The sequence below is a fragment of the Miniopterus schreibersii genome (genome assembly GCF_964146895.1).
Source record: "Miniopterus schreibersii genome assembly, chromosome: 12".
NCBI classification, from domain to species: Eukaryota; Metazoa; Chordata; class Mammalia; order Chiroptera; family Miniopteridae; genus Miniopterus; species Miniopterus schreibersii.
The window spans coordinates 62,859,477-63,147,834 of NC_138112.1; the positions used below are offsets into that span (position 1 = coordinate 62,859,477).

The following is a 288,358-nucleotide window of genomic DNA, read 5'->3' on the forward strand; positions in this document are numbered from 1 at the left end:
AACAGCAATGTAATTATTAGATGGAAGCTCACAGCAGAAAGAATGGTGGGGCTTTGTCCCCTCTGCCACACAGTCCTATGGATTCAACTCGGAGGCCTGCCCAGAGCAGCCTTCCAGCCTGCTGGGTGGAGAGAGCTGCCTTGGCAGGAGGTAGTGGTGGCAGGGCCCACCCATGCTGCCCTCATCTGCTAAGTGGGTCTCTGCTCCTTCCCTCCTGCTGCAATCGTGGGGAAGATCAAATTCTGTTTATCACAGGCATGAACTCCTTAGGAGAATGCCCATGGGGACAACCAGTAACTTAATGAGGAAGGGGAGCTGAAGGGCCACCGTGGTGAAGTGGACAGTTCTAAACAGGGAAGGTGCACCTGGCCGGGCGTGGTCCAGAGGTTGAGCATTGACCTAGGACCCAGGAGATCTCAGTTCAATTCCTGGTCAGGGCACATGCCTGGGTTGTGGGCTTGATCCCTGGCTGGGGGCCTGCGGGAGGCAGCCGATCAATGACTCCCTCACCGTTGATGTTTCTATTTCTCTCTCCTTCTTCACCTCTCTCTCTGAAGTCAATAAAGATATATTTTTAAAAAACGAAAAGTTAAAAAAAAATAAACAGGAAAGACACGACTCAGTTTCCATCATTTCTTGCCATTTGGAGTGTGGGCTTATATTGCTAGAACTTCTAATTTTGCAAGAGAAGCTGGAAATCTGCAACTTTATGTGCAATCTCCTGATTTTAAAACAATGGCTCAAATTTATAAAATACTGTGTGGGCTGTGTGACACCTACATGGACCACATTCAGCCTCGGGCCACCATTTCACATCTCTTTCTTAGCATACGACTTCTTTGTAGTCTTACCACATCTGTGAGAGGTTGGGTAGGACACAGAGGGGCCAAGGAGGCAGCATCCCTAAGAGCTAATGGGATTGCCCGGTGGCCTGTCCCAGTTAAAGCGCCTTTCTTTTCCCACCTCCCCAGAAGAGAAGCTTTGGGAAGGGGATCACTCTGGCTGTTTCCACCATTGTCCAGCAGCAATGATTATAATACAGTTACAGGCCCCGAGAGTGTGTGAAAGGCTTTACTACCCTCCTCTGCTGTGTCCTTGCCAATAGGCAGGAAACAGGACAGGACCTAGAAAGCTTCTGTTGTTGCTTTTGCTACTGAGAATTACAAGGCTAGTTAACAAGAACAGTAACAGTAACAATAACAGAGCCCGGGATAGGAAGTCCCTTGCCATGGAGGGCAACATGAACTTTGATGACTAAGCAAGGTCATTGTCCTTGACATTTTTTTAAAGTTAGTTTGTTAATTTAATATCTTTTGAAGAAATTAATTAACCAACCACAAATTGAACAATGCACATTTTTAAGAGTCAAAAAGTACAGAAAGGTATAATATCCATTTTTCTTCTACCCCATCCCTCCCTCTCAGTAATCAATCCCTGAAAATACAATTGCATCACCCTCCCAATGTTAACTCCTATTACTTTTTAATGTGTTTCTAAATCATTATTTCTTTATTTTTATAAATTTAAAGACATCTGTAACTCCCCCCCCAAATTAAAATATACATATAAGTGAGATGGGATCATACTCCACATATTATTTCATAGCTGACTTTTTTTACAATTTAAATTTAAAATAGTTTTATTCTATTTATTTTTATTGTGATATGATTGAAATATAAGCCCTTGGCATTTTGTAAAGTCTCTGTTGATGGAGTGGGAAAACCACAGGCTTGGGACCCAGACAGACCTGCATTTGAATCCCTGCTGCCCACTTCCTAGTTGGGTCACTTGGAGGGCGCTTGGCCTCTCTGGGCCTCAGTTTCCCGATCTGCAAATGGAGATAACTACTAAAGGATGACAATAACAGTCCCTACTTCATAGGGTTATGTCAAGGGTTAAGTGAACAGTACCTAGCATATAGCAAAGCTCAACTAATGTTCGATGTTATTAATATTCCTCTGTGAACTTATGATCTTAGTTTGCACAAAACTATTATTGTACTCATGAAGCATATAGCAAGATAAAAATGTTAATATGCTTGTTTCCTTCACTATATTGTGAGTTTCTCAAAGGACAAGATCATGTCTAACTCAACCCCGTACACCCACGAGCCTCCTTAGAGCCTGGCGGGCAGGCACTTGGTCAAGTTTGCCCAACGAATGATCAAAACCCTCGGAAGCAAGTGCAATGTTTCCAAATCATCATTAATGTCTGCTCAACACACCCACCTCCATCTCCAAGCTCCCTCTCACTCGTGGGGGTGTGCCCTGGCTCCATGTCTGAATCACAAGGTCCTGCCCCCTGCCTACTGCTGACTCAACCAATGTCCTAAACCAACCACCATTCCCAAATCAGGATTTGAAAGATACTGGTCAGTCCTCTCCCAGAAGTAGCCAGAAGTCATGGAGTAGCCATGTTTGGCCTTATGCACAGACCAGGCAGAGAAAACTGGTCTGCAGAAAGCTCTGGTTGGTGTGGCTCAGTTGGTTGAGTGTCATTCTGTTCCATACACTAAAAGGTCGCTGGTTCAATTTCCAGTCAGGGCACATTGCCAGGTTATGGGTTTGATCCCCACAGCAATTTGCAGTTCCTTCTACCACCCTGTACCCTACCCACTCTAGAAAGTATATCTCACACACACACACACACATAAGGAAGCATTCACTGGATGGAACTCCCTTCATGGAAGAGGGACAACCTCAAAGACCTTGAGCAGGAAAGTTCCATTTTCTAGCACTTCATTCCTTAAAATAAAATATTTATTTACCAGGCTGGAAGAGAAAGTAAAAAAGGCACTAATATTTCAGAGGAGACTAGGATTCTACATTTGTGGCCAAAAGCCCACTCTTGGAGGTAGCAATGGGGTCTCCACTCCTCCAACGTAGGCTTGTAATTGAGGGCAGGCCAAAGCAAGCCCTTTGGCAGTCTGTCACCTCTAATACATCACCTGTCCCAGGGCCCTGGGAGAGAAAGGCTCAGCAATGAGGTGGCTGAGAAACATATATTGTATGTTCTCTTTGCCCCTCTCACCAGCTCGCTCCTGCCACACAAAGACCTGCAAACACACACACCGCACTACCCTCCCTTGAGCTTAAAGAGTAGCTGCTGTTTTCTTGAGTAAGAGCCTCTGAAATTAAACACAGTTACATGCCTTCCCCTGGTCTTGCTTCCGTGGGTTTGCTCTCTATTACTATACAGTCTAGGTTAGGACCTTGCCTCCCAGGGAGAAATGAGTGCAGCTTTCCTGAGTGATGGAAGTAACTGAGATCTCCATCCCTGGGGGTCTGGGCAGAGCCTCCGACTCCCTCCCACCAGCGACCGGGCCCACAGTTCTATGGCCACACCCGGTCTGAAAAGGAACATCCTGTTCACTCTTAGTCTGCAGTGGAAAAGATTAGAAAAACACTCACTTGCCCATTTCTCAGGGTTATTAGAGTCCCTTGGAGGTTAGGCCCAACCCCACTCAAAGTTGCCTCCTCCCTGGATGTTTGACAAATGCAATGGCCACTTGCGTATCCTTTGTGGGGGAGGGGATGGCAAGTGTTCAAGTCTCTGGCCTTGAACAAGCTTCGTATTGGGTTGCCTGCCTTACCATTCGCTTGTAAAATTCTTTAAATATTCTGGATTTGAGCTCTTTAAGAATCATGTGCTGCAACCATCTTCTTTCACCCCATGGTTTGCCTTTTCACTCTCTAAACAATGTTTTTTGATAAGCAGAAGTTCATAATTTTAATGTAGTTCAATTACCAATCTTTTCCTTCATGGTTAGTTAGTCCTTTCCATGTCTTATTTAAGGTTTGTGGGCTTTTTTGTCTACCCCAAGGTCACAGGACATTTTTGTATAATCGTCTCAAAGATTTGCTGTTTTACCTTTCACATTAAGCATATAATTTACCAGGAATTGATTTGTATGTTCTGAGATAAAGGTCAAGCTAATTTTTTTTACATCAGGATATGTGATTGACCCATTTCCATTAGAGGAAAAGCCACTGGTACCCCACTTCTTTACACGGACATTTTTGTCATAAATAGAATACCACATGTGTGAGGCTGTTTCTGGATTCTCAATTCCGAGCCTTTTGTCTTTTATCTTGCTGCAATCCCATTCTCATCATCTTCATTCCCATTCTACAAATGAGGAAACTGAGGCTCAGAGAGGCTGTAACTAATCTGCCAGTTAATAGCAGAGCTGGAAACGGAACCCAAGGAGTTTGGTTTTGAGGTCCACGTCCTCAAGTTTCTCGCCAGAAGCCTAGAAAACAGCAACGCCGCTCCGCCCTCTGCTGAGCGCACCCTTAACTCAAGGGGGAAGGGTGGGCCCCGGTGCTCCCGGCTCAGCCTGGACCCGAGCGGCCGCTCCTTTCCCAGGCCCACCACTAGAGGGCGCGGGTGGCTTAGGTTCACTAGGGACGTCCCTCCCTCCCGCCCCTGGTTACCTTTCAACCAATCATCAAATATTTACCCAAAACTCAGTGCACAGGGCATATAAAAAGCTGCCTAATCCAGTCTCCACGCAGGATTGTAACAAAAAGACAAACAGAACTGCTCTCCATGTCTCTTTTAAACATCTTTAGCAAGGAAAGAAGCTTCCCACTACCTGGCTAATTTGTCTCATTCCTAAACCACTTTACACTAAGTCCCTCCTTAAATCTCTTACTCTTCCCAACATAAACGAGCTTTTTGTTCTTTCCTTAGTGGAAACAAGGAGCAACTGTTTGGCATCCTCATGCAACCACTCTACAGAGATGCTTGTATAGAGCGAGGTGTAAAGCTATGAAGTCAAACCTCAGTTCTCATTTCTCTCAAGGATATAATAGCACACGATTACATTTCACCTCCTTAGCAAGTTACATGTTCCTTTGGTCTCTCTCCGGTTTCTCTGTTTCTTTTAAAATGTAAAGTCCAAAAATGGATGGTGCACTCCGCTATCCTATCCAGTGCCAGATTTACTTTCTGCTTCTTGCATGTTACCCTGGTAATATACCCAGACAATAGACAATCATTCAATAAAATAATTCATTTTTATCAACTTGATGATGAATTATATAGTTATTAAAATAAACACAAAGACGACGACATAGCAATATCGAACATGCTCTGTTTTGTTTAGAAATGCATGCGATACTGCACCTCTGCCTTGAATAAAGCTAGAAAAAGATATTTGTGGACAAAGTCTCGGGGAGGCAACATAAAGATAAATAATTGATTTGTTTGGTTTGGGGGAATGATGGTGATTACTTCTCTTTATTTTTCATTATTGGTATAATTGTGAGGGCTTCTAAAAAATGAGCAAAATCTTTCATTCACTCAGCAGTTATGGAGCACTCATTATGTGTAAGCCTAAGGGTGAGCTGTTGTGAGGAAGATAAAAGCAGACACAGATTCTGCTGTTCAGAATAATAATAGCTGATGCCTATTAAATGCTTACTATATCCTAGCTACTATTATCATCCCTATTGTATAGGTTAAGAAAGAGGGGAACAGAGAGGTTAACTAGCTTACCAAAGTCATGCAGAGTCAAAGTAGAACCAAAATTTGAACGCAGCCATTGGGCTTAACCACGGTACAACACTGCTCTCATGATAGCCTAAAAAGGTAGGGATAAGTGATAGTCAGCAAATATTTATTGAGCACCTACTACATGTCAGGTACCAAACTAGTTGCTAGGAACACACCAATGAGCAATATAAGCGCAGTCCCTGCCCTCGTAGAGCTCAGTCTATAGAGAAAGCATAATGGGAGTGGGGAAGAGAAAGAGATAAGAGTACTCATCTTTGAGGCTATAGGGAATAATCATCTTCTTAAACTCTCTGTTCCATTCCTAGAAGACCATCAACCTAGTGGAGAGAAAAAGGGATAGGAGAGGGGGGACAGAAAACCTCAAAAAAAAAAGTGACAAGAGGTGGCATCTATTTGTTCAGCAAGCATTTGGAGAGAGGATTCACAAATAAGAACAGGGTCAAGACTATGATTCTTAGGGTTCCTGCCAACCCTGTTCAACCCTAGTCCCTGTTCAATTTTTACTCCATTAAGTGCCAAGCACTGAGCTAGATACTAGAAATAAAACTGTAAGCCATGGCCCCTGTCCTTCAGGAGTTTATAGTCTAATGGGCAGACAGACAAGTAGGAAATTCTAGTACCATGTACTAAGGCCAGTGATAAGAAGCAGCACAGAATGAGACCAGGCACTATGCAGACTGGGACCAGACAGCAAGAAGGTGACATTATACTAAGCAGTGACACAGGGCAAACTGGAATTAGAAAGGAGGTGAGGGGGGGGAGTGTGATCCAGGCTTGAGGGAACAGCTTGTACAAAACCCTGGAAATGAAAGGAAGCCTGGGATTAAAATGACACTCTGGTTTGTAGAGTGGTGCCAATCAATGGCACTGAATTGCTAAATTCCTTCATTACTCATTCCCAGGATTAGGAGAGGTTCCAAGCATGAGCACAATGGTGCCAAACTGAAACAGACTGTTCTCCACTTGATAACCCCAGACATGATCAGAACATTTAGCCTACTGTCAACACTTCATTGTAGGTGTTCATATGCACATCAGGACGCTCCTTCCCCTCCTCAGACTATGCCACTTGCAAATGGCAAGTTGCTCAGCACAGATGTTAGTATAGCGTTCTGGATAAAAGCAGAAGATTAGGAATCACAGTAATCTGGCTGAGGTCCTTTTATGATATTGAGCAAGTCACTCAACCTAGGGCAGCCTCAAAATGTACTTGTCTGTAAAATGAGAATAATAACCCTTTCACTGGGGGTTGTTGAATGAATGCAATTGGCCTGAGTTGAGAGTACATGGTACAGTATATACAAGGAAATTATCACGTTGTTAGGCATATAAAATGCACTCAGCAAATGGCGGCTGTAACAGAATGCTGTATGTGATATAACAGATTGCGGTAGATAATGACGACATTGATTACATGGTGATGTGGGACGATGAGTTGTCAGTTCTGTAGGTCACTGCCTGGAGACACAGCGACCCTCCCCTCTCCCCGGCCCACGCCCAGGCAGCTTCTTCCAGCGGGAGGCCTTGAACAGGATGCATGTAAGGGATCCTCTGTCCCTTGAGACTCGGTCTGTGGCGAGATCACCGCCGGGATCGCCCTACCTGCCCGCCAGCCGCCAGCTTGCCGGCAGACACATGGTGGAAACGTGAGGGGGCGGGGCCGGACTCTGAGCCGGTGGACCAATCGCCCGGCGGGAGGTTCCCAGCCAATGGCAGAGATGCTTCAGAGCCAGGGGGCGGGGACATAGAGAGGAGCGGCGGTGTCATAGGTCACTGGGCGGGTAGGGGGCGGGGCCCATGGCTATGACACCGGCAGAGCGGCAGTGGCCAGAGCAGTCAGGGCGGTGATGGCGGCGACTGCGGTGACGGCGGCAGCCGCGGCCCCGGCCCCGGCGCCCAGCACGGATGGCGCCTCCTCAGTGCATTGGTTCCGCAAGGGGCTTCGGCTCCACGACAACCCGGCGCTGCTGGCGGCAGTGCGCGGGGCGCGCTGTGTGCGCTGCGTTTACATCCTCGACCCTTGGTTCGCGGCCTCCTCCTCGGTCGGAATCAATAGATGGAGGTAAGGTGGCCCGGGGCGGGGTCGCGGGTTCCTAGGGACGAAACCTGGCCTCAGGGGCTCCGAGCGAAGAGCCCGCCCCCTACCCAAAAGGGGGAGGTTCTGCCCCCCTAGTCCCCACCCCCGGAAGACCTCTGCCTGAGGGAGGTGGGGCTGGGAGACGGAGCCGCGTCCACAGAGGAGAGTCCGGGACCCGGGAAGCAGTAAGGCATCGAACCAACGGCCTGGGCGGCCCAGGGCTCGACCGCTGACAAAGTGCTTCCGTACTGTGTTATCCCCACGGGCCTCAGACATTTCTGTGGGACAGAGATCATGATCCCCATTGTACAGATGAGACCTTTAAGCCCTAGAGACACAAAGTTGACCTGCCCAAGGTCCTGTAGCCAGTGAGTGGCAGAACAGGGACTCCTGATCTAGGGCTCGTAGTGCTCAAGGAGGGGAGGAAAGGAGATGTTATGGTGTGAGGGTAGGGTCCGGGTTCTGAATCTGTGGCACTGAGATGATTGCATTCTTCAAGGAAAGAGCCCATTGCTGGGCTCCTGAAGGTCATTTCTAAGCTTTGGTTTGTTTGAATTTGTCCTTTCACCCATCCTGGCTTCCCTCCCCTAAGACTGCCCTGCCTCTGAAAGTGTCTGTAGACTGTGGCTTAGCATTAAATAAGGCCAGTGCAAGTCTCCCCTTCATTATAGATAAATAACTTAAAGACACGTCCAATTAGAGGCACTGTGTCCTGAGCTAGAGAGAAGTACTGAACCCATTTTGGAGAATTGCCTCTGCAGCTATGAGGTTGCTAGAAGACAAGAAATTTTAAAAGGAACCAAAGTGTCTCTTCCTCCTGCCTCTCCTAATTGAGTTGATTTTAAAGGACAGTAAAGCCACTATAGATTAGGTTTTTATCAACTGATATGCTAAGATTAGAGAGCATATGATATCAAGCTTTGATATCAAGGGCCCCTCTTTGATGACTCCCAGGAGATGGAGTCCACGGAATCATGGGAAAGGAGTAACAGAGGTAGCTGATGTATTTTCTCTGTAGCCAGGGTTGAAAACCAAGGAGTTTTGAGACATCGTGTACTCATCTCTTTTTAAAATGCCCCTCAGCAGTCATTTGGTTGTTTGCATTGTTTGGGGGGATGTTTGCTTGTGGCCTTGTTGCACTGATGGACAGGGTTATTCCCTGGATATGGTGGCTCTCAGCACACCATTCTTTCCTCTCCAGGGTGTGTGCCCTTCCAGGTAAGGGAGCACTCCTCGCAGTGGGCCTATGAAATGCCCCCTCCTGCGCCATTTATATAGAGGGAATGACTAAAGATAGTCCTGTGGAGAGCCTGCCCACACTGTTTTCAGGCTGCTCTATTGCTCTGCCTCTGCTCCAGTTTCCATAGATAGGAGCTTGGGTTTGACAAACATCCTCAAATGACCATCCCTACCATGGACATTAAACCAAGCCTCAGACTGCCTCTCTTCTTGTGGCAGTGTGCCAACCAGAGCAAAGTCAATAGAATAGGGCTACCTGCTTGTTACATTGTCACGAAAGAATTTCTTCTTTTATTGGGTTGTGGGGGACATTGCATAGGACCCCCTACTCCTTTGTGGTAGTGGAGATAAAAAATCAACAACAAAACTGTTGTTTATTAAACTCAGATTTGCTAGGAACAGGTGTTTATGGATTTTTGTGGGTCACCCTTTTGTGGGTATGCTTTTCATCCAGTGAAAAGAGAAAAGGAATGTGGCAGCTGATGCCTGAGTCAAACCCTGAAGTCATAGAGTCCCTGTAGCAATGCAGATATTAATTGAGCAATTATTTAATGAGTGCCAGGCACTGCTCTAGATGCACAGCAGTGAACAAGCAATTGTAGTGTCCAGAGCTCCGGAGCCTACATTTTAAGGGAGGAAGATAAGTAAACAACCATAATTTAGTAGAACTAAGTGTCAGGGAATAAATAAAAATAAGGGAACTAACTAGAGCAGTGGTTTTCAATCTTGCTGCACATGAGAATCCCTGAAGGATCTTTAAAAGATGCCCGGGCTCCCTCCTCCCCCAATTCTGATTTAATTGTTCTGGGTTATCGTCTGGGCATTAGGGTTTTAAAGGCTTTCATGTGCAGCAAAGCCTGAGAAGCGCTGGACTAGAGAACCACAGACCTGAGCCCAACAATTTGGGAAATGTGTCGCAGTGCACTGGCAGGAACTCTGGTTTTGGCGTTCAGAAGAAACAAGTGAAATAATACAAAACAAGTCGAATATGATAACTGCTCCTGGGCCTGGAAACACTCCTACCACCCCCACCTAACCATACTCTCTATTCCCATGATCAGATCCAGGGCAGAGCTGCAGGCTGTTTTTATGCACACAGTTGGGGGTTGGGGGTTGGGGGAGCGAAGGAGCCAGCAGTATCTCTGCATAACTGCAATATGTGTAATCTTCCGGTGGCTGTTTCTGGATCTGGGAGTGGTCTGGGAGAATTGTGCTGCAGCATAACATCCTAGCTCTGCAAACACTTCAGTTGCTGCTTCTGAGAAGCCTCCCTCGAAAGGGTGGGCCCTGGGCCATCTGCAAGAAGGGGGGGGAGCACAATCTGTGATCTCTTATCCTCCTGCGCCTCCTACACTGCCTCCCACACAGCATTTTTGTGCAGATGAATCAAATTAAAATAACCATGAATGGCACTTTCTAAGAGTAGAAGAAGACAGAGAAAGGCAACCAAGAAATATGTGTATTTATTAGTATAGGAGAAAGTTTAGTAGAAACAAATGAGAAACAAAGAAAGGCAACCTATAAATAGAGCTAGAAGTAAAGTTCCGTTTCCTAGAACAGTGCTTCTGAAACTTTCGTGTGCAAAGGATTCACCAGGGATCTTGCTAAAGTGCAGATTCTGATCCTGGAAGGCTGGGATAGAGCTTGAGATTCGCATTTCACCAAGCTTCTGGGTAAGCCATGGTAACTGATCCTCAGAGGAGCGAGGGTCTGGGAGCAAAGGTCTTGGGCAGCATAACATCAGTGCTCAGGCAGTGAATCCTGGTCAAGAGGCTGCGGAGCCTGGTGGTTAAGAATGTAGATGCTGACTGGGATTGAATTCTGGCCACTATTTAGCTGTAATATTGGTCAAATCACTTAATTTCTTGGTGCCTCAGTTTCCTCATCTGTAAAATGGAAATAATAACAGTATGTCATAGAGCTATTTTAGAATCAAATGAGGTAATATATGTAAAACAAGTAGTGCCTCATTTATTGCAAATGTTCATTAAATGTTCATTGTTGCTCTTATTATTTGGTTGCTGGGCTCAGAATTGGGCCTTCTGCTCCCTGCCTCAGCTATAGACCTCTCTTGTCAAAGATGAAAAGGGCTTTCATGGGGTTACCTATACTTAAGACATGTTGCAAGGAATCTCTTATTTTAGTACATGAGGTCTAGAAATAGAAGGCATCTGGAAGCTAGCTTTCAGATGTCCACGTCAGCCTCATTTACAGCTTCAAATGAAAGACCTCGGCAGCCTGGTGGACTGTGAAGGAAGAGGCTCACAAAGTGCATGGCAAGGACATTCCTGGGATCTGCAGATGGAGGACCGTCTGTCTTGGGGTTGTGTAATTTGTCACCAGGTAGCTCTAGCTATTCTGCATGGCAGAGCCCAGGTTTTAGGTGGCATGAGGCTATGTACATAGTTTTCTTATTTTCCTCCCAAGAGGAGTGGTGTTGGGAGGAGGCCAATACAAGTGCGTCACTCGCCTCTCAGCTTTCTTTTCTAAGGGTGTCAGCTTTTCAAAAACAGAAATTCACAGAGGCAGAGCTTCTGGTTTGCATAACCCATTCGGCTGGTCAGTCTCCCGTCGCAACCCCTTGGAGAGTCTCTGCACACTCTTTAGCCAGCATGATGCTCTGGGCTGAGCCACGACTCAGCTCGTGCTGGAATGTGGGTCTGTGGCATCGCCCAGTGGGAGTGTCGTGTTGCAGACGTCAGAGGCAGCAGCGGGGGCTGGTTCTAGTTGGCAGCCCGGGAGCAGTTGCTGTTTCTCTACGCCTCCAGGAGGCAGGGAATGTGATGTGCTGCCCAGGAGGCACAGGGTTTCACTGTGCTCAAAATAAAATCTGGTGATTCCCGTTGTTGTCAGAGATGGGCAGGAGATGCTAAGGGGTAAATAGCAGGAGTCTGACCTGTCAGGGCATAGTCCCTGAGGAAGATCAGAATGTCAGTGGATTGCCTGTAGTCAGGCTTGTGTTTGTCAGAGAGGGACTCCAGACATATGAGGGCCTGCAGAATCTCAGCCCCTAGAGCAGTGTTTGTACCACTAAGAGGCCTTAGAAATGGGGAAAAGAGAAGAAAACAGTCTGACCAGTAGGTTCCTATCCTAGCTTCATCACTTAATTAATAACTGATCTTAGGCAAATTAACTAGCCTCTCTCTGTTTCATTTTCCTCATCTATAAAGTAAGGACAATTTTTCCCCTTCAAAATGTGTTGAGAGAATTAAAAATAAAACACACTTAAAATGCAAAGCAGACATATAATAATATTGGTAACATTGGTCACCTCTGGAGGATTAACATTGGTCTCCCCTGGGGAATCACAGGGGGAGGAGACTTTTTACTTTGTACTCTTTTGTAACTTGAACTTTGAACTATATAGTTATCTATTTAAAATGTTAATTTAATTTCATTTAAAAATGAAACACATATCATAAAATATGTTGATGGAATTTCTCAGAAAGGTGCTTGTGCCTAGCTGAACAGCTAGTAAATTTTTATGGTCACATAAAAAATAATTAAAAACCACCAAAGGCATTCAAAAAATGTTAATTTCCTTTCCCTTTTCCTTGGCGATCCAAATCTCAAGCTAGGTCACTTGAGTAACTGGAGTCCCCCTTACCCCAACCCAACCCCATCCCCGAAAGCATGTGAGGATATCCTATCGAGAAGTACTGTCTAAGGTCTTCTCCCTCTTGGGATGAGAACCTGGGGGCCGGAGCCCCGGACAGGCCTGGAGAATGAGCCACCTGCCAAACAAAACCCTGGGAAGTGGGGACCCCATCCAGGCTGTGGGGCTGTGGCCATAGACGTGCACACAGCCCAAAGCATGACTGCAGAAAGGCAGGGCATCTGTTGGACTGGGGTAGGTAGGATTTTTCAGAGCTACTGCAGGCTTGTTTCTTTGCTAATAGGACCTCAGCTTCATACCACACTATTGTACTTGTTTCAGATGGCTTTCTCATCCCTTTTGATTCTCATAGCAACCTTGTGATGGGTGGATATTTATACACAGGGCCTGAGGCTGAGAGGGAAGAAGTGACTTGCTTCTGATCACAGAGAAACAACAAGAGTAAGAGCAGCTCACATCGAGCCCACATTTTTTTAATGCCAGGCGCTGTATAAAATGTTTTTCATGCATTATTTGATTTTCATTTCTTAGCAATTCTTTTTTTTTTTTTTTTTAATATATCTTTATTGATTTCAGAGAGAGGAAAGGAGAGGGAGAGAGAGAGATAGAAACATCAATGATGAGAGAGTCATTGATCGAGCCCACAACCCGGGCATGTGCCCTGACCAGGAATCAAACCCCAATCGCCTGGATCCTAGGTTGAAGCTCAACTGCTGAGCCACGCCCGGCCGGGCCATTTCTTAGCAATTCTATAGTTGTTAGATAGGTACTAACATCAACTCCACATTGCAGATTAGGAAAAAAGCTATCTGCCTAAAGTCATGCAAGTGGCAAAATCAGGATTTCAACTGATCCCCTACCATATCACACCTGGACTAGACCCTACCTAGGCCTCTCTGGTCCTGGTACTAATGATGCTACTTATTTGGCATAAACAGCGGGCCAGTTTCTCGCTGCTTACTTAGGAAAGAGAATGACTCTTTATGATGTTACCACTAACAAGGCCTCTGTGGGCTCTGCAGGTTCCTTCTTCAGTCTCTGGAAGATTTGGACACGAGTTTAAGGAAACTGAACTCTCGCCTGTTTGTAGTACGGGGACAGCCAGCTGACGTGTTCCCAAGACTATTCAAGGTAAGTGTGCAGAGTCGGGGAGAAGACAGTGAGAGTCCCCTCCCCAGGGTTGCCCCACAGGTGGAATGAGATGATATTCTGACTGAGGAAATGGAAATAGTCAGGGCTGGTCTGACCGCTGCTGCTGGAGAAGTTGGGAGCAAATGCAGCTGGTCAGCTTGCCGACAGAATGAAACTGTTAAGGAAAAAATTCTGTGTAACCACCATCTTCTTGGACAGTTCCCAGCACAGTCCAGACATGGGATGTAGCAAGTTATTCCACCCTGGATGCTTCCTTGGATGTTTCCTTGACTCAAGCCAGCAAGGTTTATTAGGGCTCTTTCCACGCCAGGACTTTAAGGCGAGGTTTCCTCTTCAGCAAGAGGCATTTCCTGTCTTTCTTTGCTCTGCTAATTGGGAAAAGAGTCAGCCTTTCTGAGGGAGCTTCCCTGCTCCCTCTTGGGTAAATGGCAGATGAAATCTTCATGTGGGCACCACACAGGCCTGTTTTCTATATCAGGTAGCCAGCCCACTTTGCCCCCCAGCCCCTTTATAAAGCTTGTTTTAAAGTCCAAACAGAGGCAGAAGTACTCATGGATAGAGGGCTCTAGGACAGTCTCCCCTCATCCTCAGCACTCATGTTGTTTTTAGGCCCCTCTCCACTCAACTTCCTTCCCTACTCTTTTTAGGGGGAAGGATAGGAGGAAAGGTTTCATGTCAAGACAAGCAGCTCAGTAAACACTTCATCATTCACTTCACCTCCCCTCAACCCCCCGGCCCTTCCAAATGCACACGTACAAAGCACACAGTGTCAATAATAACCACCTTTCATTCAGGGCTGACTATGAGTCAGACACTGTTCTACGTAAGTGCTTTGCATACATTAATTCACTTACTTTTCACAGCAGCCCTAAGAGGTAGGTACCACTGTCCCTACTGTACAGATGAGGAAACAATAACCTGCCCGTAGTCACGGAGCTAGGAAGTGGTGGTCTAGGATTCAAGCCCAGGCTCTCTGACTCCAAGCTGTGTTCTTAACATCTATACTATTAACCATATTTGCCTCTCTTTTCCCTCTGCATTGCCCTACTCTCTCCCAGCACCGCCAAGGCCAACCCCCAGTACAGCCCAGAGACACAGGTAGATCAGTCATTCGGTGTATACTGATTGAGCCTCTGCTATGTACTAGGCCCCATGCTAGGTACTAGGGTGATGAGGAGTGAAACAGCATGGTTTCCGCTCTGAGAGTTCACACTCTAATGGGGTAAACAGGTAAGTAATGGGCAACTTCACTGCCATATAATAAATGCTGTGATGGGAAAAGAGCAGGATGCAGGAGACTTACTGAAGGAGAAGGTCAAGGAAGGCTTCTTGGAGAAGGTGTCATGTAATAGCATTCTGATTGTTATCACAGGGCAATGAGTATTTAACAGTGTAATCTATATGAACTGCTAAGCCTGGTACGTGGCTCACGGTAAGGGCTCCGTAAACATTTAGTGCTGTTATCTTTGCACAAGGATAACCAGCCCTGCTCAGGACCCAGACCCCAGGCAGGGCTGAGCCAGAACCAAACCAGCCTGTGCATGGCCAGGACATTTGCCCCAAGGAGTTCACAGTTTTAAGGGACCATAACCAGAGACTGTGGTTGGAATATGCTTTTCTTTCTGCTAGCTGCATGCTCTAGAGCTTTCTGTGGGTTATCTGTACAACCTTTCACAGGGCCAGCTTTCTTTCAACATTGCTAGGAAATCTAGAAATTTCTATCAGAAATAACTAAATACTTAGAAAAGAATTCCCTTCTTTTTTAACATGTAGCCCAGCCTGTCTGGTTTAATTTCTGTGACCTCTGGACTAAGGATTGCTCCTCCTTCTGCAGCTCTCTGAGAGCTGGAGCCTGTTAGCTCTGTTTGCTGCTGGCCTCAGCAGTGTTGCTGTGGAAACCATTAAGACACTTCACATAGTACAAGTCTGCCAAGAAAACTAGGCCAGAAGTTTGCAGGGCTGTGAGGAGCTCTGGGAAAGGCTTGCCGAGCAGGAGGGAGGTGGCAATCCTGTCCCAGACTGTCTCCACCAGTGAGTCAGTGCCTCTTGCTGGGACAGAGGGGGGGGGGGGGCTCCCCTGAGAGCATTGTATTTCTAGCCTCCCGCTGCATTCCCCTACCTCAAGGACACAGCAAGTGCACAGGGCTACCCACCTCTCCTGATGCCACAGAGACCACTAGCCTCAGGCTCCAATGATGCCATGCTGTTGGCCTCACCTCAAAGGCCTGCCCTCCTCAAACCTTGTGAACCTGAGATTGTTTACTTTCCAGTTCAAATCATTGTCCCTGGTTTGTTCTGCAGCCCATTCTGACAGGTCTCTAGACTTTCTCTGTTCCCTCCCAGGATGGAACTGAGTGTCCAGCTTCCCCCTCCTCCCCAAACAGTGTAGCATAACAGATTCTCTCTCCACAGGAATGGGGGGTGACCCGCTTGACGTTTGAATATGACTCCGAACCCTTTGGGAAAGAACGGGATGCTGCCATCATGAAGATGGCCAAGGAAGCTGGTGTGGAGGTAGTGACCGAGAACTCTCATACTCTCTATGACCTGGACAGGTAAGAGATGGGTCCCAGGGGTCAGGTTACCAGTTGTGAGAGTTGGTGATTTGGGCCCCTGCTGAGCAGAACTCAGGGAGGTTTAGCAATATGGCCACCTGGCGCATGAGGTGTGGCATTTTATAGAAGCGGGAGGAGAACGGACCAGAGTTGGGCTTGTAGAACGGGTCTCAAAGAGCTTTTTCTGATTTGGGTGCAAAGAGGCTCTTTAAACCCAAGGTATGGAGCAGCAAGGATCCCCACTGAAGGTCTTCATAGACTTGCTCCTAATATGCTCCAGTCCCATCCACTCCTCATGTTCCCACTGCTGTCCTCCTCAAAGGCTGCCCTCTGACTTCTGTGGACCCTAAATGTTACCCCTCCCATAGGATCTCTGTTCTCATAGGCCCAGTTTCTGTACCCAATATGAGTTCTCTGGGCTTCCCTAGCTATCTAGTTTTCCAGGTCATGCATTTAGATGTTGCTCAGGAGGCTCTAGAGATCCCTGCAGGGAGCTGATAACTAGAGTGGCCTCCTTCCCTGGGGACAGCCTCTATGTTTTCAGAGATTCTAGGAGGAAACCCTTTCTTCCCCTTCCCTGGCAGAGCTGTCACCCTCCTGCTGCTGCTGTTGCTGGCAAGGCGGCAGCCACCACTTCTTCCTACCTCCCTCTCAGTGGTGGCTGCCAGGAGGCGGGTCACACAGCTCTGCACGTGAGCTGAGCTCTCGGGAGGAGGTGCTGGGTGTGGAACTCCTCCTCCTGCCACGTGCAGGAGGAGGGGAGAGGTTCTGCGGGGGCAGCAGCCAACCTCAGATCTCTGAAAGAGGAGGAGAGAGAGCCAGAGAGCTGAACTGAGAAATGAACTCACCCAGCCAGCCGCTTTGCGTAAGCTGCTTCTTGGCCAACAAGAGCCTTGGGAATCTGGCTCTAACCCATCCCAATTCATCTTTATATAAACAGCCTCAATTCTCCACTCTCCTACATCTTTTCTTATTACCTGAGTACAGCTATGTTTCTCTTGCTCATGAAAAAATACTTTGTAAACTGCAAAATACCCTTTATGTTTTAGTTGTTGCTATTAATAACCACAGCCCCAGTCTCTGGCTTAGGGAGGAGAGGCTGTTCTGCACCTCTTTGTTCTAGAAAATAGGGGCCAAGAAGGGAATGATTGTCCCACAAAAGAACACATTTGCAACCCTTATAAAGAACTTCTCAAGGCTTATGCCAGGATAGAGAGGAAGATCCACAGGAATTCCCATGGCATGGACAGCCAGGCTGAGTACCAAGAAAACTAGTGGGGATTTTTCTGTGATTAGAGAGATCTGGTCAGTCTGTCTAGGAGGAAACCCGTCTAGGCATTTCCTCCTGTCTGTAGGCGGCTCCACGTTGTCACCAGGGAACCTGGAATTGAGTCCCAGCTTTGACCCTGCCTTGCTCCATTACCTAAGGCACCTGCTCCAGCTCTCTGGGCTTCATTTACCCTCATTAAAATGGAGATATAGCGTCCTTTGCCTCTTCTTTCCACTTAGGGGTGGGACCTGTAAGCAGATAAGGAAAGGAACCCTCTAAGCCTTCAAAGTCTGGGCTCTTATCTAGGTGGGCAGGGACCCAGAATGAAGGGCCCTATGAGTGACCTTAGATGTGCTTTGGGATTCTCAGGATCATTGAGCTAAATGGACAGAAGCCACCCCTTACCTACAAGCGCTTTCAGGCCATCATCAGCCGCATGGAGCTGCCCAAGAAGCCCGTGGGCTCCGTGACCAGCCAGCAGATGGAGAGCTGCCCAGCTGAGATCCAGGCAAACCACGATGAGACCTATGGCGTGCCCTCCCTGGAGGAACTGGGTGCGTGCTTCTGGCCCCAAGACTCTTAGGCCAGCACCTCCCTTTTTGTAAAATACCTGTTGCTTTCTTTCCTCTTTGCCAAAATAATGCATGTTATTTTAGACAATTTAGAAAAATACAGAGAGCCTGGCCAGGTGTAGCTCCGCAGTTGAGCATTAACCTAGGATCCAGAGATTGTGGTTCATTTCCCAGTCAGGGCACATGCTCAGATTGTGGGCTTGATCCCCAATCAGGGGCATACTGGAGGCAGCTGATCAATGACTCTCATCATTGATGTTTCTGACTCTCTATCTCCCTCTCCCTTCCTCTCTCTCAAATCAATAAAAATATATTTTTTTAAAAAAGAAAAGAAAATATAGAGAAATGAAAATGGAAATAATGGTCACTCTTTCCACCACTCAGAGATAACCACTGTGATTTTGGAATATGTCCTTCCGGTCTTTTTCCTGTTTGTACTCATAAGTTATCATATATTTCTAGTTCATGTCTCTGTTTTTGTACTTTTCCCTCTCAAATGATGTAGGCACAGTCACTGGTCCTGGCATCAGTGGGCTTTTCAATACCAAGATAACTAATACTGCTTTGTTGAAGGGGAGGGTCTCTTGGTCTCTCAGGGTACTGACTGACTACACCCTTTCTCTCTTTCTCCTTCCTCTCCTTAACCCCCATTTTTTGATCTGAACAAAGTTACCTTTCTCACCTGAAAACCACAGTTGTCAGCTAACCTGAAAGGGTGAACAGTCAAGGATTGCTCTCATCTGCCGGAAGGAGGGATGGCTGGGATGGGAAGGCAGGGAAGGGAGAGGGAAAAGCCACAGTGAGAAGAAAACCAGAATGACCTAGAAAAGACTGGAATGTTAGGGATTATCTCAGACCCAGTAGCAGCAAGAACACCGTGATTCAGTTCTTGCAGAGCTCAAAGAGCAGACTGATGTACCAGGACTTGCTGAGCCAGCACTGGAAAGGCCTGCCCTTCAATCCTGTGACCTGCTCCTCCTGTAGGGTTCCCCACTGAAGGACTTGGCCCTGCTGTTTGGCAGGGAGGAGAGACAGAAGCTCTGGCACGCCTGGATAAGCACTTGGAACGGAAGGTATGGCCCCATTTCTGAGAAATAGAACTTCAGCTGTTGGCCACCCATGCAGTGGGGAGTATGGGGTCAGGCTCATATCCCTTAGTGCCTCTTAGCTCAAAGTGGTTGAAAAATAAAAGATCTTCCTGATGGCCATAACAATAGCAATAATAGCAGCTACTATTGAGTACTTACCACCTGCTGGCCTCTGGGCTGAGCATTTCTGGGTTAAGTACCTGCTTTCATTATTTCCTTTCATCTTTCAACAGCCCTATAAGGTAGGTATTCAGCTTTCTATTTTGTAGATTAGGAAATTAAGGCTTAGAGAGGTTATGAAACTTGCCTAAGGTCACATAGTAAGTAGTAGAGTAAGATCTTGTTCTATGTGATTCTAAAACTTGAGGGAGTTAATGAGTACAGCATTCAAGTCCTGGCCCCTGGCTTTTTGTTCGGTGATTGCAGGCAAACTTCTTAACCACCCAGTACTTCTGTTCTTTCCTCTGTAACGTCCAGGCCTTTCCTTTCATGCCTTCTCTTTTGCTGCAGGCCTGGGTTGCCAACTATGAGAGACCCCGAATGAACGCCAACTCCCTGCTGGCCAGCCCCACTGGCCTCAGCCCCTACCTGCGCTTCGGCTGCCTGTCCTGCCGCCTCTTCTACTACCGCCTGTGGGACCTGTATAAAAAGGTTGGCACACAGTGAGGGCGGCATGCCCTGCCCCCACTTGCAGCAGAGTGGACCAGGACCTTCCAGGCCACTCAGTCACCCTGAAAATGGGCCTTGCCCCTGGCCTTGGGAGTGGGGACCAGGTTGTGGATCCTGGAGGTTCTTCAGTGAGTGTATAGTCAGAGAAGGTGGGGAAGAGTCCACAATCCAACCGCCGGTGGAGCCTTGCACAACCCAAACTGCTGATGTACATAAAACCCAGGTTACCAGGTAGAACAGAATAGGCAGAAAGCTGACCTCAGTGTGTCCCTAGAGGTGGCAGATCTGCTGGCAGCAGGTAGACAGGGCAAGTACTCAGGGTGGGAGGCAGGAGGGCAAGGCCAGAGCCAGTCCTCAGCTGAAGAGCACAGTGGCCCTTTTGGGGTTATGTCCAGAGCATCAAAGAGGGAGTCCAAGAGTGGCTGCTGCCCGTCCGTGGTGAAGAGATGCCCTGGAGGGCTGCATGCAGGGACCTGCCGTACAGACCGTAAGCAGATCCTGTGGTAATGCCCCCGTCTCCATTCGGAGAGCAGGCAGCACACCAACTATTCAGATTCATCCTGCGTCTGTGTTGCTTCACGTTGCCCTGTCTTTCCCAATATCAGGATTCTGGGGTGGCATGGAGTGACTTAATGGGTGTAGTGGGTAATCTGTGATTTTAGGAAAATCATTATTCGCCTGGAGGTCTGATTTTTTAACTTCCTCATGGCCCCACATCCAGGCTATGGTATATAACTTATGTGACCAAAATCTAGACTGCGTATTTTATTATGTGTGGTGATGGGAAAAGTCCCTCTGATGGTCTAGAAAGTGGAACCAAACGGAGCCCTGAGCATGAGGATTATGAGCCAGTCAGGGAGTTTGGCTCCCAGTGCAGGGTTCCAGAGATACCCTTTTCCACTGCCACCTTTCTGCAGCCGTTCTCATGGCTCAGAGCAGGGCACAGCCAGGCCTGGAGTCACAGCCAGTGGGCACACTGTGCGCTTCTTCTAGGGAACAGTCCCTGCATGTGTCTAGGGAGTTCAGAGCAACCAGGGTCATGGCAGCTCCTAATTGCTTTGTGGGAGAGGTCTGGGGACTCAGTGATGAGAGCTAGGCAAGCGTTTACATCTACATGCTCCTCCCAACCCTCAGGTGAAGCGGAACAGCACACCCCCCCTCTCCCTGTTTGGGCAACTCCTGTGGCGAGAGTTTTTCTACACGGCAGCCACCAATAACCCCAGGTTTGACCGCATGGAAGGGAACCCCATCTGCATCCAGATCCCCTGGGACCGCAACCCTGAGGCCCTGGCCAAGTGGGCCGAGGGCAAGACAGGCTTCCCTTGGATTGATGCCATCATGACCCAACTGAGGCAGGAAGGCTGGATCCACCATCTGGCCCGGCACGCGGTGGCCTGCTTCCTCACTCGCGGGGACCTCTGGGTCAGCTGGGAGAGTGGGGTCCGGGTGAGTGCTCTCTCAGCGGGTAGCTGGCCTGTGCCCCTTCATCAGGCCCAGCCAAGGGCAGCCCCTTCTGGGTTAGGGGCCGGGGTGGGGTCCCTGGGTCCAGAAGATCCCCTCCAAATCCTCTTTGTGGGCTCAGAGGGCATAGATGGGGCTTTCGAGCAGAAGGGCTTTGGCTCTTCTCCATGGGGCATGTGGTGACTCAGGGAGAACCAGGCATTAGGTGCCCAGGTAGGCTGATGTTCCACCTGCCCCCATCTAGGTGTTTGATGAGCTGCTCCTGGATGCAGACTTTAGCGTGAACGCGGGCAGCTGGATGTGGCTGTCCTGCAGTGCTTTCTTCCAGCAATTCTTCCACTGCTACTGCCCTGTGGGTTTCGGTCGCCGCACAGACCCCAGTGGTGACTACATCAGGTGAGGATGGAGATCAGCTCTCTGGCTCCTGGCCACTGTGGCCTCCTCCTAGGACGAGATACCCTTGACCCTTTGAAGGAGGGTCCCGGTGTGCTGATGGGTTGTCTGGTGTGTATTTCAGGCGATACCTGCCCAAATTGAAAGGGTTCCCCTCTCGCTATATCTATGAGCCCTGGAATGCCCCAGAGTCAATCCAGAAGGCAGCCAAGTGCATCATCGGTGTGGACTACCCACGGCCCATCGTCAACCATGCCGAAACCAGCCGGCTCAACATTGAGCGAATGAAGCAGATTTATCAGCAGCTCTCTCGCTACCGGGGACTGTGTAAGGAGCCACTACTCCCCACCAACCCCAGCTCACTGAAAGGAAGGGCAGCACCTGCAGGTTCAGGGGGCTTAGAGGGGGTTTTCCAGATGCCTCTACGGAGACTGCTGTCCTCCAGGCTGTCACGTTGACTTGACTTCCCACGGCACAGGACACTGCATGCTGGGCTGGGTCCGGCCTCTGACAAGTCGTGGGACTAAGTGGAACCTTAGTGTCAGCCCCAGGACCCCTCACCTTGTTTTCACCTCCCCTGAAGCCATCTGCAGTCCTGTGAGAGTGTATTCTGATTGCTCCCCTGCTTCTCCCAGGTCTGTTGGCATCTGTCCCATCCTGTGTGGAAGACCTCAGCAATCCAGTGGCAGAACCCAGCTCAAGCCAAACTGGAAGCATGAGCAGTGCACGTGAGTGGCAGCTGGCCTGCTGTGGCCTATGCCCATCTTGAGGGCACTTCGGAACCACCACCACTTCTGTCCCTGAGGGCTGATGACAAAGGCCAGAACAAATTTGTGCCCCGATGGAGTTTATATCCCACCTGGGGCAGACAGATAGTAAAGGAACCGTGCAGCTCATCTCAGATAACAGTGCTTCTGGGAAAATAAAATTGAGTGACCCGATGAGAGAGGCTGGAGAAGGGGGGTTACTTCGGGTTATTGTAGATTGGAGTAGTCGGGGAACACCTCTGAACAGGGACCAAGTAGTGAGCAAAGCCAACCTTTCTAAGAACTGCATTCCCAGCAAAGGGAAAAGCAAGAAAAGCCTCAGAGACAAGAACAAGCTTACCCCATTCAGGGAACAAAAGTAGGGAGGCCATGCGGCTGGAATTTCCCAAATGAGGAGCTAGAATGAGAGAGAAGGACAAATGTGGCGGGAGTCGCATCGCTTAGGCTCAGTGGCCACGCAGGGTATTCAGGTTCTGCCATCAGTACACTGAGGAGGCGCCGACATGGTCAGCAGTGTGGGGCGTGATCGGGTTTATGTTTTACAAAGCTCACTCTGCCTGCTGTGTGGCGGGGACAGTGTGGGCAGGAGTGAGTGCAGGGAGGCCAGAAGGGAGGTGACTGCAGTTGTCCAGGCAGGTGATGGCAGCATGGCCCAGTGGTGGCAGGATAGAGAAAAGTAGATAGCCTTGCCGCATTCTTAACCTCCTCCCTTGGGCTCTGGGATGAAGGTCAGTAAGGTGAGACTGGCATGAACTCTAGGGACTTTTCTAGTTTGCTCAGCAAGGCTGGTGCCGCAGCTCATTCCTGCTTTAGGAGGCATGTCCAGGGTCGCAGAGGGAATTCCTCACCTTCAGAGCAAGGACAGCAGACAGGGAAAATCAGGCCTGGAGCCCAGGAGATTTGGGGCCCAAGAGCCAGCTCTGCTGCCAACACGCCTGGCCGTGCTCTCCTTGGAAATTTCCAGACAGGGTCCTTCCTGAAAGGAAGGCCAAGGGTCAGGTCTGAGGAGCAGCATACTGGCATTGCACTGATGAGCAGGCTCCCTTTCCCTTAAAGAGCTGCCACTGCATAGTTTCAGGTCATCTTGGCTCTACACACAGTCTGTGTGACACTTTGACCTACTTCCCTACAGGCCCCAAACCACTACCTAGTGGCCCAGCGTCCCCCAAACGCAAGCTGGAAGCAGCCGAGGAGCCACCTGGTGAAGAACTCAGCAAACGGGCCCGGGTGGCGGAGCTGTCTGCCCCAGAGCTGCCAAGCAGCGACGTCTGAGAGTGAGTGACAGCAGATTCAGTTTCAGGAGGGAAGGTGGGAGAGAGGGCGAGGCAGGTGTGGAAAACTACTTCCCTTCTAGCTGAAGGCCAAAACCCAACAAACTAGATTAAAAGTTAGTGGGAACTGCATGATTTTTTAGGACTTCAGTTAAAGAATTCTACCATTCTGACTTACTAAAATTTCAAAGTAAAGCCCTTTCATTCTTTGCCAACTAAGGGGGGAAAATTGGAGATCAGGGAGAGCTCTTTCTACTTTTCAAAGTGAGGAAAATCTAACAAAAAGAAAGCAGAGACCCGGATGTGGAGCTGTGAGAGAAATGGCCTTGTGGCCAGGTCTGAGGATGCTCAGTGCCCCTCAGCTATCACCCCATAGGCTGTGTTCTGTAGGTAGGCCAGGGGAGGGCAGCACTTACCTTCAGAAGAGAGGCAGGCCCTCAGCCCAGCCCCTCCTAAGGACCAGTGGCCTCGGGCTCCCCATCATCTGTGTCTCTCACAGCCACTCCTCCTCCTCACCTTTCTCATGGCTTTGACTCTGTGCTTTCCTGTTAGCACTCATCTTTCTTGGAAACCTCCTAAAAGTTTAAGAAAAACAAACAAAAAATACCTTTCTCCTTCCCTAGAGCAGAAAGGGCCTTTTGTGCCTTTCTTGGAGAAATATAAATTATTGTCCTCTTGGAGTCATCTCAGGCAGTTCCGTATGTGCCATGAGATTGGAGGGTGACTTTCTTTATGGAGCCAATTGATTCTGTTTTCCAAACCCTTCCATTTCAGGGCGGGGCGGGGCCATTTGGCTTGAGCATCCAGGCTTGAGTGTGGTGAGACAGCAAGTGTTTGATGCTTGTGCCCTTTACCCCACTGGGCTCATTGCTGATGGACAGATTTGTGCTATCTTGTTCTAGGAGCACCGGCAGCCTTAGGTACTGTTCTCTTAGTTATCTCTTAGCTCTGTGATACTAAGCAAAGTTCATTCTGTTTCACAAATCTGGAACTTGCCAGGCTGATATTCCTACTTTCAGGTGAGAAGACCAAAGCACAGAGAGGTTAAATGTCCAGGTCAAGGATGCTCAGTAAGCTAATGGCATTCAGTTCAACATGAAATTGTTGCCAACAGGTGTGTGAGAAAGGGGAGCATAAGACATATAAAATGTGATAAGATGTGTATCCACAAGGATTTAACAACCTGCTTAGAAAAAATAGACGTAGCTATGATTCCTAGATAAATGATACAGATTCTGCACACTTACACACGACAGCTATTGGTGGGCTGGAGTGGTCAGGGAATACAATATAGAAGTGTACAGTAGGGGGCCTGAGAGATGCCTTGGATTTAGAGGGCATCTCAGACAAGAAAACAGCTTAATGATTAGATGAGCTTGTACAAATTACTTAACCACTCTGAAATTCAGTTTGCTCATCTACAAGTTAGATTGTTGTTGCAAAGATTAAATGACTAAATGTGTGTCACTTAGGAATGTATGGGGCTATGGGAATAAAACCTGATTACTGTATTTAAAACAAATAGGAGCTTACTTTCTTACCTAACAAGAGGCCCCTGGCCCAGTGTTGCTGGGTTTGGTTTGGTGGCTTAACAGTGCCAGAGCCAGTTTTTCTGAGATTCTCTTGCTTCATGGACTCAAGGTGGCTACTACAGCTTCAGTCATCAACTCCTCATCCAAAGCAGGAAAGAGAAGGAATAGCAGAGACAGCTGTACTCATTCATTCAGTAAACATATGTTCATTGATCACAATTTGTCAGACACTGGGATTGTAAGCATTGGGATATGGTTGTGAGCAAGACTTACAAAGTCCCTTTCCTCTTGGCTCTTAGTGGGAGGAGACAGAAAAAAACAAATAGGTATGTAATATTTCAACAGGCCCTAAGTGGTATGAAGAAAAAATAAAGTTGGGTAATAAGCTAGAAAGTAAAGGCGGGCACAGTGGAGGTTGCAGTTTTATACTATAAAGGTTATCAGGGGATGCCTCTCTTCATTTTATAAAAAAAAAAAAAGCTTTCCCAGAATACCCACCCCAGCTTTTCATATTGGTCTCATGAGCCAGAACTGAGTCAAAAAGCCAACAAGGTGGGAAGTTGGGATCTTTTTTGTCCAGATTAGTATAGACCATTGGTTTTTCGACTAGAGTGAGCAATAGAATCCCCTAGAGAATTTGTTAAGCCACAGATTGCTGGGCCCCACCCACAGAGTTTCTGATTCAGTAGGTCTGGGGTGGAGCCTTAGAATTTGCATTTCTGACAAGTTCCCAGTGGTTGATGATGCTGTTCTGGGACTGAACTTTGAGAATCACTGACTTAGGTCAATCATGATCCATTGTCTGGGCCAGGCCATGACCCACTGAACAAAATCTAGGTTTTGTTAGCTAGGAAGTGTGGACAGCCACAAGTGTCTGCGTAACACTGAAGACACTTAGCCCAGTGCCTGGCTAAAGACTCAGGAATGGTAGCTATGAGGATGGTGATGATGATGATGGAGGATATTGTATCATTATTATTTTAAAATAACATAAGGTTATAGTTACGTCTGATCATGGAGGGTCTTAAATGTCAGGCAGGTGAGTCCTTGGTCTACTCTCTGGGAGCTAAGGGCTTCTGGAACAGGAGAGTGAAATGATCAAACTGGCACTTTTGGAAGATTCACCAGGCATTGAGCCGGGATCTGCAGAGGAAATGGGAGCAGGAGAGAACCAGCTAGGAGGCTGTAGCAGTCATTCCAAGCAACATTACAGAGATGACACTTGTTTAGTTGTAGATCCCTCCTTACATGAAATAATGTATGTGAGAGGCACTGGGCAGTCTGTAAAATGGAACACACAAGTGGAGGCGATGTATTCGGAAGAGCCCCAGCTTCACACTCACCTTGAGAAGTGTCTGCACCCCGTCCTGCTATTCAGTGCCTGGGAGCCTTCACACAAATTGCCTCACCTCTAGTGCTCAGTTCCTGACCTGGAAATGAGAAGCTGGGACTCTATCCCTGAGCTTTCCCTGGCACTTACTCAGTAGCTGTTGGCTGATTGAGGCTCCTCCCTTTTGCTGTGTAATTTGTATGGTGCAAGAAGGGCCCATGAGCATGGTTGATATGAGGAATGAGCTCAGCGTTGTGCCCCATCCAGGCCCAGCTGCACCTCTGTACTTCCCTGCTCCTAACTTGGGAGCTGGTAGCAAACTCTGCCGCTCTCAAGTTCTTGGCACTGTGCCTCGCCCAGTATGGTGGAAAGAGGGTGACACCTGAGACTTGGCTACAGGCTGAAAAGTTTCCTGCAGCCTTTGAGCCAGTGTGGTATCCTCTGCTGACATAAGCTCATGCATACTCTCCCTCCTGGGCTTGGATGGGGGAAGGGTGGGCTTACAGATTTGGGTTTCTTATTACCATCCAATGGACTGGAAGGGGTGTGAGGCCACAGGTACCCAGGGAGCCATCCTAACTAACAGTGGGCACACTGAGGGAGGCAGTCAGTAGTTTGTTTTGTGTTCCAGCTGTTTCTGTGTTTCTTGTATTAATGACGGTGAGAGAGTCTGACAATCGAGAGATTGATTTTTTGGAGCGTTTTATGAGTTGATTTTTCCCCTGGTGCCTCTCCCCTGGCTGTTCTTCCCTTTCCTTTTGTGCTGCTGTCATCATTTTCCTGCAAGGCCTCATTTGATTTCCTCGACCCCCCTGTTCTGCAGACCTAGGCCCTAGCTTGAGAACAGGAGCACAGGGACCATCTAGTGGTCTGCTGATCAGGCACCTTGAGTAACTAGTTGAACAGGTCTTGGACTGGCTGTGTAGTCAAGGACAAGCTGGTTCTTCCAAATCTCAATTTACCGTGCTTGTGTTTTTGAACCCATCATAGAGTGGCTTTGATCACTGGGGCTTATCTGAGGCCAGGACACTGCCACCTCCCTTCATGAGCCTGTCCTGTAGCTAAATCATGTCTGAGTCTACATAGGTCTGAACTGTTGTCATTATAGCCACCTGAGTGCACCTCACCCCCTTATCTGCTAAGCCCAAGGCACTGGGCTTAAGTTCTTCAGCCCTTTTTGGGTTACCCATGCTTTGAGAGACTGATGAAGGATGGTGGCTCTCCCCAGAAAATTGCACCTGTTCACGTACACACACACAAATGCACAAACTTCAGGGCCTTCGTGGACTGCCCTTAAGCCTCTCTTTGGACCCCTACAGGAGTCCCCAAAGGAGATCCCTTGACCTAGGACTCCAAGAGCACTCTTTATGTCCCCCATGCCTGAAGATGAAGAAAACACAAGAAGCAGAGGTGTCGGGAAGGGCCTGTTGGGCTGTACCCTCCAATCCTGGAGCTTTTCATTTCTGAATAGCCAGCTCTCTGGCTTAACAGCAGGGGTCAGAGAAACTGTGTCTGAAACACATACACAGTCAGCATGTTTCTATAAACATACATACACTTTAGAAGCATTTGTTTGTAGTGAAAATATATGGCTGGGTTTTTACAGTACAAGCTTAAAGGGGGAAATTGTTGGAAGGGATATGCATCTGAAAGAATGAGGCGCTCAGTACTGACCTGTACAGGCGCCCACTCCTACATTGCTCTCTAGTTTACCCCAAGGCAGAGAAATTCTCTGATAATATAATCTAGATAACATCATCTTCAGATTTAACATTTGTCTTAAAAGGGTTACATGTGTCAGAAGACTGATTTCAAATCTGAGTCCAGGGTCTTTGACTTTTGACAGCAGGTTTCCTTTTCTGTTAACATCTGAGCTTCCATTTATGTTGCTCGGATATTAATCTAATGCCGCCGTGCTGAATTTCTTCTTTTTCTATCCTCTAAATGTCTTAATGGGCAATGCTATAGCATAGAGATTACTTAGTGTCAACATACGGGTTTGGAATCAGACAGGCCTGGGTTTCCTGTCTTGGCTCTGCCACTTCTGAACGCTGCCATCTTGGGCAGTTTACTTGTCTCTCTGCCTTCAGTTCTCTCATCTGTAGAAATGGAGGCCATATCCTCAGGGTGCGTGGGTGGTTTGCTAGGGCAGCAATAATAAAACACCACAGACTATGTGACTTAAACAACAGAAATTTATTCTCTCTCAGTTCAAGAGACTAAAAGTCTTAACTGCAGGTGACCAGCAGAGTGGGTTCCTTCCGAGAGCCGAGCCTCTCTTCTTGGCTTGTAGGTAGCCGTCATCTCCCTGTATCTCCACATGGCCTCCCCTCTGTGTATATCTGTGTCCTAATCTCCTCTTCTTATAAGAACACCAGTCACATGGGGTGAGGACCCACCCTAATCACCTCATTTTAATTAAATTACCTCTTTAAAGACCCCATCTCCAAAAACAGTCACATTCTGAGCTTAATATGAATTTGGGGAGACACGATTCAGCCATAACACAAGTGTGTCCTGGCTGACCCATAGGCTCAGTGGGCATCCTTAGTACCTGCCTCACCACTGTACAGCCTTTGAACAGGACGCTGAGAGTCTGCTCACTCTCAGACACGCAGACCTACTTAAACAGGCAACCCTGCACGTGACGGGCTTACCCTGGCCCCTCATCAGGCGTGAGACCATTTCTTCCCTCTGCCCCAGATTCAGGATGTTATAAATCTTTAAGATGAATCACCTTGGTGTCTCCTCTCTCCTCCACTCAGTCCTCTAGCACAGTACCAGGCTTCTTTATCTATATGAGGAAATGTCTAAACCCAGTCATTGCCTTCATCTTCAAAATTACTGGTCCTGGCTGACTTCTCTTCCAGCCATTTTATTCTGACTCTCCGTTTCTGGCAGCAGCTGCTCTGCCTTGATTCAAAAACTGCCCTTGTCATATCTGAGCAGTGTCCCCCAAGGCCTCGGATGAACGTCACATGGGCTCCTCCTCCTCTGCCCTCAGCCCTGGAGCAGCGGAGGCCCAGTGGGTCTGCCAGGGAGAGCTTGTGCTACCCAGTGCCTCGGAGAGGCAGTGTTCAGGCACCCAGTGGCATCCCAGCAACAACCTGTCCCTGGGCACTGTGGCACATGTGCTCTTCCCAGTTCTCAGTCTGAGCGTCCCCAGAGCAGCAGACAAAAGAGCTTGTCTCTGGGCAGCTGAGCAGCTTCCTGAATGTTCCTTTCAGCACTTGTTTTTCTTTTTCAGCTGCAGCGCTGTGGCTCCGTGAGCAAAGCCTGGGTGCCTGAGCAGCCACCACGGCAGCAGAGAGCAACCTGCAGAAAAGCTGACACCGCCAGAGATTGAGCGAACATGTGTGTGTGTGTGTGCGCGTGCAGAGGAAGGAGTGGTGTGCCTATTTGCGTGTGCATGCATCTGTTTACACTCGTGTGATTCTGAATACTGCCTGGGCTGGAGAAGTACCTGTAGCAGCTTCACCTCAGCCTCAGACACCAGGTTAGAGGTCATGGCTGTGACTTTCAGCCACCACCTGTCCCTGCCAGCCAGCTGCCTTGTCTAAACAGACAATTGGTAGGACCCTAGCTGGGATTCCAACATCTGCCCCTCCCTAGTCCCCCCCCCCCCACACACAGCTCACATTAGACTGAGGAGCAGGAGGGCAACATTTCTGGCTCATATCCAGAGCATGGGATTCTAGAAGCAGGCAGAGCCTTACTGAGTTCCTCCGGATCCTGGATGCCGAGCAGGCTGGAGAGGACAGGTGCTGTCCACATGTAGTCCCCTGGCCTGGCTACTTACTTATTTTAAAATTCCCTGCCACTGGGCCCTCCAGATCCTTCCTCAGGCATCTAGGACAGAGCACAAGGCTGTGGACAGATCTGAAAACTTTTCGACATCACACGCCAGTACCTATATGCACGGTACTGTAGACAGAACCTAGAAAGTACATTCACCTTATGGAAGCTGAAAGCCTAAGGTTACAAATAGTATCCCAGCACTTACTGTTCCTTCCCTAGAAGCTGAGAGCCAGCCTCAGAGCTGACTGGAGAGCCAGTGCCTCTACCAGGAGGAGGCTGGGTTCCTGGCTCCTCTGGCCACACTCCAGGGCACCACAGTGCTGCCACTGAGGTCAAGCCTTTCTAGCCTGTGCTCTACAGGCTCCAGTGCCTGCCTGGGACTGGTCAGCATCCAAGCTGCCATGTCAGCTCTGTCGGTAGCTAGACGCCAAGGACCCAGGCAGGTGGACTCGGGTGGGGGCTGCCAGGGACAGTTGGTTAAGGTCCAAGTAGAAAGCCCACCCAGCACACCAACCCTTCCAGGAGCAGTGGGTGGGAGGCTTGACCCAGAGAAGCCAAGGCCTTACATTCCAGGAGCGGCCTATGCCTCCCACCTCAACCCCCCTGTTGAAGGCCTGTGCTGAGAAAGGCATAATGAAAAGAAGGACTGTGGTCAGCTGCAGCAAGTCTTCCTTCCACCCTGTGGCCTGCACTTGAGCCACAAAGTGCGCGCGCGCGTGTGCACGTGTCTGAGTGTGCATGCATGTGCACACAAGTGTGCATGTGTGTGTGCACACATAGCTGAGAGACTGATTCCTTAGATTTTTGCCCTCACATGTTACGTTAAGCTGGCCTCCGGGCCCTCTCCTCTCTACCTCCCTGTGACCTTTCCTAGCCTCCTAGCTGTTAACTTCCTGGGCTCCAGCCCTGTCCCTCACTGTCCTCTGTCCTTGGACCAGAATCCTGGGCTCACGCCCGCCTCCATCAGCTGTCCAGCACACTGACAGGCTTCCTCCTGAGATGTCCTCAGGTTTGCTCAGCCAGACAGCTGCCTTTAGAGTCCAACTGTTGTGTTTATGTCACCCTCACTAGAAATGTCCCATAATCATCTGGGGGAAGCAGGGCACAGGTGACGGTGTGTATTCGAAGATTTGGGTTGGGGATGTCTCTCTCTGCTTAGCCCCAGCCAGGAGGAGAGAGAGTTGGGGGCTATTGCCATAAAGGGAGTACAGCAAGCCTGGGAGGGCTGGTCTGAGAAACTGAGAAGGCCAGAGGGCTTAGGGCCAGATCAGTATTTATTTAGCAGCACCTTCAAATATCAGTATGAGCCCCTTGTCCTGCCTATTTGATGATGGCTCTCTTCCCTAAGGTACAAGTTGGCCAGACCACGTACCCCTTCTTCAACATCCCTGGCATGCTGGCCCATTACCAGTGGAGTGGAGTGGTCCACTCCCAGAGCTGGGTGGAGTGGGGTTAGGAAAGGGTGCATCTGGTGGCCTGGAACTCCATTGTGGCTTTGTGCCTCCCCTTTCCTGGCCCAGGTGTCCCTGGGGCTGCCACAGAGCATTGCCCCAAATCCTGATCCAAGGGCCAGCACTGAGAAGATATAGTCGCAGGCAAAATGCACTTTATACAGAGATTTCCTATTGCTGGGAAGGTGTGTTTCTCCCACAGTTTGTTTGTGAACATTCATTACTTGTTTCATAAATGTCTGATCCTGTCTGAGCAAAGCTGTGCTGTTGTCAATCTTGTGGGATGTCTGGGGACTGGGAGTTGTAAGGCTGAGCTGGAACCAGGAGCCTCTTACCCCTCCTTGGACATGCAGGGAGGTGGGGTTGGGGAGAGATGGAGGAAGGGGGAGGCTCCTAGGTGAGCAGCTGGAGCTCCAGCTCTTTGTCATAGTCGAGGGTCAATCAGCCAGGATGGTACTGAGCACTCCAGGCCCAGGATGAGGTTCCTGAGTGCATTGACCCAGCCTTTGGTCCACTTAAACCCCCAGGCTGGGGATCAGTCAGGCCCTTGATCCAATCCTTTACCTCAACTCAGACACTTAAGCCAAAGCTGTGTGGTGCAGAAGGGATGCAAGCCCTCTGGCTTTGGTTAGGTGGCGGAGATCTGCCCACAGCCAAGCCCAGGGCCTGGATGCTGACTTTGTCCCATGCCATCTGGCCAGAGAGTGGCCCTCTCTGCAGTGTGCATGGGCTTTCCTGTGGGGGGTTCTACCTGTGGACCACTGGAAGTGAGAGCGTTAGCCCACACTCCAACATCCTGTGGGAAGGGGCTCAGGCAAGGCCAAGGGATATCACGAGCTGCCCTGCGCAGAGTGAGAAAGGAGAAAAGGGAGGAACTTGACCCTGGCGCTTGTCTCATTCTTGGCTCTGCTTTGAAGCTCCTGATGGGCCCCTTTCTTCTCTCCCTTCTCCTGGCTTCTATTTCATGTGGCCTAGGCTTGGCCTGGGGAGCTAAGAACAAAGGGATACCTTTGTTCCTGAGCAAAAGGTTCTGGAAGATGGAGTTTTCCTTACACACACACACACACTCACATGTGCGCACCTAGCCTGAGGATGCTCCCTGTTGAGACAAGCACACACTCTAAGGAGCAGTTATTAGCCTCTGTGGTAAGACTGCTTTCATGCGAGGAAAAGCCAGGCATCACAGCAGTAGATGGCTACTGTTTGGGCACAGTGAAAGGAGCCTTGGCCAAGATAGGAGAGGTAAGCTGGCCATTCCTTTGGGCCCAGGGCAGGGAAACCAAGGCCTTTGGCTCCAGGTATTGGGATGTTTGTTCTTGGGCCTGGAGCTGGGGTGGTTTGCTGTAGGGCTGGTACCTGCAGCTCCTTTCTGGGTGCTACATTGAAGGAAAGAGGGTGGTTAACCAGTTGGCAGTCCAGCTTTGCAAATAGGGTTCCACAGGCTATGAAACAGTTTGCTCTGCCCCTTCTTCAGAGAGAGGTGAAGGACAGGACCTGTGGGGGTCTCTCGGGTGGCCAGAGAAGCCAGTGAGGTTTGGCTAGTGGTTCTATGACGCACCAAAGCTGATGCCCTGGGCTTGGCCAGCAGCCTGCATGTCCAGCAATCCATGCTCTGTGAAAACTTGCAGACCTAGCCCTCTTAGGGGAGAGAAGACCAGGGAGAAACCACAGCCTTAACCTAACATAGATAGGTACTGGAGGGAACAGAAAAACCACCAAAAGAATCCCAAGGAGGTAACTGTGGGCATAGAAGGAAAGGCCCCGAGTCTTAGAATGTGAGAAGCCAGCTATGGGGTGTCTGTGGGTGCAAAAGAGGGATGCTCTGCAGGGATTGCAGTTGAGATGTTAAGTGAGAAAAAGGAAAAATCTGGGAAAGTCTGGACATGAAAAAGAAGCTGGGAGACAGAAGTCAAGAGGAAGGGTTCAGCTCACCATTAGCTGTTTGGGGCTGAAATGGGGCTTGGGTCAATCTTTAGAAGACGCTCAAGGCAGAGTCCTTAGGAGAGTCCCCTTAAGGTAAGGGGACAGGATAGAGTGAGACCCGAACCTCAGGAGGAGATGGGCTCTTCTTGGCCTCCATAACAAATTTGTATTACGTTTCATCCCTACAACAACCATGAGATGGACAATTATTGTCCCCATTTCACAGATGAGAAAAGCAAACCTTAGGACTGTTAAGTTACTAATGCAAGGCCACATCACCTATTCACTTGGGTAGCCAGGCGGTGACAGGTTTGAGTCACACACCCGACTCCAAACCTGGCTGTTCTAGGAGCTCACCCCGGACACCTTCAGCACCTCGGAGAGCGCCGGAGGGCGGGGCTAGCTGGCCCGGGGGCGGGGCGGGGGCGGGGCGCACGAGACCCCAGCGGGGCCCGGGGGCGCGCGCCGAGGCGCTCCCGCCAGTCCCGAGAGCGGTGTGCGGCCCCGCGCGGTGCTCCGCCTGCGCAGGTGCTCCCGCCGCGCGGGTCGAGCCGGAGCCCCGCGGCGGCGGGGGGGGCGGCGGCGGCCTCTCGCCGCGCCCCCTCCTCCTTCCCCTCCGCCGCCTCCGCCGCCTCCGCCGCCGCCTCCGCGCCGCGCTCCGCCCGGATGGCCAGGGCTGTGCCGGAGAATGGAGGAGCGAGAGAGCGGCGGCCTGAGCGGGGGGGCCGCGTCCCCGCCTGCCGCCTCCCCGTTCCTGGGGCTCCACATCGCGTCGCCGCCCAATTTCAGGTGAGAACCCCGGCCTCTGCGCCCCGCCCTTCCGCCTGCTCTGATCTGCCTCGGCTCGCCCCTCACCCCACCCCGCCCCGCCCCGCTCGGTCCCCAGCACACACACCTGGACCTCCGGGAACGAGAGGGCAGCCTCGAGACTGGGTCTCTTCCCTGGACAGAGCCCCCAGAACCCCCCTCAGCCTCAAGTCCAGACCGATAGCCTCCGCATATCCATGGTGCAGCCAGCTCCCTCCGCCATTCCGTGTCCTAGGCGAGGAGATTCTGAGCTGAAATTGGAGGAGGGGGCGTGAAGGCTGCCTTCTCCCCCACTTCGTGGCCTGGGATCTGGGCTGAGATCTCAGAGGAGGCAGGCAGGCTTGCCTGTGCCCAGTCTGAAGCCTCCCATAAAGATGGGAGCAGGCTGGGGTGCCCTGCGGGTCCGAGTTTCTTGGGTCCGCGGACAACCTTGGTGCTGGAAGGAGGGAGTCGTGGGCCCCTCCCCCAGCCCTGCCTGGCCAGAGGTGCTTCACTCCAGGCCTGGCATGGCCTGGACCTTCTGGATTTGGACAAGCACTGACTTTGTCAGGTGTGTGCAGGTGCAGAAGGCTCAGTCTTCTAGGCCGGGCTGTGGGAGGGGGAGTCTGGATTGGATGACCCAGGAATAGCCAGGAATATTGCATGTGTGTGGGGAGGGGGTCCCTGCTGGAGTAAGTACCCAAGACCCTGGTCAGTGCTCCTCTTTGCCCCTCTTCTTGCCCCCTATCTGGTGTTCGGCAATTGAGAGGTGGATTTCAGAGAAATAGACAGTGGGTGTGGTGGGGGAAGGGTTGATGTGCCTTCCCCATAATCCTGGCCCTAGTTGGAGAGGAGGAAGAGGAGGTGTCACTGCTCCAGAGCCTAGGAGAAGCAGGCCTAGACATACCCCATTGTTTTTCCATCTAATGAGCTGGCGCCTTCCCCTCTCCTGGGGTCCCCACCCCAGCTAGGCCCCAGCTGGGCTCTGGCGCCAGCCCCTCTTCTGACCAGGGAGTTGCTGGGCTCCCTGACCCTCAGGTGGGCAGGGACCCCTGTGGATTTCTAATGGCATCATCAGGACTAGAAACCTCCCCTGAGGCCCTGAGCTGAGCTGGGAAGACCAGCAGGAGGGGACCAGATGGAGGAGGGCCAAGCCTGAAGGCTCAGGGCTTTTGTGAGTAGTGCCTCAGAGTAACAAGGCTGAGGTCTGAAACTAACTCCACCTGGCATGTCACACACTGCCTCTGGGCAAACACCGACCCCCTACCAAGAGGCCCCTCTGCAGTGGAAGAACAATAGGCTTAGAGGGACCTGGGTTCAAATCATAGCTCCACCACTTTCTAGCTGCATTACCTGCGCAGGTTTTTGCCCTCTCTGAGTCCCATCTGTTAGGTGAGCTAATTAATATTGATTCCTTAATGTGCATCAAGTCGGTGCTTAACAAGTGTCAGCCCTCCCTCCTCACCAGCGGGCATCTATGTAGCTCCTTTCTGTTCAGAGCATTTTCCCAGTGCTGGCTCATTAGCCCTCATAACCACCCTGGGCGTGGGGATCAGTCTGCCCATTCTATACATGAGGAGGCTGAGCTTCAGAAAGGCAGGGAGGCTTGCCCAGGGACCATGAGGAAGTGAGAGCCGAGGCAGAACTGGAACTCAGGTCTGTGTGCTCAGTCCACTCTACCCCCAGGCCGTCTCGGCCCAGAGGACCGCTTTGCCTCCCCACACTTGCCTCCTGATCCCCAGGCGACAGTGCTCTCCACCCCTCCCTGCTCCCTGCAGGCAAGTTTTCATGGACGCTTTAGGGAGAGGAGCTGGCGAGGTGGATGCCAGCCAGTGAGTGTGTCCAGTCCTGGGCCAGGTGGGCAGGGGTGGCCATACGCCAAGCCTGAGGCCTGGGCTGGCCCTTCAGGACACTGTGGCCTGGCTGTGGAGACAAGGCTGGCTCGTGGGAATTAATCAGAGCAGTGTCCCTGGCCCCACATGGCCTGCCCTGTTGACTCCAGCAGCCCCCGCTGCCCTTTCCCTTGTCTAGCCTCTTGGATCCCTTAGCCTTGCTCGGGATCTGAGACGGTTTCTGCTCCCTGGTGGATCTTTGGAGGGGTCATGGATCCAACTGGCCTGGCTTCGGGTCCTGGCTTAGCCCTCTTAGCTCTGTGCCTTCTGGGCACTTAAGCCCCCAAGCCTCTGTTTATTCTTCTCCACGATGCAGGCTTTGGTTTCTGCACCGAGGAGTCCTAAGGACTGTGGAGAGCTGTATTCATGCAGACCTGTTGTCGTTGTTGTTGCTATTATTATTATTTGTGTGTGCGTGTGAGCCACAGCAGCACTCTCAGCTTCCAGAAGGCATAAGAAGTCAGTACCTAAACTTTGGTTTACCCAGTGCCCAGCATAGAGCCTTATTGGCTTATTATTTAATTAAGGGTAAAATTGGGTGCTGCCCTACTGGAGTACAGAAAATAGGGGTGCGCAGTGTCAGAGGAAAACAGTGGAAGCGCCGCCACCCGCGAGGCTTCGCTTTGCCCGGCCACCATCCGAGCACTCTCTGCACAAGAGCACTCCCACCAGAACCACATAAACACAGTAGCATTATCCCCACTTTGCAGTTGAAGAAACTGAGACATAAAGAGGTAGGGTAAGTGGCAGAGCTGGGGTTTGAACCCAGACAGTCTGATTTCAGAGTCTGGAATGTTGACAGAAAGTTGGTGGAGGGGTCAGCATGCCGTGGACCTGGAAGGGTGAGGAGCATTTGTTTGTTGCTAGTTGGTTTAAGTAAATATGTAGATGGGTTTTTTCCTGAGTATAAATATTCTCCATCCAGTTCTAGTAGTTGTCTCTAGATGTGGTGTAGGGGGAGGGATTTGCACTTACTGCGCTACTGCTGTATTACTTGACTTCTTATTTTTACAATAAATATAGGTCACTTTTGTAAGTTACACGATAAATTTAAAATTTAATATGATAGTGATACATGTTCATTACAGGCATATCTCATATTATTGCACTTCGCAGGTATTGCTTTCTTTACAAATTGAGGGTAAGACCCTCCAGCAGCAAAAAGATTATGACCTGCTGAGGGCTGAAATGACAGTTGGCATTTTTTAGCAATTTTTTAAATTAAATTACGTACATTAGATTTTTTTAAACATAATGCTATTGCACATTTAATAGACTACAGTATAGTATAAGCATAACTTTTATATACACTGGGAAACCAAAAATTTGTGACATGCTTTGTTGCGATAATCACTTTATTGCAGTGGTCTGGAACAGAACCCGCAATATCTTGGAGGTCTGCCTGTTTAACAATTTAGAAACTGGCGCAATTGAGCCAAGTGGGAGGAAGGGGAGGGACAGCAGGACATTCCATGTGGAAGGGACAGAGGATGCTCGGAAAGTAAAGCGAGCAGCCTGCCCTGGGTTCATGGGTTAAAGACTTTAGAAATCAGCTCATCCAAACCAACCCCCTCCCTCTTACTTCAGAGGAAACAAGCTGAGTGGTTTCCCCAAGAACACACAGCAATGTAGTAGCAGAGCTGGGACAGAACCCCAGCCTCATGACTCCTCGGATGGTTGTGTTCTTACCCCACCACAGTGCCTCGGGTGAGAGAGAGGCCACCGAGAGGCGCAGGGACCTCTTTACTTATCTCTTCACAAGGAGACACACTTGGCTGGTCCTTCATTCAACCAACAAATATTTTCACTTTGCCAGGCTCGCCAGAGAGCCACTCCGGAGGCAGACAGTGGCCTGGTCATCATGTAGGCGGTGGTGTCAGACAGACAGACAAGGCCTTACTAGACAGGCTGGTAGGTGTGGGGGCTCAGGGCAGGGGCATGGGGGTCAGTGGGCCAGGGAAGGGTCCTCTCAGCTCAGGCCTGGTGGGTGAGTGAGCATCCCCCGGGAGGAGGAGGGGTGGGGAGGGAAGGGGAGGGAGGGGCAGCATGGGCGAAGGGCCCAGCCGAGAGAGCGGGCAGGGGGTCTGCCGCCCAGTCTGGCACAGTGCGGAGAGCAGGGAAGTCAGAACTCAAAGGCTGTGTAGGGACCCTGGCCTGTTCACCCACAACCGGCGGGAACACAGGGGTGCAGGCAGGGAAGGGCCGCATGGGATGGTGCTGGGAACATCGCCCGGCGGCCAGGAGGAGAGTGGGCGAGGAAGTAGAGGGCCACCGGCCATCGTGCAGGTGAGGGAGGACCGGAGAGGACGCAGGGAAGCTGCGGAGCGTGGACTGATTGCGAGGGGCCTGGTGTGCGGAGTGGAGGCGGCGCAGGAGCCTAGGCTGCTTCTGGGCCCCCTGGGATGTGGTGCCCAACGGGAGAGGTTTGGCGAGCAGGGAGATGAAATCGTTATTAGACCTGCTGAATTTCAGGTCAGTGGTCATCGGTGGACCCATTTGGAGGGTTCAAGTAGGCAGTTGGTTTGGGGTCTGGGGCTGGAGAAGATTGGGCTGAGCCGAAAGACCCTGGAGTTTCATCTTAGAGAGATGGCCACTGAAGCCTCAGAGAGAACATTGCTGCCCAGGGAGACAGCAGAGTGAAGGGAAATGGCCTGGGACCAGGCCGAGGAATGCTGGCTGTGACCTGTTCAGCTGGCCATGTTTTGTGGGTGGAGGGGAGGAAAAGTTGGTGCTGCTGGAGGAGCCGCCCCACCCCTGGTCCAGGTCCTGATGAACCTCTGGTGCGGGGACAGTGCCTCACACAGCAGACACGGACAAGGCAGCATTTCCACCCTGGTTCTTTGATGTGAGAGCCTTAAAGTCGGTCTCTGGATTGTTGGGACCTGGCCAATTGTGGCTCAAGGCCCCAATGGATTCCACAAACTGGGTCACTGGCACCATCCCCACTAGGAGTTCTTGCCCATCTAGAGCACCATCTCTGTCCCGTGCTCCTACTCTTGTATTCATTCAAAAGTCTCCAGGAGCATCGATGTGGGTCTTGCCTCATTCTGGTCCTCAAGATGCACGTGGTGCTGTTACGGAGCTCCCAGGGCCACAGTCAACCAGCACTTCCTCTAAGAAGCATTTATTTAGTGTCTGCGGTATACAGGATCTTGGGCTTGTGCACGGATTAGAGCAAGGGTGGGGAGTCGGTGCCAGGGCGAACATGATGCCCTCAGGAAACACAGCTCCGTGAGGGTGGGCAGCGCAAAACGAGGGCTGGGAGCCTGGCTTGAGGCTGGTGTGACCTGGTGCAGAAAGTCTGTCATGGAGAGCAGAGGAAAGATGATCTCCCAGGTCCCACCACCTCACGACCACGATTGCGTTCGTGTTTCTTCCTGCGTGGGATTCATCACTTGAAACCATAGGTCACATTCTGGGTTTTGCTCACTATATTGGTTGCCATTTTCCACATTAATACATAGACTTCATAACATTCATCCAAAAGTCTGCATAACGTCCCATCCACTGGTGGCCAGGGTTTAACCAGCCCCTGGTGCTGGGCTATTTGGTTGTTTTCTTTTCTTTCTTTCTTTCTTTTTTTTTTTTTTAAATATATCTTTATTGATTTCAGAGAGAGGAAAGGAGGGGAGAGAGAGAGATAGAAACATCAATGATGAATCATTGATCAAGCCCGCAACTGGGCATGTGCCCTGACCCGGAATCGCCTGGATCCTAGGTCGATGCTCAACCGCTGAGCCACGCCCGGCCGGGCTATTTGGTTGTTTTCAGTCGCTCACTGGTATGAGGAGTCCTGTGTACAAGGATTTCCACATGTGGGATTGTTTCCTCAGGGTAATTTCCCCAAAGTCAGATCACTGGATCCCAGAGTTCTTGTTGCACATGGGCACCGAGGACTTCAAACAGATCAGACACGTTGTAACCCTAAGTAGGGGTTGTCCCTTGGATTTTGTTTCTTGGGTCGGATTCAGTTTTCCACCAGAGATCACCCCAGTGTGGACATGGTTGGGAAGGGGATTCCCAATCAGAGGAACAAACCCAGCCCGACCTGTGTCCACCCAGAGCTGAGGATGGGGGGGGAGAAGGTTCTAAGGATGGGGCTGGGCCTGGCTCAGCCCTACCCCACCTTTTCAGCCAGCCCTGCCCTTCCGGAGGCCTACACAGCCTACCCCAGACCCTGATGTAGGTGGGCACACGGAAAGTTGAGTTGAAAGGAGAGCTGACTTAGAGATTTCCAAGGGGAAAGTCTAGAAAGACCTGGGGACCCCAGTGGTTCATTCATTCAATAGCATTTATTAAGTACTTGTTAGGCACCAAGCATGGTTCATCAAGAGAGACATGATCCCACCCTATGGACCAACTGCCTCTAAGGAGAGCCCACCAGTGTCTGTAGAACCCAAAGGTAAAATTATAGTGACCTGGAATTACCAGCAGGAGGGACTAAGAGGACCGGTACCAGGGTTGTTTGGCCTGGTCAGGGAGGTCAGAGAAGACTTTGTTGAGGGAGCCAGTGGGCAGGAGTGTGGAGAGTTGGGTGTTGGAGACCTGAGGTGTGTGTGGGGGGGGATGATGATATAGGCTACAGGGAAGAGGAAGCCCTGCTGAGCCTTCAGGCCACAGGTGAGAATTTTGGACCCTTTTCCTAAGGGCCAGGGGAAGCTGTTAAAGGATTCGGAGCTGGGGAGGGGTGGCAAGACCAGATTTGCCTTTTAAATGTTGGTTTTGGTTGCCCAGTGGAGAATGGCCTGGAGGGGAGCCAGAGGAAGTGGGGAACCTGCTCAGAGAGGAGCAGCCGATCCACAGGTGTCCCGAGAACCCCTAGGAGCCAGCTCTCTGCTCAGCACTCAGAAGGCAGAGAGAGGCTGGAGCCTTGGACCGCCGATGCTCTCTGTCAAGAGAAGGGCCCATGGGCACCCTGGCCAGGACCCAGGGTCGCTCAGCTAGCACCCCTACCTCACTCCAGGGGAGCCAGGAGCAGGAACACAAGAATGCCTCTGAAATGCTGGCTCAGCTTTGGCCCTGCTCAGCTAACGCCTCCACACTTGACCACATAACCCTTGTTTTCCATACAGATCTGACTCGGCCTCCTACTGAGCTGGACCGCCGCTGAGAAAGGGCTGGGGCTGCTGGGGGCCAGCGAGGATAGCAGGGTGGCGTGACTGCTCCCGGCAAGGGACAGGCCATGAAATAAACACCCGACACAAAGGGCCTGTGTGTCCGTGTAGGAGAGCCCCGCTCAGGGAGGGTGGGTGTGCGGAGAACGGCATGTGCAGAATGCGCTGGGCAGAGGAAGGACGGGCCCCGACTAGCGGGCCACGAGGTTAACGCAGAAGAGGGGCCTCGAATATAAAGATAGACTCCAAAGGTCAGGGCAGTCTCGGGAGTCCAGACTCACGACACAGAGTCACCGAAGGTTAATGTGGATGAGACCTCGGGGACATCTCACCCGAATGGGCGAGCAGGCCTGATGGATGGCAGCGGCTGCTCCGAGGGGAAGCGGCTGAGGCCTCCAGCTCCGGAGGCCAGGGACGGAGACCTGCCCAGGGCTGTGACGCAGCTTGAGGCGGCGTCCTGCTGCTCAGGCTCAGGTTTCCATGGGGAGGTGGATGGTGGGACCAGGAGCCGGCCTCCCTCCTTTGCCCTCCCTCCACTCCCTCCTCCCCTCCATCTTCTCTCTCCCCCTGCCCACAGTTGTCTTACTTGAGCCTGGAGGAACCAAGGGTCTGTTTAGCTTTCCCCCCATGTAGGGTTCCCTGGGTGACCGGGGCCTTGGAGGAGCAGGAGAAGGGCCAGGGTGGGGCCTGGGGGGGGGACGGTGGCTTGCAAAGGGGGCTCCTTGGCCAGTCCGTCCCTTCATCCTTGGTCACGGCCTCCTCACTGCAGCGCAATTCACAAACTCCTTCCTGTGAACCCTCACCAGCCCCTGAGGGGGTGGGCGGTGTGGGTGGCCTCATTTTATATATGGGGAAACCGTACCTACACCTAGATCTGAGCCTAGAGTCCCCATTTGGAAAACGGGCAAAATAAACCCTCTCTGAAGGTTGTAGTGAGGACTGAGGGAGATGCAGGGCTTCGGGAAGGCTAGTGGCCAGGGCACGACGGCTGCCCAGGAGATGGAGCCGCTGCTCCTCACAAGTGGAGCTGGGATTTGATCTCAAGCCTCTGGCCTCTAAGCCTGACATGGTGACCATTCTACCATCCTGCTCGCTTATGAGAAAAAAGATAAGGAGCTCCCTTAACCCGCACGCTGGAGCTGGGGCTCAAGTGCAGGCTGCTGGGCCCCAGGACGGTGCTCTTTCCACTGCTGCCCAGGTGACCGCGGCTTCCTCATGAAACAACGGTCCCTGCCCACCCCAGACCTGCCCTCCCAGGAGGTGGGAACAGCAGCAGACCAAGGGTGTGGAGATGAGTTGGGAAGCACGCTAAGGATAGCATCTGACAAACATCGAGCACGCCTGTGCTGAGTGCCCAGTGTGTACAAGAGGACCTGACTGCTCCACCTTCCAGGAGCATGCAGTCCAGACCCAGCTGGGAGGGAGGGGACCTGTATTCACCACCTGTTGGGTGCATGGGGGGGGTGTGCTCCATCCACCTTTGGAGCAAACTGGGGTGTTTGATGGGGGTTTCCTGTCTGCTCCACCATACCATCTTGCGCCCACACAGATGGTGACACCTACCACAAGCAAGAGGATAACAGGACTAGTGATTGTGGCATGAGGATGGAGGGGCAAAGGGACGCTTTCTGAGGAGGGGGCTAAGCTGAGCCTTTTTCCAGCGAGCACAGGTGACCAACCTGCTATGTGCTCCATCCAAGCTCTAGGTTAGACCCTGGGAGGCAGGTGCAGGAGACACGGGAGCTGGAGACCTAGGACGCTGGGCCAAGGTGTTGGCTCCCAGCAGGGACCCCCGAGTGGGGGGCAGAGGGGTGGTGTTTCAGGCAGCTTTGCCAGATAGTGGCAGGTGGGGTGGAGTGGTGCAGGCATGGGGAGACTGAGGCAGGTCAGCCAGTGAGGAGGTCCACAGGGGCAGGAGCAGGACCAGGGCTGGGCAGTGAGGAAGGGGAGACACTGATGTTCACAGGGGGCACGGGCAGAGCGGGGAGAATCCGAGGGCATCTCTGAGACGCCCAGTGGTCCCGCAGCTCCCTAATGCTGGCTGAGTCCCAGGGGTGCCCTCTCTGTGACTGTCCAGGCAGCCAGTGTATATTAATCGTTTACTTAGTGCCAGCCCCCTTGTCCTGGTCCGAATTCCTCTCTGCCATTCCCTCCAGGGGCCTTCCAGTTTCTGCTTATGTCACTCCTAAGTGACAGGAGGTTCATATCTCCCAGGCCACCCTTTCAGCCCCGCGACAAGGGTTCCACGCATGGTCTGCCCTTTCCCTGGCTGTGGAGCCTATGTGCCCACTCCTGAGTGCTGAAGCACAGAGGCCGAGGCAGGGGCAGGGTTCTCTTCTGCACTCAGTGGGCAATAGAGACAGGCAGACTCGCCCCAGTCAGCCCTGTCTGTATATTGCTTGAGCCCACAGAAGCCTCCCTGAGGAGCTGTGAGGCTGAGCGTGTAGCTGTGGGCCATCCATTCGTGGAGGATTTCAGGTACCCCCCCACCCCACTCCCATCTGGTCATCAGGCGCCCTGAGTGTGGCGCTGGCCCTTTAAAGCAGATCAGGGGCTGGCTTTTGGGGGAAACAGCCCAGATTTCTGCTATCTGCTTACATGCCTGGGCCAGGGAGGGGGGCCACCCCAGCCCCCAAAAGGGGCATTGGAAGGGCAGGTGGAGCTGGTAGCATTGATTGCGGTAACCTGATCCCGCGGGGGAGGCGGCAGCGACGGAGGCAGCAGCGCATCGGCAGGGGAGGAAGCTGCCTGCAGCTGAGGGCTGGGCAGGAAGAGCTGGGGCTGGGGCCTGGGTCCGCAGCCGCCGCCTCCTCTCCCGGCCCATGTATTTTTAATGAGCTCCCCAGGCTTCTGCAGCGGGCAGGACGCAGAAAGGCATGCCCAGGCCCAGGCCTGTGGCCCCAGCCCTGCCCAGAGCCCTGGCCCCCCTACCCTTCTGGGCATGAGAGGGTGGCCCTGGGGCCCTGAAGCCCCCTGGCCGGGCAGGGCTCTCCATGCAGCTCTTCCTGAAGATGGATTCAAGCCCAGACAATGACAGCTGGTTGGAGGATCAGTGGGAGCACTGGTAGGGGTGTGGGGGTTGGTGGGGAGGGGGGAAGCTTGGGGGGGGCAGCTCCATTGAGCTCTGAGTCTCTGTTTGGTCTGACTGAGGTGAGAGATAGAGGGCTTGGGCCTCCTAGGCTGCCCTGGGCGCTGGGCCACTACCTCTCCTGGGTGACCTTGGACTGTGAGTCTCTTGCTCTAAGCCTCAGTGTCTTGGTCTTATTTGGGAAAAGGCTCAGAATCGTTCCCAACTCCCCCCACAAAATTCTCCAAAATGTCCCACTCACACCAAAGCAGGTGGAGCTTAGGGCTGGGGCAGGCGGGCACCGCAGTGCGGTGGGGCACAGGGCTGGCCTGGGGCAGAGGGTTCCAGTACAGCCAGTTAGTGTCCTGGTGCTGAAGTGCTCTGGGCTGCCTCCTGAGCTCATCGCACCTCCAGCCCCCAACCCGGGGCCTTCCTCGACCCCATCTGTGCAGCCTCCTGTTCGGGGTCCATATCTGGGCAAGGCAATTTTGTGGTTGAAGAGATGAGACCAAGAACACAGAATAGAGGCCTAGTCTGTCCTGGAATAGGCTGAAACTACCCACACTGACACCAAATTTCCCTTTATTGCTCCATGGTTAAAGCAGCGTGGGTCTTCCCGGGCTGCGGGAATGGTGCCTGGGAGCGGCCTCTGCCAGCGCCTCAGGTTTTGTTGCTGCAGGGCTTGGACGGGGAGCCCCTCAACTCCAGGCATCCTGTGGAGTCTCTTCTCAACTCTTCACAATCTCCATAGGTGAACTGGCTTTGGCACCTGCCTTGACCCTGGGAGGCATTTCTCTGGCAGAGCTAAGGCTCTGACCAGCTGGGCCTTCCAGGCACTGCCTCTTGTTTGGCAGCAGGATGGACAGCTCCCAGCCGGGAGGAGCAGGAGTAGCCTGGAGCCTCCCCTTCTACTGCCACCCCAGGAAGACTGCCTTTGGGCATGAGCCCAAAATTCTTTCCCTGCCTGTTAGTTACCCCTTGCACTGGCACAGGTAGACTCCAGGTCCCATCCTCTGGGGCTGTGATCTGCCTTCGAGGGGCTGCCCCTTGGAAGACATATTAGGGAGACATCAGTGGGCTGAGCAGTCCCTGTGTTGTATGTAACTTTGGCTTCCTGTCCCCACCAGGCTCACCCATGACATCAGCCTGGAGGAGTTTGAGGATGAAGACCTCTCAGAGATCACGGATGAGTGCGGCATCAGTCTGCAGTGCAAAGACACCCTGTCCTTACGGGTAAGGTGGGCTCCCAGGAGCCCAAGTGGGGTGGCAGAATGGGTAGGGATAAGATTGAGGGCATCCCCAAATCTACAAAGGGGCTTTCAGGGTCTGTACGGCACCCTCATTAAGTGAAATAACATACAGGCAACATTCAGTACAATGCTTGGCACATCTTGGGCCTCCATTCGATTTTATCTTCTTTTTTTGCCAGGATTTAAGGCAGGAGACAGCTCCTTCAACTGCCCACAAGAAGGGAGAGGGCAAGAAGTCTTGAGGTCTAGGACAATAGCAGTTAGGGCCTTAGTTAGGGGAAAGCTCAGGAATACCCCACATGCTTTCGGGAGTGGCCTTGGCAGAGGGCCTGAGGCAGAGCAGGGTGGAGTCTGGTGTACTCTGCAGTGCTTTGGGGCAGGAAAAAGGAGCCAAGCACTCCCTCTGCTGCCCTTGCACCAAACCACACCACATGGCCTCTCAGGCCCTCTCTGGCCTGCAGTCTTAAAGGCCCCTTTGAAGGGTTAACCCAGCATTGCTGCTGCTTTTGACCCCATGGCTTTGCCTTAGGACAGATGGCTTTACCCTGTCCCTAAAGTTCTGAATCCTGCCAGGAGGTCCTCAGCATCTGGAGCCTTTGGGTTAGATGGAGATCTCCTGTGTCTTTTCAGAACAGAAAGGAGGAGCCACTAGTCAAATGGCTAGTGGAAATGGAAGGCAGAGCATGGGGCTAGGTTGCAGAGCCCAGAGCTTCTCTCAGCCCCCAGGAGGGTGGCTGACCAAAGTAGGCATGGTGTTAAGGGAGTGGTTAGCAAAGGAGTGAGTTGGGATGGGGTGCCTGTCTCTGTGTTGTCCTCCTATTGTCCCCAGAGATTCTGTAAGTGCTGCCAGACAAGAAGAAACCAAGGGGGCAGGCAGAGAATAACCCTCCAGTATCTGTACCCCAACCCTCCACCCTCTGGCCAGGCTAGGAAGGGATGGAGGCAGAGGCCATTTATTCTGGACTTGGGGAATGGCCCCAGGGCCCTGGCAGCTTCTCTAAGGTCATACACCTGTTTCTCTTCCCCCACCACCCACTCCCCCAACATGCACAGGCAGAGCCTTGCAGAGGGTGGTCCTGCAACCAGCTGGGGCCCTGAGGCCCTGGGCCGTACCTGTGGGCCTGAGACAAGCTCCAGGGGGCTTTCACACACTTTCGCCAGTGAGTCCTCACCTCTCTGGGAAGCTGGGAGGCAGTTTAACTGGTGAAGGAACTGGAGGGTCAGGAGATCTGTCCAAGGTGCCAGGGAGTTAGTGGCAGAGCTGGAGCTAGAACAGGGCAGAACTCTCAAGGTTAGGCTGTCCTGAGGGAAAATCTCAGGTTGGAGGGGACAAGGCCCAGGGACGAGAGGGTGGGGGGTGCCACTGCCTGTGCAGGTGCCCCTACTTGCCCCTCCACTTCCCCATCCGTCTTCCAGACGCGCTCGGGTCCTCCTGTCCGCACTGCGGCCCTTCGGCCATCCCTCGCCTGGCTGAGACTGTTTCCCTAGTTTTCCTCACTGCCTCCTTCAAATACTAATCCCCACCCCATCCCTTGCGGGGCGCGAACTCCTTGGCGACCCTTCGTCCCCATAGCAACAGCGGTGACCTCACTCTAGGCTCGGCTTACAAGCCGGGTGAGGCCTCGGGCCGTTGCCAAGGGAACGGGAGGGTGCAAAGAGTCAGGAAGAGGGGCCCGTGAGGGGAGAGGTGTGGACTGCGAAAGGCGCCGACTGGAGTGGGGAGGAAGCGGCCTCGCGCGTCCTCGCGCGTCCTCGCGGGCGGGGGGGGGGGGCGGCCTCCTCTCCCCGGGCGCCCGCCGCGCTCCCCCTCTCCCCCCTCTGTGCGCCGCAGAATGGACTCGCCTGGGGGGGCGGGGCGCGGCGCCTCGGCCCCGCCCCGGCCCCGACTTGGCCCCGCCCCTGACGCCCCCTCTGCGCCGCGCAGCCCCCGCGTGCCGGGCTGCTGTCTGGGGGCGGCGGCTGCGCGGGGAGCCGGATGCAGGCCGAGATGCTGCAGATGGACCTGATCGACGCGGCGGGCGACACTCCGGGCGCCGAGGATGAGGAGGAGGAGGACGAGGAGGAGCGCGCCGCGCGGCGCCCGGGAGCGGGGCCGCCGGAGGCCGAGCCTCGCCAGGAGCCGGCGCCCCGCGGCCAGGGCCAGGGCGGCGGGGACACTTACCGGCCCAAGCGGCCCACCACACTCAACCTCTTCCCGCAGGTGCCGCGGTCTCAGGTGAGGTGCCCGCGGGGCGGGGCGGGGCGGGGCGGGGACGCAGGGCCGGCTCCCTGTGTCGGGGCCCGGGACGTGGGATGGGGGCGTGAGGAGGTGCTGCGGGGGACTCGCCCGTCTGGCGCGGGGAGAAGCCTCCCGCCTGGTGAGACCTCCCAGGGCTTCCCAAGGGAGAGGTCCCTGGGCAGGTGGCCCCGAGGCAGGTGAGATCTGTCGTAGGGAGAGGGCCCTTGAGGAGGAGGGGACAGTGGAAAGCTCTGAGCCAGGAGAGAAGAGGGGCATTAAGAGAGCAGGGCTTCAGGGGTTGCAAAGATTTGGAGCTTGGGACCTTAGGCTGTGGCAGGGTTTCCTGTTTAGGATTTGGGGCTCCTGTAAGGTGGGCAAGAAGCAGGGCCTGGAGAAAAGGGAATATGAAGTGGCAGGTGTGGTGGGAGGTCATGGGAAATTGTGAAGAGTTGGGGATGGGGACCCCAGAGGCAGCAGCCAGTTTGAAATGTGGGCAGCTGGGAATTCCCATAAGGCAAGAAGGAGAAATGGGAGGTGGAGCTGCTTGGCGGAGTTGGGGGCCTAGGGCCCCTGGGCTGGGTGGCTGGATGCCAAGGAGGGCTGAATAGGGTGGGGGAGAGTGGTTGTGGCCCTTTGTCTTCCAGGCCCAGTCAGGAGAGGGACAGAGGAGTTCAGGGGGGTGGGGCTGCTGGTGGAGAGTGCAGGGGCTGCAGGGAAAGGATCAGTTCCTATCCCAGGATCCTCAAGGGTGGATTTTGGCAGCCAAGTTCATGAATGTGAGGGCCTGTGAGGGTGCTCCCAGGGAAGGAGGCCTGTGTGTGTGTAGGGAGCCTTGTATGCAGGCCTTGTGGAGAGGGTTCCGGGGGCTGAGAATGTGGCATGGGAAGTCCAGGAGATCCAGCAAGAAGGGATCCGACAAGTATATCTGTCATTCCTCAGTCATGTGCTCCTGGGGGGTGACGGAACCATGTTGTGGATTCATCATTTGGATGATTCATCCCCAGTCCCTAGGCCAGCTGCTGGGGAGACCCTTCCTCGCCCTTTTTTCAGGCTATGCAGGCTGCCTCTGCCCCTTCCGTAGGTCATAGCTAGGCCGTAGCTTCCTGAGCTTCAGGGGACTTGGGCTGGAAGCGAGAGTCTTCATGTCTGGGACTGGGGGTCTGGCTCTGTACCCAGATGGCTTCTGCTTCTCCCCCAGCCTCCTTCCCCACTCACCACCACACACATTGGCCATCGCCACCGTTGTGGAGGCTGATAAGAGCATCTCCCTAAGGCTTGGCCAGCTTCCCTGAGCCAGGAAGAAGGGCTGGCTTGAGTCAGTAGGCCGGGCTGGGAGGGCTGGGGCTTGCCACCTTTCCTGCCTGCTCCAGAGAGGGTTCGGGGTGAGGTCCTGGACAAGTAGTGGGGGTAGGGGTGCAGCAAATGGCCTAGGGATGGCCTGATGGGGCAGGGCCAGGGCCAGGGCCTCCCTGTGCCGGGCACTGTTGACCGCTCCTGTCACAAGGGCCTTTTGTTCCCTGCATAGGACACGCTGAATAATAATTCTCTGGGCAAGAAGCACAGTTGGCAGGATCGGGTGTCTCGATCATCCTCACCCCTGAAGACAGGTAAACCAGTGCCCTTTCCCTCACCTGGACTCCCACCTGTCCTGACCCCAGTCCCCACTGCAGAGAGCAAACCCAATAGTCTCCAGCTTGCGAGTGGAGGTAAATGCCTGTCCCTCAGCCTTGAGTAGGCCCATCTGAGGTCAGCTGTGGCACGAGTGAGAGGGCTGGCCCTAGATCCAGCCATGGGCCTGTTGCTGGGTGGACATGCTGAGTGAATATGCTGAGTGTAGAGAGCAGGTAGCCTGGGAGTCATGGGTGAGGGCACCTGCCCTCAGCATTGACCTGCCTGCTCTCCAGGGGAGCAGACGCCGCCACACGAACACATCTGCCTGAGCGATGAGCTGCCCCCCCAGAGCAGCCCCGCCCCCACCACAGACCGAGGCACCTCCACCGACAGCCCTTGCCGCCGCAGTGCTGCCACCCAGATGGCGCCTCCCAGTGGCCCTCAGGCTGCCCCACCTGGTGGCCGGGGCCACTCGCATCGGGACCGCATCCACTACCAGGCGGATGTGCGGCTAGAGGCCACCGAGGAGATCTACCTGACACCAGTACAGAGGCCCCCAGACCCTGCAGAGCCCACCTCCGCCTTCTTGCCGCCAGCTGAGAGCCGGATGTCAGTCAGCTCTGATCCAGATCCTGCCACCTACCCCTCAGTGGCAGGGCGGCCACATCCCTCCATCAGTGAGGAGGATGAGGGCTTCGACTGCTTGTCCTCCCCAGAGCGGGCTGAGCCACTAGGAGGGTGGCGGGGGAGCCTGGGGGAGCCTCCGCCGCCTCCACGGGCCTCGCTGAGCTCGGACACCAGCGCGCTGTCCTACGACTCAGTCAAGTACACGCTGGTGGTGGATGAGCATGCTCAGCTGGAGCTGGTGAGCCTGCGGCCGTGCTTCGGAGACTACAGTGACGAGAGTGACTCGGCCACTGTCTATGACAACTGCGCCTCTGTCTCCTCACCCTACGAGTCAGCCATCGGGGAAGAATATGAGGAGGCGCCCCGGCCACGGCCCTCTGCCTGCCTCTCCGAGGACTCCACACCCGACGAACCCGACGTCCACTTCTCCAAGAAGTTCCTGAACGTCTTCATGAGTGGCCGCTCTCGCTCCTCCAGTGAGTCTGCAGCAGGAGCGGTGGGGGATCTGGGTGGGAAGAGCTGAAACGAGGGTGTTCCTGGGTGGTGGCCTCAGGCCCATCCCGTTCAAGGCAGAAGGACTGAGCTTTCTACCTCCTCCTCAAACCTCACCTGAGCTGGGACCTTCCTCCTCCAGCTAGTCCCCTTCACCCATAGGTGCAGAGTCCTTTGGGCTCTTCTCCTGTGTCATCAACGGGGAGGAGCAGGAGCAGACCCACCGGGCCATATTCAGGTAAGAGCACCAGAGCTGGGTTGGCCAGACAGCAGCTGGCGCCACCCCCTCCCTGCCTCTGCCATCACCACATGGCCTAAATCTAACCCCACCACTAGCATTCAACCATCCACTCAGCCCCAGGAGACCGTGTCCACCCTCTCGGAACTCAGAGTAGGGTGACAGAGTGGATGGTTTCCGTGCAGTGTGGTCTTTGCTGCTCTGTTAGAGTGCAGGAGTGAGCACCTGATCTGCCCAGGACCAGAGCCCAGGAGGGCGCCCAGCAGAGCAAATACCTGACCCCACACCAAACCCACTCCCCTCACTCCCCTCCATATGGAAGTGCTTGCTTCCCATCACCTGTCACAGTAGCAGCTCTGGTCACTTCCTTCCTTGGCCCGTGAGTTCCTCCATAGCAGATGCACATCTGATTGACTTTGGTCCCCACCCCCGGGAGTCAGCATTGACAGGCTTACAGATGCTTTGCAAATGTTTATTGAACTAATGATGCAGGTGCAGCTCCCAGACCCCAGAGCAGGGTGGGGTGTAGATGGAGGGCCTGGCTGGAGAGGCCCTCTGGAGAAGTCCTCACATGCTTTCTCTGGGGACAGGTTTGTGCCTCGACATGAAGACGAACTTGAGCTGGAAGTGGATGACCCTCTGCTGGTGGAGCTGCAGGCTGAGGACTACTGGTATGAGGCCTACAATATGCGCACAGGGGCCCGGGGCATCTTTCCTGCCTACTATGCCATCGAGGTCACCAAGGAGCCTGAACATATGGCAGGTAGAGTTCCTTTCCCCCTGCCTGGTGCCACCAGACTCCACACCTTCCCTGTCCCAACTTGCTGCCCGGTGAGCCTCTGCTCCAGATCTCAGCACCCAGGGAGGGGCCGAGCAGAGGTGACTTTGGGTCAGTTTCACAATTGATTAAAGTGAGGCCCAGCCAAATTAGGACATCTGTGGATTGTGGCACCCTCTGCTGGCTCTGCCACTCCTCACTTCACGCTTGCTTTCCAGCCTTGACCAAAAACAGCGACTGGGTGGACCAGTTTCGGGTGAAGTTCCTGGGCTCAGTCCAGGTTCCCTACCACAAAGGCAATGACGTCCTCTGTGCCGCTATGCAAAAGGTACCTGCTTCCCACCCCCCTGGGGTGGATGCCCACACCCAGCCTAGTCCCTGCCCCCCGCCCTCTCTTGGGAGAGAGACACCCCACACCTGGCGCCTGATGTTCCCATCCTTCACCCACAGATCGCCACCACCCGCCGGCTCACCGTGCACTTTAACCCACCCTCCAGCTGCGTCCTAGAGATCAGTGTGAGGGGTGTGAAGATAGGCGTCAAGGCTGATGACTCCCAGGAGGCCAAGGTGACCACCCTGGCCCCTGCCCCCGCTCTCCCACCAAATCTCCCTCCTCTGCCCCCTGCAGGCTGATGACCACCCTCTTCTCCTCTTCCTCCTGTAGGGGAATAAATGTAGCCACTTTTTCCAGTTAAAAAATATATCTTTCTGTGGATACCATCCAAAGAACAACAAGTAAGTGGGGAAGAACAGAGGTCAAGGCATGGGCCGGGGGCTGAAGCCATTATGGCAGGACATGGGGGCCACAAATGTGGCTGCAAGGGTCTGAGCCCCCACCCCACCCACAGACAGACTGCTGTCCTCCCACAGGTACTTTGGGTTTATCACTAAGCACCCTGCTGACCACCGGTTTGCCTGCCATGTCTTTGTGTCTGAAGAATCCACCAAAGCCTTGGCAGAATCTGTGGGGTACGTATGTGTGTCCCACCAAGCGCCAGGCCCACCAGCCAGCCCCAGTCCCAGGCCCCCAAGCACAGTCCTCGTGCTCAGTGTCACCCTCAGCCCTCCCCAGCTCTGCACACTGCCTCTGGGTCACAAAGCAAGGACCTTGAGAGGCCTGAGTGGTCTTGAGGAGTAGCTTCTAAATGTTTTTGCTGTTGGCCCCTTTCTTCAGTTGCAGCCTCACTCAGGAAACAATCTGTAGAGATTAGAGTTGAGCAGGGGGAACTGGAGCCCATGAGGGACCCCGAGGCTCCAGTTTGAAAATGTGGGTTAAGTTCCTGTTCTCTCCATCAGCATGTGTGTCTGTGCTTCCTAGGAGAGCCTTTCAGCAGTTCTACAAGCAGTTTGTGGAGTACACCTGCCCCACAGAAGACATCTACCTGGAGTAGCAGCGCTGCCCTGCCCTCTGCATCCCCCGGCCCTCGGGCCAGTGCCAGGACAGCTGGCTGCTGATGGGACATGGCACTTCTTGAGGAGGGGCACCTGCCATCGCCAGAGGGTGGGGAAGTGGAAGCTGTTGGCTGAGGGTGGGAGGGTGGGGATATGGGGAGAGGCAAATGCAGTTTATTGTAATATAAGGGGTTAGATTCATCTATGGAAAGAGCAGGCTGCCCGGGGATTGGGTGGGGATGAGGCTGGTTGGGCCTCTGGCCAGGCAGGATGCCTATTAAGGAGCAGAGGGTTCTGTCCCATCCTGGGCTGCACTCCCCCTGCCAGGGCCTCTGGCTCTCTGGCCATTGGCTTCTGCCTTGATGAAGCCGACGTCACCTGCAAGTGCCCACTCTGTCCCCAACTCCCAACCCCAACCAGGCTGAGCTCAGGCTGTGCTCAGCCACCTACTGAGGACTTTCCAGGAAGGAAACGGCAGCAGGTAGAGGTGCAGTCCCTGTCCCCAGCTCTGTCACTTGTGTGGCCTCTGGATGGCTCCACCTCCAACCTCGCCGGCTTGCTGGGCCCGGCAGTTGTGCGGCCCCTCCAGGAAGGAGAGAGCCGCAGCAGGGCCCCCTGGCAGGAAAAAGCGGCTTTCCAACTGGCCTGGGCCAGCCCGGCCTCTTGGCTGCTTCGGCTATAGCCGCATCTTGGTCCTGTCACCCTGGCCACAACTATTAAAGTGCCATTTCCTGCCTGGACCACAGTGGGTGTATCTACTTGGACCCTTCCCCAGCTCAGCTCATTTCCATCCCAGGAAAACCCAAGGCTTTGCTGCACAGAATAGCTTTATAAGGGGTTCCCATCACAGGGGCATGTTGAAGTAATACTCAGCCATGTCTGGTCCGTCCCGCTTGCGCTGCTGGGCCTGGGAGAGGAGGGGTTGAGGCCCTCTTGGCCATGGGTGCTTGGGTCGGATCCCATAGTCTAGAGAGAGAAGAGGGTACGGGTGGGGGGAGAATCTGGTTTTGAATCTGGTGAAGTCTCCCTGAATATATGCTGTTTGGGGTAAGACGAGCCTGAGGCTGGACCTGGGTGCCCTCCGTAGGGCAGCGACGGGGAGGGATGCGCGATCGTACCATCCAGCAGGCCAGACAGTGGCTGTGAGAGTTCCAGGGGGGCCGAAAATTCCTCAGGAACAGATTGCTGAGGCCTGTGGGAGATGGTGGGGTGCTCAGCACTGGCCCCAAAGACCACTGTCACCTCCCTGTGAAGCAGGGAGTGGTCCAGGATAACGGCACCAGCCTATTTAGCCCTGACCCTGTGCTCCTGGGAGTTACCTCAGCGGCAGGGGGTGGAGGAGTGCAACTGCCAGTAGGAGGTAGAGGAGGAAGAGGCTTAGCCCAGCCCTTGGGTACAGAGCCATCTCCTACTCAGGTCCCTATCCTGCCTTCTGTTGGCCCCTCCCCCAGCAGGATGGAACCCGCTGCCAACTCCCAGGGCCACCTCACAAAAGACATTAGTTCCAGGGCTGAGAGTCAGCACCAGCTCCTGACTAGGCCAGAAACCTTCATGCTGAGATTGGGTTTTTAATTTGTTTGATCTGACGCTGTAGGTCAGCAGGTGCCAAAACACATCTTGTTCTAGTGCCACTGCCCAAGGTTTAAGGGCACAGACCTTTAGTGTCAGTTCAAATCCTGACCTTGCCTCTTGTTAGGTGCACACATCACTTAATGTCTATGGGCCTGTTTCCTCTTTTGTGAGGTAAGGTACATACAAAATGTTTCCAAGGTCTGGCACACAGTAGGCCCTCAGCAGAGGTCAGGCACTGAATCTTTATCATCCAGAGCCCCACTCATTCCCGCTTAGCTTCCTTCCTGCCTCCTGCTACCACCACCACCATCTCCCTCCAACAGCTGCTGGCTGAAAAGCCCAGAGTGGTCACTCAGCTTGGCCAGCTCAGATTCCACTGGGGGATGCACTCTGAGGAACTTCACACTTAGCTCCCCACAGCTTCCAACAGCCTGGCTCGGCCTCCACAGGCCCTACCGCGGCCCCAGAGGCTGGACAGAGGGCAAGTTAGAGGTGGCAAAGCCTGGAACCTGCTCTTCTGGAGTGTAAGCTTCCAGAGGGCAGGATGCCCAGCACTGGACACCTAGTGGGTGCTCAATAAATATCGTTGAATGAATAAATGCAATGTGACAAGTGTACTGAGTCTCTTCACAGGCCTGAGGCTAAGTGTGGGGCCCTTTGTCTGGCTCCTGCTTGGCCCACTAATGTGGGGTTGACCTGCTTCACTCCAGAAGCCTTGAATCCAAGGCTTGAAAAACCAACCCTGGGCCCTACCCAGACCTGTGGGATCAGAACCTGAGGGCTGAGCTGGGGGTCCACACTTAGGAAACTCAGTTGCTTCTAAGACAGATCTACTAGCAGGTTTGATCCCTGCCTTCAACTGCAGAGGTGCCTCAGTCCCAGATATGGATGTCCCCCGTTTCCAAACCTGGCTCCTGGGCCAGAGTAGCCCCCTGAGGTAGACAACCCTGGAGTGTCCTCCAGTACATCTGTTCCCTGTGCTCAGAGCCCATGCATTGACTTCTCATTGACCACCTACTTCCCTTTCTGTGTCCTGAACACCAGTCGCCTGCTTCTGTATCTGGTCCCCACCAAAGTTCACCCCTGCTGGGAACTGTAAGTTCCCCGACGCTCTAACTCTACATCCCTCGTCCCTCACCTGTCTTGCCTCCAAGATGCCACCTCGTCCTCTCTCTCCACCAGTCCCAAGGCCTGCCTGGGTTACTCCTAAACCTCTCTATTGGCCCCATCCACCATTCAAAGTCTCCACCAGCAATGCTACTGCCCCCACCCTCCATCTGTGCCCGTCAGTCCACCCCACACCTAGTAGCTGCAGTGAGGTTTGAAACAGGCCCCTTCCACACTGCCTCCCAGAGGCAGGTCCCAGTTTCTCACCCGGTATGTGATGGCCTGTTGGACTTGGCCCTGACCTTCCCCTCCAGCCTCATCCCCTCTGTTCCCGCCCTCTGCTCCCCTCTGCCCCAGCATGTCAAGTCACTGTGACACTACACATGCCGTTTTCTGCACATAGGGCCTCTTGCCCCAGCCTGCCCATCAAAAAATGGATGGAGCTTTTCCAATTTAAAAGCTTGCTGGAACAGAGGCTTCCCTGACCAGTGAGCCTTCCCCAGTCGTCAGCCTGAGCCGGAACACACCCCAAGCCTAGACTACCTTTCAAACACACTTGTACCCACTGCAGCAACCTGGCACGCTGCATGCATTCACACACCTGTCTCCTCCACCAATCGGTGAGAGCTGGCAGCGAGAACTATGCTGTCCTCATTTCTGAACACAGCAGAAGGCACAAAGCCCGCTACAGCAAGTGCCCAGCAGAAGATTGTGGGCCTCGAGCTGTGACCACCCACACTCAGTGCCTTCACTCCCAGCCCAGGGCCTGGGGTTCATGGCTTCTCAGAGGCACTGGGGACAGCAGGCCCCTCTGAGGGCCCTCCACCTGGGGGTCTGAGAGGTGAGGCACAACAGATACCAATGCAGACCGAGTTCTCGCGGAACCTAAAGAACCACCCATCTGGCTAGAAACCAGTAGCACAGTGTGGTCTGTTCACAGGCCAAAGGGAGTGGGGCAGAGGTTAGGAAAGGGAGGACCAGGCAGAACCTGCACCCAACTCCCTCCCAGCACTGCTCAGGCGGCTGTTCCTTCCAGCCCAGCGTCAACCCCAGGGCTGGCTGGTGCCTGGCATTCCTTTCCCTGCAGGGGCAAGGGGCACATAGAGGCTCTGGCTAGAAGACACGCAGGCAGCTGTCATCACTGCCTAGGTTCAGCCTTGTTTGTCACCAGGGACCAGTGAGAGAGTTGTTTACTCCCGCAGCTGCCACGCTGAAGCAGCTCCCCATGCTTGAGGTTCAATGCCAGCTTTCTGTAGCTGAGGAACCCGGGTCCCAGTCCTAGCAGAGGCTTCTTGCTCCAGCGACGAGGTACAGCTGCAGTGGCTCCATCACCAGAGGGTGCAGTCAAAGTTGAGAGGGTGTTAAAGGGGTTCTGGTGGCGCCCAGGGCTGTGTGCAGAGCCTGGCCAGGGTGGGGGTGCCAGGCGCCCCGGGCTGTGGGCACGGAGAGGCCACAGGCTTGGATACTGTCAGAGTCAGTTTTATTAGGGCAGAGGGCCCCAGGGGACTGAAGGGCTGAGGCACCCCCTGCCCCTCCCCATGCCCCACTCCTAGGATGTCTGTTAGCCCCAATTGTAGAAATAAATTTTCTGCCAGGCGGGCAAGTAATCCATGAGTGGCCCTGCAATTCGATAGAGAAAAAAAAAAGTTCAGGACCGAGGACCAGCCTCCTGGCTCTGCTCTGCCTGGGGCCCTTGTCAGCTACTGTCACTCAAATACAGCGGCTCACATCTACACAGCCAGGAGCCCTACCCTCTCACTTCTTCACCCCTAGGGAGGCAGTATCAGCAGCGATCTTTGACTCCATTTATAGATAAGGGTTCTCAGGCTCAGAGAAGCCGCGTGTCCAACTGTATAGATGCTGACAGCCCAGCCCTGTGGCCCTCTGCTGAGGCAGAATCTCTAAACAGCCCAGTGGGTTGCAATCCCACCACACAGTCAGTGTCCACCCAGAGAGTCTCATGTCACTCCAGGACACCAAGGCAGTGAAAAGGCCGATGGCTTGATAAGGTCTAACATTCCTCTCACCACTGGACACCCTCCTTCCAGCCACCTGAGACTCTACGGGCCAGCCTGGCCCATGTCCAGGAGCTCTCCCCCACCCAACCTCCAGCTCCCTCTCTGGTTGTGGCAAGAATCAAATTACAAGAAGACAGAAAACAGTCAGAGGGACAGGGCCATGCATGAGATCCGCAACACACTGCAATAATCACACCCCGCCCCATGCTTACTTGTCACCAGGCCAATGCCCGGGACATGGTCTGCCAGCAGCTGGAGCAGGAAGAGGATCCTGGCCCTGCAAGGAGGAGATAAACAGGGAGCAGGCTGAGTGGGGCATCTAGGTTCCTGCAAATGAGAGTGCTAAAAAGCCTTTACTGACCACGCGCGTGACTACAGGCAGAGCATCACAAGACATAAAGTGACTACAGAGCAAGGACAAACCCTAGTACAAAGGACGAGACACCTGGGCATGGCTCTGGTCCTGCCATCCCCTAGCCATGGGCCTGGGATGCTCACGACTAGAAGGCAGCCTGGCTCCAGAGACTATACTGTCTCTGTGACAATGGGAAAGGGGGAAGGAAAACTGTGCCTTCCCAGACTGCACCCTGCTCCTGCCATATGGAAACAAGGAATTTCTCTGACTGGCTTCTAGAACTTTCTCAGTCTGAGCCACTGCTCTGAGGAAGGTGGTCAGGGCAGTGGAGAGCCAGCCAAACGAGGCTTGCAGCCTGGAAAACCGCCTCTGCAATTACTGTGTTGCAATTCCTGTCAATAAGCTACTGGGGCTGGGATGTTCCCTCTGTAAAGTGCCCGCAATCGTGGAGGGAGGTCATGAGATGCGTGTAGGCCTCTAGAGTATGGAAGGTTTGGCTTTAGTGCCTTATGAGCTTTCAAATGTATTTGAAAGCAGGACCTGCCAGTTATTTTCACTGAGGTGGTATTAAACACGACATAAACTTGCTTTCTAGTCTCAGGAAAAAACAGAAGCTGCATGGCCATAATGTGAAGTACAATTCCAATTAATAGTCTAGTCTTTAAGCAGTGTACTTTTAAAAATCTACATAGAGAGGTCCCGGGAGCCTCCAGTCTGTTTCACAGCCCCAGTTGCTATACAAGGATCCCATCTCAGATCTCGGTCTGACCTCAGGAGGCCACCCTGGCAGGCCCTTGGGAGACTTGGCCTTGGGCCACTCCCAACTCCTCTCTACCCCCTCTGCTGACACATACACGCAGGCAGCTCTGTGTCCGGCTGAGGCTAGGAGCTCTGGACCCACATAGGCGACAGAGTGCAGGCTGGGCAAGGCAAGGGTCAGGCCAAGAGAGAATGTGGGTGTGGGGATTCGGCTCTGCCACTGGCTAGCTGGGTGGCTTTGTTTAAGCTACCCAACCTCTCTGAATCTCAAGTGCCTCCCGAAAGAAGTGGGGATAATTTGAACTATTTGACAGGAAGGTGCAAATGACCTGGAGGGTGTGGAAAGCCCAGCCCACCACCATCCCTGTGCCATGGCTCTCTGTGTGTCCTGCCAACTGCTTAAGCTCCTACACACATGGGCTCATGGCCCCAAGAGCTTGGAGGATCCAATCAACGAGGGAGTCACCATACCCCAGGACAGCACATAGTAGGTGTTCAGTGGACTTGGGATGGGGGAAGGAGGGAGGAAGAAAGGCAGGAACAGGGGTTGGGACACCATATCCCACCCCCTGCCTCTTTCCCCTGTTGAGGGTGGGCCCGACCCATTCACTGTAGGGCCCTTACTCGGAGTAGCGGTCATAGAAGGGGGAGCGCAGCAGGTAGTAGAGCAGCAGGATGGTCCGACGCCGCAGCTCCAGCCGCTCCCTCCGGGTCAGGCCCTTCCTGTCACTCAGGAGGCTCAGACTGGGGAGAGGAGGGGGCACAGTTAGGGCCAGCAACAAGAAGAGCAGGGGCACCTGCCTGCCCAGGTGAGGCCAGGCCTACAGCACATAGCCTGGTGGAGAGAGTGGAGCCCCCAGACAAGCCCAGTCTCACCTGGTCACATCCACGACACCAGAAAGGAGCCAGGGTTTCCATGACCGCTGACCCCAAAGGCCCAGGCTGAGCACTGACGGCCAAGGTGTCAAGGATGTCTCCAGCACAGGGCCTGCCCTGCCCACTCCTGTTAATCCCTAACCCCAAGTGCCAGCAGCCCCACACTAAGGATACAATGCAGCAGGGGCCGGGCAATATACAAAGACTCTGCGATGGTCTCCTGCAGCCCCAGTGGAGTGGGGGTGATGCTCAGCTCCTCCTGGTGCTGCTGCTGCCGTCTCTCCTGCTGCTGGGGGGCTCCCCAGTGCCTTGAGTGCAGGGACGGAGCTAGAACACAAAGGCAGATGAGCAGCCACGGGCCAGGGCATGGGGAGGGAGGGTGGGAAGTGATGAAAGCCAGGCCCTCAGGCCCACGATGACCTCAGCAGAGATGCCCAGTCCAGCTATGCCCTACACTTACTGTTCTGGAGCGTTCGCACCACTCGGTTTGACCGCTTCCCCACATATGACTGTTCCTGGCTGCCACCGCTGGGCTCACCATCTAGCAGGGATAGACAGAGGGCCATACTGTCAGAGGGACATGTTTCCAGAAGAGCCTGCAAAGCGTATGTGTGCAGTGAATGAATGCTCATGGGCTAAGGGGAGAACAGATGAGCATGTGCTAAGGCAACAGCTGAGGCAAGGACACTGCAGCGGGACTGAGGCTCAACCTGGAACCTGTCCACTGTGGGCAGCATTCTGCCGCCCTGGCCTGAAAAGAGGTCAGAATCACCCGTGGCACATGACCTGCCAAGAACCCAGGCTTCCAAGGGACTGGAACAAGGCAGGGAGGGCCCAACCACATCTATAGAAACCACAGCACCAGAGGGGCTGTATCTTCTCAGTCCTTGGCTTTCAAAATGATCAAGAGGAGAAGCAAAGGACTGCTTCCACTCAAGGCCAGGAGAGTGAGGCTCAGGGACCAACAGGTAATGGGCCCAAAGCTCTGAAGGGACAGATCTGCTGGGTGTCATGCCTCATGAGCCCCTCATGGGGTTCTTCATATAGAGCCCAGAAACGAGGTTGGCAGGATTCCCATCTGCTGTTGCTCTGTCCCCTCTTTGTGCAGCCCACAAAAAAGGATGAGGACTCTGATGTCAGAAGTCCTGAGTTCAAGTTCCAATTCAGCCCCAACCTAATCTTTTTTTTTCTTCTCTGTAAAATCCAGGGTGATGAGAACAAATGAGTTGATGGGAACAAATATGCTCCATAAATGGACAAGATTCATTTGGTCAGCTATAAATCCACAAATTGGTCCCAAGCTCAGTTCCACTCCAGAGTGGGGAAGCAGCTTACCCGGGGGCTGTGCCTGGGTCTCCCTGTCCAGTGGAACAATGGGGGGTGAGGTCTGGAGGCCAGCCTTGAACCAGATGAGCAGGAACATTCGCAGTACCGCCCTGGATTGGGAGTATGGCAGGGCTGGGGGGGAGGTGACTAGCCGGCAGGGGTGTAGAGGTATTCTGTTGAACCCCATCTGTACAGCTGGCAGTGGTTACCCCCACCCAGAGCCTTCCCTCCACAGTCCCGACATACTTGGCCAGCTGGATGAGGGCAATGACGAGCCAACGGCCCACTTCACCCCACACCTTGGCGGCCCCCATCTCCATGAACACCTCTACACACTCCAGCACGCTCAGCCATGTTAACAGCTTCTGCTGGGACAGCGACTGCAAGAACCCCAGGCCAAGAGGTCAAGGGGTACCCCCTCATCTCAGGCCCTCCCCCAGTGTACTCCTCTGACAGGAAGTGGATTTTCCCCTTTCCAAATGTGTAGGCCTGAGTTCCCCACCTGGAACAGCCTACTCCATGATTCTAAAACTCATTTTCTTCATGAGATGGGGACACTGACACCTTGACGCTTCACCTATGAGATGACTTGAGGCTCAAACGGACATAGGCATATCTTATATTCTATGAGATCATAACATGTGCTACACACATGCTGGTTGTTACTATTTCTTTCCCGAGTCCCTATGCTTCCCACCCCTCCTGGCAGAATTCTCACCACAGGCAGCTTTTTCCGAAGCTCCTTCCGTAGGATCCCATCATTGAGCAGTACGAGCAGGTTAGAGGCAGAGTACACTGAGGGGCAGAGTGTGGTCTTGAGAGGCTGGCTCTGTAGCCTCCATCTCCTCACCTTGTCCCCAGAACTACATGGATCACCTTTCACCTGCTGTGCTCAGCCACCCACAGATTATGTGGAAACCAACCTGCCTCCCTGCCCACTTCTTCAGAGTTCCACACTCCCCAATATGATATCATGTGGGCAGGTAGAACAAGAAAGGATGGTTCGATCTCAGTGACAAACCAGCCCAGGACTGCCTACTGTGCTCCAAATAGCCACAGATGTGTGGTTTCACCTCCTGGCCTCTGCTTTCTCTGCCCCTGAAAGCCTATTCCATCTCCACCTTTTAAAACCCAGCTGGTCCTTTCAGACTGTCACCTCCAGTACTCACTGGGCAAACACTACAAAGGCAGTTACAGTCTGGGGATCCTGGAATCTGGGAGATATGGGCTTGAATCCTGGTTCTGGAATCATCAGTGGCTGTTCCCTAAATTCACTGAACAGAATTCTGTTCCCTTAACTGGACACTGAGGAGAACAGTACTGACCTTATATGACTGTAGGGAGGATTAACTGGGCAAAGGCAGGGAAAGCGCTTGGCCCAGCCTCCTGACCAGTCAAGATCCCCAGATTTGTCTTTCAACTACGGGGACATGAGGGCCCAGGAGTGTGGACGCTGGATCTTTGTCCAATTCAGTCACAGCATAGGATGATCTAAAGGGAAGCCTGAGACCTGGGGTGGTCACCCCTCTGGGAAGCACTCCTGGGCCCTCCCGCTCCCACCCACCCTGAGGCCGGCTCACCCAGCTCTGACAGCTCGTGCGACTCCGCGAAGCGACCTGAGAAGGCACAGAAGGAGACGTCGGTGAGCGTTGTCTCGCACTGCGTGTTTGGGTCCCTGGGTGTTCCCTCCCTACGCCCTACGGGAACCTGAAAGGAATTTCTCAAGCACGGCGACCACTACCCTAACTCCTCAGGGAAGGGGACCTGTGGGGTCAGAGGTCAGAGCCCCGAAGGAATGGGTCAAAGGTCGGGGTGGCACCTGCCAGCAGGTAACTGAGGCCCCGCACTGCCGTCTCCAGCTGGGCGGTGGCGGCCGGGTGACGAGTCACGTACTCCTGGTAGCGGAGGCCGAGGAGCCGCAGCTTCTCCATCCTGCCCTGGAGACCGACAGACCCACTGACCAAGAGACAGTGCAAGCGGCTTCCTGCGCCCTTCCTGCTTCCGGCTTTAGGCCCGCCTCTCGGCTGCTTAACTTCCGCGGCCCAGAAGGACGGTGATGGGAAGGGCCATTGAACCCCCGATCACCCCATTTTTTACATTGCCTCCCCCCCGGGTAGCGCCTAGCAACTGAGGGATTAATTCCGCCCGCCCTACTCCTTCAGGTCATTGGTTAACATACTCTCCGCCCCCGCCCGACACTGTCGGGACCCGGCTTTTCCGCCTTTCCGGTTGGCTGCCCTTGCGCCTGCGCAGTTACAGCTCCAGGAGCGCTCCGGGCAGCCCGAGCCCACTTTCTAGAGAAGGGTCCCGGAGCCTAGAGTCTTTCCAATAGAACGCCGAGAAGCTCGAACGGGAGGAACGGGATTTTTCAAGGGCTGGGAGGTAGCGCGCGGAAAGGAGCCTCCATCAAAGTTGAGGAGGCTCCGACAGAGTCTAAGGACAGTCGGAGTGTGTCTCGGCAGGCGCGCGGGTGGTCAGTTTCGCCTCCCGCCCCCCACCATAGGTAGCGCTGGGGAAACTGGGGCAGCGATGGGTCCAGCATCCCACGCAAGCTCGATCCCCCGGCCCGCACCATTAGTGCCCTGCTTCGGCCCCAGCTCTAGCAAGGACTTTGCCCACCAAGAGCGCACACCTGCACTCCCACCTCCGTGGAGAAGCCCTGGCTCGGGCTTCCGCTCGCCGCTCGGGAGCTTCCCTTCTCTAGGCCCCCGGTTTCCCAATCTGTAAAGTGGTTTGAGGGTAGACTTGGTCCTTGAACTCGGGGTCAATCTCAAAGCGCTTTTCGGTCCTCGATGCACCTCCCGGCCCTCAACTGCTCTCTAAGGAATGGGGGCGAGTCCTGGGGATCTCTTCCCAGACGGGGTAGACTCCTTGGAAAGGGCAGCACCAAGAGACCAGTGGCCAGAGGTGGGGGTAACAAATGCTCCGGAGAGGCAGCCACTGATCGGCTGTGGAGAAAGAGGCGGGCCCCGCGGATCCGGGTAGTGCTGGCAGGTCTGTGGTACCCTTAGAATAATAATACATTATTTTACCTAATCCGCTCCACCAGATACTAACACCACAAGAGGAAAGGATCTCCTTAAGAACCCTGTCAAGCCCGGCCAGCGTGGCTCAGCGGGTAAGCACTGACCTATGATCAGGAGATTGTGGTTTGATTCCCTGTCAGGGCACATGCCCAGGTTGCAGCTCCATTCCCAGTAGGGGCCCTGCAGGAGGCAGCGAATGAATGACTCTCATTGATGTTTCTATCTCTCCCTCTCCCTTCCTCTCTCTGAAATCAATAAAGATATATTTAAAAAACAAAACAAAACAAAAAAAACAGTCAAGATTTGAATCCTGGTCTACTCTGACCACAGAATCTAGGCGTTTTAAGCAACACACCCCACCAGGAAGCAACAGTCCCTCCTTGATCTCCCTCCCCTGAGCCTTCTCCCCAGCATACTTTTCTTCTATATCCAGTGGGGAATCACAGCTGCCCTCCCTACTCAGGCCAAGGAATGAAACCCAAGGAGATGTGTCCAGAGCCCTCCAAAGAGGCAAAGGCCTCAGAGAACACAGGAGGTGGGTCTAGACATCGCTAGCACCATTTCTCACCACCTCCTGGATGCCAGGCTCACTCATACTCAACTCTTCTTAGCAACCTTGCCATGATGCCAGGAGCACCTTTCCACAGATGGGGAAAAAGAGGCCCAAGGAGGGGAAAGGACTTGTCCCAGATCACACAGCTTGGCATTGGCCAAAAGGACAACAATGCAGGTCTCTTGTGGAACCGCTCTCTCCTACTGCCCACAACCCAGCAAGAGCCATTGGTTATGAGTCAGGTTAGCAACTGGGATTAAATTAAGACCAGGGCTCAGGGCATTTGGTGTAGGGCTCTTCGTCCCTTCCTCCCTGCACTTCACCATCTTAAGGAACTTGTTCTCCAAACCTCACTAGCGGTACACCTCCACTCCTGCCCTCTGTGGCTGTGGAAGAGTCAGGAGAGAGAGTGTGAGGTTTCTTTGGCACTCCCCAGGCTGGTGATCCTGTGCTTCTGGAAACAAGAGAGGCATGGAGAATAGAGGAGTAGCCTCCTCCGAACAGAATATGAGGGGTTCTTGGGCTTGAGCCTGCTTCTCTTGCCTACCTCCAGGACTGGGAGGGGATCATGGGCCCAGCAAGGTTGACCGCAGGAAGGCTGCCTGAATTTTCTCTCCAGATTCTGGGCCTGATTAGGTCCCAGAGACAAAGAGTGGCCATGTGCAGAAGGCACCCAGGGCAGCTCCTCCCTGCTGGGCCCCTGCCTGGATCTGGTCACCTTGCTGGATTGGAAGGACCTCTGGGCAGGTTGGGCTGGATCTCCTCTCCTTAACTCTGCCCTGAGCCACAGGGGAAGAGAGCTAGACTAGTCCAACAGGTACAGATGAAGACACTGAGGCCCAGAGACTGGGCCTGACTGGTTCAAGGTCACAGTAAAATCCTGAGCAGTGCTGGGCCAACCCGGGTGTCAAGCCTAGAAGACTAGCACCCTTTATCTGCTCATACCAGTCTCCCTTTCCCCTCTACACCCCAGAAGAACCTCTTGGAGGCCCAGCAGGCATCTCAGCACCTCAGTTTTCCCTGAATGGTAAGGCTGAACAAGGGGTGGGGCCAGCACTGTGAGTAACCACAGTCTCTCTGCAGACCCAGGTGCTGACCAGCTACCCCCACAAATTTCCTTGCAAGCCCTGACTGTGTGCCCTACCTGCTCCCTCCCATTTAACCCCCACTGACAGCCTCTGTTGACTGTCTTGCAGAGGGATTCACTCACCTCTCACCCCAGCTCCAGGCTAGAGATGAGGGTCAAGGGGGCTGGAGGCTCAAAGCTCCACATGCTTGGGTGGCCCCTGCATCCCCTCATCTGCTCTTAATTCCCAGATCTACAAGGAGCTGCCCTCAGTCTCCATGACAACCATTGCCCCTGGCCTCCAAAGGCCCAAAGCTCAACCTTCCTTGCAGATCTCCATCTCCCAGAGAAAGGCATCCTGGCCTCTCAGAGGAAGAGACTTGAGGGTCTCAGGCTGGGGTGCTTTTGGGGGGCTTGGAGAACTCTCAGGCCCTCACTTTTTATAGCTGGACATTGGGCTAAAAGACCCTTTCCAGGCCAGGGTGAGGGCCAGTGGGTCCTATCCACTTTCAGCACAAACTTATTGAGCGCTTGGTATGTACCAGGTCCTGCATGGGTGCTGGGGACCCAGTTCCATGAACAGCCAACTGCTATGGGGGAGACAGGTTATCTACAAGTCAACAAGGTAGAATTTGGAGAGTGCTAGGAAGAAAATAAATCTAGGGATGTGGGAGGAGGAGCAGACCTTGTGAGCATCTGGCAGAATTCAGGCAGAAGGATCGTCAAGAGCAAGTCATGGGGCAGGAAATCCTTAGGGAGGAGCAGCAGGAAACTGCCTGCAGGGTAAAGCCTGGGGAAGAAGCCCCAGGGTGTTCTAACAGGTCTCTTCAACTCTGGGGCGGGGAATGGGGGTGAGGGGGTAGGTAGGATAATGCTTGAGTCATGGCACTGACTGCGATGAAGCTTGTGGAGCCACAGGAGAGGGCCTGGCAGAGAGTATACACACTCAGTCAGTCGTGGCTGTCGTTCACCGTCCATAGCGCCTACCACCCCCCTCCAGGGCAGAGACCAGGCTGGCGCTGAAGCGGGGTGCGGGGGTGGGGCAGCGGAGGAAGAGAACCAGGCGGGCCTGGGCACAGTCTCCACCGTCTAGGCAAGGGTCGGGGATCCCAGGCGGTCCAGGCCCCACGACAGTGAGGTCTCTCGCCAGTTCCAGGGCACGAGGCAACCTTCCCGAGGCAGTTTTGTCCCAGCCCCGCCGGGCCAGGCTAGGCCACCCGACTGAGCGGGGGAGGCGGGGGAGCGAGTGGGGGTGGAGTGGAGAGGCTCGGGGAGGAGAGCCGCTCAGGTGCCCGCCCCACCTCCCGCCCCGAGCAGGTGTCCCGGACCCCGGGGCAGGCATTCCAGCCCCCTTACCTCCACAGACCCTTTCATTCGGGCCCGGGGTCACGGCCCCTCCCCCGAGGAGGTTAAGGGGAGAAGTGCCCAGAGCGGCCGAGGGGGATGGGCTCAGAGCAGGTGTCGGTACCGGGCCTTCTCTGGTGGTGGAGGTCCCCCACTTCCTCTAGTCGTCCGGGGGGTTCCTGGGTTCCTTCCCAGCCGGGTGGGGGGGTCGGATGCCGGGGCGGGGCCCCAGAGGGTCTCCCCTCCCCTTCGGGTTCAGCGAGCGGAGGTGAAACCTGAACCCAGGTTGGGGGCGGGGCTGGCTCCTGCTTGGACGGGGCTGGCTCGCGCCTTCACCCCCCTACTCCCCGCACCCCGCTGGCTTCTGGAAGAGAAAGGACCGGGTCCCCAAGCCGCTGGAGTAGGTGAGGTGGCGACTCAGCGCGGGAGGGGACCGGGCGGCCGTCGGGGCCCCGCTGCCCAGGCTGACCCTCCTCTTTCCCTCCGGGTCCGTAGGGCCGGCTATGGAGCCCGCAGCCCCGGGTCGCGCCCCGCCCTGAGCGCCCCCGCGGGCCGCCATGCTGCCCCGAGGGCGCCCCCGGGCGCTGGGGGCCGCGGCGCTGCTGCTGGCGCTGCTGCTGATCGGGTTCTTCCTGTTCGGCGGGGACCTGGCGTGCGAGCGCCGCGAGCGGGGCGGCCCGGGATCCTTCCCCTGTGCGCTCTCGCCACGTCTGCCCCCGGACGGGCGGCCGCGGGGGGCCCTCGGCCGAGACCCGCAGACGGACCCCGGGGGCCGCAACCGCTCGGACCGCGTCCTGCCGCGGCCGCTGCCTCCCAAGTGCCAGGTAGGTGTGCGCGGCCCCTGGTGGCGGGAAACCCGGGGGCGCCGCGCCCCCCGCCCCGCCACCTGGGCACCTGTGGGAATCGCAACACCTGGCGTTGTGACCAGCCAGCTGCGGGCGCCGCGGGCTCACTCCTCCGCTTCCTGGTCTCAGTTTCCCCACTTGTGAAGCGACGGGGTGGACTCTTGCCCCCGGCCCACTCTTCCCTAGCTCAGATGCCTGGTGGGGCGACGCTGCCCCGGGCCAGGCCCGCCCAACCATGGGTCCTCACCATCTGGTGCAGAGGGGGCTCTGCCAACCTCAGCCTCTCCCCCGCAGCTCTTGCACGTGGCAGTCGTGTGTGCGGGATATAACACCAGCCGAGATGTCATCACTCTGGTGAAGTCCATGCTCTTCTACAGGTAGGCCAGGTGTTGGGGGGGGGGAGCGTCGTCAGGAATGGGGAACGGAACAAAGCCTTGAGCAGGATCACAAAGTTGGATTTTCCACTTCTGAGCCCCTTGGGGCTTGTCCCATGTTGTTCCTTCTTGCCACTCCCAGCTTACCTCCCCGTTCCTCCCAAAGGAAAAACCCACTGCACCTCCACTTGGTGACTGATGCTGTGGCCAGGAACATTCTGGAGACGCTCTTTCACACATGGATGGTGCCCGCTCTCCGTGTCAGCTTCTATGATGCTGATGAGCTCAAGGCAGGAGCCCTGGCCCTTCCGCATTCCTCCCCAGCCTGACCAGCCCTCTCCTTACTCCCAAGGCATGGGGGGTAGGGGAGGAGAGGTTAGAGTTGCCTGGAACCCCCAGTTCCATCACACCTACTGAAGCTCAAATCCCTCACCCCTCCTGGGGCTTACCCCTTCTTCCTGTGTCACCCTGAGTATGTTCTGGTGCTCATAGGTTCTTCTCTGCCAGGCTCATGCCCTGCCCTTCCCACCCACAGCCCCAGGTCTCTTGGATCCCCAACAAGCACTACTCTGGCCTCTATGGGCTAATGAAGCTAGTGCTGCCTGGTGCCCTGCCTCCTGACCTGGCCCGTGTTATTGTCCTAGACACAGATGTCACCTTCGCTTCTGACATCGCAGAGCTCTGGGCACTCTTTGCTCACTTTTCTGGTGAGAGGCCTAGGACCTTGCCCCAGCCAATTCTCCTCCCTAGTCCATCCAAGCTTCCCCGTGGCCTAACCCTGAGCCAAGGTCCTGTGGCAGCCTCAGGCAGCTCCCTCATGCCCTCCCCTCCCAGATGAGCAGGTGATTGGTCTCGTGGAGAATCAGAGCGACTGGTACCTGGGCAACCTCTGGAGGAACCACAAGCCCTGGCCTGCCTTGGGCCGGGGATTTAACACAGGTGGGAACAGTGGTGTGGGATGGTGGCCACTGGTTCTTGCACCCCAGGGACTGGGCAGGGCATAGAATGCTAGGAAGCCCCCAGGAAGAATAGTGCTGTGGAAAGAACACTGGGAGAAGAGCCAGAAAACAGTTTCAACCTTGGCTGTACATGCTGAATGACTGTGGCCAAGTCACTTGGTCTCTCTGTGCCTCAGTTTTCTTACCCATTAAATGGGGATTTTACCAGCCTGGGATCACTGAGTGTGAGAAGATGGCTGTGGACATGCTCTGTAAGGTGTGCAATGACTCTCCTTTACCTCCAAGAGGACTGAGTATTTACAGAGGTTGTCCGTGCTCATATCTGTCAGAAAACACAATAAGTCAAAAAAGAAACATTCAAAAGACTCCTTCATGCCCCTGGCCCCAGGAGCAGGGTTGTCCCAGGTGGGGATGACGACTTCTCCCCGTGGGCAGGTGTGATCCTCCTTCGGCTGGACCGGCTTCGGCAGGCTGGCTGGGAGCGGATGTGGAAGCTGACAGCTACACAGGAGCTCCTCGCCCTGTCCGCCACCTCGCTGGCCGACCAGGTCTGGGGGAGCCTTTCGGGGGGAGTGGGGCAGGCTCAGGGCCAAGGTGAGACGGCTGTCTCTGCCCAGGACATCTTCAATGCTGTAATCAAGGGGCACCCGGTGCTGGTGCACGCCCTGCCCTGCGTCTGGAACGTGCAGCTGTCTGACCACACACTGGCCGAGCGCTGTTACTTGGATGCCGCTGACATCAAGGTGAGTGTGGTGGGGGGCTGAATGGTGGTAGTGGGCCAAGGAGAGACTCCAGCTCCCATCCCCCCACTGACTCTCCCCTGGGTCCCAGGTGATCCACTGGAACTCTCCAAAGAAGCTGCGCGTGAAGAACAAGCACGTGGAGTTCTTCCGCAACCTCCACCTGACCTTCCTGGAGTACGACGGGAACCTGCTGCGGAGAGAGCTCTTCGGGTGCCCCAGCCCTCGCCCGCCTGAGGCTGAGCAGGTGAGACAGCCACCTTCCCTGGCCTTGGGGAGACTGTCCCTCTCTGCTCTGGTGGACCCAGCCTGGTCTGGGGACTTGTCCTCCTGCCCCAGCCCTGGCCCTTCTGCCCTTGACCCCTCAGTTGCAGCAGGCCCTGGCACAGCTCAACGAGGAAGACACTTGCTTTGAGTTCCGGCAGCAGCAGCTCACTGTGCACCGTGTGCATATCACTTTCCTGCCCCATGAGCCACCGCCCCGCCGGCCCCACGATGTCACCCTTGTGGCCCAGCTCTCCATGGACCGGTGAGGATGCTGAAGGCAGCCTCACAGAGTGTGGCAAGGGCCGAGACTGGCAGTTTGGGAGGCAGGTGTCATTTGGTAGAAAGAAGAGTTCTCAGTGCCTGATGTTTGAGGAGTCCCAGAAGTTGGAGACACTGGATATGGTGGAAAGAGCATGGGCTTTGGGAATCATTCAGATGCCTGGAAATGCTTTTCCGTAGTTGTGGGGCCATGGGCAGGTCTTAATATCTGACCCTCAGTTTTCTCATCTAATGAGAATGACCCACCTGGTGGGATAGTTGTGAAGGTTAAATAGAACCAGCTCAAAAAGTGCATGGAAGGTGCTCAGTCAGTCATTTAAAGGGGTGTCCACAGCTCACCTGGGAGGTCTTCGAGCCCTCCCTGCTGACCACCCCCCTCACCCCAGGCTGCAGATGCTGGAAGCCCTGTGCAGGCACTGGCCGGGCCCCATGAGCCTGGCCTTGTATCTGACAGACGCAGAGGCCCAGCAGTTCCTGCGTTTCGTCGAGTCCTCGGCGGTGCTCTCCGCCCGGCACGATGTGGCCTACCACGTGGTGTACCGTGAGGGGTCCCTCTACCCCATCAACCAGGTGCGCAACGTGGCCTTGGCCCAGGCCCTCACGCCTTACGTCTTCCTCAGCGACATTGACTTCCTGCCTGCCTACTCCCTCTACGACTACCTCAGGTGGGCCTGAGTGAGAGCAATGGTACGTGGGTGGGTGTGGTCAGGGTTGGGGCACCTGCAGGACCTAGGCGAGTGTGTCCCTGCTCCTTTCTTGGCTTCAGTGTTGTCTGTAAAGTGGGGTTTGCGTTAGGGTGGGGGCACGCTGTTTCTCTGGGCTGCCATAGGAGGCTGGGGGGGGCAGGGCCTGCTTCCCACAACAGCTCCACTCGTGTCTGTCTTCCAGTGGGCGTCAGGTGAGCTAGCCTTTGAAAGTAGGGTCCTATGGCTGATAAAAGCAAGAGAATCACTGGTCCAGTGCTGGTCCATCACCTTCCCTCCTGTTCACGGTGCTCCCTCCTCAGGGCCTCCATTGAGCAGCTCGAGCTGGGCAGCGGGCGGAAAGTGGCCCTGGTGGTGCCAGCATTTGAGACCCTGCACTACCATTTCAGCTTTCCCACGTCCAAGGCTGAACTGCTGGCTTTGCTGGACGCAGGCTCTCTCTACACGTTCAGGTAGGAGAGGCCACTGCTTTGTCCCTGTTCCCCACACCAGCCCTCACCATCCACGAGCCCCTAGCCTCAGCCTGGCTCCCTGCCCTGTCCCTTTCCACAGGTACCATGAGTGGCCCCAGGGTCAAGCACCCACAGACTATGCCCGCTGGCGGGACGCTCAGACCCCATACCGCGTGCAATGGGCTGCCGAATACGAGCCCTATGTAGTGGTGCCACGTGACTGTCCCCGCTATGACCCCCGCTTTGTGGGCTTTGGATGGAACAAGGTGGCCCACATCGTGGAGCTGGATGCACAGGTGAGGGGGATCCTTGATGCCTCCAGCTTTTATTTGAATACCTCCAGGCCCAGAGAGCTCACTATGTTCTAGCGTGGTGCACTGCACCATTAGGCAGCACTATTAGAAGTCCCGCCCTTCTGCAGAACTAAAATCATCTGCCTTTTGGTCTGGTTTTGGCTCTTAGAGGCTATCGGATAAGCCCACGCCCCATCCCCCAGCCAAGGCACTGACCATTTGCCTGCCCTACCCCCGCAGGAATATGAGCTCCTGGTGCTGCCAGAGGCCTTCACCATCCACCTGCCTCACACCCCAAGCCTTGACATTTCCCGTTTCCGCTCCAGCACTGCCTATCGCGACTGCCTGCGGGCCCTCACGGACGAGTTCCACCAGGACTTGTCCCGCCACTATGGGGCTGCTGCCCTCAAATACCTCACTGCCCTACAGCGGCCCTGAGGCCCGCCGACCTCCCAAGGCTGGGCCTGTGTGGCCACTGCAGCCCCTTGCCTTGGCTCACACACACTCCCGTTATTTAAATTATTTAAGGTCTCTATGGGAAGGGCTGCTGTGGAGCAGCTGGGGTGGGGCCTGGAGGCCTTCCTTTGCTGCTGCTCTATGGCTGGGGTCTTGTCTCCCTCTGCCCCAGCTGGTTTGGGGCTGGTTCCAGTTCCCCCATCCTCAACTATACATCCCTTTTTCACAATTAAAATTTTAAAAGCTCCGTTTCATGTTCTTGGTTTGGGGCACGAGGGTATCGGTGAGCCCAGGGAAGTGCCTGGGAGGTCCTGAGTCTTGCTGGAGTCACAAGAGGGCCCGGGTCCTCCCCTGGAGGCTGGGACTAGAGTTTGTCTTGCCCACCCTCCCAGACCCCAAACCCAACACCATGAGGCTGAGAGACTTTATTTGGCTTTATTTAGTAAAATGTTAAAATAAATAAATACAAATTGATCAGCTGCTCTGTATCCCCCCCACCCCCTCAAAACAAAAATCAAACAGAAACAAAAACTTTGAAGCACAAAACTCCAAATACAAGTTCTACCAAGACTGAAATCACAAAGGGTGTGGACAAAAGACAGGTTGGGGGCTGGCTGGCTCTTTTCTGCTCAGAGCTTGCTGACCTCTGGCTGCCTGTCCTGTCCTGCCTGGCTGCAGCTTACCCTGGGCTGTGGACCCAGTGACACTGGAAGAAGGGGCAGGGGCCAAAGGCTGCGGTAGGGACAGTGGAGTCCTCAGGGTTCAAGAAGGGCCTTGTGGAAAGAGAGAGCCAATGGGATTTGTGAGCCTTGGTCTCCCTGGAAAAGGGCTATTTTTAAAGAGCTCCCACCCTGGTTCTCTGCAGGGGGCAACTCCCAGCTTCTTCCCCTTCACATTTTTGGGAGGGCCAGTATCTTCAGGGGCCACCCCCTCCCTTCTTGGGAGGCGCTGACACTGAGGATGGCTGTAAGTTGGGGTGATGATGGGCCTCCTGTTTCCTGCCAATGGTGCCCAGCTGAGGGGTGGGTGTGAGGCCCACCGTCCTTTACACAGAGCACGGTGCCTCCATCCCAACAGAGGCCATGGAATCTGGAGAACCCAGGGCCTGGAAAATGCACCTGGGCCACCATCCATCTTAGCACCCGAAGAGCCTTTTGCCCCTGGGGTGAAAGTCTCCTATTAAGCCCTTTGGATAAATAAGACCACACCCTAACAGCGAGCGAAGGGAGGAAACCATTTAGGGTGTGTTGTGTGAACTGGGAGAGCCCAGAGAGGCTCTGCTGGCCCAAGAGAGAAAGTATGGAGATGGTGGAGGCAACTATACACAGACAGGTGAGAGGAAAGGGTCACCCTCGAGAGAGGTGTGGGGGAAGCAACTGCACCCATTCACGCCACCTACTGAGCCAAGAAACAGCAGGGACAGAGAGGCAGTTCCTAGAGGGAAACTGGGCACTCAGATGGTGCCAGCTGGAGGCCGCCATGGCCATGTTGCAGGCCCCACACAGGTCTCCCTGCCAGCCCCCACCAGTAGGCTTACCTCAAAGGGCCTGATAAGGAAGGAAGCAAGCAGAACTCCGGATGAGCTCAGCAGAGGTGAGACAAGACCCAGCAGGCTCCATGAAAGAAAAAGGACCTGCAGGCCACATTGGCAAGAAAGTGAGCTGAGTGGTAAGATGACAGCAACGTGACCTCACTGCCTCCAGGGCACAGCGCCCGAGCCACAGGACTGACATGGGCCCCATGATCAAGGGCCAGGTGGGCAGCTTCCTGGTCTCAGACCAGATGATCCCTGGCCTCTGAAGTGACTACAAAGCCAGCTGGTCTCAGATATATCTGTCAGTGGCGAAACTCAGGTGTGGGGAAAGGAGACGGGAAGTTCGGGTGGGGCAGTCATGAGTGTGTCTCAGGTGGTCACAGGCACCCACAGATCTGGAGGACAGAGAGGAAAAGGAGACTGGGTGACTAGGGCCTTTTCTTTGCAGTACGAGGTGTCTTGAAATTTAAGTCCAGAATGTGGGTGTGGGGCAGGGTTGCATTTTTATACTCTATACTAGCTGACTCCCCAAGTGGCTCCTATCTGAACTTCAGGAAGGATCTATACCCCAGCCCTAGGCACAGAGTGGGACTGCTTACAGCAGCAGGCAAACACTGGTCAAGTCCCAGCGCTGCCCCACCCCTGAGAATCCTCAGGCAGCTCCTTTCTGAGCGAAGGCCGCTAGTGATGATGGTTTCCCAACTTCTTTCAAGAAGGAAGGTATTGTGTGGCAACCCCAGCCTCTGGGCCCAGACAAGTCGAATGGGAGCACTCTGAGACAGGGCCTACAGCCTGGCGCTAGGCTCTGAACCTCTGCCAACTATTCCTCCGACTAGTCCAGGCATTTCCAAAGCTCCCTGACTAGACATAGCACCTTGGTTTCTGCATGAGGAAAGGAAGCTCCTCTCTTTCCCCCCAGGCAACCTCTCAGTCAGGGCCTCTGAGGCCTGCACAGCCACTCAGAATCCCCCTGTAATCTCCCAGGAAAATGAATGAAAACCGCTGGTAGAGGTGACACATTTCACCTAAGAACTGTCTCTCTGTTGCATTTGCTTTCAGGATCCATCTTTGTCTCTCTGGGTTTTTCTGGGTGAGGGACAAATAATGGGACCTTTTCCGCCCCTCCTAGACTCTGGCCATTAGGAGGCATGGGGTGGGCTTGGGAAGAGATGCTCTGGGAGGGCTTGGGGTGCACAGCCTCTGCCCCCCTCCCGTTGGCCTGGTGCACAGTGGACAAAGGACTCCAGCAGGAGCATGCACCTGACAAAATTTATTTCCCACAAGGCAAGAAGATAGAAGTGGTCCGTGCCTTTCAGAACCCTGGTTTTTAAAGAAGGAGACAAGCCAAGCCAAGCACAGAGATTCTAGCCAAAGGTCACCCAGGAAGCTTGTGGGTGGGCAAAGTGGAGTGAACTCCATCTCCGTGCCTGGAGCCAGCAGGCAGAGAAAGGGGCTGGAAATTCAGACCTCTCTTCGAAGGCAAGGCAGACACCCTGGGGCTCTCTGTCTGTCTCAGAAACACCACATAATCTTAAGAAATCACACTCCTTATTCTTTCTAAGCACCACGGGCTGATGCAGCCAGCCTACCCCCTGCACCCTCCCAGAAGGCCGGGGCGCACAGGCACCAATGAGCTTCACTGGCCATTTCCTTCCAAGCTGTCCCCCAGGCACTCAAAATGCTGGTGGCTGAAAGACCAAGAGCAGCACCAATGGAAGGGATCTTATTTAGGCACCAGCCTTTTGCTCTAGCAAAATCCGTGGGGATAGTGGGTAGGGCCCCGATACCATCCATACTCCGTTTGGGCATCAAAAACAGGAGCCCCTCTCACTGCACCAGGAAGAGAGGGCAGTCTTTTCTGAGGAGGGGAATGGTAGGAGAGCTCCGCCCCTGCCCGGCAGGCCTGCAGCCATCCCAGGTCAGAAATCATGGAGGCTAGCCCACCAGTCTTGAGACACAAACACAGCAAAATGTCATCATGATCAGCAGGTTCTGTGCTAAAAAATTATAACTACACAGCATTTTCTCCAGTTCTGACACCTTTTTAATAGAAATCACTGTTTTTAGGAAACAAATAGCACTTTTGTAATTTTTTTACAATGTTTCTTACCTTGATCTTAATTTAAGTAACACTAGGAAGACCTCAATATCTTTTATTTTTCTTTTTTAATTTAAAAAAAAGTTGTTGTTTTTTTCCCCAGATACAAAGATTTTGCCCTTGCATAAAAAAACAGTGCCCCGAACGATGACACAAGGACTCACACAGACTCACTGACCTCACTGACACTATGGTTCCTATTCTACCATGCAAGGTCTCGACTACCCTTAATTGGACTGTCAGCCTGAAAAACAGCTTTTCTATTCCTTATTTTAGTTTTTGTTACCAAAAAAGTAAAATAAACAACAAAATAAAACTTTTTTTTAAAGAAAAAAGAACAAAAACAAAAATTAAAAAAAAAGAAAAAAAGAAACGTCTCCATTCAATTCACACACACCTGGGTCGCGTGCTGCTTTGCTCAGAATCTTCTCTTATAAATATAGAAAGGGGATGGAGCTTGTTTTCAAGTAAAATCACTGATCCACCTTTTTTCCTTCCTGGACACACACACCCTTCTTCCCTGTTCTGGGAGAGGGAAGGCCCCGCCACCCACGGGATGCACGCCAATTTGCCAGAGCGGGGAAGGAGCCTGGGGAGTGGGGGGCGCCTGCGGCGGGGAGCGAGTGCGCGGAGAAGAACCCGGGGGCTGTCCTTGGTGTCCATCTCCCTGCACACTGTGGCCCACCACAGACAATAAGAAATACTGCTTATTTGATATACTTCTCCCACCCCGGCTCCCTCCCATCCCCTCCCCACCCCTCCTCTGGGCACTGGGGTTGGTTAAATCTCGATTTCCTTTTTTTGGTTTTATAGTAGTGAAAGTTTAGAAACAGGAAAAGCCCACACACTCTTTGGACTTGTCTTCTCTACCTAATCAAACGGCTCGGCAAATAAGGATCTGAAACCTGCTCTCCTCCCTCCGCCCGTCCCTGCTCCCCACCCAACAAAACAAAACCAAACCCATCGTGGCTGTGGAGGCTGCTGCAGGCACACACTGGTGTATAATAGAGAGAGTAAATATATTATTTCACTTGGCATGGTGCTGGCAAAGAACCTCCAGCTGGCACTATTTCATGTAACATGGTCCAATCTTTGCATGTACACACAGGATGCGAAGGATCAATTGGCAAACTCTGGTGCCGCCTGGCACAAGCATCTTCTCTCTCTCTGGAACCAAAGAACCAAAAGAATTCTGTACTTTCCAGAAGAAATCCGGCTTTGCTTTTCTAGTCTTCAGTGTTTTGCTCTCCTTGCCGCCAGGATCCCGTGGCTTCTCCTAGCAGGGCTCTGTTATTTAGTCTCTTCCCCCTGGTTACAGTTCGCTGTGCAGCTCTGAGAGGAGGGGGAGGGGGCCGGCGTGGAGGTGGCGGCGTTGGCAGGGGGGGTGCAGTCCGGGCCATTGGAGATGGCCCCCACAGTGGCCTCAGAGTCTACGGATTTGGAGAGGTCGATGCCGTGGATGAGGCGGATCAGCTGTTTTACCTTCTCCAGGGAGCTGTGCATCTCCTTCTGCCGGGCCAGGATGGTGTTCTTCATTTCCATGCATTTCTGCAGCAAACGAGAAGGGCGGTGGCACTGAGCCTGCGGCTCTGCTCACAGGCCTGCCAGCCTCTCCAGGTAAAGGATCCTTCCTGGCTAGTGTGCAGCCCCTGGACCTGTTCTGCTCCACACTGGAGTGGATGCCACCACCCAAGAAAGGAGAAGGCCCCAGAGGCAAGAGAAACAGGGCAAGTGAGTGGTTTAAAAGCCAACTTTACTTGATACTGGGACTTAAAACCAAAGGTGAATTGCCACTCTAATACCATGAAACAAAAGTCGTTTTAAAAACAAAATTCCCACAGCTGGGCAGGTATGTTTCCACCACGCTGATGGGTTCTAACATACTTAGGACCGGACTGAGCTTTTCAGGGTAGAGAACAAGCCAGGGGTATCTGGGTTCAACTGGAGGGCCTACCGAGGGTCACCTGGCCAGCAAGAACTTAGAGGGAACGGCAACAGAACCCCTTCTGCTCCATCACGTGAAGCCTGTAGCCCTCAGCCTCTCACTTGTTGGCTTCTGTCTAGGCAGGGAAGAGATGCGAACCCTGCCTGTCACAGGTAGTGTGGTGGGAGGGAAAGCAGGTTAGTGGGACAACTCAACTGAGTCCGGGACACCACCGAGTGTCTGTGAGGGCCGGGGCCACCTCACTCCAACAAAGGCACCTACTCAACGGAAAAGAACTTGCTCCTCCCGACAGGAGCCTCTGAATCCCTGTTTCAAATACAACTCTCTTTCCCGCCTGAACACAGCAGGCTGGGCAGTATTTACTTCCATACTTGTCTCTAGAAACCCCTCTTCCTCAGGCTGGTCAGGAAAACCTGGAAGTGCAAACAGCATGGTGTGGAAGAAAGGGTGGAAGGGAAAGGCCACATGGATGGATCTACTAGCTTGGGGGACTAGAAAGACTCATGTGGGGGCCTGGTCTGTATCTGCCCAGTGTCAGGTGAGGCTCCACACTCCTCCCAAACTTGCTCAGGAATGCACGGTGTGGTGGCTACATTGTTGTAGCTATTAATCTATCTCTTTGGCCTGGAGACTGAAAATCCTCACTCTTAGACCCAACCCAAGAGGACATTCCAGAGCTTGGCTAAAGCACCATATACCAACTGGCCATCTGTACCTGAGGGCCAGTTCTAACTGGAGGCAAACTTTACATCTGCCCAAGTTAGTTGTGTTAATAAGCTAAAGGATCTGAATTGGCCCTTGGGAGCCCCATGAACTGTTACGTACATGGAAAGTCCTGTACCTCTGCATTCATCACTGAAGGTGTGAGGTTTACTTACACTTATAGAATTGCTGAGCTGTTTCACCTTCTGTTCTAGTTGTTCTCGTTCCTGTTTTAAATCTGAACTCCATTTAAGTAACTTCTGTTTTTCTTCTTCTTTTGCTGAAAACAAGGAACTGTTTTTAACAATAAATTCTTTGAAAGGGCCACTGTGTTCAGAATGCTTGCCAAAGAAGAACACTTTCCCCAAAGCTCCCGAGCCCCAGGGCCAGTGCACAAAACCTGCCCACCTGCCCCTGCCCCTTTCTGTGTACAGACACGTGAAAGAAACGTCAGCGGCTCCGGCCCAGCTTTGCATGAACGAGATCGACCTCTCACTCTTCCTCCCCAAGAAAGTGTTACAACTTCCCCCATCATTCACTAAAAGCTCTTCGTTTTTAACTTTAAATTTCCTTTTGGAAACAAAGCAAATACTTTCTTCCAGTAGTTTTTCTTAAACAAGGGAAGATCACAAAAGGGTGCACGAGTGATTACCTACCTGCTTTGTAGGCGATATAGGAATGAACAATTGCTAACGTTCCAGGCCATGGGATTGCTTCTTCCTTCTTTAGCATCTGAAAAGATTTTTAGAATTTTACCTTGAGAAGGAGGTATAAATACAGCCCCCCTGGGTAATGACAAGCAAGAGTGTCTGGAGCTACCGGCAGACAGAAATCCAGGAAGGATGATGGCAGTGCTGCGAAACACTGGTCTATAGTTTCTGGACTATGAAGTTCCAGATATCAGCCTGAGAGAATGAGGCACAAAGCCAAGCTACCCGAGCCCCGACAGAAGGAGCCTGGGCATTCCTCCCTTTGCATACATGCTGCATGCCCCCGACAACTCCCCACAGCCAGAACTATAAGCTGCAAGCGCGCAATATGGTGCAGCCACTGGCGGTTTCCTCCCTGACCTGACCTGGGCCGCCTGTCTCAGCTTTAGCTTTATGTCCCTCACAGACAGCCTGACCCGGGAAATGAAGTCTCAGCTCTGATACTACAGTGTAACCTAGAGCCCGTGCGGAAAATGGTCAGCGGGTCGCAGAGCAGCACCTGGAAGAGGACGCGGAGCGAACTGCCTCTACTAACTGCATCGGGGAGACACGGGAGGAGCGAGGTTAACGGGGACACCAGAATTCTCTCAAATCAGGATTCCAAAGAACTGAGCAGGATCCGGATCCTGCTGAGCTACTGACCTTATTTATTTATTATTTATACTTTGCCTACTTCCGAAAAAGACTTGAGACCGCTTATAATAAAAACATTAAGATACATGGATAGCTGAGAAAAAGAAATCAGAGACTAAGCAGAGAAGGAGGGAAGGAGCTGGGACAGTTAATCATAGTGTCATGTGCCATACAACGCTTCGGCTAATGACAGACCACATATACTACAGTGTCCCGTAAGATTATAATGAAGCCAAAAAATTCCTATCGCCTGGTGACATCGTAGAACGCACACTGCTCACGTGTTCATGGTGGTGTTGGTTTAACAAACCTACTGCACTGCCAGCCATACAAAAGTGCAGCACATGTACTTACACACAGTCCACAATACTTGACTATGATAACAGATGACTATGTTACTGGTTTATGTATTTGCTATACTATACTTTTTACTTTATTATTTTTTAATCCTTACCCAAGGATATTTTTTCCATTGCTTTTTCAGAGAGAGTGGAAGGAAGGGAGAGAGACAGACAGATTGATGTGAGAGAGACACATCGATCGGTTGCCTCCCGCACACACCCTGACCGGGGCCTCGGGCTGAGCCTGCAACCGAGGTGCGTGCCCTTGGCTGGAATCAAACCTGGAACCCTCCACTCCACAAGCTGACGCTCTAACCACTGAGAAAACTGGCCAGGGCTATACTTTTTATTTTAGAGTATAGAGTTCTGTTTATTAAAATCAAGAAGTTTGCCGTGAAGCAGTACTGTGCATCTCTTGATTGCATCGTTTCCTCTGGTGCTTGATTTAATATCGTGCTGTTTTCTACAGTAACATGCTGTAGGGGCCGGCGACCTAGGAGCAGTAGGCTACACGGTCACACGGCCTAGGTGTGTAGTAGGCTCTACCGCCTGGGTTTGTGTAAGTGCACCCTAGGATGTTCTCATGACAAAAATCACCTAATGACACACTTCTCAGAATGTATCCCTGTCGTTAAGCAGTGAATGATTCTGTGTTTGCCTTTCAAGTCCATGAAATATTAAGATACCACTTTACAGTTAGTTCTCTGATCCTGATGACAACATAGGTTAAAAGTGAAACTGTTGTTCTTTGAATGAAACAATTAATTGAGCACTTTCATTTAAGAATTTTATTTTCAAAAAAGAGTTTCAAAATCATATACTGGGTTTGGAACCATTCTTAGAGAATGAGGCAGAAAGTCTTATGGGCTTTTAAAGGGCATGCTAATAAGTCATTTCAAATAAAGGGAAGCAGCTAGGGGGTCTCTACCTGCACAGAGAGTCACTGCCTCATGAATGTGACAGAAAACCTCAGAGGGGAAGGATGCTGTGTGGGTGAGTGCTGTGCCATGAACAGGGCAGGTGTGGCCTGGAGAACTACCGGGGAAGGAAAGGGACTCTGCCATTTCCCCAGATTAGAGGGGAAAGGAAGTCCTCCTGGCCATGTGTCTTGTTCCTCCTTGGCCCCATCCCCTGTCTGACTCCCCACTGTACCTGGTCCTGACATCTGGGACAGATCCACATGCCCTTGGGAATCGTTTTCAGAGGAGGGTCTAAGCAGTCCAGATGATACACACGGGAACACGTGTCACACATCAGCAACTGACCACTTTTTCTGCACACACTGCAAAAATCCTCATGGATATCACCCTATGAAATTGAGAAGAAAGGTAAGAGAAAGGACAAAAGGTAAAATGTGAATGTTAAATATGCACATTCTGGATATGTATAAATGTTTTAGGACAGTCAGCTGTGCTTCCTCTGACATGTTACCATAGTATTCAAGAAGAGTACTGGTGGCACAGCCCCCTCCTGCCCTGTACAGCTGAGGTCCCCTGGCCAGGGGAAGTACTTTTAGTTTTAAAGCAGACTTCACAGGAAAGCTCTATAGTCATCCAGGTCAAAATTAACTTCACAGGTGACAGCTCAGCATTTATTGTTTTGGTAGAGGCTAACGCATTATCAGAAAGTTTAAAGACACTGAAATCCGTTCATCAAAGTTCTAAAAACAATGATACAAACAATTCTCATTACCTATCATTTCTGGAGATAATTTAGAAGGACAGGGAAGGACAACAGACGAGAAGTGGAATTTTACTAAAACTCCTGCTTGTTCAGGGAGAAAAAATATAGCGAAAGTTCAAATGGGAAAAGATTAAGTCAGGAGCCAATTACACTCATTAAACTGAGCTTTCTGATATGAAGACCTTAAAAGCCAGAACAACAGCTGACAATGTTCTCTCTTAAAACCAGTATTTGGCATTTGCTGTTCAATGGACCATTCTATTCCTGGAGGCTATACTCCTCCCTGGGAAATACTTCGCCAGGTGAGGGAAGGGCACCTCTGTGTGCTCTGCCTGGCTCCCCGCCCCCATCAGTGAGTTTTAGTGCCCAGGTAGGTCTGCTGGAGCCCCCTGAACAGAAAGCACCATCAGAAAAAAAAAAGAAAAAAAAAAGTGGATCTACTTAAAATTTGGAGAGGAAAACACTGGGGGGGGGGGTTGTTAAAGAGGTATTTCCAGCAAGTCAGTCCCTGACCTGTTCTCTGAACAGGATCAATGCTGCTGACAGACACCAGGGAAGGGAAGGCTGAAGGGATGTGTCGGAGGTAAGCCAGCAAAGGCAGTGTCACAGCTTGGACCAGGCCTCTTTCGCTTCCAATTTGTTGTTTTAGATTTCTAGGCTATTCTGCCCAAAGGCCTAATTCAGGAACTAGGTACAGGACGCAGTGATACAGAGGGCAATGCTCAATGCCGCCTTTCCATGATATAACCCCTCAACCACCTGAAGGAACCTGCCTGCCCACACCTGCGATTTCTCTCTCTAGGAAAGGAGACTTTCTCTGTCATTCACCAGGGTTTCCAGCAGCTGGAAAAGTTATAAGATAATCAGAGTGTGGAGGGATTTTAACCTTTCTGAGTAAGAAAATGTTACCTGGGCAGTAAAAAAGATACTCAGTACATGTGCAAAACTACTGCATGAGAATGCAGCCCAACAAACACTTCAACTTCCAGGCCCTGAAAGAGGTAGTTTAGTTCCATCCCTCGACGGACGGTGACTATCTTCTTTCATTCTTGAAATCGGGCTGAGGGGTGCTCTTCTCTAGAGAGCTAGTCTTTCCTGGACCTTGCCTCACGTTGTAAGTCTGCGTCTTTATGAAGTGCATAAAATTTTAGGGGTTCAGAGAGATTTACACGAACCACAGACAGAATTAGGCGTGAAGGACGGGAGACAAGCTGGACGCTTCACTGCGAGGAATGTGCTGGGTGGGGCTCCGCTCACTTTCCTTCGCTCCTGAGTAAGGGGCGCATGAAGTGGAAGGTGGAGAGCACGTAAAATTAGTTATTTGTTTCTTTCAAGCTGCCACGGGAAAAATCTCCTCTCTACACAGCCCGTAGCAGCAGCTCCTGATCTCTTTTGGTGTCAGGACCCCATTAGACTCTCAGAATTACTAAGGGCCTCAAAGAGCTTCTGTTTATGGGAGTTAATATAATGATGGTTACTGTATTAGTTTTAAAATTTTTTAGTTTTGAAATAATTATAGAATCACAGGAAGTTATAAAAATAGTATATTGAAAAAATTTAAAACCCCAGAACACACAGGTGCACTACCCATTAGCCATTAGAGTGATGACATCATCACGTCATGTAATATCTAGAAAACTCCACTGTTCACTCTTGAGGGAATGAGAATGAAACTGGAAAAGAATGTTTTAATAAAAATAGTTTTGATTTTATGGACCCCACGAAAGAGTCTCAGGGACTCCCAAAGGCCATACTTGAGAACTACTGGCCACAGAAATAAATATGAAATCATAAGACATGTATCTCATCCACAGAGAATTGGTTCTTTGCTTAAAACAGAACAGAGGAAGCCCCACGAGGTGCTGCCCCAAGTCAAAAAGCTTAGGCCCTGGCGACTGACCAAATTATTACCATAAACCAAACATAAGCTGAAAGACGGCTGACCCATGATTCTTTGCTAGGAGCTGAGGACAGACGATTTTTAGAAACACCCTGGTTGTATCAACTGCGACTTCATCATTTGCTAAAAAAATTGTATAACTATGTCAACTCATCTTTCCTTCTCATAAAAATGATGATAGTGGTAACAAGGTACATCCTGAGATTAGTGCCTGGCGGTGTCTTGTATCACTAAGTTCCTTCTAGATGGTACTGATCTCCAGGAAATACCTGCCTCTCAACTGTTATTGTTTAATTAATGTTGTTGGGGCTCATGACACCCAGGAGCTAATATACAGCCCTGTGTGTCGATTTTAATAACTGCCACTGAGATACTGTAAAAGTAGAAGTCAATTATCTTAAAAAACAACCACAACCCACTGCACTAGGTTTAACCTAGGAAGTTATCAACACATTTAGTGGTTTTAGAAAAGCTTCCTTTTACCTTTCAATTTCTAAAAAGAACAGTGTTTGTATTTTAAAACAAAACCTGGCAGAAGCTTTTAGTCTGTGATTAGATCTGTATGGATCCTTTCAAGAAAACCATTTTATAAAGCCCCTCAGCCCAAAATCACAAAAATAAAAACAACACTGTTTAAGAGAGACTCACATGCAGAACCACAAAATCACCTTTTCCCAGCACTGTGCACCACCCTGGGGGACAGCCCTACCAAGAAGCTCCGAGCTGTCTATCCCGTGGCAATGCTTTAACTGAGAAAACATTGGGACAATCTTTGGTACCACCAAACTAGGTTCTAACAGGGACTCCTGGTACTAGTTAACAGGAGAAAACTTGAATCAATGACTTATGCCAAAAGTCAGGAAAGCTGGACCACCAACTATGCTGAAGAAAGGAAACCTGTCAGAAAACAGCTCTTCTATGACCCTGGTCTCCAAAGACGACACTTCCTTTGTTATTTCTGAAACTTTTAATTCAGAATGTGCAGATGGTATTGTTTTGCTCTTTGGAGAGGGACAGACCTTAGAATACTAAGAGCCTGCAAATTCAAGGGATATTTTACCTGAAGCTGATCCTAAAGACAAGCTCTGTAATTCACAAGAGAAATGGGACATGCCAAACCTCTCCCCTGGTCATCTACAGTAAATGGCAGCTTCAGCCTTCTAGCTGTTTAGGCCAAAAACTTTGGATTCACCTTTGACTGTTCTTTTTCTCATATCCCATTATCTAATCCTGCTGGCTTTTCAAAATAGATGTGGATCGATCACTTTTCTCCACCTCTCCTTCTGTCCTATTAGGCCAAGCTAGCATTGGCTCTTGCTGGGATGATGCAACAGCCTCCTTGCTGGTCTCCCTGCTCCCATCCTATCTTCCCAGTCTCTTCTCCATACTTCACACATAGCAATCCTTTTAAAATCCAACTTGATTTTGCAAACACCTTAAAATAATAAATGCAGGCAAGAACCAGCAAAAGATGCTAAATCCACCGGGCAACAGTTTGCTGGAGAACTGGATATTTACACAGACTCAAAGCTGTCTCCACCAGAGGAAATAGGCGCCTTTACAAGTGGAGACATCTGATGTGATCTATTTTAGAAGATGAAAGTCAGCATCACCAACAACAGGACAGACTGACAACACCTGCCTCCTGCTGTGATGCACTAAGGGCTCACCACTTTTTTAGTGTCCCTACAAAAATGCATACTCGCATCTGTTCTTGAGGAAACAATCCGATCATCCAAATGGAGGGGCACTCTACATAGCAGCTGGCTTTTTTAAGAATATCAATGTCATACAAGACAAAGGCTGAGAAGCTGCTCCAGAGTAAGGAGACTAAGAGACAATAAATGTCAAGAGTGATCTTGAATTGGATCCTGGAGCAGAAAAAAAAAGTGCTGCTAAGGCAATATTGAGACAAATGGAGAAAGCTGAATATGAACTGTGTATTGCATAATAACATTTTATCAATATTCAATTTCCTCAATTTGATACCTGTATTGTGACTATATCAGAGAATATCTTTATTCTTAGGAGATATAAACTGAAGAATTTGGGGTGAAGATTCATGATGTCTGCAATTTCTTCTTAACTAGTTCAGCAAAAAAAACTGTGGCCCTAGTTGGGTGGCTCAGTTGGTTGGAGTGTCATCGCACACACCAAAAGGTTGTGGGTTCAATTCCCAGTCAGGGTGTGTATGGGAGGCAACCAATTGATGTTTTTCTCTCACATATTTCTCTCTCTCTCTCTCTCTCTCTCTCTCTCTCCCCCTCTCTAAAAAAACATATCCTTGGGTGAGAATTAAAAAAAAAAGTGTGTATATATATGTATATGTGTATGTATATGTGTGTATGTTTGTATATGTGTGTGTGTATATATGTATATGTGTGTATGTGTGTATGTGTTTGTATATGTGTGTATATATATGTATGTGTGTGTATGTGTTTGTATATGTGTGTATATGTATATATATATGTATATGTGTGTATGTTTGTATGTGTGTATGTGTGTGTGTATATATATGTATATGTGTGTGTTTGTATATGTGTGTATATGTGTGTGTGTATATATATGTATATGTGTGTATGTGTTTGTATATGTGTGTGTATATATATATGTATATGTGTGTATGTGTTTGTATATGTGTGTGTATATATATGTATATGTGTGTATGTGTGTGTATATATGTGTGTGTATGTGTTTGTATATGTGTGTGTGTATATATATGTATATGTGTGTGTGTGTGTATATGTGTGTGTATATGTGTATGCGAGCGCACGTGTAGGAGGGAGAAGCATATGTGGCAAAATGAAAATAACTGGTCAATCTAGGTGAAGGGCAGACATTTGTTCCTTGTATTGTTACTGCAACTTTTCTATAGGTTTAAAAATTTTCAAAATAAAGTTAAAAAATTATATCACACTTCTACTCAAAACCCTCTATGTGTCCTATTTCATTCAGAGTAAAAGCCACCAGGCTCTCCACAGCCGACGCTGCCACCTCTGGGGCCTCGTCTCCCACCACTCACCTGCTCCAGCCCCACTTGACCTTTTTCTTCCACGAGTGTATGCTTCTACCTCAGGGCTTTTGCGTTGCTGCTCCCTCTTCACAGGGTGCTCTTCCCCCCATGAACTCCCCTTCCCATCAGAGAGGCTTTCTCTCAGCAATCTTCATAAAAGAGCACCCTCCTGCCACAACTCTTTACGCCCCTTACCCGTCTCACTTTGTTCACAGCACTTCTCACTCCCTGACCCGTTATGTGTTCACCTGCTTGTCACCTGCCCCTCACCATGCAACATGAGCTCCTTCAGGGCAAGGAGCTGGTTTAGTTCCCTGTTCTGTCCTCAGCCTCAAGGACAGTGCTTGCTCCACAGGGTAGTGCTCAATATGTATTTGTTGTGTGAATTCACTGCTTTTTAAATGCTCATTTAAAAACTCAGGGCACTAGGTGACACTCCTGTAGTTTCTGGGTGAAGGACTATTGAGTATTTGGCACTTTTTCTAGAACCTGTTTCTAACCGACTGCTGAATACGGCTGCTTGAGAGAAAAGTTTTCCACTTCCTGAATTCTACTTGAAGCAGCTAACAACTGCTAGGGGAACATACACCTTGTCCATTTTCCCCACCTCCAAAACACTGATGACAGAAACCTGCATGCTTTTCAGTGACACGAGCTGACTTCCCACCCCGTCCCCCTTCCTGAGAACTCATTCACAGCACATCAAATCCAGATTAGGAAACAAGGGGCCCCAGCAGAAAGCTGCCTTTCCAGCATAGTGTCCTGCAGGGATCACTGTGTTCCAGGGCTAGTCGGGGAGATGCAGCTGGTAAGAGACAACACAGGACAATGTTTCCCCGACTGAAGGTCTCAGAGAGACAGTGAGCTTTTCCCATGTTACTTACGTCTGTGGAGGTGGGGCTGGGCAGGGACACAGGCTGAACAGGTGCAGGGAAAGTGAATGTGGTCTCTGTCTTTTCATTTTCAGGGGAGTCAGGATGACTGGATGGGGGGGATGTTGGGGTAAGGGCTCCAAACCCCAGCACTGCATTGTATTTTGGAGGACGACCTATATACCAAGAGAGGGAACAAAAGGGGAAAAGGGGGGAGGGAAAGAAAGGGGGAAAATGATCTTACATACCTTTGGCCAGTGTTCCTCATTGGCTAGCATGGAAAAGGAAGCGAGGTAGCAGACAGGAGGTTAATACAACAGTCCCAGAGACAGGGAGAGAAGCAAAGACTTAAATGTCATTAGAAACAACTGCCTGAGTCTCACAAGAAGGGAGGAGAAGAGAGAACTTGGAGAAGACAGGAGGCGCTGGGTCGTGTTAAAGGGCCTTGCTTGGCAGTAACAGTGCCATTCCTGGTCTATGACAATCAGGTTTCCCAGGCGAGAACCAAAGCTCGCTGGCAGCCATGGCCAGGAATAAGAATTTGCTTTATTTCCCCATATCTTTTGCATGTTCTCTAATGTTTCTCTGCAACCATTACTCTTACAATAATATTAATGATTCTCAGTTCCCACAAGTGGATTTATTTGGGATTTCTGCTTTTCCTGTTGTCTCCTGCCTATATTTTGGTCATTTCACTGCCTATAGGGTGGGGAAAGGTGAAGTAAGGAGACTAAATTCAAGTCAACCATTCTTACCTCTTGCTGGTAGAGCTACTGAGAGATATGTTCCAGGAGTAGCTGGAACCTAAGAGCTAAAACGATGTCCTGAGCTTAAATGTGAATTTAAGGAGGTCTGGGCTCAGGGGTCCTCCCCAGTTGATGGAGGATTGTCTCCCTGCTTTCTATCACATCCTGGTGAACCATGTGTCTGAGAAATGGGGCTGGTCCAAAGTCTCAGGAAGGCAGTGATCAGCAACACAGCTAACTGAGGGATCTGATGTGAGCAAGGGTATTCTGAACCAAACCTCATGGCTACAGAGGATCTATAAATGAACCCGAATGGGTGTGGAAAGTCCAGGCTAACCACTCCTGCCTGATATGTCTACGTCAGGGTCCTTGTCTTCTTAGGCCAGGGTCATAGCTTCTAAGCTGTGAGTGAACAGTGTATGCCTAGAACACCACAGGAAAATAAAGAGCCAGAGAGGCACACAACTGCCTACGAACACTGGCAATGGTACGCAGAATCATGACCTTGCCAAGAGTTATAATTTATATCAAAATTATGCGCAGGAGTCCTGATACTGTCAGACATAACACAAACATTACCTGTCTGTGTTAAACTGGGAATGTCTGCAGTACAAAGACAGATCGTACTGGTGTGTCTTTCTGGGGAATTTAGTGCTGCAAGGAGGAGAAGTGGAAGATGAATGCTCTTTGTTTACCCACGGAAGGCATATCCTAGGCATTGTGAGTGCAGGCTTTCATCCTCTGACCTTGGCAAGAGGTGCCAAGGTCTTTCTGGCTCATTTAACCCCTGTCCTTTTAGCAGATACAGCCCACCAGCAGGCCAATTAACTGTAGCTTTTGGCTGGGGGTTCCTTTCTGAGAACTGTGTCAGAGGTTACTAAAAATTGCCGAAAACAAAACAACAAAAAATAACCCATGACACTGATTATTGTGGCCCAGGAACTGATATGAAGCAATGGCTTCGGATTTCTCATCTAAATATTTCTGACCACTTGAAGGACGGGGCTGAGGCAGCATGAAATTGGGTCACTCAGGGTGGGTACGCTACCTCTTTGGGGGCAGAGGTGGTAGTGGTGCAGTTGCAGCCCTCCCTACGGCAGACAGAGGGTCAGGGTGACCTCCTACGCTTCCTCTAGCTCTGAGATTGTGTGTGCATACGCAAAAATTAGTATGCTACTCCACTCACTCGGCAACCTTTCTAGCCTGGAACTGTAATTCAGGGACACATTATCATGTGGAGAAAGGGACCTTGGGATGTATTACTGACATCAAAGAACGATTTCAGAACCTTGTTTATGAGCTCAAACTCTGAGCTATTAAGACCTATTTAGACCTGCACAGTGAGAGCTGCTGCTGCCGTGTCTCTGCCCTACGAGGGAGGGGGAATGCCTTCCCTGGGGAGGTCTAAAATATGGGGATGAAGCTCTTTAGGAATTTCTGCTTTCGGAGGCCTGTTTTGACAGTGACCTTTCTTCTCATGGATTCTAAGTTTTCGGTGTGGCTACTCTCTCCTTCCTGGCAAGTCTGCGGCTCATGGAGACTTACAAGTGCTGCTCTAGTCTCGCTGGCAGCAGGATGACTTAGGCACCACTAAGAGCACCTTGGCAACAGCGACACTCTGTTCCGCTCAGTGATGCTAACAGGCCTCCTTTTACACACTGTTCTGTTCACTGTGCTGTACTCAGGGACGGCCTGGTGGGCTGGGGGCAGAAATGCTGCATGAAGTCATTCCCGAGTCAGCTTTGCTGGAATCCCAGGAAAGGCAGCTTTCCACTCAGTATACAGAACTCTAATAGGAAATCGCACTCTCTTTTCCCCCATTCTCAGAGAACAACAACAAAACTATTTTCAAGGGGAGAGGGAAGAAACACAACACAGAAAGTGAAGGCAACAGCAAGGAGGGAGAGAAAGGTGCTCACCTCTCTTCCGGGTCCCAGGGTGCATGGTGCTGTTCAGGTACGTGACCGCGCTCTTCTTACGCTGGGAGGAGCGGAGGAGGAAATGTCACTGGTTGGATACATGGTTACCCCTAATACTGGCAAAGCTAAAGACCAAGCACAGCACGCCTGTCAGCATGCCAACCAGCTAGTGCCGGTCACCCCCAGGTCTCAGTGCTAACATGTTTTATTATATATATTCCAGGGAGATCTGCCTCTGCTTCAGATGACAGTTGTGCTGAAGCCTGGATGAGTTAAATTTTTAAGGAAGGTTTGTATCTGTTCAAACTTAGAAAAAAACTAAGGGGAAAGCAATGAATAATAAAAATGAAATAATGGGATCAGCCAGAGAAAAATCCATCATTTCACAAAGCAGGGCAAGTACAATCTGGGTACTGCTCTTAAGCAGGTTTTCAAGAGGGAGGCGCTGAACAGGCCGTCGCGAAAGGAGCGGTGAGGGAAGGGCCGGGCGCGGCCAGCAATACCTCTGGCTCAAAGACCGCTCCGCTGTACACCGGGTTTGCTGTGGTTCTTCTTTTTCGCTCTTGCCTCTTGCTTTGGATTTCTTGAAAGCAAAAGGTTTCAATTAGAAGAGAGGTATAGGGAACCTCAAAAACTTAACTTCATCATTTTAACTTGGTTTTCCCATGACGAATCAGAAGTGGGGGCCAGTCTCTTTGTTTCACTGCAGCCTCGGCAGAGGCAAGCACACTGCTGGGAGCAAATACACAGGACCATCTACTCTCACCTCTCAGAAAGCAAGACCAAGCTGTCCCAGTGTGGCTCTCTGTGACTGAGTGCTTAATGGCAGGCAACACTTGTGAACAAGCTGTCCTGATTTCTTTTTAGATCACTGCAATATAGTGTGAATGAACTTTATCCACAGACCTAGACTGAGTAATCACAGTTCACCATTCTCCAATTATATAACCAAGACAGGTATAGCTTTGTAACTGTTCTTAAGAGTCTGATAACTGCCGGCTGGTGTGGCTCAGTGGTTGAGCATTGATTCATTAACCAGGTCACTGGTTCGATTCCCGGTGAGGGCACATTCTCGGGTTGCAGGCTCAATCCCCAGTAGGGGGCGTGCAGGAGGCAGCCGGTTGATGTTTCTATCTCTCTATTCTTCTCCCTCCCTCTCTCTCTAAAATCAATAAAAAACATATTTTTTTAAAGAAAGCTTCTGATAACCAAGAGTGATTGAAACATACAAAGTCAGAGGGACATTTGCTACTCCATGCTGTCAGGGGAAAAAAGTTCCCCTCCAGGCAACTGGGTGGTCTGCCCAGGACAGCAGTGTGACTACATTGGTACATGACAGGGAGGGGAGGGGCTGAACATTAGTAATTTTTACTCTAAAGGAAACAAGGTCCACACTGAATGATACTCTACTTGAGTTTCATTCTTCTATTCTAGTAATACACCCAAACACCATTTTGAAGAACTGAGCTCTGGGCCAGAAACAAGGCAACATCATGAATATCTTCGCTTACCTTCTAGATGGTCATGTGTTACCAACCCTAGAGACACCATGAAGGCAAGTTTCTGTGCCAGAGAAACAAAAGATAAATATGCTTCAGTCTGGGTTCTCACAAAGTCAATCACATGCTCCTAGTTAGACTCCTAGAGAAAGCCAGCCCAGCAGGCCGGTGGCCTGAAGGAGACCAGGTTCAGGTGAAAAAGAGCAGGGCGTCCTCCACTCAACAGCCACCGACCCACACCACTGCTTTCTTGTCTCTCAGGGACCAAAAGAGAAGGGCAAGGGCTAAATCTTTTACTTCCTCAGTGACAGAAGTCAGCATCTTGAGTGACCCAAGTTTTTTGGTTTTTTTTTTAATCCCTAGAGCCCTGGCCAGTGTAGCTCAGTTGGCTGGGCATCACCCATGCACTGAGAGGCTCGATTCCCAGTCAGGCACACGGCCAGGTTTCAGGCTCAGTCCCCAGTAGGGGGTGTGCAGAAAGCAGCTGACGATGTTTCATGCTCACATAGATGTTTCTCTTTCTCGCCCCGTTACTCTCTAAAAAAATCAATAAAAAAATTTTTTTTTTAATTTTCTGAGAGAGAAGAGGATTTCATATTCGAAAAACATGCAGAGTCTCCCATACAACAAGTTCAAAATTCTAAGTAGTTCACTTGTCATGGCTAGATCTTCACTTATCATGACAAGTCAGGGTTTCTGACATTTTTACTACCACTGACTGGACAATGCTAACTCAAAGCTAAATGATTTTTAGGAATGATAGCAGGTGTTTTGCTTAATACTATGATTTTTCATTCAAACATGAGCCTAAAAACTGGAGCGACTTTTCTCTGACTACACTGATTAGGGTACTGCACCCCACAGCTGAAAGAGTAGGTGCTTCAAGTTGGAGAGAGCAACAGATTGATGCCTGTTTTGCTCCTTGGCTGCATGTGGTCTGGAAAGTATGTCTTCATTTTCCGCTATATGGGCCACATAATGCAGCATCAATTTCTTCTGTCGATGGATAAAGAACAGCATCAATTGCTAGGAGACATACTCCCGTAGAATTATTTATACCACAGTTCGGGCTTAAAAAATCCTGACATTTCATCCTCAAAATTAAATACCATGATATTTTGGCCTGATGTGACAGGATCGCGCTACTCAAGATAGCGTTTTATGAAGATACAGCCCTTGAGAGTAAGCCACTGGAGAACACAGAAATGTCCTTTACTGATATCTCAGAATCCTGGAGAAATGTTTTCATTTTATTTCTTATTCCAAACTTAGGTAGGCACCTCTCCCCCTGACACCCAGAGCTCTTTGGCAAGGAAAAGCAGCCTTGGACTTGCTGCCCATTTTCCGCACTGCACACTGAAATAGCATGCATTTTATGGTTGCCAAATAACTACATTCCTAATTTTCACTATTCCTTCAAAACGTAATGAAGGTTAGGAGGCTGTCTAGCAACTGCTCTCTGTTAAAGCAGTGTGAAGACTGACATTCAGATGCACTTTCTTTTAATCAGGTGACAGCACCCTTCTTAGCCACTTACATCTAACGCATCTCTGCCAGTCTAGACCAAGAGCTCACAAAAGAATTATTAAATGAAAAAAGTCCTCTCCTGTGCAACAGATTTTCAGTGATAAAACAAAAAGTTGTCAAAAACTTTTGTCTCATCTCTGTATCACACATGTGCCAAGAACCAATTTATTCTCTTTATGGCAGTGACTCTGTCCAACTAGAAGGTAAGGTATCTGCTGCTACACATGCTTGGTGCCTGCTTGCCTGCACTGTGCCACTGGCATAAGGTACCCTTCAATTTCTCTTCATAAGGAAATTCTGCTAATAGCTGGCTCTATTTTTTCCCCTCCAAGCATTATACTTAACATTAATTTTATGGATGATTTTACAAGTTTCTCAGCAATTTGGTTCAAGTTTTGGTCGCTCCTTTAAGATACATTAAAAATTAACTCATTCTGGATCAGGAAGAATTATAATTTGTACTTGTTTTAGGAAAACCTTCACTGGCTTAATACATCACTGTTTGTTTTTTAATGACATGTAGCTTTGATAGCTTCATGCCACTATTTGACAGGGTTTCATCACAAAGAATGCACTGAGGACAGAAGGGAATGTATTACCGGTCTAATAAAATCCAACTATCAGATATTCATCATTGCATTACCTGCCCGATTTTTCTGTTATAGCTGCTTGTGTAAAATCATCCAACTTAAAAATTCTCTTGTCTAAGGACATATGAATTCATGCCACATTTGTACCAGAGTCTTGTTTGCTATTTAAGTTTAGAATTCTATCCTAAATTGTGGTAAAGGTGTTAACAATTTCATCCCTGCTTTTATTCAATGAACTACTTTTCAGCTACTGGTTCACCTGGGATTTGGGAATCGGTGCAATACAATAGCAATAGCAAAAAGCACATGTAGCAACTGTAATAAATAACACTGACCTTCGCTGAGTGAACTGAACATCTTATAAATGTTGGCTGAGACAGACAAAGCATAATGATCATTAGGAGTGCAACGGGCTATCTGGGAAGATGATCACTAATCTTACATTTCAAATTTGGGACATGTATAAAATGCCCTATGCCAGCTCATGGGACACTCAAGGCCACACTTTATATGCCCTTGGCCAACCTGACTGGGCAATAATATTATGGAACAGTGAGAAAGCAAAAGAAAAGCCAAATAGAGTGATTCAGGAGCAAGTGTCCCTCCTGGTGTGTGAGAAAATGCCACACCTCCTAGACAGAGCTACATCCTTGGAGCACTGGACCTACCTGAGGGTTCTCCTCCCGTTTTGGTTTGGGTGCAGCAGGGGGAGTGATGGTGCGGCTCTCTGTTTGTTTCTCATCTGCTTCTGTGTGAGATTTAATTGTCTACAAGAGGAAAATTAAATAAAAATTCAGAATTCACTTTTCATTAAAAGAATGAAAACAAACATAGTTTGGCTATAGTCTACAAGAAAAAGAAAACATAATCAAACTGGAGACATAGTAATAAAGGAGGCAATATGGACTTCATTTTGGAAGAAAAGAAATGTAAAATGTTAGGCCCCAGATGAAATGGTTAAATTGTATAGCTAGAGAAAATATGAGTCTATAAATACAATAGTTTAAATTATACAAAAAGAAAAATCCATGGTTTAATTCCTATGTATAAAGATAAAGCATACGCTGCTCTGATTTTAATGTATTTTAGAAAGTAGGGGCAGTTATCCAAAAGCAAGCCCACTCTTGTTACATATGGGTCAAGCTCCAGTCCACAGCGTGCTTAAGATCTGAACAATATAAAAACAATATCTTACATACACACTCTTCTATTTCAGAACATTTCTAATCATAATCGAAGAGAAGTTGCAGAACTACCCTCACTTGGGATATTTAAAACCTGCCTGCATCATCCTTTAGAGAGATGCAATTGCCAAGGAAAGGTCATCTTGCAAGAGGCTGACATCCTGATTACCTGCAACCTCGTCTTCCAGATGCATCCATTCAAACAAAAGAAGCACCAGCAGCATAATCATCTTCAAACACAAATGGCAGCTAGCAAATTGGTAGAGGGGCTTGCCTTACCATGACCCAATAGATGGTTCATTTTACAAAGCCCTCTATAGATACTGAAATGATGCTGGAACGGTGGATATAAAACTAAACACAAACCTAAATTACTTTTTCAAAATTAAAAAAGCAGATGCCAATGATCTTTTTGTATGGCAACAAGTAATTAAACAAGTGATAATGAAACTGATTACTGATGAAAAGGAGGCAAGCGAAAGAATTTGGTCCTACAGGCAGGACATCAAAAGTCATAATGCTGTAAAATATTTTACTAGATCTGGAATAACTAACACAATCACCAAGATCTTTCACATTCTTTCCTAGCTGCTTCCATATCTTCCTTCTCATATTACTTTAAGCATCTGTTCTGTGGTACAGATGCTGCCCCCCTTTTTAATCAGCGTCTTGTCATATTTCCTCCTCTGCACTATGAGCTTTGTGAGAGCAGGGACTGTTCTACACACTTTGCAGCCCTTTGTGCCCGGTTCGGCGCCTCACAGAGCAGGTATATTTTAAAGAGAAGCTGATCTTCTGAGTGGGGAATATGTCCACCAGGAGAGTCACTCGTGTCCCCTCTCTCTCACATCACACACATTTCTGAACCAAAAAGCACACACTTACTCCATAAAACAAACCACCAAACACACCTACAGGGGACCACATGGGAAAGTGGTTTATAATGAAGGTCTTGGGTGTCCAGAAAGCTTATTTCCATCACGCTCTTAATGCCGAGGGACAGGAGTCAGAAGGCCAACTGGAAGGGTTTGCAGCTCCACTCCAAGACTGTGAATTCCAAGTCACTTATCCCCTCTCTACAGCTGCGTAAAGCATGGAGCGAGTGGCAATGCCTCCAGGGAAGGACATACCAATTCCCCTCCACTAAGGATTTATCCAGGGTCCAAATTTTCTCTCTCATGCAGAAGAGTACAACTATCTCAGCGTTGGATAAAACACACCAAAAGCATACAAAAAATAAAACAAACACTGGGGAGGTATTTTCCTCTCACGGACTCTCATTCTGGGGGAGGCCAGCTGCTGTGCTGTGAACAGCACTATGAGGAAGACCTGACCCTCCTGCCAGCTGCCATGTGACTGAGTTTGGAAGTAGATTCTCCAGCCCCAGTTGAGCCTGTGAGATGACTGCAGCCCTGACCAATTAGTTTGAATGCAAACTTCTGAGGGACCTTGGGCCAGAACCACCCAGCTTATATGCAACCTGATTCCTGACCCCCAGGAAATGTGTGACAGAAAGAATATATGTTGTTTTAAGCTGTTTAGGGTGGGGGAGCCACGCCACAGAAACGGCAGAACAGGGAGCTCTAAGAATCAGTCCTACTGAAGCAACCATTAAGCTGGCAAAAACAGAACCAACTTTCTAGAACCCTGGAATCTAATAAAAAACTTACTGCAACTAGTGGGACACTTAAGAAAGAGGCTGCTAAATTTCACTAAGAAAGCATTTGTCCTTACCTACCTATAAAACCCCATTCCCTAGCTGGGCAACCTGGGGATGGCAACCTGTGTCCCTGGTATGACCTGCTGGTGCCAGGGGAGCAACATGGACCTTGTTCTCAAAAACCCGCGGTTACGTATTTTGACCTGTTGGGTGATTCCCCCAGGACTGGTTCAGAGCTGACCCTTGCCCACTGTAGGCTGGACTGACTTTCCAGATGACATCTGATGAAAACATCTAAAAATGTACACAGTAAGTCCTCACTTAATGTCACGAATAGGTTTTTGAAAACTGGGACTTGAACCAACTTTACTGTAGACTAATTGATATAAACAAGTTCCTGTGATTATTATATCAACTAGCCTATGGTAAAGTTGGTTTCATTACATGTCATTTTGCTTAAAATTGTTTACTTCAACATTGTTAATTTTATGTGATGTGCATTTCACCTCAATTTAAAAAATTAAGTTGGGAAACAAAATTTAAAAATGGATGGAGCTAAAAGTTTGGTCTCTACCTGAGATTATAAACCCTTATCCAGAGGTGAAGCTTCCATGCAGATATTTTTTACCTACATGGTGTTTAAACAGTTACTAGTATTTTAAGAACTGGGTGATTTCTCAAAACATCTGGCTTTTCTTTAAAAAGTTTCCATATGATAAAAATTGGCTATTGTCAGGAAGTAGCTGCTTCCTGGAGGTGGGGGATATTTCTTCGCAGTTTACCAGTCTCTTCCACCTGCTACTGTCTTCTTGACACCAAGGCCAATTGTCGGTTTTATCACTCTTGTCTTACTATTTCAGAGGGGAGTCAAGAATAAAAGTGGGATATCTCTTGTACTGAGGTTCCCATTGAAAGTGGAAAAAGAAGAAGCCCAGCCTGCTTTACTCATTCGTATCTCCTGCTTCGCACCCATGGCTGCTCAATTGGTAAACCCTGTTCTTTTCGGTATCATAAAGACAGAAATCAAAACCTCTGCACAGGGCTAGAACTGAGTTAGCCATTTATACTCGTAACTCCAAATTTATCTTCTGAGACTTGGCTTTGTGAATAATCAAAGTCAGGAACTAGCAAATAAATAAATGTCCAAATAGTTTCATCAACTAAGGCTAAGTACATCTGGCTTGAAGGGAAAGCAAAATCCATTATTTGGTCACTTGTATCTATTTCCCTATGATAGTATTAAAACAGAAGCATTAAAGAGTCACCAGCTCAAGTTTACTAAGAGGGAAGACTGGGATTTGAGGATAACACATCAGATAATATTCTCATCTTGAAAGTACTCCCTTCTTTAGAGGATATTGTGTAGGTTCCTATGTACGACATATATGGAAATAGGGGAATGTGCAGCAATCTGGTAGTTTTTCCCACAAAGCCTGGGATTTTTTTCAGTAGCTGAGCCTTGGGGCGTACATAGAGGTCTTTCTTGCTAGGGATGGGGTGGGGTAGATAAGAAATGACCATAATTGTTGAGAACTAACTGTGTCAGACATAGTCTAGTGGACTTGAAACGTTTTATCTCATTCCATCAACAGGTGTGCAGCCCCATTTTCTAAGAGTGCTGCACAGGACAAGGGCATAGAAGGCAGTGAAGTGGAGGCTGCGATATAAGTTTGGATTCGTCTACTTTTCTGCCTTAAAGTATGTTTGTAATCCGTCTCAAAGCTCTTTAAACGCTACCACTCATTTTTTCAGAGCCACAATAACGTGGCTTCTAATAAGGCCTAAGACAAGGGACCCCTCCTCTGGATGATGCCTGATGGGGAAGACGCGAGACCACTGCTGTCATGGGCACCGTCTTCTCCCTTTCCTACGCCAAGGTGGGAGGCTCTACACAACTTGCCAGTCTTCCTCCCCTGAACGCAGAGCCTCGATGCCTGTTCCAAATGCACTGGAGATTAAGCGCTGGGAGGCTACAGGCTTTCATTTATCTATATTTAAACACCCTGTGTGGCATAGTAGCTGGCACATGGTCATATTTTTATTAAATGAATATTATCACCCAAAAGGAACAGTAGAAAGCAGAAAGGAACCCACCTAGCCTAGTCACACAGAGACCGTTGGGAACAGGCTTTGACAACTCTATGAGCAGGCTATAGGTGGTACTTCATGGCTACATACAGGGTGGGGAGGCAAAAGTCGGTTTACAGCTGTTCATATGTAAAACACTACAATAATTAATACATAATAATACAAGAATAAACTGTTCTGCATACTCACAACTGTAAACCGCATTTGCCCCACCCTGTATTTACATTGCTTCACTCTTAGCCCATCTGCGAGATCTCTTAGTGGCTGTACATGTGATACTGGAAATGAAACATGAAAAAGAAAAGGGTAACAGGAAAGTCAGAAGAGGATTCTGAGAACGGAGTCTGGTCTAAAGAGAATCTTTGCCGGTGACCCTTGCCGAGCTTGGTACCCTGTGAGAGACTTATGCCAGGCAGCCTACTAAGCTAAAGCAGCAATGACTGGATTCTTCTATTAGGGCAAGAAGAGGGACCACAGAATTTACCACTAGAAAAGAATTTTTTTATTTTTAAGAATTCATGGGTACCTTTCTATGATATTATAATTAAAAGCTCTATCACGTATAAGGCCAGAACATGAAGAGATATTCAAACTCTAATAAGAAAAAGAGTAAGTTACAAAATAATATACATATTGCTTTAAAAATGTTAGTGTGTGCATAGAAAATATGTGAAGGAATATAACCTGTATTTTTAAACAATGAATATGTATCATCTTTGTAATAAGAAAAAAACAACAAATGTAAAAATCGGATAAAACTGAAAATTCTTGTCTCCTAAAAAGATCTTTATCAAAAAAGAGGTCAAAGAGAAATAACATTTAGCAATCTAAAACAGTGCTTCGAAAGCACATTCTTTAGAACTCTAAGGGTCCTCAGAGGTACTGTGAGAGCCATTCCAGGACACAAGGGCAGATGGTCGTCAAACATGCCTCCACCCAGGCCCCTAAGCTTGAGCATTCCACATTCAATATTTTAATACTGAAGTTCTGCTGATAAGTTTGAAAACTTCTGACCTAAAATATGTGCAATTTATTTCTGAATGTTCCTCAAAGCATTTCCTGGGGTGTGAGTAGGCTCCCCAGAAACAGAAATGCGCTCTCCCGTGTGCCGTGTGAGCACAAGCCCCTTGGCACCTGGCCTCTCGGGAAAGGCGGCTGCGGGGCCGAGCTGCCTGGGTGCGAAGCGGGCGGCCTACGTGCGGGGTCTCTGCCCAAGGCGGCCGCAGCAGCGAGTGCCTTCTCATCCTGCATCTGGCGGCCTCTGGAATCACAGTCGGCCGTCCAGAAGCAGAAGAGTCAGGGTCACCAGACACTATTGTCAGATGAATGGGAACTCGAGCCCGAGCAATCAGAAGTAGGTCAGTTACTTTTTTAAGCAACTTTTTGAAAGAGGATGCTTTTCTTTGTAAAAGTCTTCTTTTTCGTCACTGGTTTTTCTTTAAATAGAATTTACAGTGACTGCCTATAAACCCTTTTTCTTGTTTTTAGAAGTCTTTCTGTCATAGAGCCCTTAAGCATTTTTGGAGGTTACCTGTATTTCTCTAGCCTCATGTTTTTAAGAGAACAGCTAAGGCTTCAATATTTGGGATAAAATACCTGTATCCTCTAGAGTTAGAATGTTTTTTAGAAATTTTAATTTTTTCATTTGGCTCTTCATTATCTGTAATAACCAGGAAAAATCTTTGAGATAAAATCCCTTTCCTTCTGTTGTTTATTCTTCCTGACTTTCACAGTCCTGTCCTCATCTGGGTTCCTGCTGGGCTGACGCTAAGACGGCAATTTCTGATTCTGCCTCATCTGTGCTTCCTGACCGGGGAGCAGACCCATCTGTGAACTTCTGCTTCAGAACCAGCAGGGGGAGCTCACTCACACAGGACGGGAAATCCATCTAGAAGGGGTAATGGAAAAAGCAACCTAACTTTCTTCAGTAAGAACGGCCCTTTTGCATTTTGAATAAATTATCACATGATACGCAACAGGTTATTGACAACGGTGCTGAGATAAAGAGCCCTTGAGAAGATGTATTTAGAGCCTCAATGGCAAGGCTACTGCCCAAAGCAGGTGCATCCTCTTGCCTGTACCTGTTTTTCAAGGCTTGGCTTGCTAAGCTGTACAGTTTGAGGTCCAGTGAGTCTGGTCCCTGGAGTAGCTATCACAATGCTGGTGAGCTGGGCCATGGGGAACGTTTTGGCTATGGTTGCAGTCTGCCCATTGACGACACGGACGGGGTGGATGGAATTCTGGGAGGTAGGGAGGGTCGTGGGGGTAAACTTGGTCAGCATAACAGGCCTCTGGATAAGCTGAGGAGCTGCAAGCATGGGAGGAGGTGCTGGGGCAATAGGAATGTTATTCTGGGCCACAGGCTTGGGTCGAACCTATGGGGAAAGAGAGAACAATTATCGTATTACTTAAAGAAACTCCTGTAAGTCTAAGTAATGATTAGATCTCCCACACTATTATATGTGAAACGTCATCTAATAGAAATATTAACTAATATTCACTTAGGTTTTATTATTTCTATAGATCTCAAGGTATATAATCTTATAAAAGACTCATCAGCTCTTTAGAGGGTCCAAATGCTACCCTAGAACACAGCTGTTCTGATTCCACACCCCATGCTGCCTCTTCAGGCTGAGGTCAAATGCCCTATTCAGAGACTGGTCCCACCCAGAACTTGTGCCCAGAGTGTGGTAATAATGCTGTCAATGGCCTTAATTCACATTCTAAATTTCTTCCTATCCACAGCTTCTGTTCACCCCCATCCCTGGCCTTTTAACTCCCCATCGTGGCCACCCCTTCTCTCAGTCTCCTTTGTGGGCTTCTCTTCCTCTGGCCAATACTAAACGTAAGTATATCTCAGGATTTCATCCTGGAACCCCTTTTCTTCCCAGTGTCCTCACTCCTCCTAGGAGCTCTCATCCATCCTACGGCTTCAATTACCATTTATGTACTGAAGATTTCCACACTTGTATCTTAGGACCAGACGCTTCCTAAATTTCAGGATCATACTCAATGCCTGTTAGACATCTCTGCTTGGAAATCTCGCAGGAAGTTCCAGGTCAACACGTCTGAAACTCACTAACTTCTTCGTCCAACCTTCCCTTCCTCCTCTAATCATCCCGCAGTAAATGGCCTTCCCTTTCCTAAATAACCTTCAGAACAATTCCTGATGCTTCCTGCCGCACCTCTACTTCCTAAATCCTTCTCAAATATGCCCTCCTTTCTGTCCTCACTGCCACTACTTTACCCGGTGTTTGGCTTCCTGAAACAGTGGCAGAAAGTTGTGATTAAAAACATGGGGTCAGCCTTGCCTGGGTTCAAATTCTGGTTCTACCACTTACTAGCTGTATAACCTTAGGCAACATAACTAATCTCTCCAAGCCAGTCTTTTCCAAACTTTCTAAACTGGGACCCAATGGGCAAAATCCTTTCCCCTTATGCATTCGAGTCTGACCTTCAGTTAACTCTCTAGCTCTGTTCCCCTGGAAACCCTAATAAAGGTAAGAATGTCAACTATGTTACCAGGCAACATTGCTTATGGTAAAAATGACTCCTTATTGCTAAATCAAATCTGAATGGGGAGATTTATAAATACTTGATGTGACAAAATACTTTGGGCTTCCTGAAGTGGGGTGACTCTTATAACTGGGCATGTCCATTGAGGGGACCTTGAAAGCCGTGCCTATGGAATTGTTACAAGATACACTGGTTCTGTGAAGCACAAAGCTTCCATGCAGAGTGGCTCTCCCACTGTCCTGACTGCCCTACCCCTGAGCTATCCCTGGACAGCTACAGAGACTGCTATATGGGCTACTACAGGGATACGCACTCAAGGAAAATGTCTGACGCTGAGCAACAGCTGGCAAGTTCTGGTTTCTGTTCTATATCGTTCTAAGTAGGTTGGTGCCAAGTGTGGCCCTTGACAATCTTGTGAGTCTGAATGTTTAGCTCAACTTAAGGTGACCCTATGGTGAGTGCTATAGTCACATAGTAGGAAATACATTTCACACTGTAGCCAGTACACACACACAGGCATATGCGTATCTCTATCTCTATAAAATAAAAACTTCACGAAACAATGCTTATGTGCTATGTACTCTAGTATTTCCTATTATGTTTTGTTCATTTTATTTAAAAGCTCTGCTTACAATCCACTAAACTGATTTCACAGCCGACTAATGAGTCATGATCCACCATTTAAAAAACATGGACTAAGACCTAGAGTCCTTACCTAAAAAAGAGCAACACCTACTCTCATAGGGTTGCTGTGAGCATTAAAATAGATAACTGGTGTGAGGTGCCTACACAGTAAGTGGCACATAGCAATATTCTCTAAATAGCAGCTATCAGTATTGTAGACAATATCCTAACTGTACTTCCTCCCCACAGTCTTGACCACCTCTCATCTATTCTCTACACAGTGGCAAGAAGGAATTTTCTAAAACAAAAATCTGACCATGCCAAGTACCTGTCTGAAAATGCTTTAATGGCTCCCACTGTTCCTGGGACAAGTCCCAAACTCCTATACAGCATATAATGCTCCACAGGCTCTGGCCACTGGGCTTCTCCAGCCTCACCACTTACTCTAGCCCACATCAGCCATGTGGCCCACTGTACACAGCCACATCGAATCCTGTGTGGCTTCTTACGCTTACGTGCATTTCTCCATCCCCCACTTAACGTGTCTGTCTCGCCTTCTGCCTGGAGCATTTTTATTCTTCCCCCAAAACCTAAGACTAACGTTACTAGGATTTCAGGGCTCAGAATGTCAACTATTCAAGGAAATGTTCTGTAATATCCTTAAGAATGAGTTGGGTATCCATCCCTCCCCAGGTGGTCTCAGGCTACTCTGTACTTCCCATAACAGACGGTGTAATTGCCTATACATGTGTCTGAAACTCTCTGAGGGCAGGGAAAAGTCTGTCTTGAAAACTGGCGTATCCATAGTGTTTAGTCCCAGTTTTGAAACACAAATAAATTCTTTATTAAGAATTTATCTGATAAATGATTAAAATCATACAGGCAGTTCGGAAATCACTTATGGTCACTGACCACAAAATTCCTTTCCTTCTCTCTTTGCCTGAAACCTGGGGCCTCAGAAAGGAATTCCCAGCCTTTCCATCAGGCAAATCAACTCCCCTCAAGTTGCAGACCGGGGCAATCCCGACATTCTGCCACAGGAACGGTGAGTTCAGTCCAACTGCTGAAGAACATTCTAAGAGAAGGCGGGCAAGCTGAGCTGCTTGGGCCTCCACAGAAAGCTCCCTGTGGAGACCCTGGTCTAAATCGGCATCAGCACGGCTTTGTGTTTAAGTGTGATGCTCAACGCCATTGCTTTCCAGAGTACAACTGAATGGTTTCGACTGGTTAGTTTAGCTGTTGTTTCCTTCTGCTCTCATTAGCACATCGGGGAAACACATAAAAAGTGGTATTTATACTCCTTCCCCACTGGCAGGCAGGTTTTGGCTAACTTTTTCCAGGAAGTAAACATTATAAAGTTTAAAATTATGTTATCTTAATTATTTTAAGTTTAGGAAATTTTCCTTTCCTTACATTCCCCTGCTAGTGCCACTGGTCACTGTTAAGAAACCCTGATGATACAATAAGCTTCCTCACGATGTAGGAATCAGCAGCTGGAATCTCTAGCTAAGTGGGATCTGCATGCAGCTGAGCCAACAAGGCTGCATAGAAAGGGCCCGTGAGGACCTCTGTCCACTAACCCTCACTGGCTCATGGTTTACTCACCTGTGGAAGAAAGTTTGGACGTGGAGTGAGTCTAGGAGGAGGGATAAACTGTGGTACTTTGATGGGCTGAGGAGGTGTTGCCTGAACCTGCTAACAAATGAGAAAGGTAAGTAAACCAGAGAGGACAATAAATGTTCAATATCCAAGTTAGACATTCTGAAAGTATTTTCAGCACCACTGTTCTCTGGATCAGACAATATTTTTAAAAGCTTTCACTACAGAATTAACCACCTGAATTAACACTCTCCCCCCTGCATGCCTTACCCCACAGAGTGAACCAATCACATCTGTTTCCTCACATACCTAATGGAGAACATGCAGGCCCAGCAATCTTAGTTTCTTCGACACTCAAGAACTCTTACATATTATAAAATTCAAGACTGGATCCAAAATCAAATCAAACTTGCTGCCTGGTCAAATGGGCCCTTTCCTAATACAGAGCTTTTTCTAACAGCAAATGGCTTGGTTCCTAATAGAGAATCTTCTCACTCTCAGCATCTGACTGAGTTATCTGGTTGCTTCTCTAAAGATTCCTGGGTTTAAGTGTTTAAGTGGTGAAGCTTCACGTCACTGCTCTCTAGTTTCACTTGTCACTGGTCATCATTCAAAAGCCACCAAGAACTCTAAGTTGCCATTTTAGGAGCAAACTTTTAAACCACAATTTGGATATCCTTCTCCAAGATTCTGAGAACATCAGCTGCTAAATGGTTTACCCGAGAAATCTCATGAACAGTTTGGTCCAGTACTTCTGGGTGCAGTCAGTTTCAAAGGATAGTGAACTCTAAGAATTCACTAGGGAGTTTCACCAAATCAGTAACATGGCACCAGAGAGTCTAAGCACTCAATTCACAGGCAGGGCCGTGGATAGCAGGGAGAGGTACATGAAACAGTGTGTATGCCTCTGTGAAGGACATTTACCCCCCTCTAGTCAAGTCGCACTTTGACCTCAGGTAATGCACTGAATGGGTTTGGTCTTTGGTGTCAGGACACCTCTATAGTTACTGGAGTAGACAGTAGGAAAGCTATATTCCCTAGTGGGCCCCAAAGGGGAATTTGGTGTGGTAGAGTGATGGAGACTGGACAATCCAGCAGGAGCATAAAATGGATATACTCTACAAATGCATATCCTGAACCCTCTCATGTGGGCACACATGAGTAGCAGCTGCTGGCTTACCAGAGTGACTGTGTTTTTTGCCACAATTTGGACAGCCTCTGCCCCAGGCCCAGTGACCTTACTAGACGTCTGCAGGTTGACTGGTGTGTTCTGCACATCAGTGCTGAGCACAGCCTTCTGACTGTTGATGGCGGTCACCATAGCAATGGTAGGTCTCTGGCCCACAACAGAGGCAGGCATGGTCGCAGTTGCTGCTTTCAAGACGAGAGGTAGTGTCTTTGTGGTAATCATAGAAGCTGTAGTTACAGTCTTCTAGGAGACATGGAGAACAGGTATTAGGACACTGAAGTGTGATCCTACTAAACAATATACTGCTAACCCCCGACAGAAGACAAAGCCATTAATTCTCATAATCAAGGTTCTCAGTATAACAATATTTCTTCTGGGAACATAGAACACATGTCTTACTATAGAGGAGGCAATTTCTAGTTTGCAGGATTCTCAAACTTAGCTTTAAGCTCACAGAAATAACTGTGGCTAATATGGGCACAAAGTTTTCAACAATGAATGGAGTGGGTTTATAGATACAGAACATGAGTATACCTATTTCTTCTGTTTTTTCTGATTCTCAGCTTGCTCCCAATTAATTTAAATTTTGTAGAAGTTGAAAATCAATGAGGCACACACTATCTCTATCCTTAATTGCTACAATCTCATCAATAGGAAGAAGGCCATCATATAATTCTGATTATCTGCCTTCTGTGTCACAAAGGGATAAAAGGACAGTATCTTTTCATTCTTTTGAGTGTCACCCTGGAGAGGTGGAAGGAACCTCATATGAGCATTAGTGTAATTGTTGCCTCAAAGGCAGTAAATGCCAAACACCAGATAATAAAGCCAACTAGTATAGTAAATACCAGCTCTTGATACCAAAGGGATATGAGGCACTACCTGTATCTTTTCTCTGGAGAACTGCTGCAGAGCAATCAAAGATCCAGTGAAACGTGACAAGGTGGAAACAAACACCTGAGTTTCAAAAAGCCTTATAGATCAGAGGACGAACCGAGGTGAGAGGGCCTGACTGATGCTCCATAAGAGCTCCTGCTGCTTTGAAGCTCTGTTTTTCTAGACTTTCTACTAGAGTAATTAAAGGAGCCAGTTACATGGCATACACATCTATCTAGTGCTACTAGTCACTCAAGATACAGACATTTGAGGAACATAAAATTTATCTGGTCCAACTTGCTGGTTCTGAATTTGCTACCACCCCACCTTTTTCTTACTTTAACTTGCACTGTCCAATTTGGTAGCTACTAGCCACGTATGGCTGTTTAAATTAAATTCATTAAAACATCAGTTCATCAGTCACCTAGTCACATTTCAAGTGTTGAGCAGCCACACATGGCTCATGACTACCAAACTGGATGGTGGAGATTTCCAACAGTACAGAAAGTGCTACTGCACAACACTGCTCTAGACCAGTGAAAAGGACCCCACTCTCCCTGAATCAGATCTGGACACATTCGCTTGTGAATTTCTATTTCAGTGTCTATGTAAGTACTTGTGTTTTAAGTTGTTTGGTTATAGGTAACTCTTTATTTCCATTTTCTGCCTTAAACACATACACACGTGCATGTATTACCTAATATTTTAATTTTTTTCTTTTTCTTTTAACAAACACTTGAATGACCTGGCCTCCTCTAGTCCATCACAGCCTAGTCAGCAATGCTAATTAATGCTTGTCACCAAAATCACCGAAGTCTTTGTTTCCTCTTCTCTGAGTGACCAACACAGGAGTGGCTTACTCTCCTCACACTGTTTCCTCAAATGTGAAATGAGACTGAAAGGGGAATACTGATATTTATTTTAGAGGTTAGTAGGACATCTACTCTCTCAGTGATGAAAACCAAGTAAAAGCTAATACCTATCATTAGAAATGTTACTGTAGTGTAGCAGCAAGGACCGGCTTTACATTACCAGCTATTTACAATAAGCGTTTTTAACCCAGTGTAGTAGTAGCTCTATCTCTCAATTTAAACATCTAAATACAGAGAACTTTTGAAGTGGTGAGCAAGTCACATCCTGGTACTACATGGGCTATGGAAGTAAAGCTCTAATCAGCAGAACTTACTGTTGTGATTTTAAAGACAGTGTGCATGTTGTTATGGCTTTAAAAGAGGTTAATATACTTTTGTCTGAAACATCCTTGTTTCAGGTAAATCATTAACAATATTTTGAATACCCTAAAGGGATTAAGTAAAACCTCAAACTCACCTGAATTATATACTTACCATTAACTGCAACGCTTAAAAAACAGAAACCTAACAAGCTTCGTCACATCTTAGGTTAGCATTTTTATTCTACTTTATAATATTTAGTTGTGGCTAATTTTACTACAGTCCATGTAGTTCAGCAGCTATATAACTCTTTGTATACACAGGCACAAGGAAAGCTTTTTGGAGAATATATTTACTAACTATTTATTCACACCAGGTATTATTTGGATCTTTACTCCTGGCCTGGTGCTTATTCTAGTCTAAGTATTAGGAACATAAACCAATCTTGGAGTGTTAGAGTTTAGATGACAAAGAGAACCTACAGTTTTGAAATTCAAACCTAATAAGAATCTCTGAACTGTTCTGACAGGAGGAAAAAAGACACAGAGAGGAAAGATATCCAACAACAAAGAAAATTATTTCTATGGAAGCTGGCCTTGGCTGCCGATGCTGTCCAAGTATGACTGCCTTCAAGAGAAGATGGCAGTTTCCCCACAATCTCATGAAGGGGTTCTTCAATTCTGACAAAGCCCAAACTGCACGAACTGGAAGTTAACACAGAAATACATGGCAAGAAGCACTAACTGCCAAATCTTTTTCATTTATTTTTTTATTACTTGTTATTACTGTTGTACACCTACAAAGCATGAGGTATTGACTAAAAATATACAGACTTCAATGCACAAGTCAGAACTTAGAGGGATTATTACTATGGGCTCTAATTAACTGCCACATCCATTTTAGACAATTTTCTTTGTCTACTTTTGAATAGAAGGTCACTGTTGTACACTCAAACAACTACAAACAGAGTCCTTCCTTTTTGTCTGTAAGGGTTTATTTTCTGTGGGGGTTTATTAACTGCATGCTTCTTTATGCCTGTATTACATCATTAAAAGTGACAGGGTTGTGAATATAAGTTGAAGGGTACACCTGCAATCACTTTTTCCCCTGTAGACTGAAAAAATTTCAAAAATATACATACAAGCATGAGTTGGAGTTAAGTAAGTAAAAGGAGCTGGTCCCCCTACTCCCCCGTACCTTGGTACATGCTAACCTGACTTAGAATAAAAGTTTCTCCTCCCTGCCCATGCTGTGATTGCCACTTAATAGTTACTGCTTTCTGAACTTAGATATTTGATATATGCCACATACAACTTCTCATTTGTCCTTGACCTCATGAACCTTTAATGACCCCCTACGACTGCCCAAATTCCCCAAGGTTTTTCACCCACAGGGGGCTTGCAAAGCCAGCCCGTTCCTCCCTTTGCGGTCCATCTCCCTGCCCATCGTATCCTGAAGCGCGCATCCAGCCCCGCCGGCCTGCGGTCTGCTCCCCGGGCACGCTTTTAGGTTTTTCACTCCATACTGTTGCTCACACTGTTCCCTACACCCGAGATGCTCTTCCTCCCTCTGCTCACCGCTGAAATCTCACTCATCCGTCAAGGCCTTGCTCAAACGCCACCTCCTTCATGAAGTACTTTCTGATCCCTCCCCTCACAATTCCTCTGCCTCTGGAATCTTCACAGCTCTTTACAGGTACTTTCATTTTATTCTTCTTTGTTAAACTTCTCTAAAGTTTTTAAATTCTTGAAGGCAGAAGTTCTTATTTGTGAAGCTATCCTCTACATCGCCTAGCACACTGCTTGCATACAGTAAAGACTCGATAAATGTTTACAGCATGAATGAAGATAATTATAGTATATGAGGTTCCAGGCAGGGGCCATTATTACCTCGTTGTATACCAGAATCTAGCACAAAGAGAGTACCCAATAAATCCTGAGTGGTTATTTATTGTAAAACAAAACTCCAAAACCTAGAGGATCTTTTGACTTTTAACATTAAATATCTGCATTTCATAAAACAAAATAATATAAAACAAGCTTAACCAAATCAATCAAATGTATCATGTGGGCTTCAGACAGAGACATGCCACACAACACTGTTTTGGGGATAGCCCTCGGCCTCCCACTGTCGCCACCTCAAAGCAGCACATAACTCAGGTCACACCAGGAAGGGAACAGCTATTATAAGTATTACTGAAGTGTGTTCTCTGATTTGTGTGGCGTGGAGTGGTACTTGAACAGAAAGTTTCCATGGGTCAAGAGAGAAAGTTCTTACGTACCAGGAAATAATGAAGTCTACCACACTCCTTCCACGTAAACACTTTCTGATCAAACTGTACTTTGGAAAGATAACAACCTAATCCGACTCTGTTTAAAAGTCCAACAAAGTAATGTGGTAAGCAATTTTTCAGAAGAAATTCAAGTCCTGGCCAGGGGGGTTCAGAAGTGAGTTTGAATCCCTAATTTTCAAATAGCCTTGGGGTGGAGATCAGGGTAAACATTATGTAGGTTGCTCTAACTATCTGATTCACAACAGGGGTTCTTCTTTGCCCTTCTTTGGCATTTTATATAATGTTGGCGTTTCTTTTTTTGGTATTGTATGGCAGTATAGAAGAGGGGTGAATGCATAGACTTTTCAGCCAGAACATCTGGGTTCAAATCTTGGCTCCACCACATACAACCTATATGATTTTAGGTAATTACTTAATCTCTCTGGGCCTTAGTTTTCTTTAAAAAAAAAAAAAAAGAGAGAAATAATAACAACACCACCACCTTACTTATAGGGTTGGAGTGAGGACTGTGTACGTTACATACGTAAAGCACTTAGGAGAGTGCCAATATATAGTAACCTCTATTAAATGTTAACTGTCTTCAGTAATCTTTAGTATTTTTATAAGGAATGCATTCTTTACTTAAAAAACATTATTTATTAACCAGCCCAATATCTGTAAACAGTAAAGAACCAAGTAAACTATAACCTTTTCCTTTACATATAAAGATACAGTGAAGACTGGATGTTGGTGGGTCAGAGATAGCCACACTTAGGATTCAAAAGATCTAAGTCCTTGAAATCATGTGCAAAAATGAGTGTATTAAGTGTAAATGTGTATTTTTATGGGGAGGAGAGCCACAGCTTTCAATAGTCTTAAATGGGTCTGTGACCTCCAAGGATCAAGAACCACTGCTCAATTGTCCCATTTTAAAAGCCGTGCCCACAGTATATCTAAGTGTGTGGAAATCAAGCTTGAATAATTTTCTTAATCGAATGTCATTCCCAAATATGTCCTTTTTGTGTGTCTTGAATGCCAACCTATCCTTACATTATATGCTAGTTTAAATGCCCTTTGCAGTAAAATCATTTGCACAGCTACACCAAGTTAGAATGTTATTAAGCTTCTACTCCTTAGTGCTAGTTTTGACCTGCAGCTTCCATTTCAGATTTCCTTCTGTGTATTAGAATGGATTCACAGTCTCATGAATATGAACTTAGAAATGAATATTTTGTTTCTATGAATAATGGAAATATATCACCCTTCTAAATGCCTCTTTCTACCTGGTCCCGAGGGCACTGCTCCTGTAATATCTCTACACCTAATTGCTAAGAATTCCAGAAAAACAACAGAGGAGATAAAGTCACACAGACTTTTAGAACAAGCTCAAATAAATATTTCCAGAAATTCAAAATAAGACTTTACTTCTGTTCTTATACAGAGAAGCAGTTTTTCTTGGTCACCGACTACCTTTCCCCTCCTTCTTTGGACAGGTGGGAAATGATTTAACTTTTACTCCTTAGCAATGCTATTTCCTTCTGCAAATGAATTTCAAGTGAGTCTTATCCCAGTTATAATAAGTAACCAAAATAACTTTTATTTAGAGCTAGTTGAGCTTCACATAGTCTGAAACAGGACCCAGCTCTACATGACCAATAACACAGAAGTGTACAACCCAAAGCCTGCAGTGCTCCGCCCACACTTTACCTGGGACGCGGTCAGACTGGGAGAGGGGGCCGCCGACTGGGCGTGGTGGTGGTGGTACTGCTGTTGTTGCTGTAGCTGCTGTAGTGGTTGCTGCTGTGCTGTTTGTAGTTTGTTTTCTGATTGTGGCAATGGCTGTATTTGGAACTTGTCTGGTTGTTCTTGCTTTACTATCAGGTTCTTCCGTAGCTGTTCAACTACTCTTTTCTACCAAATGAGAAGAAAAAGAAATAAAACCTATCAGAATATTGTCCTACCAGCTGTATAGAAATATGTAGCAATTATACGCCTTCTCATATCTTTAACCTAAAACTTGTTACATCTAAAATTTACAGATTTGACAAATGAGGAGAAACCTATGGAGTAAGAAATGTTTTCTATATAAAGGGAAACTGAGGCACGCAGATGAGAAGAACAGCTAATGGAGGTCACACAGCAGAGCTCAGATTTCTAGACCGTCACTAGCTTAGCGCCAGGCTGGAAGCGCAGCGCAGCACAGCGTGGCACTGGAGACACGCCTGAGACACGCCGCCTCAATTCAAATTTCGGTTTTGCTACTTACCAGTTGCATGATGTTGATCATGTTACTGAACCTACCTATGGCTCAATTTCCTGTTCTGTAAAATGCAGCAACTAACAATATCCTTAGACTTCTGACAAGTCCAAACCAGCTGCTAGATATAAAGTACTCAGAACTGTGACTGGCACATTGGTGGTCATTTTTCTTTTTGTGTCTGACAACAGTTACCAGCCATACTAATTTTTCTTAATCAAACAAATATCATGTATTTATCTCATATTCAAACACTAAATGGACTTTTAAAACAAAGAAAACTTGATCTCAGAAATATGTAATATAAACAAGAGACATTCTAAGTTACTGACATGCGTAACTCGTGAGCTGGACTTCTTTGGGGGGCTAGGATCTATAGAAACATACAGTTGTTTAGGCAGAGTAGGGATTTAGTTACACAGGATAATAATTTTAAATTAAGGTTTGCTGAATTTTCTAGACCTGTTCAAATCCAAGAAAATGCATATGTGGGTACCTTCATTACTATATAATACAGTTCAACAGAAGCTAAGTTCCACGAGGGAAAGGACTTTTGCTCACAACCATGCTCTGTGGCTGAGTCAATGTGCGCATTCTCTGCACATGATATGTAAAGTGATGGGACCAAAGACCAGCAAAAGGCTCACAGAACGTATAACAGCCATTTGGGGCCAGACCTGGGTTCTGACTCTCCTGCCCTCATAGCTGAAAGTATAGGAAGCACCTCTCATACACTTCCAAGTGAGTTCACCAACTGAGGTTTGTTATTTCTCATAAAAATAAATTGCTATTTTCTAATAGAGAAAAAAAAAGTGCATAAAAATCTTTAAATAAGAGTTAAGTGAAATCAGAGAGCCAGGTTGATTTTCAAATTCCTGCTTATGATTCTAACCAACCTCACTGCCTGTATTCTCTAAAGAATCCAAACCTGCAGGCTACTGGCTTAACATACTTGAATATTAAAACATTTACAAAATGGATTTTTAAAAACTTTAAGTCAATACAAAATACATTCTTGAGAGAATTTTTAATATTTTTATTATTGATTTTTTTTTTTTTAGGCAATGAAAATATCATATAAAGGCCAATTTGGGGGGGGAAGTCTGCTATACTTTATACTCTGCGAGCACTTCCTCTTTCAGCAGTTAAATATTAAAAAGAAAAAAAAGGGTGCAGAGTCCAATGTCTCTGTAGAAACCATCTGCAGACTAATAAAAATGCAAATTAATAAAAACATCAAATGCTTACAAAAATTAACTTTCAAGTCTCAAGTATAAATGGCAGAGTAAATGAACTGATATAGTTTAGGGGAAGGGAAGGTAATAGTATGGGTGCTATGGATAATTCTGAGAATCAGAGGTAGAGTGTATTGCTTGGTGACTGCCAGACATTTAACAAATAATTATTTAGAGTTGCTTTCAGCCCCACCCCCCACCGCCAAACATATTAATCAGCATTAACTGAACATAATAACAAACTAACAAAAGTGTAATATAGTAGTGAGAGAAAGGGACCCCAAAAACCTTTTTAAAAAACACTAAAAAACCCAAATCAGGAGAAGGAGAGAAACCAGGAGGAAAACACACACCACGAATGTGACACCTGCCGAAAGATAAACTTTGAACAAGAACAGCACAGGACACTAAATAATTACTATACCAGGCGCAAAAGGAAAGGGTGTTTTCCTCCTCTCCAGCCGTCCTGAGGACATACAGTGTGCTCTCCCACGGCCTGCCCAATTGGGCAAACCCAAGCCAGAGACAAAGCCCGAGCCCACCCCAGGGCCGCACACAACAGACAACAGTAGGGGAAGGAGGAGACGGGGCGCCGGCTAGAGTCCTCTGCAGCCATATGGCTGGAGCAAGGTGACGGCCAATCAGAACCCGAAGGGGAAGGTGGGAGCCAGTGAGTCACACAGCACTCGCAACTGTTCCTCCCCAGGGCAGAAACAAAGCCTGCAGACCGGCGATCAGGATACTTGCACACTTGCCTCAGCCCCTGAGGGGAGGGGAGGAGAGGGGAGAGGGAAGGGAGAGGGAAGGGAGAGGGGAGGGACAGGGACAGGGACAGGGACAGAGACAGGGACAGGGACAGGGAAAGAGCACTGTGCAGACCGGACATAGGCCGGGTCAGCCGAGCTGGGTCAAGTTTTCTTTGAAAGAGGGTCTGGCATGTTTCAGTGCTGCTCAGAAGTGCACGACCACTGCACTCCTTGCTCTGTGTACTGGAAGATTAGAAGAATGCCAAGCGTGTAACTGTACAGGTCTGAAATTTTTAAAAGTCGAGATTTGGGGGAAGAGCAGATGCCTTCTGTAACTTAAACAGCTCTCACTGCATTGTGAAAACCAACCCCCTAAAGCCAGGTGAGCTCCCCCTGTGGAGGTGCTCCTTAGGTGTGCAGAGGCCCTGCACACTCCTATAAGGACTGGCTAATACAGGAGAGTTGCTGAGCGAATTTGTCGGCTTTTCTAAGTTCCACAATCCAGTCTTGTTCTAGTTCATTCCTGCAAACCCAAAAGTCACATTAGCTCCAGCAGGACCCTGGTCTGGGTCAATCCCAGTTCTAGACTGCAGCAAGAGAATAAAGCTATAATATTTCATAAATCTTAGCTGTGTGGTATTAAGCAAAGTTGTTAAGAAACCTTTCGTCTCCATAGAAAGTGAGCCTATACTTTTATTATTATGTGTTTTAAACAAAGAAATCAAATTCTGCTGGTCATTAATGAAGTCAATGCTGGCATAGGCAATTTGATATTTTCAATGTTACTCATATATAAAGCAGAACTTCAAAGTAGCTAATTATCTTGGAACACTATCCTGAAGCTTTGCCATTCATCATTCACTAATAAGTTAATGAAAGTAAAAGGGGGGAAATGATGAAAATGAAAGGGGAGAAGGTGGAAAGAATGAAGGCAGAGGGAGGAAGAAAAGCTGGTAAGTTATCTTCTCTCCTTAATGTATTTTCTGTGAACAATGGGCCGATGCGCCAGGTGTCCAGAATGGCCAGCCCCCCCCCCCCCTCCATCTGTCAAGAGCTGCTCCACGAACCCAGCATGCAATTCCCAGCCTTGGAGTCCCTTGACATTCGCATCGCTAGGTTTCATCAGGGCTTGTTCAGGCAGAAGAGTTCACAGAGCCTCTGACACTTTGAGTCACAGTTTCTGAGACAGGTAGTCACGGTGATCAATATTGTGACATTCAGTGATACTATCAACGTGTTCACATGACAGCAAGACAGATCCCACAGAAAAATACAGAAGTTTATAGGTCCAATTCAACAGAAAATCGGGTTCTTTTCCTTCTAAGTCAGTCACTCCAAGTTCCATGGCCTAAGTCAGCATAGAAGATGGAGAGAGGGAAGGACAGTGCCCACCCCTCCAGTAAAGGCACCATTTATTTCTATCAAACACAAATTTTATTTTATTTTTATTTTTGTTAATCCTCACCAGGGGATATTTTTTCCATTGCTTTTCAGAAAGGGGGGGGGGGGAGAGAAAGAAACATTAATATAAGAGAGACACAACGACTGACTGCCTCCCACACACACTTGACCTGGGGCAGGAGCAAACCCGCAACCCAGGTAAGGCCCTTGACTGGGAGTTAAACCCAAGACCCTTCAGCCAGGACAAACTCTCACAAATTTTAGAAAGCGTCTCTTGAAAGGAACTCCAGGCACAAGGCCCTGCCCTCCTGGGTGCCGGTGCTTTAAGTCTCTGTTTTCCTACACAGTCCTCACTCCACTTGTTTGTGTTCTAGTTGACACTATCTGTTTTATATCGGTGATAAAAGGTCCAGTCCACACTCACTGGAACATCTTCTTACATAGTACTGCCTTAAAAAGTCATCCTTTCTCCCCAATATGAGTCAACCATACAACCTGAAAATATAACCTTCACCTTCAGACCAGAGGTTGACAGAGACATAACTTTTCACAAGTCCAGAAAGTCAAGGACAAATCTTACCCATCTTCATACCTAAAATGCAGTGAAAAAATTTCCCAGGTCTTCAGACTCAACAACTGCTCAAAGGTAACTAGGAAAACGAAAATGTTGGCGTGCAAAACACTAACGTGGAGAAATTTACACTTGCTGCTGAAGTCAGAATTTACTCAAAGAAACAAAAACTTTCTATTGTCCGAGTGGAACCCAATCACTGCATTTCTAAGTAACACCAATATTCCTCAACGCTGAAGGTGCAGGCTGGGCACGGTGACAGCCTTCCAAATGCTGCCACACAATGGTCACCCTCTAAAGAACAGGGTATGTGTTACTTGCAAAACAATGACAAAATTACAACCTGAAATAAAAGGTACGTGCTACTAAATTAAGTGAAGATCCCACCATTTTATGAAGTAAAACATAGGGAAAAGCAAAAAACTCAAAATAAGCTCCTTCTTAATGCAATTAAGGGAGATTCAATGTCAGACTATGCACTGAAGTCACTAGGAGGAATGTCCCAAGGGAGACACACAGGCCGGATTCTGACAGAACAGGAGGACGACTATTGGCGACAGCAGCTACAAAAACACACTTAGTTAAAAATAATTGTGCTTTATTCATTTTATAAGGCACTAGAAGTTTTCCTCCAAGATTTCCAATATTCTGTTTGGGGGTTAGGATTAGCAAATAGCTTCTAACCTTCTAAAACCTTTTAAAAGAGATCCGCCCTTTAAAAATGCCACCTGTTTGACAGAAGCGATATCTACAACCTCATCTATACAGTGAACTGCGTAGGTAGTCTACTGGAGAGGATTTGTTTAGTCTTGGAGAGTTGGGGACATAAATAATTATTTTATAGTTCTGCAAGGTGTCGTGGAATTTGTACAGTACAATATAAATGAATTAAGGAACAGCAGCAGTTGGAATTATCAGAGTTTATTTTCGATCAAGTTCAAAATTCTCTACATGGATGCTTAACAGATGGTGGAGAATGCATATGTCATGGTACTGATTAGACTGTGGCTTACTTTTTTAATTAAAAAATATTCTTTGGGGTTTACTCTTCCTTCAAAATACACACACATAGGTACGTACATCAATAGGTTTTACATCCCATCTCCACAGGAGAATAGACCTTTTATTCACAGCAATGGGATTTATATTCCATCTCCCTAGGGGATTAGACCCTTTATTTGATGGCCTGATTGAAATGCAGTTTACATTCTTATTTAGTTCATTCACGCTCTGATAGGTAAACTCAACCCCACCTTCCCAACTCCTATGCATGACTATACAAAACTGCTAGGACTGCTACAAACTCCGGCCTAAATGTAGGGACCCTTCTAAGGACCTGGGCATTGCCTTTACTTGCACCAAACAAGAAAGAGTACAGCTGTTGTACACAAGAGAGATGTGGCCCCTGGAGAGCTACAGTTCTCTAATATGTAACATACGCAGATGCTAGTGCAAAGTAGTAAAGACACAGAGAGACCAAAAAAGAGCACTGCATGCTGGGAAGGGGAGTTGTAATCTATTTCTCTATAATAAAAGACCAAGGAAGCCAAAAGCAGAACCCAGTTGCTTACATTTAAGTTCTTTACATCTCCTGGAAGCACTAACCTATAAAGTCCTGCTTGCTTGAGAACAATTTTGAGGGTCAAATGAATTAATGGTGGGGAATGCTTAGGAAACCGTTGAGGGCAATGAGGAAATACAGGCTGATAACCAGTGAATAATACAATTTATCTAGTATGAGTTTTTAACTGAGAGGAACAGCTAGTTAAATGTGACTTTTATTTCTAATGTCAATTATATTTCAATCACTTTTTAACTAGTCAAAAATTTTTATGTTAGTTCAAACTACTTTTTTAAAATGAGAATTGCCCAAAATACAGGATTAAGAAATCCTGTTGCTTTTCTATCCCAGAAATCAAACATATTGCGGAATATTTCTCTGTGTAGAAATCTAGGTACAGCTCAGATTTCTTATACCACTACAGTGATTCAGGGCTGTATTTTGAATGCATAAAATAGATGTGCAATTTAAATGTAACCTGACCCAGCAAAGACCCTAGATACGGTAATGAGGACAGCAGAAAAAATATAAGAACCATTTACAATCTGCATAATTTAGCTGCTTGCTAATATAAAAAAGTGCCTGCATCATTGTGTTTGTAGCGCACGAGATATGACATGGAGGCTATTAATTTGTAAATTCGGCTGCAGTTCAGCAAAACGCATGCCCCTCTGTAACTATCTGTTACAGACGCGCACACACCACCAGCCTGTCATTCATCACGCCACGGCTCTATCCCACAACTTAAAAGGCAGCACTGCCTTGTTAATGTCAGCTGTCCCATACACTACAGAAATCCTCTCGCTGCTCTGCCCTGAAGCCGCTGTGGTTTTCCTCACAAAAGAATTGTGATTGGAAATGGCTGTACAGTAGCTGTCCCTGACAAGTTGGATATGAAAATACAATTCAAGAACAGTAATGATCCTAAAATGGGAAGAGAGGAACAAAACTAAAAACCCCTATCATTTTATGGAACACTGCTCAGATAAAACAGATTGTTTTGCCTAGTCCAAGCCCTGGGTACAATGTGAGATAATGCAGGAAGCCTTCTTTTCATGGAAACACAAGACAGAATCAGATGCTGAAAGAGGCAAATATAATAGATTATTTAACCAAATTCTACACAGAATACATGTACGAAGACATGAATCAATCATTTCCAAAGGTGAAAATACAGTTTAACAATCCTCAATTCTGCAGTTTTTCTTAAAAGATAGAAAAAAGACACACAATGGTATTAGAACAATATACTAAGTCAGGCAGGATACATCAGGGAGAAAATATCCTATGGTAAAATGTAGTCTTTTCCTTACATTTAAACAAAAGTCTTATAAATCACTACACACTGACCTTTTGAATTGGGAAGTATTTTAACAAAAGTACATCCTGAACAATTCACTGCTGATACTTAAAAACATAATGTCTATCACCTACCATAAAAGCATAAATACATAGATTAAAAAAAGATTCCAAAGCTGCTGAAAGAGTACCTCTTAATTTCACAAAGTATTTACTATTTCAGTAGTTTAATTTATCACGGAAGTATTTGTTACAATCACGGAAAGAGAGAAATGAAGTGTTACAAATTTACTTTCTGACAAGACCCCACATAAAACAAAACAGAGGAAGAGCAATTCTGTCACCTACATAGGCTGCCAAGATGAGGGATGGGTAACTTCAGGGACTGGATCTTCCAAGACACGTGACGAAGGATGATTTGCACTGCTCTGTATTTAGTTGGGTTTTCTGCACCAGAGACAGAAGCCTAAACTCATCTTTCAGAATTTCAGAGTAGATTTGCTTTTTTGTGTTAAATCATCAGTATTAGAAATTTTATTCAAGAGAGAGAGAATCAGCAAAATAGAAGAAAGCATGAATAATCTCTTACTTAATGAATAAAAAACATTTGCTTAAAAATTTAAGTATTTTATTAAATCTCAAGTGTAAAGAAAGTAATTTTTCACAGGCTATGAAAATCACTAAATCCAATCGACAAATCTCGATATGAATATTAAAGCCTTTACACACACGTGTGCATGCACACACATACCGCAAGCTTTAGGAAAAATGAATGGCTGTGGTAAAAATGATCTGTGATTTTTATCTTCTTTTTAGCTTCTCAGTAGTGAAGGTGCAGCTCACTCTCTTACTATACTATTCTCCAGTGTCCACATCCAACAAAATGACTGAGGTGCAGGTCTTAAGAAAAGAGGACACTGAACTGAATATAAGATCAGTTCCTTGATTTAAAAAAACTACAAAAAACACTTTATTTTTTAGAATAGTTTTAAGTTCACAGTAAATCTGAGTGGAAAGTACAAAGAATTCCCATACACCCTCTGCCCCCCCCCCCCGTCCCCCCAGCCTCCCTAACTATCGACATCCCCACCAGAGCGGTACATTTGCTAAAACTGATGAATCTACACTGACACATCTTATCGCCCAAATTCATAGTTTACACTGGGGTTCACCCTTAATGTTATGTAGTCTATGGGTTCTGACAAGTGTACAATGACATATACCCATCAGTGTGTGTTACATGGAATAGTTTCACTGCCCCAGAAATGCTCTGTGTCCCACCCATTCATCCGTCTCTCCCCCCAGCCCCTGGCAACCACTGTCGCTTTACTGTCTCCCTAATTTGCCTTTTCCACAGGGTCATGTAGTTTGGTCATACAGTAAGTAGCCTTTGTCTGATTCTTTCCCTTAGCAATACCCATTTAAACTTCTTCCATGTCTTTTCAGGCTTTGATAGCTCTTGTTTCTTTTTTAGCGTTGAGTAATATTCTATTGTCTAAATGTACCACAACAGTTCTCTTGATTTTTAGATACAGTCTGATGTGGCAGCTGGTGAATTCCACAATGGTTACAATAAAAACAGCAGCAATAATATCAGATAGATATTACCTGCCAACTAGGACACGGAGGCTCGGAGCATCTACAGTGCTTGACCTTAGGTCTCAAGTCAGGGGCAGAGTCAGACTTCACAGTTCTAGTTTCTGATATCTAATCCCATATCCCCCACCTATATACTATACAATATAGCATAACATAAAAAATACAAAAAAGACCTAGGGAAAAAACCTACACACACACACACACACACCCCTATTCTGTTTTAGGAAATATAAGTAGAGAGGCAGTATTATGAACTAGAAATAATACAAAGGGTCAAGAGATATGGGTCTGGTCTCAGGTCTGTTATTAAACTAGGTTTGTGACCTTAAGTAAATTATTTACTTGATATTGGTCTGAGCTGCTTTACTCGGTCTCCAACATTCTCTTCTGCTTAAAATTCTATGAGTTTCTGAATGTCAAGAATACAATCTCTTGATCTACACTTTCTACCTCTATAAATAAGCACTGTACACAGAAAACTAATGCTCATAATGGTGATCCTGACACACTACAAAGAAGCTAAATCATTAAATAATGGTTTCATTCAGGGATAGAAAATTCACACGAACTGGGGTCAGGCAGGTAATGCATGTGGATGAAGCTGGCCAGCTGTAAGGAGTGATGGGGAATAAGGCCGACTGGAGAGAGAGTGCTCCGTCTAAAGGCACTAATGTAAGAATTGCTTTTAACATTTTGAGTCAAATCAAATATATATGCTGGTTAGATTAAGCCCACAGGCTACCAGTTTTCAACCCCTAGACAGTAATTTCATTCACTGAACTGTAGTTACTAGGAGAGGAATCAACCATTACTTAGAAAAATTTTCAACAATAAGAGGTGAGTCAAAAAGGATTTCAGATAACCAGAAAGTTAAAAGAGCTTTCTGGTTGATCAAAATTTACCATCGTAAAAAGACTGGGGTGTGACAGACATAAAAAGCAAGTATTCAGCAGGCACTGAGGAGAATACGGTAAGATAGAACATCTGAAGACACAAGGGAGACAGGGAACTATATATAATATAAAGGTAAGAGTGAAACTTCAGTAACAGCATGTTCCACAATTGTGCCGACTTTGTCAAAACCGTTTAAAGGACTCTACAGGTCATTTAAACCCCTCCCCAACATGGGACACTGATGTGAGAATGAACTGGAATCAGTTTCTCTATCACTGAACCGCAGCTGCCTCCAGGGCTGCGAAAGCAGCTGTTTAAACAGCCGCACTGTAGAGGTCAGAAAAATGAAAACTACCTTGTTGAAGCTGCCCAGGGAATTCTAGTAAGCAAAACGTAATCATCAGATCTGGAATCCAACCAGAACCCTACAAACATCTCCTGCACTTAACTGGCTCTTGTTTCTGAGTACTCAGATTTTTCAAAATCATTTACTTTACATGGTTAAGAAGAAATATGTTCATGTTATAAACACATGGATTATTTAATAATTTTTTCAAGAATCCTATTTTCTGAATGAACCCTAAATGAAACATTATGATACCATTTTCCACAAATGTTTTCCTAGTGAGATATATATATATATATATATATATATATATATATATATATATATATATATATATATTTAGCTCAAGTAATCACACGATTATAGTTCTTTACCATCATAGATTTTCACATCCTCTTATCAAATAAGATTCTAACAACTGTGTAGGGTGGATTAAGGCAACTGTCATGTCATTGATTCCGACAGGGAAACAGGCATGTGGTGACTGCTGACCAATCAAAAGTTACACAGTTACCTAACAGCAAACCGGGCCTTAGAGTATGGAATCCCTATACTCTGGAGAGCTGGTCTGAATGAAGCTCTGTTCACGGAACAAAGGGCTGGAGCTCGTTTTTCTGAGCCAGCTCTTCTGGGGCTGACAGGAGGTTGGGTGATATCCAAATGGACTGACTGAATGTAGAGCGTACGGGTGTGGGGAGCTGAGCCAAAGGGGAGAGATGTCCTTTGCTGGACATCAGTCTCTAAATACAGTAAAGAGCTAAGAATCAAAGACAGGCTGTCGAGAGCCAAGGAGGAAGAGTAACTTGTGCAACCAAATGAAAGGGCCAAGCAGGAGAGAAGCCAGGGGGGTGCAGGCAAGACAGGAAATAGGCGGGCCAGAGATGAGGCATGGATGGCCCAAGAGAAGGGTCTGGAGCAAATTACAGCCATCGCGCCCATTCAGAGAGGAAGTTCCTATAACCCGCTCTGAGCACTTGGAGGGGCTGGGAATGTTTCTAAAGGGGTTGTGCAGTGCTGGGTAACTTGCTCCGAAATGCCAGGGAGGCTGTATTTCTGCCATGGAAGATACCTTCTCTGGCAGCTAAGCCGGGGTCCACTCCGGAGCAACCCAACACAGTGCCACGCTTCCTCGTCTATGGAGTATGATGGATGCTTTTAAGGTTCTCTTTCTAACCTGCCAGCCTCAAGCCCAAAACTTTAATTCTGGAACGACGACTCCAATTTAATAAATGGAATCAATGCAGCAACATTTAAAATGTGGGTTCCAGTGGGTTTTTAAAGGGGGGAACCAGAGCAAACTTTACTTACTGGCCACTCATATAAAGCTGGATTTAAAAGTTTTTTCACTAACAGATTTATCCTACTGCCATAAAAACTATACAGCTATTTGCTTGTAAAATAGAGCACAGATGATCAACACCCATATGTGAAGGGCTGAGGAAATAACATTATAAACCACAAAGGGAGGTTTTAAAATCAGCCTCCCTGCTTTCAGAGCTGCTACCAGAAATGCCGGCTCCCCTCCCCCACCAAGACCAGGGCTCAGTCAATGAGCCCGCTGTGCAAGTGACAAGCCATCACTTCTGCTTAGTCTCCACAGGCCTAATGTATGTGATGCTGAATTTACTGAGCTCAGTAGGCAGCACAGCCTCGCCAAGAGTGGTTATGGCTTAGACTTGGTAAGAACAAGATGTCAGGGGTTTTGCTGTTGGTGCATCACTCTGCAACACCTTATTTCAATTCTGTGCTGAGCTGGCAAAAGCACTAAATCAACCCAGCTCTGCAATCCAGCTCTGCTTACCCTTCGCATGTTCCAGTGGCAGGACGACTTTGCTACGTTCACTGGCAACGTGGCTCACCAGGAACACAAATCTGTCTAGTCATCATCCCCTCTAAATGTCTCCTCGGCCCTTCTCTGTCCTTGTTCCTCCTAGCTGCATTTTTCTTACTAAATATTTCCTGTGACACTTTCAAGCGAAGGACATAAGAGTCTAACTCCATCTTGAGACCATTAGAAATGTGTGCAATCTCTATGCGATACGTAGATCCTGAGAAAAAGGCCTGTTAACGACGGTACCTGAGCTTCCTATAACCTACTCTGCTTAGATGCTGATAATGAAAAGAGATGATTATTTCCATCCCTTTTAAGAGAACTCAGCTGATTTAGGGAGAGCTGTGAGGGCAAGTGTGAGGGGCCTGCTTGGAGAAAGCAAGGATATTTGTCATCTGATGGAGACAGTGGAAGGGACCTACTCACATGCAGGCTGTCAGCCTTGCCACTAACCAGAGGGGAGAAAGCCTCTTTAGGAAAAGAAAATGGAACAAATTGAGTGGAAAAGAGGAAGTGACATGAGAGTACAGTGTTTAGCAAGGAGATTTTCTTGGTGGTTGAAGGTGCTCCTTTCCTAGCAGGAGATTCCCTATAACGGGAAGGAATCATTCCTACACGGGTGCATACCTATACTTCACAGGGTGTTTGTTTGTGTGACAGTTATACTGTCATAATTTTAGATGGTTAAACCTCTGCTCCAGGGTTTATAAAAGATCAGAACACTTGTCACTCTTGGTGCAGGTAGAGTGAAATAGAGTGGCTGAGCAGTTCATTTTTCTTTATAATTACACTCCATTAACCTTCCACATGAGAGCTCCCCTGTGCTTTCAAACCAGCAGCACCAACTGGCTGCATTTGATAAGGCTCTACAGAGTCTGCAAGACCAGCACATGCAACAGAAAGAACACTTTAATACTGCAGACTTAAGCAGAAGCTGAACGCGGCTCCGCCACTCCTCTCCTCTCCTCAATTATACATGTGAAGACAAAAACAAACCAAACATGTAAAGCTGGAAACCAGCAAACAGACCGTGGGAGCTTATTTAAACCAAAAGTGATTCGAGAATCCTCTGATAATCTTCACAATATTAAAACCAAATTTATTATTATTTTTCTAACCCCTGATAACGTAGCATCCCATAAAAAAATGTACTCAATTTACTAAGGCTCACCGGGTGCTAGTGGCAGGGTGATCCACATTACAATTCGGTCATGTTGGGGCCTACAAGCTGCATGCTGTGAAGGCGATTTACTCCCTACAGCATTTCTCCTTGTGGATCGCTCAGTAACTCATTTTTTGGAAAACTGGTTAAGAACTAGCACTAAGTCTATCTCTATCCTTCTTGACAGTAGCCACATAAGTAATTTCTCTTTTTGAGAGAGAAGAGAGAGACCTATTCCATTAATAATGCATTCTCCTCAGTTTTTAATGCAGTGCCCGGAATGCTAGTTTCCATATGCACAAAGGTAGATTAGGGCTTTCTCCACCCTGAGCAAAGGCTAGGTGTTACATGCTTGAGCAGATAAAATGAAAGCCAATTTGGGAAGTAGGTACTGGCACAATTAATCTTAAATAAGATCCCAATTATTTGGGCAACAAAAGGTAGCTATATTTATACCTCTGCCTTAACCAATGGCATTCACAGCCCTCACCACATCTTGGCATAAGGTTTTCATGGTAGTCTGTGTTTCGGGGCACATCCCCAACCACAGTGACCTCAGGAAGGTCAACAGGTATCCTGACAATGCTACTCACTACTAACTCACTTTCTCTGGCAAATGTATGCACTGAGGATGTTGGGCTATGGTAAGGTAATCTGACAACCAGAGAATTAAAGTACAGGAACTCAAGTGGTACAGCATTTCCTTCCTCAAATGTTGTATTTGAAATACTTTTCTAGAGATATAAAACTACAGCAAATCTTGTTTTTGAAAGTTAATGAGATGCTCAGTACTTCTGAAAGTGTCTGGCAGAGAAATGATTGTTTACATTTACATTTTGAAGATGGATGATTAGATCTGGGAATTCTACTACACACTTCCTTTTTTCTAGGTTTTATGTATGAAACTGAAGAATTTTTCCATTACTATTTTTCTTTTGCTTAACACATTACAAACTTAGGTTACTGTATGTCTTTATAACACCACCATTGTATCCTTTTAAAAAATGTTTTTCTTAATGCAAATATCAGATTTGTGCTTGCAAATAAATAATTCATAATTCTTTAAAACCCAATACCAAAGATATAACTTAGTATTTCTTGCTGCCTGTTACATGCTGAAGCATTCAGCATAATGATGTTGAAGGATCACACGCCAATAGATAAAGCCAGCCATGCCTAAAGGAAGCAGCTCCTGAAAATGTTGGTTTTTCAATGTCCAGGCCCAGTGACAGTCAGATTTCTCTTCTGCCTAATAATGCATATTTTTCATTTCCCAATGAATAGAATTTCTTTCACTAAGCACTTGTTTTTCAGTTTGAAAAGTGGCAGGCATTAAAATTCCACTCTCTATAACCATGTAAAAAATCAGGCAAAGCCAATCTACCTGCTCGGGGTCTGTCCCTCTGACTCATTGTTGGGCCATCTGTTTACGTGTGCTGCTTGTCTCACTGTGCAAATCAACCTGCTGCTGGGCAGACCTACTTCACACTGCAAACTCATTCTGCAATTTCAACCTCCCTCAGCAGCAATAGGTCCTCTTACTGGAATCTAAAACTACCGCTTCAATCAACTAGAGTCAGCCCTTATTCTACTGCTCTTGTACAAAAAATGATGCACCACAGGTCCATGCACACACAGGTCATCCCTGAACACTGGGCTCATGAGGAAGGCGGCAGCACAGTTTTGCTCCTATCAAAACATTTTAGTACCATCAGCAGCAATCAGCCTGCTACCCAGGCATATACATGTACGACTGTGGAGAGAGGCTAAAAAGATTACTGAATCCCAGAGGACAAGAGCATAAACTGCAAATACAAACCATTCTGGTCTTCTTTGTTTTGAAGGTTGGTAACTTATTCATACATGGGTTTCCATCTATGTGATTAGCACACAAATTTAAAGCAGTATTAGATAGAAAAGGTTCTCAGAACATCCTCTGAATCACCCACAACTACCAATTTGCTTACTGTTTTGCATGCATTTTGCTAATCACTCATCTTAGATCTGAAAGGATATTAGGACCATGAATAGGGTGGTGGGTAGTATAAGGTTTGAAGACAATATTTACTGAATATCCCTAGAAGCATATAGTATTTTATACATGTTGTGGTATATATAATATTAAAAAGTTAAATTCTTTAAGAAGTTAAATTCTTTAAGGAGACAGAAGTTACATATGCAAAAGAACTATAACATGTCTTACAGAGTATTAAAAAGCAAAATTACTGGAAGATTAAAAAATATGTAAAGAGAGCAGTAAATAGAAAAAGTGGAATCACAAAGAGAAGACAAGCTCACATCTGGTAGAGTATACATTCTGAGCAATGCTAAATCCAAGAAAAAAATCTGAGACAAAAACAATTAAATATGAGTTATTAGTAATAATTAAAAATTACAATTTTGGAGAAATGGAATAGGGCAAGTTTAGATGCTAGTGGTTAATTACAGGTCCCTTAATAGATAAACACATATGTACCCAATGGAAAGGCGCCTATATACTTCCATTGTGCTCTAGTATTTACATTTAAGAAGACTGTTCTTTGAGAATATAGAATGTAGAATTATCTTGTTATTAACAAATGTACTTAAAAATGCACGTCTATTTTTAGAAAATAAATTTTAAAATGTATCTATAGAGGACCAAAAATTGTGTAATTTAGAAGGAGCTGAATAGTTACTAGACTGGTGATTAGAAGAACTATGTTGATATAGTGCAGGAATATACCTAAAAACAGATTGAAAAAGACTCAAACATTATGTTGCTTTTTAGCAACAAATAACCAGTGATGACAAAGCACAGGATGAGAGAGATTGATGCCTACGTGAGAATTTCTGTATCTTAGTGAGTGAGAAATTCATCACATTTCATTTTGTTCAGGGCCCTACTGTTCCCAATGCACACAAACTTCTTACTTTTCTCCTGAGGATGAGTCACTGCAGTGGTGAATAGAAATGCTTGTCCTGCTCCTCTGTGTGAAGGCGAAGTCACAACCTTCTGCAAGGCTGGCAGTGATATGACATTTACCAAACAACCAGCAACATCTCTAGTCTTTTTTTTAACAGACACTGAGAAATGGAAATAATGATCTAGGGAAGATTCTAATTTTTAAATTGACTGAAGGACTGAGAGTAGGATGTTAACCCTCTCACTGCCTGATACTTGCAAAAAAGAAAAACAACAAATAGCACCAATCAAATCATAAGAGGAGGCAGCACACTTTAATAAAGAAAGCAACCTGCTTAGCATGAAGAAACTGCTCCATCATTTCCCACACTATGCTATGAAGACAAATCGTTCACTTCCAAACTATATGCCAAGGAATACAGTATTATTTAGAAACTATATTCTCTTACCTTTAGATATAACAGCAGCTAAACCCTACCTCTGGCACTCTCCTAGGAGTAGAAGAGTCTTTCATCACAATATGATAATACTCATAACACTTCTGAATCCACTGCTGAAAATGACCGTTAGTTGAGAGGTGGGACTAAAGATAAGAAAGTACATAATTACCAGCAACTAGCTAACAGTCAAATTGTACATGCTTTTTAAGACTTTAATAGTTTTCCTTTTGAGAAATAGTAGATTTAAAATGGACCAAGAATTAATTGAGTACCATTGTCTAATGATTTTAATCCAACCTTCTGAAACATTTGTACTATTATATAAACTTATGTGTCAGTTTTTCATTATTTGTTTCAGTCAGAGATCATTATTAGTGTAATTTTCTAAAAGCTATATTTATTTATTAAAAACATATCTTTATTGATTCCAGAGAGAGGAAAGGAGGGAGAGAGAGCTAGAAACATCAATGATGAGAGTCACTGATCGGCTGCAGCCCGCAACCCGGGCATGTGCCCTGACCGGGAATCGAACCCCAATCGCCTGGATCCTAGGTCGATGCTCAACCACTGAGCCACACCCAGCTGGGCTAAAACCTATATTTAAATAAGAATTTGACACCCTAAACTTTGAGTAATGCCACATCAACAGTTCAACAAATCTTAACCGTCAAACCTAGACATTTTGCTAACCCAAGAGAAAGAACACACCTGAGCTTAACAGCTAGTTCAGAAGCAGAAGCCTCCAGAAGGCATGTGCTGTTCTGGCAGAGAAGCTGAGGGCATGTGGAAGGGGGGAAACACCTCAGTAAAGCCGAGGATCCTGTGACTCAGGGGGGTGGAAATGGGGCCCTAAGACGTTTTAGAACCAAGCCCAACAGCGGGCCATGAGAACTGCCAAAGCAACAAATTTCTATGCTAATCAACTACTGCAACGTACTCAGTCAATGGGCCTATAGGTTCTGATGAGATAAAACCACATTCACGTGAGCTGAGAAATCAATGACGAGACTAATCACGAAAGCCACAGTTGTAGTGACTCTGGTGTTTCTGCCATGCGTCCCACAGTTTCAACAGAATGGCTAATAACGGGGGAGAAAACAAAAACACTGCTAGCTAACGCTGTGTTTTTATATAAGAAAAGAGCAGACAGAGGGTTAAATGCATTTTTTTCTCTCCCTGATGTGTACATTTGAAAAATTCCATTAGTACCTTGCCAGATTTTCAAGAGAAAAGCTGCGTGCCTCAGAGTTAACGGGTACGACAGGCCACGGAGAATAGAACCAGGAAGAAATCTTCCTGTTCCGCGCTTCACGGGGCTGTCACTCGCACTAGAGAGCGTCCCTTTGAAGCCCTGTTTGCATTCCATTTTTAACTAGCGGGGCGAGGATGGAGGTCTTTGGTTCCTATGACAACCCAGATGGGCCATAATACAAGATACTTACAAATGTTCAATTGCAGGGATGCCAAATCAAATTAAGGCAGAGTTAGCACTACTTCATAAAAACTAGATGGCGGAGAAAGCAAAATACTTATGGCAAAATGATGCCATTTCTAGAAGTGATTCTGAAAGGCTTCATGAGGAAATACAAGGAAAAGAGTGACTATTTTTAGTAAAAACAAATAAAACAGTAAAACTAATATATAAAAATAAAGCTCCAATTTACATGAGTAAATGTTTTCATTAAATTTGACTACTGGAAAATTACTACTTCACTTAATGTTAAAAAAAAGTCCCTCTCAAATAACATGAATTTCATTAGTGATTTAGATCATTACAATCTGGCACACTGGCTGGGTTTTAACGGTGAGCTGAGCTCCTTCAAGCGACTTTTTCCTTTGCTCCATCCTCAAGATTTGTTTCCATATTTGGCTTTTATAACTAGAGGACTTAGTCCTCAAAATAATTGTGGAATGGCTGATGTTTCAGAAAGGAACTCATTTGTAACTTGTATTTACGGCAACTTGTGAAATTTATTAACTTTTCAACAGAATGTAAGCGCAATCTTTGGATCTCTTTCCATTTATAAGTTATGATTTCCTTGAGAACAATCCTCGCAAACACTTCTAGTCCTCAAATGCGCTACTCTGCCCCTGGCCGGGTGGCCCGCTGGTGGGAGCGCTGTCCCGCGCACCGTGCACCAGAAGGTCTCCGACTCGATTCCTGGTCAGGGCACATACCGAGGTTGTGAGTTTGATCCCGTTGGGGTGCGAACAAGAGGCAAGCGATTGATGTTTCTCTCACATGGAGGTTTTTCTCTCTCTCTCCCCTTCCTCTCTCTCTAAAAATCAATAAGAGACATATCCTTGGGTGAGAATTTTTTTTAAAAGCACTATTCTGAAAAAGGTATTTTCACTTGAGGGGAAAATAAAATGCTTGATACTCAAACCTAACAAAGGAATTGATTTAGATCATGGATCCTGCCACTGGGGTGAGGGGGTGTCACATACCCCTTTAGGACATAATGAAGAACTATGGACTCTGCTCCCCAAAATGCCATATGAGCATGAACTCATACACACATATTATGCACACATTTCCGGATGAGGCACCACCACCCCTGCCCCCCCCCCCCCAGCAGAAACCCTCCAGCGAGCATCTAGTTCACATGCTATGCAGGGCCTTTCTCCCCCAAAGCCGAAGTTCCACACTAGTTATAAGGAAGTCGCCGAAACAAAACAAACATTTTCAATACTAAGCAGACCGATGCACCTTTCTTACTACTTAATGTGCAGCTCAAATTAAATAAATTCAAATAAAATAAATTAGTTTCATAAATGTGTATCTGCTGCAGAAATTCTACTAAAGCTTGAACGCTATGAGTTCCAGCGCTTTTGGACTCCCGTCATCAGGTTAAATTTGTTTCTGTAACTTTTTCTTCTCCCCCAACTGGCATAAACCCATTTAATATTATTATTATTATTTTAAATATATCTTTATTAATTTCAGATAGAGGAAAGGAGAGGGAGAGATAGAAAAATCAGCGATGAGAGAGTCATTGATCGGCTGCCTCCTGCACGCCCCTGACTGGGGATTGAGCCCGCACCTGGGCATGTGCCCTGACTGGGAATCGAACCCCAATCGCCTGGATCCTAGATCGATGCTCAACCACTGAGCCACGCCCGGCTGGGCTTTAAATTATTTTGAGATATCGTGAGATAGGAGAAAGTTGTAAAAACAGGACCAGAATGATTTCCTTAGTAGAACCTTTTAAAAACTCAGATGCCTCTTGTTTTGAAATGAAAATCTCTATATGCGGACAGCCATTTAAACCAAAATAGCCACAAAAATGTTGTGCCTGGACTGTGCAGGGGAAGAGCTTGGGCCAAAGGCTAAAAAACTTCACAAACCAAGACGCTGGCTTTCCTTTTAGCCCATCCACACGATTCTCGTAGAACCAGCTTCTCTTCAGTATTAGTTTCCTCTCTTACAAAACAAGGATAATACCTACATATTCCTCACCCCTGCGCAAAGGGAAAAAACCACCTTTTTATAAAATTAAAATTATAAGAGAGTCAGTATTTCCAGCACTAATGAAGACCCTAAATAATACAGGGACAGTCTAAAAATGCTGATGAACTTGATTTTTAAGACTCTGTAAAGCTGCCCTGCTGCCCATTATTATGATGACATTTCCACAAAGGGCAGAGGGAGGAAAGGCTACAATTCTCACCAGGATGATTAAAGTGAGAATGATATATACGCAAGACGGAAGCGAAGGCGGAGCATAAGCGTGGCCCAGCACCGGGCAGTCCAGGTAACCGAGAGGAGCGCGGCCTCCCGCAGGCCCACGCCAGCGCCTTGAGGGGCGTCGCTCCGCGGGTATCTGCCCTCCACCAATTGCTTCCGGTGCCAGAATTCCCTTTTTTGAGTGTTGCAACCTAATAATTCTTCACCCAGGCAACCACAAGCCTGTTTTGGAAAGGTTCCCTGTGTCAGAAGCCTCAGTGCTATTTCCATTTGGAAATGCATCTTTATGAAAATATGTATCATCCCTCAAACTAAAATTCTTAGCTATATTAAGTTTCAGCTGTAAGTGGTATTTTTAGAAAAGTGGTAATTTCAGAATTCTGCTACAAAATTACAGAGTTGGTTTTTTAAAATTGAGTCACAAAGTAGAACATTAAAAAGATATACCAATGATTAAAGTCCTTTCTTTCCTTTTTCTTATCCCATTTTACTTAAGTGAAAAAAACATTACTTAAATTTTAAAAATCACCAAATTATGCACACTGGTAAGAAATTTCATCAAATACTCATCTTCATAAAAATCAAATAACCCAATGCAAAAAGAGCTCGTATCAACAGCCAATGTTCTCAGACGTGCTCTGACATCACGGATGGTGCTGCTTTACAATGAGAACCCATCTGAGAGGCCTTGGACACAACAAAGAATGTGTACTTTTGACCAAAGGAAAAGGATTTCACTTTTAATTAGATAAGAAATTAATATAATGTCAATTATACCTCAATAAAAAATACAAACATCAACTCATTATGTTGCACACTTGGAATTTATACGATGTTATATGTCAATTAAACCTCAATAAAAAAGAAGAGACATTGGAGGGTGAGGGCAGAGAAGAAAAGGAAGTCCTTGTTTGAAGATTATATTAAAAGCTCTTAAACATATAAGTGATGATGTTTCATGAACTAAAACATTTGATCAGTGGCTATAATGAAACATCTTATATTCTTTTCTTCAAATTTTAAAGAACTGTGTTCATTTGACCTCTTGCCCAACAGAATCTCATTTTCCTTCACATTGGTTTGCACAGCACAGAAGTATTCATTTCGTTACAGTACTTAAGTTTTACTGTGGGTGAATGCTACATCCTGCCAGGCCTGGACAGCATTCCATTAAAGTGTCTCCTCAAGACTAAGGAACCCATCACCCACAGATATGTTTGTAAAATAGAGTTAATGCCTCCTGGAAAGATGCTCTCTCCTGCTCTCATACACCTACATGCACTCAGAATTCTCCCTCTTCTCTTAGGTCTGCTCCCAAAAAGAAACAGGCAAGCAGATAAGCTCAAGTGCTATGCAACACTTTTCTCCTTTAGATAGTGTTTCTCTGTCATCAGAAATTTCTTTGAATATGGAAAACTAGATTATGCAGTTAAATTTTAATACATGCTTATATGACAACCATAAGTACAAATATGTGTAAAAGGTGTGATTAGAACGAAATGAACTCATTTTCATAAGTCACAAAAAAATCAGTCAAAATATAGTTATGCCTTGTATATACTAAATTATCTTAGGAAGTTGCTGTTTTATTGCTTAAGGCTTCCTAAGATCATAAGAAAAAGCAAAACCCTTCTCCTTCCTCCTCATCTGAGATACTAATTTGATTAATGGGTACCAAGTATTCAGACCGTCCTGTTCTGACTTTTGAAACAGGTTGTTTTGACTCTATTGGCAAAAGCCCTTGACTTTTCTCAGCTTTTTATTACAACTAGTGAATGAAACTATCAGCAATCTTTTTACTATGAAATCTGAACTGTCTTACACTGGAATAGTTAAATAAACATTAAAGGAGCCATCAGCACCAACCGCTTACTCCCCATGAGCAACAAATAAAAGAATAATGTTTGTAGCGGAGTTAAGTCACGATGGCTTAAGATGGATCATCCCATCCATTTTGACACCATTTTTCTAGCTGTAAGAATCTGACCATAAAGAAAAAACCCCAATTCTAATGAAATGTGGAATGACTTTTTTGCATGTGAAATGTATTCATCATTTCTTTTAAAAATTTCATGTCAGAACTCTTAAGAACAGAGAACAGAAAGAAAATAAAACATAAGTAAAATAGCTTAATTATTTAGAGACTACAAATGACTGAAAAAGCACAATTTTTAAACTCTGAAAATGGGCTAATCTGTAATATAAAATGGTCTTTGTAGATAATAAATAATTCAAGTTCAGACAAGAGAGAATGAAAGAATTGGAATGTTCATTCTACTTTACATTTGTAACTGAAGAACCAGAATAACCTACAAATGGATCACTGTTGATCTAGTTCCTACAAATAAGAACCAAATACTTTAAAAAGTAAACCTGTTACAAACTATGTGCTTTAAGCAGTATTTGCTTCCCATTTTCAAATGTTCCAGAAGCCCAAACAAAAATTATGATAATAGGGCAATAAACTATGAGAAAAGAGGAAGTTCAGAATCTTTCAACTGGATGCACAATCAGGGCAAAGGCTAAGTCAAAGCCAGAATTAACAGGCACTTAACCAAACACTGTAGCTTATTACAGTTTTTTAGTTTCATAAATCTGCCTCAGCATTCGATCTTCCTGATATTTCCAAATAACCTCCACAAATCACTCTATACAAATAGCAAGGAGTCTAAGAATGTACTGCTACACTCATCCTCTAAAGATACTCAAAAAACTCCACAGGAGGCCGCCTGCCTAGACTAGGATAAAGTTATCACTTAATGAATTAACGCCATCTAGTGGGATCAGTGAGATTTCAGCCATAGTTTACTACAAGTCACTACAATACATTCACTTGGTTTTATTTTATTTTAAGAAATACAGTTGTATTAATAAGTGAACTATCTCAAATGCCTATTATAAGAATTGGTCAACTTGCCTACAATAAAAATGGCATAACAATATTTTAAAATAGGCAATCCTCACTTAGAAGGAGTAACATTTCTATTCTTTCCTTCAAAGGAACAAAATATAAATCAATATGTACTAACAATATGTATTTTCAAAGATGTCAGAAAAAGTAAAGTCACAATATTCTGTCAATAAAATTTATTTTTTTTTTAAAGAATAGTTTATTGATTTTTAGAGAGAGGAAGAGAGAAACATCGATGTGAGAACGGAACACTGATCGGCGGCCTCCTGCACTCCCCCTACTGGGGATGGAGCCCCAAACCCGGGCATGTGCCTTGACCGGGAATCCAACCAGCAACCTTTCAGTGCACAGGATGACACTCAACAAACTGAGCCACACCAGCCAGGACAATAAAAACTTTTCAATAACAACAATAATAAATATTATTTATTTATTAAGTACCTAGAATATACTGGGCACTTCACAAAGTTTTAATCTTTAAAGCTATCCTGCATTGTAGTTCTACAGATAATGCCATTACAAAAGCACTTAAATCCAGAGTGACTAATCAAAAAAGTGATCTTTCTTCCCTCCGTCTATTATGTGAATGTCCCATCTATCAACATTGCATATCTACCAAGTGCCCAGAAATGCACCACGTGATGATGAGGTTCCAGGAGAGGGAGAAGGGCCCTGGCTTTTCAAGAAGCCCAGGAATAGCTCTGAAGCCAGGAATCAGTGGCTCTTTACAGACAATATTTACAACGTTCTTTTATCATAGTTTTACTGTTAATTTTCTTCTCATTAAAAATAAACTGCTAGTATGAATCTTAAATCACATCATGATTTTGATTTAGTTACATAATTTAAATAAAAAATTGATGAGAAAAAGTGAGAGGTGTGCCCTTCACATAATCTAACAATGGAAAATACTCTTTCTTTAACTTCCATGAACATGATTTATTTTTTATCATTTGCAAGTCTTAGGATAATAGGCTTCTCCACTTTGCTTCGCAGTGGACTGTCCCCCAATTCTCACATAAGGTACAGGATCTATCAGTGTTACTGTGTTATTTCCATTCCTAATAGCATCCTGCATCTATTTCTTTTTGTACTTTATCAGATTACCATGCTCCAGGTAAGATTAGAAAGGAACTTCAAGTAAAATACGTTCCTTGTTTCTCTGCTCACTGGTAGGTGGTAATGAACACAGTGAAGTTCAGAAAAGTAACCCGCAAGCTATTCCATTTTCTACGTGCAAATGTTAACTTGAACATTTCAGGATTTTCCTTTACACTGTGTATTTTTTACATACACAGAGCCATTCACTCCATCATGTCAAATGTTAGGCTAATAATGTATAAGAATGTTCAGATGATAATTCAATTAAATTTAGCAACATTTGTGGGATCTTCAAGGGTATGAAAATGTCCCTTTGTGTGTGTGTGTGTCCTTATTAAAGAAAATAGAGCAGAGATCCACACTGTAAAGCACATCCAGGCCACTATGAACCATATATGACCTGGGTTCTGGTAAGATTAGCTAAATTTAATCAAAACGTCTCTCTTTCTTCCCTAAAGGAGTAAGAAAATAGTGGGCATACATCTCATCTCAACCCAGATTTGCTTCTCTGGAGAAGTGCAAATGGCCTGAAAGCTACTCCATGACCAAACGGGAAGAGAACCTATAGTGACTGGCTAGGTTGATTCCAAATCTACATGTGTATCTAGCAAAAAAAGAGAAATAGCATAATAAGGTCGAATGGAGCTGGTTTTGAAGTATGAAAACCAGACGCTGCTGGACAAGTCACACCTCTCTGCATTCTAGGATATTTATTTGTAAAATGAAAATAATAACAATAATCATAAATATGTATTTGTCTTACATAAATAAATATAATAGAGTTAGATTTAAGTGAATAAATGTGAATGCAAACTGCAAAATGCCATTTTCAGCCTAAAAATCTTATCTACCCTACCCACTCTCATTCCCCCACTGACCTGATCAATATTCACCCTGCACCTTAATCATATCCTTCAATAAAATTGGTCTCTTCCCCGCTCAGTGAACTTAATAAACTGGCTCCCATTTTTAAGCTTTCGTTGGTGGTCCCTTTCTTTCTCTCCTCCATTTGTTTGTCCACCCATTGAGGGTTTTGATAAGTCCCACATCCTCTATAAAACTTTCCTTGACTCTCTCTGCTTAGAATGCTCTGTGAAACCCTATTACACCAAATGTCCAATTCATAAAATTTAACATCTAAACATACAACAATAGCAGCTGAAAACACTTCTACAGTACATACTATATGGCAGGCACAGTTTTAAGCACATTAACTACATATTATGTAACTTAGTCTTAAAGGCAGTCTTATGAGAGGTACTGTTAGTATCCCATTTTACAGATGGAGAACTGAGGCCGAGTAAGTACTTCCCAAGATTCCAAAGGCAGTAAGTAGCAGTGCCATAGCAGGACTCTACTCGGGCTGTTTGGCTCCAGAGCCCATGCCATCATCCACCATACAGTATAGGTTCTGCTTGCTGAATGTTTTATGTGCACCCTTTTGTTTTCTGATGCAGAATGCATGATCCCTGAGGATAAGGGCACTTCATCTAGCGTAACTCTTCCATCACCTTGCATTTTTCTGGGCTATACACTATACAAAGATACTCAGTGTTTCCCTGAAAGTAGAGATAGGCCATCAATCAGTTTATAATTTGGGGAAAGAAGTTCAACTTTGCAATGAATCATTCCAGACTTTGGTATTTTCATCAAGTAAATATCCTAATTTGTCCAGCTTCTAATAAAAGATTATTCCTACTTCTAGCCCAGAACAAAAAAACTCAGGGATGTCTAAGGAACATTCATTTAGTTACTTAACAATAAATTACTTTAAAAAATGGGGGACAGTATGCCAACTTTTAGAGTCAGTTGCAGGAATATGAATAATCTTTTAAAGATAAAAATGAAAGCTCTCTCCTGATTTATACCCATGAAGCAGTCTCTTCAGCATTTGTAAGGAAAATTAATGATGGAGATTTAATAAGTCAATGATCAAGTCACCTGGGACCAGGTATAGCACCAGTCCAACATTATAGTAAGTTTTCACTTAACATCATTGACAGGTTCTTGGAAACTGTGTTTAAGTAAAACGACACGTAACAAAACCAATTTTACCGCAGGCTCATTGATACAAACAAGAGTTAAGTCCCTGCGGACTACGGCTGGTCACAGAAACATCACAGCTATGTGAGCTGTACGGACCTTTAACATTAATTATAAAAACCAAGTAAGATCATGATTCCCCAGCCCTGTCCCCCCGCAGCTCAGCGTGAGGGACCCACCCTGGACAGACGCCTCCCATCCCCCCCCACCCCGGGACAGGGGAGGGGACCCGAGCACCCAGAGGACAGCCACTCGGGCGTGGGGAGACGTGCAAACTCCACAGACGGCGGCCCGGCCGGGAACTGCTTTCCTTCTCATTAATGTTAAAATGAAACAATGCTGAATGAAGTGGCGTTATTCGAGGACCTGCTGTATTTTCAAAATGTCAGCATTCTGTAAATATAACCGACAATACAGTGTACAAAGCCTTTGCTTTCAAATACATGATGTTAGTTGTAACTTACAACAATCCTGTGAAGACACTTATTTTAAAGAAGAATAAAGCGAAGCTCAAGGAGATGCATGATCTGTCCACAAGCGGCTACGTGGCAGAACAAGACCCAAGTCTGTGTTTTCTGATTCCTTTCTGCTTTACAACACTGTTGGGAACAGTGGCGTGGATAACTCAGAATTAAATTATATTTGGCTTTGGAGTATGTTTTTGGGGTCTCATCTTTTCGTAATTCATAATACTGCAAGTCAGCAACAGCCATGAAACAAAAATAAAACCAGTCTTGGCTCTGGAAAGCAGGTTTCCTAAGCCAGTGTGCACAGCCTTGGCTAATACAGAAGTTAGAGAAACAAGTCAAAATAAGTATGTCTGTCCTCTCTTCTCCCTTTATTTTAGAAGCTTACTGTCCCCCTCCTCTAAGCAGCCCACACCTCCAACCCAGCAACTTGGGATAAGAATGATCAGCTGATTTGTAAGGTTGAGTTGCTGGGTGTAAGGCAGCAATAAAAGTAACCAGACAGTGAACAGTATTTCCCTCTTATTAGCTCCTTCCCTTCCAACTATAAATAAGCATGTTAAAGTCTCCTCTGTTTAAAAAACTCTCTCTCTCTCTCTCCCCCTCTGGCCGCTGCTCTTTCTCCCTCCCTTTCCTGAGGGATGAAAATGAATTGTGATAAGCAGAGTGCCCAAAAGAAAACGGGCACCCACTACATCCTAATTCCCTTCCCCCTTTATCACTAAACTTTGTTGTTGTTGTTTAAAATATTAATTTCATTAGGAAAGCATTTTATAGATAGTTGTATTAGATTATATAATCAGTCACTTAATTTTAAAACTATGTGGCCTGAGAAGATCAATTAAAGTATGGATATTTTCATCCGTTCAGCAAATATCCGAGCACTTTCACTAACTTCTTAATGGAGTTATTGGACTCTGACCTCCCCACTAGACTGTGAGCTCCTTGAAGGCAAAAATAAACTGTTTTAATTGGTAACTTCACCTTTTAGCCTGGCTAGTGGTGGGGTGTTTAGGAAGTGTTCAATGAATCAATTGTTGAAATAAGAAGATTGGCGATTTCTAAGATACATTCTGGCTCTTGAAGTCTAGGATTTCATGACATCTTTCACTTGCTACTAACCATGGCTTTTCATTTCTAAATTCATGAAAGAGTTCTGGCTGAGATCCTTTTTTATTCTCTGACTTCTGCAGAATAGAGATGTTATTTTAGGCAATGTCTTTAGCTAACAAAATCCCCAAAGCAAAAAATGTGGGATGCCCATGAGTTTGGCATAGGGGAGTTTTAGAGCAGTTTTTCTCTATTGATTGAATGAAACAAAAAGGAATTAATATTAATTTTTGCCTTCTTTTAATTTTAGAACCATATACGTAACACACCAAAACAAAAAGGGAAGACCAACAGTTTCTTTAGTATAACATTAATTTAAAAACTTGATGCACAAAAATTAGAAGCAAACTACACGAAGTTGTTTGCTGTCTAGACTTCCAGACAATCAGCTGGTCGTGGCTTCAGGGCTTCCGATCTGTCCCGGCCCCACAGTGAACTGCTCCCACTGTGCTCTCCCTCCCACTACACCCCCTCTTCGCTTCAACCTCGACAGTCCCTATTCCTGGGCTGCTTGTAACTACTGGAAGGGATCCTTTCACCAGGCCACAGGTTTTGCTGAAGTTCGCGTCACCTTTACCCTCACCCTTCTTCCATTCACCCATATGTGATCACTCATCTACCGATTTCCCTCAAGAGCTATTCAGATCTTTGTCACTCTTGACCTCCTTGCACCCGCACTGTTGACCATGCTCTTCCCTCGGACACCCTCACCTGTCATTTTCTCCTGATTCTCTTTCCCAGGGCCCTGGAAGCTCCTGTAAGTTTAGAGCCTCCTATATTCAGATGCTTTTCAGGTTTCTAGCCCAGGCCCTCCTTCCTTCCCTCTCTGTATTCATTCCCTGGGGAACTACACTCAATCTCAATGCTGCAATGATCTCCTTCAGGAAACAATGGAAGACCACGTACCTGGGACACAATTTTGGCCCTAGTGACTAGCTGTTTGACCTCAGGCAATTAACTTCAGCCACAGTTTGCTTCTTTTAAATGGGAATGATAGTATCTACCTCATAGGGCTGCTATGAAGATTGAATGAGGTAACACATATAAAGCACCCAACACAGTGCTTGGAACATAGTAGAGCTGACTGTGTTCCAGCCCTGGTCTCTCTGGAGCCCACACTTCCAGCCGTATGATAGACAAACCAATCGTCTCCCCCCTCTTGCAGTTTCCTATCTTAATAACACCCTAATAGCTCAAGCTGGGAATCCCAGGCACGTTCACTCCATCATCCCCCTCACTCTTTACATCTAATTAGTCCTTGCACTGTCTTGTACTTCTATCCCACTGCTGTAATTCAGGCCTCTTACTAGGACGATTTATAACATCTTCCTGACTGTTATCTCTCCCACCTAGAGCAGACAGGTCCCTCTGCTGATAAAATAGTCTTTCTCAAAAAGGGATCTCACCATGTCATTTCTCTACTTAAAATTTCCTGTGTCTTCTCCCTAGTAACCATGGAATAAAGCCTAAACTCCTAGGTGAGGCATTAAAGGCCCTTAACAATTGTACTTCATCTCCCACTATATCTATTCCTTCAACTTCTCTGAATTACCTGCTATTTCCGGAATTCAAAATGCTTTTTCTAGCCTCTGTACCTTGGTTTAAATTATTCCCTCCTTCCCTCCCACCTAACACACTCCTCCTACCTGTCTAAACCTCACTCATTCTTGAAGACCCAGAACAAACACCATTTTTAACACAAATCCTTCCCTAATCCCCTACTCAGAATTAATATCTTCCTTCTCTGTGTCTGCAGAACATCCTGCTTGTAGTCTGCAGTGGCATCTCCCGCAACCTACTTTATACTTCAATCTGTAGTTTAGACGCTTGTCTCCTCTAGAGCCTTGAGAACAAGGGAGACTGTCTTTACCGGTTTTTGTAGTCCACTGCCTGGAACTTGGTAACCCTCATAGATGACTGTTAACCTGAACAGAGTAAGTATGATTCTATCATCTAGAATGCAGACCTACAGCACTTAAAAAACTAACTAAGCAGACACTTCCTCAAACAATGATCACATTTAACATCACAAAAAATGGGGCAGATGGACACGATGTGCCCTGCTGTGATGAAGGCACAATGTACTCTAAGTAGTATTCTTACCAAAAACGTTTAATGTGGATTTAATCACGAGGAAACAACCAGATAAAACTGCAGGGCACTTAGCACTGCAACAGGCCTGGATTCTTCAAAAATGTCAACAAGTGAAACACACCCCACCTTTGGCCCAAAAAAGGGCCATGAAACTGTCGCAGATTAAAGATCAAAGAGAAACAGCAACTAAATGCAATGTGTGATCCTTGATTGGATGCTGGATTAAAAATAAAAAGCCTTCTAAAGAACATAGCGGTCACCTACTAGGAAAATGCGAATATCAGATTAATGCTCCCCAAAAGTATAGTCCGTGAACCCATTCGATCTGTAAACTGTTACTGGCATGTGGTGAGATAAATACAAAACTGAGAGTAAACATTTAGAAACTTTCATAGAAATGTGACAAAGTAATTTTATGTCTGTTAAATCTAATAACATACTTTGCATATATGCTGTTTACTTCATTTTTTCTTGTAATTCATTTTATAGTACTTTGTCAGTGTCAGCAATGGACTGGAAATTTAAAAACAGGTCATTTACCACAGAGAGTCTGAGAAGTACTCTATTATTGAACAATAATGTATCAATCTTAAATTTCCTGAGCGTGATACTTAGACTGTGGTTATGCTGGAGATAAATGCTGAAGTATTTAGGGTGAAGTATCATGATGCCCACAAAAATCAGAAAAAATAAAATTAAATAAACATACATGTAGAGAAAAAGATTAACTAGACTTTTAAATTCATAAAATGTGTACCTGTTAAATGATATACCTGCTACTTTCTCATAGCTCTATAACAGTGAAAAAAATGAGATTTTTATTAGCACACAGAATGCATAAGGATGCAGAGATGTCAGAGTAACTAATTAGGCTGCAGATCACCCCATGTTCACAGGACCTGGGTGTACTCTCTTCTTGTCTGTGGGTGTGGACTGAGTATATTCTGTCTGTGTGCCCAAGAACCTATTTGGTAAGCTGAAAATCCTGACAATGAAGAGCTCCACATTTACAACTAACACTTCAGGTTTGGCTCATTAAAAAAACAAAGAACAAAACACTGGGAAAGAGATTATTATCCTTATACACTATAATGTTTTCTTCCCAATTTCTACAAAATCAACAAAGATTACACAAATCAAAATGCAAATGGTTTTGTCCCTGAAAACTGTTCATTATAAATATGCAGACTGATAGAAGAAACTAATCTTTTCCTTAAAAATAAAACAGGGTTTAACAAAAAAGGCGATCAAATAGCAAAGTACAATGCAATCAGCTGCCCAAATTGCATGTTGCTGTACTTTTCCTTTCCAACTCTGTAATCCCAATTGGTGCAAAAACATTTTTTTTGGTTAGTTTAATTATTCTAACTGGCTGTAGGGTTAAAAAATGTGTCCTATGCTTTAAAAGCTTCCTTAAAAAGCATCAAAATGTACCTCACCAGGATGCCCTAAGTGACCTGTCAGTTGAGTATCCTTAAGGTCTGGGCTCAAGCTCATCACTGTCTTCAGAAAAATGCACACTACTACCATTTAACCTTTGCCAGTTGGACAATCTGCAGGGGAGAAATAAAAGAGTCTTCCTAAAATTGAAAGAAAACTGAGGACTTCACTCTTATTAATTCAGAGTAAACAGCTATCCTGAAATAGCTGTCTGTGCATAATTTAATTTATGTGCCCATTCAAGAGCCTTTAAAAATCCCACTAACCTATTTGACTCAATTTCTTATGGAAGGGATTCTGCACAATTACAAGCATATATCACATGACTTGGCAAAAGACAATTTGGTAAATAGAAACAAAATACTGAAATGGACTCCAAATTAAAAAAAGAAAACTAAGATAGCAATTGATGTTTGTAGAAAAAATGATGATGCTGTACTGAGAACGACTGCAGGTAGGAGCAGATGGCAATAACTGGCTTAATGGCACCGCTTACTGCATACCATGACACACTCTCACAGATGCACATCACCAATTTCTAAAATAACATCTCAGAGTAATGCAACCCAGTGCAAGACTTTTTATGACAAAATCAATGTATCATCACCGTAAGCAGCAGAACACACAAATCATTTAAGAAGGTAAAATTGTGTTTAAAGACAAACTCATTTGGCCAAAAATAAAGCCAGGAAAAAAAAGAGAATAAAATAAGCCTTTCTCATTCTAGATTAGTCTACTTTAAAAAAATAAATAAAAATAAATAAATAAATAAAAATTTGGAGACTTTTAAACTCACTCCATTTTTTAACTTTTGTGGATGCTAATTTCTCAGTTATTGGTTTTTGCTTTATCTTCTCTGAAGAGGATAAGAAACTGTTTTTTAATGCTTTCCAGGAGATAGGAGAAAAGACTGTCTCTTTTTTAACTTGACAGTAAAGGTACCTTTTGATGATTATGGGATCTGAGTTTCAAACAGTCATATCAAAATTAAGCATCACAGCAAATCAATCTTAATTTTTTTCCACTTGAGACCTAGATCAACCTGGAAGCTAACTTTTATTGGTAAGTATGCATGCCACACCAAAAAATAAGAGGGCCTTTTATAAAATAAGCAGGAATAAACCAGGCCCACATAGCACCTGGATATGGCTAATCCAAGCACAGTCTGCCAAGCAGGAATCAGAGGAATGCAGTTGAAGACACTGCACCGCTCCTGAGTAAGCTCTGGAGTGGGTATTAGGGAGTATCATGTTGGCACTGATGCTATAAACAATACTCTTACCAACTGGAAACAAATTTTTTCAAAACCTAAATGCTTTAGCCCTCCCTGCCCAGTGTTGCACAGTGGTTAGAGCATTGGTCCGCAGACCGATGGGTCTCGGGTTCAATTCCCGGTCAAGGGCACGTACCTGGGCTGCAGGTTCAATCCCTGGCTGCTCAGGGTGAGTGGAGAAGGCAACCAGTCCATGTGTCTCTCTCACATGGAGGTTTCTCTTTCTGTCTCTCCCCCTCCCTTCCACTCTCTCTAAAAATCAATGGGAAAAATATCCTCAGGTGAGGAATAACAACAACAAACCTAAACACTTTCTTTGGTATTAACTTAGGCAATGAAATTGTGTCCTATCAGTCTGTTTAGATTTGCCTGGCTCCTTTGTTTTTGTATTTCTGCTAGAGAGTTAAACAGCAACTCTGTTCTAGAAATGATAGCACAACACTGAAATACAAAGGCAAATGAAATCTACTTACCTAAATATAGGTAGAAAAGGACCACATAATCATTAAAAGCAGGAAAACAGCAGGTCTGACTCTCGGGGTGCCTAACAATCTCAACCACCATGTCACGGCATCTCAAAGCCTTTTCGTTCAAGGGCATTTTCACTGCTCTCTACATTTTAACTCCCTTTTTTGACCGTCATTTTGAAGGGACTGCTTGACCTGAATAATAGGAACTTAGGCCAGCTGTGAGAAGCAAAGATACTCTCTAGTGAAAGCAGGTTTTTCTGCTACTCTTGCTTTATCCTGGTTATTTACTAGCAGTAAATGGGCACCTCTGCTATTTAAAAATATTGACTGGGAATATGATTACTTTTTCTTAGATTTGGTCCCTATTTTTAAAAAACATGTTTTTATTGATTTCAGTGAGAGAGGAAGGAAGAGGGAGAGAGAGAAACATTGATGAGAAAGAAACATTGATCGGCTGCCTTCTGCATGCCCCCCACTGGGGATTGAGCCCCCAACCCTGGCATGTGCCCTTACTGGGAATGGGACCAGTGACCTCCTCGTGCATGAGAGGATGCTCAACCAACCGGGCCACACTGGCCGGGCTGGTCCCTATTTTTTGGCATCAGTGGTGTCATTCCCCAATGTCTTCTTTTGTTCCCTGTTGACATTCTAAGACACGGCATTTCATTCACACATATTGTATCTGCAGAGTAAGATCCTGTGACATGTTTGGGGACAACACTAGAATTCCCTGAAGTGGCTGCTGCTATCCCGCAGCAAACCAATTTTGCATTAGAAACTCCACCAAGAAACAGCGGCTCTGTCATTGCTGGGCCGTCTTCGCGCAGCAGGAGGGAGCGCCTCGTAGGTACGCAGCGGGAGCGGCCTCGCTGGGCACGTGTATTACTGCTGTGTCTTTTAACGCAGGCTCTCAACACAACTGGCTTCCACTCTCACTTTTTCTGCTCCCTTTGTTTCTAACGTCATCTGATGATCTAGAATATAAAATATTATCCTCTTTGGTCCTATTTACCTCCAGAAGTTATGAAATTTCTCAAATAAGAACATGACTCCTGGCTGCCAATATTTTAAGTTATCTCTTGGGACCTCCACCAAGTATACTGACTCCAAATTTAAAAGTAACTTATTTTGAATGCTGATGTGCTAAACCCATGATAGTTGTAATTGAAAAGCATTATTCCTAAACTAAGCATTTCAAATACACAAAAGGGACCATTAGATAGATTTTTAAAAATACCTTCACCACATGTTGAACTATTAACCTGTATACACCACCACTCCATGAGTATAGTGAATCTGAACAGTATCACGCTGGGCTGAACATCACAGAAGGTGCCACAGACAACAATGAAAAGACAGAGACCTTTATTTTCTTTGAGTTCACATTTCAAGAATTGCTGCCGAGGAGCAGAATAATTAACTTTGTAAGGAAAAAAACACGCTACAAGAATAGAAGATGGAGGTATCAAACTAAGTGGGAATGGAAAAGATCTCTGTGTGTGTAGCGTGTTCTAGTGAAACACAGACAACTATAAGTCAATGATATCTTCTTTTCTTATTTAAACTTTTTATTGTTGACACTATTGCAGGTGTCCCCCATCTTCTTTAAAGAGACGCAATGCTATAATGAGAGAGAAAAATGAGAGAATGACATGAAAAAACTAAAAGTTCATCATATGCATATATGATTCTGTAATTTTCCTATTACGTAACAAAACCATGTTCTGCTAGTTTCTATTATAGCATACCCAGGCTGAGGTCTCACATCTTAAGTGACATGTGGATAATCAGAAGAAATAACAAAAATAATAAGAAAAAAATTAGACAATAAACAGGAAAAATTAAAGGAATTTGTACTATTTAGTCTAAAAAAAAAAGAACAAGTGATTTAGGAAAGAACAGAGCGTAAGTCCAAGCATTGGTTTCCCAGCCTTCTGCAAGGCAAGACAGAGGCTGGCAGAGGGGGGCTGATGGATAATTATTTGGGTCCCTTCCACTTTGAACAGTGTGTGTGTCTGTCTTACACAAGGCTATTTTGCAGAGTATGAAGACCTAAGCAGAAGGGATTTAGGCAACATGTTGAAACTAGACTGACATTTGGGAAGTGCCAAAATCCATTTCCAAAAACAGGTGATGGAATTAAGAAGGAAGACTGCTCTCTTTCTAGAAAGGGTTAGGTAAACATTAACAAAATTGTACAGTGAGAAATAGTGGTGTCCCTTGAAAAGGTATGCTCCTGGAAAACAGGTTAACAAGTTTGCCAAATACCAAGTTAAATACAGTTTAAACACTTTCTTTACTATATAGAATTTCATTCTTTAATTGCTAATGTGTTAAGTATCTATGAGAGGCAGAGAGTATGTAGCATTTCTTTAAATTTTCTAATTACAGAATGCTTTTTTCGAGGTACAACCTGTTGACATGTTGAAACACTAATGTTCCAAGGAACACAGTTTGGGAAATGCTGGTTTAGGTGCAACTGAGTGTGAAAGCAAGGAAAGGATCAGGTGGTGTCTGGGGATGTTTCCCGACTTTATGATTTTCTGTATTGGGCCAATTCGGATGCTGACCTGCTTTCCTTCTCCTTATTTATTATGCCTTATCTGGGCAAACATCTATCTCCCACTAAATTATTATTTTCTCTGATTTTTCTAATTCTCGCATTTACTTGTCCAGGCTATCGAAACCATCTCTCCTTCCTCCCCTTTTTCCCTCTTTTCTTCTTTCGGTTGTTAGCAGTCCTCCATCTTCCATAAAAGTGCTTTCCTTTGCTTTCACTCGTTAATAAGCAGAATTACTTTTCTTCCATGAATAATGCTTGTCATTGCTTTTCACTTAACATTAAGTTTCTCTCTGATGTAGACGCTCTTCTGCTTCTTCCTCTACGCACTCATTTACTTGGTAAGACTCAGGGCCTTCTTCCAGACTGAACCCGCTGTTGGGACGAGTCTTTAGTTCCCCCCTTTTCCAGTGAAATGACTCCCTGTCTCCTGACTAGTCTATGAAGCCATCATCCCTTATTACTGAGCATCGCTTCCAATAAGTAATTCCTCTGGGAAGCTCTCCAAGGTGGGCATCAAGCGGCGCCGTCCCGCTCTCGCTTCTTCATCTCCCCCAAAGCTGCGGCGGGGCCTAGGCACTGGAAAGTAAGTGCACGCTGCCTACCGGCAAGGGGTGTTCTCCGAAAGAGTGGATGCGGACATGGGGGCGTTGACGGGGAAGAATCTGCTCTAAGTCGCATGTATAAAGTTTTACTTTTAAAAAATTTCTCCATCTCTGAACAGAGTGCAGTATTATACCATGGATAAAAAGGGAGGATATTCTCATGTCTTACCACCACTGAGTTTCTTCTTTGCCCAAATTTACTGTCTCTCCTTCACTCAGGCATGGCCAATAGGCAGGTGAGCAATTCAGTTGGTTTTTAGGTAAAAGTCAAATTCTTGCTGATGAAGTAGCCCTTTCATCCTGTTTTAGCATTAAGTCTAGACCTTTCATGATAACAGATTAAGTTAGTAGAGATGTCATCCTTCTGATAAGACAATAAAAAAACCCTAATCATCTGCAGTTCTGGGCTACAAAAAAACCCCCTTCTATCTGAGGATGGATTCTCTGATATCCCGAGAACATTTTAATTTGATTAATTACATTTTTCTTATAATGGCAATTTATTTTTTCTTTAAATTTTCATTTTGGCATAATTTCCAACTTACAGAAAGTTGTAAAAATGGCACAGAGTTCCCATATACCTTTTGCCCAGACTCCCCAAATGTTAACTCTGCCACGTTTTATTCTCTCGTCTTTCTTCCTAAGAGCGCATGCAAGCACACATATTTTTTTCCCCTGAACCATTCAAAAGTAAGTTGCAGGAACAATATGCCTTTATTACTATTTTGTAAATCAATCAATCATCAATCAATCAATCAATCAATCAGGTGGCTTCAGGGATAGATATGTTGATAAAACAAGCAGACGTGATGGGCATATGACTGACTGGGTATTATTTAAAAATTCTTTCCATCTTTATAATATGTTTAAATTTTTTTCATAATCAAATGTTAGGGGAAATACCAGAAAATCAACATTGATACTATTATTTATAGACCTTACTCAAATAATTTTGCCAATGTACCAATAATGTCCTTTAAAAGAAAATTCAAGCCCATGCCTTGTAAGTGACTTCAATGTACTCTGTTTTCTCTAGTTCTCTGATGGGGCACTGGAGGAAGTCTGCTTTCTGACTATTCACGATTCTGTGAGAGGCCTGGCTAAGGATAAACCAAAATACCAGAATATCCAAAACTCTGCTAAGTTTGGCTTTAAAAAAAAAATTTATTGACTGATTTTAGAGAAAGAGGAACGAAAAGAGCGAGCGAGACATGAACTTGCTGTCCCACCCGTTCATGCCTCACTGGTGAGTCTTCGTATGTGCTCGGACTGGGGGACCCAACCTGCAACCTCAGCCTATTAGGACAAGGCTCTAACCAAGTGAGCTACTCAGCCAGGGCAAGTTTGGGTTTTAAACTGTCAGTCCTTTGGGGGTTAGATATATCTATATAATTATGTCTTGAGTTTTAAAATTAAAATTCCAATGGAATATTCTGAAAACATTCAAGCTTGGTGGCACAGAAAGTGGATTTTTGGGTAAAGTACCCCTTGGAGAAAACTGCCCTGGGTGGAAAATTCAGATGGCATGCACAAGGTACGTGCAAGCGACAATACAGGGACTTAAGAATGCCATCCCAGTGCTTTACGATCCTCTGCAAAAACAGGTGTCAAGGTTATTTTTATTAATATACCTCTTTTTGGCCCTTTAAAATAAGCCTAAGAAAAAGTATTGAGGAGGAGGGTTTTTTCCCCCTTCTCAATATAAAAATGTGGAAAAGCTTTATATACCCTGCTTGCCCCTCAAACAAGTTTATGTGGTAAGCTGTCGCCATACTGAATGGCTGACTGCCTTTTATAATCTGAATTAGAAAATGCAAAAAAAAAAAAAAATCCTTTAAAGTCAAACAGTGGAATTAACATATGAGTAGAGCTCCTGTGGGCATTTAAATCCGTAATTAAAAAACCTGAGACACGTTGGCTTGGCAATCGTTATTGTCTAACGTGCACAGATAGCCAAAAGGTACTGAAATGCGACATTCTGTCCCACATGACTCACTCACTCAGCAGAGGCAGGCTCACGGAGAATGCGGAGGAGGCCTCACGTCTTTAAACGCCAGGCCCACCAAAGGTCTTTTCCCCAGCACCGAAAAATGCCCAGAGGTCCTGGGGAGAGACTGTTGAGTGCCTGGAACTGGGAAAATCTGCTTTTGCTAGCATGCTCCGTTTCTACGCAGGAAAAGGAATCCTTTTCTGAAAAATTAAAAGTCTAAGAGTAGGAACATACACACATCGGCACGCAAATCATCCTTCCTATCTGATGTGTGAGAGCGCAGCACACAGCACAGCAATCTAGCTACGAGCCTCCCGGATTATAAATAGGCTGCCAATCCAGGCAGCAGCTGCCTCGCATCGCTCTCCTTTTTCTCCCTGATTTTATTACATTTCAAAGGTGATGCACAGATTTCTACAAGTTCTCTGTGCTAACAGGTACAATGTGCACAGGCCAAGGAAATTTGTTTTTAAGATTATTCACATCAAACAATATTCCATGCTAATCTGCCATTGTTTACCTTATTTATACATGTATAAGGGGTTTAACAGGTTTGCACTCCTGCATTTTCTGTTATAAATTAGGCCCTCAGTATTATAATTCTGCACTCAATCGCAGTCAACCAAGAAATTGCCTTTATAAAGGCAACTGAGCACCCTGCCCTTTCTGGGCTTGGAAAACAGTACTACCTACACCTGAATGCAGACGCCTGCACAAGCAACACACAGAACACAATGCAATTTGATGAAGTCTTTAATGCATACAACTCTCGCAAGAATAAAGCAAACCTATCAACTAAATGCACTGCTTACGATCTTTAAAATACCCAAGTGCTAAAGACATCACCAATTCACCTCGCGCCGCACGAGGACTTACAGCCAAGGCTACAAGGAGACACCTTTTGTTCCCACGTGGAAAACTACTTCCTCAGAAATCAGTATTCAGGGGACACCTTTTAAAGAATGAGTCTTACTTCTCTTTATCCTATCTTTAGCATGTAATTCGCACTGGGAAGAGACTTAATAAGGGAAGTGGCCAATATTTTATTCTTGTTTATAATAAGTACATTAAGAATTCTTATTTGGCTATAAGAAATTCATTTTGCTTCAGCCTAATAATACAAACAGGATAACATTTATTTACTACAGTTGGAATTATTTAATAGACTGGTACTTAATTTTCTAAATGCTTGAGTTGGACATCTGTGGGGAAATTTTTTTTGAAGGGTGAACTTTGGTGGGATACAACCAAAAAGGATTTGAAAAATTTGTCTTGTCCAAAAACTACACTTAGGTTCTTAGTTATCCTGCAAACGTCAACTTTACAGCATTTGTTTGGTGTCAGAATGCAAGATTATTTCAATTTTCAAGTACATGCACACACAGTTGTCCCTGAACTTTTAACTTTTAAAGTCTTGGTTCTTTTGGCACAATCTTACATTAACTTCTATAAAAAGAATAATACTATCCATCAAAATATTAACAGTTGAATGCTGAGCTTACTAGCAATTTTAGCCTTGCTGAATTAGGTTTTACAATAAAACATATTAGTTTTGTACTTAGAATAATTGTTATCCTATCTACTTTATTTTTGGGATAACATATTTCTCCCTCTTTATACTTTAAGGCATCCTGATTCAATTGTAATGCTCACATTAAAATCTATAGGTTAAAATACTTCTTTATACTTTAAGAGCTTGCCTTTTAAAGGTGTTTTTAAGTTTTCACTTGGTTTAAGTATGTATAGTTATACACCCCTAAAGGATACACGAATACAGGATGGCGAAAGACTGTTAGACACACTTTCAATCCCTTTGCATCTCCAAATTAAGCCAAAAATCCAATGCTGATGCAATCATGATATATTAATCAGAGCTCTATCTTTTCAAAACAAAATGTAGCTCCTAAAAGAATGATATCTGCCATCACAGACTAAACTTGGGGAGATTAAGAAGTTAACTCAGGAAGTCAATGCTAATTTCTTGTCCCATAATCTTTGGCAATTTTTTTGCACTTAATGTTCTGAGGTGTGTTCTTTCACTGATGAATTCTACTTGACACTTACTGAGTTTCACAAAATCTAACAATTACTTGGAGCTGAATTTTTTCACATATAATAGGTTCCCAAAACAATATTCTATTCTATTCTGTTCTAGAGGCCGAACTAAGTAACTGTTCTGAAAACAGACTGTTTTTACCATACAGTTCTCTAAGTTTCAAAAAATTCCTCACCGTCTTCATTGTTAAGCTGTATTTCCTTAAATATAACCTAAAAACACTGCAATACATTCCATGTCATTTCCAATAGTGCACGTGAAATAAAAACAACAAACTGCCACTAGAATGCTTTTAGTTAAAAGTATTTCAACTTTACTCCACCATATCTATCCTGCAGTTACATAGCAAAAAGAACAACAAAGGCATAAAAGAAAATAAGAATGTGAATCTCTAAATTGGGAGAAGGAGGCAGATAAAATATTCTTTATTTATGAAAGTGTTTTCAAGACTTATTCTTTGGATGTGTTTTGTAACTTGATTTGATAATTACCCTTCTCACTGAAATTTATTCTTAAAACTGAAATGTAATGCACTACCATCCGCAAGAAGGAAGTCCTGACACACAACTAATACAGTAGGTTGTAATTCATTACAGACACTGGACAGAGAGTCAACACTAAACAATGGAGCAAACTGCTGACTCTATCTGGAGCGCATCTTGCTAATGCACTAAAAGCTACTGCAGGTTCAGAATCCCAGCCTCTGAAAAGAAGTATCCAGAGAATATGACCAAACTACATTTTTGGCTTCTGTTCTCTTGATTTAAGTGCGTGTCAAACAACCAAAAAAAAAATTTCCCATAAGCTCTCCTTCTCCAATCAAGAATGCTTCTTTCACTGTAAGAGGACACTGCACAATCTTTATTCTTATCATATGATTCACCCAGGACTTTAACACTTGTCTAACATTATGACCATGAGATTCTTCTTTAAACCAGTGGGGACTATAATCTGATTTCAATAGCATTTTTAAAACAATCTGAAAAGACAATGGGAAAAGTATTCTTTTTTTGGTTTCAAAATGTATAAGTAAGCTACTTTTCATTAGTCTACTCTTCTCTGCATGTTACTAAAATTTCACTTTAAAACAACCTTGAACACAAACCTCAAAAAGATCTTTTAACCCTAAAATACATACTTTTAGATCTTTTAAAGAAACAACTTGCATCACAACCATAATAAAACCAATTTTCACTCAATCTCAAATTTGTGCTCAAGTAATATTTTATGCTTTCATTCAACTATTTTTGCTTACTTCTTTTTTAATTTGCAATTTTCAGAAACTGAACATCATTTCTTCTAAAGCACTGTGTGTGTGTGTGTGTGTGTGTGTGTGTTTCCTCCAGCAATTTCTACTATTTTGGGGAGGGCTGAGAGGCCTGAACAGAAAAAATGCTGATTTCAGAACAGTAACATCTATCCATATTTGCTCACAAGTAAACAAGCGTTTCAAATAGCGAATAATGCAGAACCACAAGGAGCGAGAGGCGATACCAGTGAGTGAAGTTCTATCAGCAATTCATGTATAAGGGAGCACTCGGTAAAGAAGTGCTCCGGTGCCATACACTTGCAGCCTTCCAAGCTCAAAGTCGCAAAATCTCCTCTCCTCCTTTCTCCTTCTGCCTGTGGCCCAGCTTCCATCAGTTCCTACTCCTGATTATTCTAGTTCTGCATCCACAGTACTTTTCAGCCCAACCTCTCCTCCTCATACCTCTTGCCCCTATATTTCTGTGTCAGAAATAATTTCCTTACTCCTCATAATAATATGTTTTTAATAATCATAATAATCATAATCATATGATTTTAACTATACTCTGCACCCCAGGTCTTCTTTCCACACAGCATTGCCAGATTAATCTCAAGAAAGCATCACTCTGATTATGTCATTTCCTTGGCCAAAAAAAAGCAAAAAATCATAGGCTATGATAGTTGGACGGGACTCTGGTGGTCCCCAAAACCATTTGCTTAGAGAGAGGGGGAAGGAAAGGTAATGGAGCTGAAGCCTAGAAACAGGAACCCAAAGGCAGTCCACAGGACCCAATGAAGTGGGGACCTGGCAGGATTTAACCTAATAGTTCATGCAGATTGCACAAATTCATTACCTTTCTAAAAAGTTCATAATAAACATGCATAACAAGGCAGTATATATTTTAAATTGTTTAGTTAGCAGATTCTTTCCTCTTTGGAGTTACTGAGGCAGGTGAAATCAGAAGGGTTTGGCTGGGACTCTTCCTCTGGTTTTGTCTGTAAGGACTAACAATGTCTGGCAAAAAAAACAATAATCTTATTTTTTCCAGAGACTTTATTAACACTGTACTCAAATGCTGGAATTATCCTTAAGTATTCAGGAGTGACACCCAGAGACTATGGAAATGGGATGAGACATAAACACTTGACTAAAGTTAGCAGAACCATTACAGGTCCAAGGTCCTGGATTCAGCCACACAGTTACCCAATTTTCCCCAAAGCACATCTTTTACCTCCCTCTTCCGCACCAAAATGAACCACAGCTCTGTTAGCCTGTTAGCTTAAATCACAGTCAAAGCCCAAATCTTAAGTGCTGCTTTAAAAGGAAAATTGTCCTAATCTATAAATTTCTCAAAAGGAAAGGCACCAGAGTTTGACTTAGATGAGTCTAGGGCAACAACTAGTGTCCTTAGGATCCTGTTATGCAAAATGATGCCAAAGCCAATCTCATTTAAAAGCGGGGGGGGGGGGGGGGGGAAGGGGGGGGATATCATTATGTTTTCTTGTTTATAAATGTAATACAATTTCATTAAAATTTGTCTTCAAAAATTAAAATATCATGTAGTCATCCCTCCGTCCCAGAGATTAAGCACTGATAATTGTCTGATGTATTATTTGTTTTTCTAGTTTTATATAAAACACTGGGATGCAATATTGCACACTGTTCTGCCCTCATTTTGTTTACTTAACAATATGTCATGGACATGTTTCCATGTCAATACATATATCACCCAATACATATAATCATCCACCACTTCTTTCTATTAACAACTGCACTCATGAATACACCACACTTTATTTAACCACTCTCCTACAATGAATATCGTTTTCAATTTTCCACTATTACAGAAAAAAAGCTTTAATGATCATCCTTGTAAATATTTCTTTATTCAGTACATGAATCTTTCCTGAGAATAAATTCTTAGAAGTTACGCTGCTGGGTTGAAGAGTGGGTCAATTTAAAACTTGGATTCCTGTTCCAAAACTGCTCTCCAGAGAGGCTGTGTACTATTAACAGTGGGTGAGCTGCCTATTTCTCTATCCCTTACAAGTATGTGAACTTGACGCCTTTAAAATTTTTTACCAGTTTGACAAGCAAAGAATGTTTCATTATTGTTCTAATTTATAATTCTTTGATTAGTGAAACAGAGCATCACTTCATATTTACTGGCCATTTATAATTTTAATATGGCCAATGATTTGTACAAGAATGGGTCTGTGTATATGCATATGTATGAATGTATATGTATGAATGCACATATATCTATAATAAACAGCCTACTATCAATATCTCTGCATCTCTGTGAGCCCCTCTCCAAATGCACCCTTCTCCTTTGACCCAATAGGTAGTGACTAAAATTTTTTTTTAACATTCCTTTTTCCCCCTTCAATACCTTAAAATTCTTCCAATTAGTCCTTTCTTTTCGACTTAAGCTAGTTTGAGTTGGGTTTGTAATTCGCAATCAAAACAGTCCTGACTAGTGTTGGAATCTCACTTGATATTTTTCCTAAAGTGGGTCGCCAATGTTCTAATGCCATTTATTCAATAATTCACCTTTCCCTACTGGTATAATATCAAATTTCAATTCACATGGAAGTTTTGGTTTTGAGTTTGTTTTGTCCTGCTGATCTATTTCTTCTTGCAGCACCATACTGTTTCACCTATTATAATGTTCTAATATGTTTTGATTCTAACAATTAATTCACTCACTACCCATATTTATATCAAATACATTACACTGTGATAGGCACAGAGAATATCCCCTTGAATAAACAGATGATGTCCTGACTCTTGTGGAGTTTAAAACCTAGAAGCAAGAAAAGACAAATAGTTACAATAAAATATAATGAATGTTAGGTTAAAGGGAATCGGATGAACTAGGCGAATATCCATCAGTTGGACCTACCCTGACCTACAGGTCAGGGAAGGCCTCCAAGAGAAAGTGGTTTTTACATGGAGGCTTGAAGAGCCATGAGTTCATCAAGGTGGGTGCCTCAGATGAATGGTAAGTTCAAAGGCATAGAAGGATCAGGGTCCATTTATTTAGTGAGAGAAGCCCTGAAATGGTGTTTGGAGGGAGAGAGAGAAAGAGTGTAAGGTGAATATCATACAGGCTTTTAAGTCATTTTGGGACTTTGGACTTGGTCAGAAGAGCAAAGAGAAGACATTGTGGGGCTTTAAGCCATGATTCAGATTTGCATGTTTGAAGACTCTCTCTAGCTACAATATTTGAAAGGGAGAAAGACTGGAAGCAAGGAGATCCACAACGAGGCCCTTTTAATAAGCCAGACAAGAGATGATGACATGGGCTAAAGCAGTGATTATGGAAAGAAGATAAACTTCAGAGCTATTTTAGAGGAAGACTGGTAGGACCTAGCGACTGAATTTTGAATTTACTGGGGTGACATTGATTAATAAAATTATATAGGTTTCACAGGTACAATTCTATAATACAGCATCTGTATATTGTATTATGTGTTCACCACCCCAAGTCATTTATCCCCCCCTTTACTCTCTTCCACCTCCCCCGACCCCCCTTTCCCTCTGGTAATCACCACACTGTTGTCTGTGTCAATGAGTTTTGTTTTTTTAATGCTTAATCCTACTTCACCTTTTTCACCCAGCCTCCCAATACCCCTCCCCTCTGAGAGCTGTCAGTCTGTTCTCTGTAACTATGAGTCTATTTCTATTTTGTTAGTTTACTTTGTTTTTCGTTTTCTTTTCCTATGTTGTTTTACTATCAAGAATATCCAGAATAATCTCTCTTTTGTTCCCTTGTTCAGTATAGCTAATGGTTCGTTCATTTTGTTGATCTTATCAAAGAATCAACTTTTATTTTTGTTTAATTTACTGATTATTTCTGACTAACTTGGTTGGAGCACATCCAATCAACATTTTTCAGACACAAAATTTTTCAGAAAGTCTATGTGAATAGTGTATTTTGTGAGACCAAAATGTGTTCCATTTACCCTTAAACCTAAGTGATTCCTTTCCTAAATATCAAGTTCTAGCATCACAATCCTGAAACCTCAGAATTCTACAGAGTTCCGCTATCTTCTCCCACAGAACTGTTGATGAAAAATGTAATGTTATCTGATTCTTACTCCTTTGTAAGTAACGCTTTGGTGGTTGTTATCAGCTATTGAGAAGTTTGTGGGATTTTTCTCATTTAAGAACTTACAAATTTTAGCAATTATGATGAGTTTTTTCCCCCCAAATAATCTTACTGATGCTAAGAACTTTATCTTAAGATCTGAGGCTTTTTTAGTTCAGAAATTTTTTCTCCTGCAATTTGATTACGGTTTTTCTTTTGAAATTCCTAATACATAGATATTAAAATCTCTTACATCTAGTCCCCATGTTTATTTTCTAAATTTTCCATCTCTTTGACTCTTCACTAAGTTACAGGAGAATTTCTAAATTTTCTTCTAATTTACTAATTCACCTTTTTGCAGAATGAACTTTTATATATTCACTCCCTCTACTGAGGTTACTTTTGAATACTCCTATTTATTTCATTCTTGCAACAACTATTTACTGGGCACCTACCCTGTGTCATTCCGGGCCCCTGAAGGAGGTGAAGGAGTTGGCCGTGCACCGAGAACAGCCCGCCTGCGAAAGAGCAGCAAGGAGCCGTGTGTGGCTGGGTCGGGACCAGTGGGCTGGACAAGAGTAGATAAGGGCAGGCCTGAGGCCTTCGGGCCACGGTAAGGATCTGACTTTCACTGTGAGGGTCCTGAGGGCAGCCTGTCTGTTTTACTGATGAAATAATATCCCCTCAAACCTTACTGAAGATACTAATAAAATTTTTTAAGTTATCTATTTCCTTGCATGCGATGAGGGTGGGGAATTTGTTTTGATTGGTAGCTTCACGCCCCTCTTTCTAGCTGCTGATTTTCTTCATCCAACGGGTAATTTTTTCTTGTCTGCTTATATTTATCACTATGTGTGCGGCCATAAAAGTCCAGAAAAAGGCTTTGTCCCAAGCAAAGTGAGTGCGTGGAGAAGTCTGAGAACAGACAAGTAAGTGCGGGCCTGTCTTGAAGGAAGCGGTTCGCTGTAATTGTTGTTATACTATTAATTCTCAGGAAGCACGCAAGGGCCAGCGTGGAGAGCTCTAACTTAAACCTGGAGACCTACACTCCAACAGTCAGACTCCTCATGGGATTCAGGAATATCTTAAAAATCAGGATAGGTATAGATAGGCTCAATTGTAGGTCTATAAAGACTGACTTCAGTTCTGTATTTCACTCCGCCCTTCTCAGTAGTAAAGACAAAAGGTCAATATTATAAAGAGCAAACTAAAATTACAGATCACTATCAGGATCTCAGTCAAAACTGCACAATCTGCAGCTTTCTAGAGTCCTTGACTAAAGTCAGAGGAAATAATTTAAAATTTTTCCTATGATTAAATATATCTGCATGAATGAAAATACAGCGTGCTTATCAATCTGTTTCCTTTTCTACATCTTCTGATGACTTCCAAGCAATACAGTTATGAAAAAACCCCTCAAATAAGTTTACTATTATTTGATATGAACAGCATTTTTGGGGGGGAAAAAAGATTAGGGTTTTTTTTATAAGCCTAAAGCACATGTAACTGAAAATATTCCAGGAGGAGAATTTAACCTTCAAGTCTTTTTGTGCCGGCTTCTGAGTAAGAACTGTGCCAGACATAACAGGGTTACTAGATGTGGTTTCTTCTGAACAACCTCTGGCAGTAATCCCAAATGACTTTTCACTCTACTCTTGTATTTTAGTGGGTAGAACATAATACAAGTCACATAGGAAATGGAATTTCATTAAACATAGTGGTCCCACCTCAGTGGAGAAAGGAGGAAGGATGGAGGCAGGGTGGGGCAGTGGTGGAAGGAAATATCTATACTATACAGCGATGATTCCACTTTTAGTTACAAACAAAGAAAAAGAGTATGTCACACAGACGCGAACAAAGCTTCTTTAGGGATCTTTAATTCCAAAATCACTTAGCAATCTAATTGTAAGCAGAACAGACAGTGTTTGAATATTGATTTTCAAAAGGTAGGGAGGGGGGAGGGCTTGGGGCTCTGTAGCCCTTGTACAATCTAAGATGACTTTAAGGGTAAAAGAGGTGAGTTACTCATTGAGGTATATTAGAAAATCAGGGTTTAGTAACGAATATAATCTAGAGTGCGGAAAATAAGTCCTGAAGGACTGCATGAAGAGGTCCTGCATGTAATAACCACTTGCTCATGATTCAATCCTAAAGTATCTTCTACAACATTGCATACTATGGTGGGGAGTGAGGGGTCCTGTATATGACCAAGTTTAAACACCACTGCAATTTTTTCTTATAGCTCTGACTCTCTCTCACTAATTGATTATTTAAGTAGTAAAAACTCAGAAGTAGCTCCCCCTGTCCTCTTGCGTTAAATATCAATCTATTCACCCTTAGAACTACCTTGACAGCGCTCACAGTAAGATACTATACACACATACCACCCCCCCACACCCACACGCACCCCTCAGACACAAGATTAGGCTCCTGATCCAGCCAGAGTAACGATTTTCCAGGTTGGTCCCACGCTTTGGCAGTGCACTAGATTTGAACATGCTCGTGCACAGTAAATAGGTCATTCTTGCTGACTTTTCATGGGGAAGATAATACTGTGAGCACTAGATACGTGCATTTACTTCTCTGTCTCTTCTTTTAAACACCTACAAAAATGCAGCCTTTCTCCATCACCCCCTTCCTCATTACCCGCCCAACATAGTTTCAAACACAGAAGTAGAATTGGTCATATTTTTAAAAATGGAATTTTCACAACACAAACACAAAATGCTTTTTAGAATACACAATAGAAGTCACTAAAAAGGGGGAAACATAAAGAGGACAGAAAGGACAAGTCACTCAACAAATGAAATCTTGGAAAAATTTGGGATGTACAGAGAAAGTACTATGTTGACAATGACTTAAGTGTTGTGATTATTTCTTCTGAGCAATAACATTTTTTGCTGTACACTACTAAACACACTGAAAACTGATTGTTTTTAGCCATCTGGGTCAAATTTATCTTGGGAATATTAACTGAGGGTTTAATCTGAAAGTGAGAAGTTTCTCCTCCCTGGTCTCAGTGATAGGCAGGCCAAGCCTACCTGTTCTTTCTGGGGTAGAATGATCTACTTAGCGAGGCATGCGTGCCAGGATTCCAAAGGTACAGGTGCTGCTCAGTTTGTTGCTTTATCAGCATGCCCATGCTTAATGCATAAAGACCCAGATTTAAAATAAATTAGGAAGCATTTCTTGGTTTTGTTATTATGGCTTTTTATTTTGTAAAATTTCAAACATACAGAAAAGTTCAAAGAATAGTACAATGATCCCCTGGATAAGCCAAATATCTGTATATCCTTCTACCCTGCTCCAAATCTTTCTTTCTTCACCATGAGCCACCTGAAAGTAAACAACATGGCATTTAACCCTTAAATACTTCAGTAGTAGGTATTTGTATTTCAGAACAATTCTGTGCCTTACAGTAAAGATATACCCCCAAATTCCTTAAAATTCTACACTATGAGATCCCTGAGAACAGAATTCACCTAATTTATTTTTTTAAATTCTGTATGTTTGTTTAACTATTAAAAATGGGAATTCTCCTTACTATATTTAATATGCTTTGAGGTTTGCAGAATAATCTTCAGGAACACAATTAATGTCTAAAGGAAGGTAAATAAATAATTCCTCAGAATTACCAATTCAGTAATATTCTGGTTACTTCTCAGAATGTGAGGCAACTAAGTATAGGTCACATCATTTTGATAAAAGCAAACACATCTCTGGCCTGTGGGACAGCCACATGAGCAACCACACTCCTCAATGGAGCATATGCCAGATTTTTAGGGATACCTGAGCCAAGCTTTTAGATCACTAAACAAGTCCTTGGACACTTTAAAATGGGAGCTAGAATTTGACAAGGATCAAGGATATCCTAGGAGAAGCCGTATTAGTCTGTGTGATCCACGCAATTCTAGAAAAATCCATTAATTCTTGAGTTGGTCTAGTGTAAGGTACAGGCCAGGCCATGGGCACATTATAAGGCTGTACTGAAACCATCAGCTCATGATGCAAACCATGGGTAACTGAAGGAAGAGATTGGTGAAACGTGTAACACTTCTGGTGGACAAGTAATTTGAACTCTCAATTTTACCTATGTCCCATGGATCTCCAGAAGATCTCTTTCTAGTACCTCCTATTATTCTGACCCTCCATTTCTCATCTTACTGTCTTATCCCTCCTTTCCATAAAAGATATTTAAATTTTTAATTTTCTGAAGATAAAAAAAATGACCTTCACTTTTAAAATACCACTGGGGGCCCTTAGATGTAAGAAACTAAATCAATATAAAGTATACTTTACATAATCATTAAGCGTGAATAAATTATGTAGGAAGAAGATTCACAACGTAACGATGATCCCGTTCTATCCAAAGACCTCTTTCAAAAGTTATATTCAAGTAGAGAAATTAAACAAGTGTCTGCAACTGTGGAACTCTGGCACCTGAAGACACAAGCTCCTGCCTTTATTGTACACCATCACCTTTATCACTCGTCTACCCATAAAAAGGTTTTTCTCAAATTAAACCTTTCTGGTTAACATACTACTTTCTACATCCACAAAAGCAAACAGAAAGGCAAGTAAAGCCCATATCCGAGTCTATTAGCTATTAATATCTGCAGTGTTCTCTCCCGCCACTGGCCTAGTGAAGCCCTGGCTCCTGAAGTGATAAAGATGAGCTCTGCCAAACTATTCCCAGCTCTAAGGCAGTATTAACACGTTACAAAGTGCCAAAAGGGCCATTAAAAAAAAAAAACTGACCCACTTTTAGAAGTCAGCAGCTTTTTCCTTCTGGTGAAGTATGAATATTTAAATCAGGCAGACAAGTCAAGGAGCAAACATTCCTTCCTGAATGCAATGTGTGCGTCCCCGGGCTCCGAGCTGAAAGGATCCTGCTGTCACATACCAACATGGAAATGAACGCGCGCTTAGGCTCCAGAAGGGCAGCTTCCTAATCATTTCGCTGCCTTTCACACTTGAAGTTCCACATTTGGATGTGAGGGCAAAAAAACAGTAAAAGATGGATCACAGCAACTGCTTTAAATTATATACTTAATGATTTATATCAGGCATAATATAATTTAATTTGTAGTAAATCAAGCAAACTGAGGAAAGGTTAGGTTTGTGGTTAACAGCTGTAAATTTGTTTTTACCTTCGTGATATAGTAACAATGCATTAGAGGAGCACTATATTTGAGAAGATGGTAAACCTATCATAATAAAATTGACTAGAATCAAATTTCAACCTAAGCACTACAGTTTAAATGAGATAAATAATGGCAACTGTCAATATAACACAATATACAGGAAAAAGAACTGGAAACTAAATCAAACTACTATTCAAAAGCCTACCTATATCACAACTATAGGTCCCCTTGGCTTTATTGAGAATACACTATTAAATGAAGATGTACCTTAAATAAGTGGACAAATAAATATCGGAAAATTCATATTAAGGTAATAGATGCAATCAGAAATTTTAGGATCGTCTGCTCCTACTCAAATTTATAACCTACAACAGAAACTCCCAATCTTTACATTGCCAGGACCCCGGGGATTACTACCTCCCCACCTCCTCACCATCCCCATTTGGAACTTACATTTTATCTTTCAAACAAACAGCATTTCTAAGTAACAGCCTGTGTAACTTATAACTGGTAAATGTAGGGTATTTCTCTTATTCCTTCAGGCAACCTCAGATCAGGAAGCAATGTTATAAATCAATTTTGCTTCTATGACAGCTATCCAAACTCTTACACATTAAACCTGTCCTTTCACTCACATTCTCATTTATAAGCAAACAGGATAAGATTTCACAATTAGGAAACCAAATCTCCTTGAAGGGGAAAAGCCCTGCTTTTGAACCATAGAGGTGACTTCCCTCTACAACACAGAATATTGATTCAGTATCCCAAAAATACTGTTTTAGCAAAACAAATAGGACAAAGAAACCTTATTTCCTCCCAACTCATTCCACCCTTCAACCGCTAAAGCATTCCACTCAACAGATAGGTACTGATCAAAGCTTTCTAAGCACATCTAGTTCTAGGCAAGGAACACTGTGGTCAATTAAAGCCTTCTAGCACCAGGCCCTACCACAACCATTTAATCTTAATTTTGTTTCCCAACACTTTTTATGAAAATTTTTTCACATATAGTAAAATTCTTATGTTTATTCTTACATATTATGTTCACTGCTATATCCCTGGCCTTGGCTCACTTGATTCCTTTGACTTACAATACCTCTACTCTTTCTTGCCTTTCTGGATCCAAGGCCCACCTGAGTTCTCTAGCCTTCCCTGCTCTCGCTCTTCTCATCTATACCATGTACTAACTACTATGCACTGACTTGTCCTGCTGTGTGTTTACTCCCTTCTACAAAATATCATAAACATCAGCATATGTACTAGATATTAACAAATGAGGGGCTGATTTTATATAAAATTACACAACTGAAATTCACTAAGGGGAGCTGGGATGGGTGGAGAAAGAACAGAGAGCTTGCCTGCTTCAGAGACAGATATGTTTTTAAGACTTCATTGCTACATGAACCTGATTACTTGCTATATTTGACTCAAGTAAGCAAGCTGGGAATTAGAAAAAAATTTATCAGAGCTTCTTAAATAAGCATTTTAGGTCCCAGTAAACAGAACCACAAGAAGGACCCAAAGCACTACAAAGTATTTCAAAAAGAATGGTTGGAAATCAAGACTCTATCTCTCTGCACATTTAATGAAAAAGGGGCAGGGCCCTAACTTCAAAGGAAATCCCTGTCCTCTAAAACGAAGGTCATTAGGCTTAGAAAGCCCTATCCCTGCCTTCTCTGAGTTCCCTAACCCTTCCAAACTGCAATAAGGATATGGCAGCCATATGTCTTAGCAAGACTCTGGTCAAGGTTTGTCTTCTCAGGATGTGGTCACCAGAGAAATAAGGAGAAGCTCCTCTCTGGGTTGGGCTCAGTGGCCCATGAGTGCACCACTGGCTCTGTTTTCCTGCTCTCAGAGATAAAGCACCATATTAAAACTCAATATATTTGGGGAAGAAAAGATAAAAACACAAAAAGGGCCTGTCTTATCTTTAGAAATGCAATTCTCAGCTTTGTGAGCTCTGGCATTCAACTAGCCAGATTACCAAGCTTATTTAAAAGCTGAAGGCTGTCCCCCAGCTCCATCTTTTGCTATTTTCATGGTTTGTTTCCACGAGTGCGCCTGAGCTTGTGTACATGTGCTCCACTCAATTCACACACATCAGTGAACAGCAGCAGCAGAAAACCCAGGTCCGCAGCAGGAGGTTTAATTAACTGTACACAGGACAGTGCCAACAGCACTGAGGCCATCTCCCGTGGGGCAGCACACCAACAAGGCTAATATGCAAGGGAAATCCACTTCTGGGGGGAAAATGTGTCCCCATCAAGTAAGATAAGAGATTAATAAGACAAAAGAGAACCTCCTGTCTTCCCCCAAACCCCAAACAACCCCAAAAACAAAAACACCCAAACCAAAAAACCTTACCAGGACAGCCTTGGCAAGAAACCAGAGAAAAGACAGAATTTAATGTTTTCCAGTGGATGGGGTAGACTTCACTCTGCTATCCAGTGGGTTATAAGAAGCTACTCTAAGGCAACACCATACAGGCCTTTCTAGTCATTTTACACATTCCCCTCAGATATATTCTCCGTCAGAAGGGGATTAAGCCATAAGACCAAAATAATATTAAATGACGAGAGCGGTGGTGAAGATCTAAGTTGTAATCCAGATGGTAAATGAGCTCTCTACATATAAACACACTGTAAAACTCAACGACGTGGAAGGAAGTCTGCCTTCACTCTGTGAAGAGTGTCTGGACAAATGAGAGTAGTTTCCAAAGAAGCATCAAGGATTTCTCTCCAGTCTACACAGCAGGACAAGCATAGTGAATGTTCAGTCAAAAGTATATATTGAGGAGTTCTGACCTGTTTTCTAGTCTAGATCAAGGATGACACAGCCAGGTCAAAATAAACAGCTTTACCCTCGATAAAGTTTAAGCTCATCTAAAGTGATTCAGGGGGGGCTATTCAAGCATTTTTTCATGTTTAACAAGTGACAAACTCATAGAGAATAAATGTAATTGACCAAATAAATATCACTAGGGGCAAATAAATGAGCAACCGCTACAGTATAGACCCGGCCTGAGATAAAGGCTTCAGGCAAGTTACTTTACACTCTGCGCTCCAGCTCCTCTGATAGCAGTTCCCTATGAAACTCACAGGGGGTGGGGAGGATTAATGTGATGCTGTCTGTAAAGTGCTTTGAGCTCCTTAGAGAAAACTGATATAAGTGGTTATTATTACATCCCACAGAGGTTGTGAAGTTGTACAACATAAAGGAGAGAAACAATACTCTCTGACAGTTTATTATAAAGAATGTTTATAGTCTGGCAAGATGTTTTATAATTGTTTTTTATTAGTTAGCCCTTCTTACATGCCATGAGAAAGGGTTACAATCCTGGCTCCCTCTTACATATAAAGAAACCAAGATAGGAAGATAAGTGACTATTGAAATGGAAGGTATTCTTATCTCCATTTTCCCAGATAAAGAGAGCAAGACAGAGAAAGTTAGTGGCTTTTCTAGTCATATTCAAGAGGTGAAAGGGGTAAGCATAATTAAGAATCTGGAAACATCAAGGGTCAACAGTACTTTCTCTGCAATGTTCTGACATTGTTCTGACAAGAGTGCAGTGACTAGGCAGGAATCAGAGCACCTGAGATTAAATACTTGCTCTATCATTTATTAGTGGTGTAATCTTAGAGAATTCACTTTTTCTTTATGTGTGTTACTTTTATCTGTACACTAGGGTTCAGTGGGGACCAAATTAAAGCATGTGAAAACTATGGGCAAACAATGACACACTGTGCAAATAAGTTATTACTTTTATTAGATTGCTATTCTTATTGAGAATATGGGTTTTTCTAGCCTCGACAACTTTAGTAAAAACAACTCAGTGCCCTCGGATGAAGTGAAATATATAGTAATAATTTTTAAAATAGCTTTATTGAGATATAATTCACATACTATACAATTCAATAGCTTTTAGCATATTCACAGACTTGTACAACCATCACCACAATCAATTTTAGAACATTTCATCAGCCTAAAAAGAAACTCCAAACACATTAGCAGCCACTCCCTACGCCCCCCGCAGCCCCCCAATTCTCTTCCTCCTGGGCAGTCATTAGTCTACTTTCTTTCTCTACAGACTGACATATTCTAGACATTTAATATAAATGGAATCATACAGTATGTGGCCTTCTGTGACTGGCTCCTTTCACTTAGCATAATGTTAAGATTCACCCACGTGGCAGCATGCATTGGTACTTCGCTAGTGTTTTTTTAATCCTCACCCAAGGATATATGTTTTTTTAACTGGTTTTAGAGAGAGAGGAAGGGAGAGAGAGAAACACTGATGTGAGAGAGAAACGTCGATTGGTTGTCTCCTATACATGCCCTGACCAGGGATCAAACCTGAAACCTAGGTATGTGCCCTGACTGGGAACTGAACCTGCAACCTTTGGGTGCACAGGACGATGCTCCAACCACCCGAGCCACCCGGCCAGGGGGTACCTCGTTCCTTTTATTGCCAAATGACATTCCATGGTATGGGTATACCACAGTTTATTTAAGCACCCAGCAGCTGATGGGCTGGCTCCACTTTTTGGCTATCATAAATATGCTGCTATGAACATTTGTGTAAAAGTTTTGTTTGGACATATGTTTTCATTTCTTTTGGGAATATACCTAAGAATAAAATTGCTAAGTTACATGGTAACTCTATGTTTAACATTTTGAGTAACTGCCAGACTGTTTTCCAAAATGACTGTACCATTTTACATTCCCACCAGCAATGCCTGAGGAGAAGCTAACTGAAGGGAAACCAGGGAAGGAAAGCCACTCACTGGGGGCCTGCTCTGTAGAACGACAACTTGTGTCACTGACAAGGATGGAAATGCTTCACATCACTTTAGAAAAAAGGGGTACTGGCTGTTGGGGTATTTTCCTCCTTTTCTCTCCCCTTGCTGAGGCCCAGGCCATGGCTAAGGGAACAAAAGGAACCTTTTACACAGACTAATGCTGCTCCCATCTCTAACAGAGTAACGCCGAACTTGCAGAGGGAGGCGTTTAGGAGTTCTCTACCACTTCCCAGGCTCAGGTGGGAAGACATGCTGTCCTTCTGAGTCTCCAGAACTGGTATGTAAAGTGCATGAACCTTCATATGCCAGGCCCTCGCCACTCCCTTCAGCGCAAAAGGCTGAGCCCAGCCCAATACATACGTTCAGTACAGGTCAAGCATATGCCAGCTCCAGCACAGTGTATTCCTGTGTAGCGGCATCTGCAAGCCAAATACAGGGAAGCAGATGGCTTCTAAAAGAGGAGGAGAAGGAAAACAGAAGGTCAGGTAGAAAGGGTGGGGGAAGAAGGGACTAGAAAGAGGGTAAGAGAAAGGAGAAGCAGATTTTCTGGTTTTGCTCTTCCCACCTGTCACAGCACTCTCCTTGCTGGTTGCCAGCATGTCCCTTGCAAACACAGCTGCAAGTGACAAAGAGCAGCCACTGTCCTACTCAGGGGGTCCTTTCCATGTTCCATATTGCAAACTGTACTGAAATGCCAATTGCTTACAAGAAAGGGAATTATACACCCATCAGAGCCACGAGTAGCAAACTACCATTTATGTTCAACAAATTAGTATTAAGACCCATAGGCTCCTTACATAGTAACATAAAAGATTACCCAGAAAACAGTAAAAAGCAACAGAATCAAGAGATTAAGTACTAAAAAATGTGGCTTATTTTAATTTTATAGATTTGTCAAACCTGTGATTAACTTAATCAATGTAAGATTGTCTTCTGTCATATAGTTCAGGTAGGTAGTCACCACAGGTTCAATTTGCTGTGGGGCTCTGCTCTTTTAAAATTAAAAGAAAATTAGCAAGTCTTTCCCCAGCAGAACTGGGGACTGCCACTAGGAATTGCCAATGGAGGGAAATGCTTCACACCAAGTTTTGGAAAGGAAAGACACCGGCTGTTGGGGCATTTTCCTCTTTTTCTCCGCCCTTGCTGAGGCCTAAGCCAAAGCCAAGGCAAAGGAAACATAAGCAGCTTTTTACACGCAGACTAGTGCTGCCAGCAGTGTTCCAGTGGCCTTGCTCACGGCAGGAATGGTGACTAATACCGCTGGGTCTTGTTGAAGAAAAGTGGCTGGCTTCCTTTGATCAACTGAGTGGTGTGCTGATCAGTGTGATTTCCCTGTTCTGCTGACTGTGAGCGTGTTGGGAGAGCAGGAAAGCTGGCTTCTGAGAGGCCCATGCAGGGAAGCAAATTCCATAGCTACCGAATCACAGAAAGCAACAAGAAATAAAAGAGGGCTGACCTGGAAGTAGACACCTTAATTCTGCCAGCACGTTACTTAGCGATATAAGGATCTCCAGGAGGCGAATAAAGTAGGTGCCTCTGTAACTAACTCATCAATTGCAGTACTATACATAACTACTAACCACAATGTTCAAGCTCCTGAAACTATCATTCAGAGGAGTTTTAATCACTTCAGTTTGATATGGAAGAGAAAAAAATGAGTTAGGATTTTTTTTAATTAAAATTTAAAAAACAGAAACTCATCAGCATATGTGGCTTTTGGCACAGTTTTTAAGACAAAGGAAGTATGACCAGCACCTGAGTGCAGGACTACAGCTGCGCACCCCTCTCTTCTAGTTGCCAGAGAAGCAGCTGCTGGATTAACAGTTAATCTGCTTGCATGCCATACAGATTTTTCCCTAGTAAATTGCAAAATTTACCTAAAGATAAATATAGCAGTCTCCTACTTCTCTGTTCCATTCAGCTGCTGCTGAGAAACACTTCTGTTGTCTCAAATTTCATCAGCAGATTGTACTCCTTCCTGGAGAACAGCAGCAGAAAGGAGCTTTCTAAAAGCAAAGTCTCTGAGGTAAAATACGCCACATTTAAATGACTTCTTCCGAAAAGGATAACTTTCCACTTGTAAAGTTTTAATTCTTGATAGAGCATGTGATTTCTTACACTAGATCTAATCATTGCTGCTTTAAAGAGTAAATAGTCAATTGCAAATTGAGCAAATTACTTTGGCTATCCTAGTACCAGAAATGAAATGGATTAGGTCAGCAGGTGGCATGTCATTTCAGTGCTGCCTGGGGGCCCAAAATACAGTTAGGTCATTTTTATTCTGGTGACAGCAGGAATGAAAGCCAGAGCATTTAACACTACCTTCTGCCTCTATTCTCATAGCCATCTTGGGCACAAAAGAGTTTACAGAAGCCCCTAAGCCTACATCTCCAGCATTTAGGCTGCTTCTAGGGCTTCCAGAGATACCCAAGTTGAAGCTACCCAAGGAAATCTGGGACAGAATATTCTGACTTTGATCTCAGAAACAAAGCTTCTTGTTCAACAGGAAAGCGAGTTCTTAACCGTTCTTAAGTATGTCAACATGCAATTCCGTTCTGTAGTGCTTTCCTTGAAGGAAGGGAATGGTCATCCTACCTCTCATGGGGCAGAGGAAACTGTCCAGCCTCTGCTCCCAGGGAGAGAGAGGTTGGAGGAAGAAAGGAGTTTAAACCAAGAAACAAAACGGGAGGCAATGGGGTGGGAGACAGGCAGGAGAAGATGGGGAAATGGGAGAAAACTCCTGTCCAGAAATCAGGAGTCCCTTGCAGTGCTGGGATATTTAAATAATCCAACAACAGCTTTTCTGCCAAGCCTCCTTCCCCCACATGTATTTGTCATTTTTAGTGGTACCTACATAGTAAAACAGAAAATAACATCAGCTTTAAGATCAGAAGTCTAGGCTTGATAACTTACTGGGGACCTTTTTTTTGTCTACTTAGTATCTTTCTGGAGAACTACTCTCAATACATGTAGTTCATCTAGAAATAATCTCCGTCCTGCTTCAGAGGGGGCATGTGACCCATGGCCAATGAGAGGACTCCAGTTCCCGGGCCACAGCAAAGGATGACTCATTCAAGAATAAACCTGAAAATCGTGTCCATATCTTGTGCTGATACTTCCAGAAAAACAACAACAAACCTTTCTCTCTTCATTGGGGTTGACAAAATGGCAAGTTTCAAAGGAAGAGCTGCCAGAGGCTGGCACCCACTGCCAGTACAGGACAGCCTGTATCCAAATAAAGCCGAAAGGAGAAAGTGTCCTAAAACAGTTTAAGCCCCTAAATCCAACCATGCCTGAAACCAGCTAGATCCCTGAACTTACTAGTTCTATACATCAATAAATTCTCCTTTTTGCTTCAACAATTCGAGTTGAGTTTTTACCACTTGAAACAAAGAGTCCTCACTAACACACCAGCCGAAAAACCTAGGACAAGTCACTCAATCCCACTGCATATCAGTTTTCTGAACTCCAAGGAGGGGAAAAAATCATGTTTGTTTACTTTACAGAATTGAAAACTGTTAAGTACTACACAGGAGGCATTGATATTTTAACTAAAACAGACTGTAGGAATAGAAGAAATAAGATATTCATGGGGCTAAATTGCTCCTAGCTGCTAGTGCTGATAAGATAACATTCAACTTCTATTAGTTTTCTCATCATTTGCCCTGGTGGGGCCTGTGAAATCTTTATCAAACCAGTTAATCACCTAGTAAATCTTTAAGTATTTTCCCTTCTACTTTCAGCTGACAAGACTTTCCACCTTCCTGGACATCTCTGAACAAGCTACCCGAGTAGCATTGCAGAAGGGGAAAATTAACAGTTCCATTTTCGGGGGGTGCGTGCGTGTGCACGCGCGCGTGTGTGTGTGTGTGTGTGCGCGCGCGTGTGTGTATCTGGGAGATGAGGTAAAGGAAAAATTCTCGCATAAAGGCAATTCAGGGATGAAAAGAAGCTATTCCTAAACAGATGAAAATCTAAGTGCCTCAACTAATGTACTAATGTGCCAAAGCATTAGTATTCTAAGAGCAGAGCTGAACTATTAAGATTACACTTTCAATTCAAAATTCATAATTAAATGTTATGTGTATTTTGAATTTGTTGTAGTATCCTGACAAATGCTTGGCTTCACAGATCACATCTCTCATGGATACCAGAAAGAATAAAAAACTTTCTGTGAAAATGTACCTGACTACATAACATTAATATGAAAGGATTATTAGTGAAAGAAATACCTAAAAGTAAAGGTACTAACTTCTAGTCCTCTTTTGAGTGAAATAAGTGAGAAAGTAAATAAACAAGAAGAGCACAACTATATTTTGCAAGAGCTAGGAAGAAAAATAAATGAATGCACTACACTTTCAACTTTCAAAGTTTCTGGGCCTAAAAATTATGTATGAAATCACTCTTAAGAATAGATTTTATTTCAAGATGTTTTCAATATCTTTGACATCAATTAATGTTGTTCATTATACATAAAATTATAACTACATGCTATTGGTGGTAAGAGAACCCTATGGTTCAGCATTTCCTAACCTTAATCAGTGTTTCATACAAGCTGAACATTAATATTTTAAAGCAAATAAAAGATATGATGCTTTTCTAGAGGTTTCTGATTCACTAAAACGTTTCTGAAAGCTCAAATAGATTGGTAAATGTTGCATACTTTCTAACTACAGAGAAGAGTCAAAGAAAAATTTCAATCATTTGTCTTGAAAATTTTTTTATAAAAGGAAAAGCTGAAAGAGTATTAATATGACAGTCGTTCCTACCAATTACATTATGTGGTTTCTTCTCTAGCAAGATTCAAACAAATAATTAGCTCTGACAAACCAATACCATACCATATAAATTTACTCCCAGGTGACTCAGCAATAAAAATGCTATGTCAAATTGGCTTGGGGTTATTGGATTTAGTTTGGGCAATATCAAACAACTTGAACGAAAATCAACTTTCCTTTTCCTATACATCTTTTTAGCTTGCCCCCCTCCCTCCCCACGAGATTCTAACTTAACTGGTCTAAGATGAAGCTCAGATACAGCATATTTCAAATGCTCTCCAGCTTATTCTAGGGTAAAAGCTAGGGTTGAGAACCACTAGTTTAATGGTAGATGGTTCTTCAATAGAAAGTCTAGATTTTATTTTGATAGTTATCCCACTACTGTTGAGAAAATCATTACTATTTAAATCGCTACACCTTCACTAATATGCCACTAGAAGGTAAACTCCTTAAAAAGAGAAACTCTATCAGCCAAATTCAGCACTGAGGCCAAGTTGAACGCCTAGCACATAATTGGTGCTCCTTAAATAACTGTGAATGAATTAATTAAAAGCTGAAAAGTACACTTCAGTTTTAGTAGCTTGACACAATTAGAAGCTCTCTTAAACCAGTGATGATCAGAACCAGTAATTAATGATATGACAAAAGTCATATAAATCTGTAAACCATAAAAATTTGTTATGCACACCTAAGCATTTCATTTTAGCTTAAATGAACATTCATTTGCTAATCTTGTAATACGGTACCAGACCTCTTGTTTGTGTGGCTCTACATGTTAAAGAGGGTCAAAATGTCTTTCTTTTCATTCATAAGTCATAACTCTGACGCATCCATCCTCTGCCATTTTCATTTTGGCGAGAACGTAAGACACTGGAAGCAATCTGCATGTGGAATCTAGGACATTAATATTTTACTCCATTCTTTTATAGTTGTCTTATCCAAATGTAATTGGGCAGCAATTTTTCACTAATTCACCTTCATCAACTTTTTCCAAAGCATTTAACTTGGTTTTCATGGGAACAACTTGGCTCTTCATAAGTCACTGGTTTATGTAACAGTTAAATCACAATAATAAGAACAAATGACATATACAGATTTGGGAACAAAGACTACTCACTCTTGATAACCATTCTACAACTGATGGGAGATGTGTGTGAGTACCCTAGACAGCAACCTACTGGCATGTAGAGGGAGTAAGAAGTAACAGTTAAGCTTTTACTGTTGCACAAACACTAGCTACAGGTTTCTTCCCACTGACCTTCCCAATTTCCCACAGCAGTCAATTAATCCCTCCCTTCACTAGCAGATCATCTGAACTGAGACCCAAAAAAAAGTATCACTAGGTCTAATACATTGCATTATCAGAGAAACATCAGGCATAGAGGCAGCAGGAGTCAAGAGATCTCTTACTAGAAAACACCCAGTGATGTACATCCAGACTCCCTAGTTCACAGGCAAGGCATTTCTAAGTAAACTACTGTGGGATCCATTTGAAATATAATAGAAGATGAGCCTAAAATCAGAATTTAAAAGGTGTTCAACTCATTATTTTACTTAGAATCTTTGTAGTAAAAGCCTCAAAAGGATACAGACAAGAATAGGTCTGTTTCGCTAATTTAGAATCAGCTCCTATTCGGCAGGTGTCTCAAAAGAGGACATTCTGGCAACAAAGAACTGCTGCCACCAGGAGGCTCTGCAATGGACCTTTTATTGGAAGTCTTGAAATTTGAAGGATTCCTGCTTCTTTATAGCTAATGTGATACCTTTTCAAATACACAGATTTCCCACGGAAAGTGTTTTTCAATAAAGTTACAGCATTCCTGCGCCTCACACCCAGGTAGTAAGAGCTCAAATTTTGAATTTTTATCTTGCAAGAAAAGAGGACTATTCAAAAAAAAAAAAAAAAAAAAAAAACCTAATTAGGCAGCAATTTTTTTTAAAATATGTCTTTATGGATTTCAGGGAGAAGAAGGGGAGTAAGAAAGAGAGATAGAAACATCAATAACAACGGAGTCATTGATCGGCTGACTCCCGCATGCCCCCAACTGGGGACTGAGCCCACAACCCGGGCATGTGCCCTGACCGGGAATCGAACCTCGATCTCCTGGATCCTAGGTCGATGCTCAACCGCTGAGCCACACCAGCCAGCAGACTAGGGCAGAAATTTTTAAATTTTAAACCTTTCCCAATTAAGCTGCTAATTCCAACCTTATTCCATTGGACATCTGGCAGAAAATTCGGACAGCAAAATAGACTTTGTATTTTCAGTATCTATGACAAATGAACTCAAATTAAATAAATATGAAAGTGATGGTAATGGCAAAATGCAAATTTTCATTTTAAGGATCTGTAATGTAACCTTGATTGTTTTCAAATTAGTCTCAGCTAGTATCACAGTCAAGGTTTTAAAAGAAGGACCTGGACTTTTTAAAAGTAGGTCCTCATTAGCATTTTTTTTAAAAAGAGAGTGGAGAAATTTGTTAACAACGGTTTAATTTCTAGGAATCTAAACTTGTTCAAAATGGACATGTCACTTCTACTTTCCATAAATTTTTTTAGCCTGTGTTTACTTCACCAATAATGGCTCTCCCAATCAATAAATCAGGAGTTAGTTGCAAAAATATAATATAGATTTCACAGAAGATGCCCCTGTTTAAAAGAACATTAGACAAGGAAACATTAAGATCTGCTGTAGAATCCTTGTGCTTTCGGTTAGTAAACAAACCATGTGCTGTCCTTCTCCCTGGGGCTCAGTTCCATAAAACAGTTACATTATTTACAAGCACAAATAGTTTTCAGCCTTTTGCTGAGCTGATGGGCTGTTTACTTGCCTATTTAAAAAACTAATCAAGTGCCACAGCTTATAAAGATAACTGATTTTATTTGCTTTAAACTTAGTAAAAAAATCAAGATAAAGTACTGAAAAAATCCCCAAAATTCTAGTACATAAAATAAGTAAAAATATTATTGGTATTAATCAGTTTGGGTTTACAAGAAAACCGTAACTGAGGGTCCCCTGTCCCAAGTTCATACTGTGCTTGATTAAAGGAAACAAGAATAGTTCTTTGCAACTACATCATGTCCAGTGGACTATTAATGCTCAAGACCTTTTCGGTTCCCATCTTAGAACGACATAAGCAGTTACTGTCTCACTGCACACTCACACAGCTACAATCTTCGGTTGTCTAGGAGTTTTACAATAGCAAGTTTCCTATCATTTTCGAATAGCCTTTCTCAACCAGGATTCCTCACTGGAACTACAGAACGCAAAAACTTATTCCAGTGATTATTTTTTCAATTATCACAAGGACCGTGCATAACTAGTACTACCATTCTAGAGCCACAGGGATGGTATCTCAGTGCATACAAAGGATGCCCAGAGCTTTAGGGCTTAATTCTCCAATGGAACCCAGGCAGGTTTGGGAACTGCAGAAGAAAGTGAAATTTCTTGAATTATATAAGAAAACTGACATTTTTTGTCCTCCATGTTTTGCTTCCTGAATAGAGGGGAAAGAGAGAACTGATGTCTCTTTAAAAATGTCATCTATAATATGGCTCAAGCTGAAGTAAGTAAAATCAACTAAAACCCTACGACCTCCAGCAGCAACGGAGTTTCACAAGTGCGAGCAGGCAGCAGGCTGTGCTAGAACCTGCCCAGGGCCACTTAACAGAGGGCGCCCCGTCCAGGCTGAGACCGGTCCCCGGAGAAGGCACTCCCCACTAACCCTGGCTTCAGTGCAACACGGGCTTTCCAGGTGAAAGCCCACTCAGGGCAGAAAAGTATAAAAACATGATCCTTAGGGGAATTTTCCTCTAAACCTCCAGGCCTGCAGAGCATGTTTTCAAGTTTGTCACTGGGTAGACTTCACTGCTAACATGACTGATGGGTACAAAGCACTATCTGGAAAAAAGTCAAATCCGTTTTTAATGGAAATTCAAAATACACCTCTTCCTACTTTGCTAAGGTTTTTCTGTCAGTTAATTTTCCAATTGGAGAAGAACCCTAGTCCTAACACCTTACCTATAAGAAAGCCTTAACAAATGCGAAGGATCTCAATTATATCTGCGGAGAACAAACTTAGAGAGCCACTGCCAGAATTACCTCCCGTACGCTACTGCTGCCCTACCGCAAGGGTGGGGAAAAGGGGGGGGGAAACTGTTAATATTCTAAAATATCAAGCATTTTATAACCTCACAACTTCCAATCGCTTACTTCCAAAAAAATGAACGGATATATCCAACAAAGGAAACAGTATGTGTGTTTCATTTTTACAGTATGCTTAACTGTATGTTTGTAAAATGAAATCTGATTAAGACTTTAAAAGCCTATTTTAAAGGTCAGTTCAAAATGCATCAAACTTCTAACACTAAAAGAAAGGGTGTGACTCAGTCTTCAAGACTAACATGCTCTGAGCATCTAGAAGCGTACCTGGAATATAGAAGGTACTTAATAAGTATTTGCCAAATAAATTGATCATTAAAACTTTTCATTTAGCCCTGGCTGATGTGGCTCAGTTGGCTGGAGCATCATCTTGTACACCAAAAGGTGGTGGGTTCGATTCCCAGTCAGGGCACCTACCCGGGTTGTGGGTTTGATCCCCAGCTGGGGTGTGTATGGGAGGCAACCAATCAATGTTTCTTTCTCTCCCCCCGCCACCCCCTTCCTTTCTCTAAAATCAATAAAATTATAAAAAACAAAAAGCTTTTGTTTACATTCAAGGTAGAATTCCATCCAGCATGTTAAAAAGCTTATCTCTTACAAAAATGACCCTAAAAATGGACACAACCGTTCAAGAGAGCAAGCAGGTAATACATAAGGTTTCAGAAACTTTCTGGGTTATCTGCCTAACTCACAAATCCTTTTCCCTAAGAGGTGCTCACTGGCCTAGCTATGTCTGTACTGGTGACATGCTTCCCTGGCCAAAGAGAACAAACCAGTGAGTCTGGGATGGTCTCCTGAATAGAGAAGATACAAACTTGGGAACTGTGCAGGAGCCAGAAGCCTTCTGCCTGCCATCAGTACAGAAAAACTGAGAAAGCCAGTCTAGAGAGGGGAAATGAAGCAGATGCAGAAAAGCACAAAGAGACCCAAGAGACAGAGACTCGCCAGTTCCAGTCCCCAAGCTGCCCCTGGGTCCCTGAGAGGTCCGAATGCAGTTCAATCAATTCTCCTTTGTGCTTAAGCTAGTCTGAGTTAGAGTCCTTCACACACAACAAACAAGTCTTCACAAAAACATGTGAAAAATACTTGTTTACTCTGGATCCTGTTATTTTTTACTTTCAGGAAATAATCAAGATTATTGTCCAACTAATTTATGCCCAAGGATGTACACTGCAGAGCTGGACATAAAACGGTAAAAAACTGGGGGCAATCCAAATGTCTAAAAATAGTGAACTGACTAAATACACTCTACTACCCATATAAGAGGATACTCTCAAGCCACTAAAAACTAATATTCTTGAAGAATACTTTAAAATGGGCAGAAATGCTCAAGATATATGAAAAATAAGTCTTTCAAAAATAATGAGTGTAATACCAACCTCAATTCTATTTTTCATAAAACGGGGATAGCAGTACCCATCGCCTAGGGTTACTGTAAGAATTAAATGAGTTAGTATATTTAAAGCACACAGTGAAGTGCCTGGCAAATAGGAAGTGCTATATAATTGTAGCTATTTCTAATACATTATTTAACATTAATAGTAATAAAAACAATAGTAGAAAATGCTTGTTTTCAAACTACACAAGCCGATTCTCTGATCTTCACTCAACAGAATCTCTGCTCTAGCAATCCTGAACTACTTGTTCATTGAATACGCCCTGTTGTCACCTATTACTGTGCCTTTGCACGTGCTGTTCCTTCTGCCTGAAAGGGCTCTGCCCACCTAGTAAATCCCTACTCATCCTTCAGCACTCAATTCAGATATCAGCTTGTTGTGAAGGCTCCCACAATGCTCCACCAAGAGAATCTCCCTTTTCTGTGTGCCACACATATTCTGACTTCAAATTTATTATAATTGTTTATATGTCTAAATCCCCTATAAAAGTCTGAGCTCAGTCAAAATAGGCTCTAAATATACATTTGTTAGAACTTAAATAATTCAGGGAGCAGTCATTTATTCATTTACTGAGAGCTCGTACATGGACGAACAAAACAAGTACAAGTCCTGGGCCTCATGGAGTTTACACAGTCTTTGGGCTTTGAGTACGGTACGAGAAGGTATCAGTTTAAGTGCAGAAGAGAAATTATCGCTTCTGGGGATAAAATCATTAGTGATGTGCTTTTTTAATGTATACTATCAGTAGTAGAGCCTAAACCTATTCCCCACCCCAAAGAGAAGAGCAACCAACTAAAGAGGACACATTCATCTCTCCTGTAGACTCCTAAGGAATGTCTTAACCACACTTCAGTCACCATGCAGCTTGTACTAAGAAAAATGAAAAAGGGAATTAGGCCCAAGCAGAGTCCCTAACATAGCCTGGGATGGACAGGAGGCCAAAGACCAGTCAGCAGGTGACCTGACTCAGGAGTCCAAGGTAATTCAACAAAGTTTAAATATCATGTCTAACAATATGTCCAGACTTTCACTTTTCTATGAGACACTGATGTGTTGTTCCACTTATTTACACATTCACTGGTTTATTCTTGGATGTGCCCTGACCGGGGTTCAAGCCCACGACCTTGGTGTACCGGGGCAACGCTCTAACCAACTCAGTTACCCAGCCAGGGCCTATTTCTATTTTTAATTGAATTTATACACATAGCTTTTAAAAATACTACCACAAGGCTTAAAATAAAACCAGCAGCCTCTTGCATCAATCCTCTCCAACTCTCCAGTGTTGAGCGCCTTTTAGAAAACTGCTTTCGACTCTTTTAGAGATTTCTTCAGGTGTTTCTCTTCTTACTTTAAAACAGATACTCACTGTGATTTCTTGATTTTTCACTTTAAAAACTACTAACTGAATTTCTACTTCAGGTAACTGAAATTTCTCATAGCTAAAAACTAGAACCAATCCAAAGAGTACATACTGTGTACATCCATTTATTAAAACTCTAAAATATGTAAACTTAATCAATAGTGACAAAAAGCAGACCAACGGTTGCCTGGGACAGGACTGGGCAAGGGGGGAGAAAGAGAAAGATTACCAACGGGCATATAAAAATTTTTAGAGGTGACAGGTATATTCATTATCTTGATTGTGGTGATGACTTCACCCCATCAAAATTAAACTCTTTTAAAAATGGATCAATGACTGTCTCATCATTGATGTTTCTCTCTCTCCCTCTCCTTTCCTCTCTCAGAAATCAATAAAGATATATTTAAAAAAAAAAAGTATGCTTATTTTACATTAATTTTGCCTCGATATATTTATAAGAAAGAGAGGGAGCAAGAGGGAATGAGAAAAAGAATCCAAAGTAAAAGAGGCTTTCAAAAAAATGAGGTGCTAAAAATGAACTGCAAACTGTGGGGCTGGCATGTACATAAGAGGGCCTTCTCCTTACTCAGTGCACAGTGAACCCTTAAATAACATGGGTTAAACTGCATGGGCTATTTCATTGATATGTGGATTTTTTTCAATATATATGTACAGTACTATAACTGTATTTTCTCTTCCTTATGATTTTTAATAACATTTTTTTGTCTAGCTTACTTTATTGTAAGATACAGAATATAATACAATATAATACAATAAAAATATGTGTTCAACTGTTTATATTATCGGTAAAGCAAGGGCTATTAGTTGTTTTAAAATATGTTTTTATTGATTTTAGAGATAGAGGGGAAGGGAGAAGGAGAGAAACACTGATCGACTGCTTCCTATATGCTCCCTTCTGGAGACAGAGCCCACAACCCGGGCATGTGCCCCAACCAGGAATCAAACCAGTGATCTCTCAGTGCAAAGGATGACACTCAACCAACTGAGCCACACCAGCCAGGCAGTAGCAGTTTTTGAGTAGTCAAAAGTTATAGGCGAAAAAAAAAAAAAAAGTGATAGGTGGATTTTTTTACTGCATAGGGAGTCGGGCCCCTAACCCTCCTGTTGCTCAAGGGTTAACTGTATACCCTACTTTAGTGTGGTATCAATCCTGCCCTAAATCATTATACTGTGCCTAATATCTCTGAGTCAAGTGCCTCTCTGGTTAAATTTCTCTAGAATAAGAGTTGGCAAACTTTTTGTATATGCAAGCAGGTCTTTGTCACAATTACTCAATTCTGCTGTTGGTAGTGGAGAAATAGCCACAGACAGTGTGTAAATGAAAAATGTGGCTGTGTTTCAATAACTTTATTTATAGAAACAGTCGGCAGGCCAGATCTGGCCCAGGTGCAGGCCATAGTGTGCTGAGCCCTGCTCTAGAAAATCATACTAGTCTTTCCATCTTCAGAGAACTAATCAATCTCTCTTCAGAAGTGATGGCTATAAAATGCTTTATAAGTAAAAAAGATAATTAAGCAAGTAAAACAGGGAAGGGAAGTCATAAAAAAGGAATACTGGAAATTTTAAAAGTCATATAATCTTATCAGCTACTAGCAGCAGATAAGGCTCAGGGGCAGTATTCTGATAACTTGCAAATACTGTTTCATCTGATGAACTTACCTCTAGGACAAACAGAAATCAGAGTAAGAAAAGTGTGTGTCTTCAGAAGGTTTTATGACAGATGTTCATAGACTGCTTCCAACAGTTACTTTTGCCTACCTTGACTTTAGTTGGGGGTTTTAGGTATGAATAATAGTGGGTGACATTTCACTCTAGATTTTTTAAAAATGAAGTAAACATTCCATGGAAATCAACTGGACCAATGGTTTCACACACAAATATTGCAGAGGAGGGATGAACTAACCTAAATCCTGGGGAACTCCTAAGCTTTGAATAAAGATGAGGTCAGATTCCATCATAATTCAAGGATATCTAAGAAAATAACAATTCTAAATTCTAATGTGATGTGCCAATCACACTAGTTTGATTGTGAATGAGAGGGGGTAACATTCTACGGTTACTGGTATCAGAGGCCAGGGATAATCATGTATCAGGTTACCATTATTAGACTACGAGAACTAATTTACTTACTTGACTCCAAGGCAATGAAGCCTAAAGGCAATGTAATTATTGTGCCTAATGTCCTATTTCAAAAATATTTGATAGATAAAGGTCCACAGAGTAATTTAAGAATTTACTAAATAAAAATGAATGAAAAGCACAGTGATCTGTATTCTAGTCCTGAATAGGACACTGATTAATTATATAATCATGCCTAAGTCACAGACAGTCCATGTCACAGTTTATATATTACAATGATGTCCTCATGACTGAGTTAAATGTGAAATCTTCTAAGCTTCTTAAAAGAGTAGTACTTTACATATAAGATGGTGTCACATCTGTGATGAAGTTAGCCACCATGACTAAAACCAACACTTTTCATTTAATAGAACTTACCTCCAAAAATATTTAGTGGACTCAATAGATATATGATCATTAACTCCTAAAAGGCATTACCCAACATTCCATAAATAAACAGACATATAAATTATTTAATAACTCAAATCTATCAACAAGTTTGTTACAGAGTCAGGAACAGAATCAAATTCCCAGTGTCCCCGCACACCCAGTCCATTGTTCAAGTCACCTACTTAGCTTAGATTATGTTGTTCTATGCATCAGAAACATAATTAGGTATGGCAGGAACAGAAACTTCTCTCCCAAAGGCTTCAGAATCCATTTTACTAAAATATGTTCTTACTTAAAATGAGAATGGTTCCGTAGATGGCAACTATTTATTAAACCCAGAAAAGTATTTCACCTTGTATTAGGTTACGTATTATGTAAGGAATAGAGACTATAATTTTTTAACATAGAGCAAACCAGGAGCAAAGACCAAAGACTATGAAGAGGTCTACCTCTGAAAAAGGAATAAGAAAAATAGGAGATAGAGTGAAAGAAAAACAAAACCTAAAACCAAAAGGTAATTCTGTGGAATACTATGGAATATTTGTAGCATGGACAAATGGCATGAACATATCCCTCCAGAAAGCATCAGATACATATCAATCCATCTTTCAATTAACAAAGTGCTCTTTTCCCCCCACAGGGTATCTCCTGGGAAAAACTAGGTACTCTCATATATGCTGTTAATCTAATACAGCCTTTTCTGGAATTAGTAAAAGGTTTTTTTTCAATATAGTGAAAGCTTTTTTATACCCTTTGACCAAGGGTGGTCAATGGATTATTATTCTCAATTCTTCATAATCTTTCTGTTATAAAATTACACATCCACACCCTTTGTCTTGGCCTATGGCTTGGCCACATGATTTGTTTTGGCTAATGAGATGTTAAAAAACTTGATGCCAGCAGAGGCTTAAAATGTGTTTTGGTAGTTTGGTCTGTTTCTTGCATTCAGGTTATAAGCCATGAAATAAGTATGCCCCTGGGAGCTGCTGTCCCTTCATACTAGGTCTCAGAATGAAAACATTTGGAGTGGATCTAACCCAACCTGCACCCTGGAGGCAGGACCAGCCAACCCACAAACTGAAGTAGCTGTGGCCCCCCAAGTCCAGCCCAGATCAAGAGAAGCCCAAGTGATCTATATATCCAAAGTGAAAATAAACAGTGTTATAAGTCCCTCAATAAAACACTGGTGTTATACCGAACTGTTATAGCAATAGCTGACCATTACACCCAGTAATCTCATACTTAAGAACTTATCCTAAGGCAATTACAAGGAAACAGGTTCACATACAAAGGTGTTTATCATAGCACTATTTATATTAGTGAAAAACTGGAAACATCCTATCATCAACTAATAGAGGAATAGTTAATAAATTATGATCTAGCAGGACCATTAAATATTTGAAGCTATTAAATATCATGTTTTTAAAGAACATTCAAAAAATGTTCATACTTTAACAAGCATAAAAAACAAGATGCACCGTTTTAAAAAATTATCTACAAGCAGAGAAAAAGATCAGGTGGGTAAAATAATTCATTTAAGAAATACAAATGCTTTTCTGTGCTAAATATTATCTTATGCTAAATATTATACTATGTACTATATTCGGAATAAAGTAAGGAAGACAAACATGTTCCCTGACTTCCTGAAAATCACAGTCTAGTGAGGAAGATAGGTATTTTAAAAAATAATCACATACATGTAATTATAAATTGTAATAAGCTATTGTGACAGAAATTACTAATTATTCCCAGTATATTCCCCCTTCTTACTCAGTACCAGAGTCCCTGAGTTTTATTTGCCAGTGGCCACTTGGAATAAACTACACTTCTGACTTCCCTTGCTCCTAGTGACTAAGTTCTGACCAATGGGATCTACTAATTGCAAGTGGCCCACGCAACTTCCAGTAAACATCCTTAAAAATAAAGGGCTTGCTCTTTGTTGCTTTTCCTCCTTCTTACCAGATGGAGCAGCTATTTTGGACTATGATGTGGAAGCTTCATGCTGAGAATGGCAGGCAACAGAGTAGGAGGAGCCTGGGTTCCCTGGCACTGTGGAGCCACTATCACCAGCATAGTCCACCTACAACAGCTTTTACATGAGAGAGAAATAAAATTCTACCTTGTTTAAGCCATTTGCACTTTGAGTTTTTAGTCACTCACCGCTGAACCTAATCCTAAATGACACAGCTATAAAGGAAAAATGGAAGGGTCAATGAGAGATTATAATAGAAACAGTTGATTTTGACAGGAGGAAGGGGTTTCAAGACAGGTCCTCTGAGGAAGTAACCTTTAAGCTGCCACCTGATGCCTGGCCAGGAGAGCATCAGGTGAAAGAAGTGGGGTGGCAAATCGTTCAAGGCAGGAGAAATAAAAAGGCAAATACTATGGCTTAAGTCTGAATCACTACAGGGTCAAGCAACATACTTTGCGATGTTAAGATTGCTTCTACAATGAATTAGAATGAAAGCTGAGTACTAAAGCAACTAAGTGCTTTGGTTCCAGTATCAGAATCCCTCTACTCTGATAAGCAAAAGACCACATATGCATGCCAAAAATGAGGAGGGAGGAATGGAGAATGAGAACAAACCATGTTAAAGAAATTAATAACTGCTTCCATACTTCAGTATTACTAGTGTTTTAAAATAGTTGGATTCTCTGATTAGAGTGGTTCATATACCATGAGGAGAATGTCCTTAGACTTTTAGATGTTAACTATCCCTAAAACAGACAAGAGTTTAGTGTTAAAATTTTTTAACATTTGTCTATTTCTGATTATAAGGGAAACACTTATTGTGGAGAATATAGCAAAATATACATAAGAATATAGAGAAAAAAACCTATAAATTCATCACCTTCCAACACTTTATACTGACACTGTTTGTATACACATTTGCATGCCTATACACATACATACCTACAACACACACATAAATGGGACTGTAATGCATATGAAGGTACATGTGCTTTTACACTTATTTTATCGCGATCACTTTCCTATGTCACGAAAACATTTTTGCAACCATGATTTTTAGTGACTATATAACATATAATTTCTGTAGCCAATCAAATGTGGGGGCTTTCTGAGTTAAAAACTGTCAACCTGACCCTGTGGGTCAAGAAGTTGATTTCAAAATCTGCCATGGAAAGTTTCTGTTCAGAAACTCAAGTTATAGCTGGGAAGCACTGGAACTTTCTAAGCAAAAATTCGATGAAATTCCCTGAGTTCTAGCCTTGAAGGATGCTCCCTAGAGACCATACTTCCCCAAACAGAGCCTCCCATTTCATAATGTCTTGAGAAAGAAACTGAGTATCAAAGACTGCAGTAGCGATAACAAAAAAAAACTAATGAGTGCTTACTGTGAGAACCAATGACGGTCTGCAATATTTTTTTAATAAAGCAAAGTAAGAGAATGTATGCATCTATTACATAATTAAGCTTTCAAGTGTATATAGAAAAAATGATTACAGAAAAATGCATATAGAAAAAGAATGTAAACAAATAATGACAAAGGGTTAATCACTGTTAATTCTGAAATTTGACATTCTTTGAACTATTCTGTATTTAAATTTTTTCTCACAACCAAAAAATTAATGTTAAATTAAAATATTAGTCATGTAAGTAAGGTAATTCAAATTTTAGTTATTAAAGTTGAAGGGAAATCATTACATTTTTCCCAGAGGCTTAAGTGGATCTTGTGAGAAAAAAACAACAAAAAGCTGGGCATTCAGCATTAGGAGTTTGCTCTAAAATAATACTATTTTAAACTAAATATCAATGTTTCATGTTAGATATAAATTTGAGGAAGGATCAGCTTTTGAACTTTATAGCTGGGTTTCCTTCAAGTACTATCCTACCTAAAAATGATATATTTTCTGTTCTATCAAAAAGGTTGTTTTAATAGTTAAGCAAATAAAATTGCAATATTGCATTTCAGTTTCTGACTCTAGTTCTCTTTACTAATGCTAAAGACATTTTAAAAAATTTTAGTTTCTAAAATCCAAACTTAGTTCAGGTGACAGAGTTTGCGACCTGATGAAATGTCTTACTTAATATAAACAGCTGCAATTTTCTATTAAGCTAGGTCTCTAGTAGAAAAAACTTAACAAAAAGTTACAGAAATAAACCAAATCTTTATATTAGTGGTCACAAACAAAAATTTTAGATAAATGTAAATTCTTTTTAATTGCCCCATTTTTCTCAAATGTAGCCTTACTTTGTGACAGCATCCCCCATCCCTACTCCACTAATCAGTTCTCACCTTCTTTCCCTGCTGGAACACGTGAATTTTTCAGCAAATGACTCATTCACTGGCATCTTGTCAAACTAACCCTGAAACTATAAGGAGGCTCAGGGCTAACAGAATTCTAAAGCTAGACCACTTTCACTAACACACATCATTTTGACTTCAAAGAACAGACTCACTATCAGAGCGAAATACATACTAATAAACTATTTATATTTTTCCTTAAAAACTCTTCTTCACCATGCCACCTCCTCCCAATTTTAGTTTGGCAATTCCCTAATTTAAAACACCCCCCATCTCTGGAAAAGACGAGATGGAGAAACGTAGCAGTTTAAAACAGGAGGGGAGGAAGGAGTTGTTCACTCAGCTTGGAAAAAGATTTTACTCTGAAATAGTAACAACTCATATCTATTCCACAGAGTTCTCAATATTTATTTGTCTCCTTAGTTAAATGAAAACACAATACAATAACACAATACAAACACAATAAAAAATCTCCAGGAACAGATTACTCTCACTGCTACTATTTCACTAAATAAAAGTTTAAAAAACAGGATAAATTACTGAGAACTACTCAGTCAAAATCTTCAATGAGATATCACTAGCATTAACTACCAACAGCAAGTCAACTAATCATTTTGGTTCACAAGTTCACCTCCTCCAATATAGAAAACTGCTCCTTTTAATCAGAGGAAGGGTGGTGGGGAAGTAACAAGAAAACAATGATTCATCAGATTACCACAGACATTTACTTATAGCTCTATCAATTGTCACACTCCACCTGGTGGCAGGAGCTGCCTGAATTGGTGATTATACAAGAAATTCCAAAAAATACTTTCTAGATGTCCTTGGAAAAAAGCAAGATGCTCTTCTCTTGCCCTATATAGAACAAATCTAACAAGGTTCAACCAACGTTCTTCTCACATACTAGTAAGTCAGTATCTAATAAAGATTAACATAAAGGCGTAACAATAATCAGATAGGAGACCCATATTTAGAGGGATCCATTCACAACATTAAATGTCATTTTAAGTGTTTAGAACAGGTAACAAGCACATTCAGCAGCTACAAGATTCTCTATCACATACTCCCACTAACTTTCTTTACCCCTTTCCCCTATGGGTAAAGCACAGAGTTTAATTAACACAGTTAACAGCAGCTTGCCACACTGCTTTTAGATATTTGCCAGTAACATATACCCATGGGATACTCTCAAGACTGATTTCAACCAAAAATAAAAATAGATAAACAGAGCTCAAACAAAATTAAAACTGAGTCTGGCTGCCCACACTTATTTTCACACATAAGGAAAAATAGCAGTTCTCCGAGAAGCCTCGAGCAGACATATCTTTAGAGCGCAATGTTAAAAATATGCCCCCCCTCCTTTTCCCCTACCTGTTTCTCACTCAAAGCTGTGATTTTGGCTTGGAGTTCATGAAGCTGTTTCTTTAAATCAGCATTCTGATTGGAAAGAAAAAATATCTGTGAGAGAGATATTTCATTTGTTAACAGAATAGTAGCAAGAAGACTTTATGCACATTGCATTACAAATGATGAAGCAACCTTAAGCATTTAGCCAATCAAATTCGTCATGCATTACACTGCAGGCGCGTTATCACTACCTAACGCACAGATCCTAAATGTAGGCTCCTAACACTACAACAGGGGCAGCTCCTTTGAAAGTGCTTTAAATTTTACTAAGTTTTATATTTTAGCATCTGTAAGATAATACACCTTTCTACTAAACATACTGTTATTCCTTTACCAAAATTATCAGTTGACAGAAAACCTAAAGCTCCACTAATCAGACAAAAGCAGGAAAAATGGAAGTTGTAAGTATGCACACACTGCCTGCTTAACGCCATTATCAATAGAGATAAGAGGTTTTTCTCTACTTGCCCTCTCCCGTATTTAGTAGAGTGCATTTGTTATTTTAGCCTACATTTGAAAAGCTGTCAGTGCTGCAACTGCCTTAACACTACAGCATTCAAATTAACACAGTGACTACCGGGGCATTTTCTCAGTTTTCAAATTCTAGAATTCAAAAAAGACTATTTTAGATGAGATACACTGAATATGCTTGCCTTTTACTCAGGGGGGGTTAAAATCCAAGATTTAAAAAGCAAGATTAATGCTTAATATAGGATAGCCTACTAGCAGACTGACCACCCCCCAACGAGAGACCACTTATTCTTCATCTCACTTGCAATTCTTTCACTTAGCCCTGCTGGTCTCCTACCAGGTTGGGGCATATCCTCCCTCTCATGTTTACTCCACGTGGTCTTTATTTAGAAGTATATATATCTCTCTCTAATGAAATCACTCACAAGACTGTCCATCAATTTCCTGCCCCCTCAGAATTTTCACATTAAGACTGCCATTACATGACCAGCTATATGGGAAATGCTAAAGTTTTCTAATAATATTTCAGTTCCTGATAATATAGGTTATCATGTTAAATATAAAAGAATCTATTAATCTAAGGTCTAATGCATCTTAGTTCCCTAAATCCAATTTAAATAAGGTATTTTTAAAATAAATAAAAATGGAAAAGATTCTCAAAGAAGTTCAAGTGTCAAACAAAAATTAAGTGTGGGCTATCAATGGACTGTGTTAAAGCACAATACTTAGGCCAATGGGTGTAAAATTTTTTGAAATAACCATTATTCCACTTTCAAAAATCAATCCACCTCAGAACTACTCCACAATCCAAGAAATTTGTTTTACTTAAATTTACAATGAGGCATGTATGGTGTGTTTAACAAGCTAAAGATATATACACATATATCTGAGTGCTCATCAATGGGTCTAGTTGCTTTGTGACCAGATTATGAGTCAACAAATGCAAGGGAGAAATCCTGAGAGGGTCTGATAAGTACTCTCCACATTTATGACCCACTGTCTGATGGCCGCAAAAGAGACACTGCCTGAACAATAAATACAATCATGGGAGAGAACTTCTTAGGGAGATCTCTGCAGGGATAGAGAATAAAATGTCTAAGTCAAAAAACTCCTATGAGAAAATGTAACATTTGCTGGATTAAGGGCTCTTTCAAAACTAAAAAAATTTTAAATGCTTTTTAAAACTTATTCTAAAATTCTTACCTTGAACATAGTGCGATTAAGTATTTAAATGTTCCATACTATATCTCTACTATAAACTAAGAGAAAATAAGAATAGTTCTGGGCTACAGTCAATAATTTTGAGACGACAGAAAGCCTCACAAACTGATTCTGAATAAGTGGGCTTATGGAAATGAAATTTAAGCTCTATTGAAAGTATTAACTTTCAATTTCCCCCCTAAAGTACTCAAAGCAATTAACACAAAAGCAAACAGTAACAAATATGAAACGATAGCTATATTATAAGAGAATGACTGGATTTTTCTAAACCCTTAAAACATGAAGAACAATATGCTAACAGAATTGCTGTGAGAGATGAGAAAGTTTTTAAAACTTAAATATTGGTCTATATTTTATGGTCACTTTGTTTTAAATTATTTTAATTTAAAAATTAAATGAATAAAAGTAGTATTTTACCTGTGGATCCTGCTTCATTTGAGCAACCAGTTTCTAGTAATAAAGAGAGAAAAAAAGCCATCAGTCTTACATACTAACTCACTATAGCTAATCAGGTTTGGCCCCCAAAATCTAGAGTTTTAAGTCCACACACACAAAAAATTAGTAACACCACAATCAGAACTAAAAGCTCCTGTGATCTATATAAAAGGTTAATAAGATACTTCTCTTAATACAGGGGGAAAATCAAACTCCCACTTTATATTTGAAATGAAATGCTCCTGCTTTTTAACAAATCTGGAGATGGGATTGGGGGGGGGGGGGTGGATTTGAAAGGCAATTTAAACAAGCTCAATGCTCCAAAAGCCAACCATCTCTTTAAAATGCTGTCATTGTCTAGAGTCCCAAATAAGGCCTAGAAAGAAGTTGCTCCCATACAGAACAGGCCTGTCTGTACACAGCAAAGTGCAGAAGGAGCCCAGTGTCAGGTGTGACTTTGCCACTGTCTTCCCTGGGGCAGGGAGGGAGACGGGGATGGACTCTACGGGCAGTGATGCTTAGCATCAGAGAGCAAGAAAGTGAGGGAGCCATGATGCCAAACTCTGCCTACCTGGGTTCCCTGGGAAGGAGAGTGCTACCGGAATGCTGAATGAGAAAGACCTTTACTAAGGAAAACGAAGTCCAAACAAACGAAAAACAAAGAAAAATGGATGTCGGCTGATCTAACCCGACTTCTAAAAGCATCACTGCCCAAAGGTAACAATAACCAGGGACAGAAGACTCTGAAGGATAAGAGTGTCAGAAATCGGATTCCTAAAAGTTGCCTGGGAATAAGCTGTTCCCCAAGTGACTTTTTCACATAACTGAAAATCTGTTCCTCTCTTTGGGTATCAAGGTACTTTTAAATTTTCTCAGTCATAAAATAAGATTTTCCTAAAACATACTATATACTTAATTTGTCTTCTTAAATATAAAAATGTCAGCTTTTATTGTATAATCTTTGGTAAATGACTTCTAACATTCATTCTAGTTGGTCAAAAGCCTTCCTTCAGGTGCTGGGATACATTCTAGATACCCGAGGTTGCCAACCATGTGACTTCCAAACACACAAGGTATATATGTTACTATACACTTTAGTTCACATGTGACAGTAGTAACTCTTGTATATCCTGGTCTTGATTACAAAATAGTAATAACACACATTCCAAGAGCTCGGTGAAAATGAACAACAAAGTTTTCATACATAACAGTTTTATTAATGCAGCCTAAAGGCTAACCACTCTCTCCAACGAAAATACCTTTCATCTTCCTTCTTGGTTCAGTTACCAGAGAGTTGACTACTGTACTAAAATTGCCTTTTTAAAGCTGAAAGGGTCTTCTTTCATGACCCTGGAATTTAAAAACTGACTGAAAGCCATACTAAGTCTCCACCTCTGAGGAAATAAATAAACTAACTTTTCTATTCGCAAGCTGCATTTTTACATCACCAGAGGCTGGACTGAACAAGCTGAACAACTTAATTAGACTATCCAAATCCCTAGTGACTTTAAGTGACACTGTGTTATCAAACTTAAAGTTACAGATAATAGTGTGGTGAAGGCCTGGAGGGGACCAATGGGGGGCAAAGGGGGACATTTGTAATACTTTCAACAATAAAGATAAATTAAAAAACCAAAAACTTAAATTTACTTTCTATTGCAAGAATACAGCAATTTTTCATGAGGATATACTTTATGCCAAGAGTTGGCAAACTACAGCCCACAGCCAAATCTGGCCATCCACCTGTTTTTGTAAATAAAGTTTTATTGGGCATGGCCACACCCATTCCTTCATATACTGTCTATGGCTGCTTTGTCTGAGCACAGAAGTTGTTACAGAGACCATAAATGACTTACAAAGTATAAATATTTTCATTTACTATCTGGAACTTTACAGAAAATATATGCTAACTTTACTCTGCTTTATAATATTCTGTTCCGTGTATATATTCTGAAAGTTTAAATATGGCTTTCATTAAATATGTGAAAAAATCATCAAAAAGGCAATTTCTCAAAAAAAGATGAGATGCCCATCACAGGCCACTATTATTTAAACATTTAGTCAACATCAACCATGTACACATTGCCACTTTTTTTTTTTAATTTACCTGTATTGTTGAAAGTATTACAGATGTCTTCCTTCCCCCCCCATCGATTCCCTCCACCCAACATCCACTCCTTCCCCCCGTCCCCCGCAGGCCTTCTCCACACTACAGTCTGTGTCCACAGGTCATGCATATATGCACATAAGTTCTTTGGTTAATCTCTCTCCACCCCACTCCCCATCCCCGCCTTCCCTCTGAAATTCGTCTATTATCTCTATCTACTGGAAACAGCACATTGCTACTTTTTAAACCATCTCCCTCCCTATCCATAAAGAACAAAAATGTATTTCTACGACAGCAATACCAGGTAGTTTCTTAACTCACATTCTGTCCGGTAAGCTCACCTCAGCCTTAACTTCATTCTGTAACTAGAAATGCACCAAGGGGTGGCTTTTGCCCCAGTCTAATAGCCAATGCCTACTCTGATGTCATTTCTGGCATCCCTGAACTTGTCATGATCGGTGATCATGTAGGTTACCACATATCCCATCAGAATAACAACACCAGATTTCCAAACAAGGCATATCCCTTAGATTTAGTGTTGAAACATTTTTTTTAAAAAGAGAAAAGTATTCTAAATGTAACTGGAATAAAAATACTATCAATAAACATATAAAAGTTTATTACAAAACAAAATGTGTAATAATTAAGGATGAATATAAATGCTATTAATTTTATGCTAAAAACAAATAGTTAAATATATAAGAAAATAGTTAATGTGAATATTAAGATAGTGTTTGGGATAACTTTATGAAAAATATTATATCCCTTTTGAGTCAACGAATGTAATTTTAAATGTAAATTCAATTTTAAAACAAATTAAGCATTAAATTTTTTCATAATTATAATTTTCATAAAATTGGTATGCTTGAATTAAAATATGAAACAATAATATTTTAAAACTACTTAATTTTCAGTAATTTAGTTCAATTTAGGTCATAAGTCTTTCAAGGAAGTCTTACTGGGATCTGTTCATATCTTGTGAGAATGAACTAAAAGCAGGATGTCAACTTTGCCATCTCAAAATTTCTTGAGGAGGAATATCTCCAAAAATCACAATCAACTTCATTAAATTACCTCTGATTCATGCAAATTTCAGATTGATTACTGTCCTCTAGAAATCTGTTCTATGATGATGTCAGCTTTGAACAAATTGTGACCCTGACATCATTTGCCATTCAGCCAAACTGGGTATTCAACACACCTCTATGCTATAATACTTTTATCCAGGAAAAAGACAAGCTTGTTCTTGCAAACAGATTTTTATTCTCCTCAATTAGTAACAGAAGCAAGACCAAATAAAATGAAATGTGCTTATTTTTTTATATATTAAATTAAAATAGATAAAACTTAGTTATTATATACTAAGTTTCTTCAAGTTACCATAAAAACAAAACACACTTCACACAGAAAAGCCCCCCTGTACACAGCAAACTACAACACTACAGCTGAGCAAGAGTTTTAACAAGATCCAAAGCAGCAGCAGGGATTTCTGAACACACAGTGTCTAAATGTAAAAAATGTGTGTGTGAGAGTGTGTGTGTATCTACACATCTACGTGTACACATGTATAAGCCTTTGAAGCTTTACTGTAAGTTCTCATCCATTAATCCCAAACACTTGCAAATTCAGTAGTTATCAAAAGTCCAAGGTGTTCTTCCAACTGTTTCAGAAATTAACCTTATATTAGACTATTCAGATAAAACAAAGAAAAACATAACCTAAAAACAAACACCTTTAAAATATATTTCCCTTCTCCTATTCCAACACCCCAAACATTCAAAAGTAGACAATTCATCATCATTCATGACTTTTAATTAACCCAACATTACATGTGTATATGTCTTGAACCTAGTACCACATTCAGATAATGTATAGAAAAGATATAAAACAGTGACTTTCTGCCCTAGCTGGTTTGTCTCAGTGGTTAGAGCAGCAACCCATGGGCTGAAGGGTCCCGGGTTCAATTCCAGCCAAGGGCACATACCTCGGTTGCAGGCTTGATCCCTGGCCCTGGTCGGAGCCCCTGCGGGAGACAACCAATCAATGTGTCTCTCACATTGATGTTTCTCTCTCTCCCTTCCACTCTCTCTGAAAAGCAATGAAAAAAAGATCCTCAAGTGAGGATTAAAAACAAGTGATATTCTGTTTATATAAAAATGTTAATTGAGTAAGTTATTTAAGGATAGCTTTTTGTACTGATTCGTTACATTAAATAAAACATACATATTTAATGTTATATTTAATATACAATGTATTTTATTAAAATTATATAATATGATCATTAATATATTTTTTAATTTCCATATTTTATTTATTTTTTTAAGCCTTGCCTAAGGATATTTTTCCCATTGCTTTTCTTTTTTAAATATATTTTTATTGATTTCAGAGAGAGGAAGAGAGCGATAGAAACAGCAATGATGAGAGAGTCATTGATCAGCTGCCTCCTGCATGCTCCCTACTGGGAATCGAGCCTGCAACCCGGGCATGTGCCCTGACCAGGAATCCAACCTTGATCTCCTGGATCACAGGTTGATGCTCAACCGCTGAGCCACACCGGCCAGGCTCCCATTGCTTTTCAGAGAGAGTAGAAGGGAAAGAGACAGAGAGAGAGAAACATCGATGTGAAAGAGACACACCAATTGGTTGCCTCCTGCATGCACACAGACCGAGCCTCTAACCACATGCTCTTGGCCGGAATCGAACCTGGAACCCTTCAGTTGGAAGGTCGACGCTCTAACCACTGAGCAAGCCTGCTAGGGCAATTTTCACATTTTAAAGGTTTGTTTAGCCTAAGTACCTGAGGTAAAATGTAAGAATTGTGAAATGTGAAATTTAAACGCCTGTGAAGACAATCACATTTTCTTTACTAACAACTGGAATCAAGGCATAAAACTAAATGAGTAAAAACTCCAGTATACATGGCGGTCAAGTCAAGCATGTCTCATTTAAAATATGCAAATCAAGTCATAAGTCACATGAACACAGTCCTTCAGATGAACAAAAAACAGGAAAAAAAAAAGGCTTTTTTAATATCTTTGGTATACAAAAAAACTATTTTCAGTTCATTTCTGTGAAAAGGAAATAAGGAATATTTTACTGAAGTTCTTAAAAATATTATCAATGAGTTTACTGAGGAGCGATACAAAGCAAATGGCACGCCTGTCAGGCAGTTGCCTGAAAGACCAACAATTTGTGCTAAGACCAGAGGCGGCTGCTCACTGATTTTGGCCATTACTTAACAACCATCACACAACATACCTGGTGAACCTGAATTTCCACTTTCAGCGCTTCCTGCAGAGTCTGCAACTCCATCCTCTACCTTCTCCACTTTCTCTTATGTCTGCTAATTCTATAGTGTCTTCAGCCTCTGTTTAAAATAACAAACTCCTCTTCTCACTGCAGCTGTAGAGATCAATCAATGTTTTAGATCATTACATTAGGTATAAAAGAAATATGCATGTTTAAAACAATACATTTATAGTAGCTGAAAAATATCTGATTTTCCTAGCACAGGGCAAGAAATTTCCCCAACAGATTTCTTTCCAAAATGAATAGTTTTGTACTGACTTGGTACCAAAACTTTCTGGGTTTTATTCTTTGAGCATCCAAATAAGTAAGAAATGGGGAAAAAATATGTTTAATCTGATCATGAAAACGTCTATGCACCTACTACGTGCTCAGCACCCCACTACACACTACATTCTGAGGATACAAAGCTGAACAAGACCACTCTACCCTAGATGAGTTGGGAATCTAGAGGGGGAGACTACAACCGTCCAGGACACACTGTCCTTAGAAAAAGACACATAACAACAAGATCACACATTTTTAAACATCACACAGAGTGAACTGGAAAGTTCAGGGTCTCTCAGAGGTTACAGAAGGCCAGAGTACTTTTTTCATTTGGATGAACTCTTACTCCATTTAAAAAACTTTTAAAAACAGGAAAACTGGTTTAAGTTAAAGGTTTACATTTAACAAATTAATGCTTAACACAAATACAAGGCAATGTAACTATGTTTTCCACAAAGTTATAAAAGCAGTATTAAAAATAAATCTATTGTGCACAACAGATGAGGTGGTCTAGCAATGGAACAGATGTTTCCATCTTCTTTCCGAGGCCGCCAGTGCATCTTGTCGGCTAAGTGTGTAACTGCATGTGGAGATGTCGAAAGTCTAGATTTGTGAATGTGAATCTTCCTAGCCTGCTCTGCTTGTTACTGCTGCAATTTAAATGAACTCAGTGGCTAATTTCTCTTTTAACATTTTTTCTTTTTTCTTGAATGTAGCTTTTGACATGATTTTACATACCCTCCTCCAAAGCAAAGTTTGCTTCTGTCTGAATGAATTTAAACTTTACATCTTCATACCTACAAAACTTGTAGTTAGAGCAACTTTTCAACATTCTTAGAAACCGAGGAAGGGAACAATCAGGAAGCTAGAAGAATTACTACTCCTTAAGCCAATTCAATGAGATTCATTATCTTTACACTTTCTAAAAAGTATTTACCTTTGGACAGAGTCCATAGTAAACCTAAGTTTTCTTAACACTTCTTTAAAACCTGATTTGACAGTTATAATAAAATCATTAACTACAGAATATATAGTCATCAATATTAGTTTTCATTATATTTGCTTAACCTCACTAGCTTAAAACATCACTACTGGCAAGCTCTCCCCTAGTATTTATAGTATTAAAATACTTTAACCTAAAAAACAGTAAATTTCAAAAGCATAAAATTCCTTCATACTCACTTATGGAGGCTAGAAAAGGATTAGTGTACAATAATATCACCAACCAAAAATTTTCATAAAGGTAGTACGTTTAGAGGATATAATTTAGAAAAGACGTATTTGGAGGAACAAACCTGGGCTTTTCAGCTACTTATTACCTTAGAAAATCTTTGGAACTATAATAAATAAAAAGACATGAGAATCATTAAGTTACTGACAGACCAAGGTTTTTATTGTCATGTAAGTTTATGTGACATACAAACTCACATGTTAAAACTACACAGTCACTTTAATTTTAAATACTAAAATAATCTCCCTACTAAAATTCTTGATTTATGTCCTCGAGTTCTTCCTGAAAACAGTATTTGAATTAGCTGTAATTTTGTAGAAAATGTGTCCAAAAATGATTTGTTATAATATTTGTCAAATTAAGAATCATCTTGAAGTTAAAGGGGTAGTTTCAACACCAGAAAGGCCATATATTTTATTTTACTGGTAGTTACATATAACATCATAGCTCAGCTCAACTCATATAAACTCTGGAAACAAACAGCAGATTAAAAACATGAAAAACTTAGAATATAAACAACAAAAAGTTAACATAATTTACAGTTAGAGTACTCACAAATTAATATTTTAAAACTATGAAAAAGCAATTCACTGAAGAAGAAATAACAATGACAAACAAACCCAAAAAACGCCCACCTTCAACAGTCATAGAAATGTACATTTTAAGAAAATAAGTTCTGTCTATCAAACTGACAAAGACTTGTAAAAATAACAATACCATGAGCTGTCTAGAGTTTGGGTCAGGTGGCATTTTCATAAGTTTTCACTGGTTATCTCCGAGGGGTAACACAAAGAGTTATTTACTTTCTTCTTTTCTGAGTATCAGTATTTCAAAAATTTCCATAGAAAATATGTACTTACTTTTAAATAATAAAAAATTAACTGAGGATTGCTAGCTAAAGCATCAGAAAATTTTATACTGATGAAACAAAATGTTCAGGAGCCAAAAAGTAAAACCAAGGCTTAACCTGGAGGCTGTAACAGTCAGAGTGCCTGGCAGGGTAAGGAGCCTGCAGCTCAAGTTAACGCGGAGCTCACAGCTTTACTTCCTTCGTTGGATTGTTGTCTACTTATTAGAGACACACAAAGGCATACATTTTATTTGTCAAGAACTCTAAATGCCATTACTCATTTTATTTCAAAATAAAACATTTAAAAGAAGGGTTAGAAAAGGTAGTGACTTGTTATAGAAAAAACATATGGAGCATTAGAAGGTTCCTTTGACACCCTTCTTCAGAAAGATCTTTCTAGACAGCAATTTTAAGATGGTCTCTGCCTAAAGGAACAAATTATATACACATATTTATAGCTTACAAAAACAAGGCAAGCACATGTTAAATCCTTTTTAAAAATATTTTGGGGGCTTAGGCAACTCATGCAGCCATCACGTAAGACCATTTGGGGGCAGTTTATAGCATCATAAACAAGGTATGATTTACTAAATCTGAAAAAGACGATTTATCTTATTTTTACCAACTCTAAAAACTTATAAATAACAAATCAGTTGTAAGGTAAATATAAACTGATTCACAAAACAGTAATAGACACACTTTCCTGAGGTACAATGTCTTTCACCACCCAGCAGCTCTAAATACTACCATCAGAAAGAACAACTGCCTAGCACAAAACACCAACCTCTGCTATGTTCAAAACTACACATGTAAACCATGGGACACTCAATGGCCTCTCACCTTCAAATGACAAAAAAACCCAAAAACATAAACAAAAACTCCACCCACCAACCAAACAAAAACAGTAATCGAGTCCCACTAAGAAAGGCAGCTGCGATGCCTGCAAAGAACATTTGCTGTCCCCAAAACCAAAAAAACCTGATTCTACTTACCGTGTAATCACGCTCAGACTTAGGGTTTTTAAAATTTGTATGTTTGCTTATAAATCAGGAAAATGGGAACAGTATCGCCTACTTCATAAAAGCGTTATGCGGTTTGAACAAGGTAAATACCGTATGAAAAGCCCTTTGTAAACTAAAGTTCTATGCTATTCCTCACACACTTAATGCTTTTATTCATGCACACAAACTTTTATAAACTTCTCAACATAGCATATTGCTGAGAGGACTGCAGGCTCTCCTATTTTCAAGTTCTCTAGGAAAGGGCTTTCTAACTATTTCTCTGGGTGCAGTTCTGCTGGGAGATGTGTGACCGCTAGGCCTTTCACTATGACTCTAATAATGCAGTATCGCTGTAACCCTGAATTCACTGCTAAGAAACACTGCTCTGCTCCTGAACTGCTATAAACCTTTTTCCAATCAAAACTTGACTCGTCAACCATGTTTCTTAACTAACAGTAAGTCAATAATACATTGTGCCCCTAAAAATGGTTAGCTCTGTGTTCTCTATACCATATAGTTTCTTGGTGTAAGACTCCACTTTTGATCTATAATCTCAGAATAGTGTTTTGAGTAGGTACAATTAATTTTTTTAAATATAAAAAAGTAGAAAGTCTTGACAGATCAGTGTATCCTTACTTGTTACACGCCTAATACTAAAATATCAGGTTTCAATTTATAAAAAATACTATGTATCTAATATGCTAAGAGATAAAATAGTATCTTTAACTTTTAACTAATAGCGCTAAAAATTATCATGGATGCTAAAAATAATAAAATTTTTTAGTAACACTTACTGAAAACTAACATTTACTAATATGAATCAATAAAAATGACATAAAAAAATACAATATTTGTTTTCTTATTTTCATGGTGGTAGCTCTTTGGTGACACTCCACAGGTCAACAAAAAAATGCTACTGCACAGAGCTGGGCAATCCCAATTCTAGAGGAATCTGACAAGGTTACTATGTTCAAATTCTGGTATTATAACTGCTGACAAAAATTACTTTAGCTAGTGAGAATGATGCTTCCTAACCATTAAATTAAATTTCTACACACACACATCTAGGTTTATGATATCTGAATGTCTGAATGTATCTGAGTAAAACATATATATCTTTCCTGTTTGGGTTTTTGGGGGAAGGTGGCCAGGTCCTCATCTTTAAAAAAAAGAAATACTGACATAGGTCACACCATTACAACACAAGGGTGTGGTACTTTGGGTCAAGTCAAGTCCCCGCAGCACCCTCTCCTTGACAGGTCTGGGGCAGGGTTCTGCACCTCTCCCTACCACCGGGGTTCATTCTAACATACAGTTTCTACCTCAGCTGCCTAGGCTCAGGCCTAGCTGGCACACACACATTATTCTATTTCCCACCTTTCTTTACAGAAATCAAACGTTTACTAAAACCATCCCAACTATACCCAACAACCAGAACACTGAAATAAATTTTAAAAGTCACAGAAATTCAAAATAAAGGAGGCTGGAGAGTAGTGTGTAAGAGCATAGTAACAATGAGGCAGAGATTTTAGAATTGGTTGCCCATTTTACCAGAATACTATTTAATGGCAAAATATAGTCCAGACAAGCCTGGCCAGAATAATATACATATTTATTACACAAAGGTTAACACAGAGGGTGTGGTGGTCTTGGCATAACCAGTAAGTACTTAATAGAAGTGGAAGTTATGGGAGATAGATTTCAGATCAATTTAAGGAAGAGCTAAGGATTAGAGCTGTACAAAAAAGGAATGGGTTACCTTATGAGGTAGTGGGCTCCCTGTCATTAGAAGTATTCAAGAATGCTGCATATCATATCCCCCTCTTGGAGATTCACAATGCACATTAGCATATTAAAGGTTCTGAGAAGTCCTGCAGTAAAGAAACCTGTTTAACTTTAATGCAGCATTTCCCAAATTATTTGACCACAGAACATTTTCCCACCCCCGCCCAACCTCAGTAATATTTATTCATTTCTGTGGAGCTAGAGTTCCTCAGAATACATTATAGAAAATAATAAGCTACATTTTTAAATAACTGTAATATTCAATATGTACCCAAATAACAATCTGTGAGGGATATAGGAAAGGAAATGGTCACATTGGGTAAAAGGTTGGGAGAGAAGGCCCTTAAGGTCCCTTCTCTAAGAGTCTATGATTCTATCACATCTCAGAGTAAAGGGCTATTGGGTCTTGATTATTTATTTAAAAAGGTTCCATGAGGGAAAGGCAAGTAGAATAAAAAGGTAGTAAATGCAAGGTTAACTGGTTCAAATGCCTCCCTTTCATGTTCAAAGCCTAATCCCTACAAGGTAAGAAAGACACCTCAAGGACCCTATGTTATCAAAAAGAAGCCTTAACCAAATATCTACTCTATACACTAAGTTAATTACTATTTGAGAGAGAATTAAAAAACAACAACAAAACACAAAAAGGATAGCCTTTGCATTAGGGGGACTCCCCTAGACCAGCTATCTCGCTTGAATTTAATTTTTTATCATAATACATGCTCTCCCAATAAGGTTAGTATTTGTTTGATCCTTAGTCACTAGGCTGCCCTTTGCAATCTGTGACTTTGAATTAGACATTCAAAGAAATGATTAAGTGTGATGATTTATAAGCTGTGAAAGTAGATTTTAAAGCAGATATTAGAGAGAGAAAATGTGTTTGCCTATAAGCCCACACTGCTATATTTCTCTTTTTATTTTTTCCTCTTTAAGAATTATATAAAACAACACACACTAAAAATGTAATATCTGACATGAAGCCAATCCAACATTAAATTTAAGAATATAAATACTTAAGAGTCCCAAATTTCAAAGTCAAGGTTCCCATAGTTACATTAACCTAACCATTTTTCACATATACTAAGGCCATCAAATTTAACAGCACACTAAGTAATACAAAACACAATGGAAACCTTAACTTTTGAATTTCCTGACTTTTGAATTTTCAGCTCTAACCACTGCATTAAGGACATTTTTGGCACAGGGGACCTTTACATTTTAACAGGTTATCGAATGCAGAAACATGCAAGCCTAGCAGGATTATTAGAAACACAAATGCATTTGAGATATGGCTATGTGAAATTAGACAAAAATTCACTTTCACTCGGTGCAAAGAGCAAAGCCTCATTCCTGGGAAGAGAGCTTTTCTGCAAAAAGTCACTGAACATGTGAATTATTATCCAACTAGCATCAGGCACACTATGCCTGCCTGGTAAGAGTACTTACCAACTTTGGGGGAACTGGCCCTCCTTCAGCGCTCTTGCTCCCTACGACAGAAGGGGAAAAAGGAATTAGGCTACAAACACAGATTTATGAAATGCCATCAAAAGCTGAAGACTAAAAGATTTCTACCTGATTTTAAGAAGAAAAAAACCCATAAACACAAAAATCTCCAAAGCGCTAAAACCCAAAAGAAGGAAAGGAAAAAATAGGTAGTTTTTACAGCAAGGGAAGATTTCAAGAACAGTTAAATCTCTAATTTTCCAGGTTTTTTTTTCACTTTTCCACAGTTTTTTCAAGACAAGGAAAAGTAAGTAGTTGATGATTTCCCTTTCCTAAGAAACACACAAAAATGAAATACACCTCACCTAAACAACACAAAAATATACTCTCATCCCCAACAAATGATCTTCACTGTCTGTTGCTTTATATTCACAAACTGAGCTAACACCATTGTCCCTTAGTTTGGTCTACTCAAAAGGCCTTTTTCAATTAATCTTGAAATGGATTTGTCTTATATATAAAAGACTTGAAAATTCACAGCATTTTAAATGTATAGTCATAACTTTAATTAAACTTTTCATTCATATTCTTCGTCTTACTGTTTTAAGACTGTAAACCATGTAACATGAAAGTGACTTTCCCTATGCCAACTTATTTAATCAGTTATGAAGCCAGAAAAAAAAAAATCAAGGTTTTGGGATCCCAATCCAATGCTCAGTGATGCTTTTATCAATTGTGTTTTCAAAGGATTAATAAACTCCATTAAGCTGACTCTAAGGTCAGAAAAGTTAAGTCAGGCTATACTGTTTATTTTTAACTCTTCCCTGTCCCAAACTTCTTCCTCAATAAAAAAATTAGGAAACAAAAATTTAAACTTTCCCCGTAATATTTTAGTAATAAATGATTTAAACTCCACATACCATGCTCTAAACCTACAAGTATCTTCCTTTATGCTTTAAACAGTACATTTGCTGATTGATGTTACTCTAATCGTGTTCTCATTTCCTCAAGGGATATTTCAAAAAAATCTTCATGTCACCTGATTATAAAATTTTTATTTAATCATGTACAGTCATACCAAACATACAGTAAAATAATTTAAAAGGGCCCCACTTTGTAGTTAACATTCATTTCCAAAAGTAATTCAATTTGCTGTTTTATCCAGCCTTTTCTTTAGCAGCACTACTTTTTAAAGTTCTCATTATAAATGGCAATTTCAATCACCAAGATTAGAATGACTCCCAAACAAAAGAAAAATCATGCAGAAATCTGTAGAATAATATGGTTATTAAAAAGTGGATTCTCACAAGGAAACAAAAATTTGTTAACGATGTGTGGTGACAGATGTTAACTAAGCTTATTGTGGTAATCATTTCACAATACATACATATATCAAATATTATATACCTAAAACTAATACAATGTTATATGTCAATAATACCTGTTTTAAAAAGTGGATTCTTAACATTATGGATACCTACAGGGCTCTGTTCTGTAGGAATCAGAACAGTACCGTGCACATAGCAAATGCTCAGTAAATATTTGTTAAATGAATGAATTCACTGAGTGGACCCTTAACTCTCTGTTGCAGGTTTATTTTCTTGTTAGCTTTCTCATGCTGGGGATAATTTCTTATGCATCGATCTCCCACAGCATTATTTGTCAAATGAATGACTTTGGACAAAAACAGTTGATTAAGAAGTTAAATATTACTATTTTAAAATATAATGAAAAGGAAAAGACTGATAATTTGGACTAAATGAAAATTAAGAACTTCTGTTTATCAAAAAAAATTAAGAAAAAGAAAAGGCAAACTACAGAATTAGAGATAATAATTGCAACACATATAATAACAATAGTTTATACCCAGAATATATAAAACATGTTTAAACTCAAACTGATCAGATATGGTTGGGATTTTAACTTTTACTTACATGGCATTTGAGAAAGTATAGCCACATAAACTCTTCTGAAAAAAGTCATATTCAGTAAAAAGGCACCATGGAGGAACACCTTATCTCCAGGGCATTTCTCCAAAAAGTAGTAGCAGAGTCAATCCCAAATTTTACCATATCATGAAACTGCAAGTCACATAGGAAATCAAAGCCTGAGAGGTTAAGTGGCTTCCCCGAATGTCACACAGCTAGCTGGTAGTCAAGATGGAGAAAGGCTTCCAGGCCCCGAGATTCCGCTGACTGAGCTGGCCTTTCCACTAGACCTCACTTCCTCTTAACCAGCAGCAGCAACTAGTCTTCTAAGAAACAAACTACAATAAATAATGGCTAAATGTTTTTGGAAAAGTCTGCATGTAATGTTTAAAGAAAAATCATGTAAGTAAGCTATCTCGGGCAAGTTTTAAAACCTGAGATCCTTTGTGCCTGAGGGATCCCTGTGAACGGGCGTCAGAGGCGTTTGCCAACTCCATGATACTACACACTAAATTCTGCACGTATGAAAATTCTGGGAAAAGGATCCACAGCTTTAATAAGATTCACAAACAGGCTCAGATGCCCAAAAAGAGTAAATTATTTTCAGACTAGTGATTCTTAAACACTGCATCAGAACTACCAAAGTGTTTCTTCTGAAGATTATTAATTGACTACTATTTGGAAACTGATGAGGAAAAAAAGAAAAGCAAATTTTTTTTCTATAATTTAATAAGAGTGAATTCGCAGCAAAAAAAAATTATAAATTTTTACTTTTTGCACTATCCATATACAAAACCTACTGAAAGTCTAAAGTACAAGATTGATTTTTCTCATGTTAAGCTGAAAGTCCACTTAATTTGTTTCTCACATATGGTTCACACTGTTAGTTAAGGTAGTTCAAATTTTTCACATTTGCTTAACTTTTTAAAATATAGATTTGTTCTTGAAAAATACACTCAAAATATATAAGTTGGAGTAAATGAAATTATTTTTGCTTCAGAGATATTAACTTGCTAACATGACATGATTTTTTGCAAAGTCAAAAAATCTTCAGATTCTCAGATAGATGCTTTACTTAGAGCTGGTACAGAAATGAATCATCAGATTTCTGATCTGGTTGTAAAATTTAAAATATCATCAATAAATCAAAGGTGATTAATGACTGCTTCTTAATTACCTTTTACATAATATCTAAAACCTCTGTACATAAAGAGTATATATTAAACAAATTTTACAGAGAAAATAAAATTTTCAATACTAGATGATGTTTTAAATTAGGCTATTCATCCCACTACAAATTTCAAACGATTAAGTTTATAGTGTATGCTCAATCATAAATTTTGAGAAGGGACTTACGAATAGCACAGATAATTGTCATTCAAAGACACTTTAAAATGTCACCTTAGCCCCAGCCAGCATGACTCAGTGGTTGAGCGTCAACCCATGAACCAGGAGGTTAACGTTCGATTCCTGGTCAGAGCACGTGCCCAGTTTGCAGGCTTGATCCCCAGTAGGGGGTGTGCAGGAGACAACTGATAGCTGATTCTCTCTCATCAGTTATGTTTCTCTCTCTCTCTCCCTCTCCCTTCCTCTCTCTGAAATCAATAAAAATATATATTCTTTAATTTTTTAAATGTCACCTTACCCTGAAGATTCAATCTCTTCTTTTTCTACTATACCAAGCTGATATACTAATTTTATATACAATAAGTTTTATTGCTTTTTATCAACCCTTTCTAAGTTCTAAACAGAAAGCATAATAAATTTGAAATAAATTTAAATGCAAATAAGTGCTCAGAAGAAAAAGCAGAATCCTGCCTAATGTGATTTATTCCTTTAGGCCCCAATATCATAATCATCCCTCTTGCCCCCATCCCTCTTAATCTTACCTACACATGGACATCCCTCTAGCACCCTCCCCCCTTACTCTTAAGAAGCATCAATTTTTCCTTCATTACTAGATCACTTTATTTCTTCTATCTTTAAAAAAAAAGGCCTTCCTTTACTCCATCTCTAGTTATTGTCCCTGTCTATGCTCTCTTTTACAGCAAAACTTCCTAAAGTGTTAACCACACTCACTGTTGTCTCCTAGTTCCCCTCCTCTCATTCTCTATTGAACCTACTCAGGTAGGGCTTTTGCCTCCTTCCGTTCTTGTTAAGATCACCAATGACCTCCCAGTTGCTAAATCCAATAGTAAAGTCTCAGCCCTCACTTCCTGTTCAATCAGTATTACCTGACCCAGCTGATAATTCCTTCCTTTTTGAAACGTTTTCTTTTCTTGACTCCCAGGACACCACCCACTCTTGATTTTCCTCCTAATCTCTCTGCCACTCTTCTAGGTTTCTTTTGCTGGTCCCTTCTCACCTCTCAAAACCTCAAAATGTTGAACTGCCGCAGGGCTCAGTTCTTGAAACTCTTCCCATTAGGTAATCTCACCCAGTCTCGCGGCTATAAAAGGATCTGTGTACTGGTGACTCCCAAATTTTTATCTCCAGTCTAGACCTTTCCCTTGAATTCCAAATTCATACCCAACACTTGTCAAAATTAAACTCTTGGCTATCTATCGCCCAACCTTCCCCTCAGAATCATCCCCATCTCAATAAGTGACAACTCCATCCCTTCAGGCCAAAACCTTAAATTCATCATTGACTCCTCTTTTTCCCACACCCTACGTCCAATTCGAGAGCTAACCATCTTGCCTCCACCTTCAAAATATACAGACTTGCCCTAGGCGGTTTTGCTCAGTAGTTAGAGCATCCACCCGCAGACTGAAGGGTCCAGGGTTGGATTCGGGTCAAGGGCATGTGCTTTAGCTGCTGGCTCGATCCCAGGCCCCAGTCAGGGCACGTGCGGGAGGCAGCCTCTCTCTCACATCGATGTTTCACTCTCTCTCTTCCTCTCTCTCTCTTCTACCCTCTCTGAAAAGCAATGGAAAAAATATACTCAGGTGAGGATTAAAATAGAGACAGACAGAGATTTTGAACACCACTACCACCTCCTTGTTCCAAGGCACCATCATCTTTCACCTAGATTATTGCAATGACCTCCTAACTGGCCTCCTTTCTTCCATCTTTGTCCCACTATACTCTCAGCAGTCAGAGTGATCTTTCCAAAATCCAAGGCAGATCTGGTTACTCCTTGGATCAAACTCCTCCAGTGCTTTCCCATCATACTCAGAGAAAAAGCTGAAATCTTTTACAATGGCCCACAAGGCTGTAAGCGATTTGGGCCTCTGCTACTCTCAGACCTCATCTCCTTCCCTCTCCCCATTGCTCAATCTGCTCCAGCCACACTGGCATCTTTTCTGTACTTCAAAAACTCTGAACAAGTTTGCTTCTCAGGGGTCTTCTACTTGAACTTCCCCTCTGGCTGGAACACTCTCTCCCATCAAATACCTTCATGGCTCACTCCCTCAAAATGTTAAGAAAATCTATAGCAGTTGCAAGATTAAAAAACTAAGATAAAGACCAAAACTGTAATCAGAATTGTTTCTCTCCCCAAACTTTTACTTTGAGGATGATCTTTCCTACACCAAGAACACCCTTTACCTTTTCTCAGCCTATCCAACATCACCCGGTCATATGGGCCCAGATAAAGACTCACTGACTAATGGAGACCTTCCCTAACCATCCCACCTCCCAGTTCTCCCTTTCTTTGAATTCTTGGAATATTTATCATCTTTCTCATTCATCTTAGAATTTAATCATATATTGTCTCACACTGTAACTTATATGTCTTATCTCCTTAACTAGACTGCACACACACGCACACGTGCACACACATATGTAGAGTAGAAATAATGCTTTGTACAAGTAGTTCTCAAACCTATATCAGGATAAATCTAAACCTTAAAAACAAAACAAAACAAAACAAAAACACAGGCTCGACCCTTGATTCTGAATTTTATTATTTATTTTGTAGCCCAGATATCTATGTATGTTCTTAGGTTCCCCCAGAAGAATCTAATAGGTAGCCAGGACGAAGAACTACAGCCTTACAATTTCTCTATTTCCTTCAGTACCTAGGAAAGAAGGCCCTCAAATAACCTAAAACTAGAAAGCATACCCACAGTACCAGACCCATATCATTTCACAGGGATGAGTAGCCCAAGAGGTCTATATGACTAGCCAAAAACCTACAAAGATAACAAGGGGCAAAGCCCAGCCGAAAACCTACATTTTCTGCTCTCTATCTAGAATTCTTTCCATGAGACTCTGAATAAATGAAAGTAACAAAAATCCACAATTCAGACAGGTGTAGTAAATAGTGATTATCTAATACTTGACCAGTGTTTGCAATATCCAAACTCTAAGACAGTGCACATTATTAGCTGCAAAAGTGAGCAACATTAGCTGGCAAAAGACTTAAAAGAGAGTAATTGTAGAAAGGCTTACAAATAAATAAATAAATTTTACTACATCCTCTTACAGTATGTACAAAAACTTGTAAAATTATTTATTTTGTAGCTGAGAAGTATTAGGAGAAAAGAACAAAAAGACGAAATCTTGCTTTCATCATGCTATCAAGTACAAAAATGCTTATTCACAAACATCCATAGCTCACAAAGCTACAAATGTTTTCTGAGTCTAATCATAACGTAAACTTAATTACAGATCAGACTTAGTAAATCGCCCTATGTCCCATGACAACTCAAACTCTTATCTTAATAATAAGTTAACCTCAGGACCAAAACTCTTGTCATTAACAACAAAAACAACTCGGGTATCTATAAGGCATTATGAGAGTCTGGGTCTGTCTTGGTGCACAGGGATTTACGCGAGTGCCTCCTATTAACACTAGTGGGAGTGCCGGGTGTCAAGCGCGAGCACCAAGGAGGGTTAATGCCCAGCACTGCATCTGCGAAACCCTTTCTACTGCACTAACTGCAACTGCTGGGAGTTGTTCTCTTAGAAACGGGATAATAGACCCAAATTCCTGTGTCTCTAAAGTACAAAGATAATTCAAATAAAAGTCACTAAGGAAGGTCACTGGTAAACACCTGATTTAAAAAACACAAGGAAAAAAATTATAAAATAGCACTAACATGCACAGAAGAAACTAGTGAACTACTGGAGATAAAATATCTCACACAACAGGATTAAAACAACAAAATTTTAAAAATTAGACCACAGTTACCCACTGTCTCCAGAAGCTTGTCCAAAGAAACACACACATACACAAAAAACAACAAAACAAAAACTCCTCCCCTGATGGAGCCCTAAGTACACTACAATCCTCGCTTTTAAAACACAGAAGAAAACTCCTGCTGCACTGATGGAATAATCACAGAGTACTTCCAGACAAACGGGTAATGATCACAAGCTGCCAAGGACGAACAAAACTATATAAAAATTATAGCACCTTATTGTGTTCCATACTGCCTCACTTCTCAATATAGCACTGCTGCACTCACCAGGCTGGAAAATGAGCAGGTGCCTTTCAGGCTATAGAAAAATTAGTGACACACACACACACACACACACCAATCACAAACACAAAGGGAATGATATTCTTTCACTTGAAGGGGCTTAAGAAATGCAAGGCTCTGCTGTAGGCCTAGAAAACTAAGGGTAGGCCTTACCGAAGAAATGAGGGAAAAGCCAAGGTTTATCCCAAAGCCACAAAAACTAAAAGAATTAACATTTATTTCAATTAAAAGGCTTTGGAAACAATCCATTGTTTAAAAAAAGAAAAAAGAATTTAAGATTTTCCGTTTTTATCACCAAAAGAAAATTAGAATCCTTTCTCTCTGAGTATACAGATTTAGCTCCACAACACAATTAAGAAAGAACCCTGACTTAAGGCCTGAAAACTAAAAATGGTTCCATTAACAAGCACATTTTAAAAAAAATCTATGTAGTACAACATATTGATTCTTTATCATCACTGGTATCGTTAATGAACATTTAGCTTTTTATCTGTACTTTGAAATGTCAATGAGAAATTGAAACAGCTACAATATGCTGGGGATTTTAACTTTTGAAACAAAAACCACAAAGAAACAGGAGTCTGAAGCATAAAGCCTCAATCATGCTGATAAGTAAGCGGTCCTAAAACTTGAAAGTGAAAGCAATACAGACCAAAAAGAGAAGTTTGCTTGATATTAACGCTAGCCTTCAAAACCAAAAATATGTTCTGTTACAGAAGACTGAAATCAGGGCTTCCATTAACCTTGTTTAAAAAAAAAATCCCATGAGCATGGATTTTTTTCCTAAGTCTCTTCATCAGAGCAGCATGGGGTCCCATTAGGCACCCTATTTTACTTCCACCTTATAAATAACGTTAGCTGTTCGCTATTTCCATGGAAACCAAGTACAGAGAAACCCACTTAAATGAATACCGGTTAAAGGAATAAGTTTGATTTTAGAAAGGTTTGGCTGCTCTAGATGAACTCTATTGGGGAATACTACACAAAGTCGTCTTAAGTATAATTTTTAAAATATATCTTTGGTGTAGAGGAAGCTTATTAAGGGTCCTGTTAAATAAGTACACTCCTTGCACTAAACTATATGCCAAACAGCATCATAAGGTTAAAGATACCTTTTCAAAGCACTGCACAGGGGTTTAGATGTACAGCTCCCAAACACTATGCTTCCCCATGCATTGGGGTGGAATAATTACCCCTATGGGTCTAATTTAAACTAATAAAAGCAAGGAAATTCAGAACTAAGGCTACCATCACCTTGTAGTGACTAGTAATGAACAGGCCCCACAACTGCAGGCACACACACAACTTAATACTCTTCCAAAGAGGAGCAAATGAGAGAGCAAATAATTTAAGTTCTAATCACTGTGAGTAGGCCCAGGGAAAGCAGGTAGTCAAACTTCCCTCCTTAACAAACTATTTATGAATTAGAACATGTATTCCTTTGTCAGTCAGTACATACACTCAGCTGAAACAGAACATGCAGGAGGAGAAAGCGCAGAACAAGATTTAGTAATTTCCAACTTCAAGGTGACTTAAATATTGCCCCCCATACTGTAGAAATGACCATTATTGGTGCCCATACAAAAATTGCAGATAGGCAAGTGTACATAAAATAAGATGTGACTCGTAAGGGGTAAGAAAACTAAAACCTTTAGAGCAGATGTGGTTCTTCATTAAGTTAGTGGTGGCTCAGACATCTTCAATAAGTTAAAAGACAAATGAATGCAATATTATCCTAAAAGGTGACTAACAAACCAGCCTGACTGTTGCCCCAAGTGATTGATAGTCATATTTCTGACTGAAATTGCTTCCTTACAGTCTTTTAAATTTCTCCACACTGGGGTAAATAGAGATGTGCTTGGGGCCCTTCAATTTTGGGCACCAACAGGGGTCAATTTAGCACATTCAGCCTTTGGTAGTGCTGTGATAAAACCTTTGTTTTTCACCCCCCAAGTGACTAACAGTATTACATTTACAATGTATGAAAAGAGTTAACATTCTCATTCAAACTTTTCTTCTTTGAGTACACCAATGTATCCATTTGTATAGCATGTTTTAAAAACAAAATTCTTGACTTGTATGTTGTACACACTGTCACGACCGGCAGAATGCTAGTAACTGCTGAACTTGGGTAACAGGTAGATGGGGTTTGTTAATATTATTCATTCTACTTCTGTGTATGTTTTTACATTTCCATAAAAATAAGTTTTTAAAAATCCTATAGATTGCCCTAGCTGGTTTTGCTCAGTGGTTAGAGCATTGGCCCGCAGACTAAAGGGTCCCGGGTTTGATTCCGGCCCAGGGAGTGTACTTTGGTTGCAGGCTCCATTCCGGCCCTGGTCAGGGCATGTGTGGGGGCACCTATCAATGTGTCTCTCTCACATTGATGTTTCTCTCTCTCTCCCTCTCCCACTCTCTCTGAAAAGCAATGGAAAAAATATCCTTGGGTGAGGATTAAAAGAATAATAATGAAAAATGAAAAATCCTGTAAGTTAAGAGTCTTGTCTCTATGTGTAATTAAACAATGAATGAAATGCCTGGTACAGATCCTTAGAAGCTACTGAATTTAAATCCAACATAGCCATTAACTTAAAATGTAACCACAGCTAATTTCCAAGTTGTACTTTTCTTACCAAAACAATTCAGTTAACAGTTCAAAACCACTAGGAGAAATCTGTAAAGGGTCTGCCATTTTGCAAATAACAACTAATGAAATGTAAACAATTAATACATAATAAGGCATCATAGTCATATTTTGTTTTTACAAACTAAAAGAAATTATATTAGCCCTCTCAATTGCTAAATTAAAATAATTTCAGAATCAGCAACTAACATTTCCAATTTCTTTTCCAATAGGTCCACAGGACGAAGAGGGCAATCTAATACATTAATGCTTCCTATTCCCCTATCTTAGTTAATTTAAGCAACAAGGCTGCCCCTTCCCCCGCTCTGGCCCCACCTCACCTCTTACCAGACATGCAGCAATTTCTGAGGTAAGGAGGTCTTTTTCTAGTCTCTCCTTTAGTCCAGATATAAAATGTTTCACACTCAGTTACTTCACAAGTGATTTTAAGCTATCCATTATCCAACTCCTGGCAGAGGGCCTACCATGAGGAGGTACACAAACTATTAAAGCCTTAAGGTCTTGATAACAGCTCTCTGTTTAAAAACTAATAATTACAATGGTGTCTTGATTTTAAGAGAAGTAGAATAAGATGGTGGTGGCTTTGGAAGAAGTGATGAACAGCAGCAGACTGGGTATAGAGCACACAGAGAAGCGACAGCAGATAGTAAGGAAGAGAGGAAAGGAAAGGCAATGGAGGGAGTGTGCACAATGCGGGAGCTAAAGTACCGCCAAACCAGGCAGTTCCCGCACAAGTGTTACAGGAGGTCAGCCTGTCACAGGCATGGTCCCACCTTTTACAACAGGCAGGGGCAAACTGATTTTCAAAATAGTTTAATTATTTAAATCACCCCCAAAGACTCCACAGAGTCTATTTCTAACTCCTATATTTATTAAACTGAAATAACTTCTAAACTTTTTACAACTGCATTTACCCAAGAGAAGCAATTTTTACAGGCCCTGCACACAGGCTGAAGTAAAGCAAACTTAATGCTGTATATATGCTGTGTTAATTCTAAAACTGCAAAGCTTTATTTACTGACTACTCTAGCTGTTACAACTGAAAGAAAACGATACAGACTGCTCTAAAATCGCTTAATTTAAAAAATATTTAAAAGAGCTAAAGTACAGCACTTTATCAAAACAAACTTGTTGGAATTTCTGCTCAGAGAACAGAAACAATGTTTTAGGAGCACAAACAAAATAAACTATAGTAAATATGTCTATCCACCTACAAGACCTTTATCAAATGGTACAGCTGAGTAAATGAGAACAAAAAGTTAATGGAAATTATTACAATATACCCTTGAACAATATGGGTCTGAACTGTGCATCCACTTATACAGGGAGAAAAAAAATCCCCTTGGTAGACTCTCGTTCCAACTGTGTTGTTCAAGGGTCAACTGTATTCTACTTTAACTCAAATGCTCACCACTGATAATATACAGCATATTCGGGATGTTTTGAGAAGCTAATACAAATACATTTGTTGAATCCCAGGGGGAAAAAATTACACAAAGATCAAAAAAGTTTCAGATCCAAATTAGTAATGAAAGAATAAAATGAATTATATTTCACACTTAATGATCATTCCCTTTCCTCAATTACTGGTTTTACTTACCAGATAGATAGATAGGTATATACATACATATACCCACTCATATACATATAAACATACTAACGTATATATTAACAACAAATTTCTTAGCAAAAAAAAAACACCAACAATCTTAATCCTGAGATCACTCTAAGGCAGTGACTTAAAGGGTGTTTTTTATCACAATCAACTTGTTCTCGGGCCCAGTTTCTAGACTCAATATAGGTAACAAATGACAATTAAATATAGAAAGAAAATAACAATTGCCATAAAATAAAATAAAAACTGGCACCAGATGAAAGGAAATTTCACAAAGTCAAAATGCCCCAAATCAAAAGGCAAATAAAACGGTGTCCATCATTACCAGAAAGCATTTTTGTGCCACTTTTGTATCTCTGGGGTTCTACAATTGTTTCCATTAGTTACTACACTCATGTATGTGCTCTCAAGGGTTAAACAAACATACACACACAATTTGTCCTGGGCAGTAGACCCAATGGACGGACCAGCTAATTAGTATTTTGGACTTTTGAGTTACAATGAGTAGTCTACTACTTACTATCTTGACACTAAATGACCTACTATAAGCTGTACCAATATCTTGGTACAAAAAAAACTTGTATCTCTAAGGGTTTTAATAAATATAAAGTACCCTGAAATACTTTTTAAAGTCTCTGTTAAATCTGACATATTCTTATTTATTTTCTATTTCTCTTAGAGATATTCACAAACAAGAACTCATTAGATACACTTTCCCATCCACACCTTTTCTCACCATGACATTTCAGGAAAATACTCTTCTTTCCAGCCAAGCTGTTCCCATATTTACTGTTTTCCCATAAACTTTTAGTGGGACTGTAACACTAACAACGGTAACAACAGTTATCACTTATCAAATGTCTTAAAATTTCCACATTTTATCTTCACATCAATCCAAGGAGGCTGGTATGATCATCCCTATATCATAGATAAAAAACTGAAGTCCAAGTGAACAGCACAGTGCTTGGTACACAGCATGTATGGGAGAAATCTTTTTTGAAGGGAGCTTAAGTAATTAGTACAAGGTCACACATTCAGCTTTAAGTACTGAGATTCCAATCCAGAGGTCAGACCCCAAAGCTAAGGCTCTTTCCCACTATGCAACATTGATCTCAAGCCTTGAGAAGAGAAGCCAGGACTACCCAATTAAAGGTAAGTAATAATATCTAATAATAGCTACCATTTACTTAGCACTTTCTTTGTTAACACATTAACTCATTAACTCATTTATTCCTCATGACCACCTCAGAAGATAGGTACTATTATTTATTCATATTTTACAGGTGAAGAAACGGAGGCGGAGGCACAGAGGGTGAAGTGATTTGGCCACGGTCACGGAGCCAAGACAGGGCAAAGCCAGGACCTGAGCCCATGCAGACTGGCTCCAGCTCCAGTGCAGATATCTTAACCACTGTACTGTACTGCCACGCTAAAAACCTTCCCTTCACTTCCATTGCACGAAAACAGAACTTTTAACCTTTTTAACAAAATTACTCAATTGTAAGCCTTTGTACTCTGAGAGAAAACTGTAGTGCTTTTCTAAGCATGCGCACCCGACTTCTTTACAGGCGCACAGGATATGCCCCCGGTGATTAGATCATTGCACTGTTCAGGAAGTCGCACACTGTAAATCTGGTTAAGAGCCCCCAGCCCATCTCTCTCCACGCTCAGACCCACACGAACCATGCACTGAAAGAAGCAGGCAATTCAGTGATGTCCCAGTGCAATCTTCTATAAAATAAATGTCACTCTGGAAGTATCCAAGTGTGTATAGTACCCTTCCATCACCCTTTCTTCTTCTTTCCAACACCATAAAAAATACCACAAATGGAATGAATGAATCTAAGCTACTTAAAAATCATAACAAATGTCCAATGGTAACTACAAATTTAAATGAGAAAAAAAATGCAAAATTCTCAGTTTTGCAACTTGTCCAAATTCTGCATTCAAAATCACTAGGCCTCTTTGAAAGACAATTCTTAGACTACCTCATTAGCATAAATGTGCCTTGAAGGGTGCAGAGAAAAATCCTTTTTTGCCTCAGATTCTACATATCTTAATATGCAAATTTATTGTAAGAATCAATACTGTTACATTATAAGTTATTGGGCTTTTTACCCTAATGTCTATTAAGTATGACAATGTGTTTAATTACACAAGTAAAATATTATGCATGGACTTAATATTTGTATGTTAGTATGTAATATATACAGAAAACAAATACACAGAACAGGACTAGACCTGGAGGTACTGAGAACTTGACACAATGAGAACAGGAACTATTGCAGCTCCCTCCATTGACATCGTAAAGTTGCCACATTTTCTGGGCTCTCTTTTGAATTAATGTGGCATCTGTTCCAAGTACAGCATGCTAACATTTTACTAAAAGATATTTTCATTCTACATTTGTATCTGGTTTGCTTATTATTTGAACTACTGTTTTATTTCAGTGGTCATTATTTCTTTACACCAACTCGTCAATTTGGCATTCCTAATCTATCTCCCTGAGCACAAAAAGGGTGGGGAGAAACCATTAGCTTAAACCCTTCTAACAGCAATAATTACAATATGCTTTGCATATAGATTAAATAAGGAAAATAAGCAGCACAAAGATTTTTGTAGGCTCTTTAGTATTGGGTCCTGATAAGTTAACAGCATCTGTTCCTTTCAGAAAAAGAATCCTGCTCTGAGATACTGGAGGGTTGGGGGGAGGGGGAGGGGAGAAGTAAACAAATACTAAATAGAATAATTCGAATTACAAAGTTTGGTCTCCATGAAATGATTCCAATAATTTCCACATGTCCAACTCTATCGAGTGCTAATTGCTTTTTAAGGCATCCTCAAAAATGCTGCAGCAAAAAGCCAAATACAACCAGTTGTATTTAACATGCATGCTGCATACTCCACAATGTTACGTCATATCAGGCACAGAGAAGACGCTTACCAAGCTATCCTGCATTCTATAAACTGCCGAACAACAACAGAAAAGGCACTGCCATCTCCATAGCGGGAGTAGGAGTGTCAGAGTAGGCAGCCTTTTCCCTTTGGTCAACTCTGAAGGAAACAAATAAGGCTTATATTTTGTCTTTTAAGCTCATCTCTCTCAAGGCCTTTACTCTCGATCTTCCAGCCTTTCTCAGAAAGGAAGGCTGTTTCTTTAAAATTAAAAAGCTGCAAAAGATCACTCCAACTTAAAAGCCCCACACCTTGTACCAACAGTCCTCCAGATGTCCCCATGGCTTCCTCTCCTGTAGAAGAATGGCCTATCCAGAGCACTGGTCCCTAAGAGGTTGCACCCACCCTGGGGAAAGAAGGGGGCCATGGGAAAAATTATTACAGCTTATATTTTTAAATCTCATCCTTTTTCAAATTTCACATTCCTGTGCATTTTATAACATACCTAAAATACTAGGTTCAGAAAATTATATATAAATATACATTTACTGGTGGCTGTAGTTTAGTTTGGAGACTACAGGTTAAGAAGACGAAAACTAAAATAAGAGTCAGGAACATTAGGCTCTGACACTAACTTACTCAAATTCTTGTCTCTGCCTTAGTTTTACCATCCATGACATGAACTGAATCCTCTGTCCACTTATAAGACAATTATGAGAAATAATAAAATACTACAGGGCATGGTCTGAGCCACACAAAATGAAAAGCACATATGAATGCTACCAATGAGAAATACTCTTAACTTGGCTTGTTAAAGCTTTGACTATACATACTATAGTTTAAATAAAGTGCTATGCCCTATCAGACCCAATTCTTAGAATTTTAAGGCCAAGCTTTTGTACTTCACTAAATTTGGGTCTAAAGAAGCATAAAGCACTTTAGAACAATGAGTGCATTTCTAGTATTAGACTTTTTTTAAAAACTTCTATAATGAAAAAGTTATTACCTATGAAATAAAAATTTTAAAAATACAAAAGTGAATTATAACTAATAACCTTACTAACAAGTTAAAACTATCAAAGCCAGAATCAGAAGATTATATTTAATGTAGATTATAAGGCCTTGAGTATGTCTTTTTTTATATGATGCCAGAAAAAAACAAATCATTGGCACTCGTAAATTACTGGCATGTCCAATAATTTACTTTGTTTTTCTTTTTTTTTAAACTGCTTTTAAAAATGCTGGGTTACCAGTATAGCATTTGGCAACAGCTGAGTAAGGACAGGGATGGGGCGAGGTCAGCCAACACTATCAGACATGAAGATATGAGCACCAGGACTAATTCCTATGCAGGGTATCTGTATGCTGATTAAGCAGCACTGGTTTGCGTTTCTATTAATTTAAGCACTACAGGTATTTTCTTAGTTTTAAAACCCTATTTTACTTTGTAAATATTGAGTAACTCCTAATAACCTAGAAGAGAGATTACCAGTTAAAAAAAAATTATCTGAAGCCACATCTCCTCATAAGCAGCTACCAAAATAACCTAGCAGAATTTACTTTTAAAAATGATGCCTGCTAAATTACTTGTGTAGGACAGAAAACAATGTTGTCATTTTAAATTGGTTAACATTTTTAAAGTTTTCAAGTAACAATGACCATCTCTAAGGCATTAGGCAAAAATAAAGAGTACTTAAAATGCTTTTTGCATTATTACCCATAGGTAATAATCATTCTAGGGATTAGGTTTATAATCTTTTTTTTTATTGTGGACACTATTACAGATGTCCCCCATTTCCCTCCCCTTTGCCCTCCCTTCACCCATCACCTTCGCTACATTATTGTCTGTGTCCATGTAAGTTTATAATCCTATGTATAAATCTTACCCACCTCTCTCCTTCCAACCCCACTCCCACTCCCCACCTGAGCCTTATTTTCAAAAACAGCAAGTTTTAAAAACAGCCACCGGAAAAAAAGTAGATTTCAAGTGAGTATTATGGTATAATTCTATTTATTTTTAAATACATACATATATTACACATATTGAAATGCAAAGGAAATTCTAAAAGCAGAATGAGGATGGGATAACTTTAATTTTCTACTTTATACATCTCTATATTGCTAAAATTACTTTCATGACTCAGACGCACTGCCTTGATAATATTTCTTAATAGGATATACTTATCATGGAATCCTCTAAAATGTTGATAGTTACATAGGATTGACTGAAATAGTGAATGTAAACTACGTATCTGCATCTACTAAGAAAATCTATAAGATAACCTACAATGCTCAAGTGCCCAACTTCCAACCTTTGAGAAATGGATAGTAGCCCTGACCAGGTGGCTCAGTTGGCTGGACGGTCAGCCCATACACCAAAATGTTGTGGATTTGATCTCCTGTCAGGGTGCACACAGGAGGCAACCAACTAGATGTTTCTCTCTCACATCGAAGCATATCCCCAGGGGAGGGTAAACGGAAAAAAAAGGAAGATAGCAGACCCCACTCCCCGCTAGGCACTGTGCTTGGGGACAGGCATGTCCCAAATACCTTCATTTCCATGCCATTTCTACACAGACTATTTTCAAAATATCCAACCCAACCTAACCCAAACCAAAATCAACGTGAAATACTCTCAAAATGATACTTCATCACTGTGGCCATTTCAGCAAATTGAAAACGTCTTTAGTAATTCACTTTCTCTGGGAATTACAAAGTTAGCACAGCATTATGACCTAAGAGAGGCTCTGGAATCAAACCTGGGCTTGAATTTAGACCGTATCATTTGCTACCTGTGTGATTCCAGGGAAGCCTTCATTTCCTCATCTGTAAAATGGGGGTAGGGTAATAACAGTAAGTCCTCAGAATACTGCTGTGAGGCTTAAAATTAAATGAGATCCTATATGTAAAAAGGCTTAGCACTATACATAATAAATACAGTAAATGTTAAGTTAGTGTTACTACTAATATTATAAACAACAGATGACCCTAAGGTACAAAAACTGTTTACAACTGGCCAAACATTTAAAGTCTTATAATGTCATTTCTCTAAGAACAAGTATACATATTTGTGTAAGATTATATATTAACACATAAAAATGTTTCTCAACATGCAAGTCCATAATTAAGATTTTTCATCACAATACACTAGTAGTACATTTACAATATTTGTGTGTACACATATAAACACGTACACACGCACACAAATGGGTCAGCACATACTGTCAAGAACTACACTGTAAATAGGTTAAGAACTTGTCTACTGGCCATGGTAGGGGGAAGGGAGGAATCCAGATCACCAATTATGATTTTAACACATATATTTAAAATTTTAAAAATATTAACATTAACACAACATGGATAAATATCCTATTTTTTTAATAAGTCGCTTTAGGTCATTTACTTTTATTTATTTTTAAATGTTTTTATTGATTTTAGAGAGAGGAAGGGAGAGGAACAGAGACACAGAAACATCAATGAAAGAGAAACACGATCCATCAGCTGCCTCCTGCACGCCCCCCACCGGCAATTGAGCCAGACACCCAGGCATGTGCCCTGACCAGGAACTGAACTGGTGACCTCTTGGTTCAGGGGTCGATGCTCAACCACTGAGCTACACCGGCTGGGCAGACAAATATCTTAAAATCCAGACACCTACTAATGAATTAAAAACTCCATTCATATATATACTACTCTAGTCTAGTCCATTCATGAGTTTCACCTCAGCTAATCCTTTTAACAGCACAGTGAAGCAGGCTTTTCCCATTACACCCATTTTACCGCTGAGAAAACTAAATCCCCGCAAGGCCGGGCTAGTGACAGGACTGGTCTTAAAGCCAGGTCCTCTGACATCATCACAACTTTCATTTACATTGGCCTGGGACATTTCATTTTTTAGAAAGACAGAAAATTGTGCTCAGTAATTTAGGCGTGTCAGAAGATTCTACAGGGAATTACACATGTCTGCCAGTTGTACTCTCATTTCCTCTCCTTATTTCTAACTTTAGTATTTCAGGAATTTCACGAGTACATATAGCTATAAAATGTAGATAAGGAGAATTCATCCAAACCTAATGTTTCCAGCATTGGCCAAGTAATACCAGAGACCACTTTCCCCTTATATTTAGCCCCTTGTATTTAACTTCTTTGTAATTACTGAATTTATTTCATCTTAATATTAGGTCTTGAAAAGACAAGTTAATACAAAATAAATCAAACCATTCATAATGAGGCTGCATTATCAGACCAGATTTCATAAATTTTGACACATCTAAAAAATCTACTTAGTGTATAATATATAAACATAACAAATTTCAGTTCATATTTATAAGGGGAGGGAAAGGCCGGTATTATTACAGTGGTTTAGTTTGTTGTGTAAACAAGTACTCAAATAATTACTACTAAAAGCAGAGTTTTCTTAAATGAATACAGCAGCCCTCAGCAACAATATTCGAGGAGCTCTGCACAAAGCTGGAGGAGATACTGGCCAAACAGGTAAGTAAGGCATTTCCCTGATTCTGCATACACTCAAACTAAGACACATACATCGCAACTTATGCTTACTTTTTTCAATGTTCCCAGGTGCCCCTTTCTCTTATCAAAAAGCTAAAGGGAACTATCCATGCAGATAAAAATATCCTACAAACACAAGAGCCTAAAAGAAGCTAGAGCAGCCTAAAAGAGAAAAAGAATGTAAAGACATGATTTTTTTGAAACTAACATTTCAAGTACAACCCACGGACTTGAAACTACATTTTCTTTCTGGGGCTGCTCACTGGCCTCAATTACATCAATCCTGTAACACTGTGAATTGTGGTGATAGATTGGTTCAAGCCTCTAAACGCAACAGAATTTTTCCAAGGTTATACACACTGTGACGCAAAGAACATTTTTGCAGCATCTTATTTTCATTAATAAATTAGTTTGGATATTCTACCAGTGCAAACATTATGAACAAAGAAATTTTCATTATCTTCTAAACTTTCCAAAGTCAACCAAACCAAAGGCTGTGGTACAGTGGCAACGAATACTAAATAGGCAGAACTGAATCTGGTCAAAATGCTGCTACCACTGGTTGGTTGTCTACTTTGGGTATGTATCACTGAGGGCGAAATTAAGGTGCAAAGACATTTTATTTACAGCAAAAATTCTAAGGAATTGCCACATCACTACCATAACCCAAAAATCTCAAGGTCTTATTAGAACAGCCTGAGCTTCTGATAAAATAATAATATAAAAAGAGAAGAAAAAATGTAAAGCATGTTATTTAAAAAATAACAATAATCACTGCTACTGCTGCTAATTCTAAACATTTACTGGGCCTTTATTATGTGCCAGGCACTGTGCTAAGCAGTTTCACAGGTTTTAACATTTAATCCCTGCAACAACACACTGATACTAGTTAATAAAGTAAAAGTATTAGAACTCTCAGAACAGAAATTTAAATTTTACAAATGATAATGCAAGCAAATTATTAAAGAAACCTTACCTTTTTTCTACCTTTCAGACTACACCTTTCAGTATTAAATCTCATTAAAACCACGTTCATTTTCAGGATTTTGTCTTCCACTTAAAGAATACTGTGATTCAAGATGCTGACAATTATTACAGAAGAATCAAAAAACTCTGAACTTAAACATTGGCACAAAAAAACCCCACAAATCCTTCCATTCAACTTTAAAGACCTAAAAACTCTCCCCAGGCAAAGAAAAGAGAACAGCATACATGTATCAGGCCCCAATCATAGGCTTCTAAGGTCCATACTAGCGATCAGTAATGCTGTCATTATAAAGAGACCTATATCATCCCAGATTTACAACTGCTAAGTCAAGGTTTGAATATATATACACACATATACATATATATATATTATCTTACATACCAATCTTACAGTAGCTGATAAAAACAACCACCAACTAATCTAAGGTAGGCTAAAACATTAAGATGTTTCTGAAGACTCACTTTAGGATATCAGGAGCATAATCATCATGATATTAGCAATCAAACTTTACTTAGCAGAAAGTTCTTAGAGGCTTAGGAAGCTGTGTATAAAATGGAGTAGACAAGAGGGAAGGGTTCCCTGTGCTGTTTAAATCAACTACAGGTCCCAGCATGCAACACTCTAATCTGGAGTTAAGCAAAAAAAAAAAAAAACGCAATGCATCCTGGGACTTGTAGTAAGTAAACCACTTCACTCTACCACAGTTAAGTTTCAACAAAGTGCGACCTATCTAGCATAATTTGACTAGGTCTTATCATCACGGTTAGTCAAATTCAGATCTAATTTATTTGTTCTCTGCTCTGGCACAGTTTCTTTAGCACATAATGAAAAAATATCAATTTATATGTAGCTCAACATTTTCATATTAGAAAAACTTTATACAGGATGAGCACATAAAAGAAATGCTTAAAAAAAGAAATGCTTAAAAAGCAAAAAGTCTGATACAATTTTCAAATTACATTTTAAAACATAATTTTTGAAACAATTTTCTTAAAGTTTACTTAGATAAGTTTCAAAGCTCTCTATCCTATTCCCAAAATAAAAGTTTTGTTTTACCAGGTTTTCTCTTAACAGTCTTTCAAGTTATGTTTTATAAATAATTTTTCTTAAAGAAAATTCTCATAAGAAAACATTCCCACACTCTCCACTAGGAAATACATTCTTATAGTAATACCTACTCATAACACCATTATACACACCAAAGAACAGTAAGTTCCTCACTTGTCAAGTCCTTACTCAAAATTTACTCCCTCCACTTTCACACTTCATTACACACTTACCTATACATACATACACACACACACACACCCCTATTTCGGGAAAGAATACTTAGAAAAAAGTATTCCAGCTACAGACCCTTTTCTCTCATTCACTGACCTCTTCTAAAAACACAAAGATTTTCTTTAAAAGCTATCAATAACATGTCCAAACCCAGGCAGATAACTTGGAGCTGCAATCTATGTTTATACCAACTCTACATTCACCCCCTATTTTCTGCAAGACTGAAGGAGGCTGGGAAAGAACTAAGTGCAATCTGCATCAGGAGGCCTAACACAGGTGGTGGGTTATTTTCAGGCAACAGCACCTTCACAAACATGCTGTGGAACACAGTCCAAGAAATTCCTAACAAGAAAAGATAAGCTGGCAAACAAATTTAACACAATCCAGCTAAAAATCACCTGCAACACATGCTACTACATTTCACCATAAAAGTGACAGGCTACAACAGGATCTGAAGCTTCATCAATACAACATACTGTCCATAAGGCCAGAGAGCAGTTGCCATGGTTACTATCACCCACTCTTATCAGGAAATTATTGTCATTAGTCTGAAGTTTTTGGTACTTATTTAAAATAAATAAACAGTTTAGGGTTCTGACTGTTAATTGAGTGAAAAAAATCAACTACTGTTTGATTTGCAAGTATGCTGTCTTAGAAATGCACATGGTTAACAATACTTGGATCTGCAGCAGAAAAAAATCAATTCCTTTCTGCTGCTCCTTCTCCTCAAGTACTGACAGTTTGTATTCTCAATGCAGCCAAAACAATAAAACAAAACCCATCTTTTTGGCTTCTGTGTTTAAGTTATTTTTCTCCCCTAGGCCCATAACCAGAGTCAAAATAAAGCCTAGATCATCAACCTATTAGGCCCCATCCCCTTCCTATCTCCACATTACTAGTTCACTTTTTTGTCTACTTAAAAAAGCAGAAAAACACTTCCGTAGATTCCAAAATATAGGAAAACATAGTTTCCTTCAATGAGACCTGCTCACTACTTTTTTTAAAAAAGGGGGAGAGAGGCTTGCAGTGTATTGGAGGGAGAGAGAAATGGAAGGGTATTCAAACTTACAAACAGTGCCTAGTGTAGAAAAGTTGCTTTAGAAAAGCCCAAAGGATGACTGAACCTCACATATTATTTCTAAAAGGGAGGAGTTCACCACCACCGTAGTTTAAGACTGAACTGATAGATGGGTAATATAAAAGTCATTCTTAAAAGTCTATTTCAACGTACTTACAAAAGACAAGTGCCCAAAAATTTAATATACGAATAAGAATTAGATGAAAGCTTATAAAATTATATGGCCACATATACACACAAACACACAAGGAAGAAAGCAAATGCTATTTAAGAAATAATTATCTATAATAAATTTAATGCAGTTTTAATAAACTACCTCTTTTAAAAAAATCTCCGAGAAGCAAAAATACACACCTGGTAAAGTTAGTGATCCGAATACATTGCTATGATCCTTAAGAATACTTAGAGCCTACAAAAAAGTCCATGTACAAAAGTTCTTGAAAAGTTAACATAAATCATTAATATTTCCCAGCACAGATTAATATGAAGATTCAAACATGTTTCAAGAAATGAGCTCTGAATATAGATATAAAGAAATTCTGTCAAAGGTTAGAGACCTAAAACTTTAATCTCTTCCTTTTCTCCCTTTGAATAGTAATTAAATACAAAAGCCTTTGGCAATAAGATACTAAGGATACAAAATTTAAAAGCACATTAATATAACCTTAACTTCAGTATTTCCTCAAGAAAAGCTTTAGTATTCACTGTCTGTAGGATAGAAAAGTTACTATTACCCTGGGCGGTTTCATTTTTATCTAAACAGTTAAATGTTTTTTCTCACTCTTCACAGAAGCCAGTTTCTATATTTAATTACTAATTGGGGCTATTTCATAAAGAACAGTCACTTCTAAAATTTAAAATATGCTCATAAACACGGGGACTTCTAATTATCTATATTTTATTTTATTTCGGTCAAAATTGTGAACAGTCTATTAAGAAAGCCACAGCTTAGGCTCTGAGTGTTAAACTTTCGAGTTATTTTTACACAGAAATATTTCAGTGTACTCCTCTAGATTTGAGTAGTCATTTCCTCATGCATCCCTCTAACATGGAAAAAAATAAAAGGTAGACACATGTACCTTATACTAATGCATACAAGTGTATGTCTTTTACACTTTGAAACAAGTTTAAAAGATTTAGTTAGTAAGAATTTTTCACAAAGTAAGCAGAATCAATCAAAACAATCAAAACCTTAACCGTGATGTCTGTTACTCTGTGTGTTAATAAGAGTCTACAGAAGAATCAAGCATTTAAATATTCACTAAAATCAACTACTACCAAATCAATGGAGAGATGAAGAAAAGCTTTGATAGGGGATACACATTTCACAAGATGTACAAAAGGAAAACTGATCTTTTTCTTGAATTTTGAGAAACTGCCTAGGCAGCATTTTTTAAACAAAGCTTCAAAACTGTAACAAAGAGCTTTTTGGTAACCACAGCAGTATTAAAAAAAAAAAAAAAATCATAAGGTGTTCAGGGTACACTTTTAATGTACTTATTTCCCAAATGATATGAAGAAAGTTAACATTTAAAGACAGAAGCTTCTGTCCTTGTATTAATTAGTTACCAATCTAAACAACTTAACATCTGCATGGCTTCTGACAATTTACAAAGAACATTCGTATATATTATCTCATTTGATCTTACTGAGAAAAAAAGTACAGCATTATGTCTAGAAAACAGACAAAATTCAAAGCAGGTTTATCAAATTTTCTATACATTCCTAAGTTTTTAAACTTTGACATAAAACTTTAAAAGCCACCAAGTAGCATGATATTTCCAGTGATAAATCAATTCACCTAACACTAACAAGAGTTTCAAAAGACCATGTGTTATAAATGCTAATGAAACTACTTTTATCTTTATGGAGTTATTGTTACTAATGGACATATCATCAGCAATGATCTATACCCACAGATAGAACTTTACTTATAGTTCAAGAATCTCAGTCTTTGGAGGCCAATTCAAATACACCAACTATATGTATTTATAAAGCTGATTGCCTAAGAATTTATCCATTAGGATAACTGTCCAAAGACTTGAGAAAAAAATAAACACAAAAAGTGTAAAGTTTTCTCTATACAATATCTCCCTTTCCAAAATCTCAAGTACGCTAAATCCTATTTGTATTAATATTATAGGGATGATTACAAAATGTCCGAAGTCATACCAACTACTTTTGTTTACAGCCATTGCACATAATACAAGACTAACTCCTCTTCAGAATAAAATAATTCTAACAGCACTCTGTAACTAGGCACAGCATCCTTAAGGTATCCACAATCACAAGTCTACTTTGTGTATTGTAAGCAAGTAAAAAGCAGCTGAAGATTTCAGTTTTAAATAACAAGTGTAATTTATTAATGGAATTTTTAAATGAACTTACTCAAAATCTTTCTGGAACTTTAGGGTGTTAATCCTGTTGCTTAGCTGAAGCTAAGTAGAGCTGTAATAAGTAGCAAGACCCTCAAAATTCAGAGATTTGCTTTATCTTGCTGTAGCACCTCCTGCTGGATAGCATTTAGAGCTCTTCATGTAATCAGAAGAAGAATATTTCTGAGGCAGCTCCTTCCAGATGATTGAATGGGAAAAAGGATGGACCCTTCAAAGCTAAAAGAAATAGGGCCCCATCCATCACTTATACCAATTAAAAATAAAATCTGTCATAGGTAGGAGTCTTTTTAATCTATTACAATTCCAGTTCCATAAAGATCTGTCTGAGTCCAAAGTGCAAATACTTATAGAAAGCTTGTAAAATTATCTAAAAACTATTAAAAAGCCGTCAAAAAGCACTCAAGCAAAAGACTATTATGGCCAGGCAAGCAATGCCAGTCATATTGCAAATAGTATTATGTTAACAAAAGCGAAAGTATGACATAAAGAAAAGCACCTGTAATATTTTTACTAGGTTAGCCAGAAGTTCATGTTTTGAGAATTTTCTGCACTATTACTATGCTCTTCACTTAAGGATTGTTGCACATCTACAGAAGTTTTAGGTACAGAATTTTTATAAACATGAGTAACTACACATAAAAATTTCCTCTTTGACATCAAAAGGTATGTCCTGATATTTTAAAATTCATTCTTCAGACACTTTAAATAGCCCCTACAGCTAGCTCACTTTAAGGCCATGAGGTAGATCCCATATACAAGTGGAGACAGAAAAAGAGAATAGGCAGGAACTTACCAAAATCAAAATGAATAATAGTATTTCCAGTAAAAATGGAGTAACAGTTTCCTACAAAACCGTGAAACCAAGTAAGTTGTGAAACTTAAAAAAGGGGGGAGGGGGGAGCTAGTCTTCAAAAACCAAAAGAAAAGCTGACCTATTTATTTCTACTGCCCAAACATGAGTGACCACCAAATGTAAACAAACAACAAACACTGAAAGTACACTTAGGTCTAAGCCCCAATTTCAGTCTCTTTACCAGGCCCTCAATGAAGCTACAGATACTGATGAGTCTCCTCTATAAAAGATATTCCAGCTCCCTGCCCTAAAGAACCCCTATAAAGTATGCCTATGAAAAGGCTTCCCTTCCTAGAGTGCACATCGCTTTAAAAAAAAAAAAAAACTTTCATCAGCCCAAATTAATCTGATTATAATATTCAGCTATCAATTATTAATATATAAATGTTCTTCCTTCTCTAAAGTCCCCAGCTAAAGCATCCACATTCCTAACACCTACTATTAAAAATGAACAGCCAGCTCTTCGGCTATGGGGCAAATCTTTGAAATCCAAAACAGAGCCACAAAGTTCACTGTCAAGGCCAGTGCTGAGGCCCACACAGGCCCGGCCCTTAACTCACATTTGAAATTCTAGAGTGCCATACATGCAGAGACATCATTTAAAAACAACACAATGTGGACGTGCACAGTGAGATCCTCTACTTCAAGACCTAAACAAAGAATATTTCTACATATGACCGGAATATGATGACACCAGATTCATCAATGAAAACAAAACCTGCCTACCATTAGCAGCCGTATCCTCATCTCAACAACTCAACTACTTAGAAATCACTCTCGGCACATCTGCACCCCACAACCGGCCTACGGCCTTCTCCGGGGGTGCAAGCCACAGACAAAGTTGAAAGGAGACATTCTTCCCCCGGTGCCCAAATCTCGATATCAAGCCCTCCCCTACCAGTGCCACCTTGCTGCCGCTACCCACCATCGCGAACGTGGTCAGGGGGAAAAAAGAAATCCTAACAGCACCGCTCAGCAGAATAAAGAGACCAAAGAGAGGATGACGAGAAGTGTTGGGAACTGCGTGCACGACGGGGCTGGACCAAACGGAAAGAGTCCCACTCCGCGCGCCCCTCCCCCCGGCGGGGGCGCGGGCGGGGGAGGGGCGGCCGCGGCCCCTCTCCGAGCGGCCTGCCAACCTCGGCCCGCGCGGGGTCCCCGGGGCGCCCCGCGGCCGCGGGCGGCGGGGGCGAGTGCGGGAGGGCCGGCCCCGGGGTGAGGGGTGCAGGCAGACTCTCCGGAATAACAAGTTGCAGAAGAAGAAGAATAAGCGGAATTTCCCCAACGCTTCTCCGGCCACCCAAGACAAATGCACCAACACAAACACACACACACACACACACACACACACACTCGGGCCCGGCAGCGTCAGCAGCCGCAGCTTTTTTTTTTTTTTTTAACCAGATCCCTCAGTCACCAAACAAGATGGTTTTCCAAAAAAAAAAAAAAAAAAAATTAAATAAATAATCATAATAAAAACTTCCCCCCGACAGCATCCCGGGGAGGGGGGAGGGGGATGAAAGAGCCAAGGGGACCATCCCCGGGCGGAGGGACCGCCGAATGGGGCGGACTAGGCTCCGCGCCCCCCGCCCCCGCCGGCGGCCCCCTCCCCGGCCCCCAGCTGGGACAATGTGACACCCCCTCCCCGCCACCCCCGGCGCGCCGCCTCTGTCACCCGCTCGGGCCCTGCACTCAGCGCCCAGGCTCCCGAGGCTGCTCATAAACTTACTTCCAATTTATCCTGGGGAGGGGTGGAGGGCAGAGGGGAGGAAGGGGGGGAGACAAGGTTTTTCCATTGTCTTTTTTTAGGGGGGGAGGAATAGGAAGGGCACGCAGGGGGGCGCCCCGAAGGGGAAGTTATTGCTCAAATCTCAAGTTGACTGCGGGGTCCTGGCGAGAACACCCCCCTTTACCTCCTCCCTCCCACACACCCCTCCCCTCCCCCCACAACAAACTCCAGGCAAGCAGCCCCAGTTCCTCCCATAGACAAACACCAGAGACAAGACAGAGAGAGGGAGAGAGAGAAGGGGGGGAGAGGGGAGAGGGGAGAGGGGGAGGGGGAGGGGGAGGGAGGGGAAATAGAGCTACTCAAGAAAAAAAAGAGAGGAGAGTGAGGAGAAGAGAGAATGGAAAAGCTGGGATACTGCACCCTCCTGCTGCTGGCTGGCTGTCCCCCCTGGCAGCTGGAGGCAGGAACTCTGAGCAGGAGAAGCAGGAGGAGGAGGAGGAGGGAACTCTTCTTCATGGGGAGGGAGGGAAGAAGCTGGAGCTGCTGCTGCTGCTTCTGCTGCTGCTCTGGGCCTCTCGCACTTTTTAGATATTAGTGTGTTAAGATGGTAGGTTGTTCCCTTCTCCCTCCTCCTCCTCCTCCTCCTCTCCTCTCCCTCTCTCTCACTCACTCACTCTCTCTCTCTGGGCTGTTTCTTTCCTCCTCTTCCCCAGGCAAAGGGGGGGTGGGGAGGAGGGGGTGGGGGGAGGAACTGGATCCTCCTCCTCCTCCAGGAGGGACACACACAGGCCCCGGGCCGGAATAGGAGGGGGGAAATCAGAGCAGCAGGAGAGAAACTGTGGGAGACAAACAAGCCCAACTCTTCATCCTCCTCCTCCTCGCAGCAGCAGCAGCGAGCACCACCAGCCCATTCACCACCCGGCCCCGGGCCGCAGCACCTCCGCCGCCTCAGCCCGGGGATCCCTCCGCCCAGGCCCAGACACACTCGCCCGCGCGGGAGCCCGCCGCGCGGCCCCGCCGGCCCGCCGCCGCCGTGCGCGCCCCCGCCGCTCCCGAGAGCCGGGCTAGAGGGACTGGGGCTGGGAAAGCGGGGACGAAGGCGGGGGGAGAGGAGGCACCGGGGTAGAGGGGCACCGCGGGCAGGGAGGGGGCAGCCGGGCGGAGTTGTACGGAGGCCGGCCCGGGCCCCCGCATCTCCTCCCGCGGCTCCCTGGACGCATGGGCCCCCCCGGGGGCGCCGGGGCGACGGCGGGGGGGGGCTGCGGGGGCCCACGGCGGCTCTCGGGCGGGCGGACTACTTGACGTGTCGGTGCGGCGAATTTATTTCACTTTGCCTAAGGAACGGGGTGTGCTGCGGCCCCCATTGCCTAGGGAAAAAACCCGGATGTAAAGTGAGTGAAACTAAACTAGAGTGAAGTAGGGCAGCAGCAGCCAAACTCCAGTGCAGCGGCGGCGGCGGCGGCGGCGGTGATGGGGCCGAGCACGGAGCGGCGGCGGCCAAACTCCTCGGCCGCCGCAATGATGGGCCGGTGCAGCGCTGCAGCTCGGCTCCGGTGTAGCTGCAGCCGAGGCGAGGCCGTAGCCCGCTGCGCCCCCCCGCCCCCAACTCCGCGGCCCGAGCCCAACTCCCCCTCCCGCCGGCAGGAGCTGCATCGGGGCTCCGGAGCGGCCCCAACTCCCTCCAGTGCAACAGCAGTTTTGAGGGTGGGCGAGTGGGGGAAACGGCGAGGGCAGGAGCGATGGGAAGCCACGGGGAAGCACTGCAATGAAGGAGCGTGGTCCAGGCAACAGGAGAAAGATGCAACCTCAAGTCGAATGCAACATGCAATCCCCGGCCGCCGCTCGCTCCCTCCCCTCTCCACCCCGCCCCCTTTCCAAATAACTACCCTTGAACCACTTTTATTAGCCGTACTTGGTCCCACAGTCGCTTCGGGGAGGGGCGGGGGACGGGGTCCTTCGCTCACCTTTATTTATTGCTGCTTTCTCCCCCCCTCTCCATGTTTTTTATTCCTAAGTTCTTTTGTTCTAAGGGGGATGATGGCATTTACTTTTCTGCTTTGTGTAGCAGGGCAATCACTGGGAATCGGCCACGTATAATCCGGCGGTTTGTCATATTTTATTAGTGAAAGTATTTTATGCCTATTCTACTACCTCCAAGGACTGTAACATGGAGAACTGCAGGGAGGAAAAAAAAACAAGAGAATTCTTGTTTTGAGAGGTTTCTTGGAGGGGCGGGGGAGGGCCGTTTTTATTTTTTGGAGGGGGTTTATTTAGATTTTTTTTTTTAATCGATAGTTTTCAACTTAAAGCTTAATGTTTTTGGGTAGATATACTACTGAATTCTAAAATAATCCCAAACCACAATAAAGAAAAAAGTCCAAAATACTAGATTTTTTTTTAAAAATCCCTGCAGGACAGCGATATTATCTGTCCTGTGCAGCACGCTGGACTTCACATAGTGTTGGCCTTCGAACGTTAAATAACAATAAACCTCAGCCTCTACTGAATACAAATGGGGGGTGGGGGTGGTTTTGTTTTTAAGGCTCAGCACTTTTGTAGCATCTGCCACTACGCATTTTCCAGGCATTGATTAGCCATGCAACTCCCATAGGCATGAAGTCCAGTTTTTGCAGATAAAGAGCAACAGTGGTAAGATGATTTGCCCAAAGTCAAACTGAGTCAGAACCCAAATAATCTCAGACTCTTTTTCATCTTTTCCATTAAATAGTATTTCCTCCAGGAAGTAAACAGTATTTAAAAATAGACGTTCTTTACCTTGTTATGTATCTCCACCAGAGGTGCTTTGAGATCCTTGGATATGAAGGTATTTTCCTACTGGTATTTTCCTACTTCTGTGACCTGTAAAATTAACTTTAGTTTCCCAAGAAAAAGCCATTTTTAAAAATTCTGATTTCTTAAGGCTAAAAACTAAAGTATAGGCTTTAGTTTAAATGTGTAGGCCATTTCATACTTACAGTTTTATGCTGAAAAAAAAATTCACAGCAGAGAAAGTGTGTAAGAGTTTGAGAGCAAAAATGAAAATCCCTATAAATGATTCAAGAAGCCTGGATGAACTCATAATGTGAAACTAAACCCGTAACGCAGTCAGGATGAATAACGGAAGGACAGGTTGGGTAGTAAGACCCGGCTTTACCATCTAGAGATAACTCTAATGTATTTAGATGAGTGCGGGAGGTGGACTTTAAAGCTAGACTGACTAGACACTGCAGCCATAACCTAATGGTGTCATTTCAAATCAGCCCAGGTTGTCAACATTTTTTTCAGAGCAAGACTACTATAGTGTTCTTTCTAGAAAAAAGAGTTTAAAATTTTTTCAGGATTCCAGAGAAAAAAATTCAGAAGTCCAAATTGCGGCTGAATGTGTAAGTGGCATAGACAAGGGTCAGCAAACTATTTTCTGTAAGAGCCCAGATAGTCCATATCTTAGACTTTGCAGACCATCCAGTTTCTGTTGCAACTTCTCAGCTCTGCAGTTGTAGCACGAAAGCAGCCAGAGAAAATATGTAAACAAATGAGCCTGGTTGTATTCTAATAAAGCTTTTATTTATGGGCTTTGACATTTGAATTTTATGTACTTTTCATGTGTCACAAAATATTCTTTTAATTTTTCCAACCATTAAAAAAATATAGAAATATTCTTAGCTCCCAGGCCTCACAAAACCAGGGGGCAGGGGAGGGGGACAGGATTGGGCCCTTGGGCTGTTTGCTGACCAGGCTTTAGACGACTAAAGTTGATTGAGACGCTGAACTTCTTGTACCAGAGGTTGCTTGGTTATTATGATATTTGTATAGCACTCAAAAATCAGTGTCATGCAAAATCACATTTTAGATATTTACACTTAATTAAAATATTTTAACTGAATAATTGTCTAATACTCCTATACCTATCAAACTCTATGGAAAAGAATACTGTAGCTTGTGATTCATTAATAGACCATATTTCTATTGACATACTTCCTCACTCTAAGAGGGTAAAGAAGAGTGGGACCAAGCAAACCTGGATTCGGACATGGAGAAAGTATCACTCCTTTTCAACTAAGGCACCTGGGGCAAGTTACTTAACCTCTCAGAATCTCAGTTTCCCTGTTTTGTAAAATGCAGCTATTAATACTTACTTGGTAATGCTGTTGAGAAGGTTGAATGAAAGAATTCATGAAAAGTGCTTAGCACAGTGCCTGGCACATGGGACTACACAATGTATCTTTCCCTGTGACCTCAGATTCATTTTCTGAGTTGACATAACCCTGGAGAAAGTGAACACATGTAGTTCAATTGCTTGTCAATGCAGATGTGGAATATGGGGTCCAAGGAGTCTTGGGGTGATGCAAGTTTGTGGGGTTGGTATTATATGTTTTGGTGGGTCTTTCTCAAGCTCTAGGCATGCCTAAGTAGACATACTCTTAGGCCTTCTGAACCCTGCCGTTTCTCATACATAAAGATAATACCTGGTGGGATTTTTCAAAGGGCCAAATGGCATAAATGGTAAAGAAGAAAAAGATAACAATTAGTATAAATTAATGAAAACCCCAGAAATAAGCTGAAAATTGAAAGTTGGCCATCAGAAGCTTCTTTGAGGTGAAGTATTCAACTTTAAGACATGAATGACATAACAGCAGGTGCACAATAACAGAATTTGCTCTCCTACCACCTAGTTACTCCCCAACACCGCTTAATATCCATAAAACCCTCTTCAGCAAAGTTAAAACTCAAATTTTGAATATTAACCACTGAAGTGCAGTTTTAATTTTTTTTTAGAACATCAAATCTATCAGTGTTTCCCTATATATTCCTGCCAAGAGGTCATCCAAGGTCCAAGATTAGAAAATATCTACAATTTTCTTCTTCTATTTTTATGGTTTCTATTTTTTTACATTTTACATTTACCTTGTTGCCATATATATATATATATATGGAAGACAGCTAGAAACTTAACTTTTGTTTGATAGAAAATAATTTATATTGGGATTCTATTGGATAATGTAAAATGTCATTCAAAATGATAAAACAGCTAGCTTTCTATAAGGACTATCAGTCTAAAGCAGGGATACTGTAAATATAGGAAAAATATAACAGGCATTATATTATACTTTAGTATTGAATAGAGGCATTGTGTATTATAATAGAGAATAAAGAAGTTTCTCCCAGATTTTATTTTACACTTTTGTAGTAGCATAGCACACACCATACCCATGGACATATGGCATTTTTGTACTTGTATTTGTATAAGACTGTCTCTGATGTTCTGGAATTTGACAGTATTTCAAAGTAATGACCCCTCCTCCCATGAATTAATTGCACAGCTTTATCATTGCTGCTCCCCTGCCTGTGCTTCACTCAACCACTATCCTTTTTTCTACTCCAGGATGAAAGGTAACCCCATTATCTCTTAAAAAGTCAGCCTAAAGAAGATTGAACCCTGTCTGGAACCCTGAGGGTCCCCACTTCTTCATTGAGGCAGGGAGGCAAAGTTCATCAAATCTTCTTTTCTAATTCTTATTGGGCTAGAAGAAATGAAAATCTGACTTGTAACAACAAAGTGCTGAAAAAAGTAGAGGAGACATATCAATATGATTTGCAAAGGATTATGACAGAAAATCCGCAGTGACTAGCAGAAGTCGAGTGTATGTTCTTTCTCCCCACTGTCTCAATGGTTTCTGATCTTTAAAAAATCTTCACATTAACCGCCCTGCATGTACATTTATGGTAAGCCAAAATCATAATTGGAAATGGGTCAGGTAACTTGTAAATAAGTAAATATTGGCGGATAAGCAGTAGACTCTCTAGAGAATATCTTCAATTTCATTACTTTGTCGTAATCTCCAAGGTCAATTTAATCCTAAACAATTTCAGGTCTGTGTGTGTGCGCGTGTGTGTAATAGAATTAACTAGACCAAGGTTTCTCAACCTTGGCACTATTGACATTTTGGGCCAGATAATTTTTGTCGTGGGGGGCATTGTGGAATACTTAGCAGCATCCCTGTTCTGTACCCACTAGATGCCAGGAGCACCTCCCCAACAATTGTAACAGCCAAAAATACCTCCAGACATTGCCAAATGTCCCATCTCGTGTGTGTGTGTGTGTGTGTGTGTGTGTGTGTGTGTGTGTGTGTATGGGGCTGGGGGGGGGGGGCAGAACCACTGAACTAGACCAAATACACACTTAAATCTATTTAAGTGTGTATTTGTGAGTGTGTGACTCTGCCCTTCACAGAAGCAAATCCCAATTTCTTTTCCAAAAGTAACTGATGTAGATCAAGGGGGTTTTCAGCTGGACCTGTTGTGAAAATCTAAAATGGTAGCAATTAGAGCTCTAGAAATGTCTGCCTTAGAGCTGCTGAGCTGCTAAGAGAATCACAGGGAAAGCTTCCGAGACTGGGGATGTTAAAAGAATTTTATCATCTTGTTATTTGCGCCTTTGGTTTATCTATCATCAACATAAATAAATTGCATTGTGGGCCTGAGCAATGACATTATCTACTGGAAGGCATTCCCAGATTTGGAGTCTGAGAACCTGAGCTGGGGTTTGAGCTCTGCAAATGTCTATCTAATCGCTTTATCTTCCTGGGCCTATTTCCTTGTCCAAAATGGGGAAAACAATAATGCTTAACCCACTGCATTGTTGTGAGGGTCCAAACTGTTAATGAGAAGTAATAGGGCTTATTCTGGAGGAATCAGGAACTTTGGAATCATACAGTCCTAGGATGACTTTGGCAAATGATACACTATTGTAAGCCACAGTTTCCTTATGCGCAAAATGCAGAAGTAATCATATGACTTCATAGTGTGTTATGGAAGTTAAATGAGATAATATCTGTCATACATGCAGTATAGATATTATAATTGGTCTTCGGTAAATTGTATCACATTGTACAAGTGCATATCATTTTATTATTATTTCTTCTCTGTGAGCACTGAAACCTGGAAATCTGGAGAACAAGTTGATACACCTATATGAGTGAAACCCTGTTATAAAATTTAACATCCCAAATTTCAACCCAGCGAAACTAGCATTCAACAGTAGTGTGCAACCTTCTATCTTCCAAGTTAAATCAGGGCATAGGTTTGTTGCAACAACATAAGGTTCTCCTCCCCTTATTGAAATAATGTTCTAATAAGTTTTTTACAACCTCTGTATCACATAAAACACATGGGGTCAGGCAGCATGCCCAGCTAGCACAATGGATGTCCAGTTCTGAACATTTAAATCTGACCAGGTGCTGCTGCAAAATTCACCTTCCCCAAAAGCATGGGCAAATTGCATGGCAGTCCTAAAATGAGATTCAGGGAGGTGTTTTCTAAGTTAAAATATAAATAAGGGGACCTGGGGGTATCTTTTACATAAACTTTTTAATTAAAGTATAACTTTCATATGGAGAAGTGCACAAATCACAAACTGTACATTTCATTAAATTTTCACAAAGCGAACACACGTATGTAATCGAGTGTTTTCAAAGGTTAGAGAATTCTGTAATAAACATGTTTTTTTATCATTAGGAAGGTAACAAAAGGTTATAATGAATTTGAAAGAAAACAATGGAGATTTCCAGACAAGATAGCAAATGACTTTGCTATGCAAATATGATTTTGAATTCTCAAATGAAAATAATTGCAAAATGATAAATGGCCAAATATCATATCACCATCTACTACTTGATATGTGATGCTAGAAAACTAACTTCAAGGGCCTCAGTCTTCTCATCTGTTAAATGGGGATAATAATAGAATTGTTATTAGGATTAAATGAAGTAACACTTGCAAAGGTTTGCATTAGTTCTGGCAAATAGCTCTCAGTAATATAAATTATTACCCATTTAGGATGACGCCCTAATGGACCATAAGAAGGAAGTTACGGAGATCTCGAGAATTCTTTTAGGAAAAAAAAAAAAGGAGAAATTCTGCACAGAAGGGGAGCTGGGTCAGAATAGCTAAGGGCTGCTGTCACTGAGCCCTGGGGTCAGCAGGGAGGGTCTGTGTGTGGTAAAGGCTACAGAATGACACCTAAGAGAAAGCAGGGTATCTGGAGGGGGCAGGCAGGGTGATGAACCAAGAAGCTGTAAAGACACTATAGTTCTGAACAGAAAGCCACGGGGTGTACCCAGCATCCAAACAGGACATGACCTGATTTTTCAGAGACCAGAGTAAGGTCTAGGAGTGATTGTTTGGTGTGGGCCTAGAGAGAGAAATGAGAGGAGCAGCAGCCACAGGAAATACAATCGCAGGAATCAGAGCCTTGAAAAGGGCCTCGTTTAAGGCTATAGTCAAGGCCAAGGGACTGGAGCATCTGATAGCTTAAGAATGATCTCAACTATGTATCTTCAGGCCTGGCATTCCTTCGTATTGAAACAAGATGTAATTGTGCACTTGAATCCACTTGAATCCTGAGTAAGAGAAAGAGATAACTACTGAGGAAGAAAGGCATGGGGGAGGCTGAGTCCCAGAACCCAGGCACAGCAGGGAAATCTCTCCCTCTGGAGGGTGGCAACTGAAGTTACCTGAAATCCAGCCAGCAACTGGGTTTGTCACTGCTTCATTATGCCAGTCTTGTAAATGACTTATCATCGCTCTAAGGGTCTTTGAAAGGAGGCAATTTGGTTTCTTTTCTCTTGATTGGTTGTAGGAGATGCATCAGTGTATAAGATTCAGCAGGGCAATTTTGGTGAATAAATGTGACCCAGTGATCTCACTTTCATGAAACATCTGTCACTGACGGATAAAGGGTGTGAAATAGCCAAGCCAGGGATGGCAGATCTGTGGCCTGTGCGCTTCTGAGAACCTGAACTTGGCCTCGGAATCCTTCTCAACAAGTGCATGAGGCAGGCATCACCAACTGTTTGGAGCTTACTGAAGACAGAAATTCATTTTGTCGTGCCTGAACTTACCCTTCAACCCTTGCTGTAATTAACGCACCTATCTATCCTGTCCACTTCTCCCAAAGCCCATCGCAAAGGGTATCAGAATGAAATCTGCCTGGCTTCAACCCTACGCATTTAAATGAAGCCCTGGATAGGTAAAGATTGCTTCTCTATTTAGGGGCCCATTCTCATATTTCTGAGTTTATAACTGATTTATGACCTATAAATAGTCACATCAACCTCATTGCTGAATAATTTACATACTGAGGTCATGCTCTCTGGATGAACCTGACACCCATTAGTGTTAGACTAGTCAGCGTGTGCATCCAAGCTCAGACACGTGAAGAACCGCACCCCAAATGGAGAGTGGACAAGCAGAAGGCTTAGATTGTGTTCCCTCCTTTCAAACCCATCTGGCCAGTCTTTCTCTTTAGCTTCATTTTCTTCATCTCTAAAATGGGATATTATTTTCCCACAGGGGGCAACATTAGGAGAACGATCAAAATAATAAATGTTTTGAACATTCTCAAACTCAAAAACCTTCAGACTCAAAGCATTATTTCTGTAGCTATAGCCCCCTTAGCTGAAAGCCCTCACACGATGAATGAGGTCGATCCCTTGTTCTTTACACGTCAGTACATAAAGAAGCCAAATCTCTCCCAAACTCTGTAGTTAATGAGATGAGAGAGAGGTTGTTTACAGCTTTCGGGTACAGTCCATGGTGTTCCCATCCACTAAATGGGCACACCATACATCTCATTGCCCTCTCTCTTCCTGTAGAGAACTAGTAAGATAGAGGCTGCAAATGAATGAAAACGGGTGCTGTAAGTGGAAGAAAGAGGAATTAATTAAATTTTCATTTTAATTTAAAATAACACCAATTCTACCATCTCGGCACTTGGGTTGGTGACCGAAACCAGAGGTAGTAGTGGGTTAGGGACTTTGTGCTAAGAATCGCATTGGTGGATATGTTGAAACATTATGTTCTCCTAACACTGAGAGTTAGAATTTAAAAACATGAAGCATTTTCCAATAGCCACTTGGGGACTTCTGACTCCCCAATGGTGCAGGGGTTATGAGTCTCCGAGCCACAAACACTTTATTTCAATACTACTTCCTCAATTAGCATAAGCACAAAGTTATTATTTTTCCAAGTACATTGTGTTGTCGCTGTTCATCTAATAGAAAAGAAAAACTCATTCCAATTCAATCTGGATGAATATTACATTTCCTTTGATAAACGTCAGTGGGTTGATGGGAACAGACCCATTCCACGCTGAAACGCTGGAGCCTCAGCTTTGTGACTAACTGTGCCTAAAGACAGCTCATTTCATCCCGGAGTGTCCTCGCCTCAGCGGTCTGGGCAGAACCAGAAAGATCACAGAGCAAAACCAACCGAGAGCCTGACAACATTAACGCAGCGAGTTTATGTTCATCTGTTATTGGAACCTAAGTCAATTTATAAAAATGTCGTTTTAAGGAAAAAATGTTTTGGCTGAGTAGCTGTAAATAACCAGAAAAGGCACGCAAACAAACAAAAATAGAATAGCGGGCCCTACAAGTGGGCCCTGCTTCCAATCAAATTTTAGGTGAAATTTTTTAAATTAAAGTTTCTCATTTTTTTATTTTACCAAATTTATGATTTCGGAGAAATTTTATCCTTGTTGCTGATTGGATTTCCCCTGACAATAGCTCCCAATGCTTTAAATCTGAATTTCTCTGCCTTTGCAGGTGCACTTAGCCATGTGACACATCGGGGTGTCTTAAGATTCTGTGAACTGGGGGTCCAGGTTCCAGTTCTGCTACTCACTAGCTGTACACTTGAAAAAGTCGCTGGCTTACCAGGTTTCGGTTGTTTCACCTTTACCCCCAAAATATCTGTATCTTAGCACATCAGGATAGTTGGGGGACTTAAAACAGGAATCCCTAAAATTTTCTTAGTGAGTTTTTTCCCCCATGAAGATTTACTGTTAATAATTAACAGTAAAAATAACAGCTGCCATTTACTAAGCATTCTGGGTCAGATGTTTTGTACAGACTTAAAATTTTATAGATAAGACAACCGAGCAGAGGTGTTAAGTAAATTCCCTAAAGTACATAAATAGTAAATGGCAAACCTCGGATTCCTGCCCACGGCTGCTCGGATTCCGGCCTGTTTTCTAATGGGAATTCCATGAGCCACGAGGAAGATGTGGGGTAGTGGCAGGCAAAGGAATGGCTTGGGCAAGGCTTTCAGAAGAATGAATGGATCCTGAGACAAGGGTCTCAGAGGAAGAGCGACTCACCTTCTCTTTGGCAAAAAGAGAGAAGCAAGTCTCTATCCCACGTAGGAAGGCACACGGTATGATGGAAGACGTGGGATTTGGAGTCAGAGTGGCCTGGGTGAGAATCTTGACTAAGTTACTCCTTAGCTGAGGGGCCTTGGACAGGTCACTTATCCACTCTTTAAAAAAAGAAAAATCTTTATTGATTTCAGGGAGAGGAAGGGAGAGGGAGAAAGAGAGAGAAACATCAATGATGAGAGAGTCATTGATCGGCTGCTTCCTGCACTCCCCTGACTGGGGACCAAGCCCGCAACCCGGGCATGCACCCTGACCAGGAATCCAACCTCGGTCTCCTGGATCCTAGGTAGATTCTCAACTGCTGATCCACACCAGCCGGGCTACTTATCCATTCTTAGGCTCACTTTTCTCATAGGGATAATGATACTTGCAGAGTTGTTTTGGTGGTTAGATATAATCCATGTAAAATGTCTTGCATATAGTAGGCATACAATATGTGGCAGGCAAAATATTATATCCTTTCATAAGTACCTTGGCAGCATTTCCCAAAATGTGTTATTAATAAGCATTAGGTAATAAAAAAAAGATGAAAAAAATTTTAAGTGAGGGGTCAGTTAGGCAGTCAAGTAAATCTGGGAGATGCTATTAAGCAAAGTTAAACTGTTCCTTTACTGCAGGACTTCTCAGAGACTTTAAATTGCAAAGATGCAATATGACTCTCCAAGAGGAAGCATTTTCCAAATTGATTATATAGCCCCATTTTTTATGGAGCATCTGACAGGACTGGTATTCTTGGAAACACATGTTAGGCAGCACAGGTCTGGTGAGTTTGGGAAGAAAAGGCTGGATTCCTCAGGTCCAGTCATCATGATGCATTTACTATTTTGTGGTACCTCCAGAGTCATCTCTCGTCTCCATTTATTTCTCCCTGAAGTAGGACTTCTGCTTTTTACAAATGTCACAGAATGAAGCTCAAAAGAGTGACTTCCATCTTCCATTCAAGTGAAAAGTTTAGCTCCCAACAGGACCAGGCAACATCCACAAAGCAAACCAACCAAGACCCTTGGGGCCAAGGCATTATTGGGCCTCTCTGGATGACAGGACACCGCTCCTTCTTCCCTCCAGCCAGAGAAGCTTAAAAAGTGCAGGTTATTCCATAGACCACCAGAAGGCATGGGCATGGAGAAGAGAGGCCCTGTCACTTACCCAGAGAGTAGGAGGCCAGTCCGTCCAATGTGACCCTGCCTAGGTTCCTGTCCATGCTCTTGTCAAAGGCCAGCCCAGCCCAAGGAGGGGGAGAGAATTAAACAGAGGATCGGCTTTTTATTTTCATGTAAAAAGCCCTTGCCCCGGGTAATAAATGTTATTGCATTTGTGTAGCACTTTACTGCCGCCCTCAGCTTGCAAGCATCACAGGATCCCAGTGGCAGTACTTTTATAACCCTTGATCAATAGCTTATTTCTATCGCCTTCAGTCCCAGCTGCCAATCCGTTCTGTATAATGTGGAAGGCAGACTCTGCTGCTCTCCAGCTGTACATGTTATGAATGTAAACTGTGAGAGCAACATATGTATGTGTGTGTGTGCATTGAGTGGGGGACATGGGGATTCTGAACGAGGAATGGCAAAAATGGGCCCCTTGTTCTGGGAGACTGCCGCAAAACTGGGAGTCTTCTTACTAGTGAATCTCTCCCCTTCCAAACGAGGAGCTGGGTACTATTTGGTGGGTCAAGAAAATGAGACATGGTTCTCTTGTGTTTTGATTTTATGCATATTGGGGGGGGGGCGGTATGGAAAGATGTAAGTTCCAAGAAAGAAAGGGCCATGGTCGTCTAGTCCATCACCCTCACGCTGCCAACACCGAGAGGGAGCCCAGCACAAAGCAGGTGCTCAGGAAATACTTGTGGGTCTGGGGGGCAGGAGAGTCCGGAACATTCTCCTGAGCTGCCTGAGCAAAGAGCAAAGGAGGAAGGCTTTATGTTGGGGGCAGCCCTGGGACCACCAGCAGCACTGTGTCTGCTTTATTTAAGGCTCGCTGCTAGGCACCCTGGCAGTCAGAGAAGTAAGGTGACCGGTGTGGCCAGCTTCTGCTGCTCTGTTTCTCCACGGAGCAGAGCGGCCAGGCTCCCCTTAGAGGGCAGACGCCTCCCTCGGCTTCCCCCACCTCGGAAGCCAGTTTCAGGACCAGCGCGCCCCAGGAAAGGCCTGGAAGCAGGAGCCCAGGGCCCCCCAGGTTCTCCGCCGCCGGGGAGCCGGGCCTGCCCCCGTCTGACCCCGCGTCCTTGAGGCGCAGCCAACCTCTCCGCCTGGCGGAGGGAGGTCGAGGTGACATTCTTCTCGCTGCCACTCAGCATCTTTTCAACAGTCCTCCCCCTCCTGGGAGAAGACGCCTGAACTCGCTGCAGGCCGCGGCCACGAAGCAGAGAGTCCCCTTCTCTCGGGGAGGGGAATCCGTCGCAAGTGACAAAACACGCGCCCGTGAGGGGCCCGAGCCCGGGGCGCGGGGAGTCCTCTCGGCCGAGTCCCGCCGTTTGCGGGGACAGGAGCCCACGTCGCGGCGGACCGCCCGCCCGCCCGGCGCCTTCGCCCGCAGGACACGGGCGTCTCAAGGGTCCGGAGGGGCTGGGACCGAGGGTGGACGGAGGGTGGGCGGCCGTCCAGCTGCCCGCCGCCGCTGCCCCGTCCCCCGCTCCCGGCTCGGCGCCTGCCCAGCCTCGGGGCATGCGGCAGGCGGGGCAGGAGGCTGGCACAGGCCCCTTTGGCTCCGGACCACACCGCCTGGAGCGCACCGGGAATTAATATTTTTAATAAATCCTGTAATTATCTTGTGAACAGAACATTTTTGTAGCACTGTATTTTTTGGTGTTAAAAGCATTCATTTGCTCAATATAAACATTAAGCACACACCATCGTTTTTGTAACCTTGTTTCTGTCCTAATGCACCAGGAGCCTCACAAAATACCAGTGGGCCCTAAGGCCCCAATAGGGGGTGCCCTCTGCTCTGTGTAGAACACCCCCCAGTTCCCCCAACTGGGCCAGGCACACCCCGAATGTCCGGGGGACAGACTGCCCGGCTCTGCTGGGCCAGAGATGCCCCTGCGATGCTGGGGGCCGCTTTCGGAGGCAGAGGGAAAGGGCCTGTTGTGAGCTGGACAGACAGACACCCCACAATACATCTACTATACTGCCCTCTTTAGAGGCCCAGATGCCCAGAATCTCCAGCTGGGCAAGCAGAGGAACCAGGCACTGTGGACTGGGGGGGGGGGGGGCTCACCTTGTAGCTCACCTTTCCTAAGTGTGTAAGACCCTGCTTTCCCCCGGTTTTGTCTTTCTAGTACAACACTATTTTCCTTGACCCTGATTTTTTTCTTCATTTGTAATTTACTGTTTTATCATATACTTTCTTTTGAGTCAAAATCCTTTGTGGAACAAAACACATAAAAATAATAATGTCAGGGTTTGTATGTAGTGACATCAAATCAGCACGCTTCTTGTAGGCTCAGAATCCTAGCTGTCTTCCAAGAGGGCCTGGTCCAAGTCAGTGCTGGTTTGCCCTGCCTCCCTTCTTTCCTTCCCTCTTTCATTCATTTGTTTTTTAACAGTAATATTTTTCCATAGAAGCAATATGAGTATCTTTTTAAAAATATTTTTAAGCAGGGAAGCATGAACAAAAAAATAAAAACCATTCCAATTCCCACCACACCCCCCCACATGCCCCCACCCCAAGAGATAAGTGCTATTAACATTTTGTTGTACAACTTTCCAGGTAATTTTCAATAAGATTAGCCCTGCTCTTAAAATACCCTACTATAGCATTGACTTGCATTGTATTTTTAAACTTAGCAATATATCATATGTTTCTTTTCACATCATTGTATATTATTCTGGAAACATTTATTTCTGAAACTGGAATCAACTTTGTTATTTTGATGTATAAAATTTTCAACCAACACAGAGAAATAAAGGTTCCCTCTCAACCCAGCTTCCTAAAGATAATCACTATTATTAAAAAAGAAACCCTTCAAGTTTATATGTATATATATAAATACATTTACATAAACAGAATCATAGCACATAGTGTTTTGTAGCCTGTTTTTTCCTACTCTTCACTAGATCATGAGTATCTTTCATGTCAGTACATATAATGCATCGTCCTTCTTAATGGCTACATAGAATTCCACCCATTGAATAAATGTTCATAATTTATTTAAATAATCATCTATTGTTGGAAACATTTGAGTTATTTCCAATTATTTTACTCTTATAAGGAATACGGCACTCACCATCATTGTATACACATTTTTATCACATCTGGTTAATCCCTTAGAAAAAATTCTTAAAAGGAAAATTACTGAGAAATACAGGATATATCTTTTAAAATTTGATTCATATTAAGTGGTTCTGTAGAAAATTGTACCAATTTACATTTCACCAGCATGGATGAGATAAAATGATCCTGCACACCATCTCCAACATTGGCCGTTATCACTCTTTCTTATCTTTGCCAGTACGTTGGCTAAAAAATAATATTTTATTGTAGTTTCAGTCTGTTAGTCTTTGATTATTGGTGAGATTGAGCATGTTTTTATATCTCTACTTGTCAGTTGAATTTAATTTATGAATTATCTGTTTATGTTTTCTGCCCATTTTATTTTATTAAAGTATTTTCTTATTTTCCTATTGGTTAGTAAAAGCCATTTATATATTAAGGCTATTAGCCTTGACATCTATGTTACAATTATTTTTTCTCACTTAGTTCATTGTGTCTTTTGCCATAGAAAGTTTTTATTTTTACATATTTGTATCAGCCCTAGGAAAAGAAAGTCAAGTAGCAGGGGCTTAAACCATAAAATATTAACAATTTCATTAACCTGAAATCCAGAGGTAGATGGTCTCAGAATTGGTTTGGTGGTTCAGAGATGTCATCAGTCTCTACATCTTTCAAACTTGCCATCTACAGTGTGTGGACAGCGTCTCGCCTGGTAAGATGAGGTGGCTGCTGGGCCTCCAAGTATCACAGCGTCAGGCTCCAATCTGTAACAAAAAGGGTGGGGACAAATTTTCTTTCATCTCACAGACCTGTTATCTCACCAGGACGGGAAACCTTTCCCAGTCGTCCCCAGCAGATTTGTACTTACATCTCATTGGTAACCAGTAATGTCTGCAAAACCTGTCAGTCATTTCCTCCGGGACTTGTGGCTTAGCATCACTTACCAGAGACCCTCCCCACCCCCAAAACTATTTGAAAAACGTGCTCCAGTTTTATCTTTGTGAACGTTCAAATATTTTGTTTGTTTTGTTAATTTCCAAATCTTCAAATTATCTGGACTTTATTTTTGCGTGTAGTTTGAGATAACTTTGCTTTTTTCAGTGATGCCAATAACTTATTAAATAGTCAATACTTTCCCCCACCACATTGAAATACCATCTTTATTATATACCAAATTCCCCTAGATTTATGGGCCTATCTCCATTATCTGTGCTTTCCTGTAGCAGAACCACAATGTTTCTAATCACCAGTTTTATAGGTCTCTTTTATATGAGGTAGAACAAGTTACTTTTTTCTTCTTCATGATTTTTTTGGCTATTTTCCATTTGTTTATTCTTCTAGATAAATTTTAGTATTAGTTTAACTAGTTCCCTCCCCCCGTAACAAATGTTCTTTTTTGGCATTTTGATTGAAATTCCATTAAAATTATAGATTAATTTTAGAAGATTTTATATCTTTACCAGTATTTAGTCTTTACTTCCAAGATCATGGCATGTGCTTCCCCACTTTTCAAGTCTTCTTTTATGTCTTTTAGCAAGATTTTCTAGCTTCTTCATAAATACCCATCTTTGTTACGGTTGTTTGGATTTTATTTTTATGCCAATTGTAAATGGGATTTCTATGCTAATACAAAAACTAAGGAAGGACCACTCTTGCACTCCTTAAATATACCCTACTTGGTTATGATTGTTTTTAAATATCATTTGAATCAATTGGCTAATATTTTATTTAGCATTTATTCCCCAGAGAGGTTGGGCTATATTTATCCTTTGAAGGATTTTTCAATAAAGTTTGCAAAGTTTGTAAATGAATTACGGAACTTGTGACCTTTACCTTACTTTAGAACTGCATTATCCAATACAGTAGCCACTTGCCATGGGCAGCAATCAAACATTTGAAATATGGTAACTGCAACTGAGGATCTAAATTTCTACTTTAATTTAATTTAAATGAACTTACACTTAAATTTAAAAACTGATCCTTGATTCAATTACTGGAAAGTTTAAGCATATTTGGAACAACATGGGTATGTGAATCTACCTTCCAACTGTAAATGTCATGAAATCTATCTCTTCAGAGATCAATATTTCTGATAAAAATTTAGCATCTGAATTGAGATGTGCTGTAAGTGCAGAATACACACTGGAGTTCAAAGACTTAGTGTGAAAAAATAACAGAATATCCCATTCATAATTTTTATATTGATTACATGTTGAATGATAATATTTTTTATATATTGGATTAAAATAAAATATATTACTAAAGTTAGTTTCACCTATTTATTCTTACTTTTTGTGTGCTTACTAGAAAATTTTAATTATATATGAGGCTCACATTATATTTTTGATATCACTGCTCTAAATTTTTAAATAATAACAATTATTTATTTGATCCTTAATATTTCCCAGAACTACACTTGTTTTTTTATAACTACATGTTGTCCCATCAAATGGATGGACTAAATGTGCTAATTAATCTGTTATTGTTAAGTAGTTAAGTTATTCCTTTCCCCCTTTTTTTTTCTTCCTTTCTTTTAACAATTATGCACAATTTTGTGTTTAACAAGTTTGTGTCTTTGTTATCTTTGTGTAGGGAAATCACATGGTCAGATTTGCCTTTTAAAAATCACTTTGGTTGTATTGTAGAGAACGGGTTGGCCAAGGCCAAGCATGGATTCAGCCAGTTAGGAAGCCAATGCAAAAGTTCTGGGAAGATGGGGCTGGTGGAGATGGAAAGAAATGGACACTTTCCAGAGATACTTAGAACATAGGGTCAACAGGACTTGAAATGAATTGGATACAGGAATCATGACAAGGAACCCATCAAGAATGAGTCCTAAGGTTCTTGTTGGGCAGCCAGAGGTTGGTGAGACAGTTCCTGAGTTGAGAATCCTAAAGAGGGACTAGTCTGGAGGCATAAGCTCTTGAGTTCAGTTTTGAAATGGTGAGTTTAACATGCTCTTGAGGCATCTAAGTGGAGGTGTGGACAGGTCGAGAGCAAGAGGAGGACAGGATGGAGATAAAACTTGGGAGTCACTGTAATATGGACAATATTTGAAGCCTGAATGGGCCTGAATGGGATTGTCTGGGGAGAGAATGTAGATCGAAAGAGCTTTCTGGGGGAGGTGGAAAGACCAAGTTTTAAGTAACATCAATACTTAAAACCAGGTGGAGCCCAGCCAGCTTGGGTCAGCCGTTGAGCATAGACCTAGGATCCAGGCTATCAGGGTTCGATTCCCGGTCAGGGCACATGCCCGGGTTGCGGGCTCGATCCCCAGTCGGGGTCATGCAAGAGGCAGCTGATCAATGACTCTCCCATCATGGATGTTTCTCTCTCTCTCTCCCTCTCCCTTCCTCTCTCTGAAATCAATAAAGATATATTAAACAAACAATGGGCGAAGAAGGAGGAGTCAGGAAAGGAGACTGAGAGAACAGCCAGAGGTGTGGAACCAAAGCCAGGAACAACGTGCTGCGGATTGTCACAGAAGCCAAGGAAAGGGAGCATTTAGGGATAGAGTATCAACTATTGCTGAGAGATCGAGAGCAGGAACTAAAAAAAAAGGCAGTTGCTCAGTCTCACTAATAATCAAAAAATACAAATTAAAACAATAAGATATCACTGGTTCAACCACCAGATGGTTAAGATTTTCAGGCTTCATAATTCCAGTGTGGGCAAAGATAGGGGGAAGGGATAGTCTCATACTGTTGGTAGAAAAGTAATGGCACTAATTTTGGGGTTGTCTTGACAGCATCTACCAAAATATAAACTACATACGCTCTTTGACCCAACAATTTCTCTTCTAGGTATCTATCCTAGGGAGATACTCACCCATGTGCAAGAGGTTGCAATTACAATACTGTTCACTGCAGCACTGTTTGTAAGACTAAAAATCTGCTAACAGCATAAATGTCTTTCAGTAGAAATTAAAAATGGCACGTGCCATTGAATACGGGACAGTTTGAAAGAGGCAGAGATTGTCCCTCCACCGCCTTTTTCAGGAATTTGGCCCCTTTCTCTTTCTTTCCACCTTTCACCATTCTCTTACTCTCTACTGGTTCCATCTGATCTTTGCTGAGGCTCAAGCCTCCCTATTACTGAAGACAGAAAAACCTTCAAAGTCCCCCATCACGCATCTTTAACGGCAAATTTGGAGCACAGTGAAAGGTAGTAATTGAAATAATTTTGGACCCAGAGTTATAAACCTAAGTTTAAAAATCACACATCAAAGGTAGCTTCCTCTGCTCCTTCTGAAGTCAAAAGGACACCCGAGCAGTCTTGATGACGCCTGAGACAGCAGTCTCCCGGCTTGGACCAGCCCCATGGCCTGCCTGGGCCAGAGGGCAGGCCTGCCCTGAACAAGGGGAAGCCCACATGGTTGTTGCCTTCTGGACCACTGGCTTCTCACTACGTTTCTCTCAAACTCCCATCTCTTCCCTACAGGCACGTAACAAACAAGACTGCCTTTGGGTCATAAAAGGGCTTTTGTGGGTGTTTAATAATGATGGCAGTGATGGCAGCTTTTATCTGGGCGCCTGGGACACGGGGCCCAGCACCTGTGCAGGGACTTGAACTAGTTCCTCCCCACACACCCTTCTCTCAGTGATCTCTTAGAAATCTTAAAACTGCCTTTCCCAGAAGGGTGTCTTTTCATTTTGTCTGTATTGTTAGATTTTTAAAATAATGATTACATGTCACTGTATGTTTTTCATGATTAGACTGCGGTTGTGTTTGGGGAAGGAAGACCACAGAAGTAAACTGCCATTTTCATCACATCATCTCAAGGGGACATACTATCAACACAACATCACTATTGACGTTGACCTTGATCACCTGGCTGGGGTAGTGTTTGTCATGTTTCTCTTCTGCGACCTTACTCCATTTCTTTTCCCTTTTCCATACTGTCCTCCTTGGAAGAAAGTCACTATGTGAAGCCCACGCTTCCCCAGTGGGGAGTAATGCTCTCCCTACATAAATTATTTGAAATTTTTTCTGCTTGGGAGACCTGTTTTTTCTCCACTTATTTATTTCTTCAATCATATCAGTATGGATTTGTGGATATTTGTTTTATACTTTGGGTTATAACCCAGTACTACTTTATTTTGTTCCTCAGACTGTTCTACTTTTAGCCACTGGAACTCTTGCGTTTGGCCCCTGCCTCTCTAACACACTCCTATCACTGGGGGGTTAGTTTCTGTTTGCTTGTTTCTTTGAGCATTTCCTTACTTTCCGGCACTGTGAGGTTGCTAGACATATCTTGTTATTTCCTGCCCCAGTTCAAGAGTTAGAAGTCTACTAAATTTTGACACTTGGATCCCTTCCGGTTTGTTTTTTAATTTCTAAACAACGGTGCAATGAACATCCTTGAGACTATACGAATGGATTTATTTATCTGATGATCTCATTTGAGTTCTAAAAGGCAGAAGATGAAATTTAGACAAGGCCAGTAAAAGGGTTTAGAACAAACCTCTCTCTGTCTGGCCATTTTGGAAAATAGCCAGACCAATGGAATACTACTCAGCAATAAAAAGAAATGAACTATTGATATGTGTAAAACATAGAAGCATCTTAAAAAATGCTGAGTGAAAGAAATCAGACACAGAAGAGTACATTCAATATGATTCTGCTTATATGAAATTCTAGAACAGGTATAATTAATCAATAGGAACAGAAAACAAGCCAGTGCCAGGATGGGGTAAAATAAGGGTGGGACATTCCTGCAAAGGGGCTCAAGAAAACTTTTGGGGGTAATGAAAATGTTCTATATCTTGAATGTAGTAGTGATTACATGGACTTATACATTAAACTCTTTGAACCGTGTGCTTGAAATGGGTGCGTTTTATTGTATGTAAATTACACCTCAAAAGAAAACAACAAAACCAAGTCCCGGATGCAAAAACAGAGCCCCGAGGAGAGGAGGAAGCAGAGTAGGCAAGAAGGACACGCACATCCTAGGCAGGGTTCCAGGGAAGGAGCCAGGGCCTCCTCTGCCTCTCTCACTACCCTTTGTCAACCAGAGATTCTGGTTCTGATTCTGGTATGTTCCCCTCCCCACTCCTCACTGCTGGGGAGAGAAGGGAGTCCCTCAGGCTGAATCTGCCCAGCCTGGCTTGGAGAGAATGCAGGCACAAAGGACGGACTCGCCTTACCCAGCCACCCTGTGACCCGTCTGCTTGTTGGGGTGCGGGGAAAGGGCTGTGACATGATGAAACCGGAGCAACTTTGCTGCAGAACATTTCCAGACAGAACTTGGCCAAAGTGGGGGTGTCTCACTACCTGTGCAAATGGGCAGCAGTTTACCCCAAGCCCACTTAGGTTGGCTGCTGGCCAGATATTGCCTGGCCAGGGGTGAGCCCCAAGTCTTGGCATGAGCAGCAGAATCGTGATACCTCAAAGAGGAGGCAGCATCTGGGGCTGGGGGGACAGCAGCAGGGGACACAGCAGGAGCAGCTCCTTGGAGGCTGTCCTGGAGACCAGGGTTTGTGGACTGAGTGTTCCCCTCCACCTGGGGCAGTGGTAGCGAGTGATGGTGACCAGGACCAGTTCGTGGAAACTTCCAGGGGAGCCTGAGCAGTGGGGGAGAGCGGGGCGCCTGCGAAAGACCACACCTGCCGCCAGTCAAGCAGAGTTTTGAGATTTGAGGCATTTATGTAACCTAAGCTCATTTGTTCCGTCATGAACCTTTGTCGAAGGCCTTCCATGAGTCAGATGCTGTTTTAGTCACTGGAGAGAAAGCAGGGGCAAGGCAGTCCTGCTATCACAGGACTTATTCTGTGACAGTTGCATCCTGTCATTTCACCTGGAGGTGAGTGCTTTGAAGGGAAGACAAGAAAGTGGGAAGGGGGTCGGGGCTCCTCTGAGGAGGTAACACTTGAGCACAGCCCTTTGTACCCGTCTTGGAAAACCTGGAACCTACTGATTACAGGGTAAATTCCTAGCAGGGCAATTTCTAGGGCAAAGAGCATAAACATTTTAAGGCTTTTGATAAATACTGCTAAATGATTCTCCAGAAAGTTCCCTAGGCTGGCTTTTTTAAGAAAGGGGAGAAAGGCTACATGTCTTAGGAGTGACTTTAAAAGTGTGTGTGTGTGTGTGTGTGTGTGGTGGTCAATGTCTCCTTTTCCAAATGTCACCTCAGAAGGGATGGTTCAAGCCCATTTCCCATTCACGTCAGACCTAAGATTTTAGGAGCTAAACCTCCTAGTAGCTGAAACTCCAGTCAGAAAGACCTGCATTTATAGCCCAACTCTACCGCTCAGTAGTTCTCATGTGACTTGGGACAACGAAGCCTCAGTTTTCTCATCCGTAAAATGGGCCTTCTAATCACGCTTAGCTCAAAGGGTTATGCGAGGGTTAGACAATACAGGGGTGAGCAAAAGTCAGTTTGAGTTCAACCACCTCAGGAGGCAGTGGGGGTGCCCCAGGCAGGTCACTGAAATTCACATTCGTTTACTGCTTTTCAAAGACTACAAATAACAAAGGCCGGCAATCTGAGCACTTGCGAGACTGCACCTCCGCGCACTGTGCCCTGGTGCCATTCTTTTGAGTTAAGGCAGCTATAGTGATCATCATAACCTGCATGTCTTTTTCCATACAAACAACTGTCGGCCTACTTTGGCCCACCCCTGTATAACTGAGGCTCTTCCAGAAGAAGAGGGTGAGGTTTGTTCTGCAGAGTCGGCAGGACTTAGAGCTCAGGAGCAGGCCCCTAACACGGACAGCGCAGTCCCATGTGAAAGCAGAGAGGGCGTAGTGCCTGCTTCCAGACATCAGATCAGCCTCACAGCTCGATCGTTGTCTGCTCGGATGTCCTATCTGACCAAGCTTCCCACCCAGGTATGAGTTAACGGGACTTTAAAAGATCCCACACTGTGTGTGTGTCTGTGTGTGCACGTGTAATTTTTTTCTCCTAGAAAAAAAGGAGAATTTTTCCACACTCCCCTAAGCAAAACCAGCTGAGCAGAGTTAGCTCAAACTTCTCAAAAACAATTCCCCTCTGCCCTTAGACCAGATATGGAATGTTTCCATCCCAAAGCGGACTCGTGGGAGGGGGTTTGTGTGTGTGGAAAAACCACAACTGATTCTGAACGGGGTCAGAGTGAAATCATCACGAACCCAAACACCCTTCAGCTAAGAATGTGGCAAGTTTTGATTGTTTGCTTGTGTCTTTTTAAAAAATGCAAATACAGCCATTATTTTACCTGGAACTCAGACATGGAATGTTCTGCCTCTGCTCTCTCTGCGTATTTTATACTGTGTACATCAGCCTCTCACATTTGCTCTGGTCTCTCGAACCATCCCAAGGTCCCTGGGCTTGGCAGTCACACCTCAGCAGTTCTTCCAACTAAACACGCAAAATGTGCTGCCCCCTCTTCCTCCCTCGACCCCTCCCCACCTCAGGGCCTGAAGTCTACAGCCAGGTGCTAACCTGAAAGGCCCCTCTGAGTCCTCGCTGATCTGGGAACCAGGTTCCCACCCACCCCACAATAGAGAGGTTTTCATGAAGCTAAACGCATCCCATTTTTAACTCGTAAACTATCTCCTTTTTATTTTTGTGTTTTCAAGTATTCTTTTATGGAAGTTTAGCGAAAATAGATGGTGGTTAGTTGTGCTATTTTTTTATACACTTCTTGGCAAAATTAAAAATTGGCAAAATAAAAAGTTGGCAACTTATGTGCATCAAAATATATTTTGAGATTTTCCTAGTCTACAAGCTGCAGAAGTCTGGGAATCACCTGGAAAAGGAGCCAAGTGCATGAACTGAAGGAAATGTATATGAACTGGGTACATGCTGGGCTCATAGGCATCGTTTCACCTCATCCTTACAACAGGCCGTAGGGAGGGCAACAGAGTTTCCATCTGATGGATCAGGGAAGTGGGGCTTTCAGAGGCTGACTTGCCCAAGGTCACTAGGCTAGGAAGGGGGAGGGGAAAGCCTAGGATTTGAACCCAGGCTGTCTGAAACCAGATCCAGAGTCTGCTCCTCCACCTCACAATGTCTATTCCTGAATTCCCACACACAACAGAGATTCAGAAATCATCTAAAATTGAAGCAGGTGTAGAGCCTTCTTAGAAGCCACTGTGAATAAATACATTCATAGATCAAGATCAACCCTTGGGGGGGGGGGCAAGCTATCGATAAACACAATGGCCGAAATGATGAAAGGGTTAAGTGCTGAACAATTAGGGACAAGCTGATTCATAATGTGAAGGGGCGGGGGTGGGTCCCAAGCACATTAACTGCCCTCTTCAGGCGCTGAGTCCCCAGAACAGGAACTGGACATGGCAGTGGCTGCCTCATTAGCAGATAAATGTAGAGAAAGTGACAGTTTAGGGAAAAACAAGAGTGATTAAGAGAGGGAAGAATCCATGAGTAAAGATGAAGAAATAATTACGCACAGCTTGGCTAACTCATAAATCAAGGGCGGTCATTCCATCTACAAACACCAGCAAGGTGAAAAGACTCAAAGAGAAAGATGGGCTATTTTATGTGCATTTGAAAGTGAAACAGGGGCTGGAATTAAGAGAGTGCGAAGAGCCAAAAGTCAGGGACAATCGGACTCACCGTGAAAAATGAGCTCCCAAGGGGAGGTAGCCAGAGCCTCCGAGGGGCTGAGACACCAAGGCCATTGGACAAAATGTCAGAAAAGGGCCGGTAGGGAGCAGCCGGGCTCTGGGTGACAGGAGAGTGAGACGTGACCTGAGTCTTTTCCCTGCCTTCCTCTTACTGCTTCCACACATCCGTCTCCCTCCTCCCCTTCACCTCAGAAAGAGGATGGCAATTGGAGCAGGAAAACAGCGTCAACAAATATCACAAGGTGTCATAACATAAGCTTGACTGGCTTTGATTTGGGGACCTGGCAGAAGAGCGTTAATTATCCCCAAGAAACCAATCCCACCAGCAGAACCATCCTGGGCACAGAGCAGCCCCTCACATCCTCTCCCCTGGAGCCCTGCAGGGACCAGGTGACCCAGGCTTATTTATCCAAAACCAGCTGTCACCGGATTAACTGCCAGCACACGAGGGGTTCCCCATCACTGCAGGCAGAGGGAGGTGACATTTGGGCAGAGTTTTGGCCTCTTCAGCTACTGGAATCAGCTTGTGCCTGTGCATACTTTTTTTAAGAACCCCTGAAAATGCCTCTGGGCCCTGTTGCCCAGAAAAGGGTAGAGGGTCAGGATTTCTGTCTGCTTCCCACTGGGATCAAACCAGGTGGCCCAACCTGTGAGGAATGAAATGCCTCCCTGAGGAAAAGGGGACAGGTGAGACAGGAGGCCTGAAGTTCAAAATGTGGGCTCGGAAAGAGTCTAGCACTTAGAGATTTGAAAGGAGCGGGGGAAGGGTGGCTCCTTCTTGTGAATGCGCTGAACTCCAGGAAAAAAAAACAAAAAACAACAGAGGTGGAAAAAAAGAATCCTGGTCGAGCTGGCATTATAAGCCCTGTGGGACCCAATTTCAAGCGTCTTCATTGCCATGCATATTATTGGTGTTCCACAAAGGTTTAGCATCGACAGTGCAATTAAATAAACATAAGAGCAATGCGTGGAACAGGAAGGCTCCATAAAGAAATGGGACGCGAGGGCAAGCGAGCAGCTAAACAAGGCACATGGCATAAATTACAAGCTTATTGAGGGCAAGGAATCTGTCTACAGTTCTGTAGCATTCTCTCCCCATGGCCCTCCAAGCATTTAAGGGAAAAATGACTCCAGTTACAAAGTCAAACATTTTAAAATAGTGATGACCCCCGTGAGGTGTGTTTCAGGCCTTTTTCAATTTCTCTCCTTGGTCTCCGAGTGATTTTTCCCCTCATAAAGCGGGCAGTCCAAGTGCTTAGTCTGACATGCTTCTCAGAACGGCCAGTTGGCTTTAAATAAGCGAAAGGCAGTAATATAATACGCCTGGTTTGGAACATGGGGTCCAGCCATTGATTATGTGGCCGAGGGGCCCGACTGGAGAGCGGTCGAACCCTGGGCTCTTCATCTCAGGGCCACCTTGCATGCTTGCATGCTCGCATGCATTCACCAAGCCAGGGCCTTCAAGCACAGACCATGGGCAAGGCACGGTGCTGGCTGCTGGGGGAAACGAAAATACACAGGACACTAGCAATGGAGGCCCTTGGGGACAGGAGAGGTGTAATATTCATTTTCGCTGTCTCTCAGTATTTGCCCTGGGAAGAGGGACACTGAAGGCCACCAGGAATCATTTCCTGCTTTGTATAAATGGAGGCTCAGAAATGAAGTTAGTGTAAAAGGGTTTAAACGGAGAAAGAGGGCACAGGTCCACAGAATGAGGGGGGCCAGGACCAGGGTGAGGAGGGGAGGGCCATCTGGGAAGACTAGAGGAACTGAAGACAAGCCGTATAACTTCATTAATTAATTAAACACATACACACAGAGGACAAAACTTACTTGCAAGGCACCTCACTGGAATCAAGAGTAAAAGATATAAACCCAGAGTCTTAGAGCTGTTGTTTGCACACAAGCAACGGGAGGCAGAGAATTGTGAACGAAGAGCTATAAAACAGTGTGACAATGGTTACAATAAAGTTAAAGAAAGGCTGATGGGTGAAATTTAAAAATGAACTGTGGATTAGAAAATGTGTTTGTATCCACGTTAAATATCCTGATTTTGACAAGTGTACGGTAGCTCTGTTAGAGAACACCTGACACGAGGAAGTATACACTGAAGTATTTCTGGGTTTAAAAAAAGGGTCTTGTTTCTTTAAAACATGTGTACAACACCTGGAAAGCTCAGAGGACGAAAGACTGACTCTGGGAATGAGGAAGGGAAGGAGGCGAGCAGGGAGAGGCTTCACCAAGGACGTGAGCACGCGTGAAAAACAGAGGAGGGCTCATGAGAAGAAGAGGGGTTAGAGAGAGAACATGCTAGGAACACACACCAGCGTGCTCCAAGGCATGGCCCAAAAGTGCAAAGGAGCAGGGCCCACCTCGAGCCTTACAGAGCGAGGCCAGTCTGGAGCTCCCAGCGTGTGAGGAGGAGTGTACATGAAAACACAGTTGGGACAAGACTCTGAGGGACTCTGGGCTAGTGGAGGGCAGGCTCCAAAATGGGAAGGTCAAAAGAAATTCCTGCACAGACATAGTTCCTATCTGCAAAATAACCATGTCTATCTTGTAAGACGGAGCACATGCACATAATGCGTGTAATAAGAGGCTCAAGACCATTTTGAAGAATCAGTTTTTAAAATCAGGGGCAACTGAGCCAAGAAGAGCTTACAGTTGGTTTGGGTAAACTCAGTCTCACAAATGTCTATGAGCAACTACTCTGTGCAGGAGGTATGCTGAATCCTAGGGACAGACAGAAAGATGTGGTCTCTACCCTCAGAGTAGATCACAAGCTGGTAATCAAGAAGATCTTCTTAGACAAAGTGAGTGTTCAGTGGGAGAAAGGGAATGTGAGTGGACAACCAGCCAGCCTCCAGGGGCTTGGCTTCTTCAGGCCTATCATTGGCCTCCAGGGGCCTCTGCTATGCTTGGTACTCAGGCATCAGTGCACTGATATTAGAAGGGAAGGCCAGGGCAGAATTCAGAATTATCTCTAAATTGGAGGTAATTCACCTGTGCTTAGCCACAGTGACAAATCTGTTGGAGGACTACAAAGAAATTAAATTAGTCAAGAAAATTAGAAGCCAATCTTATTCACTCACTTAGATGTGAAAATCCTAGAAATTGAATTCATCAGTGTGTAAAAATGATACTGCAGCATGATCATTTTGGGTTGATCCTACGAATGCAAGAGTGATTTAATATTAGAAAAGTTATTAATGTAATTTACCACATTAATGGATAAAGGAGAAAACCATGATTATTAAATAATTGTAGAAAAAAAGCATTTGCTAAAATTTGCCACCAATTCATAATGACACTTCTTACCTGATAAAGGGTTTTTACCAAATAATTACAGCAAACATCATTCTTCAAGGTGAAATGTGTGAAGCATCACTTTTAAAATCAGGAACAAGACAAAAATGTCCACATGAACGCTTCTTTCCAGCATTGTACTTGAGGTCCTACCCAGTGCAATAAGAAAAGAAAAAGAAGTCTAAGTTTTGGAAAGGAAGAAACAAGACTGACATCATTATAGATAATATAATTATTTACCTAGAAAACATAAAATTAGATAAATTGCTGGAATTAATTTTTTAAAATTTAACAAGGTGTGTGGAAATATAAATCGATTGCATTTCTATATTCAATCAATAAACAGTTAGAAGGCATAATTTTATTTATTTTATTTTATTTTATTTTTAAATTTTTTTTTATATCTTTATTGATTTCAGAGAGAGGAAAAGAGAGGGAGAGAGAGACAGAAACATCAATGATGACAGAGGCATTGATCGAGCCCACAATCTGGGCATGTGCCCTGACCGGGAATTGAACCCTGATGGCCTAGATCCTAGGTCGACGCTCAACCGCTCAGCCATGCCCAGCCGGGCAGAAGGCATAATTTTAAAAGATGCCAATTATACTTGCAAACAAAATTAAGGAACTTAGGGGGAAACATGATGCAAGATGTGGAAGACCTTTATAAAGAAAAAAGTTAATTTTACTGAAAGACATTACATAAGATTTAAGTAAATGGGAGAAATGAGCCATGTTCATTGATAAAAAGTCATAATATTAAAATAATGCCAATTCTCTTCGAATTGATGTATACAGTCAACCTAACTCAAGTCTTTATCTCAAAAGAGGATTTCAAGTAACTTGACAAGCTAATTCTAAAATTTACATGGAAGGGTAGAGTCCTAAGAATAACCAATATATTCCTGAAAAAAAGGAATAAGGTGGAAGAACTTTCTCTACTTTATATAAAAACATAATATAAAGCCATAATAAGCAATATAGTGTGGTATAGGTTCAGGGACAGACAAATTGACCAATGGAATTGAACAGAATGCCCCAATGCAGACCTACAGGTGCATGGAAACCTGATTTATGACAGAGATGGCAAAGCAAACCTCCAGAAAAAAATAGGTTATCCAATAAATAGCATCCACAATTTGTTATTCGCATGGGGGAAAACAAAAGATGGATCCCTATCTCACACCAGATCCAAAAGTAAGTTCTGTGTGAACTGAAAGCAAACTGTACAAGGCAACACTTTAAATTTTTTAGAAGAAAATATAGAATTTCTTTATGATATCAGGAGAGAGAAGGATTTTGTATACAAGGTAAAATATACCAACCATAAAATAAAAGACTGATATATTAAACTACAGTATGTTGAAAATAAGAACTTCTTTCATCAAAATATATCTTAGAGAAAGTGAGAATGCAAGCCACAAAGTAGGAGAGGATGTCTCTAATGCATATAACTGACCAACGAATATATAAGAAACTCTTCCTACAGTTGTCTGCGTGCTCATTTCCTTGTCTCCTTCAGAACCTTTGCTCAAATGTCCTTTTTAATAAAACTTTCCCTGGCCACTGTTTAAAAGTTGCAAGCTCACCACAACTCTCTGACCTCCCTATTGCCCTTTCTTGTTTTATTTGTAGCCATAACAATTATCATAACCTTACATGCTATATATGATTTGGTTGCCTGCCTCCCCCTCTCCCCAATTGGCTACAAACTTCTAAATGAGACAAGGAATTTGGTCTATTTTATTCAATGTTGTGCTCCTAGCATATAGATCAGTGCCTGGCACATAGTAGGTGCTCAATAAATATTTGCTGACTAAACAAACTCTCACCAATTAATAATAAAAATATGAACAACCCAACAGAAAAATGAGCAAAAGACGTAAGGCATTTCAAAAAGAAAAAACACAACTCGTTAATAAACATATAAAAAGTGTTCAAATGTATTGTCAGGGAAATGCAAATAATGACCAAAATGAGATGCTATTTTGCACCCGCCAGACTGGCAAACATTTAGAGTTTCGACAATACTAAGTATCGGCAAGGATAAAGAGCACAGAAAACTCTTAATACACCAGCTAGTGGGAGTGTAAATTATTTCCCTTTTTAGAAAATAACTAGAGATTATCTTGTAAAGGTGTGCATGTGCCTTGCCTATATGTCAGTTTTCCTGTTCTTAGGATTATATCCTGGAACAATGCCACTGTTTCAAGTGCGGTCCGCAGGCTGGTGCCAGTATGTAAATGATCTGTTACAAGCCATCGTAAGGCAAGTACAAAAGTTGGAAGTAAGCACATAGAAAATTTTATAGCAGCTTGACACTGCTACCTTATATTTATTTTTACTTTTGGGGGGCTTTAAAAAATCATGGTGAAAATATACATAACATAAAAATTGACCATTTTAACCATTTTTAAGCGTACAGTTCAGTGACATTATATATGTTCATATTGTTAGACAACCATCACCACCACCCGTCCCTAGTACTTTTTTCATCATTCCAAACTGAAATTTCAAAGCAATTAAACAAGAACTTCAAATTTCCCCTGCCTCCCAGCTCCTGGCAACCATTCTACTTTCTATCTCTGTGAATCTGACTATTCTAGGTGCCTCATATGCGTGGAATCATACAGTGTTTGTGTTTTCGTGACTTGATCATTTCACTCAGCATGATGCCCTCAAGGTTCATCCATGTGGTGGCATGTGTCAGATGCTACCTTTTTAAGGTGAATGATATTCCATTGAATATGAATACCATGCCTTGTTTATCCATTCGTCCATCAATGAGCACATGGGTTGCTTTCACCTTTTGTCTATTATGAATAATTGCCACACTATATTTACTGAAATGTCATTTGTCTTTCAACTGTAATAATTAAAAATTGAGGTGTATATTTTGTACATCTTTAGGTTTTTTAAAATTTCACTTTCCGCCCAGTCAGGCGTGGCTCAGCAGTTGAGCATCGACCTAGGATCCAGGCGATCAGGGTTCGATTCCCGGTCAGGGCACATGCCCGGGTTGCGGGCTCGATCCCCAGTCGGAGGCGTGCAGGAGGCAGCCGATCAATGACTCTCTCATCATTGATGTTTCTATCTCTCTCTCCCTCTCCCTTCCTCTCTCTGAAATCAATAAAGATATATTAAATAAATAAATATTTCATTTTCCAAGTAATTCATTTTTGTGGTAGTTTACAAAAGTAGCATCAGTCTGTGACAGATTGGAAAATTATAGTGAATTCACCCACAGATAGTTCAAGAAGCATCACCCTGGAGCACAGGCTTCCAACCTTCTCTAAGAACCATAGAAAGAAAAACTCTTCACATCACAGCTCAGGATGCATGAACATAACTGAAACAAAAGTTTGTGAAGTAATGCTCAACTATTTCTATGTGAAATGCATTGAGGTAGTACTGCTATTTCATTAAGAAAATCCTGGTTGAAGCTATTAAATTGATTTCACAGCCCACTAAAGATCATTAATCCCAGTTGGAAAACCAGTGCTCTCGAGAAATTCTTGTACATGTGCGTCAGAAGCTGTGTAAAAATACATATATATTTCCAGTAACACATTCATATAAGCAAAGAAAGAAAGGGAGGGAGGGAGAGGGGGAGGAGGGAAGGGATCCAAGCATCCATCAATAGGAAACTAAACAAATAAACTGTGATATATTCGCCTAACAGAATATTACAGGGGCCCAATCAATGTTTATTGAATGAATTCATAAACAGCTGTGAAAATGAAGTACAATGACCTAGAGCAATTTGGATGAATCTTAGAAATACAACTGTGGAGTGGACAAAGCAAGACACGGTCAACTCTGTACTGACCAGAACCATTTTTAAAAGCTAACAAAGCAAGCAAAACTAAACATGGTATTGTTTAAGGACACATGCATGTGATAAAAACTGTCCTAAAAAGCAAGGGAATGGTGAACACAAAATTCAGGACAGTTGTTACCTCTGACAGGTAGATGGGTGGGACTGGGGAGGAATTCATGGGTAGCTACCAGAATTGGAAATATTACTTATTTCCAAGTAATAAATTTACTTTATTATTATGCCTTCTACTTAGATATATGTTGTATTTTTTATCTATGAAACGTTTTTTAAAGCTAGAAATGAAGTTGATGAAATTGGGGGACAGAGAATATTACCTGCACTAAGCAAGACGCCTAACTCTTGCATTGATATGTCAAAATATCAATAAAATAGGGTCCCCTGAGCTTCTGCCAAGACTGTGGGAAAACAGCTAAGCACTTGTGGGTCAGGTCGGAAAGAAGGGTATCGAGACAAGTTAGACTGGCGAACGTCACTCCCCTTACGGAGCAGCTGCTCTAGGCTCCTTACACTCGGCCAGCGACTCCCACCTCTGACTGCTCCCAACAGCCACACAATGTTCTGCACCCCTAACTATTGGTAGCTCTTAGGGTTCTGGGTTGGGAATATTGGGGAGAAAATAGAAGAAGACTACAAGCCCCTCAAGGACGGGGCAAGGCCTTTTTCACCCCCTTATTTCTGATCTGCAGTCCCGTGCCTTTGGGGAGTAGATACGGGCAGTTGTTTCCTGTATGAATGAATGATGCACTTAATGAAAGAACAAATGACTATTGCAGTTAAGCTAAAGACACTACACCGCTCTGTCACTGCCGGTGTATGAGATGATTTCAGGCTGTCCTGACTCATGACCGAAGCTGAGACATAGCAATGAGCGTGGCTTCCCAAACAGTATTTATGAATTGAAGATCTGGAGAAGGTAAGATGAGGTCACGGGACAAAAGAGAGAAGCAGTTAGCTTTAAAATAAAAACAAGAAATCTTGGAATTTTTAAGTCCAATTGAGCATAACAGTGAGTTGGCGATTATCCTTTTTTACCCCCAGTTTAATTTTTATCGTGGTTAATCACAAAGCGTCATGGGGATGGCACAGAGGTTAACGGCATGGATTGTGGAGGCACCGTCTGCGTTTGGTCCTGGCTCCTCCACTTACTGGGAAAGCTTGGGAGAATTACTTAACCTCTCTGTACCTCGGTTTTCTCATCTGTAAAATGGAAATAGTGCTAGCACCTGCCTCACAGTGTTGTAATGACAAGTGACTGAGCTGATAGTCACAAAGAGAACAGTGCCCAGCACACAGCAAGCACCATCAGTGTCATTAAATAAAATCTTTATCTCCACTGACAAATGCACACTGGCCCACATGCCTCCTGTTCTCTTGGTGTTAGCTGTCATGTGTGTACTCGGACTCCACTATGGGAAACAACTTTAGTGGCCTTTTTAATGGAAAGCCCCTGAGAGGTTTCATCTTTATGGAGCTTTGCCTAGCACACCTGAAGTCCTGTTTTCCTTGTTGATATCTTTGAAGATAATGGTCTTATGGATTCCTGGCATTCCCCCTCACAATGCCCATCGCGCAGTTCTTCCTTTCCCATGCTCACGGTCTCCGCTTCCTCTTGCCTCTTGGACTGTTGCAACAGCCCCCAAACAGATTTCCCTGCCTTCCAGTCTCTTCCTGCCAGTTCCCCCTTGGCCCTGGAGATGCATTACATCTTCAGCCCTCTCCCATCAGTCTCGCCCACCCGCCTCTGTTCACTCCCTTGCCACTGTGTACACAGTAGTGTTGAAATTCCTAGCGTGACCATCAAGACCTCTATAGTCAACTTTAGCCTCACTCCCCCACTTTCTTTCTCTACTTGCCTTTAAAAACTTTGGGGGGGTGGGGGGCAGCCAAATTAGGCTATTTATTGCCTCCACACTGGTCATACCTACTCCCACCCAGATAACACAATTCCTTCACTCCCAAGCCTGGAATGCTCTCCCCATGCCTTCAAGGTCTAAGAGACTCTAGGAAGTGAGAGAAAATGGAGATTGGGGAATATCAAAAACAGACTTTGCATTTCTAACTTGTTCCTGGACTTGGCCGTGATCCCAGACATGGGAGAAGGATTCCCGCCCTCCAAATCTCCTGGAGAGGCATCAGAGAAGGGTACTTAAAAGCCAGCACTCCGGCTCTGTCACCTCCTGGCTGAGCAAGTAACTTATCTTCCCTGTGCCTCAGTTTTACTCATCTGTACAAGGGGGTACTGATAGTACCTGGTGGAGTAGATGTAGGATATGCCACACAGATCCCCCTGCAAGACTCAGGCACTTACTTTCCCAGCTGCAGGGGTGCTGGCTGCTGACTGTCACCCTGAGTCTCTTCCAGGAACTGCTCTCAGCCAAAGGAAGCTGTACTGCCCAAGATGATGCCTGCCCCTGGGCAGCCTGCATCCAGTGACGGGTCACAGTGGGTACAAAAGCCTGGCCTCCTGGCCTTGACGGGACCGTGCTACAGGGCCATCCCGTCCTAGCTTCTGATCTGGCCATAAAATCTACTGAGGCCTCTGCTGTGACCGCCTCAGAGCCCTGCTTCTCTCTCTGCCCAGCCCAGCTTCCTTTCTTTTCCTTCACAGGTGGTGTTCCCAAAACTACTCCTCAATAAATTGCCTGCATGCAAATCTCTGCTTCAGAGTCTGTTTCCCAGGAAACCTGACCTACGACGGTTGGTCTAAGAAAGCAGCCTCAGGAATGGGATTAGGAGCAGTATCACTTGCAGGCTTCCTGGCACGGAGGACCCCAGTACTAGTGGTAGGCAGACCACGGAGAGCCCCTGGCATGTGGTTACAGCGCACTTGCTAAAACTTTTGCTGGTGGTGAACCGAGGTGGGACACAAGTGGACATCAATGCACAGTGGTTGTAGCACACCAAGCGTTTCAGAGGTTCCGGTAAGTACTGTTTGTAAAGACTGTAGAGTGAGATGGCTGTTGCTGGGGGAGGCAGGGGATTGATTCATTGGAGAAAAACAATGAAAGGCCCAGAATGATTAATCACCAATTTAAGGCAAAGTGTAAAAGCTTGGGGGTACCTTTGGCAGTATATAAAGAAACTCTCATCTCCTGCACTGGAGGGCACAGAAAAACTGAGGATCAGGCCCAGCACTTAATTATAAAAGGAACAGGACTACAGAGAAGATTGAATTCTCAACTCCAGTCGATCTGCTATGCCAAGGTCAGGGGCCTGATTGGAAAGAACTGGACCCTGAGACTCTCATGAGGCTGCAGTCAAGATGCTGGTCAGGGCCGCAGCCATCTCCAAGACTAGATGGCTGCAGTCCAGCTCACACTCATGGCTGCTTTTGCAAACCTTAAAAGATCCTGTTCCAAGCTCACTCCTGCAATTGCTGGTAGGCCTTTGTTCCTCTCCAGGTATCCTGATTGTCCTCTCAACATAGCAGTGGTGATGGGAGAGAGAGAGAAAGAAAACAGAGAGTCTCCCAAGACAGAGCCACAGTCTCTTTTACCCTAATCTTGAAAGTGCCATCCTATCCCATCTACTATTTTCTATTCATTAGGAGCAAATCACTAGGTCAAGTCCACACTCAAAGAGAGGAGAATACATGACGGAGGGAGTGCTTGCAGGCAGGGGACCATCATTTGGGGACCATCTTATGGACTGTCTACCACAACCTGGCAGAGCTTTTCAGGTTCTACACTTGAGGATATTGTTCCAACCCATTTGCTTAGTGACACTATGGGTTATGGGTTAAATAGGTTTTTGTGGCCCAGCCATTTTGTTTGTGTAAAAAGTATTACAAACAACTGATCCATAGTAAAATTTTGGAATGTAGAATTATATGTTGGGATCTACTCCCACTAACTTGTATTGTTTCATTCTTTCAAAGTATTTTCTATATTATCTACTGAACTAGAAACTCCACAGAGAGAGGGCCTTATCTTATACCTCTTATAACCCAGCACCTAACACATCAATAAGTGCTTCACGATTACTTAAATTATGGTAGGAACTCCTGAGACTATTTGAAATTCCTTATTATGACAAATTATTACATTGGCAGCCCCCAATGAATGATGTTTCTGGGAATTTAAGCCCCTAAATGGTAACTTCACTGTAATACTACACTGACACTATACTTATCCAGAGCCTTGGACATTAGCAAGTGTGATACAAGCAGAGGCTTCATAAGTGCTTGCATATCAGGGCCTCTCCTCTTGCAGTGTCCCTCCTGGAACCCAGCTGCCATGTGGGAAGAAAGCCCAGACTATCCTACTGGAGAGAGAGACCACATAGAGATGCATAAGGCCACATGTGGAGAACCGAAGTGCCCCAGTCAAGTTCTCAACTGACTGCAGCACGTGAGTTACCCTGGCCAAGAACATATGGGGCACAGCAGCCCAGCCAGGCCATTGAGGCACAAGAAATAAATCACTTACGCTTTAAGCCATTGAGTTTTGGCATGGTTGGTTACATTAGCAATAGATAATGGATACGCTAATGCTGCCTAGGCCAGGGGGAAGGAGATCCTTTAGCAACTGGATCAATGAATCCATCATGATGGAGTTTGGACAGTTGTAGAAAACTGAAAAGAAAAACAGAAAGAGGACAGGAAGGAATACAGTCAAGATGGGCTTATTTATTAAAAGCTCAGGATGTCTAAATCAAGGAATCATAACATTTAACAATCTAAATTCCTCATGATTGTTTAGGCCAGGGGTGGCTAACAAGTAACCTTAATGCCACCTCTCCTCACTTCCAGGCCCATGGCAGACATGACCAAGTGATTGCAGAACTCCTTCCTAATGAACTTAGCATAACTTCTGAATCTTTCTCAGCTTCCTGACAGCTGCTAACTAATTAACCAGACAGCACAGGATGTGAAACCAAGTTCTACCTCCAACCCCTACAATGATTATTTTACTAAGACATGAACCCAGGGCCTAACAGATTTATTTGCAGAGCTAGTCATAGAACTGGGAAGTAGCAAGTTAGGACTAAACCCCAGGATTCCTAAAGAGCTTTGGAGCTGGTCAATGTAGGTTCAAGGCCAGGCTCTGCCACTTATTAGTTACATGATCTAGCTTAAACAAGCTATTAAACCTCTCAGCAGTTCAGTTTCCTCACTGGTAAACAGGCATAATGTTTGTCCCTCAAAGAGTTGCTGTGAGAATTAAATGAGTTCATATACTCTATAGTCTACGTGAAAATGCTGACCACCGTCCTGGCACATAGCGGGCTCTCAGGGCACAGTGATTCCCCAACAAATAGCAAGGCTTGCCTGCAAAGGAGAGCTCAGGCCTGAACAATGGGAATAAGTAAAGGGACACTCAAAGTGCTTTGTCCCCAGTGGAAAAGGTGTGTGGTGGGCGTCAGAACCAGTGGGGAGGGCCAAAAAGTGAAGTGGCAGGTGGGGAGGGGCCCCGGGAGAAAGGTCTCTGTTCTCTGTGTGTTGGAGGTAGCAGCTGTGAGTCACCCTTCAGTCAACCAACGCCACTCCCCGTTCCATCATAATTGTCTAATAATTTTGCCTTTTATCTAAGCTATGAGAACTGGGGACTGAGAACGTGACACTGAAGCCCTGGCCTTCACAAAGCTTTCTCAGCAAAGCCAAAGTTGTTTCCAAGTCTGTGTTTCATTCTTCCTGCCTGGACCACTCCTGCAGCAACATTAAGATGCCCTGACCTCCTTGCTCTCTCCTCCCCAAGTGCTTGAGGAGCACCCCAAGCCCCCATTCCACTCACACCCTCCTGAATCTGACCATCATTTGCTTAAGAGCCTGACCAGGTCCCATCCGTGCCAGGCCATGAGGTCCCAGGTGAGAAGCCAGCAGGCCGGCACACACCGATCCTTTGGCCTGAGAGAGCGCCGCAGCACACTCACCCCAGTGCCCCTGGAGGGGGTCGGCCTCCCCACAATTCTCCCCTACTCCAGGCAGGATTCTTTGGCTGCAAGCAACAGAAACAAACGTTGGTTAGCTTAAACAAGGGGTATACTGGGAGGGGGGAGAATGAAGCTGGAAGAATTGAGAACAATGGCAGCCAGACATCCTGGAACAGGAGCTAGTCGACCATCTTGTTAGGACACTGCTTCTGGCACAACCTTATTTTATCATTCTGGCTAATATCCCAAGTCCTTGAATCTGATTGGCTCAGCTTGAGTGAAATACTCTCTCCTTCGCAGCCTTAATTGACAGCTCAACTAAGACTGTAACCAGTGGGGCAGAGGGAATTGTCCAAAGCTGAATTTGAGGCTGTTACCAAAGAAGGGAGCAGGATGCTAGGCAGCCAAAGACTACATGTGTCCAAAACACCCCCAGTCTCTCCCCCCATACACGATTCATATTAAGCACCAAGATTCCAGGTACTGTATATGAATAAAAATTGGCAGAACTGTAAATAAAGCTGGTGATGAAGAGTACTGAATCATGTGAAGGAAACTAAGCTAGAAAAGAAATTGGGCTTTGGAGGCCAGAAGGCCCGAGCTCTAGTACAAGCACTGCTATAATTGTGACCTGTTTCTTCGTCTAAGCAACAGGGTAAGCAATGTTCTAACCAGCAGGTCGTTTATTAAGCATCCAAGTAGATAATGTACTTGAAGGCACTTCAAAGGCTGTAAAACATGCAAACTTGAGGGACTATTATTGGTCTGTTTGGGTTTTTATAATTTATTTTACAGATTGCATCAGATCAACTACTTAACCTGAGATTGCATTTGGCCAGAAGCAGTGAGGATCTGACCTTAGCTGGCAGACAGGCTGCAGTGAAGCGAGATGAAGGAGGGAGAGCCCTGCAGGTAATGCAGTGGGCAGTCTTATTTCAGCCTATTTTGCAATGCAATGATCTTGAGGAAATATTAGGATGCAGTTCATAGAGAGTTCTTACTAACTCAGGAAAATCAACTCCAGTGAGAGCCAAGAAATAGAAAACTGCCAGGGTGTAGGAAATAGCCATTTGGAAGAACGCATCAGATATTCAATATTCAACAGAGAATTGAGTGGCAATGGAGCATAGACGTTCAGAACACGAGCCTTGAGTCATGAAGACCTGAGTTTGAACTCTAGCCACATCCTTTGCCTCATCTATGTAAGTCTGATAATAATCCATTCAACAAATATTTATTGAGGACCTAACATATACCGGCACTGATGATACAATAGGTGAACAATATAGATTTAAAAGCCCTGCCCTCATGGGCTTTACAGTCTAATGGGAGAAAAGTGAATAAATTATATGTGTGTGTGTGTGTGTGTGTGTGTGTGTGTGTGTGTGTGATGTATCAGATAGTGATTAATGCTATGGAGAAATAAAGGAGGAAAGGAAGACAGTGAGTTACTATAAACTACAGAGTGACTAGGAAAGCCACACTGTGATGGCGACATTTGAATCAAGGCTGAAAGAAGGAAAGGAATGGGCTAGGCAGAGGTCTGGGGGAAGACTATTCCAGATAGAAATACTTAGATATAAGTCTAATAAAATATGTACAAAATTTATATGAGGTACATATATGAGGAATAGAGTAGACAGTCAAGAGACCCACATAAATATAGTCAACTGATCTTTGACAAAGGAGCAAAGGCAATACAATGGAGCAAAGAGAATCTTTTCAACAAATGGTGTTGGAGCAACTAAACATCCACATGCAAAAATATGTATGTATGAATCTAGACACAAACCTTACAACCTCACAAAAATAAACTCAAAATGAATCACAAAGTACCTGAAGACACATGAAAAAATAGGTCATAGGCCTAAAGGTAAAACACAAAAGTATTAAACTCCTAGAAGATAACATAGGAGAGAATCTAGATAATCTTGGGTTTGGTGATGACTTTTTTTAAAAAATATATATATCTTTATTGATTTCAGAGAGAGGAAGGGAGAAGGAAAGAGAGATAGAAACATCAATGATGAGAGAGTCATTGGTCGGCTGCCTCCTGCACACCCCCAACTGGGGATTGAGCCTGCAGCCAGGGCATGTGCCCCAACCAGGAATCGAACCACGATCTCCTGGATCCTAGGTTGATGTTCAACCGCTGAGCCACGCCAGGCTGGGTGGTGATGACTTTTAAATACAACAAAAGCACGATCCATGGAAGAAACAATTGATAAGCTGGGCTTCATTAAAATTAAAAACTTCTGCTCTGTGAAAGACACTGTGAAGAGAATGAGAAGAGAAGGCACTGGATGGGAGAAAATATTTGCAAAACATATCTGATAAAGACTGTTATCTAAAATATACAAAGAACACTTATAATTCAACAATAAAAAATAGAACAACTTAATTTAAGAATGGGCCAAAGACCTTAACAGACATTTCCCCAAAGAAGATATACAGATGGCAACAAGCACATGAAAGATGCTCCACATCATATGTCATTAAGGAAACGCAAATTAAAACAATACTGAGATACCGCTGCACATCTATTAGAATGACCAAAATCCAGAATACTGACAACATCAAATGCTGCCAAGGATGTGGAGCAACAGGAACTCTCATTCATTGCTGGTAGGAATGCAAAATAGAACAGCCACTTTAGAAGACAGTTTGGCAGCTTCTTACAAAACTAAACATACTCTTACTGTACAATCCAGCAATCATGCTCCTTGGTATTTACCCAAAGGAGTTGAAAATTTATGTCTATACAAAACCCTGCACACAGATGTTTGGAGCAGCTTTATTCATAACTGCCAAAGCTTGGACGAAACAAAGATGTTCTTCAGTAGATGAGAGGATAAATAAACTAAAATATCCAGACAATGGAATAATATTATTTAGCACTAAAAAAGAAATTACTATCAAGCCGTGAAAAGAGATGGAAAAAACTTTAATGCATATTACAAAGTGAAAGAAGCCAATTTGAAAAGGCTACAAACTGTATGATTCCAACTATATGACATTCTGGAAAAGCAAAACTATGGAGACAGTAAGATGACCAGTGGTTGCTTTGTGGGGAAGAAAGATGACTAGGCAGAGCACAGAGGATTTTTAGGGCAGTGAAATTATTCCGTATGATACTCTAATGAGATACATGCCATTATAGCTTTTTCAAAAACCATAGAATGTTCAACACCAAGAGTGAATCCTAATGTATATTATGGATTTAGGGTCATAATGATGTGTCAGTGTAGGTTCACTGATTATAACAAATGTACCACTCTGGTGAGAGATGTTGACAATGGGGAAGTCTGAGGGGGAGGCAGGAGGTATATGGGAATTCTCTGTACTTTCCATTCCATTTTGCTGTAAAGCTATAAATGCTCTTAAAAAAAAAAAAAAAAAAAAAGTCTATTCTTTTAAAATCCAGCTAGAGATGATGGTGGCTTGGACAAGGGTGGTGGCTGTGGAGGTGGGGAGAAGTGGTTGGATTCTGTATATATTTTGTAAGAACCAAGAGAATTGCCAGTGGCTTAGATGTGGAGTACAGGGGCCAAGAGAAGATCCAGCCTACAGCCTAGACAAGATGATGTGTAACAAAGACTGCACACAAGGCCAAGCACATACTAGATATTCAGCAAACACCAAAACCTCATAAAATTTCAGAAGAGGTGATGGCCCTCAGCAAGGTAATATCTAAATTAGATAACTTTTGGGGGTGGGGTTTGGGACACGCAAGAAATTCAAAAGAATAGGACGGCCAAGCTCTAGTCAACTTTAAGTCCTCTTTTATATGCCTGTTTTCTTGTGGTCAGCATATAAGAAGAGATAAATGGAGGAGGGACAGAGAAAAACAAGAAGGATTCATCCCAGGACCAGTAACAATAATAACCCCACTGGTCACAATTAGTAATCACAGTGGCCATATTAAGTAGACAGGTGGAACGTTCTATTTTTCGGAACCCTGTCCTAGGCCAGCACCTTCATTGCTGCGCGTTTAGCATGAGATAAATGAGATTTGAGTAAAGATATGATTGTTAATTCCCAAAGGATCCAATTCTACTTTGTTTGGAACACTCCTATCATTTTTTAAGCCTCTGCTACGCATTAGCTCACATATTTCTCTAGTGCTGAAATTAGCCCAGCAAGGTAGATATTATTGTGTCCATTTTACAGATGGAAGAATAAGGCTTATACAAGGAGATCACTAGCCAAGGAGTCATGAACCTGGGTTCAAACCCAAGCCTACGTGTCTCCAAAGCTCATGCACAAACCACACTGTCTCACCTTTGTTTTGTTAATAACAGTGAACCTTCATGAGCACTTACCTCGTGCCAAGCCCTGGTGTTTAACACCTATTTATATGACCTATTATCATCTGCATTTTACAGGTAAGGAAATTAAGGCCTAGAGAAACTAAGACACTGAGGGGTCAGTAGACCCCTCAGCTGGTAAGTCGAGACCTAGGCAATATAGTTCAGGGTTGCAGGATCCATACTCTTATGTTTAAAAAAAAAAGTGTTTTTTTAATATAATAGTAATATATGGTAACAATTTTAGAAAATGTAACAAAGAAAAAAATCACCTATAACCCTACCATTCTGAGATAACCATGATTATTATTTTGGTGGATAACTTTTTAGTCTTTTTCCTACACATACACATACACACATACACATTTTTTACAAAAATGAGATTGTATTTTATTTGCTTTTAACCTATCCTTCACTCTCTCACTTAATAATATGTTGTCAGCGTCTTTCTGATTTAAGTATTTTCTACAATGGTGATTTTTTACTCTCTTGGATCATACACCTATTTGAGAATCCATAAAAATCTTGCCCCCCCATCTAAAATATGCACACACACACACAATTTTGCATATAATTTCAGACATCCCCTAAAACATGGACCCTAACTGAGAGTCCCAGTTCTACAACATAATTTCTAATGTCTGAGTAATGTTCCATCATGGAAGGATGCCCTATAAGTTATTGAACCAACCAACATAAATCAGTCCCCTTTGGTTGGACATTTAGATTATTTCCAATTTTCCACTATGAAAAACAACATTGCAATGACTATTCCTATGGACAATCTTTGAGGATGGCCCTATTTATTTCCTCGAAATCAAGTCCAAGAGCACGATCATGTTTAAGGCTTTCGATAGTGTTCCCAAATTGTCCTCCAGAACATTTGTATCTATTTACGCTCCCAACAGCAGGGTCTAAGAGGGCCCGTTTCCCCACGTCGTTGCTCACATCCGGTCTTATAAAACACTATATTTTGTACCTTCTTAACCCTGGCTCAGAACTTTTCTTTCTCTTTTTGCTGTCTTGAAGGCAGCAATTTCTGGCTCAAGGAACTGGAAACAGCAGTCTTTGGGGAAGACTCCAGATTGGGAATTGCTGTTCTTTCCCGCTTCAATGAAGCCCCAAAGGCTATGGTTTCCTCGGTTTAGCAGAAGACCCTTCTTTGCAAATCACTTTGCCCTTGTTTTGGGTAAGAAAAACATCATTGGGTGGGAAGAAACCAACTAGCTAACCTTTTTTTAAAATCTTGGTGTTGTTTTTTTTTAATCTTGGTTGATTTTTAAACAGTTATATTATGAAATGTTTGTCCCCAAAGGAACTGGGAGGGTTCCTTTTAGTAGATCTAAAAATTCATAGACAAGTAATTCCATAATGTGACTGCTCCTTCTCTCCCACTTTAGACAGTCAAATCTGGCTCTTGATATATAAAATATACTGAGAAAAAAAAGTTAAGTTTGGCTCGAGAACTCCACAAGGGTGGTTATAAGGACAAATTTCTTGCATATAGTAGGCACTCAATAAATGTTTGTTGAATTGCACCGGAAGACTTGGACACGCAGCCTGGAGTAATAGATTTCGTGTACGTGTTTAACTACTAAAGCTTTCATTAACTGTGGCAGTGTTAAATACAGTCGGTACTAACGAGGGGGAGTAGTGACCTGAATACACTCAAACGGAGGGAAATCCCAGATCAACTCTATTTAGTCTTGAAATGCAGTTCATGATTTTTTTTTCCCTGTAACAGATGTACCTTTCCAATTCTGTCCAGCTTAGGCGATTATTACAATGAGCTCATCTCCATGAGCCCACAAGAGAAGCTGTGGTGCAAGCCAGGCGCCAAGCTAGATTTTTAAGTCTCCAAAGAAATTTGTATAGATATTAAATGATATAAAGGAATTATTGTTCATTGTATTGACTGTGATGTGAATATTATTTTAGCTATGTAAGGATATGCTCCTTTTTAAAGATACAAACTGGAATTAACAAATAGGTAAAAGTTACCATGGACCATCTGCAAAAGGTATAATAAAGATTTGACTACATTATACCAATAATTACTGTCTACTAGGAGTTTTTTGTGCAAACCAATTTAGATATATTAACTTGAATCCTTACAATAAACTTCAGCAGGGCAGGTGTCATTATACCCGTTTTACAGATGAATAAACTGAGGCTCAGAGGCAGTAGTGGCTATTCCATGTTTCCACCCTGCTTCTGCTCCAGAGAACCCCTCTCCCTCATTGGATACTGTGGTGATGAAACCAACAGAGCACTGGGCCCCTCTCCTGCCCAGAGGGTGGGGTGAGACCCAGGCCTCTCTTGTAATCCTCGGCCTGTGTGGAGTAACACTCAGACGAGTGATGGTGGACACTCCAAAGAGCTCATCCATCAGCCCTTTCTGAGGTCAGGAGCTGTGGCTTTTCTGTCGATTCTGTGAGCTGCCCCTGCTCAAGGCAGCCACGGTTGGTTTTTATTGCAGGCAACCAAAGAATGCTAACCGACGGGGCAATGCTGTCTGGCTGCCCAGCTAGCAAATGGCAGAGTGAGGATTTCAACACAGAGCTGCCTGATGTCAAGGCCCCATGCCACTTCTCCAAGGACAGGCATACGGGGTCAAGTTCACAAGACTTCCAAGCCTTGACTTTCGCTTTCCCTGCCAAATGTTTCTTCCCTATAAAATTCTTACACACTTACTTCCACGTCTCTCTACCCCAGGGTGTAACAATACATCACTGCACTAATATAACTACACCTCCACTCTGGGTGCCCGCTGTTTAATTCGGTGATCGCTCCGATCCACACTCCCCTAGACCAACAAGCTACCACTGCTACTCACACCATAGCTTTGCTAACAGAACACTGAAGGGGAGGCATGAACGGGTCGCCTGGCTCAACCTCCTGCCTCAAAGAAATGCTGCCCTAAAACCAACAGAGTCCAGTCATGTGACAGGAGTCACTTTTGCCATCACTGTTGTCACAAGTCTACTGATTACTGTCAGCCTCATGAAATGCCATGTGCTAACCTAAAATCAAAATGTAAAAGCCCTAATGAGACAGGCGGGAAGAGAGAGAGTCAGAGCCCCTGCAGGTGGTGGGAAGAGCACAGAAGGACACGTCTCACGCCAGGTGTGTGGCCCTGGGCAGTCATTTCCCTCACCTGTAAAATGGGCATGATAGTAGTGGTGCTAGCCTAACAGGTTCCTGAGATGTTTGTATCAGATGACAAAGTGAAAGCACCTGACCCACTACAGGAGCCAGCAGAGCCAGGGCTTCCTTTCTAAAGAATTTAGGGCAGTTGATCACTTATTCCTATTTTTAAAGATCTCCCAGGAAGGAGAAACCATAGCATCCCTCGGTAGCTAGTGCCTGTGCTTCACAACCCGCTTAGATGATGTGTGAATATAGCACAGGGGCCCACATCCAAGGAGGCTGGCAGAGGCTGGGAGGCCTGCCAAGCAGCGTGCTGGACAGCCACCCATCCTATCCCTTCCCCCGCCACTGCCTCCTAAATATATATATTAGCAGAGCCATCCTGCCCAGGCCAACCTCCTCTTGGAAACCCTCTCTGATAATCCCCGGTTCAAAATGTTTTTGGTCTTCTGACCACTAGAACACCTGTTGGCCGTAACAGTCTACAGGCATTTATCAAAAACAGGCTGGTACTATAACCATTTAATTACCTAATTAGTTAATTCAATAAGTACACACTGGTTAGCTCCTACATTGCCAGACAGCATTCTATGCTCTGGATATACAGCAATAAATACTAGAGATAAGATCCCTGCCCTCATGAAGTTCGCATTCTAGAAGAGGGACCACGGACAGAAAATAAGTACCCCGGATGGGCAAAAGGGGGTTTACAGTTGTGAGTACACCAAGCAGTTTATCTTGGATTGCTATTTATTAATTATTATAGTATTTATTTGTATTACAACTATAACCCTTCTTTTGGCCACCCCTGCATATTAGGTCAGTTGATCAAAAGTGCAGTGGAGGAAGTCAGAACAGGATGGGGCAGGTGGCTGTTCTATGTGGGGGGAATGGCGGGGTCTGGCTCCTGCCCGCCTCACACTGGCTCCCTCTCATTCCCTGTGCCCTCCCACGGGCTTTCTCTCAGTTTATCGAATTCACCACACTCCTTTCAGCCCCAGGACTTTTGCAAGCACTTTTTGTCTGGAACATTTGTCCCTCCCCACCTCACCTTGTTACCTCCTCTTTTTGATGCTGTGACATTTGAGCAGAGACTGGAAAGAAGTAAGTGGACTACTTATATGTGCCTGGCTTTTCTGGGAAACTAGAAGCTCCCGGAGGGGAAGAACAGGCCGTGGAGAGCAGTAGTTAGAGACACAAGCTCTGGAGGGGGGGTGACCTGGTCAAATCCCTGCCCTGCCACACCCTAGTTATACAACAAATTCCTAATTTCTCCAAGTCTCAGTCTCTTCTTCTGGAAAATAGAAAAAGAACATTATTTACCTCATAAGAATATTATGAAGATTCAATGAAATCAGGAATGTACAGTGTTAGGCACCAGAGGTGGATTTACCCTGAAGCTAATGAAACTTCAGGAATCGCCCTCCCCACACACACACACACACACCTGCACGAGCCCCTTCCAATGCCCTGAGAGGGGGCCTAGCAAGGAGTCAACATGCTCATGGTTTCTGTCACGTATGTTCATGGAAATCAGTTCAGACTAGTTTCTTCCACTTTGACTTCCCTCCTGTCACACTTCCTTGTGTCAAATGGCACAGGAGAGGACACGGGCCTTTCATATTCACAATTCTGTAATCTTTTTTGAAAGGGTCCCTCAAAATTGTACAAGCATCAGGCCTCACAGAACTTGAACCCACTCCTTGCTGGCACAGGGTGTCAGCCACTGTGGTCGTAACTGGGCATCTTTGCCTCTCTCACAGTGTCCAGTCGAGTGACCAGCACAGAGCAGGAGTTCAGTGATGCCATCATGGTTAAAGGAATGCTGGGGACCTATAGCCTCAGAGAGCGAGGGGCCTTAGAATGCCAGCCACCCTCCCTTCTCTCTTCCCTCACTCCCAAATTACTGGAGGACTGTCAGGACAACTGAGAGATTTCTAGAAGTAACCACGTTAGGAGAAGAAGAGCAGAGGGAGCACTTTCCAGGAAGACCCATCTCCTGCCCCCCTGGGATGGGCAGAGTGGTTGGCCGAGTCCAGCACCTCGGGATCTCTCCAGGGTGCTGAGGGCTGGGGCGGGTGCTGGGGTGGCCCCACCCACCGCTGCCCCCACACCTGGAAGACCAGGCTCTGGGGGGCAGCACAACATACCTCCCAGGGGGTCCCCAACTCCACAGCCTCATCTCGGACCTCAGGACACGCTGGGCCTTCCTGAGTCTTCACAGAGAGCCGGCCCCAGGGTCTGGCAGTTCTTATATTTAAGCTGAAAAGCTCGTGAAATCGCCCCCCAGCGTGGAAATGAGCTACTTTCCCCCCTTCAATGCTGAAAAGCAGCTCATGCCCATCTTCCAAAGGGAAACCTCCCTGCTTGAAAGCAGTTATAAAATCACATCTCAGCCTTTATTTCCCAGCCAAGTGATGCCAATTACCAATACCAAAGGGAAGGAACGTGACTCACTGATGTTCCCAATTCTGACGGCTGATTGCCATAAATTCCCCAGTCCCTAGAGTTCGCTCCGCCTTCTCCTTCCTGACAGTTCTCCACAGTCATCACCCAGAAAGTCACCCTCTCTTCTTGCTTTTCTCCAGCAGACCTTCTAGAACGACTTGCCAAGGCCCACTTGTCCCTTTGCAAGGTCACTTCAAGACCCTCTGCCCACCTTCCAGCTGGATTCAGAGAAGGACCAGGTTTTAGTGTCCTCATGTGTCTCTGTGTCTACAGGCACTTGTATTTCTAGTATCTACGAAACAGGGAATCTGTGTTCATCCCGCCCTACCCACTGTGCTCTCCTGCCTTCCCCTGGGTTGTGTGTCCCGTTCATAAACTCAGTGGAGCTTCTAGCACTTTCGTCATCATTCAAAGCACACAGGTCACAGGCAGAAGCGTATTGGCCTGCGGTCTCTCGCTCATGGGACATTCTGCTCAGAACTGGCGCCGTGAGCCCTTGGCTTCAGCCTTCCCTCTGCCCACCCCCAAAAATTCAAGTAAGACCCTGGACTCACAGGAGTATTTGCCCTTTTTTTGAGGGGAGAAGGGAGAATAACTTTGGGTGACTTTAAAAACATTGTCATGACATATTGAACAATGTTAGGGCACATGTGTCACTGTAAAAGTGTGTTTGCATCTTAGAGGGTGGCTACCTTACTGTAATAGTTTTCCCGGCACTTTCTGGAACATTCTCCATGGATGGGCATTTATTAAATTGAGGTGGTTTGTTAAATGTGCAATTAAATGTAATTGAAATGTATAACTTCGTATAGACTTTGTCCCCCTTTGTCAGCCCAGGGACTCTGATTTGGGATTCAGAAAACATGATCCCATAACAGGAGAACGCTGTATCCTCAAGTCTGGCAGCTTTTGTTGATGGACCCAAGAAACTGAGCCTGGGATGCAGGATGTGAAAATCCTTTGAAAAGACCTTTCAGTATACAGATGCAAGCATTTATCATCATCATATCATCATTATTAGCAATAATAAGTGGATGGGGGGATCTTTTCAAATGCAAATGTAATCACATTGTGCCTTTCCCACTGCTCTTAGGACACAAGCCAGAGCTGCACCACAGTCCTCCAGGCACTGGCTCCCTCATTCCCTGTGCCCCTCAGGCCTTCACTCAGCTTGTGCAATTTGCAACACTCCTTCGAGCCCCAGGACCTTTGCACGCTCCTTTTGTCTGGAACACTTGTCCCTTCCTACCTCACCTGTTTAACCCCCTTTTTGTTTGAATATCAGAGGAATCACACTTCCTCAAAGAAGTTTTCTCCACCTTTCCTAACTGGGTGAATCCTTCCCTTCTCCATTTTCATAGAATCATGTACGGCCATTCACCCATTCATTAATTTATGCTTGAGTGTCTTCTATGTGTTACACAGTATTCTGGGGGCTGGGGATATAATGGTGAAGGAAAGAAGCCCCCGGGAGCTTCCATTCTGAGGCAAGAGGAGGCAATAACCAAGCAAACACACAGCTGTGTAATAGGGTGTAAGGCATGGTAAGTGCTATGGAGCTAGGGAGCGGTGTGGTGGCAGGGGTGGGGCGACCTTGCAGGTAAGGGCAGCACAGAAAGCCTTTCTGAGCAGATGACATTAAACAGAGACAGGCCTCAGTGAAATGAGGGCCCAAACCATGCAAAAGTGTGTGGAGAGGTGAGTGCAGACGGAAGGAACAGCAAGGGCAACAGCCCTGGGGCAGGAATGAACTCGATAAATGCAAAGAACAGCAGAGGGCCAGTGCGGCTAGAGTTGAAAGAGCAACTTGGGAAAGTCCTGAATGAGATTGGACGACATGCAGGCAACGCTTCGGAGGAATTCTGCCATCACAAGGAGCAGAGAAATCTGGCAGGAGCCAGGGGAGCACTTGAGCTCTATGGAGGGTGTTTCTGCTTGGTTTTTATTTTGTTTTAAGATGGGAAGTATTGCAGCATATTTGTATGCTGAAAGGAATGCTCCAGTAGAGAGGGAGATGTGGGTGATTCATGACAGAGATCACTGCAGTCAAACCCTTGAGCATGTGAGGGAGAGTGAGGCCCAGGGCCCAAGCGGAGGGCTCGGCATTGCACAGGGAGGCTTGGTAATTTGCAAGAGGAAGGAGGGCAGAGCACACATGTACTGATGCTGAATGTTGGCTAGTTTAGTGGTGGGTAATACGCATTCTGATGGCCTCTATTTTCTCAGTGAACAGGAAGATGAGATCATGAGCTGAGAACCAGGCGGGTTCAGTAGGTCGCTAGAGAAAGTAGAAATAGCAATCTGGGGATGGGACAGAGTGACTGGGGACTGTAGTAGGATTGCGGGGCAGTGCTGAGGCAGTCTGGACTTATATGTGAAACATGTCCACACAGAAGTGGGCATTTTCTCCAGCCATGTTCCTGTGCCCAGACACAGAGGCAAAGCAGGTGCTCCATTGGGTTTAACCAGGGTTGGGGTTTGGCAGGTGGATACAACAGAGCAAGGGAGTTATGGAGAAATTATAATACCCAGCCATGGAATCCAGCTTGGGTAAGGGGGAAATTAAGGTCCTGTGTCAGAGATGGCGAAGGACAGTGAAAAAAGTGGTGGATTAAAGATCTCAATAGGGTCAGAGAATTTTTGGAATGGGAGTCCTAGGATAACTGAGCTGGGCAGATGGTAATGGTCCTACTGGGATGGTTAGAATGGAAATTTCAGAGGTGCTGTAGTTATGACAAAGTCTGTGTGTGACTCCAGGCTGCGGTGAAGTGGAGGAAGGAGATCACGGCACTGAGGCATCAAGAAAGGAGAGGCAGGGTGATGGATGGACATCTACGTGGATCTTAGAGTCACCATGGATAATGGCAGGAGCAGAAATACAGAGAGAGTCAATGAGCCAGGTGGCCAACCTTTCAATAAACACATGAGCAAGGGGCAGATAGAGAGCACAATGGATGGTTTGATGACACATGCTCGCATTTTTCATATTGACATGATTATTTGATTAATGTCAGTTTTACCCGCTACACTGTACACACTCACAAGGGTAAGGCCACATCTGTTTGTGCTCACCACATTATCCGCAGCTTCTAGTTCAATGCCTAGCACAGAACAGGTACATAACAAAAACTTCTGAAACAAATGAACGAATCAATAAATACTACTCTCTGGAACTAAAGAAAAAGAGAGGGTGGAAGGCATTGATCCAATAATTTGCCTAATTTTCAGAAATTTCAGTCAGTGGTCATCAACTAACATTCACGTAATACCTGTTAAGAGTCAGGTGCTGCGCTACGTGCTTCAAAGAGGAATGATACATGGTTGTAGCTCTTGGAGACCTCAAAGCACATTCACTCATGAATAACTAACTAACATGTGAATGGAGCAGCGATAGACAGAGGTGTGAGCAAGACGCTCCAAGAGCACTGACTCTGTCCGTCCGGCAGAGAAGGCTGTGGGTACAGACAGTGAGGATGGTCAGCTAAGCAGACAAGTGAAAGTCAAGCAAAGGACCAGCCTGTACAAAGACATCAAGGTGGGAAAAGCTTAGCAACTTGAGAAGTCTGATAAGGCTAAAAATTAAGCTAAAAATGTCACCTTGCCCTTATATTTACGGTCAATTGGTTTGCTAAGAATTCAATGGGAAAAGAATAGTCTTTTGAACAGATAGTGCTAGGACAACTAGATATCTACATAGAAAATAAGGGGGTGAGACTCCTACCTCCCACCAAATACAAAAAGTACTTCAAAATGGATCAAAGACCTAAATATAAGTGTTAAAACTACAAAACTCTTACAAGAAAAACCAGGGTGTAAATCTTCGTGACCTTAGATTAGGCAATAGTTTATTAGCTATGACACCAAAAGCACAAACAATGAAAGGAAAAAATACATAAGTTGGACTTCGTCAACTGAAGCTTTTGTGCTTCAAAGGAGACCATCAAGACAGTAAAAAGACAACCCACAGAACAGAAGGAAATATTTGCAAATTATATATCTGATAAGGGACTACTGTCCAGAAAACATAAAGAACACTACAGCTTAACAATGAAAAGGCAAATAACCTAATTTTAAAATGGGCAAAGGACTTAAATAGATACATTTCCAAAGAAGATAAATGAATGACCAATATGCACAGAAAAAGATGTCAGACATCATGAATCATTAGGGAAAAACAAATGAAAGCCACACTGAGATACCATTTCACATGAGATTGGCTATGATAAACAAGACAGACATTACCAAGTGCTGGTGAGGATGTGGGGAAGTTGGAGCCCTCATGTGCTGCTGCTAGGAATGTAAAATGGTGCAGTACAGATTAAATGCGTGAATTTATAGTATGCGAATTATAGCTCAAGTTTTTAAAATGTCATCTGGGGTCCCTGTGGTGTGTAGGCCAGGCTAAGGGGTGTGACAGGTCCTGCAGGCAATGGAGAGTTTCTTAGGGGGGTGTGTGTGTGTGTGTGTGTGTGTGTGTGTGTGTCCACGTGCTCTTCAGGAAGGTGGAATTAACAGAAAATACCACCATGGTGCTATCACTTAGAGGCAATCACTACGAACACTTTGTTTTATTTCCTTACACTTGTACTGAAATGACGTTTATATACAATTTGGTATGCTGCTTTTTTTTTCAGTTACTATAAACTTATTCTAGCTTTATTTTAAAATAAATTTGTTATCTAATTATAATGGTTATTTATAATAGAAACTTTGGAAAATACAGAAAATTGTAAAGAAGAAAATTAAAATCATCTATAATCCAACCAAGAAGTAATCATTACTGACATTTTAGTGTATTTTATTATTTTTTTTTTTCTATAAGTACATGTCATTTTTAATGGCTGCATAATAGGACATCCAGTATCATAGATTACTTCTATTGTAATCTAGTTAGGTTATTTCCAACTTTTCTCTGTGTAAATAATGATGTAATAAATATCTTTGTTCGTGAAGCTTTTTCATATATGGGATTATTTCCTTAGCCTCTCAGAAATGGAAAACTGGGTCAAAGACAGAATATCTTTCAGCTCCTATGATGTATCCTTAAACTGCATTCTAAAGTGGATCTACTAGCAGTAATTGAGTTTGCCTGTTTCACAGCATGCTCATCAGCACTGAGGATTACATTTTTTAAAAATTCTCCCTGTTGTTTTTATTTTCCTTCTAATAGAGGTTTCATATGAAAGAGAGTAGCACGCTCAGGTTAATTTTTAGGCAGCAGAGAGGCCGGGCTGAAGAGAAGGGAGAGAGTGCTGGTCTGGAAACCAATTAGGAAAATGTTGCACTAGTGCAGGAAAGGAAAGACACGGCCAGGCAGAGAGGATTTAAGATTAGAAAGACATTCTAAGAAAGGATGGATTGGATTTGTGACTGATCTGAAACTGGCAGGAAGGAAGTGAGACGTGTCAAGTTTGACTCCAAAGAGTCTAGCTTTGGAGGTAGAAGGGAGGGTCACAGCATTGGCCAGATGGGAGAGGAGAAGGGGGGGTGGGTTTAGAAGGAAAGCAAAGCTTCCTGGGGTGTTTTAATGGGAGAAAAAACCAACAGAAGGTTAATAACACGTATGCCCCCTGTCCACGCGGAGGGGCTGGGAAAGCTGAGTGGCTCCAAGCGTCCTGTCCGCAGCATGTTACAGCGGGTGCCTCCCAGAGCTCCCCGTGAAGGCGTCAACGTACCCATGAGCAGCGGAGGGTGGCACTGGGGATAAAAGTTGGGGAACTGTCGTATGTAAATGGCAATGAATGAGAAATAACTCCGAGGGCAAGCCTGCACTCGGAGGGCAGAAGAGGAATGAGTGAGGGAGAAAGGGCTACTTGGGGAGCAGGAGAACCAACGGCTACTGCCAAATGCCAGGGGCCCAGGCGTTCAAGGAGTGGGAACCGCCATCAGTGTGCAAAGCTTCCGATGCTTACGGGAGTGAACCAGGGCGAGGCCGAGTGCCCAGGAGAGGCATCCCGGAGAGGCTGAGAAGGGGGCAGGAGGAGAATGGAATCAGGGGGTGTGGGGATCTCATGGGCAGGTCGGGGTGTCCGGAAAGCATCGGAAGGCACTCTCCTCGAGTTCTTCATCCTTCTGTTGTGGCAAGAGCTACTCAGTGATCCCACTGTGTGCTACCTACCCGAGCAGAGCCGGTGGGTGGTCCCACTGTGTACTGCCCACCCGAGCAGAGCCGGTGGGTGGTCCCACTGTGTGCTATCCACCTGAGCAGAGCCAGTAGGTGACCCACTGAGTACTATCCACCTGAGTATACACAAGTGATGTGACCAATAGCTGAGGAAGAGACTGGAGGCTTGGCACTGGATCCTGAATCTGCTGTAATCTTGGACATCTGATTTCAGCTCAGCCTTTAATCTCTTTACCTATAAGATGAAAGTGTCAGTGAGTAAAGGGGGCCTGAAGCTGGCCTTGGTTCAGTGTTGGTCCATACCCAAGGTTTCACGTGACTGCAGTGAAATGAGAAAAATAAGACCAATATTGTACCTTTCTACAATGTAAAGGACTGCCCCTTGCTCTGCAGTTATGTCCGTTTTGGTGGTAAGCCTTCTTTTCTTTTGTGAAATGTTGGTAGGTAGTAGCTGGGGGTTTCCCCCTGATGTTTCTTTTTCATGTCTTATTTAGCAAATAAGAAGCTGGTCACTCTCTGCTGGCCCACCAAATCAGTTTGGGAACGTTACTGATTTCTGAATTGCTAAAATGTAGGAATGAGTGGCCCCGATATTTTTTAGGGCGCTCACCTCTCAAATCCTAAAATTCCAGCCCTCTGAAGATAATCCTAAGAAGGAAACTAATGGTTCAGCTCAGCCAGGGTGGGTGGGTGAGGTACCACTGCTTCTCCCCTGCCCCAACCCCCACCCCAGTGCAAGGGCTTTGAGTCCGGGCCTTTGCTCCATGATGCTGCGTCCTGGCCTCTCGGTATCCCGCAGTTTGCCGTGTGCTCTGCGAGCCTGGCCACCCAGAGCCCAAGCCTGTCTGCTGCTCCTACCCAGCGGTCGGGCTCAACGCCAGGCTCCTGCACACAGCAGATGAATTCCCATTTTATGGTGAGGAAACTAACTTGTCACCCTCCTTAATCTCCTCGAGGACAGGGCTGTGAATCCCCAATGTCTAACAGCAGCTCTGCAGGTACTCAGGGAACATTGGAGGCTTGTTATTTTCCTGCCACCACTCGGCTGGCATGCAGCAGAAACTAAATTCGAACCTAGATTCTCTCTCACTCCAGTCCATCACTATCTTTCCCAACCAGCATGGCAGAATAGTGGAGCATCCGTGATACAATTTGCGAGCAGGGCCAGCTCCCCAGGCCTCAAGTCAAACCCAGGGAGCGGTGCAAGCAGGAGCCAGGTCTGGCCTCCACCAGCGATCCCGGTCTGTTCACACTGGCTGGTGACGGCGGGGTGAAGGACGACTCCCCATACATGAGATGCGGGCTTTGTAAACGTCATCTTTATTCTTCTCAAGGTAAAGATTGCTCTTAGTTTAAGAAGTTGAAATGGAATAAATACACTTTTACTGAAAGACAGCTCCTCTTCACCCAAGAGGCAACCCCGGGCACTCTCTGGTACCTTTTTTCTGGTGTAGATCCTCACCCCCCTGAAGAACAGGCTTAGATGCTATGGCTCCATTCAGGGAGTTTCCCATCATCCACTGGGCAGCCTGATGAGAAAGGGGTTCGCTTTTCTAAGGCACTGCCTGGTCCCCTATCCTACTCAGTGTAGTTACGGCTCCTGCTTAAGTGCGCACTTAATGTTTACTTTATTATGATAATATGATTTTTATTCACTTGAGCTATTGTACCAAGATATTCGTCTCCTCTTGGACAGCTTTCTCATTACCCTGAAGTTAATAATTAGCTCTTTTTTTTTCTTTTTTTTTTCATTTGCCTAGTGTTCTGGATATCTAACAATAACTTTTCTTAGCCCTTCTAACAGCCTTTTAATATTTCCACAAACCAAGGGATGCGGCTAACCTAGCCATTTCCCTTTTTCTCGCAGCCCTCCCCGGGGGACCTCCACGTGGGCAAGACGCCCCCATTTTCCATCGCCCTAGGAGCTCCCTTGCCACTGTCCTGACTCGGACCCCCTGAATCTCAGCCTCTTTCTTGGTTTATTCCAAGAAAAAGAACCCTTTATTCTAAAAATGTCTTTGCTTCCCTTCGACACTTAATTGATAATTGAGCGGAATACAGAAGTACAGGTTGGAATCGTTTCCCCTCGGGGTTCGGATACCTTGCTCTATTTTCTTCCAGCTTCTGATGTTTTTATTGAGCAGTCTGAGGCAATTTTGATTGCTGATCCTTTGTCAAAGCCTACTTTGTTTGTGTCTCAGGAAGCTTTTAGGATCTTTTCTTATCTCCGGGGTATTGAAATTTCACAATGATGGGCCTCAGTAGGGTCTTTCTGTCGTTGTGCTTGGCACCCAGTAGACCCTGCTGAACTGGAAACTCATATCCTTTAGCTCTGGAAAACATTTTCATTTTACTTATTTTAATAATTTTCTCCCCACCATTCCTCTGTTCTGTCCTTTCTTTCTGAAATTAGGCGGGGGGGGGGGGGGGGTAGAAAGTAATGGGAGATACTGTTTTAGGCAGAGTGGCCAGGGGCAGTCTCTCTGGTGAAGTGACATTTGAGCAGAAATATGAATAACGTTTCATCTTATCGGAGGGAAATTATTATACTTTTCTTTTGTCCCTTGCATTGTCTCTTTTTCGTGTCAGTGTCTTTTGTCTGTCTTTTTTGGTCTATTTTTCCTGTCAGGAAGCTCTGCTCACGTCTGGTGATCTTTGGGCGAACATTCATAATGAGAGACAGGCACCAAAAGCAACGGGAAGCTCTGTCTGTGTGACTGGGGCTTGTCAACGGGTGGAGTTCCCTGTCGGGTGACCAGGTAGCACATTGGCTTTTTCCCTGGGGAGCTCCTTCCTCTGGGATTGCTTAGTTCATCCAAAAGAATCTTCCAATCTCCTGCCTGGAGGTGGTGAGAGAGAAAGTCTGGGGGGAGTAGGGGACATTACCATTCATTCATCCATTAATGATGAATTTAAATTAAATTAAATTTCACTTAATTCTCCCTCCACTTTTTGTGATTCCCTAAAATTCCTGGACCTTTCTGGGATTCTGCAGGGCAAGTTTTTGGCTTCTCATGGGCCTCTCCCTGCAATTTCTGCTCCTTCCATCTACCTTTTGCACACTGATGTCCCTTTGCCCATTCTCTCAGTCCTTGTCATTTAGATGGGACACTAAGAGAGCATGCCGGTAAACATGTGCTCAACCTACTATGTTTAACCAGAACAGATGATACTATGTGAATCAAATTCCAGCAAACAGATCAGGCTAAGAAAAATTTTTTAAGAAAAAGAAAACCCTTGCAGGGCATCCCTCCTGTAGTGAGACCACTGTACTCGACAATCATGGAATTTTATGGGTGAAGTGACCTCAGACATTATCTACTCTCCTCACCTCATTTTACCAAGATAGAAAATGAAACCCAGACAGCATGAGTCTTGCCCAAAGTCACAGCCGAGAAATGTAAGGAGTCCCTGCATTTTCCACTAGTAATCCTGTGCCTTTCCCGCTGCCATTCTGGCCTCCCCAGAAAAGCCCCTCAGGCAGTAGAAAGATTTTCCTCTTGATGGGGCTTCCAAAGCAAATGCCTTTTTGCCCTCTGGGCCAGTCTGACCCCATCAGTCCCATCTGGAGAAGAACCAGGACAATGAACTAGACACTGTTTCTCAGCAAGACCAGGGCTGTTCATGGCATATTAAACAGAGATCCTTTCTTAAAAGACAGAGTCAAGATAACAAACCCACCTTAAAATAAACCTCAAGTCACATCACCAATTAACACCTAAATATATTTAAGCAGAAATAAGTTTAGTTGTCTAATTAATTTTCACCGATTGAGCCCATTTGTACACGTTGCATTTTACACTGCCTTGGCAATGAAAGTAATTGGGTCCCTTTATAACCATTTTCCACTTCCTGGTTTGCTAAGTCGTTCAGTGCCATTGTCTACAGAAAATATATTTCGCCCCAAACTAGTCACATTGCAACTTTATAAAGTTCATAAAGCGCTTCTCTTGGAGGGGAAAGGGGAGTAGCTGCGAAGATGAAAACAAGATAAGGTATAATCCAGTGGAAAGGTGCCCAGGGCAGGCAGCCCCTAAGTGGGCCCCAGTGTGCCACCTCTGGGCATTCACACCTTTGGGAAGTCCCGCTGTCCTAGTGACTCCAGAAGGTAGAACTCAGCAGAATCGATGGGATGTCACCTCTGAGGTTAAGTTATAAGATGTCCATCTTGGTGGCTCTTTTTCACTTTTTTCCTCTCCCTGTTTCTCTCTCAGATCACTCAGTCTGAATAAAGTTCTGTCATGAACATCCCTATAGATTGGCCCACATGCCAAGGAATGGAAGCCTCCTGCCAAAAGCCACATGAGTGAGCTTGGAAGTGGAAACCCTAGCCCTGGTCCAGGCATCGGAGACTTCAGTCCCCTCCCACAACTTGAGAGCAGTAACCTCATGAGAGGCTCTGAGTCAGATCACCCAGCTCCGGATTCCGGACCTTCATCAGTTGTGTAAGATAATAAATATTTACTGTTTTAAGCTGCCAAGTTTGGGGATAATTTATTTTACAATAGTGGGGGAGACCTAGGTATGTGTTCTGACTTTCCTCCTTCCTTGAAAAAGCATCTGGTGTGTGCACCGTAGCCCGTCTTAATTATGCTGATTTCCTTGTCTATAAAATGGGGAAAAGACCTTGCCTACCCCTCAGAGGTGCTGTGGGGTTCCAGAAGAAGGAAACTAATTTTAAATGGTCACGAGGCATTTTTATCTACACTATCTCATTCAATTCCTTTCAAATGGAAACAAAAGACATGTGAAACATATCCAGTAAATTGGAAAACCATACTAGCATTATTAGAGCCAACTCATTTCATGATTTATTAAAACATTGTTTAACCAAATATCAATCTTGGATCAACCTTACATAAACCATATGCCTTTTAGAACTGAAGGCTTTTAATTAGTGTCTTAATTAGCATGCGAGAAGTTTGTAAACCTGTTGTTTTGCTATCAAAATCAGAACAACCAGCTTTATATGATCCCCACCAGAGGATCTCTTCAGGGCTCAGGCCCACGGGCTCCTCAAGACTGGGGATTAAGCCTGCAACCGAGGTGCGTGCCCTTGGCAGGAATCAAACCCAGAACGCTTCCGTTTGAGGGCTGACTCTCTAACCACTGAGCCAAACCGATGAGGGCAAGAGGTAAAATATTTTAAAACCTTAGAACAGTGTCTGGCAATCAAAAATGTTCGCCATTATTTTT

The 288,358-nt window shown here is 44.0% G+C and overlaps 6 protein-coding genes across 43 annotated transcripts; 3 read left to right on the forward strand and 3 right to left on the reverse strand.

Moving 5' to 3' along the window:
• Positions 1 to 7,340: 7,340 nt before the first annotated feature.
• CRY2 (cryptochrome circadian regulator 2) lies at positions 7,341 to 32,017 on the forward strand. The gene is made up of 12 exons (XM_081154585.1): positions 7,341 to 7,582; positions 13,475 to 13,583; positions 16,017 to 16,159; positions 17,799 to 17,983; positions 18,986 to 19,074; positions 19,600 to 19,740; positions 20,893 to 21,204; positions 21,464 to 21,615; positions 21,737 to 21,939; positions 22,248 to 22,340; positions 23,512 to 23,653; positions 29,760 to 32,017. Exons 1-11 carry the CDS (start codon positions 7,368 to 7,370, stop codon positions 23,649 to 23,651), a joined length of 1,782 nt encoding a protein of 593 aa, XP_081010711.1. The 5' UTR covers positions 7,341 to 7,367; the 3' UTR covers positions 23,652 to 23,653; positions 29,760 to 32,017.
• A 2,274-nt stretch (positions 32,018 to 34,291) lies between these two features.
• On the forward strand, positions 34,292 to 53,314 carry MAPK8IP1 (mitogen-activated protein kinase 8 interacting protein 1). Of its 2 annotated transcripts, none has more exons than XM_081155060.1 (12): positions 34,292 to 34,473; positions 45,671 to 45,776; positions 47,718 to 48,008; positions 49,537 to 49,618; positions 49,916 to 50,725; positions 50,904 to 50,979; positions 51,570 to 51,742; positions 51,976 to 52,085; positions 52,208 to 52,324; positions 52,422 to 52,492; positions 52,628 to 52,726; positions 53,076 to 53,314. In XM_081155060.1, the coding sequence occupies exons 1-12, from the start codon at positions 34,373 to 34,375 to the stop codon at positions 53,146 to 53,148; spliced, it is 2,109 nt and encodes a 702-aa protein (XP_081011186.1). In that variant the 5' UTR covers positions 34,292 to 34,372; the 3' UTR covers positions 53,149 to 53,314. The 2 variants fall into 2 exon arrangements, with proteins under 2 accessions (XP_081011186.1, XP_081011187.1); XM_081155061.1 differs by lacking the exon at positions 34,292 to 34,473 and adding an exon at positions 44,200 to 44,540.
• Positions 53,315 to 53,993: 679 nt separating this feature from the next.
• Positions 53,994 to 54,554, reverse strand: FREY1 (Frey regulator of sperm-oocyte fusion 1; the record flags this gene model as incomplete). Its single annotated transcript, XM_081155062.1, has 3 exons — positions 53,994 to 54,115; positions 54,268 to 54,341; positions 54,469 to 54,554. 3 exons carry the CDS (start codon positions 54,552 to 54,554, stop codon positions 53,994 to 53,996), a joined length of 282 nt encoding a protein of 93 aa, XP_081011188.1.
• Positions 54,555 to 56,740: 2,186 nt separating this feature from the next.
• PEX16 (peroxisomal biogenesis factor 16) lies at positions 56,741 to 67,408 on the reverse strand. Of its 7 annotated transcripts, XM_081154105.1 has the most exons (14): positions 67,164 to 67,353; positions 64,293 to 64,368; positions 63,795 to 63,883; positions 62,982 to 63,099; positions 62,743 to 62,778; positions 61,881 to 61,957; positions 61,409 to 61,542; positions 61,172 to 61,272; positions 60,297 to 60,377; positions 60,011 to 60,163; positions 59,837 to 59,909; positions 59,585 to 59,704; positions 58,059 to 58,123; positions 56,741 to 57,448 (listed from the first exon to the last, which is right to left on the reverse strand). In XM_081154105.1, exons 1-14 carry the CDS (start codon positions 67,179 to 67,181, stop codon positions 57,390 to 57,392), a joined length of 1,200 nt encoding a protein of 399 aa, XP_081010231.1. In that variant the 5' UTR covers positions 67,182 to 67,353; the 3' UTR covers positions 56,741 to 57,389. The 7 variants fall into 7 exon arrangements, with proteins under 7 accessions (XP_081010231.1, XP_081010234.1, XP_081010235.1 ...); XM_081154108.1 differs by lacking the exon at positions 63,795 to 63,883 and having other exon boundaries at positions 67,164 to 67,396; XM_081154109.1 differs by lacking the exon at positions 64,293 to 64,368.
• Positions 67,409 to 67,489: 81 nt separating this feature from the next.
• Positions 67,490 to 76,692, forward strand: LARGE2 (LARGE xylosyl- and glucuronyltransferase 2). Of its 3 annotated transcripts, none has more exons than XM_081154069.1 (14): positions 67,490 to 67,555; positions 67,647 to 67,975; positions 68,291 to 68,373; positions 68,537 to 68,660; positions 68,906 to 69,077; positions 69,205 to 69,309; positions 69,765 to 69,877; positions 69,947 to 70,072; positions 70,161 to 70,316; positions 70,438 to 70,598; positions 71,002 to 71,280; positions 71,622 to 71,771; positions 71,872 to 72,067; positions 72,305 to 76,692. In XM_081154069.1, the coding sequence occupies exons 2-14, from the start codon at positions 67,709 to 67,711 to the stop codon at positions 72,500 to 72,502; spliced, it is 2,130 nt and encodes a 709-aa protein (XP_081010195.1). In that variant the 5' UTR covers positions 67,490 to 67,555; positions 67,647 to 67,708; the 3' UTR covers positions 72,503 to 76,692. The 3 variants fall into 3 exon arrangements, with proteins under 3 accessions (XP_081010195.1, XP_081010196.1, XP_081010197.1); XM_081154070.1 differs by having other exon boundaries at positions 71,709 to 71,771; positions 72,305 to 72,767; XM_081154071.1 differs by lacking the exon at positions 69,205 to 69,309.
• Positions 72,942 to 230,073, reverse strand: PHF21A (PHD finger protein 21A). 29 transcript variants are annotated; one of them, XM_081154094.1, is made up of 21 exons: positions 228,315 to 228,707; positions 227,330 to 227,380; positions 226,529 to 226,752; positions 201,774 to 201,814; positions 200,302 to 200,413; positions 195,146 to 195,289; positions 189,763 to 189,795; positions 187,618 to 187,704; positions 112,120 to 112,323; positions 106,084 to 106,335; positions 104,910 to 104,999; positions 101,246 to 101,539; positions 94,901 to 94,999; positions 92,128 to 92,179; positions 91,120 to 91,199; positions 90,617 to 90,677; positions 87,964 to 88,127; positions 81,636 to 81,791; positions 79,456 to 79,531; positions 78,976 to 79,079; positions 72,942 to 77,700 (listed from the first exon to the last, which is right to left on the reverse strand). In XM_081154094.1, the coding sequence occupies exons 6-21, from the start codon at positions 195,197 to 195,199 to the stop codon at positions 77,443 to 77,445; spliced, it is 2,064 nt and encodes a 687-aa protein (XP_081010220.1). In that variant the 5' UTR covers positions 195,200 to 195,289; positions 200,302 to 200,413; positions 201,774 to 201,814; positions 226,529 to 226,752; positions 227,330 to 227,380; positions 228,315 to 228,707; the 3' UTR covers positions 72,942 to 77,442. The 29 variants fall into 29 exon arrangements, with proteins under 29 accessions (XP_081010220.1, XP_081010221.1, XP_081010224.1 ...); XM_081154095.1 differs by lacking the exon at positions 228,315 to 228,707 and adding an exon at positions 224,495 to 224,549 and having other exon boundaries at positions 227,330 to 228,306; XM_081154098.1 differs by lacking the exon at positions 227,330 to 227,380 and having other exon boundaries at positions 226,529 to 226,744.
• Between the last annotated feature and the right edge of the window lie 58,285 nt (positions 230,074 to 288,358).

Excerpts from the sequence above, each read along its gene's own strand:
- CRY2 (XM_081154585.1), top strand. The coding sequence starts at position 7,368 with ATGGCGGCGACTGCGGTGACGGCGGCAGCCGCGGCCCCGGCCCCGGCG. Across the intron at positions 19,741-20,892 it reads TGTGGGACCTGTATAAAAAG|GTGAAGCGGAACAGCACACC; the intron begins GTTGGCACACAG and ends CCCAACCCTCAG. Across the intron at positions 21,940-22,247 it reads CTCTCGCTACCGGGGACTGT|GTCTGTTGGCATCTGTCCCA; the intron begins GTAAGGAGCCAC and ends TGCTTCTCCCAG.
- LARGE2 (XM_081154069.1), top strand. The coding sequence starts at position 67,709 with ATGCTGCCCCGAGGGCGCCCCCGGGCGCTGGGGGCCGCGGCGCTGCTG. Across the intron at positions 68,374-68,536 it reads AAGTCCATGCTCTTCTACAG|GAAAAACCCACTGCACCTCC; the intron begins GTAGGCCAGGTG and ends TTCCTCCCAAAG. Across the intron at positions 69,878-69,946 it reads CCACCTCGCTGGCCGACCAG|GACATCTTCAATGCTGTAAT; the intron begins GTCTGGGGGAGC and ends GTCTCTGCCCAG.
- PHF21A (XM_081154075.1), bottom strand. The coding sequence starts at position 195,199 with ATGGAGTTGCAGACTCTGCAGGAAGCGCTGAAAGTGGAAATTCAGGTT. Across the intron at positions 88,128-90,616 it reads CCCTGGGACCCGGAAGAGAG|GTCGTCCTCCAAAATACAAT; the intron begins GTGAGCACCTTT and ends CTTGGTATATAG. Across the intron at positions 79,080-79,455 it reads CTATATCGCCTACAAAGCAG|CAAAAGAAGAAGAAAAACAG; the intron begins GTAGGTAATCAC and ends CCTTGTTTTCAG.
- MAPK8IP1 (XM_081155060.1), top strand. The coding sequence starts at position 34,373 with ATGGAGGAGCGAGAGAGCGGCGGCCTGAGCGGGGGGGCCGCGTCCCCG. Across the intron at positions 34,474-45,670 it reads GCGTCGCCGCCCAATTTCAG|GCTCACCCATGACATCAGCC; the intron begins GTGAGAACCCCG and ends TGTCCCCACCAG. Across the intron at positions 45,777-47,717 it reads AAGACACCCTGTCCTTACGG|CCCCCGCGTGCCGGGCTGCT; the intron begins GTAAGGTGGGCT and ends TGCGCCGCGCAG.
- PEX16 (XM_081154105.1), bottom strand. Across the intron at positions 61,543-61,880 it reads TTCGGAAAAAGCTGCCTGTG|TCGCTGTCCCAGCAGAAGCT; the intron begins GTGAGAATTCTG and ends GGGTTCTTGCAG. Across the intron at positions 60,164-60,296 it reads GGTGCGAACGCTCCAGAACA|CTCCGTCCCTGCACTCAAGG; the intron begins GTAAGTGTAGGG and ends TTTGTGTTCTAG.